This window comes from Panthera onca, chromosome X (genome assembly GCF_046562875.1).
Source record: "Panthera onca isolate mPanOnc1 chromosome X, mPanOnc1 haplotype 2, whole genome shotgun sequence".
Taxonomy (NCBI): Eukaryota; Metazoa; Chordata; class Mammalia; order Carnivora; family Felidae; genus Panthera; species Panthera onca.
Window position 1 is genome coordinate 30116932 of NC_138357.1, and position 288358 is coordinate 30405289.

General features: G+C 41.5%; 3 protein-coding genes and 1 long non-coding RNA gene across 14 annotated transcripts; 2 read left to right on the top strand and 2 right to left on the bottom strand.

Annotated features, from left to right (window-relative positions):
• Positions 1 to 91987: 91987 nt before the first annotated feature.
• On the bottom strand, positions 91988 to 124242 carry LOC145714496 (uncharacterized). Of its 2 annotated transcripts, XR_014136870.1 has the most exons (5): positions 123943 to 124242; positions 120266 to 120335; positions 104631 to 104754; positions 93628 to 93822; positions 91988 to 92223 (listed from the first exon to the last, which is right to left on the bottom strand). It is a non-coding gene; the product is annotated as an uncharacterized LOC145714496 (long non-coding RNA). The 2 variants fall into 2 exon arrangements; XR_014136869.1 differs by having other exon boundaries at positions 91988 to 93822.
• Positions 124243 to 124478: 236 nt separating this feature from the next.
• C1GALT1C1 (C1GALT1 specific chaperone 1) lies at positions 124479 to 129057 on the top strand. Of its 2 annotated transcripts, none has more exons than XM_081794019.1 (2): positions 124479 to 124626; positions 126718 to 129057. In XM_081794019.1, exon 2 carries the CDS (start codon positions 126723 to 126725, stop codon positions 127674 to 127676), a length of 954 nt encoding a protein of 317 aa, XP_081650145.1. In that variant the 5' UTR covers positions 124479 to 124626; positions 126718 to 126722; the 3' UTR covers positions 127677 to 129057. The 2 variants fall into 2 exon arrangements, with proteins under 2 accessions (XP_081650145.1, XP_081650146.1); XM_081794020.1 differs by lacking the exon at positions 124479 to 124626 and adding an exon at positions 124633 to 124836.
• Positions 129058 to 134426: 5369 nt separating this feature from the next.
• Positions 134427 to 152283, bottom strand: MCTS1 (MCTS1 re-initiation and release factor). Of its 3 annotated transcripts, XM_081793598.1 has the most exons (8): positions 151348 to 151903; positions 150627 to 150779; positions 149982 to 150079; positions 146142 to 146275; positions 143402 to 143469; positions 142127 to 142416; positions 140937 to 140998; positions 134427 to 138811 (listed from the first exon to the last, which is right to left on the bottom strand). In XM_081793598.1, exons 1-6 carry the CDS (start codon positions 151359 to 151361, stop codon positions 142335 to 142337), a joined length of 549 nt encoding a protein of 182 aa, XP_081649724.1. In that variant the 5' UTR covers positions 151362 to 151903; the 3' UTR covers positions 134427 to 138811; positions 140937 to 140998; positions 142127 to 142334. The 3 variants fall into 3 exon arrangements, with proteins under 3 accessions (XP_081649724.1, XP_081649725.1, XP_081649723.1); XM_081793599.1 differs by lacking the exon at positions 151348 to 151903 and adding an exon at positions 151967 to 152283 and having other exon boundaries at positions 134427 to 140998; XM_081793597.1 differs by having other exon boundaries at positions 134427 to 140998.
• Positions 152284 to 175942: 23659 nt separating this feature from the next.
• Positions 175943 to 231083, top strand: CUL4B (cullin 4B). Of its 7 annotated transcripts, none has more exons than XM_081792949.1 (21): positions 175943 to 176018; positions 195482 to 196021; positions 198353 to 198468; positions 209084 to 209187; positions 209615 to 209684; positions 210719 to 210792; positions 211558 to 211720; positions 211867 to 211956; positions 212248 to 212330; positions 213267 to 213334; positions 214739 to 214857; positions 215450 to 215642; positions 220441 to 220545; positions 220996 to 221106; positions 221551 to 221642; positions 222749 to 222856; positions 223731 to 223844; positions 224884 to 224989; positions 226083 to 226255; positions 227675 to 227827; positions 230529 to 231083. In XM_081792949.1, the coding sequence occupies exons 1-21, from the start codon at positions 175958 to 175960 to the stop codon at positions 230622 to 230624; spliced, it is 2739 nt and encodes a 912-aa protein (XP_081649075.1). In that variant the 5' UTR covers positions 175943 to 175957; the 3' UTR covers positions 230625 to 231083. The 7 variants fall into 7 exon arrangements, with proteins under 7 accessions (XP_081649075.1, XP_081649074.1, XP_081649076.1 ...); XM_081792948.1 differs by lacking the exon at positions 175943 to 176018 and adding an exon at positions 190155 to 190441; XM_081792950.1 differs by lacking the exon at positions 175943 to 176018 and adding an exon at positions 190156 to 190441 and having other exon boundaries at positions 221551 to 221636.
• Positions 231084 to 288358: the final 57275 nt, after the last annotated feature.

Here is a 288358-nt window from a genome sequence, read left to right on the forward strand (position 1 = left end):
ATAATGAGCTACTACTCCATACCCATTACAATGGCTACAATTAAGAAGATGGACAATACCAAACAAATGTTGGCAAATGAAACTCTCATATGTTGCTGGTGGGAATATAGAAAGATACAACCTCTTCGTAAAACTGGCAGTTTCTTACAAAGTTAAATACACAATTATCATGTGACCCCAGAATTCAATCCATAGGTACTGCATTAATTTTTCTACACTGCATAATAAATTACTACCAACATAGTAGCTTAAAACAACACAAACTTAGAATCTTATATTTCTCACGGTTCAGGAGTGTGGGTGTGGCTTAACTGGGTGCTCTATTCTGGATTTCACAAGGCTGCAATCAAGGTGTTGTCCACAGTTGCAATTACATCTGAGTTTGGGGTCTCTTCCAAGATTATGTGGTTGTCTACAGAATTCATATCTTTGCAGTTGCATAATTCATGGCAGTTTGCTTCTTGCAAGCCAAAAGATTGCCTCTCTATTAGACACTCTTTTAAGAGCGCTCACCTGATTAGGTCAGGCCCACCCAGAATAATCTCCATCTGATTAACTCAAAGTCAACCAACTAGGGACTTTAACTGCAAAATCCTTTCACCTTTGCCATATCATGTGACCTAATCATAGGCATGATCTCCCACCATATTTACAGGGCCCAACCACATTCAATAAAGGGAATTATATAGGATACATAGACCAGGGAGCAGGAATCTTGGGGGCCATATTAGAATTCTGTCTATCATAAGTACTTACTTAAGAGAAATGTTACACCCATTGATACTGTAACACATTTCTTAAATTTGCTATTTATTATTATTATTAATCATTACTTTTTTTCTCTTTGTATTTCAGTTTGGTAAGTTTCCTCTGCCCTATCTTTACGTTCACTGATTCTTTCCTCAGCTGTGTCAAGTTTGGCAATGAGCCTATCAGAAGCATTCTTCATTTATCTTTGGTGTTATTTCTTGTACTGTTATTTCCTTTTGATTCTCTTATAATCTTCATCTCTATGATTACACTACCCATCTGTTCCTGCATGTTGTCTACTTTTTCCATTAGTCCTTAACATATCATAGTTACTTTAAATTCTCACAGTTACTTCAAATTAAATATTTATTTATTTATTTATAAGCAGGCTCCACACTCTGCACAGAGCCCAACATGGGGCTCGAACTCATGATTGTGAGATCAAGACCTGAGCCAAGATCAAGAGTCGGACGTTTAACCGACTGAGCCACCCAGACGCCCCTAAATTAAATGCTTTAAACATTTTAAATCCTGTGTCATATATGAATTTGGTTTTGATGGTTACTTTTTCTCTTCAAATTACTTAATTGCCTTTTGGCATACCTTGTAATTTTGGGCTGAACACTAGCCATGTTACGTTAATAGGAAACAAAGCAAATAGATTTTTAGTGTATTTATGTTAATATGGTAGAAACTAGAGTGTGTTTAAGGTGTGTTATAACTATAGGTACTAAAGGCCTCAAATTCTTCTAGTGCCCTTATTTTTGTCTCTCCTTAACTTTGATCTTCCCCAAGTACTCCTTCTTAGAGAGCATCTGTGCCTCGCAGCTCTTTCAGCTGTAACCCCCTTTTAGTATACTGGAGGCTGGTTGATGTGGCAGGAGTTCGGTGTGGAGGGGGCCGTTCTACACTCTTCTGTTTAAGTCCCGGTCTTTTAGTGGTCCAGCATCTCTTGGATATGGCCTTCACAAACATTTCTGCCTCTCATCCAGGGGCGTAGCTTTTTTCCCCACCCTGTCCCCCGGTCCCTGCCCTAGCTGCACCATTCCCAACCTATTTCCTTGAAACCCTGTCCCCTCATGACTGTCTTAGTGTTTTTGTTTTTGTTTGTCTTAATTGTGATAGGAATTCTAGAGTCAGCTGGAATGGGGGTAGGGAGTAAGGCCCTTCTAGCAGGTGGGGTACAGTTTCAGTATCACCCAATGGTAAAAGTTTTTCCCTGGAAAGGAGGACTTTGTCATGGAGCAGGCTTCAGGTGTGTGTTGCAATGGCTCCTCTTCTTCCCCAGCCAGGGCTAGGAGGGCACCTTTCTCAGGTCCTCACTTTGAGAGCCTGGTGGAGTTCCTGGAGGGAAAACTCATGCAAGTGTGGGGGTCCACCTGTAACTGTGGCCCCCAGGAGTTTCTCACTCTCATGCCAGCCCACATACAGAGTCCAGTAATTTGTCAAAATTACTAGCCACGTAAGTGGTCCTACTATTTATGGAGTCCAGTGACTTCTGCTCCATGTAAGCAAATCTCAAATGCTGTTTTTCTCCCTATGGACCTGTCTCTCCAAATTTGGGGGTAGCAATTTGCCCTCTGACCTTAGTTCTCTGATGGGTCCAAATAAAGTCATTGATTTTCAGCTTTCCCACTTTTTCCTGTAAGGATGGGAGCAGGGACCTCCAATCTCTTTACACATATCAGAGCTGATACTGAAAGTCACTTCCCTAGAAAAACAAAAATATATGTCCACACAAAGACTTGTACACAAATATTCACAGAGTTTTATTCATGACAACCAAAAACCAAGGGAAAAATCTCCATCAACAAATGAATGAATAAAAACTGTGATATATCCCTACAATGAAATACTACTCAGCAATGAAAAGGAATGAACTGCTAATAGATGCAACAATACAGATGAATCTCAAAGTGCTCTGAGTGAAGGAAGATAGACCAAAAAATACTACATAATGTATATAAAATTCTAGGAAATGTATTCTAGTCTGGAGCACCAGCAACCAGATCAGTAGTTTCCTGAGGCTGAGCAGGGGCAGGGATGGACCACAAAATAGAAGGAGAAAGGTTTTAGAAGTGATATATATGTTTGATATTATGATCATGGTGGTGGTTTCACAAGTATATTCATATGTCAAAACTCATTAAATTGTGTACTTTCAATGGGTGCAGTTTATAATATGTAAATTATTACTCAATAAAGTTGATCTTTAAAGTTTCTACCTTTGGTGCGGTGCCCGGGTGGCTCAGTCAGGTAAGTGTCCCACCTCGGCTCAGGTCATGATATCATGGTTTGTGAGTATGAGCCCAGTATCAGGCTCTCTGATGTCGGCACAGAGCCCGCTTCGGATCCTCTGTCTCCCTCTCTCTTTCCCCTCCCCTGCTCTCAAGTACTCTCTCTCTCTTTCTCTCTCTTTTTTTCTCTCTCTCTCAAAAATAAGTATTTTTTTTAAAAAGTTTCTACCTCTAGTATTAGAGGTTTTACTCCTAACTCTGCTACTTACCAGCTGTGTGACCATGAGCTAGCCACCTGACCTCTCTGAATCTGTTTCCTCATATATAAAAGTCAGTTAATAATATTTTGTATGATTTTTGTGAATGTTAGATGTAATAATTCACATGAAGCATCTAGTGTAGTATCTGGCACACAGTGAGTTTGCAATAAATAAAAGTGGGTAGATAAGGAAAGCACTGATGCTAGACTTTATGAAACAGTTCTGCTTTGTGTAGTTCCTCTATCTTCTATTTTCTTCTCTTCTAGAACTTTGCAGACTGTATGGTAAGTATTAGTTTACTTTTCCAATAACTATCAGCATTTATATTCTTGTAATATACACTGCTTCCAAGATCACCTGGTTAAAATAGGTTGGTTTTCATCACCATTCAACCCCCTAGGTCCCTACTGTCCTCATGCTAGCCAGAGCCACCACTATACCTTACCTAGGCTGGCCTTCTCCAAGAAGCAAGCTTTGCTATAGCCCTTGTCTTACCTATTTAAATCTTGTCTGTCCTCTATCCCAGTCCTACAGGACCTGCTGAGTGACAGGACTGAATTCAGGAAACTAATGACTGGTAAGTATCTGCCTTCTCTTCCCCGGTAGCATATTTACGTTCTAAGAGGGACTGAAAGCCAACCAAGAGACTTCTGGTACAGATTTCAGGCTCAGGGCTGGGAAAAGAACTAATTTTCAGTGCCCCTGGGCTACCTCTAACTCTGACTAAAAGACAGGCTCAGGGGCGCCTGGGTGGCTCAGTTGGTTAAGTGTCCGATTTCGGCTCACGTCATGAACTCACGGTTCATGAGTTCAAGCCCTGCGTCAGGCTCTGCGCTGACAGCTTGGAGCCTGGGGCCTGCTTCAGATTCTGTGTCTCCATCTCTCTCTCCCCCTCTACCACTCACACACTCATATTCTCTCTCTCTCTCTCTCTCTCTCTCTCTCTCTCAAAAAGAAATAAACATTAAAATTTATTTAAAAAAAAAACAGGCTCAGAGCCGGCCGGCCATTCCCTCTGGCTACTCTCCACCATGCTCCATGCTCCACAGAGTTACACAACCACAACATTTAAGAAAGAGACAGTCTTGGTGATATCGTCTAGTCCAATTGTTCTCAAAGTGTGGTTCCCCAGAGCAACCATGTCGGCATCACCTGGGAATTTACAGAAGTGCAAATTCTCAGGCTCCACCTGAATCAGAAACTCTGAGTAATGGACCTAAAAAGCTGTGATATAACAAGCCCGCCAGGTGATTCCAACGCATGTGGAAGTTTGAGAATCACTTACACTATCCCAACATTCCCATTTCACAGATGAGAACACTGAGACCCAGGTGTCCAAGTTCACCAGGTTGATACCTGATAGAACTAGTGCTCTGCCCCCTCCATCCAGTCCTTTTTCCACTATAGCACATAGTTCCAGAAACGTGCTTGCTGACTACCAATGGAAAGGGGAGTAACCTCTTCCTTCTACTAGGAAAGAGCTTAAAATGTTATTAAGTGTTCCAATAAACTCAGGAAGGTTACCAAACATATGGAATGAATCAAGTACAGCCAAGTGCATTCCAAAGGCCAACAAGGGACTCCTCCTGCTTTTAGCATTAATTTTGCCTCCCTTGACATCAGAGATTCTGGGTAACAACCACCTTAGACAAATATCCGTGGCGTTTGGCTCTCTCCACCTCTGCAAGCAGCCAGAAGCAACACATAAAGCACAGAATACAGACATATCCAATCCTTTCAGAAATAGCAAGTAAGCGGCCACTGAAACCTGGCTCCCTGGGGTGCTACAAGAAGCAGCTAGCACATCTGGCAAGAGAGGCCAGCCACGCCTCACCACCCTGGAGAACAGCTAACTGAGTAGGCAAATCTTTTAAAAGGATCCTGATTAGTGGAGCAGGAGGGGATCCATATACACAGGCAGGGCCAGGCTGGCTGGGCAGACCACTTCCTTTGATCACGTTCAAATTGATTCGTGTATGTGAAAGGGTGAGGGTCCAGAAACCATTCACTTGGTGTCTTCAGCGCTCTAGTACCACCACCACCACATGATGCAGAAAAATCCTAGATACAGTACACGGGATGGTATCTGAGCAATAGCTTTTAGGACACTTAGAACTAGAATATGCAGTATGCCACCACTGAGGCACAAGAAGAAATCACTCAAGGTCGAATTAGAGCAGAATACATAAAACTGTTCTGCCCATAAACTATCCATAGAAAACAAGACTTTTTCAGACATCAGTAACAGGTTCAATGGTGGGAAGGTGAAGAAGGAAGGACGCTTTGCTCACTCCTTCTCTTGCCGTAAGGATCTTTCCTTTTCTCCAGTTTCCTGAATCTATGATTCTAAAACATATTTTTTACACACTGGTTTTTTTTCCCTTATTCCAGCTTTTTTTTTCTCCATGCCTCCCCTCTCTTGTACCTTGTTCCTTCTCTTAGACTCACCCTCCTCCAAATACAATTCTCATCCTGTCCTAGCCTGAAATTCGGGTGGGGTCTTCCAACGGCACCTGTCCCACAGCAGACCCGGGAGAAGCACCCACAGCTGCCAAGGTCCTGGGAACCACTCAGCTCAGCCAGTGCCAAACACAGCCTCTTTGTAGCCCTCTTCGGCTGGAAGGCCCCCTAAACAGCACAGATACCTGAGCCACCGGCCTCTCCATGCCTACCTAGGACTTGTGGGCAATGGCAGCTTCTGTCTCCCCTAAGCCCCACCCCATACGATGCTAATCATGGGGCTAGACTGGCCCCTTTCCGACCAAACTCCTAAGCAAACAGGTATAGAAATGGGCATTGTCACCATCTTGGCCTTGTACTCCCCGAAATGCACTCCTGTCATACTTCCCATAAGTACAGAGCCCCAGAGCCTCCACGAGAGTAAAACTGTCCCCTTCCCGTTGGGACGTGATATTTGCACTGTCAGCTTCCCCCACATCCCAAGAAGCCAGATTTTATACCATTTTCCCCTTCCTCCTAATCTAGGTTTCATTCCTCAGTTACCTAGAGTGTGCTCCCAGCATGCCCTGGAGGCTCTATCAATGCCCTGCTGGGGCTGAATTATAACCACCTTTTCCCCCACCTTTCATTTCTTTTGTCACCTCTTACTTTTTTCGCATCCGCTCTCTTTTACTTTCATCTCTGCTCCCAAAACTCTTCTCCCTCCCTCCCGTCCCTTCCTTTTCCTTTTCTGAATCCCTTCCCCCCACCATAATTATGGCACATTTAGTGTTCTGCATGGACAAGACAGAACAATCACTCTGTGAACAGGATCAGGGAGTGAAGTGTCTCCTTATGACCTTGACCATTTTACACAGCCAATTTTCAAGGAAGATGGATTAATCAAGGTTGATTTGAACCTGCTGCCCTCTGTCAGAGTCTCTGAAGCTGATCTTCCCAACGCAACAATTTTCCATTTTAACAGAGGCTGTCAGGGATGAGGATGTTAAGACAGTCGAGTGCTCTTTGCTTCCCTCCAGCCACCAAAAAGCAATTTTCGCTAATGCTAGTGAGGATTACATTAAAATTGTGTAAAAGAAAGACATGATCTCATTTTTTTTTTTTGTCAGCTGGTGCTCAGCAGGGCTGTGAAGGTGCTCTCTCCCACCAACTCTAGCTACCAAGGCTGACCTGAAATGTTAAAAAATTCAGGGGTTGAGTGGAAAGGAACAATTCACTTTGGATCACCATAATTTGTTACCACTGGTTGAGCCTAAAACCTCACTGACCCAACGTCTCCCACACCATTTTTCATGCTTCATGGAATTCAGGGTAACTTTCCATTTCAGATAGTGGGAAGGAAAGAGTCTGGTCCAAATTGATACAAAGTTTAAATTGGTGATTCCCAACTGATTCTGATCAATGTGGAGATAGGGAGGTATCTGTGAATTTGGGAAAGGCTCTCCAGATGCAATATCTGATATATCTAAAACATCCAGCCTTCCAGTACTGTAATTTGCCTTCTTAATTTATTTTTTTTTTTTTTTTTTTTTTTTTTTTTTTTTTTTTTTTTTTTTTTTTTATTTTTATTTTTATTTTTATTTTTTTTATTTTTTAATATATGAAATTTACTGTCAAATTGGTTTCCATACAACACCCAGTGCTCATCCCAAAAGGTGCCCTCCTCAATACCCATCACCCACCCTGCCCTCCCTCCCACCCCCCATCAACCCTCAGTTTGTTCTCAGTTTTTAACAGTCTCTTATGCTTTGGCTCTCTCCCACTCTAACCTCTTTTTTTTTTTTTTTTTTTCCTTCCCCTCCCCCATGGGTTTCTGTTACGTTTCTCAGGATCCACATAAGAGTGAAACCATATGGTATCTGTCTTTCTCTGTATGGCTTATTTCACTTAGCATCACACTCTCCAGTTCCATCCATGTTGCTACAAAAGGCCATATTTCATTTTTTCTCATTGCCACGTAGTATTCCATTGTGTATATAAACCACAATTTCTTTATCCATTCATCAGTTGATGGACATTTAGGCTCTTTCCATAATTTGGCTATTGTTGAGAGTGCCGCTATAAACATTGGGGTACAGGTGCCCCTATGCATCAGTACTCCTGTATCCCTTGGATAAATTCCTAGCAGTGCTATTGCTGGGTCATAGGGTAGGTCTATTTTTAATTTTCTGAGGAACCTCCACACTGCTTTCCAGAGCGGCTGCACCAATTTGCATTCCCACCAACAGTGCAGCCTTCTTAATTTATAGCACAGGGTGTGACTTTAAGTGTCCCTCTCCCCACCAATCATTGCCAAGGAGAAGTCCTCAAGAGACCTAAGAAGAAATGATAAAACAGAGATCCTCTAATCACATGCATACCCACTTTTTGTTTTAAAGTTTATTTATTTATTTTTGAGAGAAGGGGAGGAGACAGAGAAACATGGAGAGAGAGAATCCCAAGCAGGCTCCATGCTAACAGCATGGAGCTCGAACTCATGAACCATGAGATCATGACCTGAGCCAAAATCAAGAGTCATACCTGTAACCGACTGAGCCACCCAGGTGCCCCTCACATTTAAAACCCCAAAACATTTCACTTGCACATTACACCCTATTTTTTTACATTATACTCAAGTAAAGCCGCTGGCTGTGCCAGTACAAGTGTCAAAAGAACTATAAGGCACAAATCTGCAACTAGATCTTCCATGTGATCTTGTGTTTTTAGGCAAGAATGCCTGAAAATGATATGTCCCATGTCTCTAGTAAAAGAGACTATATGAGTACATTTTGTTTTCAGTAGGAAAAAACCTCCCTACTTTTTCAAATAGCTACTTATGCCCCAAGAAGACCTTCATCAAATCAGATCCCCATTTGCTCTTCTTCTCTATTTAAAACTAGCAGTGGCCAGAGGCACCTGGGTGTCTTGGTCAGTTAAGTGTACCTCTGCTGGCTTCGGCTCAGATCATAATCTTGCAGTTTCTGGGATTGATCCCTGCAAGCCCCGTGTCAGGCTCTGTGCTGACAGCATGGAGCCTGCTTGGGATTCTCCCCTTCTCTCTCTGCCCCTCCCCCCATCTCATGCTCTCTCAAACTAAATAAATAAACTTAAAAATAACTAGTAGTGGCCAAACTGACTGTGGGTTCTGGTCCTTGGCTCCAGCAGTCTAACTTGCCCAAAGGATTATGTGTAGTGCACAGCTGGGGCTTTCCTAGCCATGGAAGGCAAATTACCATTTATTCCCAAATATGGATCTTGATACCTGAGTTAGGATTCTCCCTAGGGTAGCCCCCTAACTTCTTTGTGTATTCAGTCATCATGCTCTTTTATCCTCCAGCATTCATTCATTCATTCAAATATTTATAGAATGCCTGCTATCTGCCAGTCTATTGGCGAGGGACTAATGAGAGAGGTAATCACATTGCAATGAACAAGGTAGTCCCAACGTCTTCCCTCGGTTTACAATCCAGTGTTCTCCTGGGTCATGCTGTCTGTTTGATTCTTGACCGAGATTCCTTTCCTAAGCCCCTTACTTACGCCAGATGTTTCTACTTTACTCCTTAGACCAGTTGCAGGCATTGAATCCAGTTGACAGGGCTCTCCTGCCTTAACTCCATGCCTGAGACACAAGCCTGGCTAGAAGGATCTTGATAGGAAAACAAAGAGGCCAGACTAGTCACCATTACCCTTTGCTCTGGTCCTATCTTTTTCCCAGTCACAATCTCTCTGTATCCAAATTCCTAAAACTCACGTCACAGAAATCCGATGGCCAATCACTACCCAATCACCGGACTTGTATGGAGTTTTGTACGTTCAAATTGGTAGTTGATTATATCACCCTGAAATCGGTTTCAGACCCATAGGTGAAATAAAGATATAGACATCATTCAAAACCTGCATGAGTCAGTGTCCCCTCAGGAATTAGATGGCATACTCAAGGAAAGTATTTTGGAAAGAGAGGGTTAGTAAATGGACTATTTATAAAGGTGCGGGTGCCCGGGGCTAGTGACAGGAGTTGGATATGCCATTATCATCCAGGCCCAACTAAAGAAGCAGAGGCCCTTGATGTCATCCCTACAGGACAGCCTCCAGAGGTCGAGTGCAGGGTGGAGAAGGATGGAGAGAAGAGCTGGAGGGGGAGAGGCAAGCTATTGAGCACAGAACTTCTCATTCAAATGTTGCAGTAATTGAGAGGAGCGGAGATCAAGGTATCATTCACTGGTCTGTGAAAACTGGCTTTGTGAACCAAATAAGGAGGATAAACTAAATGGCAAAAAGAGCTTTGAATCCTCTGGAAGAAAGTAAACATTTTCAGACATTTTTAAACTATGTAAGACTCCATCTTTGTAGGACAATGAATACAATTTTTCTTATCTGTTTATTAAAATAGGTCTCACTTTGACACTTTGTTAGCATTAGCTCATATCAGTAAATGTGACTGAAAGGAATGAAATGATATTTATTGAAAATAGCCTGGATTTTGTTTTGTTTGTTTGTTTTAAAGCTTATTTATTTTGAGAGAAACAGAGACAGCACAAGTAGGGAAGGGGCAGAGAGAGGGGGAGACAGAGAATCCCAAGCAGGCCCCACACTGTCAGTGGGGTGCCTGATGCGGGGCTCAAACTCACAAAACCATGAGATCATGACCTGAGCTAAAACCAGAGTCAGACCCTTAACTGACGGAGCCACTCATGCGCCCATGCAAATAGTCTGAATTTTGGATTTAAAGCTATTTCAGGTTGGTTTCCTTGCATCCCCCCCACCCCAAATAAAAACTAGGTAACTAAATTAAGGAGGTTTAATGCTTATAGTAACATAACACTGTTCTCGATGAACATTGCTTGTCTGCAGTCCACTCCAAGAGCATAACAATAAGAAAATGAGCTGATGCTGAGTCTCTTACTTTTTAAAAAATAATAAATGCACCTCATTCCCAAGGCTTCCATGGCACCTCCCAAGCTCCTGACTTCCCTCTCTGCCTGCATTGCTGCCCTGAGCCGTCTCCATAGACTACCCACATGGTAACACTCAGGCCCTGTCTAAAGCCCCCAAAACCAGTCACAATAGAATCTATGAAGGACAAACGCTGATTGCTGAGGCTGATCCTCAGCATCAGACAGATTGGCTTGGCCGTTTATGAGCTGGGACACTTTGGGCGAGTAATTTACTTTCTCCGAGCCTCAGCTTCTTCAACTTTCAAATGGGGAGAGCGATAAGTCTGCATCATCAGTGATTACAGGGATTACATAAGACAATGTCTATAAAACACCTAGCATAGTGCAGCCCTTTATAAGGGCCCAGTAAAAACCATTATTTTTATACTCAGACACAAGAGCTAATGTGAAGAAAAGTGGGGGAAAGCAGGGGTGAGGAATGGGTTACCTTTCAATTAACTAGAATGTCACACTGCCCAGACTCCCATTCCCCAAGGGGTGCCATTAAGTCCACATTTTGGTATTGATTTTTTCCAGGACAATGAACATTTTACACATTAAGCATCTCTACCTCCCGCCGCTGTTTCACAGGTGGCTGCTATAATAAGATCTCCACTCACATCAATGCAGAAGTCTTTATCTCTTTCTCTGTCAAATGCAGGAGGTAAAACAGGACAAAAGACCTAGGTCATACTGAGCTGGGGGAGGAGGGGGACATGCCTAAGAATCCTCAAGGAATAGATTGGGAGCATTTTCTGAGGTAGAATAAGGGACAAAAGAGGGAGAGATTCAAGTTGCCAGGGTGTGTTTGGCTCTTAGCCTACAGCAAACATATCTGCAAATGTTGGGCACACTTTCATATCTGATTTATTTCCCCCTTTACCCTTGTAGCACAAAGTCCAGGGTCACGAATCTCACCAGTCCCCCATCCCCACAAGGGGAGAGGATAAGAGCAGACAAGAACACCGGAGGCAAATCTGATTACTCCCCCAACCCCCAATGTAGCCTCCCTCCTTCCATCCTTGCCACCAGTGCATCCTCCACACACAGGCCACTGATCCACAGTCTCTTTCCCTGCAGCCCGTGATGCTGCTCATCCAATGTCTTTTCATCTCACTCACACTAAAAGTCCTGGTCCTGACCCAGGGCCTACAGGGCCCTAAGCAACTTGCCCACCCCCAACCGCTTTCCCCTTCACTTCCCTCCAGCTACAGGAGGCTCCTTGTTTTTCCTAGAACGGCAAGCGACCTCTGGACTTGAGCTCTCTGCATTGGCTATTCCCTCTGCCAAGAATACTCTTCCATATATCTGCATGGTTCACTCCAGCAACCTCTTTCAGGTCTTCATTAATTGTCCCTTTCTCTGTGAAGTTTTCCTTGACCACTGTTTTGAACTAAGTGTTTGTGTCCCCTGGCCAAAGTGTCTATGTTGAAATCCTAACTCCCAGTGCGATGGTATTAGGAGGCAGGGCCTTTGGAGGGTGACTGGATCATGAGTGTGGAGCCCTCATGAATGGGATTAGTGTCCTTATAAAGGAGACCCCAGAGAGTTTCCTCACCCCTTTTGCCACATGAGGACACAGCCAGATGACAGCTGTGAACCAAGAAGAGGATCCTCACCAGACACCAAATCTACCAGTGCCTCAATTTTGGACTTCCCAGACTCTAGAACGTTGAGAAATAAATGCTTGTTGTTTAAGCCACCGAGTCTGTGGTATTTTTTCTAATAGCAGCCTGAAGGGATGAAGACAACCACCCAATCCAAAATGCATAATGCAACACCCACCCCTGCCATCCCCTATCCCCCCCTTCCTTACTTTATTTTTCGTATTGTATTTATCATCATATGAAAATAACATATATTTGGGGCACCTAGGTGGCTCAGTCAGTTGAGCAACTGACTTCGGCTCAGGTCATGATCTCACAGCTCCTGAGTTCAAGCCCCGCGTCGGGCTCTGTGCTGACAGCTCAGAGCCTGGAGCCTGCTTTGGATTCTGTGTCTCCCTCTCTCTCTGCCCCTAACCCACTTGCATTCTGTCTCTGTCTCTCTCTCTCAAAAATAAATAAACATTAATAAATAAATAAATAAATAAACATCCCCCTGGTGTGGGAGCCAGGGAGAGGCAGAGAGAGAGGGGAACAGAGGATCCAATGCAGGTTCCACACTGACAGCAGACAGCCCAATGAGGGGCTCGAACTCACAAACCACGACGTCATGACCTGAGCTAAAGTAGGACACTGAACTGACTGAGCCACCCCGGTGCCCCTTTATGGTTTTTTTAAAATTCTTTTTTTTTTTTTTAAAGTAAACTCTACACCCAACGTGGGGTTCAAACTCATGACCTTGAGATCAAGAGTCACATGTTCCACTGAGTAAGCCAGCCAGGTGCCCCTCTGTTGTTTTTTTTAATTAATAGAGAGTGTTATATTAGTTTTATATTGTCTGTTGGTTATCTTCAAAGCTGTGTTCCCAGAGCCTATAACAGTGCCTGGCACATGATAAACACTCAAGATTTGTAGAATGAGCAAATTCACATAGTTTAAAGCAGTGGCTCCCAGCCCTCACTGTACATTTAGAACAACTTGAGTAGTGTGCTTTTAAAACCTACTGATATCAATTAAATTTGAATCTCAGGGAGTAGGTCCCAGGAATCTTTTTTTTTTTTTTAAGCGAACCAGGTGATCCTAATATGCATCCAGCATTAATTCCTGGTTCAAATAGTTCTTCATATCTTATGAATAACAGGGACAAGCCTTCTACAGTGGAAACCAACTGCACCCTTCTTAGCTCATTAAGTATTCATTAAATAAAGAATCTAGATGAGATCAGGTTCAAATGAACACCAAGGGGACAAAACTGAAGGGAGAAGTCAGTGAAGCATGCCGAAGTCAGAGTTGTGGGGCATTACTGAGTGTGCTATGGTTAAGAGGTAACACAGAGAGGCTATGCCTCTGTGTGCCCTATGCCTCCACAGGACCACCTAGGGTCCAGGAGCCAGCTTTCAGTGTTAGAGGTTAACAAACTATTTTGTCAGCCCATTCAGAGGGGATCTTCATGAGGATTAGCTCCCTTTCACCAAACTCATGAGAGACTGATAACACAGGCCACATTATTATGCAGCTACATGACTAATTCATGGTGCCATAGCCCTGACAGGAGAGCCATACAGAGAAGGAGTACTGGATGCAGAAGTTTTAATTTAGGGGGAAGGAAGGGGACAGAAGGCAATCTGAAAAGGGACAGTGCCCAGGTAGCCACTTCTCAGGGAGGTGTGTCGGATGGTAAAGCAACTGGAACCACTATATGGAGCCTCTGCTTTGCCCAGGCTTTAAATCCTGTTTTAAGCAAGTGCTCAGAGGTGCCAAATACCTGGTGGTGAGAGGAAAGGGGGATGCATCAAGTAGAGCAAAATAAGTTTGCGTTTCCCACTGAAAAGGGAAAGCAGAAAAAACACATGGGTGGGGGGACAAGACATTTAATAAGAACTACCATTTTTAATTAGGCACATATTATCTCATTTAATCCTCCCAATAGCACTGCGAGGACGGTACTATTATCTCCTTCTATAAGGAAGAGACTAAGGTTCCGAGAGGTTGAATTGCTTGCCCAGGATCACACAGTTGGTAAGTAGTAGAGGCAGGATTGGAACTCTCTAAAACCCATAGCTTAGCCCAGTTGTCTTCAGATGTTTTTGTACAAGAGAATCATCGGAGGGGCTTGTATGACATGCTAACTGCTGGGACCTGATCCCTGAGGTTCTGATTTGGAGGGTCTGAGGGGGGCCGAATAATCTTCAAGTTATTAGTCCCACCTCCCCTCCGCCTGGGTACTTATGGGGCAAGTGGTCCTTTGTGAGGACTCACAGCTCTTCTCTTTGTGTGAATGCCCTTGGGCAAGGAAGCTGCCTCCTCCCTCTGCACAGTACATCCAGACTAGAACTGAAAAGAAGCTTAAACCTTGATTCTCTTATGCTCTTTGATCCTCTTCCACTTCCTGGAGTTGCTTGAAGAGTTCAAAGGCCCTTCACAGCAAGCTCAGATCTGGGACAAAGTGCACACATGGCTTTTAGTGAAGCAGGCTCAGGTCCTAGGAGAAAGGGATGAGCTCTCCCCCAACATGAAGCCTCTAAATTAGAGGTGACAAGGGGCCCTGTTGCAGATCGAGTCACCCTGAACACCTTCAAGAAGAGAGCATCTGTTTGGCCTTGAGTTGGGTTATCTGCTCTGTACCCCTCCCTACACCTCTCTCTGCACAAATCCCCGGAGAAAGAGACGCATATATTGGATCCCTGAGAACTGGCTGCAAGGAGTGCAGAAGTCCTCCCAGCTGCTGGGATCCAGCCCCTGCTGGCCTCTGGTGGGCGGAGCTTCCATTCTCTGCCAGAAAGCTGTTATTTTTCCCTGGCCTCGGTGAAATCACCTGCATTTGGATTTCATTCTGCATTGGCCCTCCCCCAACACACTGTTCTCACCCTCAGCTCCCCAGAAAGCCTCTTCCTCTCAGCTTCTACCCCAAGCCAGGTTTCTGGGGCAGGTTGTAAGATCCGTGGTGGCTGAGGGTCAAAGCACTTCAGTGAAGAAATGGCCTAAGTGGGGAAGCTCACCATTCCACTCCTTCAGAAGAGATGAAACCATTCAATTCATGAAGCAGAAATACCACAGAGGACTCAAAACTCCATTCTGCTACTCTGTGTAAAAGTTACTTTCATCTACCTGAGCCTATTTCTTTATGTATAAAAAAGGGATAACAACTATTGTGCTTGAGTATATTTTTAAAAACCTGAATATTAAAGCACCTGGCACACAGAGGCTCAATAATAATAGCAATGATAAATAGCTAATACTCATTAAATATTTATTCCATGCCAGGCACTCTTCTATTCACCAAATTTGGATAAATTCATTTAAACTACAGGAACCCTCTAAAATAAGTACCTTGTATTGTAACCATTTTACAAATGAGAAAACAAGTTCAGAGTAGTAGAGCAAACTGCCCAAGGCCATAAAATGAGTTAGAATCAGAGTTGACATTCAAACCTAAGCCTGTGACTCCACAGGCTGCTGCTGTTATTGTCATGGTCTTTGATGTTTACTAAGGAGCTGCTGTATGCAAATCACTCAGTTATGAAGACTATAAAGAGTAATTACACAGGAGGATTGTCCTCAATAAGTTCATGGTCTAAACCAGATATAGAGACAAGGCCTATGCATTAGAGAGAGGCAGGGCAGTTCTGCCAAGTGCCTACACATTGTTCAGAAGTGCAAGGAGGGAGAGGATGCTGAGAGACACTCCGCCATGGGTCTGTTATGACCCTATATTTCTTGCTGGCTATGCCAAAAATGCAAGGCCATAACCACTCTTCATCTGGACATTTCCCAAGGTTATATTTGCAGCAAGCAATCTTGTGGAAGGAGTTAATGTCACCCTCTGGGACAAAGAGTAGGGAGGCTTACTGCTTGCTATAAAATTCTGGGTTCCCCAAGATCGGTGTCCCTCAGCTGTGATGTAAACCGACTATGTGTAAAGCGTGCATCTGGCATCTTCTGTGTTGCCCCTGTGGGATTTGGGGATAAGGGGAACTGACACAGACAGGCCAGTGCTCATGCTGCTTGCTGTGCTATGAGAAACACAGTCTGTTGTCTCTGATCCAGGAGTCTTCTGTTTTCTTCCAGCACCCATGAAACAGCAACAGGCTAAATTATAAGTCTGTAGGTAAGGTAAAATCAAACCCCAGACCTGACAGAAGATATAACCTATTGAGAAGCTGTGATGTGCCACATACACTTTTAGGCTTTTGGACATATCGCAGCAAACAAGAGACAAAAGTCCTCTCTCATACTGTATACACTCTACAGGAGTGGACAGACAAGGGTACAAACAAACAAGACGATTAAAGATTGTGATCAGTGTTGTAAAAAAAATAAGCAGGGGTAAATGATTCTCACTGTCCTCATCTGTAAAATAGGGCCACTATTAATACCTACGTATCAAGATCATTGTGAATGCCTGGCTCATGGAAAATTCACCAAATATAGATTTTCATGATTATTCCTTTCTTCTCCCAAGAAAATGAGGAAAGAGAGTAGCTTCTTGGCATGCTTTGCGAGAACTCTTTCCTCTCCCCACAGAGGCTGCCCAGGGCTGCATTATCCCACGCCCTCAGGGCACAGCTGGGCTGGTGAGTGCTGTCTGTGGAAGACACACAGAACCCAGCAAGCTTCTGCTCCTTCTCCTCCCACCTCTACCAGCCAAAAGTGGCTACTTCACCACCCCAGTGCTGATCCTGACAGCAGCGCTGCCAGCCTATTTCCTCCTTGTCTCCAGCCTCCCCTAGCACCTGTGTCAACATGCAACTTGCTGACAGACCCCACTCCAGTGGGGATGCGACAGACATTAGCAAATGGTAATTGCTGCCATGTAAAGGGCTGCAGTCTTAGTTTTCTTTCTGAGCCATCACACAAGAAACTATTTTGAGGACCCATTTTGTTCCATGAATGCATCCCTCCCCTTCAATAATTCACCCAGACATCACTCTAATAGCTCTGTCTCCCTAGCGAACAAATAGCTGGCCTCCAATTACTTGGGTCCATTTGCAGTACGCACTGTGTTCAAGTTATGGCTGGTGATCAAGTGGCTAATTCACAATAATGATGGGGCAGGACACCCCACGTCTTTGTTGCAGGCTTTGCTTCCATGTATTATATTTTAAAGGCCTTTCTGAGAACTTTGAAAGACACCTTCATTATAAGGGTATGGACCCCTTGTTCTGCGAGGTCTGGAACTGGCTTCGTCTGCCTTAGCACAAAGTTTTCCTCTGAACTGCATGGCACCTGAGCTTCCCTAGGTCTTGCCAGCCTGTGGGGGTATAAAGAGTCACACTACCCCTCCCAAATTTTATCAGCTCTGGCCTTGATCTCTCACGCAGAACTCAGCCTCTAACAAAAGACCCCTGAATATTATTAGAGCATAGGGGATATCTGCTCCCATCAGGGGCTGCTGCTGCTGCCCTCCTTAGTACCTGGATGTCTGCTGGGCACTACTATCTGCTGCTACAGCTGAGGCACTAGGGCCCTTGAAATGCCAAAGCTGCCACGCCACATATTCTTGTAGATGAAGGGGAGTGCCTCTTGCCCTTGTGATACCCTTTGTTAGAGAAAAGCAAGCAGGCTTGCTTGCTAATGTGCTGATGTCCTACGAAGGTTCTGTTGGGTCTTTCTTACAGACTCTCCCCTTCTCTTCCACTTCCTTTTTCTCAGAAGATTCAGAAATGATCTGAAAGGCAGCTGGACTAGAAGACATGCACATCTGCATACAGCATTTCCCCTTCTACTAGATTCAGCTCATTTGTACCTGGCTTTTCATTTGGAGTGAAGCACATAAATCAAACTTCCATCCTGTGCATACTCTTCAACATACCAGCATTACCCAGACACTCCTTTCTCCTTCTCTCTACAAGGGCTAAGTTAAAAGACAAGGGAGAAAGAAGGAAGTGCAAAGGTGGGGACACCCCCGTGGCCTAATGTCTGGTTTCCACTAGTAGTAAAAGTTCTTCAAAGGCTATATACTTATGTCAACATCAAAGGGCAAAGAAGAATGTGTGATGGCAGCTTCTGGTCAGAAGCAAAAGGTTTTCCATTTCCTCGTAAGAGAAGTTCAAGATGAGGCAGGAGAGTATCAGTCAAAACACTGTGTAGGCTATTTCAGGATTGCATAGGGGAGGGAGGTTCAGTAGATGACCTTTAAGGAGTGTTATAATCCTGAGGATGGAGAAATTACTTAGAACAATGTACTGTTGCCCAGAGTACGTTAGGCAGACCACCAGTGAGATGTGAGATGACTGTTAGTCATACCCAGATGAACCTTTATAATTAACAGTTATAGGTTTACTATTATAGTTTTATTTAGGACACTTGGTACTGGATTTCAATATATGATAACAATATTTCCTTTTAATGAAAATGTATTTAAATATTTAAAAAGCAGGTCAAAGGGCTCCTGGGTGGCTCCATCAGTAAAGCACATGAGTCTTGATCTCAGGGTTGTAAGTTTGAGCCCCACATTGGGTGTAGAGATTACTTTAAAAAAATAAAAAAATATTGGGGTGCATGGATGGCTCAGTCAGTAGAGCATGCCACTCTTGATCTCAGGGTCATGAGTTTGAGCCCCACGTTGGTTATAGAGCCTACTTAAAAATAATAAAATTTATTTTTAAAAAAGCAAGTCAGGGGCGCCTGGGTGGCTCAGCTGTTAAGCATCTGACTTCACCTCAGGTCATGATCTCACTGTCTGTGGGTTCAAGCCCCAAGTCAGGCTCTGTGCTGACAGCTCAGAGCCTGGAGCCTGCTTCAAATTCTATGTCTTCCCCTCTCTCTTCCCCTCCCCAACTCATGTTCTGTCTCTGTCTCTGTCTCTCTCTCTCTCAAAAATAAATAAACATTGAAAAATATTTTTTAAAGAGCAAGTCATTTCAAAACTATCAAGGAAATAATAGTATAGATAGTGCATGATATGGCAAAAGTCTTGAGACTAAAGGCTAAGAAATGATGGGCTCATGGTTTACAACTTGATCTATGAAGTCAGACAGAACTGAGTCCCATTTACCAGCTGGGTGATGGTGAACAGACACATATGTGTTTATTTAATATAGTGCTGGGCATATATTACTCATTTCTAATGTTCACTGAGTGCTTACCATCTGCAAGGCTCTAAGGTTTCTATACACAGTATCTCATTTAATCTTCCTAACATTTATGAGACAAGTACTGTCATCATCTCTTCTTACAGATGAAGAGATTATGGGTCACAAAGGCCAAGTAGCCTGCCTGTGACCATGCCACTGGGAGGTGGCAGTAAGACTTTGGCCCTGACCTGTTGGCCTCCGAATCCTGAATTTCTCCACCAGTGTGCTACGCTGCTGCAAGTGGTAGACTCAACTCTATCCATTGCCAAGTGAGGAGCTTCCATGAGACTCTTCTATCTCCAGGTATTGCCTCTGCTGACCTACGAGCATGAAATTCCTATGTTTGGGTGCTCCTTTGGTTTATGGTTAGTAATAAGGCTACATGGGATTTCCTTTTTTGGTTTTTTTTTTCTTGTGTTTGATAGACTTTTTTTTAAAGTAGTTTTGGGGGGCGCCGGGAAGCGTCCGACTTCGGCTCACGTCATGATCTCATGGTCCGTGGGTTCGAGCCCTGCGTCAGGCTCTGTGCTGACAGCTCAGAGCCTGGAACCTGTTTCGGATTCTGTGTCTCCCTGTCTCTCTGATCCTCCCCTGTTCATGCTCTGTCTCTCTCTGTCTCTAGAAAATGAATAAACGTTAAAAAAAATTTTAAAGTAGTTTTGGATTCAGAGCAATATTGAAGGGAAGATACAGAGGTTTTCCATATTCTCCCTGCCCCTACAATGCATAGCCTCCCCAGCTATCAACGTTCCCCACATGTGTACATTCTGTGGATTTGGATGAACATCTAAGACCATGTATTATATTGACATGGATGGCATACAGAGTGGTTTCATACCCTAAAACATACCATACAGAGTAGTTTCATGCCCTAAAAATCTTCTTTTTCTCCTCACTCTTCTTTCCTCCCCCAACTCATAATATTTGGTAAGGGTAAGCAGGTCTTTTGTAAGAAAGAGGAAGAAATAATAGCTCCATATATTGAACACTTAATTTTCTAAGTGCTGTATATGTATTATCTCATTTAAACCTAACAATAGCCCTATAAATACCATTTTACAAGTGAGGAAGCTAAGACTCAGAGATGTTAAGAATTAAGTGCTGAGTCACACCATGGCAGAGCCAGCACTCAAACCTGAGCAGTCTGATTTTAGAGCCTGCTGCCTTACCCACTATTGCTAAGGACAGTATAAAAGGAACAGAGGGAAAAAGAAGAGGGAGAGTTTGTCAAGGCTCAACACAAGCCCCTTCTCTGGCCTAGGACGTGTTGGGGGTCAGAGAAAGAGGAGCCAAATTCCTGGAGAACCAGCCTTCTCCCCCCAGCCTCCAAACTGCCCCAAGAAAGTAGCATTGCCTTCTGTGGGGATCAACACCTCCCTTCCAGGCTCCACTCTTTCTTTTAACTTTATTTTTTAAATTTTTTTCATGTTTATTAATTTTTGAGAGAGAAAGAGAGAGAGAGAGAGAGAGCGCAAGCAGTGGAGGGCCAGAGAGAGAGAGGGAGACACAGAATCCGAAGCAGGCTCCAGGCTCTGAGCTGTCAGCACAGAGCCCGACATGGGACTCGAACTCACGAACCATGAGATCATGATCTGAGCCGAAGTCGCTCTCTTAACTGACTGAGCTGCCCAGGCGCCCCACTTTTAACTTTTCATTTGGAAATAATTTCAAACTTACAGAAAAGTAGGAAGAAAAAAAAAAAAGAATAAAGAACACTCACATATCCGTTAGCCTTTACTCAGATTCACCTAATATTAATTAATCATTCTCCCTGGGGTGCCAGGGGGGCTCAGTCGGTTAAGCATCAGGCTCTTGACTTCAGCTCAGGTCAGGATCTCAATGGTTCGTGAGTTCGAGCTCCACGTCGGACTCTGCACTGACAGTGGGGAGCCTGCTCTCCCTCTCTCTCTGCCCCTCCCCCACTCACAAGTTCTGTCAAAATAAAAAAATAGACTTAAAAAAAAAGATAATCATTCTCCCTGTGTGTGTACACATGTGTATGTCTGTGTGTGTATGTATACACATACAAAAGTTTTTTTCTGAACTATTTGAAAGTAAGTTACATATGCCATACCCCTTTACCTCTAAATACTTCAGTGTGTATTCCCCAAAATAGGGATATTCTCTTATATAACTACAATAATCAACTTTGGTAAATTCAACATTGATACAATATTTTATGTAATTTACTCCCTGTATTCAAATTTGTTGGTTGACGCAGCCTTTCTTTGTCTTTTATGACACTGACATTTTTGAAAAATATAGTCTCTTTCCTTTAAAAAAAAAAATAGAACAGGGGCACCTGGGTGGCTCAGTTGGTTAAGGGTCAGACTCTTGATTTCAGTTCAGTTAATCATCTCACAGTTTGTGAGCTTGAGTCCCGCATCGGGCTCTGTGCTGACAGCTCAGAGCCCACTCCAGATCCTCTCCCTCCCTCTCCCTGCACCTCCCCTGCTCACGTGCTCACTCATTCTCTCTCTCTCTCCCAATCTCTCTCAAAAATAAACAAACAAACAAACAAACAAATACATTTTAAAAAATAGAACATTCCCCACTGGGGATTGGTCTGATGTTTCCTCATGATCAGATTCAGATTGTGCATTCCCAACTGGAACACTGCCTACATGATGTTGTATTCTCACAGCATCACACCTGGAGACACAGGATGTGCATCTGGCCTTCATTGGTAATGTTAATTCTGATTATCCAGTCAAGGTGGAGTCCAATTTCTCCACCTTGTGATTACTTAATTTTTCTCCCTTGTAAGTAATAAGCAATTCTATGGGGAGACACTTTAAGGACACGCAAATGTCCTGCTCCTCATAAAATATTTCCCCTAGATTTACCATCCATTGATAATTGTTACCTGATCCAATATTTACTATGATGGCTGCGAAATGATGATTTTCCAACTTGAGCACTCCTTCACATATCACTGGGTCCTCAGTATTCTGCTTACTCTTATAGCCAAGAGAGACCTCCCTTCCTCCTCGTTTATTCATCTATTTATTGTCAGTATGGACTCACGGATTCCAATTTTTCCCCAATGGTTTATAATTCATTAGTGTACTTAATTATGTTGGTCCTCAAATTATCCCAGGTTCGGTCAAAGCTTCACTCTTGAAAGCCTAGGGGGCCCACCTGAAGGGCCAGAGTGTCCTGGGTCTAACAATGCTGACAAATCTTTAACCCCAGTCTGGCTCAGTCCCACCAGGCCTTTCTTCTTAAGCCTTATACATACCATTCTTTGTCAACCCAGCCCTCATTATCTGAAATGAGAGGAAATTAAGAAGAGACCATTCATTTCTACCTAAGTAGCCTAACAGTGTCTCCAAATCAGGCTTCCCTGGGAACCAAACAGAAGGGCCAAAATTATCCCCACCCTACCCCACCCCATCTTCTTGCCAGCCCATAAAACCACCCAGTGTCTGTACCTTTCAAATAGCTCCCTGAGCTCTAGACCTTGGAAAGAATACTTCAGGGCTACAGAGGGCAGGTTGAGTTCCTCCCAGGGGCCTCAGTCTTAAGTGGGCCAAAGTGCCCTTCACTGCTGCAAACAGGCTAAGATAGGTCACTTAGCAAGAAACCCTTCCAGTCCAACTCCAAAGAACACAAAGGGAAAGTTCTTTCCTTAAAGGAGACTGCAAGACATCTGCAGGGAAACAAACAGCTCCTCCTTGCAACTCACTCGTCCAAAAACCACTTCTGCCAAACACCCATGCTGCTTCCAGTTCAATTTTTCTTTCACGTGCATCTGCATCACTTCTGTTACTTAATTGACCAAGGAGGCCCTGCTGGTCCCGTCAGATTCCCATATTTGGATCGTTTCCCTGTGAACAGACATGGGGACTCTAAGCAAGTGCCCTTCTTGTTCCTTCTTCCATTGACTACTCCACATGCAGTAGCTTCCTTGTGAATCCCACACTTTCTGTTTATCAGAATAAGTGGACTTCAGGCTGAAAGTTTCAAGAGCCTTGACTGATTTGGGTTGGCTGCTGAGAAAAGAGGTTTAGAGGAGAATGAACTAGTAGGGTTCTGGAGGCATACTGCAAGGAGAAAAAAGTGGGGGCCGGGGCAGTTGAAAGACCAGCTGTTACATCCAACCCCATCTTTATATACACCAGCAGCAGAAGCTTAATTAAGACAACACACACACACACACACACACACACACATGCACGCACAAACACACACAGAGTTAAGCTCATTAGGGGCTCTGCTAGCCTGTCAGAGTTTCCAGCAGTGCTGGGGGAGATGAACGGACTCTAGCTGCAAGGATGCCCCAGTAGTGGGAGGTTTCTCAGGCATTTTGCCTTATTAAGCAGACCAACAGCACGGTGCCCCAAGTCATAATGACCTGAGAATAGGGTTGCCAGATAAATTACGGGATGCAATATTTGGAATATACAAAGAGTTTTACCTGTTATTTTTCTAAAATTTAGATTCAACTGGGCATCCCTTATTTTTATTTGCTAAATCTGGCAAATTTGGAACATTTAGCAAACCCTACCCAGGCATCCTACAGCAACAATGTGACTCTAACTTGCCCTTTGAAAATGGGGTAAGAAATTGGGGTCTCCAAAGTTTATGAGTGCTTTTTTCCACACTGTCTAATGAGGGCCAGACTCCTGAGTCCTCACCCCAGTGCCCCAAACCTGCAGTAAGTACACATGGCTAGTTTTCTCAGGTTGAGAGCAACTGGCTACCTCCTGGCTCCAATTCTCACTTGCTCTGGGATACCTGTCCTCCTTTCGCTCACAGAATGAACTCTTCCCAGGTTCACCTTACCGCCTGCAAGAGGACTGCGTAGAATGTCTCTACAAGTGTCTAGGCAGGGGGCGATGGTCACCTAGAGGCCCTGAGAATGTTCTGTGATTGTTCCCCACAGAATCACCATAGTTTAGGAAGAGGAAGGAGGGGCCTATTGTCCAGCTTTGCTCTATGACTTCTTTTTTTTAAGTTTATGTATTTATTTTGAGGGGGGGGGGCGGGCAGAGAGAGAGAATCCCAAGCAGTCTCAGCACTGTCAGCACAGAGCTGGATACAGGGCTTGAACCCATGAAACAGCGAGATCATGACCTGAGCCAAAATCAAGAATTGGACTCTTAACTGGCTGAGCCACCCAGGTGCCCCATGCCCTATGACTTCTAAGCCCATCTCTTCAGGCCCCTGTAGCCTTCAAGCCCCCATCCTGGCTCCAGCAGCTCTGCTGATGGAAGCTATTGCCTTGCTCACAAAGACAGATTGACAGGTCTATTAAAATAAATTTAACACAAGAGTTTATGAATATTCAAAAAAGTAGATCTCAGATGAAGTAAGACATATTCACATGCCAGAAGCAGGAACATACATACTATACTTCCCAGAATGCTTTGAATGGTATTAAACTTTTTTTTTATTTTATTTTACAGAGACAGTGAGAGCGGGGTAGAGGGGCAGAAGGGGAGAGAGGGAGAGAGAGGCTGAGAATCAAGCAGGCTCCATGCTCAGCGTGGAGCCAGATGCAGGGCTCAATCCCATGACCCTGCGAATCTGGGAATCATGACCTGAGCCAAAATCAAGGGTCCAATGCTCAATCCATTGAGCCACCCAGGTGTTCCATGGACTATTCTTTCTTTACTAGCCTCCAGGCATCATTACACAAACTTGATTGGGAAAAATGGTGGCTGCCATAGTAGCTTAGAGGATGTGTGGGGCGCTCTCCAGTTGAAGGCTCTTCTGCCCAACATTACTGTGGTCCACACAGCACACAGGAAGCGGACAGGTAAGGCAGGAGCCAGGTGGGTTTCCCTGCCACCTCCTAAAAGGGACTTCATCTCAAAGGGACTTCAGGCCTTGGGGTTCTGGCTCTACAATTGTTAGCTGCCCTTAGACTAAGCTTTAACAGAGAAATCCTGCCTGATTATGGCTCCCCAAAGGATCTAAGCCTGGAGCCTCTCACCATTTTTTCATTTAATTGACAAACATTTAATGAATTTTTACTGTGTGTCAGCACTGCTGATACAGCAATGGAAAAAGTGATGTAATCCAAAAGCTCATGGAGCTGAGGGTCTCTCAGGAGATACAGACAAGGAAAAGAGCGATTACAATGCATGACGCGGAAGTACAAGTGCTGTCAGAGCATGAAGGAGCGCACCTCACCCATCGCAAGAGGGCCTGGGAAGGGACCCTCTGAGATAACAGAATGTATATATGTATGTCTCTGCTCCTGTTCGTGGCACAGAGCTCTTAAAACCCTTGTCATTTCCTAAGTGATAAGAGCACTAGGAACACCTTTTGTTCTAATATTGGCCTTTGACCCTGGTTCCTGACACAGAGCCCCTAAATCCCTTGGGGTTTCCTGGGTGATAGAAGTATCTTTTCTTCTAGCGAGGTTAGTCTTGTTGGACTCCTGGATAGCTTCCAGATGGGGGCTGGTCACCAGGAAGACCAAGTCATAATCAGAAGCTTGGAACTTTCAGCCCCACCCCATCCCCATCCTCTGGAGAGGGGAGAGGGGATGGAGACTGAAGTAATGACCAATCATGCGTACATGATGGAGCTTCCACAGAAGTCCCAAAAGTATGTGGTTGGGGGGGCTTCCAGGTTGGTGACCACATCTGCATGCTAGGAGGGTGGTATACCCCAGCTCCACAGGGACAGAAGCTCCTGTGCTCAGGACCCTCCCAGACCTCGCCCTATATATGTCTTCATCTGACTATTTATCTGTATCCTTTATCACATCCTTTATTATATAATAAACCAGTAAACATAAGTATTTCCCTGAGTTCTGTGAGCTATTTCAGCAAATGATAGAATCCTACGACAGGGTCATGGGAAACTCCCAATTTATAGCAAGTTGGTAAGAAGCACAGATGACAACCTGGACTCTAAAAATTTTTTTAATGTTTTATTTATTTTTGAGAGAAAGAGAGAGACAGAGTGTGAGCAGGGGAGGGGCAGAGAGAGAGTGAGACACAGAACCCAAAGCAGGCTCCAGGCTCTGAGCTGTCTGCACAGAGCCCAACGTGAGACCAGAACTCATGAGCCATGAGATCATGACCTGAGCCAACGTCGGACGCTTAACCAACTGAGCCACCTAGGCATCCCTTTTTAATATTTTTTAATGTTTATTTATTTTTGAGAGGGGGGAAGAGTGTGTGAGAGGGAGAGGGGCAGAGAGAGAGAGGGAGACACAGAACCCTAAGCAGGCTCCAGGCTCAGAGCTGTCAGCACAGAACCCGATGCGGGACTTGGGCCCACAAACCATGACATCATGACCTAAGCCAAAGTCAGACACTTAATTGACTGAGCCACCCAGGCTCCCCGACAACCTAGACTGTTGCCTGACAACTGACTAGTGCCTGAGGTGGGCAGATGTGGGTAGTCCTGTGGGACTGAGCCCTTAACCTGTGGGGCCCAGGATGACTCTGGTTAGTGTTAGAATTGAACTGAATTGTAGGACACCCAGCCTATGTCAGAGAATCGCTTGGTGTGGAAAGCCCACACATCTGATGTCTGAAGTTCTGTATGCATGAGAATAGAGGAAAATGCTGCATTTTTCCTACAGAGACCCCCACAGAAAACGATGCCTGAACTGAGGCCTGAAAGATGAAAAGGAATTGATAGAAAAGGGAATCCAAGCAGAGGGAATGTGTACCAATGACCACAGGTGAGTTTGAGGAGCAGCGGATGGAAGCATGAAGTTTGGGGGTTAATCATAATAATGCACATTTAACACCAACAATGAAGCAACACAGAAATCAAGGAAATCAAGGAATAGATCCCATTTACAATTGCACCAAAAACCATAAAATACCTAGGAATAAATCTAACCAAAGAGGTGAAAAATCTATACACTGAAAACTATAGAAAGCTTATGAAAGAAATTGAAGAAGACACCAAAAAATGGAAAAAGATTCCATGCTTCTGGATAGGAGGAACAAATATTGTTAAAATGTCAATACTACCCAAAGCAATCTACATATTCAATGCAATACTTATCAAAATAACACCAGCATTCTTCACAGAGCTAGAACAAACAATCCTAAAATTGGTATGGAACCAGAAAAGACCCCAAATAGCCAAAGCAATCTGGAAAAAGAAAACCAAAGTGGGAGGCAGAACAATTCTGGACTTGAAGTTGTATTACAAAGATGTAATCATCAAGACAGTATGGTACTGGCACAAAACAGACACTCAGATCAATGGAACAGAATAGAAAACCCAGAAATGGACCCACAAACATATGGCCAACTAATCTTTGACAAAGCAGGAAAGAATATCCAATGGAATAAAGACAGTCTCTTCAGCAAGTAGTGCTGGGAAAACTGGACAGCAACATGCAGAAAAATGAACCTAGACCACTCTCTTACACCATACACAAACATAAATTCAAAATGGATGAAAGACCTAAATGTAAGACAGGGAGCCATCAAAATCCTTGAGGAGAAAGCAGGCAAAAACCTCTTTGACCTTGGCCGCAGCAACTTCTTACTCAACACATCTCCAGAGGCAAGGGAAACAAAAGCAAAAAGGAACTATTGGGACCTCACCAAAATAAAAAGCTTCTGCACAGGGAAGGAAACAATCAGCAAAACTAAAAGGCAACCGACAGAACGGGAGAAGATATTTGCAAACGACATATCAGATAAAGGGTTGGTATCCAAAATCTATAAAGAACTTATCAAACTCGGGGCGCCTGGGTGGCTCAGTCGGTTAAGCATCCGACTTCAGCTCAAGTCATGATCTCGCATTTCATGAGTTCAAGCCCTGCACTGGGCTCTGTGCTGACAGCTCAGAGCCTGGAGCCTGCTTCAGATTCTGTGTCTCCCCCCTCTCTCTGCCCCTCCCCTGCTTGTGCTCTCCCTCTGTCTCTCAAAAAATGAATAAATGTAAAAAAAAAATTTTAAAAAGAACTTATCATACTCAACACCCAAAAAAACAATCCAGTGAAGAAATGGGCAAAAGACATGAATAGACACTTCTCCAAAGAAGACATCCAGATGGCCGACCGACACATGAAAAAGTGCTCCACGTCACTCATCATCAGGGAAATACAAATCAAAACCACAATAAGATACTACCTCACACCTGCCAGAATGGCTAACATTCACAACTCAGGCAACAACAGATGTTGGCAAGGATGCAGAGAAAGAGGATCCCTTTCGCACTGCTGGTGGGAATGCAAACTGGTGCAGCCACTCTGGAAAACAGTATGGAGGTTCCTCAAAAAATTAAAAATAGAACTACCCTACAACCCAGCAATTGCACTACTAGGTATTTATCCAAGGGATACAAGTGTGCTGTGTCGAAGGGGCACATGCACCCCAATGTTTATAGCAACACTATCAACAATAGCCAAAGTATAGAGAGGGCCCAAATGTCCATCGATGAATGGATGGATAAAGAAGATGTGGTGTGTGTGATATATATATATATATATATATATATATATATATATATATATAATGGAGTATTACTCAGCAATGAAAAAGAATGAAATCTTGCCACTTGCAACTACATGGATGGAACTAGAGGGTATTATGCTAAGTGAAATTAATCAGAGAAAGACAAATATCATATAACTTCACTCATATGAGGACTTTAAGATACAAAACAGATGAACATAAGGGAAGGGAAGCAAAAATATAAAAACAGGGAGGGGGACAAAACATAAGAGACTCTTAAATATGGAGAACAAACAGAGGGTTACTGGAGGGGGTGTGGGAGGGGGGATGGGCTAAATGGGTAAGGGGCACTAAGGAATCTACCCCTGAAATCATTGTTGTACTATATGATAACTAACTTGAATGTAAATTAAAACAAATAAATTTAAAAAAATAATGCACAACATTTATCCAGGAGGTACTGTGTGCCAGTACTGTGCCAGGTGTTTGCTATGTATTATCTTTCTTGATCCCCACAGCATCTGTCAGAGGATGGCAACTGAGGCACAGAGAGATTATTAAACTCCAGCCATCTGGCTCTAGAGCCCACATTCTTAACTCCCCTTGTAATGCCCAGGTCTATCACTCAAACAAATAAAGCTAATGGTGAGGCTTTGGCACAGGACTCAAGCCTTCACCCTTGAAGCCACCAACCCCACTTACAGGTCCAAATCCATCCCAGCTACTGGCCCTTCTGTGACCTCAGAACCTCTGTCCACTTCCTGGTTTCTTGCTAACCACTGGTGCCCAGTCATGACTCTTTTCTCTGGATCCCTGGTCAGTACATCAGGTTCCCTGATCTGAGGCCAACTCCCTAAATGTCCTGAAATCTGGAGCCCCTTTTCCCTCTGAATCCCAGTCCCCAGTTCCCTCTTATTAGATCCATGGGCACTACACTATGCCTACTTCACTGCACTTCTTCCTATTCTGGTTTCCTGGCATCCCCAAGTTGCTTAAGCGCCTCTGTGTCCCTGACTGGTCTCTGGGGCCTAAGCCATCTTCATTGTAGCCTCAACCATTGGCCGCCAAAGCCCAAACTGGGAGCGGGGCAGGAGGAGGGACACACTTGTGAAGGCAGGAGGGGCAACTGTGTGAGAGGCCAGTCAAGTGGAGAGATTTCAGAATATGGATGGCAGGGCTGGGGCTAGAGCCTAGAAGAAGAGGAGTGTATTGAAAGGGCGGGCCTCCGCAGGCCGACTCCATCTTGTTCTGTGTCCTTCACCTTGACCACACCTCCTCCCCTTGAGTAACCCCCCCACCCCTCACCTGCCTAACAGGACTCGGACCCTTCCCCAGCCAATCGGCTGAGGCCATAGCCATTACCTCACCAACTGCCCCTAGGCCCCAATAAAACCTTTGTCCTTTTGAAACTCGCTCTCTCTCCCCGGGATCTCACCACTGCGTCGGTGCAGGTAGGGGATTGAGCTCGAGCTAGCTCGAATAAAGGCTCTTTTGCTTTTACATCAAACTCGGCTCCCTGGCAGTATTTGGGGATCACGAATTCTGGGCATAACATGTATGACCCACCCCTCCCCAAATACTCCATTCCAATACTAGTTGAGGACTGAAATCCCTTTTAAAAGGGGTTTGCAAAGAAACCAACTGAGAATCTGGTGAGCCCGGGACGGAGAAACGTGTGCTTAATTTTACACTAAAGCACCTCCCTTCTCCAGTGTTCACTTTGGTTGGGGAGGAACCCAGCACCTGAAAGGAAAAGGGAGAGGGCCTTGTAGGTGACAAAATGGAGCCAAAAGGGGGAGCCCAAGAGTACTCACAGGCATAGATACAGCAGTTTGGGCACACACTAAAACTTGAGCCAGGTCCAGCCTTGCCTAGACACAGGGCTCTTATCACACCGTGGATGTGGTTTCTGGCTTCATTTTAGCACATGGCCCAGGCAGAAAACTCAACATTACCTGCTATTTATCAGGTACTGCCCTACAAAACCCCTGAATCTGTTACAGTCCCTGTGATGCAGAGGCCAAATGAAGAGTTCATATTTTAGGGCAACTCTTCTGCTCCCTTTTCCCTACTCCAGAGTTTAGGGACAGCTGTTGAGCAGATGGTGGAGGAGATTAGCAGCTAGCCCAGGGCTCCTCAAGCTAAATGTAATGTGCAATTTATCACCTAGGGGCCTTGTTAAAATGCAAATTCTGATTCAATAGGTTTGGGGTGGGGCCCAGAGCTGGCATTTCTAACAGGCTCCCAGGTAATCCTGAAGCTGACAGTTGGGGGGGGGGGGGACACACTCATTGTTTTTTAAATTTTTTTAAGTTTATTTATTTACTTACTTACTTATTTTGAGAGAGAGAGAGAGAGTGCAGGAGCAAGTGCATGAGTTAGGCAGAGAGAGATGGAAAGAGAATTCCAAGCAGGGTCCATGCTATCTGTGGGGCTGGAACTCACCTGAGCCCGAGATCACGAGTCAGAAGCTTAACCGACCAAGCCACCCAGGAGGCCAGTGTAGGGGTGGGGAGACACAATTTAGATAGCAAGGCTATTCCTGCCTTCCTGCATTCTATTCCACTGCTCTGCCTCTTCATAACCTGTGAAGTACTGAGCAAATATGAAAGAATCTTGTGTTTTTATTTGATAAATCTGTCAACCCTAAATAGAATGGATGAATGAACAAACAAACTTCTTGCAGGAGGAAGATGAGGTGGTGGCAACCCATTATAATAGCAACCAGTAAAATTACACAGGTCAGGAGGGAGAGTTATATTTTCCCCAAGTTTCCTACAGCTGTTTATTCATCATCAGACATACATAAATCTTGTGACCTTTTACCACCAAAGAAAAATTGCTTCAGGTTGAGCTAGAAGTTAGGTATTACTATAGACATTAATACATCTTCACAGCTCAGCTCAATTACCACATTGTTGAATGTGTTGCTTTACAGTATGGTAGACTAGTAAAGCTATTTCTTCTTTTTACAGGGTAGGGAGCTAAGGCTGGCCAGTGAGGTGATTTGACCTGCACAAAGGCATGTGGCTAGTTTACAGCAATACTGGACTAGAACCAGCAATGAGCCTAGTGTTCCTTGCACTATAAGAATTTGTTAATGGGGCTCCTGGGTGGCTCCATTCAGGTCATGATCTCGCGGTTCATGGGTTGGAGCCCTGTGTCAGGCTCTGTGCTTACATCTCAGAGCCTGCAACCTGCTTCGGAATCTGTGTCTCCCTCTCTCTCTGCCCCTCCCCCGCTTGTGCTTGCTCTTTCTCTCTCTCTCTCTCTCTCTCTCTCTCTCTCAAAAAATAAATATTAAAAAAATAGCGTCTGAACTGGGGAAAGATTTTAAGGGTCACAAGTAGTCCCCATTCCCTGCTGTGAGGAGCTTGTTGGGGGTTCCCTAAGTGGAAATTAAATATTGTTTGGAACTGGAGAAGAAATCTTCCAGGTTCGGTCACTCAAACAGACATCTTTTTGAACACAGATTACCCATTTGTTTATTCAACAAACATTTGTTATGCCCTGTACTATGTGGGGACAGAGATAATAAACCACAGTCCCTGTCCTTAGAGAGTTAAGATCTGGTAAGGAGAGATGGACATGTAAACAAATAAGTGTAATAAACTCCTGTAGGTACAGAGGAGGCACAAGAGAAAGGATGAAAAGCTTCAGACAGGAGATCATCAGCCAAAAAGGAAAGCAGGCCAGGCTAAGCACTAAATACAGGGCAGAAACAAGTGTAGTATGGTCAGGGTCTAGTGGAAAGAGGGAAGGAGGGATCTCTGTGGGCCACAGAGGTCATAGAAGACTTTTTGGAGAATTAAGTCTAGAGCTGAAGCCTTGAAGCACGAGTAAGGATTTTATAACCAGAGATGATGTTTCAGATGGAAAACAGCCTGAGCAAAGGTACATTCATAAAAGAAAATATGTTGTGTATTTGGGGATAGCCCTTTGCAAAGAAATTTTAAACTTTTAAAAAACACCCTTCACCTTTTTTCTCCAAAATAGTTTCCTGTTACCTTTCTTGGTCAGCAAGTCACACTTGGATTGGTCCTTTACTCTCCAAATTCACTCTTCAGTCTCACTGTACTTCTGGTAGCCTGCAAGGCCACCATGTACAGTTGTGCATGTTGTTTACTGCACAAAGATACCCAGTCATGAAGTCAAATACAAAATCCAAATGTGAAATCCAAAATGCATTGCACTCACCCAGCCACACTTTCTTTTTCTAGTTTAATATATTGTGTGTTGCCTCAGCCATGTGCCCAGAAAAAGGGGCACTTTTTCTAGTTTACTCAAAGGTGCCCTAGCAGTGGCTAAGGCACTGGATCAGCTGTAAATCAAACTGTAAAGTGAAGGGGATTTTGCTCTGATTTCTCCTAGCCCCAAATCTTTATAGCTGAAGCCACAACCTGCAGACCCAGCTCCACAGCAGTTCTTACGCCAATCATGACTGAAGTAAGGCAAGATTCCCAGTCACCCTCAGGGAGCTTGGAGCTGTCAGTCTCCTGGATCTAACAAGAGATGGCCCAGGGATGACCTGGCCTGATGTGGCCCCCTTGGTTTTATTTCCTTCTAATCTTAAACAGGGTGACTCTGAGTCACTAGTTCCCATAAGTCAGTCATTCTTTTCCCCGACATTTCTGCATGACTCACAACCCAGCTTATCCCTTGTTTCCTGTCTCCCCTACCTGGCAGCACTATCAGATTCAGCATTAAAAATCAGGTGTGCATTCACCTGCCATACTCACCTACCACAGTGGGTACTCTTGTGCCAAGTCCTGATTCCCTTTTCCCTCCCGCCTGCCCTGTGCCACTGAGAGCCACTCTTCCAACAACCTACCAACCAGAGCTTTCAGACCTCCAGGATTTCCCTTCATCAGAGTTAAAGGCCTGAGCTGCTAATATAAAGACCCAACAATACAGTGGGTCAAGAACAATTAAGTTTCTCTCCATGGGACAGTCCAGGGTGTAGAGGTGGGCTGTTTGGCTCCATTCAGTCATTAGTGGACTTGGTTCATTGCATCTCATCATGTCTCTCCACTCTCCTCTGGGGTGACAGTCTCATCTACCCAACTGAAACTGTGTTTCAGAAACATCCATATTTTCTCTTTTTTCCTTTTTTAAAGTTTATTTATTCATTTTGAGAGAGACAGAGTGCGAGCAGGGGAAGGAGCAGAGAGAGAGAGGGAAAGAGAGAGAGAATCCCAAGCAGGCTCCACAGGGTCAGCCCAGAGCCCAATGTGAGGCTTGAACTCAGGAACCATGAGATCATGACCTGAGCCGAAATCAAGAGTCGGATGCTTAACCAGCTGAGCCACCCAGGCACCCCATCTTTTTTTAGAGAGAGAGAGAGAGAGCACTGAGCAAGGGAGAGGGACAGAGGGAGAGAGAGACAGAGAGACAGCACCCCAAGGAAGCTCCACAGTCAGCACAGAGCCCGACATAAAGCTCCATCTCACAACCATGGGATCGTGACCTGAGCCGAAATCATGATTCAGGTGCTTAACCAACTGAGCCACCCAGGTGCCCCAGGAACATCCATATTCTTGCTCACAGAAAAAGGAAGAAAGCATAGAGGAGCGCATGTGCAAAGTTTAAAGGGCTGAGCATAGAATGAGCCCACATCACTTCTACTCACATACCATTGCTCACAAAGCCACACTTGACCACAAAGGAGGCTGGGAAATGTAGTTCCCAGCAGGACAGCCTTATCCCAGCTACAATTCTATTATTGTGGAAGATACCATACTTCTTTCCTATGAGGAAAAGGCATATGTTCCATCACAATTTCCTACCCAGAATGGACACCTGACCATCAAATACAATCAAGTTCAACAAACCTAAATAGAATCAAAACTTAAGGTATGAATAAATGTGTTCAATGTGTATCATATACCTTTCCTGTAGGCATTGTTTCTCAAAGTGTGATGCATGGCCTCTGGGTAGTCGAGGGCCACCGACTGTCCCCTAGAAACCTAGCAAGTGGCAGAGGAAAAAGCAATGAGATCATTTCTTCATATGCCTTCCACCTATTTTAAGTGGGCTAATTATTATTTTTCACAACAATCACATTACCTTCTTATCAACCCTCATGTTCTTAAAGGTTGGGAATGAACAAGAACTGTATTTGTCTCTGTCAGCACTCACTTATCAGGGTACAATTCATCTGTTAACATATATTTGTGCCTTTCGCATGTTATTACTTATGCTTGTTAAATTTGCATTTTGTGTTATGACTACTGTGTACCATTATACCCCCCAACCAAGTCAACCACTCAAAAATGGTTCACTGAATATTAAAGTAGTAATAAAAATAGCAAATGAAATGCTACAACTCAGTAAACACCATGAACATAAATAGCGAACAGGACTCCAGTATAAATACAAATGTGAATCTGTATGTGCTGGGACAAATAAATCTGTGCATGTGACAAGATCACACAAGCTAGCCAAAATTGCAAATATGAAGCAAGAAGATAAATATCTGAAAATCTGACTTTATTAGACCTGCCATCCATTTACCATGAGTCTCCAGCATGCTATCTGGAATAAAACATACTGAAAATTGTAGTATGAAGTCATCAAAGCTTTTACATAATCATTCAACAAAGTACAGTGAACCCTGTGGTGACCCAATTGAATTTGTCATGAGCAAGCATGAAGTAATTCTTTGCCATATGAAATTGATGAATATTGTGAGAAAATATACTAGAGCTATAGGGGTATCCTTCAAAGTTGTTAGACCTCTTGGCAAAATGAATACAAGTCACTTTATTGCCAAGAAGCTTGTAAAACCAGGAACAACAGTAATGACAAACGACCTAGAAAAAGCAGAATGAGCTATTGGCAGAATTCCTGTAACAAACAACATCATTGGTCATCTGTAATATCTACGGCACACCTTGTAGAAGGGCAATTACTAACACATGTGGAAACGAGTGGATATTTTACTTTAGAGTCAGACAAAACCACTGACACACAGAGTCTTGGCATAAGAGTGCTATATATATATATGAAATGTTCCATGACTTTTTTGAATTTGTGACCCTGAAGTCCCATGCCATAAGAGGAAAGAGGGTTTTTTTTTTATTTCTATTTTTTAAATTTTATTTATTTATTTTGAGAGAGACAGAGACAGCACAAGTGCAGGAGGGGCAGAGAGAAAGGGAGACAGAGAATCCCAAGCAGGCTCCATGCTGCCAGCACAGAGACGGCCATGAGGCTCGAACGCACGAGGCCATTAAATCATGACCTGAGCTGAAACCAAGTCAGACACTCAACCAACTGAACCACCCAAGCGCCCCCCGGAAAGGGTTTTTTTGATTGAACTTGTAATTTTGAGATAATTGTAGAGTTACATGTAGTTGTAAGAAATAATAAAGACAGAAACCATGTACCATTTGCCCACTTTCCCCCATTTTAGTATCTTGCAAAACTACAGCACAATTTCACAATCAGGATATCAACACTGATACAGTCAAGATGCAGAACATTCCCATCATCACAAGAAGCCCCCATGTTGTCCTTCTATAGCCACACCCACTACCCCATTTCCACCCCTTAATCCTGGCCCCCACTAATCTGTTCTCCATTTCCATAATTTTGTCATTTCCAGAATGCTATATGTTTGGAATGATACACTGGTTTTTTTTCACTCAGAGTAATTCTTTATAGATTTACCTAAGATGTTGTATCAATAATGCACCCCTTTATATTGCTGAGTAGTATTCCATGATATGTATGCACCACAATTTATTTAACCATTAACCTGATGAAGGACATTTGGGTTGTTATCAGCTTGAGGCTATCACGAATAAAACTTCTGGGAATACATGTGTAGAAGTTTTTGTGTAACCATAAGTTTTCATTTCTCTGGGAGAAATGCCCATGACTGCAGTTGCTGGGTTGTATAGTGGTTGTGTGTTTAGTTTCATAAGAAACTGCCCAACTCTGTGGAGGTTCCCCCAAAAATTAAAAATAGAACTGACGTACAATCCAGCAATTCCACTTCTGGGCACTTATCTGAAGAAAATTAAAACACTAATTTGAAAATAAAAACACTAATTCATGCACCCTTATGCTTATTGCAGCATTATTTACAATAGCCAAGATATGGAAGCAATCTAAGTGCCCATCAACAGATGAATGGATAAGTAAAATGCGGTGTACACACATGCATGCACACACACACACATACACACACACACACACACACACACACACGAATATTACATGGCCATAAAAAAGAATGAGATGTTTGCCACTTGCAACAACATAGATGGATGGACCTAGGGGGTATTATGCCAAGTGAAATAAGCCAGACAGAGAAAGACAAATACTGTATGATTTCACTTACATGTAGGATCTAAAAAAAAAAAACAAACAAATGTACAAACAGAAACAGACTGATAGAACAAACTGGTGGTTGTTCAGGGGGAGGGGGTGAGGGGATGGGCAAAACAGGTGAAGGGAACTAAGAGCTACAAACTTCCAGTCATAAAATAAGCAAGTCACAGGGATGTATAGTACAGCATAGGGAATATAGTCAGTAATATTGTAATAACCTCATATGGTGACAGAGAGTAACTACACTTACCGTGGTGAGCATTTCATGATGTCTGTAAATGTCAAATCATTATGTCCTACACCTGAAACCAATATAATACTGTAGGACAATTATATGTCAATTTTTAAAAAGTCCTATTATTTTCCAGAATGGCTGTACTATTCTATATTTTCACAGCAAGGTAAGAGTAATCCAGTTTCTCCCCATAAGAGAAAAGGTTTTTAATTTAGTTAACGTGTTTTTTGTGGGTATGTGAATCACGAAGTAGATTGGAAAGGGGGCACTGGGATCAATTCTGAGGAGAATTACTCATGAGCACAGGCCTGAAATATGTCATGATGCAAAAATAATAGAGGTTGCATCGAAATGCCAAGCCACTTGCTGCCTGAGTCACTGATAACAGGGGTCAGCAATGTCTGCTGACCGCAATTCAGAATTGAAGAGAACTAAAAATTGTAAATATAATCAAATTGGAGCCCCTAAAGTGTATGTCTTCACAGCATGCTGTACAAAGAAGCAAGGGGCAAATGCCAAACTCCACTTTTCTGCTCTAAGCACACCAGCTGTTGAGAGAAACTGCTTTCCCACAAGTTACTAAAAACAAGGGACAGAAAACAAAGACTTTACGACAATGATAATGACACTAAAGATCATTTCTCAGATTTTACATGCATTGCTCAAGAGGTGTGTCTTAGCCATATGTTCAGAATGGTGAAGAGGCTACAAGTAATTACTTTGGTGGGAAAATATCACTATATTTAATGTTAAAATAATCAGAGTTTCTTTAAAAAGACCAAACTCTGGTGCAGTTTTATCACTAAGAGTCTGATTCTTCCCCCAACACATGGAGATTTCTTCACTTCTCACAAAAAGAAATGGACTACGTATTATTGGCTATGTTTAAACACCACATCTAAGTCTCTCAGTAGCACATGCCCCCATGCTTTCTAGAACTGAATGCAATCAAAGAAGTGATTAGGAATCCACATGCATCTACTTCCTGAGTTGAACTACTCAACCTTCCAGCCTTTGTGATTTTCTCAAGGACTTTAGCATCTGATAGAATGCTTCAAAGAGTTATCAGGGAGCTGTCATTACAATTTGCTCCAAACACCCAAAATTATACAATAAAGCCACTAAATACTTGAGGCAGTTCCCAGTGGCCTATGATTCTGAGTTAGGACTTTCAACTTTTTGTTATGAAATTTTTCAAACATATACAAAAGTAGAGTGGACACCATAATGAACCCCCATGTACCCACTACACAGATTCAATGGTGTAACAAATGCCTGCCGCTCATGCCCTACATCACAGCCCATCAGTTTGCCTCCGATTTCAGCCAGAGCTGTAATGGACAGTTCTATGCAAGCTCAAACAACATCCTACCTTAAGATCAAGCTTCTCTCTCTCTGTTTCTACCTCAGGGCCTTCTCCAAAGGAAAGGAAAGCACAGGAAAACACAGCCTGGAAGTGTGGGAGTGTTAATACCTTTGGGGATAGCCTTCAACCAGTGGAAGAGAGGAACCAATGGATCAGAGACTCTCACCCATCACAGGAACAGTTCTGGGAGATGTTCTATATCCTTCTCGGGAAGTCTGATGAGAATCAAGCCCTTGTTGCCCAATGCAGCAACATCACACCGCACCGTTGCATTGACTTTTCCTCCTTTTCTACCACTCCTGCTTCCTGGGACAACACCCCAAACATATCTAACCCAAGTCCTTGCTTCAGAGGCTACTTGGGGGAGATCTAAGACAAATAGTTATCAAATACTGCCATTCTTTCTCAGCTATCCCAGATTATTTTATGCATGTATGTACGTATGTAAGTTCTATGCCCAATGTGGGGCTTGAACTCACAACCCTGAGATCAAGAGCCGCATGTCTACCAAATGAACCAGCCAGGCTCCCCTATCCCAGAGTATTTTAAAGTATTTTAAAGTTTGGATATTTTTTAAATTTTTTTTTTCAACGTTTTTTATTTATTTTTGGGACAGAGAGAGACAGAGCATGAACGGGGGAGGGGCAGAGAGAGAGGGAGACACAGAATCGGAAACAGGCTCCAGGCTCCGAGCCATCGGCCCAGAGCCTGACGCGGGGCTCGAACTCACGGACCGCGAGATCGTGACCTGGCTGAAGTCGGAGGCTTAACCGACTGCGCCACCCAGGCGCCCCAAAGTTTGGATATTTTTTAAAAGTTGCTAGAAATAGGAAGGAAAGAAGGCAACTCAAAATGGAAGTTGACCTGTGATTCAGCTGTGCATCACCAAGGTAGACTTATATATATTGGTGAAATATTGTCCCTAAATACCACCATCCTTCTCCCTGAAATGAAGATATTATTAAATAGATTATTTTAACTATTTTAATATAATGGTGATAAAAATGTGGTAGAGCTTCTTTTCAATTTACCTCAATGGGGGTCTATGTGTGGGCAAGGTGCCCATTATGTAGCTCTTAAAAATCAACTATGAAAAACACTGACCATCCAAAAACCCCTTCACAGGAGTCTGCAAACCCCATAAAAATGTGCAGTGGTGTGTGAATACACATGTGCATTTTTGGGAGGGAAAGGGCAGTAGCTTTCACCAGATTCTAAAGCAAGTCTTTAACCAAAAAAGGGTTAAGAATCACTGATGAAGAAATATCAGGCACGATGAACCTGAGTAGGGATGATTATATTGTGCAGCAGGAGCCCTTCTGGAACTCTTTAAATCATTCTACGTGGCTGATCATCATCTTCGCCAAATTGCACAGCTAACCTCATTATGTGAATCTAACTAGAATTGATATGATTATAATGAAAGGATTTTCCCTCCTCAAGGTCTAGTTTATAAAGAAGGGATTTTTTCCCCTCAAGGCCTCCTTTATAATAAAAAGGTTTTTTCCTCCTCAAGGCCTGGTTTTTGACATCTGGATTAGATTATCTGGTCCCAATTTTCTCCTCAAAGCTATCTCTTCTAGCCTCAAAGAACTTTTGGGATTTTGCCAATCAACAGGAAAAGGATTTAGATTACAGTATGTGCTCTTTCCAGACTAGCCCTAGTTCTCCCAGATAGCACTCTACCCATGAACTGGTACACTTCCAGGAATTTGAAAGATTTCAGGGCCAGCTGTCAAGGAAGCAATTCCTTCCACCTGCATCTTGTCCAGCCCCTAAATTACTAACTCAGAAAGGAAGTTGGAAAGTTAAAGAGGCACACTTTCTCTAAAGAGCCTTAATTAGGTTTGGCATTTAGGTTTGGGTTTTTTTTTTCTTTTCCTATTAACAAAGAACTATTTGTACCTCATAAACACAAGCAGAGGAAGAAAATTACATCTTAAAATCATTTCCACTTAAAAAAACCAAGACAAAAATGGTACAGGTGGCTTCTTAAAAGGAGGAGGGAAAAAACCCCTCCACATAAGCCCTTTTCTTGAATAGGCCTCTAACTAGCCCATGGTGCAGCTGCAGGGATGGATTTAATGTTCCTGTGATTTATTACTCTAAAGAGGATATTCTCAGCCATCATCTGCAGAAGAGGGCCTAGCAGGATGTAGAATAAGGAGACTAAGAACACATTGGAATGGCCTAAATTTTCCATGTGATTTCCATTTTCTTTCTGATTTTACTCGGAAAGTCTTTTTTTTTCCTCTCAGATTTTTAGCCAATATCACAAAAGCACCCTGCCCGCCCCTAGGGCAGCTTGCAACAGGCCTAAGCAAGGAAGAGACCATTAGAAAGGGGAGGAGCCCAAAACGTCCTCCATATTGAAAGGCGAAGCTTTCTAAAGCCACCTCTTGCCACAGAATGTCCTCCCAGACTTGAAGATTTATGACTGTTATGGTGTATCTCCCAACCTGTCCAACGCACCATTGTTAGGTAGTAAAGAGCAGCTAACACTGAGTGCCAACTATGCAACAGGGAATATTCTGGTCCGTTGACATGGGTTATTTCTTTTAATCCTCAATTTATCATCCCCATTTTACACATGAGGAAACTTCAGCTGACAGAAATCAAGCCATTTTACCTAAGGTCACAGGGCCTGTGAAAGGGATGTCAGGATTTGATCCCTGGTTTGTATGACTCCAATAGCTGTGCTCTTAACTATTACATAGTGTTCACCCCCTCCTTTCTTTCCAGGGTCCCCACCCTGACCACCCTGGCTACCCAGGAACTCCAGCTATAGTAGCCATCTGGCCTGCCCTCAGGAATAATGCCCCATGTGTGCAATTTCCCATTTTACCCAAACATATCTAATTCCAAGGAACTCTGGGTTTCCCATCAAATCTCCCTGAGAAATTATGGCACATTTTTATATCATGAAAATCACTTCAGATTCTCTTGATGCCATTTTTAAATTTTTTCTCGTGTATACCCATATATACACACATCCTTTTATGCCACTGGCTCACATATATTGAGCATTTACTATGTGCCAGACATCATGTTAATTACTTCACACCCATTTTCTCATTTGATTCTCCACAGTAACCTCATGCAGTAGCTACTATCATTATTCCTGTTTTACATATGAGAAAACTGAGGCTTAGAAAAGTCCCATCACTTATTCAAGCAATTGGAGGAGACAGAATTTGAATTCTATTGTGTTTGATTGAGAGCCCAAACCCCTAAACCACTACACTTTATTTATTTTTTTTTTTTTAATGTTTATTTATTTTTGAGACAGAGAGAGTCAGAGCATGAATGGGGGAGGGGCAGAGAGAGAGGGAGACACAGAATCGGAAGCAGGCTCCAGGCTCTGAGCCATCAGCCCAGAGCCTGACGCGGGGCTCGAACTCACGAACCGTGAGATCGTGACCTGAGCTGAAGTCGGACGCTCAACCGACCGAGCCACCCAGGCGCCCCCAAACCACTACACTTTAATTCTACACTTCTTAATGGTAACAAATCATGTTGAGAATATATATATATATATATATATATATATATATATATACACACACACATATACATATATATACATATATATATACATATACACATATACATATATATATGTATATATATATATATATATATATATATATACACACACACACACACACTGTGATATAATGTGGTGATAATGGTGCTTTATTTCTATGGTGTTAACGCCCATATATAACCCCAGTATAATCATGAGAAAAACAGCACACAGATATCTAGAGGAATTCTAGACAATACCTGACCCATGTTCCCCCAAATTGTCAAGGTCATCAACAACAAGGAAATAACACAGGTGACATCTGTGCAAATGGTAGAGTAGGGAACTCCAAAATCCCCTCTCTCCACAAAAGCAATGAATAAACTGACAAAAACCCTCAGAATTTTTCAGGGGGCACCTAGCTTGCTCAGTCAGTGGAGCATGCAATTCGTGATCTTGGGCTTATGGCATCAAGCCCCATGTTGGGTGTAGACATTACTTAAAAATAATTTTTTTTTAAAAATTCACTTCTCAGAACTCTGGATACTAATCAAAAGTTTGCAGAAACAGAGGTATGCTCAATAAAGAAAAAGCCATTGGATTGTGGTAAGAGGGCTCTGTGGCATTTTAACTTACTCTGGACCCAATCCCTGCTCCCAGCTCAGCAGCGACCTTGAAGGTAACAGCCCACACTCCTAGTACAAATAATCAATACCCAACACTAGGGAGAGCAGAACAGACCTATTCTCAAAGAATGGTGTCTATTTTGACTTGCCTGATGACCCCCTGTCCTGGAAAGCTTGCCTTTATTTAGCCTAACTCAAAACTCTCCAGGGGCTGAGACTGAGACTACCCAGGGGGTGATTCTCAAAAACATTTGAACAGGGGCATCAGGTGGCTCAGTCAGTTAAACTAAGCATCCAACTTTGGCTCAGGTCATGACCTTGTGCTCTGTGAGTTCGAGCCCCGAGTAGGGCTCTGTGCTGACAGCTCAGTGCCTAGAGCCTGCTTCGGATTCTGGTCTCCCTCTCTATCTGCCCCTCCCCTGCTTGTGCTCTCTTTCTCAAAAACAAATCAATATTTAAAAAAAAAAAACATTTGAACAATCAAATTAGTTGCTACCATCAAGAGATAACAGTTGGGGCCAACAATAGACTAACCAAAAATCTTGGGAGGAAAGGCTGGGCCATGAGATTCATTGAAGAGTAAGGGTTTTGAAAAGATTCCACACACTCCTGGGAATCTAGAAGGCCACACTCATGCTCAGAACAGGGTGCACGCTCAGAAAGATAGCTGAGAAGACCCTAAGCTCTATGTCTGGCTGACAATTTATACTTTTTCTTATACAATTTAAAGAAAATTAAATATGGGTTGTTTACAATGTAGAAAAATGTAGGAATGTATCTTTGTATAACATTCAGTACACATTTTGGCCACTTACATCCCCTATTCTCGGGATGGTACTCAGGTTCACAACTTTGCACTCTTAGCTTCCATCATGGTGTGTAGGACTAGAAGACAAAAAACAAAATTGTGTTCTAGAATGAGTTCTAGACTCACTTGTTCCTTTTATATAGCAATCTGTTCCAGCTTAGTGGATAGAATATCTTACCACTCTAAGAATGTTATGTTCTCTTTGAAGGTTTCTTTCTTTTTTTAATGTTTATTTATTTTTGAGAGAGAGAGAGAGAGAGAGAGAGAGAGAGAGAGAGAGAGCACGCACCTGCAAGCAGAGGAGGGGCAGAGAGGGAGGGAGAGAGAGAATCCCAAGCAGGGTCCATGCTGTCAGCACAGAGCCTGACGCAGGGCTCAAACTCATTGTGAGATCATGACCTGAGCTAAAATCAAGGTCCAGATGCTCAACAGACTGAGCCATCCAGGTGCCCCTTATTCTTTTTATTCGTTTCTCTTGTGCTCTTTTTGTCTCTTTCATTTTGTTTTTGTGTTTTTTTTAATGTTTGTTTATTTTTAGGAGAGAGAGAGTGTGAGCAGGGGAGGGGCAGAGAGAAGGGAGATACAGAATCTCAAGCAGGCCCCAGGCTCTGAGCTGTCAACACAGACTGAGCCACCCAGAAGGCCCTGTCTCTTTCATTTTGGATGCATTTTTCAAATGACTAGCCATCCTCGGTTGCTCACTTAAAGTGTTGAATCAATATATTCTACACCTGAAACTAATATTACACTGTATGTTAACTAACTGCAATTTAAATAAAAACTTAAAAAACGAAACTGAACTACTAAATGCTGAATGGAATCTCTGTGTGTGGGCAGAGTTTACCAAATAGTGGGCTGCATATTAGAACAAATATGTGGCCTTTTGGCATTTTTTGGTAGGTTCGCTTAAACGTTAACATCACTGAGCTGTTCAATTTCTCCAGAGAAAGTTTCTTTAATCAACTGCTTATGGGGGAACTGGGTAAGCCTCATTGCTTGCATTCTGGTGTTGGGAGGTGTTTTTATTTTATTTTTTTTTATAATTTTTTAACATGTATTTATTATTGAGAGACAGAGAGACACAGAGTGTGAGCAGGGGAGAGGGCAGAGAGAGAGGGGGAGACACAGAATCCGAAGCAGGCTCCAGGCTCTGAACTGTCAGCACAGAGCCCGACACGGGGCTCGAACCCACAAACTGCAAGATCATGACCTGAGCCGAAGTTGGTCGCCCAACCGAGCCACCCAGGCACCCCAGGAGGTGTTTTTAAAAGAACAGTTCTCTGCCACCAAGGGCATGGCCTCGCTACAGAACCTTCAAGAACTGCACTGTGACTTTCCTAAGTGTTTGCCAGAGACTTAATCTAGCATATCTGAGACATATCACAATCTGAGACATATCATCCAGGAGTTACATCAGCTCGTCATGTGGGCTAGACCTACCGCAGAGCCCTCTCTTGCCCTGGGCCTCACTTGAAACTGGCAGCTTCTAGGTTAGCCAATAAATGGATCAGAGCAGTGTTCCCATGTGTTGTATCCAAAATCCCACGAGATCCACCAGTGCTGTGCCGCTTTCTTAGTGGTAGGGAGTGCAAAGTAGTCTTTTGTCCTTTACCTTAGAGAGGATGTTCTGCCCCAGACCCTCAAATCTATAGAAATTCACGATGTAAATATATTCTTCAATAAAGTGGACTAGTGTGATATTCTGCAGAGTGTGAAGATGTTTAAGTTTCCTACATACATTATTATAGAAAGCATGAGAATTAAACTAGCCCCAAGTTAAGACAGTGAGCGTGTCCTTGCCATATAAGGGTAAACTGTTTAGTTTTTTATTAACATATAATTTACATACAAAAGATATAAAGACCTTAGTTTTGACAGTTGTACCTACCTATGTAACCACCACTTAAAACATTTCCATCACCCCAGAAGGTTCCCTCCTTTACTTTCCAGCTAATCCCCTGATGCCCAACCAGAGGCAACCACTTTCTGATTTCTTGCTCCACAGACTTGTATTGTATGTTCTAGAAAGTCATTTAAAGTTTATTTATTTACTTTGAGAGAAAGTACATACATGGGAGAGGGACAGAGAGAGAGGGAGAGAGAGAATCCCAAGAGGCTCCATCCACACTGTCAGGGCAGAGCCGGATGCTGGACTTGATCCCATGAACCACGAGATCGTGACCTGGGCCAAAATCAAGAGTTGGATGCTTAACCGACTGAGCCCCCCCGGCGCCCCTGGAAGTCATTTCAACGGAATCATGTGGTATGTATTTTTGTGTGTACCTGGCTTCTTGCATGCAAATAATGTTTCTGAGGTTGTAAACTGCTTTTGATTCTCTCTATTAATGAACATAAAAAGTTTCCAGGACAGGGTGTGTACTTCTCTATCCAAGCTGTGCTGAGACAGGATTCTGGTTAGTGACCTGGAGGGAATGAGGACGGTGGGGGTACATCTTGGAAAAAAAATGTCATCTCACAAGGCGACTGCTTCAGGTGAAATCATGACACGGTCTCCATGAAAAGGGAAGTTATTCTCCTCTGGCAAGGGGAAAAGGGACGCTTCTGCCACCAAGAGAAATCCAGGAGGAAACTGAAAGGCTCATAAAACTTGGATTCATCCACCTAAATAACCATCCCAGATCTCCACGTTCAAATCATTCCCTGCCTGATTTTTAAAAACCAGACCTTACAAGGTTATATATTTTGTCTTTTTTTTGCATCTCTGTCACCCTTATTATCAGATCCTGAGCCTGATTTTTAGCCCAGTCTGTCCTGCATCTGCAGGACATAAGAATCTCCATTAAGTTTGCCAGACAGGCAGAGCTTCTGCTGCAGTCAAAAGCAGTCATTGTACTCCAAGATCCTTATAAATAACATTGTTTGTGTATCGATTAAGTGCCAGAGCCACTTTACCTCCCATACCTTGCCCTGCACCTCCACACTGTACCAATAAAACACTACACACCACAGGTGAAAGCTCAAGTAATTGCAATGTCACTTCATGCCAGGGGTTATTTCCATACACTTAACACCATATACAGGGTCCCTATTGCTTTTAGATGGGTAAACAATCCAACTCCAAAACCCCATCCTGATAGTCTGTTTTCTGGAACCACTTCTAATACCAAATGTGTTAGCCAGGTTTTTCTAAAACTGAGCCGGAGTCAGGAATTCACGTACTAACCATTTGGGAGTCGTGCAAGCCTAAGGCAACAAGGAGGAAGGGAAAAGGTAAGTAATGCACAGAAAGATGTAAAACAGTGTGAGGGGCTGCATGACCACACTGGACACTGCTTCACAAAACTGCAGGTCACTTGCCAGGTACGTTTGCTGGCTGAACAAATGCCGAAATGGCTGAAAAGAAAATGTGCATGCACGTTTCAGTGTTGTACACGAAGGGAGAAAGTAGCACACGTTTAGCTGCTGGGATCCTTCATGCCTCCTCATTTCCACTAGTCAAGTTTCATCCGACAAGGTACTCACTCCCCTTCACTCCCAAGTTTCATCATTTGGTCCCGACCCCATACCCATGGTATGGCATTTTACCCAAGTGTGGGAGTGGAGTGAGAACTTGGCACCCATAAGCCCAGTGTTTAGGACATGAGAGTCATGTAAGAGCAGAACCTCGATTTAGACTACCATGTGGCTCATGGCAGCAGCACAATGTGGAAAGTGGGCAGAACTTTGGAAAAGAATCTGAGATTATATATACAATGGAATACTACTTGGCAATGAGAAAGAATGAAATATGGCCTTAGGTAGCAACGTGGATGGAAGTGGAGAGTGTTATGCTAAGTGAAATAAGTCATACAGAGAAAGACAGATACCATATGTTTTCACTCTTATGTGGATCCTAAGAAACTTAACAGAAAACCATGGGGGAGGGGAAGGAAAAAAAATTTAGAGAGGGAGGGAGCCAAACTATAAGAGACTCTTAAAAACTGAGAATAAACTGAGGGTTGATAGGGGGTGGGAGGGAGGGGAAAGTGGGTGCTGGGCATGGAGGAGGGTACCTGTTGGGATGAGTACTGCGTGTTGTATGGAAAACAAGTTGACAATAAATTTCATATTAAAAAAAATAAGAAGAATAAATAAATAAATAAATAGATAGATAGATAGATAAAAGTTGCCTACCAGAAAAAAAAAAGAAAAAGAAAAAGAATCTGAGAAGGCACACAAGTCTGTGTCCAATACAGGTTACTTGAAGTAAGACAAAAGGATAATTTGGCCTAGAGTAGTAACAGTGGGGATGGAGAAAAGTGAACAGATTTAGGATACATTCTGAAGATAGAACCAATAGAATTTTCTAATTAACTGGATGTGAGGGGTCAGGAAAAGGGAGGATTCAAGGATGACTCCTTGGTGTTTTACTTGAGTAACTGGATAGGACATGATACCATTTCTCAGATATAGGGTATGGGGGAGGAATATATTTGGCAGCGAGGAGATGAATATTTAGTGCCATAGTGTCCAACAATTTTGGTCAAAAACATTTTGTGTTTGTGGTCCATTTTTTAAGACTGAAGCATTAAACTTAATAACCACATCCCACAACAATTCCATTCCATAATTCAGCCAATGGCCAGTCCTACACCTGGAATAAACCAGTTACCACTTGCATGATGTGGTTCACGATATGTGGAACACCTGCCCCAAAAGATCTCCCCCACCTATTGGCCAGCTGCCCATAATCTGTGTTCTGATTATCTATTGCTATGTGACAAACCACCCCAAACTTAGTGGCTTAACACAACAACATTTATACTGGTCACAACAATGGACAAGGTTTGGCAAAGTGGGTTAATCTTTGCTTCATGTGGTGTCAGCTTGGGCAGCTCAATGGGGGGCTAGAGGATCTAGGTCCAGGATGGCTCACTCACACTGACTGGCAAACCGGTGCTGGCTGTCAACTGAGAGCTTAGCCAGAGCTGAGGGCCAGCAGCCTCAGTTCCTCTGCACAGCAGCCTCCCTATGGGCTGTTTGACCTTCCTCCCAGCATATGACTGGTTTCCAAGAGTAAACGCCCTAGAGACAGGAAGAGGAAGCTGTCAATTTCTTGAGCCATAGGCCCAGAAACTGGCACAGTGCCACTTCTGCCTTATTCTATTGACCAAGCATTCACAGAACCCAGATTCAAGGGGAGGGTACTAGACATCACCTCTCAATGGGAGAAGTGCCGAAAATTTGAGAACCATGTTTTAAAATGGCACAGTTTAGGACTCATAACCTGTGACAAACTGGTTAATGGTGCCTTTGGTTTCATGGTAGTGGAAGGAGGGCACACTTAAACCATTTAGTGTCAGCTTATATGATTTTGCCGGATGAACTCTTGACACCCCTCAGGTCACTGAGAGAATGGGAGCCAGGATGGAGAAAATAATACAGATAATAATATAGCTACCACTTTTTGAGCACTTACCATGTGCCAGACATTGTTCAGAGTGCTTTACACGCATCAGTTCATTGAATCCTCCCAACGATCCCATCAGGTAACTTAATATTATTTTACAGTGAGGAAATTGAGACATAGAAGAGTTAAATAATTTGTCCAAAGTAATGCAGCCAGGAAGTAGTTGAGCTGGGATTCCAGCCCGGATCTAACTCCAGAGCCCACACCTAAAACTGTTACACCATATTGCAAAAAGCAGAGATGGGCTTGTCAGAGACAGAGGGGCTTCCAGGCCACGGCCCTAAGTAGGGCCCGGGGGTTCATCAGGCATTCACTGGTAGCAGCCTTATCAGAAGAAATGTGTGTAAAATATCAGAGCAACTGGGATTTTCCCACTACCGTACACTCCTGATATAGGAAAGCATGAAAAGAAACAGATATTCATGGTGCGCCTGGGTGGCTCAGTCGGTTAAGCCTCAGACTTCAGCTCAGGTCATGATCTCTTGGTTCCTGAGTTGGAGCCCCTCATTGGGCTCCGTACTGATAGCTCAGAGCCTGGAGCCTGCTTTGGATTCCGTGTCTCCTTCTTTCTCTGCCCTCCCCGACTTGCACTCTGTCTCCCTCCTTCCCTCCCTCCCTCTCTCTCTCTCTCTCTCAAAACTAAATGAACATTAAAAAAAATTATTTTAAAGAAGTATTCATTGTTAAGTACTTTTTATTTATCAGGCAGTACATATCAGGCAGTACATATGTGCATTAATTTCATATAATTCTCTGAACGATCTAAGTATTATTATTGCTACCATTTTGCTGCTGAGGAAACAGAGAGATTATGTAACTTACTCAAGGTCACACAGGTAGTAAGTGGCCATGCTGGGATTCTAGCTCAGATATGACACCAAACCCATACTCTTAATCATTACATATGAAATCATGGGGTTCTGTCTATAGTGAGATAACCCCAGCGGTAGGACTCCTATTGTAGAGCCCAGAGGAAAAGACTGCTGAAAAAGTTCGGAGAAGATGCAGAATTCTCAGAGTCCATCTAGCCCATCATATCACTCTTAGGCAGGCATCACCTGTAGCTGGTTGCCTCCCTTTGCACCTACTCCCTTTTACCCAAGATCTCATTAATAGCCAAGAATACTGACTCTACAAGGCACAAGATAGTCTGAGCAAATCCATCTCCAATTATTCTCCTCTTTATTCCCACTTAATTAATAGCTAACTATTGAAGAGAGATTAAAATAAGTGACTTCCTGGGCACCTGGGTGGCTCAGTCAGTTAAGCGTCCGACTTTGGCTCAGGCCACAATCTCGCAGTTCGTGAATTTGAGCCCCGCATCAGGCTCTGTGCTGACAGCTTGGAGCGTGGGGCCTGCTTCAGATTCTGTGTCTCCCTCTCTCTCTGCCCCTCCCCAGCTTGTGCGCTCTCTCTCTCAAAAATAAATAAACATTAAAAAAATAAAAATAAGTGATTTTCTGACGATACTGAACAAGTTCTTAGCTCTCTTCATAATTCTACCTAATTGGATATTAATAGAGACAGATCCCGGGGCACCTGGCTGGCTCAGAGAAGTATGAGACTCTTGATCTTGGGGTCTTGAGTTCAAACCGCATGTTGGGCATAAAGATTACTAAAAAAAAAAAAAAAAAAAAAAAAAAAAAATAATAATAATAGAGATGGATCCTTCTCCATCTAATTTCCATTTTGCAACCAACTACCCCTTGTAGGCTTCTGACCCTCCTAAGATACTTTCCTGGAAGCAAGTTAAATCTCGGCTCAGTCAAGTAAATATTTCCAAGCAATTAACCAGTTATTAATTACAAAATAACTAGTTGTCCAGAAAAGGGAGGAGGGGTGGTAACAGAAGAGGGCCTAGATTTCAGGATGCCAGCTGGGCCATTTAAATGCTTCTTGGAAGAATGCCCAAAGTTAGGTTCAAGCCTACCTAGCTTCCTCCCCTGCAGATTTCTAAATCCTGGTCGCCTGGTCCCTCAGTTTTTAGCTCTAACTCCTCTCTAGTTTGGAGCAACACAAAGTCTCTAGTCTGGAGAGCTTACAGACCTAGAAGCCCATCACACTGAGGCCAGTAATGGAGTCCTAACTTTGGATCTCCACCTCACTAACACTTTGGGTATCACCCATCCAGCTTGACCTGGAGTTCAATATGCTTTTACTCACATGCTTCCCTCCAAAATGGCCCTCCTACCCAGCCTGCCCAGCTTTCACTGGCCAGACCCAGACATCATTCCATGAGCCACTTGTGCTAAAGGCAGCTCCTGGAGGAGTTCACATTAACTCTGTCATTCCCAACCCTAGTTATCACAAGAGCTCAGGTAGGAAGCTACCCTTTCTTCTTGATGGCATCAGCCTATTTATTAAGTGGTTGGCAAAGATTGACTCTGCAGACACAAAGCCCCACCCTTCCAGAAACAGCCCCAGAGACATTGTCAGCACACAGTACTTCGACAGGAGCATCTCATCACTGCCTGCAGGGACTCAGATGACCTAGATGTTGCCTTTGAACATCTAAGGTACCCAGGTAGGGAAACAGGCAGAACAGCTATTCTTTATTTCCTATGTTGGTACCTGATAAAGGTCTGGTTCTAGGTCCAGACCTGGAGCTCTGAAGAGTAGTAGGTTTGTGACATCTGTCCACAGAGCCTATGGCCTGTAGAAATAGCAGCAGTACAGCCCATCCTATCTGAACTCATGATGTTTGATATTTCCATGTCTTCTCTACTGGGCAAACTCTCAAGACCAGATGTTCTGCCATCATTTCTCAAGGAGCTATAATTGTACCATTGTGCTGGATCTCCTCAAAGCAAGTTACTCTCTCAGAGACAGAAAAAAATCACAGAAAATTCCAGTTTTGCCCCAGTTTTACTCCTGCTCAAAGTCTAAATAAGTGATGGTGAAGGGACAAGTATCCACATCCCTCATCTCGAGCCCTGCTGGGTGATCTTAAGGGATGGAGTATCTATTTAGAATGGAGAACTTTCAGTGGGTACGAGAATACCACAGCTTTGTCCATACATATACCAAAGGACAGCCTTTCAATACAACTCAGCCAGTTGTGAAGCTCTTTTATAAGTGATTTGGCAAGACTGGCTGCCTTATTGACCTTCTTCCTGTAAAAGAGAAGGTTCGCTCACACTAGAGTGTCGTAGAATGTCTAGTCCTTCAGGACTCTGAAGGTCCTCTGCAAAACCTAGAGGGTAGAAGGAAGGCAGTGGTCATTTGTCCTGGGCCCCAAGCAAAAGGGTCCTCCAAGATGGGCTACTGTACAGAGGTAAATATAAGTAAGGGAATTGGGTGAGGCCTCGTCACAGATTGACACTAATTAAAATCCTTCAAGCCTTGGTACTTCATTAAACCTGAGAACAAACAAAAGGGTAAAGGACCTCAAGATCTGAAAGTCCTGAGGCCTTAACTCAGTAACAACAACAACATGTGATTATTATTGAGTGCTTTCTGTGTGTAAGACATGTTACACGTATTATCTCACTTAGGCTTCACAGCTACTGTAGAGATGAGTAGTAGAGCTGGACTAAGAGTCGGGGACTCCAAGAGGAGAAGAAAAGAAGAGGAAGACCTGAGAGTAAAAGAAAGAAAGGGCTAGGTCCCTTAACCCCAGGCACACAAAGGTACAAGAGGCAGGTTCTGAGAGCATCTGGGAACTGTGCCCCCCTCCCCACTCTGGCTCAAAACCTGGAGACCAGTGGTAGAAATTCTGCCTGGGGCAGTATTCCCACTCCCCCCTCCCCCACTGGGCTCCACTGTCCTCTGATCTTAACTCTTATCCACATTCTTCCTGATTATTTGGCTGCTTCTATCAGAGGCTAATCCCTTCCAGACTCCATCTGTTCTTGCCTCTGTAGGGACTTGGGTCTTTCAGTTGTCTCCTCTGGGTAACATTTCATCCTCACGTTTGGTCTTTTAGGAATTTTCTTCATCTGATAGAAATTTTTAAAAATATTTATGGACAGAACTACAGAGGTAGTGAAAACATCAATGCTTACCATACCAGGATTTCAGGGAGCAGAGAGAAGGGATGAACAGGTGGAGCAGAGGGCATTTTTAGGGCAGTGAAAATGCTCTGTATGATACTATAATGGTGCACACATGAAATACTCGTTTTTCAAAATGCATAGAGCTATAAAACACAGAGTGAGACCTAATGTAAACTATGGATTTTAGTGAATAATATGTATCAATATTGGTTCATCAGTTGTAGCAAATGTACCCCACTAATGCAAGATGTTAATAGGGGAAACTGGAAAGGGGGGAGAAGAGATATATGGGAATTCTAAATACTTTTGGCTCAATTTTTCTGTAAACCACAAACTGCTCTAAAAAATAAAGTCTCCTTCGGGGCACCTAGATGACTCAGTTGGTTAAGAGTCTGACTTTGTGTCAGGTCATGATCTCATGGTTCATGAGTTCAAGCCCCACATCGGGCTTGCTGCTATCAATGCAGAGCCTGCTCCAGATCCTCTGCCCCCTCTCTCTCTGCCCCTTCCCCATTCATGCTCTCTCTCTCTTTCTCTCTCAAAAATAAATAAACATCCGAAAAATAAAATAATAAATAAATTCCATTTCAAAAACAAACAAAATTGCCTGTGCCCATTGCACTTCCCATTAAAAGGATCCATGGCTCCCTGGAGAAATGGCTGATTCCAGGTATGGAGTAGAGAATTTTCAAAATGAGCCTAGGGCATGTTGTCACACCAGAAAGCAAGGACACTATCAAAGACTACTGAGGATACACCAAAAGGACTGAGGAGCTAACTTAAAGGGGCTTCTCCTGGCCAAAGATGATCAAACTGAGCATTTAAAAAATGACTATAGCTGACTTAAATACGTCAAATATATAAAATTCTGTAAGTTCATTATGACACTCAAGAAAAAACTCATTGATCATCACTGGAAGTTTCTAGAGCAACAACTCATTACATTAAAAATTATTAAGTCTAAACCATTAAGCACTGATTCTTCATTTCCTGGTCAAACAGTACTTCAGGGTCCGTAAAAAGTTGATAAGAGAAGTTCTTCATTATGGAGAATTCCACTAATCATTGCAAAAGAAATGACAGGATTATAAAATCACCACTTTGCAACTCCTAAGGAAAAATGATTAAGGCAAAAATCATCAATAAATGCCAAACCTGTTAGCTGAAAGTTTAACAAGGAATAGGCCAACCACACCTCACCACGAAATAAATCTCTTCACCAAAAGTGAGACAGCTAGATATGATGTGCCTTCTGATTGATGCAATAGAATTCACACAGCACCATATAGAAACTATTTTGCCAAAAGCAGTGAACCTGAAACAAATCAATCTTCTCGTCTAGATCCAAGTCCCAGTATAGGAAATAAAAGAGATAGGGGCACAAGTTAAATGGTACTAGAAGGCAGTAATCAGCCAAATGCAGAAAAGTGGGGCACTTTGAGAAACAAATGGCCCAATTTCTCCAATAGTATGGTTTCTTAGTACAGGCTGCTCTAAAAGAATATAATAGAATGCAGGGCTTATAAATAACAGGAACTTCTTTCTCCCAGCTCAGGAGGCCAGAAATCTGAGATCAGGGTGTCAGTGTGCTTGGATTCCTGGTGAAGGCCTGCCCACTGGTTGTGGACCGCCATCTTCTTGCAGTGTCCTCACACAGAGGAAGGGGCAAGAAAGCTCTCTGAGGGCCCTTTTATAAGGGCACTAATCCCATTCAGGAGGGCTCCAACCTCATGATCTACTCACCTCCCAAAGGCCCCACCATCACACTGGGGGCTAGGACTTCAACATATGAATATTGTGGGGGGGGGGGGGGACACAAACATTCGGTCCGTTATACATGGGAAGAAAGGCAAGAGGGGAAATTGTTACAGAATAAAAAAGACCTAAGAAACATGGCTGTAAAATGAATTGTGTAGCTCTTGTTTGGATCTTGATTCAAAATAGACATTTTTTGAGAAAACGAGGGAAACTTGAATATGGACTGGGTATTAGACCACATTAATGCATTACTGTCAGTTTTGTTAGAAGTGATGATGTCATCATAGTTATGTTTTAAAAGTCCTTATTTGTTTCTAAAAAGTTATTTAGGGGCGCCTGGGTGGCTCAGTTGATTGAGCATCCGGCTCTTGGTTTCAGCTCAGGTAGTGATCTCACAAGTTCATGGGATCAAGCCCTATATTGGGCTCTGTGCTAACAGCGAGGAGCCTGCTTGGGATTCTCTCTCTCCATCTCTCTCTGCTCCTCCCCTCTCTCTCTCTCAAAAGGTAAATAAATAAAATTTTTAAAATATTGTTAAAAAGTTAAATTATTAACGTTAAATTATGTATCGTGTGTACCTATGCACACTATATGTGTGTGTGTATCCATATAAATACATACCAAACTTTTCTAAAAGACACTGATTCTAAGAGTGGAAAGGTTAGGTATTGGTTGAAGAGCAACTTTTTTTCTTAGCTTGGTTACTAGAGCATGGCAGAGACAGACACAGAAGCAACCCAAGACTTTGGTGCTGGGTCAAAGAAGATGGGTAACACAAAGCACTACACTCACAAATCCACTGGCTGGAAAACCCCCATGAAAACAGCTGGCCACTAAGGCTGCCAGAAACTTAAAAAGTCTTGTCTTACAGGCTGGAAATAGAGCTTCTAATCCAAAAGCTTTCTTTCCAGAAGTTGGTAAGGGACATTATCCAGGATTTGAAAATAGATTTGAGCTTCCTGAGTGCAGCCATGGTGTACTTCAGAAAGTCAGTGAAGCATACGTGGTGGTTTTATTTAAAGATTTTAACCTGTGAGTCATGTGTGATAAGAGGGTCTGTATCATGCCCTAAGATGTCCTATTAGCCTGCTCAATATAGTGAGAAAGAGCTTATTAGTTAAGGCAATTTTTATGGTGTTAAATAGTAAATTATACAAATATTTTGTTTTTAACTTGTACTTTTTTTGCAAGAAAATGTTTATATGTTGCATCTGAGCTTAAGTCATCCCATGATTCACTCAAGATGAATGAGAAGGGACTGAACAGATTCAGTGAAGTGAGCACTGTTGTTCAGGAGTTGCAAGTTGCTCTTCTACAAAATGGATGAGTGATAGTTCTTGCTCCTCATGATGCCTGTTTCTGTATATTTGTGAGTTGTTGGGTTGCAAGTACAATACTAGAACTGATTAAACACGTAGAGGGCCCTCTTGCAATAATATTGCTTCTGGCTTGATCCAAGTATTTAATAATTGTGGTTGCTAAAAAAAATGAACCTGAACCTGGGTAAGAATCTAGATCCAACTACTAATTTACAGGAAATACAGAAGACAGAGGAACATGTTAAACAATACCATAAGAAAGCTTTCAGCAAAATCCAGGCTGTGGAAAACTTTACTGGACAAAGAACCCAGTTTCTTCAACAAATACACTCTAAAGAATAAAAAGATATGAGAGGAACCTATAAATTAAAGGAAATACAAGAGGGGTGCCTGGGTGGCTCAGTCAGTTAAGCATCTGACTCTTGGCTTCAGCTCAGGTCATGATCTCATGGTTCATGTGTTCAAGTCTTGCATCAAGCTTGGGATTCTCTCTCTCCCTCTCTCTGCCCCTCCTCTTCTCATGCTGTCTCTGTGTCTCTCAAAATAAGTAAATAAACAAACAAACAAACTTTAAAAAAAATTTTAAAGAAGTACAAGAGACATCAAACAATTACAGCGTATGGGCCTTATTTGCACTCAAACAAGCAAACAGAAAAAAAATATGATATTTATGAGACAACCAGAAATTTATCCATGAACAAATATTTGATTATATTAAAGACATTAAGTTAGATGTACAGGTTTCCCTGCTATCTGAAAGTAGAGTGTTGAACAAAACCATAAACAATAAGAAAACAAACAATCCAATTTTTAAATGGCCAAAAGACATGAACAGACATTTTACCAAAGATTTTACCATATATACCAAATATACACAGATGGTATATTACTTTTCCAGAGCTGCCATAACAAAGCAACACAAACCTGGTGGCTTAAATAACAAAAATTTATTCTCTCATAGTTTTTGAGGATAGGGGTCCAAAAATCAAGGTATCTGCAGGTCTATGCTCTCTCTGCAGGCTCTAGGGAAGGATCCTTCCTTGCATCTCCCCAGCTCCTGGTGGTTGCCGGTGATCCTGGGCTTACCTTGGCTTGTGGCAGCGTAACTCCAACCTCTGCCTCCATCATTACATGACTGTCCTCCCTCCGTGTATGTAAGAACAGTCACCCCTTATCTGCAGTTTCGCTTTCCACAGTTTTCCCATGGTCAACCACAGTCCAGAAGCAGATGCTCCCCTATCTGACGTGGCGTCAGAAGGTCAGTAGTGGCCTAACACTACATCACAAGGCCTATGCCATTCTCCTCCCCTCATCTCGTCACATAGGCATTTTATCATCTCACATCATCACAAGAAGGGGGAGTGGAGCACAGTAAGATATTTTGAGAGGGAGAGAGAGAACATATTCACATAACTTTTATTACAGTATATTGTTATAAATGGTCATTTTATTATGGTTGTTAATCTCTTACTGTGTTTACTTTATAAATTAAACTTTATCACAGGTATTTATGTATAGGAAAAAATATACTATATATGAGGGTTTCGTTCTATCCATGGTGTCAGGCATCCCCGGGGGTCGTTCAACATATCTCCCACAGATAAGGGCAGACCACTGTAAGTGACCAAATTTTTCCCTCCTAATCTTTATAAGAAGGCATATCCTTGGGGCACCTGGGTGGCTTGGTCAGTTAAGCGTCCGACTTTGGCTCAGGTCATCATCTCGCGGTCCTTGAGTTCAAGCCCCGCGTCAGACTCTGTGCTGACAGCTCAGAGCCTGGAGCCTGCTTCAGATTCTGTGTCTCCCTCTCTCTCTGCCCCTCCCCACCTCGCACTCTTTCTCTGTCTCTCAAAAATGAATAAACGTTAAAAAAATTTAAAAAAAAAAGGCATATCCTTTTTTTTAATATGAAATTTATTGTCAAATTGGTTTCCATACAACACCCAGTGCTCATCCCAACAGAGGCCCTCCTCCATGCCCAGCACCCACTTTCCCCTCCCTCCCACCCCCCATCAACCCTCAGTTTATTCTCAGTTTATTCTCAGTCTCTTATGGTTTGGCTCCCAACATCTCTAACTTTTTTTTTCCTTCCCCTCCCCCATGGTCTTCTGTTAAGTTTCTCAGGATCCACATTAAGAGTGAAAACATATGGTATCTGTCTTTCTCTGTATGACTTATTTCACTTAGCATTAACACTCTCCAGTTCCATCCACATTGCTACAAAAGGCCGTATTTCATTCTTTCTCATTGCCACATAGTATTCCATTGTGTATATAAACCACAATTTCTTTATCCATTCATCAGTTGATGGACATTTAGGCTCTTTCCATAATTCGGCTATTGTTGAAAGTGCTGCTATGAACATTGGGGTACAAGTGCCCCTATGCATCAGCACTCCTGTATCCCTTGGGTAAATTCCTAGCAGTGCTATTCCTGGGTCATAGGGTAGATCTAGTTTTAATTTTTTGAGGAAACTCCACACTGTTTTCCAGAGTGGCCGCACCAGTTTGCATTCCCACCAACAGTGCAAGAGGGTTCCCGTTTCTCCACATCCTCTCCAGCATCTATAGTCTCCTGATTTGTTCATTTTGGCCACTCTCACTGGCGTGAGGTGATATCTCAGTGTGGTTTTGATTTGTATTTCCCTGATGAGGAGCGACGTTGAGCATCTTTTCATGTGCCTGTTGGCCATCCGGATGCCTTCTTTAGAGAAGTATCTATTCATGTCTTCTGCCCATTTCTTCACTGGATTATTTGTTTTTCGGGTGTGGAGTTTGGTGAGTTCTTTGTAGATTTTGGATACTAGCCCTTTGTCTGATATGTCATTTGCAAATATCTTTTCCTATTCCGTCGGTTGCCTTTTAGTTTTGTTGGTTGTTTCCTTTGCAGTGCAGAAGATTTTTTATCTTCATGAGGTCCCAATAGTTCATTTTTGCTTTCAATTCCCTTGCCTTTGGAGATGTGCCAAGTAAGAAATTGCTGCGGCTGAGGTCAGAGAGGTTTTTTCCTGCTTTCTCCTCTAGGGTTTTGATGGTTTCCTGTCTCACATTCAGGTCCTTTATCCATTTTGAGTTTATTTTTGTGAATGGTGTGAGAAAGTGGTCTAGTTTCATTCTTATGCATGTTGCTGTCCAGTTCTCCCAGCACCATTTGTTAAAAAGACTGTCTTTCTTCCATTGGATATTCTTTCCTGCTTTGTCAAACATTAGTTGGCCATACTTTTGTGGGTCCAATTCTGGAGTCTCTATTCTATTCCATTGGTCTATGTGTCTGTTTTTGTGCCAATACCATGCTGTCTTGATGATTACAGCTTTGTAGTAGAGGCTAAAGTCTGGGATTGTGATGCCTAAGGAGGCATATCCTGATATCCTGATATCCTTAACAGTCATTGGATTAGGGCTCACCCTAATCCAATATGACCTTATCCTAACTTGATTAACATCTGCAAAGACCCTATTTCCAAGTAAGGTCACACTCACAGGTTCCAGGTGAACATGACTTCAGAGGGGACACTGTTCAACCCACTACAGGTGGCAAATAAGCACATCAAAGATGCTCAACATAATTAGTTATTAAGGAAATACAACATAAAACCACATGCCTGTTAGAATGGCTACAATAAAAATAATAAACTCTAACAATATCAAGTACTTATAAAGACAATAGTTGCTTAATACAGTTAAATGCCTTCGATGTGACTCAGAACTCCCACATTTAGATTTTTTTTAAAGTAAGCTCTACACCCAGCGTGGGGTGTGAACTCATGACCCCAATATCAACTGAGCCAGCCAGGGCCCCCCCCCCCCCACCTCTTATAGATATTTACCCAAGAGAAATTAAAATTTATGTTCCCACAAAACCTGTACATAGATGTTCATATCAGCTTTATTCGTAATAGTCAAATTTTGTAACAACCCCAGAGTCCTTCAATGGATGAATGTACAAACTGTGGTACATCCTTACCATGTGATAGTACTTACTAAAAAGAGGCATAAGGGAATATTTTGGGGTGATGCAAATGTGCTATATCTGATCATAGTGATGGTTATACAACTGTATTAGTTTTTCAAAACTTATAGATGCTTACAGTAAAAGAAGGTAAATTATACCTCAATAACCTATTTTAAAAAGAATAGAACTGAATGAATATATATATATCTCCAAGTTGTCCCCCCAAAATGTGTTCCCCCCCAAAAAAATCATAGTTCATATCTTGAAACCTAATCACCGGTGTGATGGTATGTGGAGGTAGGGCCTTTGGGAGGTAATTAGGTCATGAGGCTGGAGCCCCCTCTTGTAAGAGAGACCACAGAGAGCTCCATCTCCCCTCTGTCATATGAGGCCACAGTGAGAAGACACTCATCTATGAACCAGGAGGTGGGCTCTCACCAGACACAGAATCTACCAGTGCCCTGATCTTGGACTTGTCCAGCCTCCATAATTGTAAAGAACAAATGTTTGTTGTTTAAGCCACCCAGTCTATTGTATTTTTGTTACAGCAGCCCAAACAGACTAAGACACAAGTACGTGGGGAGTAGTGGAGATACTGATATAACAAGATTGGCCATGGGTTAATAATTATTTAACAGGGTACCTGGGTGGCTCATGATCTTGCCATTTCTGAGTTTGAGTCCCACACTGGGTTCTGTGCTGACAGCTCAGAGCCTGGAGCCTGTTTCAGATTCTGGGTCTCCCTCTTTCTCTCTCTTCCCCTCCCCCACTCGTTTGTTTTCTCTCTCTCTCTCTCTCTCTCTCTCTCTCTCTCTCTCTCTCTCAAAAATAAATAAACATTTTTAAAACTTGTTTTAATTAATTATTTAAGCTGAGGGGTGCCTGGCTGGCTCAGTTGGTGGAGTGTGCAGCTCTTGATCTCAGGGTTGTGAGTTTGAACCCCATGATGGGTGAGAAGATTACTTAAAAATAAAATCTTTTAAAATTTAGTAGTAGTAGAGACGCCTGGGTGGCTCACTTGGTTGGGCGTCGGACTTCTACTCAGGTCATGATCTCACAGTCCGTGAGTTCGTGCCCTGCATCGGGCTCTGTGCTGACAGCTCAGAGCCTGGAGCCTGCTTCGGATTCTGTGTCTCCCTCTCTCTCTCTGCCCCTCCCCTGCTCATGCTCTGTCTCTGTCTCAAAAATAAATAAAAACGTTCAAAAAAAATTTTTTAAGTAGTAGTAGTAATTATTAAAGCTGTGTGATGGGAACACAGAGATTCTTTATACTGTTGTCTACTTTTGTATCATAATGAAAAATCTAAAATATCTCTACCAAAAAGAGAGGGGGGATATCCAAGGAATCTGGCCATACATGTTTGTGATGGAATACAGGCTTTTCTATAGGTGAAACTTACAGTTTCCTTAGATGATTAGATAACAGATACATAGATACATAGATAATAGATAAAATACTTTTAGGTAAAGGAAACTAGGTAGCTAGAGAATACACTATAAATGTTTATAAAAGCTATTTTTAATATATGTAGAGTAGCATTTTTAAGTTAAATGTTTTCCAGTTTATAAAATATAATTATGCTCAGACTATACCTCAGAACAATTAAATAAGAATCCCTGGGGTTTGAGGCCTGGACACAGGCATAATTTTAAAGCTTTTCAAGTGATTCTAATACATTGCCAGGGTTGACAACCATTGCTTTGGGAGAATAGTGATAAGAAATTCAAGCCTCGCACTTTACTGTGAGTACCACTCCAAGCACACTTGTATCACCACCCTAATCACTGCCTCAGCACAGCAACTTCATTTGTACCCTGTCCCTACACACACAGAAAACCCTCTCCTTAAAGTCTGATGGGGATCTGATTTATACACCACCTTGTTTTGTTTCATGTGTTTCCTTCTCTCCAGGATACTAAGTGGACATGGAGGTATGTAAGCAACTCTATGTGAGTGTGTGAGTGTGAATGTATATGTGTGTTTCACAGATCGAAAGGTCACAGAGTATGGATTCCCCTGGGACGTTCAAAAGTGTAACGGAGAACAGGTCAGTGAATCGGTTCTAGAAGGGGTAGCAGAGTAAATCAATAAGCAGAAATGAAGTACAATTTGGTTGATGCCATGCTGCTAGCTTTTGTAATTGGGGCTGCTTTGGAGACATAAAGGAGAAAACTATACCTAAGAGATTGGCCTGGTAGGACCTCTGTTTGGAAGGCACTCTTTCCCTGCCCCCCTCTCTCTCTTTCTCTCTCTCCCCTAAACATTAGATAAAAAGGATTTATTAAACTTAGGCCCATGGATTTCAGAGTCTTTAAAACCCCCCCAATTTGATGCAAAATTCTGTGTGTATGTACATTTTTCTGAAGAGAGGCCTCATAACTTCCATCAGATTCTCAAAGAATATCAACAACCACTGCCTTAAACAAAGGCACATGTACACACACACACACACACACACACACTTCATTTCTGATGTTACTGTTTCTGTACATGAGAAATAGTTGACCTGATCTCACCACTGCTTCTTTTCATTTTTTTGGCACTTATTTTGAAATCTTCCCTGTCCTGACGTTCATTTCTCTGCCTATCCGGCCTTGCCCTGCATGTTCATGATTCTATCTGAAATGAGAAGCCATTTTCAGCTATGGGTATTCCCACACCTACTCATCCTGGATTCTACTTCCATTTCATCTTACTTAGGCTGTCCCACTCCCAGCTTTCTGCTGCTGAGCCTTCCAAGTAGAACTTACTCACAAATGACTGCTGCTGAAAGCCTCACATCTCTGTCCCCAACCATTCTTGGCCTACCTCCTCATCTGGACCGTAATAGTGGATCAGCACAGAATGATGAGCAGAGCAGTCTAGTTGGGGGGAAAAGGGCCCAAGGAGGGAAGCAGTAGAAGATGAAATTGAGTTGAATTAAGTTAGGATCAGGTTGCAAAGGTCCTTGACATAAGGCTGACAAGGTAGATATCCCTCTCCCATGGGAAAACAAAGAAGCACTGGAGATTTTAAAATTGGGAAAATGGCATGATAAAATGATGTTTTAGGATGGCATTTCTGAAAAAGCGTTATATGTAATACTAATTGATGTTACATGAAAAAGAAGTTCTGTGGTCAATTGAGTTTAAAGGAAGTTAAAGATGTTTCTTTATTTCAGGACTTTTCAGATCCTTTAACATGCTAATAGGTACCCTGTGAATCTTCAAGGAGGGATTTGAATGTTGCCTGGTTTCTGAACTTGCATTAGCACAAAATCCTCTTTTTAACAGGGAGTATGTATCAGGGCTAATGGTCCCCAAAAGCACAATTTAGGATACATGACTTTAGGAAGATGAATGTGGCAATGGTGTACAAGGGAGGCTGAAATGAGATGGAAGTGGGCTGGGAGACAGGCGGCAGCAAAGCAGCTCTGGTGGCACAGCAGCCCACACTACCACCTTGGCAGTGAGAATGAAGTAGAACAGGCAATTGAGGCGATTTTGAGAGGAACAGAGAAGACTGAGGTTAAGCCTCTGGTGGAAGGCAGAGACTGTCTTATTCTTCTCTCATCTCCTAGACTGTAGCATTTCAGAGAGCTTTGCATATAAGAGAAATATACATACTTGCTGACTTACTACATTTCCAGCAGCAGAGATTTAATACAATTATTTTTTCTGTCCTACTTTAAAAATAGTTTACCTGGTGTTTCTTTTTTCAATATATAATTGGCACAACTTGCAAAACTAGCTTGCCGTTCACATTGCAACTGAAGAGGGAATTGGGGCTATCGAAACAGAGTTTCTATCCACTTGCAAGGCAGACTGTGTATTTTGGGGATAGCACTGGGATGAGGGCTTTTTTATGAAAGAAAAGAAGACAGAGAAAATAGAAAGAGGAAGATAGGGAATGTTCTATGTCAAGAATGTTTTGATTTGTTACTCAGTGCCCCCACGCCCCCCAAGAAAGCTTTCAAGGATACCATTTGGCCAATGGTTGCATAACATAACATACATAACACTCAACATTAACAGTTAACAAATTCACTAGACAGAGAAATCGGACAGGTAAAAAATTCCAAAGCACGATTAGGTGAAAACTTGCTTAGTTATTCAGTGTTTACAGAGTTAGTACCCATGACTTCAAAATCCTAATGTCCTAGATCTCTCAAATGAAGTTAAGTCAGTTATAACAAGTTGCTTTCCTAAGATTTGACATTAGCCTCACCTGTCTGATTACATTTTAAAATCAACCAACATGTTTCTAAGGCTTTTCATAGCCCCTTGAGCAAGAGACAGTTCCTAGTAAAGGCACAAGAAGCATGGTTTCCTAAGAGGGTTCAGAGAGCCCTCAGGACATCATCCATGCCAACACAATCAACATGGTAGCCAGACATTCTTAGGCAATAAGTATAACCTCAATCCAGGCAGAGCTCGACTGGACTGGCACCCCCTTGAGAGGAAAACGTCTATCTCCAAAGGTGCTGCTTTATTTATATAAACCCACAGATAGCAAAACCAGTCTATCCATCTGTGCCTCTGTTTCCTCATCTGTAAGATGGGGATGATAAAAGCACCCACTTCATATGATTGGAGCAAACACTTAATGAGTCCATACGTGTAGAATGCTAAATACAGTGCCTGACAAAAGTAAATACCCACTGTTAACTGTTTTTACCATTATTATTATTATTATTATTATTATTATTATTATTATTTATCAATACATTATCAAAGCCCAATAATCTAAGAACATACAACTATATACTGGTTGGCAGAGGGAAGATTTTCTTACAGGAGCATGCCCTGTTTCCCTCAGTCAAATCTATACCTTTCATACATGGATCCTCAGAGCTCACTTCCTCTATGGAAACCTAAGCATAAAATCCTGAGTCTCTGTGCCGTGTAGGCTCCTTCAATATCCCCAGAAGCCAATCTTGAGAAACTTAACAGAAGGCCATGGGGGAAGGGAAGGGGAAAAAATAGTTATAAACAGAGAAGGAGGGAGGTAAACCATAAGAGACTCCTAAATACAGAGAACAAACTGAGGGTAGATGGGGGATGGGGGACAGGGGAAAATGAGCGATGGGCATTGAGGAGGACACTGGGTGTTGTATGGAAGCGATGAACCATGGGAATCTACCCCAAAAACCACTGTATGTTAGCCAATCTGACAATAAATTATATTAAAAAATATAAATAAATACATATATACATACATACAAATATCCCCAGAAGCCAATGCAGACTGAGGCACTCACATTTCCATAAAGTAATAAATAGGCTAAGGCAGCAATGAAATAAGACTGTGTTGAAAATGCTCCCAAGAATAAGAACAAAGTCTTTTCCACCCTTCAATCACTCCCCAGTGTCTAGTGCAGGGCCTGGCCCAGAGTAGATTGCTCAGTGAAATTTCATTGAATTGCACAAGAAGGGAAGGAAGAAGGAAAAAGAGATTCTCAGCCTTCCTTAGCAGATACCACAACCTTAGGCAGTAAAGGAAGTGAGAGAGATGCTGTCATCTACAGTATCAGTTGGAACACAGCAAGCCTTTCATTCCAGAGTCACTTTCTGTCACCGATGCAAATGCATTACTCCTTCCAGATGGCCTCAGCCTTATGTGGCGCCACAGTCAAGAACCAGCAGCATGTTGTGGTGAACACCCAGCAGCACTGAAAGTGCCTCCTTCCTGTCCAAGGTAATTCCCCGCAGTGGCCTGTCATGTTGCCTTATCTTCTCTGTACAGTCCTCACTCTTTAAAGAGTTTGGACATTTTTCGAGGCACTGCGTGGCTCAGTCAGTTAAGCGTCCGACTTCAGCCCAGGTCATGATCTCACGGTTCATGAGTTCGAGCCCTGCGTCGGGCTCTGTGCTGACAGCTCGGAGCCTAGAGCCTGCTTCAGATTCTGTGTCTCCCTCTCTCTCTGCCCCTACCCTGCTTGTGCTCTGTTTCTGTCTCTCAAAAATGAATAAATGTTAAAAAAAAATTTTTAATATTTCTGTAAAAAAAAAAAAAGTTTGGATATTTTTCTACTCTCAAGGATTAACATGCAGCAGAGTTTGGGTCCCCTGACTAATGTGGAGAGAGCCAGATCTCAGCTCTTATAGCTCTTTTATGGATAATCTATGATTCTTCAACCCTTCTGAATTCTGTATTATAATATCCTTTTATACTGGATCCAATTAGGTGTGTGGTAGGCACATGTTTCTCCCCCATAATAATGTAAGAAGATATCCTTCTCTTAGAATCGGTGACCAATTGTCTGATACTCTACGTTTATGCCTGATACTCTTCCCTGACACACTGCTAGAGAGCACATCGGTCAAGTGACACTAACTCACGGTTGCAGAGACTTGACGGGTCCAAGGTCCTCACTGCATAGCCAACCCAAGGGTGCAGACTTAAGAAATAATAGTAAAAACAGTAGGAACAATGGTATGAAGCCAAATTTGGAGAAAGAGCTAGAAGTTATGAATCAAGACTGTCAAAAGCAGTAAACCTGAATTTATACCATGCACAAAAACTAACTCAAAATGGGTCAAAGACCTAAATTTAAGAGCTAAAAGTATACTGTTTTCCAGAGTGGCTGTATCAGTTTACATTCCCACCAGCAGTGCAAAAGGGTTCCCCTTTCTCCACATCCTCACCAACATCTATTGTTTCCTGAGTTGTTAATGTTAGCCATTCTGACAGGTGTGAGATGGTATCTCACTGAGGTTTTAATTTGTATTTCCCTGATGATGAGTGATGTTGAGCACTTTTTGATGTGTTTGTTAGACATTTGTAGGTCTTTGGAGAAATCTCTGTTCATGTCTTCTGCCCATTTCTTCACTTCTACTAAAATGGCTATAATATTTTAAAAATCAGAAAATAACAAGTGTTGGGGTTCCTGGGTACCTCAGTCAGTTGAGCTTCCAACTCTTGATTTCAGCTCAGGTCATGATCCCAGGGTCGTGGGATTGAGCTCCACGCTCAGCAGGGAACCTGCTTAAGATTCTCTCTCTCTTTCTTCTGCCCCCTCCCCCCACTCGTGCACTCCCTCTCTAAAAGAAAGAAAGAAAGAAACAAACAAACAAACAAACAAACAAACGTTGGTGGGGACTGTAGAAACTGGAACCCTCATGCATTGCTGATGGGGACATTAAAATGGTGCAGTCACTGTGAAAAACAGTTTGGCAGTTCCTCAAAAAGTTAAAAATGTAATTACGATATGATCCAGCATTCTACTTCTGAGTATATACCCAAAAGAATTGAAAGTCAGGACTCAAACAGGTATTTGTACACCAATATTTGTAACAACATTATTCACAATAGCCAAAAGGTGGAAACAACTCAAGTGTCCATCAACAGATGAATGGATTAAAAAAAATTGTGGTATATCCATATAACAGAATATTATTCTGCCTTAGAAAGGAATTAAATACTGATAGATGCTACAGCAGAATGAACCTTGAAAATACTATGCTGAGCAAAATAATGTTATATGATTCCACTTACATGAAATAGCCTGAATCGGCAAATTCATAGAGACAAAAAATAAATTAGAGGTTACCAGGGACTAGGGATGGGAGGGAGGGAAGGATGGGAAGTTATTGCTTAACAGGTACAGAGTTTCTGTTTGGGATGATGAAAATTTTAGAAATGGACAGGGGTGATGGCTGCACAACATTGGGAATGTAATTGATGCCAGTGGATCGTACACTTAAAATGGTTAAAATGGCCAAGTTTGTATCATATATATTTTACCGCAATACAAAAATGCAACTGCTTTATGTGCTAATGCTGGTATTTGAAGTGAGAAGCCGTAATAGAAGCAGAAGCAGCTCAAGGGCATCTTAACAGGAGGCCTGAGAGAACAGTGCCAGCAACTCCTATCTTGTTTCTGCACAAGGATAGAGGTAGGCCAATGTGCTGGTTCAACTTTTGCCTCATTCTCATCAGATACTGTTTTCCTGAGCTGGAAGGTGGGAAGCATGATCCAGGACTCTATATGAGAGATCTCTGGAGGCTGTGGAAAGTGAATGAGCTCAGCAGGAGGAGCCGATGTTCCAAGGACTGTGGGTGGAGCCGCTGTGTTTGTTGCCCAGGGTTACAAGGGATGGAGCCAAGGAGCAGATTCCAAACGCAGAGTCCTGAGGACGCCAAGATGAAAGTTGGTACAGAGCCCAAAACACAGATCCCCGAGTCTGGGGGGTTAGCAGAAATGAAGAACCATGAAGGGAACTGGGGTGGGCCTGAATTAATTGTCAGCTGTCTGCCTCAGATTTTTATAGGATTCTCCTGCCTGATTTTGCATTGAAAAATCTGAAAAGAACAGTAATTTTAAGATATTTTGACATTATAAACCACAATTATTAGATTCTTTTAAGAACATTCCCTTTTAAGGAGAAAAGTTACCTGGGAAACTGACAGGAGCTATTAGCAGAAGAAGGGAAGAATCAGGGCATGTCAATCTTTTCTCCTCTGCAAATGATTTATAGAAATAGCATCACTCAGACATAATAAAAGAACTTAGAGGACACTTTACTGTAGGCACAGGGACCAGTAATTATCTGTTACCTGACAAGTGAATAGTGGATATTAGAAACTGAATATTCCATGACACAGATGCTCCCAGGGTGTTAGTACCTGCTCTGGAAGACCCACCTCCAGAGTGACCAAGCCCATGTGGTAGCTGTCCAGGTCTGGTCACTGTCCTAAAGGCTAAGAGTGATAGCAATTAGAGAAAATGGGGACACCTGGGTGGGACAGCTGGGACAGTTGAGGCAGAGAATGAGACAAAGCCTCCATACAGAGAGGCTTGGATGGTCACCCTTTTCAACCTGAGCTGTGCTCCCACAGCTCATGTGCTCCCACAGCTCATGCCTATAATTTCAATGCAGGGGCCATGAGATTGTGAGGCCCACTAGATTGGCCTGATGCCCACCTAAGCAGAGATCTGGGCCCAAAAGAAATGAAACTGTCTTGGAGTATGAAGACGAAGGAGGCAAAGAAGGTGCAGAAAAGGTGGGGGGAGCATTGATAAAAGAAAGTGTGGAGGGGCATGGAACCCAGCCTGCTGCTTCTTTTATAATCCTAAGGGCTGGGGTGCTTGCCAAAACCATGGAAGAGTCAAGGATTAAATATTTACCCAACAGTCAGGGTCTAAAATAGATTATAGTGTGAAACCAGCTGAATTATGAGAATGACTTGAGCAGTAGAAAACTCAAATATATTAAAGTCATCCATCAGGCATCCATTTATTGCTAGTAAACGATAATTGGCAGAATCCATTTGCTGGGGTTGCCAGCCAAGGTTTCTCAGACTCTTCTTTTGGCAGAAAGTGAAAGGAGCAGGCCCCAGGCAATCAGTCCTGCAGGCAGGATTTGGAAGAGAGGTGCCTCCTTCCTGTGGACCAGGCAGAAAGCAAGCAATAAACACCATGGTAGGGAGGGGAGAGGGAATGAAGGGGGATGAAGGCAGCAAGTCAAAGTTAGAATAGGGAGTTGAAGTATGTTATCGAAGTGTCTAGACCTGAGGTTCCTAATCATCTTTGAGCCATAGACCCCTTTAACAGTTCGGTGAGACCTATGGATTTCTTTTCAGAATAATATTTCTAAATGTACAAAATAAGGCACAATGGATTAAAAAGGAAACCAACTATAAGGCTATACAATTATATGATATTTTATATGATATAGTAATACATGTGTTTCTTTATTAACACATTAAATAAGATCTAGTAGGGGATGTAATAACTACCATAATAATTTGAAAGCAGTGATGAGCACAAGAGGTATTTGGAAATCTCTACAACTTGTCACTTGATTAAAAAAAAAAAATTCTAGGGGCGCCTGGGTGGCTCAGTCGGTTAAGTGTCCGACTTCAGCTCAGGTCACGATCTCGCGGTCCGTGAGTTCGAGCCCCACGTCGGGCTCTGGGCTGATGGCTCAGAGCCTGGAGCCTGCTTCCAATTCTGTGTCTCCCTCTCTCTCTGCCCCTCCCCTGTTCATGCTCTGTCTCTGTCTCAAAAATAAATAAAACGTTAAAAAAATTAAAAAAAAAATTCTACTGGCTTCAAAGTTGCAGGTACTGTGAATACTACTGCGGCTCTTCGCTTATACTCACGATAGAAGAAAATGCTAAATTTCAGTTAGACGTTAGCAAAAACAGCTGTACTTTTCCCTGTACAAATTTGCTGACCCTTTGTTTTGGTTTTTTTTTTTAAGTTGAGATATAATGGATGGATTTATCCATGGACTCTGGGAATTTGTGTACCTGGATTTAAGAAACCCTGGTAGAAGTGAAAAACAGAAGCCAAAACAAGAAACCAGGAAAGTTAGGAACAAAGAATAATAAGATGAGCAAGTGGGAGGTCTAAATGAATTCAGATGAATAAGAACAGATAATAGTGTGCCTTTTTTTAATTTTTTACTTTCTTAATTTTTTAATTTTTTTTTATTTTGAGAGAGATGAAGCGTGAGTGAGTGGGAGAGGGGCAGATAGAAAGAGAGAGAGAGGGAGAGAGAGAAACTCAAGCAGGCTCCACACTGTCAGCACAGAGCCCAGTGCAGGGCTCAATCCCATGCACCATGAGATCATGACCAGAGCTGAGATCAAGAGCCGGACACTTCACCAACTGAGCCATCCAGGCGCCCCAATATGGTGGCTTTTTAAGTGTTCCCATCATGCACTTGCTTGTCTGAACTGCACTCATTTAAAGGGCCTGACAAAAGGTGAATGGGGTAAAAATGAAAAAACAGGCAGGTCAGTCACATCAACGCTTTAGAAACATGAGTTTTAAAGTTCATTATCAATCTCAAAAGAAAAAAATAGATGCGTTAACTTTGTAGAACAGAGTTTTTTTTTTAATTTTTTTTAATGTTTATTTATTTTTGAGACAGAGAGCATGAACAGGGGAGGGGCAGAGAGAGAGGGAGACACAGAATCCGAAACAGGCTCCAGGCTCTGAGCTATCAGCACAGAGCCCGACGTGGGGCTCAAACTCACGAACCGTGAGATCATGACCTGAGCCAAAGTCGGACGCTTAACCAACTGAGCCACCCAGGTGCCCCATTTTTTTTTTTTAATTTTTAGAACAGAGCTTTTAAAAAGAACACAGTATAGCTTGGAACTAATGCAAATCAAACGTCAGAGAGAAGAAATTAATCTCTGCTTATATTTCATTTCCTCTAACATTTGCCTAACTGAGAAAACAGCAACTGGTCTTTAATAACATTAGAGGGGTAAAAACTCCCAGGATATATAACCCTTTAAACAAATTTTCTTCCAAACCCCATTTCAATAATGGCTTGGTAATTATTGCGCTCACAGGAGAGCTCTAGCTGGCACCTTCCAACAGGGGGCTATAGGACCCTCCTGGCAGCCAGATGCCCACATTCTAACCACCTGACTCACTCAAGAAAAGACACAAAGCCCAGATGAGTTTCAGCAGGAAACCCTTTGGTAAGAAATTTCACAAGCAAGAATAATTCTGCTTCAATGAGTATTTCTCCGCCATGAGCACTAGTAGCTGTGCTTCCTGCAACACCTCTTATGGCTCTATCGACCAGGACACAGTGACTTGAACTGTGTCATCCAATTGACAACTACTGCAATTCCCTTCAGAGGCCCTGGTCACATCTGCCAAACATCCGAACTCTAGGTAGTCTAGTCTGTGTCCACAAAGACACACAGTTCGGAGGGGACAAGAATACATCTTATATCCACAGTCAGCAGCATGAAAAGTCATAGTTGTCAGTACCAGCATTCACATAGCTTCTTGATTTGCTTTTTGATTTGCTTTTTGATTTGCTTTTTTTTTATTTGCTTTTTGATTTGCAGTCAAAGTAGCCTAACTTATCCTGGTTTAGAACACAGGCTCTAGAGACCAACACGGGCTTTAATTTAAGTCACTTACTACCTATGTGACCTTACACAAGTTACTAAACTCCTGAGACTCCGTTTTATGAACCTCATATAAGGGATAACAATAGCTATCTATCTCACAGAGTTGTTGCAAGAATTAAATGAGAAATTCTGGCACAGCCCCTCCCCTGACACTCTATTCCTTCAGTAATCCACTCCACTAGCACCAGGCTCCTCCGGGGGTATGGGTCTGGGGAGACTCTGGGTATCCCCCAGCAAACCCTCAGTATGAGCATCCAGAGCTTAGGCACCCCAAGGAAATGTGAAAACTTACCCTACCCCACCACCAGGGACTAAGGACAAGAGAACGGCCACTTAAAAAGCAGTAAAGATTTAACATCCACAGGCAAAGAGGGGGGTCTCCTCACCCTGAATAGGATACATGAGGCACCCAGGCCACCAGCAGTGTCATTGAGCCAGCACCTTTAATTCTTGAGTCCAAGAAAGAGCCCACCAGAGAGACTCAGAAGAAGAAAGAGGAGAAAGAGGGGAAGGAGAAGGGACGAGAGGTGGGAATGGAGGGGGAGAAGAAGAGAAATAATTCCCCTTATAGGAGCCCTTCAAATAGAGGCTTTTCCTTCAAGAGAAACCAGAAAGGAGTTGATGTTGTGTCTCTAGCCTCACTCACCAAGGGGAAGAGGAGAATGAGAAGGTCGGGCTGGCAGTATCAAGCAGCCTACCAGGAAGGAAAGGCCCCCTGCTACGGCCTCCCAAGAGCCAGGAGTCCCAGGCAGAGGCTACCTCTGCCAGCAATGCCAGAGACACAAAAGAAGAGACAAGGCACCAGGCTGCGGAACTGTCCATCTCCTCAGGCCAGAGACTGGCACCCACACCGAGAGTCAGGGAGCAGAAAGAGGAGCGGGCGGAGGGTGATTTCTAAGTTGTTAGACACATACTGTCACTGTGGTGTCACTGGCCAGACCTGGTGCTCTTTCTCCCCATGCTGAAAAAGGAACTGGCTGCTGCCCCTTCCTAGCCATGTTTTCCCCCTTCTCCTTCCTGAGGAATTTCCCATTATCCCTCTGGCCTTCCTTCCACAGGGGTAGTTGAAAATGCTCCCCTGCAGCTTCCCAAGTGAGTTGAGTAATGTAAAATGCTCCTGTCCATGTCCTCACCTCTTTCCCTGGCTCTGCACCTGCTGAGGTCAATTTCTGATTCTCTTTCCTACTCCCATTCCACATAAGTTTTGCTGACCTTACCCACTAAGCCCCTGGGCCAGAAGTAGAGTGCTTGCACTCTCAGAGTCTGAGCATTTACCATGCCACCCCATGTTGAGTGTCAAGTCTCTCTTGTGCTATTCCAACGGTCTTTGAGTTGGAGCACTGGCCCTCCGTAAGGTTACCCTTCTGGTGTGGGAATCAACTGTGTGCCCTTTTTATTTTTTATTTTTTTATTTTAGAGAGAGAGGGGGAGAGCATGAGCAGGGCAGAGGGACAGAGGAAGAGAGAGAATCACAAGCAGGTGTGAGCTGAGTGTGGAGCATGAAGCAACGCAGGGCTCGATCCCACCACTCTGCTATCATGACCTGAGCTGAAACCAAGAGTCAGACGCTCAAACAACTGAGCCACCCAGGCGCTACTCGACTGTGTGCCCTTTTTAGACATGGTAGGCTTTTGGGAGGTAGGTAAAAAGAACATATCTAATGAAACACAACTTCTTGTTGCCTTTTCTCCCCCTTGTGGTAAATAACATATAAAGGTCAAACCCTGGATATGGAAATAGATGTTATAAAGACAGAGATGGAGACAGAGATGGAAAGATACATAGATACAGATGCAAATGTAGAGATGGAAATAAAGATATTCTATTTGCTAACACCATTCTATTCCACCTGGATTTATTATAACATTTGGAAAATGAATGTTGATCCCTCTGAAAAAAGAGAATATTAAATGAGAGTCTGTGTAGGGTCCCTAGCAAAATCCTGGCACAGAGTAAGTGTTCAATAAACCTTAGCTTCGTTATTATTCATTTTAAATATCTGAGTTTTTTGTATTCCTTTATTCATTACTCATTCCAAAGAGTATTGTTTGGGTGCTAACTTTACCATGAGCATAACAAAGCACTAGACACTGGGGGCAAGTGGATGGAGTACAAAGAAAGATAAGAACACCTCTAAGCAGTCTCTACTCTCCAGGAGTTTACAATACAATGGTGGCGATAAGATGTATGCAGGAATGATATTGTTAGGAACCCTGGCAAGGCACTAAGTGCCTAAATGAATGATACAGATTGAAAGAGTACACTTGGTGGAGCTGAGGCCAAAGATAGCTGAAGGCAACTTGTGTTGACCCTTGAAGGATGGCCAAGATTTGTAGTGGCAAGGGACACTGCAGGCAGCAGCAACAGCATGAACTTAAAATCCCAAAGGAGTACAACATATTCAAAAGTCAGTGAGAAGGGGCGCACTTGGGTGGCTCAGTGGGCTGAGCATCCAACTCCTGATTTCAGCTCAGGTCATGATCCCAGGGTCGTGGGATCTAGCCCCATGGAGCCTGCTTGGGATTTTCTCTCTCTCTCCCTCTGCCCTTCTCCCCAACTCGTGTTCTCTCTCTCTCTCTCTCTCTCTCTCTAATTAAAAACAAATTTAATTTTTTTTTAAAAAAGTCAGTGAGTAAACCAGCCTGTAGAGAGACCACAGCAGAGAGCAGTGGCAAGTACAGCTAGAGTTACATCAAGATTGATGCTTAATCAGAGTTGGGACACATAGCTCAGCTTCTGACATACTGGGGCCAGGAAGAAAATGGTGTCTATGGAGAAGAAGCACTGATGGTGAGGAAGAAAAGAAGAGGATAAGAAGCAACCATATGTAGAGATGACAAACTAGGTAATAAATATCAAGTATAGGAAAAACATGTACTACTGGGAAAGTTTGGAGCAATTCTTTTAGGCAATAGAATATTCTAGTAAGTTAAGTGTAAGTTAGTTAGTAGTAAGTAGTAAGTAGTTAGTAAGTAAGTTAGTAGTAAGTTAAGCAAAAGCCTTTTTGGATTACTCCCCACAACCACACAACACCCTCCCCACCCTTGGAAAGCCATTTTATAAAAGTTGAGCTCATCCTTTCTTTTTTTTTTAATTTTTTTTAATGTTTATTATTTATTTCTGAGAGAGAGAGACAGTGTGAGCAGGGGAGCGGCAGAGAGAGAGAGGGAGACACAGAATCCGAAGGAGTTCCAGGCTCCAAGCTGTCAGCAAAGAGCCCAACACAGGGCTCAAACTCACGAACTGCAAGATCATGACCTGAGCTGAAGTCGGACACTTAACCAACTGAGCCACCCAGGTGCCCCTGAGCTCATCCTTTCTTAGTGAGCATGCTCTAAGTGAGACAGTTTTCTACTGGCCAAGATCCTAAGGGTCATTACTATCAATTATGAAAAATTAGACATCTAGGGCATAGAGTTCTCAGATTCCCTGAGTGTGGACTGAACCTGGGACATGCTCTACAAATTGGTTTTTAATATAAATTCCTGAGGCGCCTGGGTGGCTTACTCGGTTAAGCATCTGACTTTGGATCTCACAGTTCATGAGTTCAAGTCCCACATTGGGCTCTCTGCTATCAGCACAGAGCCTGCTTTGGATTCTCTGTCTCCCTCTCTCTCTCTGCCCCTCACCTGCTCGCACTCCCTCTCTCTCTCTCTCTCTCTCTCTCTCTCAAAAATAAACACTTTTTCATCAAAAATAAATAAATAAATAAATTCCTGACACAACCGTGGTTTGCCACTTTCTCCCCAAAACTAAGCATAGCAAGATGAGAAAAACAAAGCTAAAATCTGAAAGCTAAAACTCAGTTAATTGAACTTCTGCTTCTAGCCAAGATGGAGTAACAGGGACTGGATTTATCCCTCCACCTTAAAAACTAAAAAGAGAGAATATTTTTCAGACATTGGGCAGGGAAGGCCTGTAACCTCAAGCATATGTAAACAAAGTGAGCCCTAAAATTATACCAGGTTACTACTGTGAGGCAGTCTCCAGGATGCAGCTCAAGGAGAAGGGACCCAAACAGAGCACTCATTGAGTTGAGGGGACAAAGGCCAAGGCACTTATGATTCATGGGGCAGACTACCAGACAGGGGGCCGCTGCACACAGAAGGAGTAGCAGAGATATGCAGAAGGGGCCTCTTAAGTCTTTAGCTAAGCATTGATATGCACAGACGAGAGAGAGAAAATACCCAGAGCCACGGAAAGAAACCACGCCCCATCCCCACCCCCCAAAAAAAAGAAAAAGAAAGAAACTAGAATATTTCTTGGAGTTCACATAAGGCTGGTAATACTTCATGTCCTCACCAGCCAGAGTAGAAAAAATCCTCATACACAGATCATCCAGTGGAATCCTCAGAAGATGTAGGGGAACAAAATTAACCCTAGACCAAAGGCTGCTTTGGACTTGCCCTGATCAAGTTTAAAAGCAAGTCTTGAAGGGATCAAACTAATTCTAAGGAATTTAACTGCATATCAGAAAAACAAATGCAACACTATTTAAAGGAATATAATAAAATCCAGCAATCAACAAAAATCGAACAATGTCTGACGTTCCATTTAAAGTTAGTAGGCATACAAAGAAGCAGGAAAACATGACTCTTAATCAGGAGAAAAGTCAATAAAAAGAGACCAAGATCTGACCAAAATGATGGAAATAGCAGACAAGGACATTTAAAAAAAAGGCTATTGTAAATATGCCTTATATATTCAAGAAGGCAGAAAAACATGGGCATGATGAGATGAGAAATGAGAGATATAAAAAAGACTCAAATGGAGCTTCCAGAAGTGAAAAATTACATTTGGAATGAAAAGTACACTTGATGGATTAAAAGCAAATAACAGGGGCACCTGGGTGGCTAAGTCAGTTAAGCATCCGACTTCGATTCAGGTCATGATCTCACAGTTTGTGGGTTCAAGACCCGCACTGAACTCTGTGCTGACAGCTCAGAGCCTGGAGCCTCTTTCAGATTCTGTGTCTCCCTCTCTCTCTGCCCCTCCCCTGCTCACGCTCTCTCTGTCCAAAAATAAACATTAAAAAAAAAGCAAATAACAAATTGCATAAGAAAAAAATGAGTATATTTGAAGAAATAGCAATAGATTTTATTTAAAATTATATACAGAGAAAAATGATGGAAAAAATTAATAAGGATTACTAGATAATAAAACTGCATGAAAATGAAAGTAAAAGCATCAAAATTGTGGGAAGCAGTGAAAACAAACCTTAGACTAGGGAATTTTATAGCATTTAATGCGTATATTAAGAGGGAAAGTTTCAAGTCAATAATCTAAGCTCCCACCTCAAGAAACTACAAAAAAAGAAAAAAAGAATGAAATAAACCCAAAGCAAGCAGAAGAAAGGAAATAATACAGAGGAAAAACTAGGGGTGCCTAGGTGGCTCAGTTGGTTAAGCATCTGACTCTTGATTTCAGCTCAGGTCATGATCTCACAGTTTGTGAGATTGAGCCCCGTGTCCGGCTCTGAGCTGACAGCACAGAGCCTGCCTGGGATTCTCTCTCCCTCTCTCCCTCTCTCCCTCCCCCTCCCCCACACTCTTTGTCTCTCTCTCAAAATAAATAAATAAATGTTTTTTTAAAGAGTAAAAACTAATAAAATTGAAATTAGGAAATGATAGAGAAGATAAATGAAAATAAAAGCAAATTATTTGAAAAAATCAATAAAATAAACATGACAAAGACTGATAAAGGAAGGTAAGACCTAAATTGCCAATACCAGAAATTAAAGAGAGACAGTAGAAATGTCTCAGACACTAAAAAGAATATAAGGGAATATTACAATAACTCTATTTGAAATTTGAAAACTTAGATGTAATGGACTAATTTCTTGAAAACCACAAACTATGGGGGCGCTTGGGTGGCTCAGTCGTTTGGGCGTCCAACTTCAACTCGGGTCATGATCTCGCAGTCCGTGAGTTCGAGCCCCACGCCGGGCTCTGTGCTGACAGCTCAGAGCCTGGAGCCTGCTTCGGATTCTGTCTCCCTCTCTCTCTGCCCCTCCCCCACTCATGCTCTGTCTGTCTCTCTCTCTCTCTCTCAAAAATAAATAAACATTAAAAAATTTAAAAAAAAAAGAAAACCACAAACTATGAAAACTCATCCAAGATGAAATAGATAACCTAAATATTCCTCTATTAAAGATACTGGAGTCATATTTTAAAAACCTTCCAAAAAAGAAATACATAAGCCCAGATTGCTTCAGCACGAAACATTTGAAGAAGAAATAACATCAATTCTACACAATGTCTATCAGAAAACAGAGAAGCAAACTTTTCCCAACACATTTCATGAGGCCAGCATTACTCTGATACCAAAAGCAGATGAAAACGGTATAAGAAAAGAAAAATTACAGACCAGTATTTTTCATGAACGTAGGGGCAAAATCCCCCTCATGGGAGAAAAATATGTACTTAGGGATATTCAGACCTGGATTAGAGTCCAGAGTCTGCCATTTATCAGCTACACCACCTTCACTAAGTAACATCTGTGATCCTGTTTCTCATCTATAACTATAACTAACTCCATGGCTTTGTTGTAAAGATTCAATGAGATAATATAAAATGTTTAACATAATTCCTGAAACATAGTAGCATTCAATATATGTTGGACAGAATTTCTATTACTATTACTATTATTATTGATATTCTTACATATGTAAAAAGTGAGGTCTATTTAAAGCAACTGAGAAGCGCCTGGGTGGCTCAGTTGGTTAAGCATCTTTGGCTCAGGTCATGATCTTTCAGCTCGGCTGGCGGGTTTGAGCCCCGCATCAGGCTCTGTGCTGACAGCTCAGAGCCTGGAGCCTGCTTCAGATTCTGTGTCTCCCTCTCTCTCTGCCCCTCTCCCACTCGTGCTTTGTCTGTCTCAAAAATAAATACACATTGGGGCGCCTGGGTGGCGCAGTCGGTTAAGCGTCCGACTTCGGCCAGGTCATGATCTCGCGGTCCGTGAGTTCGAGCCCCGCGTCAGGCTCTGGGCTGATGGCTCGGAGCCTGGAGCCTGTTTCTGATTCTGTGTCTCCCTCTCTCTCTGCCCCTCCCCCGTTCATGCTCTGTCTCTCTCTGTCCCAAAAATAAATAAAAAACGTTGAAGAAAAAAATTAAAAAAAAAAAAAATAAATACACATTAAAAAAAAAAAACCTCTTGGTGACTCTTGCCACTCTGAACAACCAACCTCATTCCCAGCCACTCTCCTCCCTGCTCTCTAACTGAAGCCACTTGACCCGTCAGGTCTTCAGTGGTGCCAAGTTCGTGCCTGCTTTGTGGTATTTGCACATGCTCTGCCCTAAGTCTGTAAAGCTCTACCCTGCCTCTTTGCCTAATTCTCATTTACTCCTCAGTCCCCAATTTAAGTGTCACTTCCCCAGGGAAGCCTGCCTTGATCCCCTACATTAGAAAACCATTTCTCCAGTATTTCTTTTAACATCCTCTTATTTTCCCGCATAGTATTTACTGATGTCTGGCTCCCCCACTCAAGTGTGAGCTCCATGAGACAGGGGTTTGTGTCCTTCGCTCACCTCCATTACCAGTGCCTGGCGTAGTGTAGTCCCTCAATGAAAATTTCAGTTGATGGCAGAAAAACAGTACAGTATGTTCTAGGAGTGAATTCCCCCCTGAGAAGCCTGGTAAGAGAAGTGACCGAGCTACTCCTCTACCTTCTCCCTCTGCCATCTCAGTGGTTTCGTCCAAATTCTCCATTCTTAGCCTAACATTGTCTTCACCCTACCTCCATCTTTAATTCTTAAATCACAAGTCTTCCCCCCCTCAGCTAGCTATTGGTTTCCCCATTTTTATATAAACTGGATATAGAAAAATGTTTCCCTCTCTCCTGAATGTCACTGTAAGAACAATGCCAGTTCCGTGAAAAACGGTAGCAGACTTGCAGATTCAATATCAACTTAATAACAAGAGTAGCCACTGCTCAGTTCCAGTTGTCATGAGGAAATTCTGTCGTGCCAGATTCTGTTTTTTCAGGTCAGGAATCCATATTTTTGTATGAACCCTCCTATTTTTGAAATACTGGCAACTATTTTTTTAATGTGGACATGTGTGAGCTTAATGAAGCATATGTATGTGCCAGAGGTGTCTCATAAGCTACCACTCTGTGATCTCAGAATAGTAAATAATTTAACTGTAATGCAAATCAGAATGAAAACAGTGGTAAAACGGGAGTAAAAACAGCATGCCATTGGAACACATGGAATGGAACAACCACAAAATGCACCTTGTCATATTAACGGATACATTTAACAAAAAACAAGCCAGGTGACCTATTTGTATAAGAGCATAGCCAAGGCAGGGTTCCCATGCCCCAACCTTTGTTTGGACTCTTGAGTCACACAGCTTATCCAGTTATAGTCCATGACATGTTCTCTTGCCTATCTTTGCCTCCTGGATCTTGGCAACGAAGACAGCAAGTGAGGGAGGAAAGATCAAAACAAAGAAAATAAGCTTAGAAAGGAGCATCGTGTTCCTTCAGAAAAGCACTACAGCAAATGAGTTCAAGAAAAATGATTCTTAGGCATTTGCATTCATTAGTAGTTCATTCCTAGGTACACCTGTCGAGGTGAGCCATTTTGACTATAATTTCCACTACTCTACTTTAAGATCCTCACGTTAGTCCCTTGCCTTATCTCGTCTCCTAATTAACCAGAACATTTGAACCTGTGTTTGCCACTTAATCCTACCTAATGTCAATATTCTAATTTTCCTCTAGTAAAAATACTCCTAAATGCTATTTTAACTGCTCCCTCAAAGCTTATTTGGACTATTATAACTGAATTTATTTTTCCAACCATTGTTCATCCTTTCCATTTCCCTAATTTGTGACCCTTTCACAAATACCTCTGTGTAGCTCCCTAATTCATGGACCCTTTTATTATTTACCTCAGGTAATCAGTTTCCCGGAATATAGCCACAGTCCACAAACCTAATATTCATAGCCCTCTTGGGACTACCTGGAATCTGATATGAGCATCTCTGCTGGCAAGTTATATAAAGAGGTTTGAGGACAGGGGTGCCTGGGTGGCTCAGTCAGTTAAACGTCTGACTCTTGGTTTCAGCTCAGGTCATGATCTCAGTTTCATGAGTTCTAGCCCTGTGCTGGCAGTGCGGAGCCTGATTAGGATTCTCTCTCCCCCTTGCTCTCTGCCCCTCCCCCACTCACACTGTCTCTTTCTCTCTCAAAATAAATTAAGCTGAAAAAAAAAACAGGTTTGAAGACACATGGGACATAAAGAGTCAGGTGCAAGGACGTTCACTGAAGCATTGTTTATAACAGGAAAAGACTAAATAAATTCCAGACAGTTAAATGTAGCAGGACACAACCATACTCTGCACTACTATGAATGTTTCATGTATGAATGGACAGTTTGTCTCAGGTTGCATTTGCCAGAATGGAGCCTGAGACAAGGATTCTTGTGCACATGATTTACTGGGGAGGTGCTCTCAGCAAAAGGGAGTTAAGTCCAGCAGGATGGGACCAGGGTGAAAAGCTAGGCAAGAATTTGGTCTAAGCTAGAGACTAGCCTCAGTCTGATCCCACGGAGATCCTCTGGAGTATAAACTGCTCCAGAGTATTTCCCCCCAAACCCCAACTTGAGGAAACCCTTTGTACCCCCTTGTCCATCGGTCAAACAGTTCTCAAAATGTTTGAGTTCCTTTCTCCAGTGCATAGTTCCCCAAGTGAATGGCCCTGAGTCCTCCTGGAAAAGGACTGGAGGAATCACTACTATACATACTTGAAGCACTACTGCACGTCCTTCCTCCTGGGGACTTGGACTCCATTCAATCCACGGGTTCCACATCTGCAAACTGACTTATGTCCAGCAACTCAGCAAGAGGTCATGACTTGGTATTGGAGCAACTATCTTCAGCCTCCGGACCAAACCTGGATTGCTTTTGATTTTGCAGATTGAGCAGTGTCCCTGTCATCTGCCCATCTGTTTTGCCCTTGGGGATGCTATATTAACCTCTATAACTCCCGCTAACTCAGGCCCCCTTGGCTGCCACTCGGACCTAGCTCCTTAGTATGACTCTCGCATCAACCTAGCTTCTGGCAGGGGAGCAGAGCCACCTGGCATCGGTTACTTCAGTCTCCCCATCATCCCCATTGCTAGTTCTGAGCTCAGCTCCGTGACTGCTTTTCCTACGGTCCACCCCGGCCACCATGCAGCCTGCAGACGAACTCCTCAGTCATGCTGGTGTCCTTCTGACCAGCACGTACCTCGTGGCCTTGGTGAACAGCGTGTTTCCCTGAGCCCTTCTGTGCAACACTATCCTCCAGGAGCTCTTCTGGCCTCACAAAACATCCACCCACCCAGCAGGCTCCACTCGGAGCCTTCTAATCCACTGTCTGTAATGACAATTCAGGTATTTCTACCCAACTCAGCCAACATGTCTTCCATGCTTCTGAGCTCCATCCTAGCAGCATGTCTGCACTGCCTTTCAGGGCCTTTGCCAGGGTGTGAGATCCTATATCCCAGGAGAGTACTCCTATATTTACAAAGATCTTCTATGCAAATTTGTGTTCTACCACTCCTGATTAAGCAAATTCCTTGCCCATATCTACCATCCCAGCTGCTGCTGTTACATTTTGACTCCATGCTGCAATTTTTACAGGGTATTGTTCGTGTCCTATCTTAGCAGGCACAGAACATCCCCAGCTGGGTGACACTGGGCTTTAACCCTAGTTATTGGCCTACCATCTGGGAGGAGTAGGACAGGGGACAGGCACATGCTGTCTTCCAAGGGAGAGGCCTCTGTACTGTGTTCAAACAAACAGGGTGTGCTAGCTCTTAACAGAGAGGAGTGGGCCACTTCTACAGGCCCAGAGGGTTCAGAGAAATATAGGAATTCAAGGTTTCCAAGCCCTAAAAGTTCCTCTCTCATATGTCAGAGACCCATTCTTTCTCAACCAGAGCCCTCACCTTGGCATAGTAGACCTGCCTTACGTGGGATTTTAACCACCCTTGGAGACGGACTACTCTTAGGATTAAAGTTCCGGGCCCAGTCATTCACTTTCTCTATCATCCTGCAGGAGGTGAGCCTCTGTGTATGCTGCCAGAGAGGTTCTGTGGCTTTCACACTTAACTTTAAATTGCCAGCTAATCACTTTCAGCTTTTTGTTATCTTTTGTCAGAGTGTCAATCAAACTTAGGAGCAGTCAACAAATCCCATTTTTTTAAAGATTACTATTCTCCCTGAGGTGCCTGGGTGGCTCAGTAGGTTGAGCATCCAACTTCGGCTCAGGTCGTGATCTCGCTTTTCCTGAGTTCAAGCCCTGCATTGGGTTCACTGCTGTCAGCCTGTCAGTGCAGAGCCCACTTCAGATCCTCTGTCTCCCTCTCTCTCTGCCCCTCCCCCACTTGCACTCTCTCTCTCTCTCTCTCTCTCTCTCTCAAAAAATAAATAAACAACAACAAAAGATTACTATTCTCCCCATATTTCTCAAATATCTGATATATCCCAATAGCTGATTTATTCCTTCCCACCAGTGAAAGTTTTAACTGCACTGCTACATTGTGTCTGGGACTATCCATGCTCCACGTACTACCAGTACAGGGTCCTCGATACCAGCCAGGTAGTGAGTGGGCCAGGCCCAAAATTCCATCAAATCACCCTCTTCCACAGACCACTCCTGACACCAACTGTCACAGGGTCTGGCTTCTCCAGGAAACAGACCTCGAGATGAAGACTAGTGCACAGGACGTTTACTAGGGAGTGCCTTCGGGATCATCACCTCTGGAAAAGAGGTGGCCAAAACAGCACTAGGCAGAGGGAGAAAAAAGTTAAGCTATGATATGGTTCCCATGAAGGCCCCTGCCAACCCCACGGTAGGCTCTATAACTAGAATGTCTGGTTGTCCCACACTGGGCTAAAAGGGCTGGGCATTTATACCCCTGAACTTATTAGTCATTGGATGTGGCCTTCCCTTAGAAGGAGGCACAATCTTAGACAAAGCAGTTTTCTTTAGCTGAGGCAATCCATAAAGAAGGTGGACTCCCAAGGGATGTCCAGATGCGCTCCCAGCAGTTGGAGGAATAAGGTCTTCATTGCTGAAAGGAGACCTGGGTGGCACATTACAACATTTGTCACATGCACTGATGGCCATACCATGTGAATATAAACTTTCTGATCTGTCTGCCTATGGGAATGGAAAATAACACCTTCACTAGATCGGTAGCCACAAACACATGGCTGTGTGAAGATATCACATCTGACAGAGCAGTAGGTACTACTTAGTAAAGTCTGTGGTACTTCATATTGTCACCTGCCATGATTCATCTGTGTTTTTTTTTTTTTCAGGGCCACAGTAGTGAATTTAACAGGTATCTGATGGGGGTATGCACTGTGTAAGTCTTTGAAAGCACTAAATTCTGCAATTCTTCCTGGGATGCAATATGGTTTTTAGCTTCTATTTACTTTACTTATTATCTTGGGAGGTGGGAGTGAGGAGTTTCTGGGGCTTCTATTTGGCCTTTTGTACTACAATAGCTCTTACCCTACTGGCCAAAAAACCAGTGTGAGGGTTCCGCCAACTGCTAAGTTTTTCCAATCAAATTATACAGCCTGGAACTTCTATCAAGCGGTCAGGCAGTCCCTGAACAGCAGTGCACTGGCAGCAGCTAGGCTGGCTTAAGACACTTCCATAGATTCGGCCAACAAGAAGACAATGAGTCCAAATGCATACAGTCAGTGTCTTCCTTATATAGGCCCCAAAACCAAGGTCATCATGGTGCCAGCGCTCCACATCCCAACTCCCACAGGATGACACTGAAATGGAGGGGCCAGATGACAGATGACGTGAATGGTGGGTCATTCTGTTGTGCAGGACCCACCTCAAAACTAACAGCTAGGCAGGTTATACTGCAGCTATCCTTAAGGGAACTGTGTATGTGAAAGAAAGCTCTATGCCTCACCAGAACCAGGGAGGCAGATGGGAGGCCAGCCACCATGTAGCAGCCTCCCAGAAGATAGGGAGGTAGATGATGGTCCTGTAACAGCTCCTCACAATTGCCTATCTTGCCGTGTTCCAGAGAGGATCACAGGGCATTCCTCTACGACGTGAGTCAGACTGTGGTTGAGCCTGGGCTATGTGGCCTATGTGGAGATGTTCAAGGTCACCAGAACACCAGGACAGAACCATTCCCTTACACCCACAACTAGAATGAAAGTTCCATGAGACCAAAGTCTGTACCTGGCTTGTTCACTGCTACATCTCCAGGACCTAGAATAGTGCCTGACACATAGTGGATGTTCAGTAAATACTTAATGAGTGAACAACTTATGAGTGAATGAATGAACAGGGGTTTATAAAGTCTGCTCTTCTGGAGAAGGAGGTGTCTGCCATCCTTCTTGCTGCTTCAAAGTGAGATCCATGTCCTTTTCTTTCCTGGTTCTTCTTTAATGATTTACCTCTGCCACTGCTATTCAATTTGCTTACACTACTAAAAGCAGACCCAACAAATTACATTTCTGAGCTGTTCCTTTACTCCTCTTCCCTCTTCCTCATTGAACAGTCTTGATGCCAGAACCAGTCTCTGAAAAAATTGGATTGACTCTGTTAGAATGACCTTTCTACTAGAGCACTGTGGTTCTCAACCATGGCTGCACCTCGGAAGTAGCTTTAAAAAAAAAATGCAAAAAAACTGTTTCCTGGGCTCCACCTCCAGAGAGAGACTGATTTAATTACTCTGTTCTAGGGCCAAGACATGAGTAACTTCTTTTAACTCCCTAAATGATGTGAAATGTACAACCAGGGCTAAGAACCACTGCCTTAAGTGGAGTGTAGGCTTGTAACCTACACCAAGTCTGCTCTTCAGACCTTAAATATGTTTAACAGTAACAAAAGATTTCATTCTATAAGAGAGAGAGAACAATTAAATGCAAATGGCCCCAGGAGAGGAATTCAACTGACCTAAAGATAGTGGCATTTGAGCACTGGCTTCTAAAATCAAATGACCTGGGTCAGATTACAACGCTACCACTTATCAGCCAGGTGATCCTGAACTAACTTCTCTAACATGCAAAAGTACTTATCAGTATGCTTGGCATGTAACAGGTCCTCAACGTATGTTTATTAACTCTGAAGATAAATCTCTGAGCTCCATCTGTAAATTGAGGGTAATATCTGCCTGCCTATCTCCTAGAGTTGCCATGAGACTGAAAATAGGTAATGGCCTTACAGGCACTTAAATATTTAGGTGCTGCACAAACAGAAAGTATAAACATTCTTCTTTTATGAAAATGTTAAACATACATCACTTTCTAAAAACTCTTCTAAGAATCTTCATGCCTGTGGTTTTGCAGAGTCTTAAAACAGCACTGAAAGTAAATTGGACAGTAAATTAACTGGTAAGAAAACTGAGACAAGAGGGGCATCCAGGTGGCTCAGTCGGTTAAGCATGTGACTCTTGATTTTGGCTCAGGTTGTGATCTCATGGTTTGTAAGATCAAGCTCTGTGTCAGGCTCTGCGCTGAGCAATGGTACCTGCTTGGGATTCTCTCTATCCCTCTCCCTCTGCCCCTCCCTCGTTTGTGCTTTCTGTCTCTCTCTTGAAAAATAAACATTTAAGAGAAGAAAAGATTCTCTCTCTCCCTCTCCCTTTGCCTCTCGTTCTTGCTCTCTCTCTCAAAAAAAAAGGGGGGGGGTTGAAAAAAGAAAAGAAAACTGAGACAAAGAGGTTGTGTGATCCACACAAGGCTGCTCAACAAAGGCTGGATCTTAAGCCCATTAACTCAAAGGCAGAGGTTCTTTTCCCCAGATGACTCTCACAAAAGGTCCATTAATAGATCCCCCGAAATGAGTAGCTTGGTCATCTGATCAGAGCTCTGTTGGGTGTGTTGTGACAATTTCTTTTACTTGTCCCTTTCAAAGAAGGAATTGTACCTGAGGAAATCCAATCAATATTCCCCAGTCCTTAGGTACATGGTTAGTTTGGTTTTTAGTTTCCCTCGATCTGTTTTCTCTTATAAAATATCAGCAACCATGCCGTTGGTACATTAATCAAAAGAAAAAGAAACCTCTCCCACTCACCACCATCTCGTTTGTTTATTACCATGTGCCACTTTTCTAATTTCAACATGAAAAACAGTGAAAATGGCAACACTAAAGACTGATAGCCACAAGATGGCAGAATTTACCATTTCATTTTTTCCTTGCTTACATCATTTATTCATTCATTCATTCAACAATTATTGAGTGTCTACCATGCGTATAGCACTATTCTAGGGATCAAAAGGATTATAAAAGAGGCAAACTATGTGATATGGTTCTTGATAAGCTTCATAAGCTTGATAAGCTTGGGGTGAGGGCAGTCTATAAAGAAGAAAAAACACACATAAGAACATTTATAAGAATGGGGCACCTGGGGGGTTCAGCTGTTTAAGCATCTGACTCTTGATTTTGGCTCAGATCATGATCTCACAGTTAATGGGTTTGAGCCCCGTGTTTGGCTCCACACTGAAAGCACGGAGCCTGCTTGGGATCCTCTCTCCCCACCTCTCTCTGCCCCTCCCCTGCTCACGAGCTCCGTCTCTCTGTGTCTCTCAAAATAAATAAGTTAACTTTTCTTAAAAAAAGAAAATACACATTAATTTGTGATTAAAGGTCAAATGAGTGATCTAGACTGCTGTATGACTTTACAGTGAGCCAGAAAGTCTGCATGGAGGGGATAAGAACTGAGCTGGGGCTTGAAGGATAGGTTGAAAAGAAAAAATAGATCCCAAGCAAAGGGACCATTGTGGATCATGCTACTAAGATAAAAATTAGCAAAACACGTGTCCAGGTCAGTGATGAGACTAACCTGGTTATAACAAACAGACATTGAGTAAACAAGATGGAAATAAATTAGATCTCCATTGATTTTGCTGGAATGATGCCCACCAGAAAAGATAAAGTTATCTATTGAGTCTGCCAATAACTGTAGCCTTTGGGCAGGCAATTTGGTCTAGCCTCAGTTTGATCGTTTGTAAAATGCACAGGTTGGACAAGATGACTTCTAATAGTCTTTCCAAATCTTATAAAAGAAAGAAAAAGACAGGGAGGCAGGCAGGGTTGTGAGAAGGGAGAGAGGAAGGAAAAGAAGAAAGAAGAATGGAGGAAATGGAGGAGGAAAAAGAAAGCTGATTCTAAGTTCTTTAGCAATTGCTGTATGGCTTTGAAGTATTTCAGTTGCAAACAAGAACAGTGCCAATATTACTGGTTAGGGCTTGGGCTCTCCTATTAGGTAGACTTGGTCCAAGTCTTAGATTAGTCACATACTGCTTAACAGTAGACATGTTAGCTTAGACTCTATAAGCTTCAGTCATTCATTCACCAAATATATATGTAACACCTTATGATATGTTAAGCCTTATGCTAGTTATTGGGAATGGGATGATAAACAAGACAGACAAGATCCCTTTTCCAGAGCTTACAGTTTTGTAGGTGAGACAGTCCAAAAATAAGCACACAAAAAACTAGATAGATGTGTAATTAATAACTGTAAAAGTACAGAGTGTTGTGAGAGGCAGATAGCCTCAAAGCCTAACCCAGTCGGATAGGTCAGGGGTTTCCCCAAGGAAAGATGAGCCAAGCAAAAAGGAAAAAAGCATTTCAGATCAAGTGAACAGCATATGAAAAGGCTTTAAGACTAGGAGGAACTTGGCATAGCAAATAACTAAAAGGCAACTGTAGCTAGAGCACAGAGAACTAGGTGGATGATGGCAGAGAGACCAGGATATGTAAGTCAACACACTCTAGCTTATATAATGTCCTGAGGGTCGTATGAAGCCTGTAGACTTTATGCTAAAGCCACGAGAAGTCTGTTTCCTTCTTTGTAAAAGAGGGGATAGTAACACATCCTTCATAGGGTAGTTGTGAAGATTAAAGGGCATCACTGTCCTCTGCCATCCAATACCTCCATTTTTCAAACATTTATTTATTTTAAGAGAGAGAGCACACACCCAAGGGAGGAACAGAGAGCGAGGGAGACAGGGAATCCCAAGCAGGCTCCACACTGTCGGCACAGAGCCTGACATGGGGCTCAATCCCACAAATTGTGAGATAATGACTTGAGCCAAAATCAAGAGTCATGATGCTTAACCAACTGAGCCACCCAGGTGCCCCTGGCATCTCCTTACTAAATCTATCACCAACTTCTATCAGCACCACCTCCAAGAAATTTGTCACCTCCAAAATATGTTTCCATCTCCACTGCCACCACCCTGGTCTAAGTCACCATCTCTAGCCTAGACTATGGCTAATTGGTCCCCTGACTTCCACTTTCGCTACCCTCCAATCCACTATCCCTGCAGCAACTCAGGTGATCTTACTAAAATGTAAATCTGATCATGGCACACCTTTGCTTAAAACCTTCCAGTGACTTCTCAGTGCTCTTAGCACTAAGACCAAATCCTTAAGACATGTGGTAATGCCGTTCCCTTCCCTGAGATGTGCATTTCAGCTGCAGACTCCCACTCCCTGTTCACCTACTTCATTCCAACTCATCCTTACTTCTCTTCTTCAGGGAAGCCTTCCCTAATCCCAACCCACCATCTATTTCAGGTTCTTTTGTTATTTGCCCCCTGAGAACCATGTTCTCTCCCTTCTGATCTCTTATCTCTGTAATTACATAGTCATCAGAGCGATCGTTTAATGCCTGTTTCTGCCACTAAATTATAAGCACAAGAAAGCAAAAAACATGTATTTTTTGCTTACTTCTGTATCCCCAGAACCTTGCCCAATCTTTGACATGTAGAAAGCACTCAATGAATATTTGCTACAAATAAAAACTAATACTAACAATAATTGTTATTTATTATTTGCTTATATTAGATAATATTATAAATGTGCTATTTCAGGGGCATCTGGGTGGCTTAGTCAGTTAAGCATCCAACTCTTATTTCAGCTCAGGTCATGATCTCACAGTTTGTGGGTTCGAGCCCCATGTAGGGCTCTATGCTGACATTGTGGAGCCTGCTTGGGATTCCCTCTCTCCCTCTCTCTCTGCCCAATCCCCACTCACACACTTGTGTGCACTTTCTCTCAAAAATAAACATAAAAAAATAAAAATAAATAAACGTGCTATTTCATCGATAGTTATCCCTACAGGAATCAGCAAGAGGGTAGCACAGACTACATTGTTAGTAAGTAAATACCCTACCACCTTTTTTCAGGGCCCCTATTTCTATATTTAAATCCATTATTACATTCTACCTCTAGCTACCACCAGGCATGGTTATGAGACTCTGAAGTCAGACTAGACCTAAATCCTCATTCTGCTACTATCTTTGTGACTTCAAACAAGTTGGCCTTTCTGGGATGGAGTTTGTTCTCAGATTCATGAGGCTTTAATGAGATCATGCACGTAAAGTGCTTAGTACAATGTCTGGAATATAACATGCACTCAATAATATACTGTTAATATCATACAGATTGTTTAAGCTGAACAAGTACCCATTAAAATGTACAGCAAAAGCAGACTATCAAAGGACCTATGATGGCATGCTATCTCAGCCTGCTAGGGGAAAAACTCCTTCGTGATACAGGTACATGACTGAATCTTCCTATAATCTCGAGAAATAAAGGGAACTTTGAAGAAAGCAAAAAAGGCTACAGATGGTTAAGTCAGAGGCCTCGAAGAATTAAAAGGTGTCATTTACCTTATGTGCTAGTAAGTGATCTCGAATGCAAAAACAGTAGAGCAGGCCCCAAAGAGTTGGCTTTATCAATGGTAGCAAATCTCTAAGAAGACCAATATAAAATGTATACTTGATCTTATCTATTCTTCTTTGGACCTTTGTGTTCCTGATTCGCCAAAACTGACTACCTTGAGGAAACAACTGTCCATGTCCTTTGAGGAACTTAGCTAACAACCCATTTTCCTCCACTCAAATGTTATCTAATGTGCTTAAGCCATTGCTGCTCCTATGGATAGATACCTTTAAAAAAGGGATCCTAGGGGCACCTGGGTGGCTCAGTCAGTTAAGTGTCCAACTTCAGCTCAGGTCATGATCTCACAGTTCATGAGTTCGAGCCCAGAGCCTAGAGCCTGCTTCAGATTCTGTGTCTTCCTCTTTCTCTCTGCCCCTCCCCTGCTCATGCTCTGTCTTTCTCTCTCTCAAAAATAAACGTTAAATAATAATAATAACAATAAAGGGATTCTGGGGTAGGAAAAGCCTTCATGATCCAAAGGATTGAATCTCAAATGGTGGAATCTAAGAAAATAAGACATGTGATGCAGGAAATAGATTCAGGAAGAGCACATTGCCCTGTGTGCTTCAAATCAGGCAGTGGTTAGGAGCAGCTGTCTGGAATCAGATGGATGAGATTTCAAATCCAATTTCAAATCCTAGATCTGCAACATACAAACTGGGTAACCCAGGTAAGTTAATTAAACCCATGTCCTCAACTGTAAAATGGGGATAATAAGGATCTATCTTACAGGTTGTTAGAAAGATTAAATGAGATGATATAAAGTCATCCAAGAAGAGTCTGGTATAATTTGAGTGCTCACATATTTTTATTATTTAATCCCATCTGGTAACTGAATAGAGCCAGCCATGGTATTCTTTTCTACAACCATGGTGGGCTCTTCCTAGAGAGCCCTGGGGCCTGTGTGGATTCCCACCCTACTTGTATTCCAGGCACAGGGTGGGCAGAGCACCAATGATGGGAAGCCCAGACCTCTGGCCACTGGTCCCACTTGACCAGTAATAATCACATGGAGGACACAAAGGGGGAAACTTAGAAAGTCAGATGAAACTTAGAAAGACAGATGAAACTCCTACCTCCCCCAATAAAAAATAAAAGCACAATTCAATATAACTATGCCCAGATTTCTGCTGGCAGAAGTTTGCACACTAATGTTTTACATAAAGGCCACCAGATCAATAACATCCTGAGTGCTTAAAGGAGTGGGGTAGTGGGAAGTAGGTAATGGGCAAGAGTTTCACTCTCTCCCAACCCCCACAGCAACTATGTGAATGCCCCAGACACCACCTCCCTTCTCAGCAAACCTCAGATTTTCAGACCCCTTTAGTCTGTTCCCAGAAACCACAGGTGGTTTCTGCTTCTGTTGACCTTAAAAAACAAAGGAGCCAGTTATTTTTACCAGCAAAATGAATTTATTAGGAATAGCAGAGGAATTGCAATTGAGGACAAGCAAACTATGGCAAACCATAGGCAAACCCAGAGAACAGAGGAGAGGGTTCTGCTTTTACAGGGGAAGAGAGGAAGCTGGGAGGGGCTGTTTCACTGAGTTCTCACTGGTTGGGCTGTTGTTGAGCAAGGAGAAATTCTTCCTTCCTCAGGCTGGGGTACATATAGTAAGCTGCTTCCTGCAGGGAAATGTGAGATAGGCTTCTTACAGCAAGTGGTAATGTGTGAGAGGTCTCGCTTCAGGGCTTCCTGACTCCATTTTAAATGAGGTTTCCTTTACAGTAAAACCTTGGACTGCAAGTAACAGAAAAGCAAACATTTCTAATAAATTTTAACTTGATAAACAAGTGATGTCTTGCAATATGAGTAGTACAAGACGCCGAATATCACATGATCACAACTGAGCCAATGGTTCTTCCTCTCTCTCTCTCTCTCTCTCTCGCTGCAGGATTGTGGGTGATCACCTCTCATGCTCGGATGCTTGGTCTCAAGCCACGGTGTTTGGCAGAAATCAGTGATTTTTCAGAACGCTGGAAGGTGCCGATAACTGGCACTAGTGTATTTTTTGTCACTTCAAAGCACCTCTGGACAGTCCTTTCCTTCTCCATACAAGAGGAAGCATAGGAATGCTTTGCTTCATTCTAGGTCAGGCTGCCGGCAGATATAGCCCTTTCCTCTGCTGCCTTATTGTCAGTTACATTAAATACAGTATATGGCAAGAGTTCATTAATACTGTACTGTAGTCAACATCCATGCGAGCATATACAATGGCCCCCATGCAGAAAAAGGTTGAAAAGAAAGGCAGTAAGAAGGAGATGATTACGGTGGAAGTTAAGAAGGAATCATTGAGGGGTGCCTGGGTGGTTCCATAGGTTAAGTGTCCAACTTCAGCTCAGGTCATGATCTCACAGTTTGGTTTGTGAATTCAAGCCCTGCGTCGGGCTCTGTGCTGACAGCTCGGAGCCTGGAGCCTCCCTCGGATTCTGTGTTGCCCTCTCTCTCTGCCCCTCCCCTACTTATGCACTGTCTCTCTCAAAAAATAAACATTAAAAATTTTTTTTAAAAAAAGGAGAAACAGGGCACCTGGGTGGCTCAGTTGTGCAAGCGTCCGACTTCAGCTCAGGTCATGATCTCGCGGTCCGTGGGTTCAAGCCCTATGGCGGGGTCTGTGTTGACAGCTCAGCCTGAAGCCTGTTTCGGATTCTGTGTCTCCCACTCTCTCTGACCCTCCCCCATTCATGCTCTGTCTCTCTCTGTCTCAAAAATAAATAAACGTTAAAAAAAAATTTTTAAATAAAAAAAAGAAGGAAATCACTGAGAAGTACAAACGAGGTATGCAAGTGGCCAAAATTGCAAGACTTCATAAGAAGTCTACGTTGACCATTTGCACAATATTAAAGAAGAAAGAAGAAACAATGGGACTGGATGCAGCAAAAGGAGTCACAAGAATATCAAAGCAATGGCACGTATTCTGGAAAATGTAGAAAAGTTGCTTCTGGTTTGGATAAATGAGAAGCAACTAGCAGGTGATACTGTGACCAAGAACTTTTATCTGCAAGAAGGCAAAGGCCTTGTACACCAACCTCATAAGTAAACTGCCAGGTACATCAGCAGAAAATTAAGAAGTCTTCAAGGCAAGCAGGGGATGGTTTGATAACTTTAAGAGGAGAGGTGGCATCCATAGCATTGTGAGGCACGGACAGGCTGTGAGTTCGGACGCTAAGGCAGCTGAGGCGTTTCCTACTGAGTTCCATAAGATCATGGTTTCCAAGTGTTACCTGCCGGAACAAGATTTTAACTGCAATGAGATAGGGCTTTTTTGGAAAGAGATGCCAAAGAGGACGACCTACATTAAAGAAGAAGAGAATACAATGCCTGGTCACAAGCCCACAAAAGACCATCTCACCATCTTGCTTTGTGCTAATGCAAGCGGAGATTTCAAAGTCAAGCCCTCGCTTGTGTATCATTCTAAGAATCCATGAGCCTTCAAGAAATGTAAGGTGCAGAAGAGCCAGTTAAATGTTATGTGGAGGTCCAACAACAAGGCTTGGGTCACCTGGATCTTGTTCATTGAGTGGATCAACAAGGTCTTCAGTCCTGCAGTGAAGAAATACCTTTTAGGAAAGAATCTGCCCCTCAAAGCCTTGCTGGTTATGGATAATGCTCTTGCTCATACTCCAGGCTTTGAGGATGACTTACTGGAGGAATCTTAGTTCATTAAGGTCAGGTTCCTTCCTCCCAACACCACTCCAGTCCTCCAATCCATGGATCAGCAGGTCATTTTGAATTTTAAAAAGCTTTACACCAAAGCACTATTTCAGCAATGCTTCAAGGTGACTGAAGGAACAAATCTTACCCTCCAAGAGTTTTGGAAAAATCATTTCCACATCGTGAACTTCCTCAAGATCATCGATAAAGCCTGGGATGGGATCACCAAGAGAACCCTCATCTGCTTAGAGAAAACTGAGGCCTGATTGTGTTCTCAGACATGACTTAGAGAGGCCTGCTCATGAACAGGAGCCGCCAGTTGTCGATGAAATCATAACCCTGGGGAAGATCATGGGACTAGAGGTGAAAGAGGGTAAGATTTAAGAGCTGGTGGAGGAACATGGCCCGGAGCTGACCACCATCAAACTGATGAATCTGCATTGTGAGCAACAGCAAGAGGTTATAGAGGAGATCTCATGTGCAGAGGAGGAGAAAAAGGTGGAGGAATCCCTCACTCCAAAGGAGATTAGGGAGATGTGTAAAATGTGGGAAACAGTGCAAAATTTTTATAGAAAAGCACCACCCAAATAAGGCTGTAGCAGTGCAAGCGATGAAATCTGTTTAACGACAATGCAATGTCACATTTCCACAAAATCCTCAAAAGGAGGCAAAAGCAAGTGTCATTGGATAGGTTCCTTGTTAAAGTTGCACAAAAAGAAAAAGATTCCATTGAGCCAATAGATAGCAGTGATTTCGTTAGTGATAGTGAAAGTCATCCTACACAATAATCCTCCTCTCCCGTCTCCCTCACACCAGCCACGAAAGTTCTCAAAGGTAAGTGCAGGTTATTTATCTTTCTTTATATTTTATGTTTTATTATTTTGAAGTGTATTACAGTATTGTAATCCTTTTTTATGAATATTTTTGGGTTGTGGGATGAATCATCTGAGTTTCCATTCTTTCTTATGGGGAAATTCGCTTTGATATAGAAGTGCTTTGGATTACAAGCATGTTTCCGAAATGGATTATGCTTGCAAACCAAGGTTTTACTGTATTTTCATATTTCCCCCTTTTGATCAAGGTCTTTCTTCAAATTTTTTTTTTTTTTACGTTTTTTTTATTTATTTTTGAGACAGAGAGAGACAGAGCATGAATGGGGGAGGGGCAGAGAGAGAGGGAGACACAGAATCGGAAGCAGGCTCCAGGCTCTGAGCCATCAGCCCAGAGCCCGATGCGGGGCTCGAACTCACGGACCGCGAGATCGTGACCTGAGCTGAAGTCGGACGCTCAACCGACTGAGCCACCCAGGCGCCCCTCAAGGTCTTTCTTCAAAAGCATTGCTGAACAGGAATCAGGGTTGTGATTTTTTGGTGTTTTTTTTTTTTTTTTTCACATTTAGTGGTTTCGTCCCCTTGGTGCCAGAAAGGACCTTCCTTGATGGTCACAACCCATTATCAAAGGGAAAGTGGATAGATTGGAAACCACTGATGTCACGTTTGAGTAACAGGGAAGGGTAGGAGGGAGAACTGTCAGACATTTCCCCTCTGAGGTAAACGCTGAAGATCATCTTGAAGCAGAGCTAGCATCACCCTATTAGGCATGTCATTTCTACAAAGGTTTGACAGGCAACATGTATAAAGTTTAAAAATTATTACATGGGGGAAAAAAATGATTACATGGGGTGCCTGAATGGCTCAGTCAGTTAAGCGTCTAACTTCGGCTCAGGTCATGGTCTCACGGTTCATGGTTTCAAGCCCCGTATTGGGCTCTGTGCTGACAGCCTAGAGCCTGGAGCCTGCTTCAGATTCTGTGTCTCCCTATCTCTGCCCCTCCCCCACTCACTCACACTCTCTCTCTCTCTCTCTCTCAAAAAATGAATATTTTTAAAATGTTTTAATAAAAATAAAAATGATTAAACAGAGTAAGATGAGGAGCAGACATTCTACATGGAACTGTCCCAGCTTAAAAGGGGTCTTTTGGTTTTTTTGGTTTGTTTTTTTTTCAAATTTTTATTTAAATTCTACTTAGTTAACACAGTGCAATATTGGTTTCAGGGATAGAATTCACTGATTCATCACTTACATACAACACCCAATGCTCATCACAACAACTGCCCTCCTTAATGCCCATCACCCATCTAGCCCATCCCCCATCCACCTCCCTCCATCAACCTTCAGTTCTCTATGTTAAGTCTCTTATCGTTTGTCTCTCTCTTTTTTATTTCCCTTCCCCTATGTTCATCTGTTTTGTTTCTTAAATTCTACATAGGAGTGAAATCATATGTTATTTGTCTTTCTCTGACTGACTTATTTCACTTAGCATAACATCCTCTAGCTCTATCCACATAGGAGCAAATGGCAAGATTTCATTCTTTCTGATAGCTGAGTAATATTCCATTGTGTGTGTGTATATATGTGTGTGTGTCCAGTGTGTGTGTCCAGTGTGAGTGTGTGTGTGTACACACAAACACATACATATATGTCATCTTCTTCATCCATTCATCAGTTGATGAACATTTGGACTCTCCATAATTTGGCTATTATTGATAATGCTGCTATATAAACATCAGAGTACATGACCCATTTGAATCAGTATTTTTATATCCTTTAGGTAAATACCTAGTAGTGCAATTGCTGGGTTGTAGGGCAGTTCTATTTTTAGCTTTTTGAGAACCCTCCATACTGTTTTCCAGAGTGAACGCACCAGTTTGCATTCCCACCAACAGTGCAAAAGGGTTCCCTTTTCTCTGCATCCTCACCAACACCTGTTGTTTCTTGTGTTGTTAAATTTTAGCCATTCTGACAGGTGTGAGGTAGTATCTCATTGTGGTTTTGATTTGTTATTTCCCTGATGGTGAGCGATCTTGAGCATTGTTTCATGTGTCTGTTAGTCATCTGGATGTCTTCTTTGGAAAAATGTCTATTCATGTCTTCTGCCCATTTCTTCACTGGGTTATTTGTTTTTTGGGTGTTGAGTTTGATTAAGTTCTTTGTAGATTTTGGATACCAGCCCTTTGTCTTCTATGTCATTTGCAAATATCCTCTCCCATTCCACAGGCTGCCTTTTAGTTTTGCTGATTGTTTCCTTCGGTGTTCAGAAGCTTTTTATCTTGATGAGGTCCCAATAGTTCATTTTTGCTTTTGTTTCCCTTGACTCCAGCAATGTATCTAGTAAGAAGTTGGTATGGCCAAGGTCAAAGAGGTTGCTGCCTGTGCTCTCCACTAGGATTTTGAAGGTTTCCTGCCTCACATTTAGGTCTTTCATCTATTTTGAATTTATTTTTGTGTATGGTGTAAGAAAATGGTGTGGTCCAGTTTCATTCTTATGCATGTTGCTGTCAAGTTTTCCCAATATCATTTGTTGAAAAGACCATCTTTCAACAAAGGATATTCTTTCCTGCTTTGTCAAAGATTAGTTGACCATATAGTTGTGGGTCCATTTCTGGGTTTTCTATTCTGTTCCACTGATATATGTGTTTGCTTTTGTGCCAGTACCATACTGTCTTGATGACTACAGCTTTATAATATAGCTTGAGGGGCACCTGGGTGGCTCAGTTGGTTAAGTGTCCAACTTCGGCTCAGGTCATAATCTCATGGCTTGTGAGTTCAAGCCCTGCATCAGGCTCTCTGCTGTCAGCACAGAGCCTGCTTCGAATCCTCTATCCCTCTCTCTCTCTGCCCCTCACCCACTGGCTTTCTCTCTCTCTCTCTCTCTCTCTCTCTCAAAATAAATAAACTTTAAAAAATAATAATAATATAGCTTGAAATCTAGAATCATGATGCCTCCAGTTTTGTTTTTCTTTTTCAGGATTACTTTGGCTCTTCGGGGTCTTTTGTAGTCCTATATAAATTTTAGAATTATTTGTTCTAACTCTGTGAAAAATGCTGGTGGTATTTTGATGGGGATCGCATTAAATGTGTAGATTGCTTTAGGTAGCATAGACATTTTAATAATGTTTGTTCTGGGGCACCTAGGTGGCTCCGCTGGTTAAGTGTCTGACTCTTGATCTCGGCTCATGTCCTGATCTCATGGTTTGTGAGACTGAGCCCCATGTCAGGCTCTGTGCTGACAGCCTGGAGCCTGCTTGGGATTCTCTCTCTCCCTCTCTCTTTGCCCTCCCCCTGCTTCTTGGGATTCTCTCTCCCTCTCTCTCTCTCTCTGCCCCTCCCCTGCTTGTGTGTGCATTCTCTCTCTCTCTCAAAATAAATAAACTTAAAAAAAAAACGTAAGTTCAAAAAAAAAAACTAAGAAAAAAATGTTTGTTCTTCCAATCCATGAGCATGGAATGCTCTTCCATTTCTTTGTGTCCTCTTCAATTTCTTTTACCAGTGTTCTATAATTTTCAGAGTACAGATCTTTTACCCTCTTTGGTTAGCTTTATTCCTAGGCATCTAACTGTTTTTGGTGCAATTGCAAACGGTATCAATTCCTTGATTTCTTTCTCTCCTGCTTCGTTATTGGTGTATAGAAATGCAACCGATTTCTGTACTTTGATTTTATATCCTATGACTTTGCTGAACTCATGTATTAGTTCTAGCAATTTTTTGGTGAAGTCTTTTGGGTTTTCTACATAGAGTATCATGTCATCTGTAAATAGTGAACGCCTCTCTTCTTCCTTGCCAATCTGGATGCCTTTTATTTCTTTTTGTTGTCAAATCACTGAGGCTGACTTCCAATACTATGTTAAATAGTAATGGTGAGAGTGGACATCCTTGTCTTATTCCTGTAAAGTGGTCTTTTCTAAAAGCCTTACAAAGAGAAGTTAGCTCATTTGTATTTTCCTTGGGTTCAGGGGAACAAAAAATATTTAAATAGCAAAGAATAGGGACGCCTGGGTGGCTCAGTCGGTTAAGAGTCCAGCTCTGAATTTTGGCTCAGGTCATGATCTCATGGTTCATGGGTTTGAGCACCACATCAGGCTCCACACAGAGCCTGCTTGTAATTCTTTCTCCCTCTCTCTCTGACCCTCCCTCCCCCTCTGCTTGCACACTCACCCTCTCTCTCAAAAATAAACTTTTAAAAAAATAAATAGGGAAGAACAGATCAAAGTTTCTGGTATGTCAGATCCAACAGTCAGAAAGGTTCCCTTTTTGCAACAGATTGGGCCATGAAAGAAAGGGAGAAAATAGGGTAAGAAGCAGCAGCAAGAAAAAGGTATACAGGTCTGGCCCAGTCATCTTGGGAAAGCTGTCTCCTTCAGCTGTCGTCTGCTTCAATTCCTGGAAATCTTTATTTCCAGGTCATCAGCTGACATGCAGATCTAGTCAGGGTTTGGTGCTTTCTCTGGATGTGACACATGGGGGGCGGTGCCTGGCTGGCTCAGTCGGAAAAGCATGCAACTCTTGATCTCGGGGTTGTGAGTTCAAGCCCCACACTGGGTGTAGAGATTACTTAAAAAATAAAATCTTTAAAAAAAAAAAAAAAGGTGTGACACATGGATCCAAGAGTCATTTCCTTAGAGTTTGGCAGCAGAAGGGTTGGTTAACAGCACCTGATAGGGGCCTTTCCAACAGGGTTGAAGAGAGTCTTTCTGGAAATGTATTTTCCAATAGGTGAAATCTCTAGGCTGCAAGGCATGATGCTTAAGGTCTTTGTCTCCCAGGAACACACTGTGGAAAGATTGTTCTACTAAAGCATGGTTATTCTCAACAGAAGCAATTAGGCCTTTTCAATACTGAAGTATATCCTCCTTTACCATTTGTGGATCAAAAGAAGCAGGAGCCAAGTACACTGGCCATCATGTGATTATTTCAAAGGGCGAGAGTTTATAAGTTCCAATAGAGATAGACCTGAGATTTAGAAAAACTAATGGCAGTGCTTTTGCCCAGTGTATTTGAAGGGTCTCTACATATTCTTCTTAAGGATGTCATTAGTGTGTTTGACTAGCCCTGATGATTAAGGATCGTAAGCACAGTGGAAGTGTTGTAACACTGGCCAAACAGCACAGACCTGTTGAAGCGTTCCCTGGTCACTATGAAGTTCAAGAGGGATCCCCCAGGTAGGGATGATCTTTTCTAGTAGGATTTTAGCCACAAAGTGGCAGTCCAGTGAGAAAACATACAAACCATTACCAAAACATAGTTATATGCATGAGATTGGAAGAAGCTGAATAAAACCCATCTGCCAAACTTTGAGTGGTCCATTGGGCAAATTAAAGTGTCGAGGAACAATGCAGACAGGTTTTCCTGAATCGTATTTCAGGCAGGTGGGGCAAGCAAAGTAGGCATTCTATGGCCTTGCTAATATTTACCCACTAGTATTGGCCCCAAAGGCCTCATAAATGTTTTCATTTTCATCAGAAGACCAATGACTGGATACATGTACAGTAGTCGTAATGGAAACTTTAGAGTCTCTGGCAACACTGGATTATTATTTGGCCCAACCCAGAGTTTTCTTTTCTTAATCGAACCAACAGTTATTAGGTTTCCAATATTGATTTTCCTTTCTGGGGCTGACTGTTGGGCATCTCTAGTCAATTTTTGAGATTATCATTTGTGCGGGGGATATCCCTTTGGATCATGACAGAAGTCTGGTTGTTAGTTCCTTTGAGAGCAGTGTTCTTTGTGGAAATATCAATAAGGTGGTTTCCTCTGGCCTGTAAGGAATCCAGTTTGGAATGTGCAGGGATCTTGATACTGGCCAAAGCATCTGGCAAGAGTATGGCACCTAATAATCCCTGAACATTAAGGCCATTTTTAATTTTGTCCCCACTGTACGTGAGGGAGCCTCACTATTTCTATAGCATCCCAAAGTCAGGAGCTACCCCAAAGGCCTACATACTGTTGGTATAGATATTTGCAGTTTTGCCCTTGGCTAAAATGCAGGTCCAAGCAAGAACATATCATTCAACCTGTCGGGCCAAGGTAGCTGAGGGCAAAGCTGCTGCCTTGAGGACTTCAAAAAAAATTGTAATAGCATACCCAACATAGTATTTGCCATTTTCACCTTTTAAATAAGAACTACTGGTAAACCACAAGAAGCTCACTTTATCCAAAGGAGTTTGCTATAAGCCAACACAGGGAGTCATGAGTATTGTCCACAGAGAAGGAAGAATGGTGGCAGGGTTAAGATCATTACCACAAGAGAGTTTGGAATCCAATTTGCACAGTGGTCAGCCAGCCTGAGAAAACCTTGTAATTGGCTTAGTTTGGAGAAGCTCAGGATGCCATGAAGTCTAACTGGATCTAAATGTAGTCTTTGTTCTGAACTCAGGTGCCTCAAATATCAAACCAGAGTCTGAGTAAACTGCAGTGTCTCCTGGGAAGCTTTGTGTCCCTTTAAGGCTAACAGCCTGAACTGGTAAAGGCTGTCTTCCTGCAAAGCCACCTGAGAAGGGGAGCAGAGAAGCAAGTCGCCTAAGTATTGTAATAAAGCAGAACTTCCAGGTAACTTGATATCAGCTAAATCCACTTTTAAGGTTTGGGAGAAGTAGGAAGGACTTTCAGTAAAACCCTGGGGCATTACTGTACAAATACACTGTTTTCCTTCCCCAAAAGGCAAAGAGATATTGACTGGCCTTATCCACAAAGAAATCAATCACAGTGAAAAATCTGATGGAGCAAATAAAAGATGTTGCAGGGTCATCTGATTCACCTAGTTGGCAATTTTAGTTGTTGCTATCAATTCTAGAATTACTTCCCCCTTTCAGGAGAAAAAAATTGCAATATGATATTTTTCTATGAAATCTCAGCCCAATAAATGAATAGGGCAGAGGAACTAAGAAGAAGGAGTATCTCTCAAAGGGTCTAAACAAGAAGGAATTGTTTTAAAGATAGAAACCTATTGGGACGCCTGGGTGGCTCAGTCGGTCGAGCATCTGACTTCGGCTCAGGTCATGATCTCATGGTTTGAGTTCAAGCCCTGCATCGGGCTCTGTGCTGACAGCTAAGAGCCTGGAGCCTGCTTCAGATTCTGTGTCTTCCCTCTCTTCTGCCTCTCCCCGGCTCACGCTCTGTCTCTCTCTCTCTCTCTCTCTCTCTCTCACTCAAAAATAAATAAACATTAAAAAAAATTTTTTTAAAAGACAGGAACCTGTTGAGGTTTATTAGAGACCCCCACTACTTGAAACATTTAAGTACTCTGAGCAGGGGCTGTTTAAACAGTGGGGTTGTGGGCTGCCTGGGTGGTTCATTCAGTTACGCGTCTGACTCTTGGTTTCACACTGGGCTCTATGCTGACAGCACAAAGCCTGCCTGAGATTCTCTCCCTCCCCCCCCCCACCTCCCTTCCTCCGCCCCTCCCCTGCTTGCTCTCTCTCTCTCTCTCAAAAATAAATAAACAAAAAAAATTTAAACAGTGGAGTTGAGCACTGAGAGTGTACATCTGGTGTCATAAGGACAGAGAGAGATCATCCCAAATCTGGAGAGTTTTTCCTCCAAGTTGGTGAAGAGGAAGGATTGAGAAAAGCCTCTGCAGTTCTTTTGAGTCCTGTAGTTGGGAGTTTGGAGGGCACTGAAAGGTCAGTTAGAGGGCTGAAGGCACCTGCAACGCTTATGTTTGGAACAATCTTCCTTCCAATGTCCTGTTTGTTTGCAATAATCGCAGAGACCAGGAGAGGGTTGGTTTTGTTTTATGGGCCTCCGTTTGTCGGGAGTTGAAAATTAAGGATTTTAGTGGTCTTCCTTGTAGTTGACTTCTCTAGGGTGTGGGTGGGCCAGTTTGCTAAATTGACTAAATCTGCGTGGACAGTGTCCCATTCCATCCTAGCCCTTTTAACTTACAAGAGGAAAATCCCAGTTCAGCGCTTTAATGAATACAGAGTTGAAGGGTACCTGAGTGGATTCAACATCCATAGGGAGACCAGAATATTCCTTAATAACAGTTTAGAGATGACAGTAATAGTCGTGCACAGGTTCATGGGTTTCTGGGAGCAAGTCTCAATCTTATTCCAATCAACAGTTTTGGGAAAGCCCTACGGAGCCAGGTAAAGTCATTTAGCAATTTCCCAGCCTGATCATATAAAAAGGCATGGGGTTGATCTCTCATTTAAAGTTCTAAAGATTTTTCAGGATCATCTCAATTAGCTGTTTTCATCCAGCGTTGGGCCTGGCCTTTACCAACAAGCATGTGAACTAGCTGGTACAAATCTGAGGAACCTGGTTGGTAGGTCTGGATGACTATATTAAATTCCTTGTCAAATCTAAAAGGATCGTCAGTAACTCCAGCAAAATCTTTCACTACGGCTCATAGTTCAGCCTTAGTCCAGGGGACATGGGAAAGAAATTAGGGGCTTAGCGTCAGGATTGTCCAAGAGTTTAATTTTAAAGGGGCAGGTTCTATTGGGTTCAGAGAAGGGAGAGGGAAGAGGTTCAGAGACAAAGGGGAAGTTCACTGAGAGAAATAGAATGAGGAAGCAGAGGATGTAAAGGAGGTGGGGACAGAGACAAAGAGGACAAAAGGGAAGAAAGAGCCCTCAAAAGGTTTTTTGCATTCTTTCTATTATTTGTTCACCTTGGTTAATTTTTTTAAATTTTTTTTTTTTCAACGTTTTTTATTTATTTTTGGGACAGAGAGAGACAGAGCATGAACGGGGGAGGGGCAGAGAGAGAGGGAGACACAGAATCGGAAGCAAGCTCCAGGCTCCGAGCCATCAGCCCAGAGCCTGACGCGGGGCTCGAACTCACGGACCGCGAGATCGTGACCTGGCTGAAGTCGGACGCTTAACCGACTGTGCCACCCAGGCGCCCCTCACCTTGGTTAATTTAAAATGGTTTTTGTAGAAACAAGATTTTAGAGTCTTGGATACTCTTGGAAGCGTCAAGATATTAATTGAAATAGGTGTCCCATTCAGTTTGTTTTATTTTAGAGCTTCGAATTTGGTTCTAAGAAAGTTTGGGAAGAGGTGTGCCTGGGTGGCTCAGTCGGCTAAGCGTCCAATTTTGACTCAGGTTCGTGAGTTGGAGCCCCATGTGGGGCTCTGTGCTTACAGTGATGAGCCTGCTCTGGATTCTCTCTGTCTGTCTGTCTCTCGCTCTCTTCTGTGGATTCTCTCTGTCTCTATCTCTCTCTCTCAAAAATAAATATTAAAAAAAAAGTTTGGGAAGATCAAAAGTTCCCCATAACAGCCACTGGAGTCCTAAGTTATTCTGTGTTAACCTGGCCCAATTAGTTAAAAATGCACATGAGGAAGTACCATAGTTTTTAAACATAAAAACTGGCTGGGGTCCCAAAAGGAGGACCCTCCTGAGAAAATTTAGCAGATTGAGATCCCATTACTCAAAAGAAGGTTCAGGAAACAGATTACTCACCAGGAAAGACAACACCTTCACACACACACACACACACACACACACACACACACACACAATTTTAACAGATCCAGAATAAAGTCGGAGAGCTCAACCGAAAGCAGGGAGCTCGGATCCGAGAAGAGACTTACCAAACTAAAAGGAAGCAGAGAGTACTAGGCACTCAAGTGGGTACTTCACATGGTTCTGAGGGTCATTAGTTCCTCAGGGGTTCATCTCTTTTGGGTCCCATCTGGGTCACCGTATAATGTTGACCTTAAAAAACAAAAGAGCCAGTTATTTTACCAGCAAAATGACTTTACTCAGATATAGCAGAGGAATTGCAATTCAGGGCAGGAAAACTATGGTTAACAGGCAGATCCGGAAAACAGCAGAGAGGGGCCAGCTTTTCCAGGGGAAAGGAGGAAGGTGGGAGGGGCTATTCCACTGCATTCTCACTGACCGGGTTGTTGCTAGACAAGGAGAAAATCTTCCTCCTGCTGGTGTAAGTAAGCTGCTCCCTCTTGGGGAGTGTGAGATAGGCTTCTTCCAGCAACTGGTAATGCATGAGAGCTGCCCCTTCAGGACTTCCTGACTCCATGATAATTTTTTTTTTCATGTCTATTATTTTGAGAGACAGAGGGCAAGCAGCAGAAGGGTCAGAGAGAAAGGGAGACACAGAATACGAAATAGGCTCCAGGCTCCGAGCTGTCAGCACAGAGGCCGACGCGGGGCTTAAACCCACGAACTGCGAGATGATGACCTAAGCTGAAGTCAGACACTTAACCAACTGAGCCACCCAGGTGCCCCCTGACTCCATTTTATTTTTTTTATTTTTTTATTTTTTTTTAAAATTTTTTTTTAACGTTTATTTATTTTTTTGAGACAGAGACAGAGCATGAATGGGGGAGGGTCAGAGAGAGAGGGAGACACAGAATCGGAAGCAGGCTCAAGGCTCTGAGCTGTCAGCACAGAGCCCGACGCGGGGCTTGAACTCACGGACCGTGAGATCATGACCTGAGCCGAAGTCGGACGCTTGAAGTCGGACGCTTAACCGACCAAGCCACCCAGGCGCCCCCCCCCCCCCCGACTCCATTTTAAATGAGGTTTCCTTTATTTCCACACTTCCCACTTTAAAGTCTCCAAACTTTTCCCAAGTCCTTCCTCCCAATCAAGATGTACCTGTTCATTCCCTCACAACTTCACAAGGTGTCAGTGCTGTAATTCAGGGCTAAGGCACACTAATATTTTGATGATTTTGTTTCCCATGTGCCCCACATAAGAGTTTCCAGGAATGTATTATAAAGGATATTAAGTCAGCAAATATTGTTTAGGGGCCTAGTGTGAACCTTGCATTGTGCTAGATCCTATAACACTGTACCAAGGACAGAAAATTTGCCACAGTCGGTCTATCCAGCCTACTACCCACTTGCTAACATTATCAACAAAAAAACTTTCTCTGGAAAATATTCCACAAAGAAGGAACATTCATACAACCTTTCTAGCAGGCAATTTAGCCAACCGTAAAAAAAAAAAACTTTAAAATTTTTACATAAGCTTTGACTCTGTAATTTTACAAAGAATTTATACTAAGGAAGTAATCAGAGATATACACAAAGGTGCAAGTGCAATGATGTGTATTGCGGTAGTATTTATAGTACTGAAAACAATCTAAATATCCAAAATAGAGGACTGGGTAAATAATTCATTCAGTGTCCACATGATAGAATATTGCATATACATTAAAGTACTATTAATACAAGACTCTTGAAAGACAAGAAAAATCTATTGCTGACTGTGAAATTTCTGCTTTAATTTTATGCACAGAAAAAAACTGAAAAGATATACCTTAAATGTTGAAAAAAATGGTTATCTCAAATTGATAGGATTATCAATGACCTTTTTTGAACTCCATGTTCTAAATTTTCCACAAGAAACAATCTTTTTTAGTTGGAAAAAATGAAAGTTACCTATTTTTTTAATGTTTAATGTTTATTTTTGAGAAAGAGAAAGAATGTGATCAGGGTGAGGGGCAGGGGGGAGGAGAGGATCCAAAGAGGGTCCTGTATGGACAGCAGAGAGCCTGATGTGGGACTCGAACTCAAGAACCACGAGATCATAACCTGAGCTGAAGTCAGATGCTTAAACCAACTGAGCCACCCAGGCACCCCTATTTTTTAAATTTGATACTCCTGGAGAAGGACTGTTTGTCTTCTTTATATAACATTAAGGAGTAACAATATTCCCAGCTTCTCCTGATATAGCCATTTATAGTTTTGCATTTATAAATGTGTCTAACGCTTTTAATCCTTTGACTTCTGGTTAGTAACTTCTTGTACTATTATTTTTTCAAAATAATTACATTCAAAGAAGATTGCAAGAAGTGTACAGGGAAGTCCCATGCACTGTTTCCTCAGTAGCCCCTAATGTTAGCATCTTATACAACTATAGTGAGCTCCTAATGCTAGCTTCTTACATAACTATAGTGCAGTATCAAAATCAAGAAATTGGGGCACCTGGGTGGCTCAGTTGGTTGAGTGTCCAACTCTTGATTTCAGCTCAGGTCATGATCTGAGGGTAGTGGGATCAAGCCCTGCATCAGGCTCCATGCTGAGCACTGAGCCTCTCTTTCTCTCCCTTTGCCCCTCTCCCCTGCTCACATGCTCTCTCTCTCTCTCTCTCCCTCTAAACTAAAAAAAAAAAAAAAAAAAAAAAAAAAAAACTTTTAATTAAAAAAAAAAAAAAACAAGAGAAGTGCTTGGGTAGGTTAAATGTCTGACTTCGGCTCAGGTTATGACCTTCTGGTTCATGAGTTCAAGCCCTGCATCCAGCTCTGTGCTGACAGCTCAGAGCCTGGAGCCTGCTTCAGATTCTGTGTCTCCCTCTCTCTATGCCCCTCCCCTGCTCACACACTCTCTCTCTCTCTCTCTCTCTCTCTCTCTCTGAAAAATAAACGTTTAAAAAAATTTTTAAATCTCCTAATGGCAAAAGCCGTAAATTTTTAAAAACAAACAAATAAATAAGAAATTGACATTGGTATAATCCTCCTTGCTTATTCAGATTTTACCAGTTATAAATGTACTCATTTATGTCTGAGAGTATGGGGCAGTGGGTGTTTAATGCTATATAATTCTATCATACATATAGCCTTGCATAACCACCACCACAATCAAGATAAAGAACATTTTCATCACAACAAGGATCCCTCGTGTTACCCTTTTATAGCCGCACTTACCTCCCTCCCTCTCCAATTCCCCAACCCTCAGCAACCACTAAATAGCCTTCCATCACTATAATTCTGTCACTTCAAGAATGTTATGCAAATAGAATCACACAAGTTATAACCTTTTCAAATTAGCCTTTTTCACTCAGAATAACTGTCTAGAGATTCACCCAGGTTGTCACAAGTGTCAATAGTTTGTTCCTTTTTCTTGTTAAGCAGTATTTCAAGGTATGGATATACTAGTTTGTGTGACCATTCATTCATGGAAGGGCATCTGGGCCGTGTTCCAGTTTTGAGCTATTACAAATAAAATTTCTATGGACATTCACATTTTACTATTTTTTTTTAATTTTTAATTTATGTCATCCAAAAACCCAAGAAAGCCTCCTCCTCCTATATACCAGGACTTGAATGAATCTATGTTTGCCTTACTAATACAGGCACAGTTTTGTGAGGAAAAAAAGCTAGATTAAGAAAAGACCAAGGAGGGGCACCAGGATGGCTCAGTCAGTTAAGTGTCTGAATTTGGCTCAGGTCATAATCTCCCAGTTTGTGAGTTCAAGCCCCACACTGGGCCCTGTGCTGACAGCACAGAGCCCGCTTAAGATCCTGTCTCCCTCTCTCTGTGTCCCTCCCCTGCCCACACTCTGGCTCTCTCAAAAATAAAAATAAACATTTAAAAAAGAAAGAAAGATGGGGCGCCTGGGTGGCTCAGTCGGTTAAGCGTTGGACTTCGGCTCAGGTCGTGTTCTCACAGTTCGTGGTTCAAGCCCCACACGGGGCTCTGTGCTGACAGCTCGGAGCCTGGAGCCTGCTTCAGATTCTGTGTCTCCCTCTCTCTCTGGCCCTCCCCCACTCACTCTGTCTCTCAAAAATAAACAAACATTAAAAAATTTTTTTAAAAGAAAGGAAAGAATATGGAGTTAGACCATATTTTCTCTGTGAATTATACATTTTAATGTATTTGTCTCTGCCCCTTGACTATGAACTACATGGAGGCAGGGATCATGACTAAATTGCCTCTCCTCCTAGCGCAGGGCATAGGACCTAGCATAGACTAGGTGTTTAGAAAGTGTTAGGATGTCTTGGGGAGGGTGAGACTCAAGGATAGATGTTTATAACAAACTCCACAGGGGTGCCTGGGTGGCTCAGTCGGTTGAGCGTCCGACTTCGGCTCAGGTCATGATCTCGCAGTCTGTGAGTTTGAGCCCCACGTCGGGCTCTGTGCTGACAGCTCAGAGCCTGGAGCCTGCTTCGGATTCTGTGTCTCCCTCTCTCTCTGCCCCTCCCCCGGTCGTGCTCTGTCTCTCTATCAAAAATAAATAAACATTAAAAAAAATTTATAACAAACTCCACAGATTATACTAGGTAGTCAGGATTAAGAACTACTATTTAGCTGAATAAACAAAAATGGAGAGGGGAAGAAGGAAAGCTCATGATAGAAGAGAGCAGACTCAGGCTGGCAAGGGGACTTAGGTGCAGGACAGTGGTACTGACCTTCCATTATCTTTCTCCACCTTACAGAAAGTTCTGTGTCCAGATTAACCTCTAGACTGCATGGTAGGGAATCAGTAATTTCCAGCACTATGTTTGAGAAGTGCTATTGCTGAATCCCTATGTCTGACTGGGCCAGAGAAGACAGCTTTCATCTGCTCTGTGAGGTTTTACCTATTTGAAAGGCTGCTCCACACATCTTTGGAGCCACAGACACCTTGAAGAGTTTGATGGAAAAAGCATTTGGTGATATGAATTACCTAGAGGTGCTTATATGTTTAGATGGCATAATTATGTTTGGCAGAGCTCTGGAGAACAATGGCTCCTTATATTACTGAATCACCTGGGAAACAGCCTAAAACTGTCCCTTCACAAATGCCAGGCCTGCCAGACCTCAATAAAATACAGTGGACATATAAAATCACAAGAAGGGATGGGCAGACTCTAGAAATATCACTGGTCAGGTCCCAACATTTTAAAACATTAAGGGGATTCAGCAGACACTACAGGAGCTGGCTGAAGGATTGTTCAAAGATTGCAAAACCCCTCAATGAGTTTGCTCAGGGTGATCAGGTCAGAACTGGAGCACACCTGAGTTGAAGAGGGAGAGGAAGGCAGGTCAAAATACCGGGGCCTGGCAGTCGGGAAGATCTGTGCTTGGGGCACAACTATGTTGCATATCAAAATAAAGCTGCCCTTGTAGGAGGTGGGAAACAACCCACCCCCCACCCCCACCAAAATAAACAAAGCAGTTTTCACCCAAACTGCTCTCATGAGCCCTTCCTCTTGAGCTTTTGGAGATCGGCAGGCTGCCTCACTCAGAGTTCTGTTTTAGCACATGTTGTCTTCCACCACCGAGACCTTTTACAAATTGATACCAGTTTTGAAGACTTCAGATCTGTGCTATGTCATAAAGACCCAGAGGTGAGGATAACCATCACATTTGCCAAGCAAGGTCTGACAGCTCATGAGACTTGGGATCCAATTTTGAAAATTGAGTTTGTAGCACAAAGTGAACAATTACAGACAACACCCTCGGGTACCTGATGTTCTGGAAGGCAGAGCTTTGGAGCTGAAGGCAGGCCTAGGCGAATTGTTTGAGGAAAGGGCATTTCCTTTATGGGAGAGAGTTGAACTAATAGCTAAGTGGGGAGAGTGGGGAGGAAGGAGTAAAGCAAGTACAGGCTCGGTCTCTGGGAGTGAGAGGACACCTGCAAAATGCTTTCCCTAAGCTGGCTTGAAGCCAAGTCAGCTCTAACTCAAGAAGGTGAGCCCTGCTTCACTTTTCTTCACAGGCCCTCAAAATGCTTATTTTGGCCTCCACCTGCCCTACTGAGGGCTGCAGTTTAAAATCTCATAGTGGAAGGGCACCTGGGTGGCTCAGTCAGTTAAGCATCCAACTTTGGCTCAGGTCATGATCTCACAGTTTCTGAGTTCAAGCCCCAGTCGGGCTTGCTGCTGTCAGCGCAGAGCCCACTGCAGATATCCTCTCCCACCCTCTTTCTCTGCCCACCCCTGACTCTCACTCTGTCTCTCAAAAATAAATAAACATAAAAAAACTCATACTGGAACATTGTAAGGGTATGACCCAGAGGTCCCTGTTCTCCTCCAAGCTGAGAACTGGCATGATCCCAGTGTATGCCCTGGGGTCTACCTTTCTTGAAGAAAAAGGGACCATGGCAGCCCAGGTGCTGACAACCACATTTTACATCAACAAAATAGCTGAAAACGATAGTAGTGTTGCCAAAAGCAGGACTGGTGAAAGCCAGAAAGAGCACAACTGATGTAGTATTAATGCAGTGGGCCCTCAGTGACAACTGTGAGTATGGCCCTGAAGAAGAGGCCAGTAGATTATCATTATTACTATAATTTGGGTTGATTACTGTACATTTTCATCCAAAAGAAGACAGTTTTGGGGGCACCTGGGTGGTTCAGTCGGTTAAGCATTCAACTCTTGGTTTTGGCTCAGGTCATGATCTCACGGTTCGTGAGTTCGAGCCCTGTCAGGCTCTGTGTTGGCGGCTTGGAGCCTGGAGCCTGCTTCAGATTCTGTGCCTCCCTTTCTCTCTGCCCCTCCCCTATGCACACTGTCTCTGTCTCTCTCAAAATAAATAAGCTTTTTTTTAAAAGACAGTTTTGGAAAGTGGGGGGAAAAAGCCCTGAAGCCTTACAGGCTCGGGGTTGGATCCTGGTTCTACGACTATCTATCGAGCTTGGGCAGGCCAGTGTCCTCTGTAACATGAAACACTCTAAATCACCATCAATAGTCACTGCACAGGCAATGGCAGATGCAGCCTTTGTGGGGCCTAAAGCTTATGCCGTTTCGTTTAAGTTTTTAAAAAGTGTAAAATGAGGTATAATCCTGAACATTTACTTAAAATGAAACATTAAATGACAAGAAATTACAAGTTTTAAAAACTGACAAAACCCACAAACATGACAAAATTTTTACAAACATTATATTTTTCATTGTATTAACTGGTACAACTCCTTGCTACCTTTTCTATATCCTTTCCCTGCATATCTTTTGATTACCTCTTTATCAGGTATCACTTTTGGACTATAATGTCTTATAGAAAGAAGAGGGAAACAATTTAGTTTTTCCTAAGACTTTAGAAAAGTTTCTTCCGGCTTCCCAACCCATCAATGATTAATGTCATGTAGATATTCTGGATTGTTGTCAAATTTGGGGAAACCTCTATCAAACCTCTATCATTTCTTTTATATGTAAACTGTGATTTTAGGCTATGTCAAGTTTTTTTACGTAATGACTAATCTTTTTAAATTTTTTTAATGTTTGAGAGAGAGAGATGTGTGAGTATGAGTATGGGGATAGGGGTAGGGGCAGAGAGAGAGAGAGAGAGAGAGAGAGAGAGAGAGAGAGGAGAGAGGAGAGAAAATCCCAAGCAGACTCTGAGGCTCTGCACTGTCAGCTCACAGCCCGATTGAGCCCTGAACTCAATCCCACAAACCGTGAGATCATGACCTGAGCCAAAACCACGGTAGACACTACCAACTGAGCCACCCAGGCACTCATGTAATGACTAATTTTAAATAAACTTTAGACTTACTGCTTTAAGAGTATTCCCATAAGTCATTTCTACACTGGTACAGCCACCAATAACTTAACTATATGCCGAAATGATAGCAAACCACATAAATATATCCTTCTAACCCCAAATAAATATATCTGAAATTCAATTTATCTTTGGTTGGATCCCCAAAAGAATAGCTCCAGTAAAGACAGAACTCTCCCTAGAAAGCAAATAAAGGCAGAAAATATAAAAAGAGCAAAAGTGTTTTCTGGGTTGGAAGAAGATAGACAATACTCATTTTTAATATATATATCTTGTGTCTTCACAAGTAGATTTAAAGTTAATAAAAGTATTCCCCTCCCATATACATTTTTTTAATGTTTATTTATTTTTGAGAGAGAGAGAGAGAGCATGAGCGGAGGAGGGGCAGAGAAAGAGGGAGACAGAGCATCCGAAGCAGATTCTGTGCTGACAGCAGAGAGCCCAAATCAGGGCTCAAACTCACCAACCACAAGATCATGACCTGAGCCCATGACCTGAACTGAAGTCAGATGCTTAACCAACTGAACCACCCAGGCACCAACCCCCATACACATTTAAAGTAGTCTAGTATTGTGAACTCCATTGATACAATTTGAAAAACCATGCCCAGGAAGAATGAAGCCTCAGAGGAAACCTGATGGAGTTAATATAAGGTGGGAAAGGCTTCACCACCACTGAATTCTAAGCCTGTTCTGTGGCAAAAGACTTTCTAAAGGAGGGCAGCAAAGACAGAAATCCTAAGGAAAAGATGGGACAGATTTCACCATATTAAACTGAAAAACATCTGTAAGGTTAAAGCAAACAAAATCAAGCATTAAAAAAAACTAGGAGGGGCGTCTGGGTGGCTTAGTTGGTTAAGCATCCAACTTCGGCTCAGGTCATGATCTCACAGTTCTTGAGTTCAAGCCCTGCATCCGGCTCTACGCGGACAGTTGGGAGCCTGGAGCCTGCTTCGGGTTCTGGGTCTCCCGCTCTCTCCATGCCCCTCCCCCACTCTTGCTTGCTCGCGCTCTCTCTCTCTCTTTCTCTCAAAAATAAAACATTTTTAAAAATTAAAAAAAACTAGAGAAAAAAGTACTTGTTATTCATATCACAAAGGATTGATAGCCCAATACAGAAATCAATTAAAAATTTTAAAGCAATGAGGAATCCAAGAAGAGAACCATCAAAGAACATGAAGGGGCCATTTACCAAGAAAGAAATACAAAAAGGCAAAAATTGAAACTGGCAAGGAGTTAGGGAAACCAAGCCATCTCACCCTGTGGTTGGGAATGTAAATTAGTTCATCTTTATATAGAGGGCTATTTGACAATATAAAAATAACATAAACATTTATAAGGAGCTTGCTCTTTGCTAAGTACTCTGTGAAGTGCTTTGCACTGATTAATTTATTCCATCCTCACTCAGCTTTACTGATATTCAGTGTGCATCATTTGTAATAATGAAGAACTCAACACTCCTCACACACCCAACAATAGGGTTTGGTTAAATGGAACCTCTATACAATAGGATTGAAATGAGCTACATGGAAAACTCTCTAAAATATGGTTAAGTGTTAAAAAAGGCTACAGGGGGGGCGCCTGGGTGGCTCAGTCGGTTAAGCGGCTGACTTCGGCTCAGGTCATGATCTCACGGTCCGTGAGTTTGAGCCCCGCGTCGGGCTCTGTGCTGACAGCTCAGAGCCCGGAGCCTGTTTCGGATTCTGTGTCTCCCTCTCTCTCTGACCCTCCCCCGTTCATGCTCTGTCTCTCTCTGTCTCCAAAATAAATAAACATTAAAAAAAAAAAAATTTAAAAAAAAGGCTACAGGGGCACGTGGGTGGCTCAGTTGGTTAAGCATCTGACTTCCACTCAGGTCATGATCTCGTGGTTTTTGGGTTCGAGCCTCACATCAGGCTCTGTGCTGACAGCTCAGAGCCTGCAGCCTGCTTCAGATTCTGGGTCTCCCTCTCTCTCTGCCCCTCCCCTGCTTGTGCTCTGTCTCTCTCTCAAAAATAAATAAACATTTAAAACAATTTTTTTAAAGGCTGCAGAAAAGAATGTATACCATTTCCATAGTATAAAAATCATATAAATACATGTCTATATATAGACACATAAATATTATATAGATATAGATATATAGAGATAGAGAAAAATCTCTGGGATATATATCAAAATGAAAACAACAGTTATTTCCAGGTGGTGGGATTTTAGATTATCTTGATTTTCTGCTTTATAGTTTTCCATTAATGCCTTCTGAATTTTTGCTATCACTGCTCCTGGGCAGCAGGAGTAAGGTCAGCTTAATGGGCATACAACCGATGCTGTCACACAGAGCCCCATGCTTACAAGAGCCCATGTTTAGTTTAATACTCTATTGTCACTATTTTGAAATTCTGAATAATTCATGAATAAGGGGTCCTACATTTTCATTTTGCGCTGGGTCCTGCAAATTATGTAGCTGATCCTGTCAGGAGCGTACCTTGCCTCTTCAGCTGTCACCCTGAAATGTGTTGTTCTGCGACCATCACCACCGTAAGAACTTGCTATTTTCATTTTCCTTCCTTCACGTAGAAAGGAAAACCTCTTGACAAGGAGTCATTTGACTCATTTTTTCACTGTCAGCAGGCTGATCAACCCTCTCCCTAGAAGAAGAAGGAAAGTCTCTGAGGACCAACTATTTTTCTTCCCTATTCGATGTTAGCTTTACACTCTCTCCCAGTGCCAGCCCCAACAGAATGGATTATGGGTGTCCCTTAGAGTCTCCGCCTATACCTTCCAAAATGCCAGTCCTAGCAGGGGGTAAGATTTGGTCTCCTGAGTAACACAATCAATCCCAGTAACTACTCTAGTGTCAAACACACGTGTACGTTACCTATAATAAAAGGTCTTTAGGTCATTCAGTAATGGGGCCATGGCTATGAGATTTCCTTATAGCTTATTCCCATCAGCTATGCTTTTTATTGTCAAGAACACTTTCATATAATCTTCCACTTGGAGATTTCACTGTGCATTCCTCCCTTTGGATCTTTTGTAAAGATTTGTTTTTTGAAAAACTAGCCACTCCCCATCCCTAAGAAATCATGCTTTTGAAATGTCAAAATAATATCCCTAACCACCTTTATCTCTACCTTTGTTTCCTATTTCTAAGGCAGTATCTACTCAGAGGAAAGAGGGTCACAATCCTATAGCAACTGAATTCCCTAAAAAACAGTGGTTGGGATATCTTACCAAAAGTTTCATGAGGTCAATTTATATTTTATCCACCTAATATTTTATCTGCATGCTATTTAATCCTTCAAATAAATGCAGTTCACTAGATAAGCATTATAGAAATCACATCTCCCCTAGGGAATTCTTTTGGTCCAAATATCTTCTACTAGCTTTTCTGACATGACAGTCAAAATTCCCAGTTCTTGAGTGACCTCTATTGTCCCACACTTGTCACAGAAACAAAAACCTTCTACTTTTGGGTATTTTTGAATATACACAAAAGGATAGAGAACAATGCAATTAAGTTGCAGGTATCTGTTACTCAGCTGCAGTGATTACATTCTGCCAATCTCAGTCATCACTCTTTAATTTTGTTTCTTGATTTAGAGGAGATTTTGAGCATTAGGTTCTCACTAGGAATACAGCCAAATTCATATTCTCACTTGAAATAAAGCTGTCACCTCAGCAGCAGTTGTCTAGTTAAGATCTAAAAGCATCCCCATTCCCAGATTCCTCATCTCTAACCAACCTGCTTCCCTGGCTACCCCCACCTCTGAGCTGCAACCAGCACCTCTCCCAGCTGACTGATCTAATCCTTTCCACAGGACAGGAGGACTCTGAGAACACGTTTGTTCAGCACACTACACGACAGGCAAAACTGCCTTCTGACCCATGTCCCAAGGCAATTCCATTTCACTCCTCTACCTTCTGGGGAGGTGAACAAATGACAGCATTCAAACAAAATTCTTTTTTTTTTTTATCTTTTATTCAAAGATCCATTTAAAAGCATGCCTGGGGTCTATGCACATGGAAGTGGGTATGAAGCAAAGAAGGCAAGAGCAAGGCTCAGAGGGAATAAGATGGAGAATGAAGTTATGGGTCACAGGAAAGGAAGTGGTAGTTCTAGGCTGCCTCTGGCACTTGATCTCCTTTCATCTTTCCAACAACCGCGGGTATGTGAATTCCCATTTTACATATGAGGACAGTGAGGGAACTCAAACCTCAGAAGTCCTGTGGCTCAAGGTACCCAGGCTGTGAATGTTGGAGGAAGAATTGAATCTTATCGGACTCCAAAGCTGTGCTCTATCTACCTAAGTGGTAGGGTTGGGAGCACTGGGCACGGGCACAGGACATTTGTTGAGGTCCCCAGGACAAACCCTTCTGAGGCCTTAGCCTGCAAACAAATGCCACTTTGTAATTAGACTTTCTCTCTTCCTCAGCAGATGGTCCCCTAAATTAGTTGAAGCCTGTGGGCCTTAAATATAAAATAAGCGGATGCATCTTGATTATAATATGGCACTTTGGTTTTAGTTGCAAGTGTTATGCTTAAAATGTAAGAATGTGATTGACTTATAGCATTTTCTTTTTAAAGGATAAAAGTTCTTTGTGCTTGATCAGCCCAGCCCTGGATGCCCGGCTGCTCTCCATTACAGACAGAATGACACCCAGCCAGGCTGCCAAAAACAAGAGTTCTGCAGCCATTTTCCTCGGTTGGGCCTGGGTTACGTGACCCTCACCCAATCCATACTGCTGAGGTGACACCTCTGAGACCCAGTGGAGGCAGTTCGTGCTCTTCCTCCCTTCGCCAGACTAGGCAAGATGTGTTTCCTCAAGAAGCCCCCCACTTGCTGGAATATTCTCCACCCAGCTCTTCTTTGCCGCCAGCATTTACTTGCCCCTGCCTGGCTCTAGAAGCTGATCTATCTAAACCAGACATTCTCCCTTTTCTTCCCCACTGAGCTGGTGGGGGGGAAAAGAGGCAGCTTTGAGACCTGCTTCTCTTTTACTCACACTTAGTATGCCTGTTTTGTCTGTATGTAAAGGCCCCCTCACCTACAGCTAGGAAAAATCCTGCTCTTATATCTAATTTTGGAAGTGAGAAATCAGTCTTTATGCAGAGACACACACTTCCTCCACAAAGCATGGCAGCTGGGGGTGGAGTGGAGGCAGCAGTGAGGTTGCAGGATCCAGGTGGGATAGGGAAGAAGGCAATGCTGAAAGAGAGAGAGGGACAGTCTTCTCAGGGAAGAGAGACGTCATCATAGGGTTAAGCAGGAGCAAGGAAGGTGAATTCACAAGTCAGGAAAAAGAGAGAAGGGACTAAGCACCAAGCACTATGCTAGATGCTTTACATATACCAAGTGAGGAGGGACTGGAAATGAGAAATGTATTAATGCTATGACACCAATTTAGTCAAGAAGTAATGAAGGACTTAGTAGAATAGTAGCAGTTGGAATGGAAAAGAAAGGATTGAAACAGGATTCACTGTGAAGGGAGTTTCAGCCTAACTTACCAGTTGGTTGGATGCAGAGGTCAGGGAGGAGGAAACCAAGAGAGCTTTAGGTTTTCATAATAAGTGACTGGGAAGATAGGTGACATTAATAGGAATATGACTGTCAGGAGATGGATATGTAGGCAAGGTTGATCAATTTGGTTTGGGACCTATTTAATCTTTCAAATGTTTTATAATTAAAATTTTCAAACATAGAGAAAAACTGAGAGAATAGGGTATTAAAGCCCTATACCCATTACCCAGCTCAACGATTATCAACTCACGGCCAATCTCGGTTCATCAAGAGCCTTACCTAGTCCTCCTTTCCCCTTTCCCCAACTGGATTATTTCAAAGTAAATCCCATAAATACGATACCATCCATAAACACTTCAGTATCTATTTCTAAAAGATACTCTTCACATAGCCACATACAATTATCTTAACTAAAATATTAACATTAAGCCTTTAATGCCATCAAATACTTAATGTCATCAGTAAGTATTCAAATTTCCTCATGTCCTCCTTGTTTATTTATAGTTGATTGGTTAAAAGCAGGACCAGATAAACAGATCAACTGAATGCAAGATTCTGTCTAAAACAGCCATATGGAGATATCAAGCAGGCAACCGAAATTTGGGGTCCAAAACTCAATGAAGAGGTAAAGGCCAGGAATACAGATTTAGAAATCATCTTCCCCGAGTGAATGATATTTGAATAAATGAAACTACTGAGTAGATATCATAAGGGGAGAATACAGCAATAAAAATGGCCCAAGGATAGAACCTTGACGAACAACTACATTCAGGAAGAAAAGAAAGAGACCCCTGGGATGGGGATGGGAGGGAGCAGTTTGAGAAACAGATGAAAAGTTGAAAAGGAAAACAAGATAGCAGATGTCACTGGAGCCAAAAAATGAAAACGCTGCACAGAGGGAGGACCACACAGTTTTACTCAATGTTTTCCATCAAAAGAGTCTTGGGCTAAGACTCGGTCCCTGCTCTATTGTATGACTTTCTAGCTGTGTTACACATTAAGCAAATCATATCCGTAAACCCAAAATTCTTCAGATGTAAAAAACGGATAACACCAGTCCTTCCAATTAAAAGGCTGCTATGAAGGGGCGCCTGGGTGGCTCAGTCAGTCGGTTAAGCATCTGACTTTGGCTCAGGTCATGATCTCATGGTCCATGGATTTAGGCCCTACATCGGGCTACGTGCTGACAGCTCTGAACCTGGAGCCTGTTTCAGATTCTGTGTCTCCCTCTCTCTCTGCCCCTCCCCCACTCACACTCTGTGTCTGTCTCTCTCTCAAAAATAAACATTTTAAAAAAAGTTTAAAAAATAAACAAGTAAAAGGCTGCTATGAGGATCAAATGAGAATGGATATATGTGAAGAAGGCCTTTGTTGACTGCAAAGCATTGGACAAATATGAGACACTATTCACTCAATAAATCTTTACTGTTTTTATTAATGTGAAAATAAGACCTAACTGTTGAATGGAGGATTTAAAGTTTCTAATATTAAAAAAATGCCGAATTTTAAAGTACATAACTCTTCAAGAGTCTCATAAGGGCTAGCTTTCATGAGCATCTACTTTGTGTGCTGGGCCCTGTTCTAAATCCTCCACATACCTTAACTCATTTGATCATCACAAACTCCTATGACATAGGTACTACAATGTGCCTTGGTTTACAGATGAGGAAGCTAAGGCTGAGAGGAGCAAACTAACTTGCCCTAGGTCACACAGCCAGAAAGCAGCTGACCCAAAGCTCAAGCCAAGTCTTTCTCCTATGCATGATTCAGGACTGACCTCTTAATCACCACACCAAAGTTCCTCTTAAAAATATGCCTTGAAGGGCACCTGCCTGGCTCAGTTGGTGGAACTTGCAACTCTTGATCTCCAGGTCGTGAGTTCAAGCCCCAAGTTGGGATTAGGAGCTTACTTTTAAAAAAAGCTAAAAAATAAAAATCAGTGGAAAAAATATGCCTTGGAAAATTAGAAGATCGCCATATTATGACCCTAATGAACTGCAGATCTAGGCATTGGGCATCAATGCAACTATCATCACAGAGAAAACCAGACATTACGTGGCTCCTGAAGTTAATTTTGTCCCCCACCCCACCCCAAACTGAACCTTAATCAAACAAAGCTTTTAGATTAGGGTTATGGTTGCCAGATAAAATTCAGGAAGCCCAGTTAAAATCACATTTTAGTTAAACGACAAATAATTTTCTTAGTGTAAGCATGTCCTATGCAATATTTGGTATGTCCCATGCATTGTATTTGGGATATACTTTTTCTAGAAAGTATTCATTATTCATCTGAAATTCACTCTTAACTGGGTGCCCTGTATTTTTATTTGCTAAATCTGACAATCCTACTTTAGATCTAACTACCCATTTATAAGAAGCACAAAGAACAGAGAAACATATTAATTTGAACACTAGATGTTTGATTATATTAAGGAATTAATTTTTCAGTTGTCTAGTTGTATTGTGGGGTTTTTTTTTTAAAGAAGCTCTTACCTCTTACAGATACACATTGAAATGTTTTTGGGTGAAATTATATGATGTCCTGAAGGTCCTTCATAACAATCTGGAAAGGAGAGAAATAGAAGGGGTATAGATTTAACAAGACTGGCTTTGAACTCATGACATTGAAGCTTCCTTAAAAAGTACATGTGATTTCAGGGGCACCTGGCAGGCTCAGTCGGTGGAGCACACTACTCTTGCTTCTGAGTTTGAGCCCCATGTTGGGCGTAGAGATTACTTAAAAACAAAATATTTTAAAAAAAACTACATGTGGTTTCATTACACTCTTCTATTTCTGAATGTGTTTGAAATTTCCCTTAATAAAAGTTTTTAAAAGAAACAATACTTAGCACAGTGACTGACATATTGTTAATACTTAATATGTATCTGTTGGCAGGTGAATCATTTGTGTTTTTTTTTTAAGAAAACTCTCAGATGGCCATCAAGTGGAAAAGCATTTTGGAAATGAAATTACAAGCATGAATATGCCTGAAAACACAAATTAGATTCGTTTAGGGACCAACTATACTCAAATGGAAACAATAATGAATTTGCCCAGACAAGGGAATTTGTTTACTGAGGACGAAGAGTTGTGAAACTCTGGGCAGAAGAGGTACATACATTACAGGTACTTAATTTTGGTAAACATAGAAACATTTTTAACCCTCCAAAAAGATGTTATGCAGAAACAATCTACCTTAGGTTTTCTTCAATATTTACTACTCCAGTGAACTGTTGTGGAAACCCAGATTAATTTCCTAAAGGCCTTTGGACAGATTTTGAATTTTTTATTTATTTACTTATTTATTTATTTATTTTTAAAGTTTTATTTATTTATTTTTGAGAGAGACCGAGTGAGCAGGGGAGGGACAGTGAAAGAGGGAGACAGAGAATCCCAAGTAGGCTCCGCACTGTCAGCGCAGAGCCTGATGCGGGGCATCGAACTCATGAACCGTGAGACCGTGACCTGAGATGAAAACAAGAGTCAGACACTTAACCAAATGAGCCACCCAGGCACCCCCAGATTTAGAAAATTTTAGTGCTCACATGCAAGTAAATCGCCAAATACTAGAAATTTATGACTTCTCATGCTGAATAATCCATGCACTTGACAGGAGGTCTTTATCAAAAATACAGTATTCGGGCACTTGGGTGGCTCAGTCAGTTGAGCATCCATCTGACTTGGGCTCAGGTCATGATCTCACAGTTTGTGGGTTTGAGCCCCGCATTAGGCTCTGTGCTGACCGCTTGCTCAGAGCCTGGAGCCTACTTCAGATTCTGTGTGTCCTTCTCTCTCTGCCCCACCCCCGCTCACACTTTGTCTCACTCTGTTTCTCAAAAATAAATAAATGTAAAAAAAAACTTTAAGAAAAAAATGCAGCATTATCAGCTTTAAATGCAATCTTGCCTTACATGCTGGGTACATGAGGGCAACCAAACTCAAAAGCAACCTGCATAAGGTTCAGGTTAATGTTTTTAGTGAAGTGCTTAATGTAGGTAAGTGAAATAAACTGTTTATCTTATGCTAAATATTCCACTGCATGGATGCCCTATAACTAATTCAACCATTCTCTTATTGATGGATGTTTCCCACTTTTGCTGTTATAAGACAACAATACATTTAGCCTTACATTCTGGGCCTTTAATTTCTGGGAGAGAGATTATAAGTGGGTTGGCTGAGCCAAGGGTATAAATATTCTTAATTTTAATAGATACTATTTGCATGTATTTTTAAATTAGGGCTACATTGTGGAACGGTGTTTTAAAAATGCAATCACCTAACTACAAGTCAATCACCTTACTAACTTCACTTCCAATGATTAAGTGTATTTCAGCTCTGCTTTAAGTAGAGAACTGGGTTCTTGGACAACCTCTCAATAACAGTGCCTTTGATGTTAAATATCCCATGGTTTATTCTCCTTCAGAGCATCCTGTTATCAGTAGTTCCAGTTTGGCATACCTTCCTGTACTAGAAAGAAGTGGCATTTTTTTAATGTTTATTTATTAATTTTGAGAGAGGGAGCAGAGACAGCGAGAGAGGATCCCAAGTAGGCTCCATACTGACAGCACAGGGCTCAATCCCATGATCCCTGGGATCATGACCTGAGCCGAAATGAGATGCTTCAGACTAAGCTACCCAGGCACCCCAGAAGTGGCATTTTAAACTGTCACTTTGGGGGCGCCTGGGTGGCGCAGTCGGTTAAGCGTCCGACTTCAGCCAGGTCATGATCTCGCGGTCCGTGAGTTCGAGCCCCGCGTCAGGCTCTGGGCTGATGGCTCGGAGCCTGGAGCCTGTTTCCGATTCTGTGTTTCCCTCTCTCTCTGCCCCTCCCCCGTTCATGCTCTGTCTCTCTCTGTCCCAAAAATAAATAAAAAACGTTGAAAAAAAAAATTTTTTTTTTAAAAAAAATTAAAAAAAAAAATAAACTGTCACTTTGTCAGTCTCTGAATTCTAAATGCCATGTCAATCTGTCCTTAAAACAGTACTTTTTTTGGTAACTTTTCCTTTTACTCTTTGTCCCTCTCATTTTGAAGATCCCTTTATTTGCTGTTCTTCAAATTCAAAAGTAACAAATGCTTATTATAACTAGTGAAACAATGCATTACAAGGATGTAGAAAGACAAAGCTAATCACCTCCACCTCAACCTCCTGATGTAATCTTATTAACAGCCTGCCCAGTCTTCCACAACTCTCCCTGCTCATACAGATCAAACATGCACACATATATAAAATTTTGTTTAGACCACAATATAATCATACTATACACATTATTCTGCAACTTGTTTCACTGAACTATGTATGTCCATATATACATACATATGTTTATATATATGTGACAATGACAATATATAGCATTTAACAAAACACAGTGGAGATACTCGTCTTAAGTTCCTTTCCAGTTCTAAAACTTGTTTTTGTATTCCTTCACAGAACATACCACCACTATAATTATTTGTAATGAATTGTTCAATGTCTTTCTTCCCTGCTAAACTAAGAGCTCCATGAAGGCAGGGGGCCAATTTTGTTCACCACTGTATCTCCAGAATTTAGGTTAGTGCTGCTAGGATAGTAGTTGCCTAATATCTAGTTGTTGTTTCGGTGCCTCAGGAAACCTTCAGTCTATTTAAACTGGGTCACTGTCAATACTCAAAACATTTATCTTTAGGAACTCAGACCCAAGACAGTCACCACTCAATGTTATCTGGATGGAACCTAGTCATTTTAAATATTTGGGGTAAATTGTGTTTTTTAGCAAAAACCCTCGCTACCACAAAAAAAAAAAAAAGAATTTTAAAAGATCATGTGTTTAACAGAGTTCTGCACTTGTAATTAGGACACCTGGATTCTAGTCTCACTTCCAACATTAATTACTGTGTGGCCTTTAGGAAGTTCCTTTCCTTTCTGGTCCTAGTCTCATTTGTAGTTCTAACATTCATTAATTCCACAAACATGTATTGTCTACTGTGCGCTGGCACTAAGCGAGGTGCCAGTGATACAGGGATGAATAATAGTAATAGCCAACATTTAATGAATGCTTATTCTGTGCTTGGTCTTTTGCTAACGGAGTCATATGCACTCATTTAATCTCCTAGCACTACTGTGATATTTTCTGTACTTTACAAAGGAGGGAACTGAGGCATAGCGAGGTGAAGTAACTTTCCCAGCATACCAAAGGACGCGGTGAAGACAGGATTGGATTCCAGTCAGTGGGGCTTCAGATGCCATTCCAATAACCACAGAAAATCCTTGCCCTCATAATTCGAGGAATATTTCAGTGGCTTGCACTTTGGTCCCAGCCCAGGAATACGGGCTGGCGCACCCTCTCGTCGATATGAAGGTGCAACGATGCAGGAGCACGTGAGAGAAACCACCGAGAAACCTGACACAAGCGCTGCCAGCAGCGATGCTCTACCTCACTCTCGCGGTTTCCACGCCAAGAAGGTGAAGAGGCGGGAGGTGTCAGCGGCTCTTACGCACGCACGCCTCCGGGCGTCCCATTGGATACAGGCAAGCGTGCGGGTCACGCCAGCTAGACGCGCTTCTGTGAACTCCGCGGGAGGCGGGGAATAAAGGAGCGCCGCGTGCGTGCCGGCCCTTCCGACGTCAGCCCGGGCCGGCCGCTCCGCCTGGCCGCGGGTTCCTTTGCCCCGCCCCGCCCCGCCCCGCCCCGCCCCGCTACCCGCGCCGTAGCGGCGTTCACTTCCTGGCCCTCCCCACCTTTAGCGAAACCAACGAGAGAACACCGCCTGCAGCTAGAGCAGCCCGACCAGGAGCGTAAGCGTGTGGCGCGCGAACGTGAGAGGAAAGCCGTGCGCGGCTGCGCTTTCCCGCCCCCGAGCCGTTGTAGACGCGGGTGAGTGCTGGGGCGTCGGCCCGCACCCTGCGCGGACCCCGGAGCGGATCGACCCCGCCCCTCTCCTGGGGGAAGGCCTGGGCCCTGGCCCACTCCCAGCATGCTCCACGCCGGATCCCCGGGCAGGTGTTGGGGGTGCAGTAGTTAGTCGGGGAGACCGAGAACTGCCTTCCTGGAGGTGCTGCCTTGGCCCCTCAGTGGGGTTTTGAGGTGACCACGTCCTCCCTCTCGTTTTTCTCTATTTCGTTCTTCTCCCTTTTCCATACTCCATCCAGCCACTTTCACCTTCTAAAAAGATGCCATCTCAGAAACCACTCTGGGAGTTTCTGCTTCATTTATGCCTGTGTGCAGTTTTAAGTTTCCCTCTCCTCTGCAACAAATATCCTATCATGTACATCTTCAGTGTTACATTTTTTTGCCTCCCCTGATGGAAAAAAAAAATCTCCTTAGAATAATTTATGCAAATGATCCATGAGTAGTATCCCCATCAGGAAGAATTCTGATCTAGATATGATATTATCAAACTAAGAGACACGTGTGGATTATCATATATTGGCTAGAAATAATGAAAATTGTATAATATGAAGTGTCAAAATCCTGTATAAATTACTTTTAGAGTGCATCTGAGAATTCTGATACTAAGCAGAGCTTATTTTCTGTCAGTTCTCTTTCTTCATAGAGCTGTGTATTGACCAAGTTCTGTGAGTGACATAGGAAAACCGTCCAGCCTCTTTGCTCACCCTTCCTCCCCCACTCACGAATTACATCTGTCAAACTATTCCACACCTTGTCCTAGTAGAAGTCAAAGTCCATTTCCTCTAGAAGAAAACCAAAGGGGTGGTTTCCTTCTAGCAGGATGTTGATCGTGGGTGCAAAATGTCAATTACGGTTAACAAATCCCATATTTTTTTCATTTGTAGGAAAACAAGGTTATCCAGTAACCCATCTATTAAATTTTCAACAGTATGAATAGAAGCACTGTTCAGATCACTATTCTGTAATAGAAAAAGCATTACACTGATCTCAGGAGATCTGATTGCTGGTTTAGTTCTACCACTGACTGTGTGACTTTGGGTCAGTTACTTAACCTCTGTAGACCCTCTCTTTCCCTATCTGTAAAGTGAGAGAAATGGTATTAGGTGGCTTCTAAGGCTTCTTTCAGCTTTAAGAGACAAAGAGAAAAATCTAAGTAGCTCAGTAGAACATTTCTTGTGAAGATAGAAGATTGGGAAATCTCAACAGTTGTATTTAATGTTGGCTTTTCTTTTAATTTCTGATTGAAATAAATGTGTAGACTTTTCTCTTTTTACTTCCAGAATAAGAAAATGCCTTTGGAGGCAATAAAGATGTTGGTTAATGGTTCTCCAGATATGCCTATATTGAGTCAGTTCTCATCTAAATAATTTAACTATTTTCATTATGGGCTTTTATTACATCAGTTAGTTGGGTTACTGTATCAGAAACCATTTAGTCTTAGGAGCAAAAGAGTAAATATTAACATGTATGGTTTCAATCTCAAGAAATTTGATTTAGATGTACTCAGAACACCTAAGGACAGCAGCCATCAGTTAAATAAAGCACTAGGTTAAGAACAGAAATGCTAGCACAGATGTCATTGGTGATTTGCTAATTATAGGTGGTTCTATCTGTTCAATTTAAGGTTTTGATATAAAGTCCATTCATATCTACAGAAATATTTAAATAATATAAGCAAGCTTGTGAAGTGAAATTCCTTTAAAGAGAATGACGGACTGACAACCTCTACAACATTGATTTTTAGAGTTAATGTTTTGATTTAGTACTTAGTTAATTAAATCCCCGTAGAAGAAGTGCAAAAATGGCCTCCCAGAAAATTCTAGTGCATAGAGGTGTTGTTGGAAAGTTCCAGTTTATACAGAACAGTAATCAGATACCATTGGAAGCTAAAGATTCTTAGACTTCTTGGTATTCTATGCAACTAACTTGATTTCAAACTTGGGAACTTTTTTTAATGTTAAGAGCAAAATGTAAGTCTATAAGGCATACCAAATCAAATCACTAGACTAATCCTTTTCTATTAAGTATCCTAAGGATCTTTTTTCTTCTTTATAGGAAAAATGCTTTCTGAAAGCAGTTCATTTTTGAAGGGTGTGATGCTCGGAAGCATTTTCTGTGCCTTGATCACTATGCTAGGACACATTAGGATTGGTCATGGAAACAGAATGCACCATGAGCATCATCACCTACAAGCTCCTAATAAAGAAGATATCTTGAAGATTTCAGAGGATGAACGCATGGAGCTCAGTAAGAGCTTTCGAGTATACTGTATCATTCTTGTAAAACCCAAAGATGTGAGTCTTTGGGCTGCAGTGAAGGAGACTTGGACCAAACACTGTGACAAAGCAGAATTCTTCAGTTCTGAAAATGTTAAAGTGTTTGAGTCAATTAACATGGAAACAAATGACATGTGGTTGATGATGAGAAAAGCTTACAAATATGCCTTTGATAAATACAGAGACCAATACAACTGGTTCTTCCTTGCACGCCCCTCTACATTTGCTATTATTGAAAACTTAAAGTATTTTTTGTTAAAAAAGGATCCATCACAACCTTTCTATCTAGGCCACACTATAAAATCTGGAGACCTTGAATACGTGAGTGTGGAAGGAGGCATTGTCTTAAGTATAGAATCCATGAAAAGGCTTAACAGCCTTCTCAGTATCCCTGAAAAGTGTCCTGAACAGGGAGGGATGATTTGGAAGATATCTGAAGATAAGCAGCTAGCAGTCTGCCTGAAATATGCTGGAGTGTTTGCAGAAAATGCAGAAGATTCTGAAGGAAAAGATGTATTTAATACCAAATCCATTGGGCTTTTTATTAAAGAGGCAATGACAAATCACCCCAACCTGGTGGTAGAAGGATGCTGTTCGGATATGGCTGTTACTTTTAATGGACTGACTCCTAATCAGATGCATGTGATGATGTATGGAGTATACCGTCTTAGGGCGTTTGGGCATATTTTCAATGATGCATTGGTCTTCTTACCTCCAAATGGTTCTGACAATGACTGAGAAGTGAAAGAAGAGCATGTGTACAATCACCATGTAGGACAGGTATTGTCACTATTTGCAGTAACAACTGCATGTCCAACACAGCAGTATGTTTCTTTTCCTTTTTTTACTTTGGTGGCACTGGTTTAATGGCACATTAAAGTTTAGTGGTACATTTTAAATAGGGTGGTTTTTTCCCCTTAATACACATGTGAAAACATCAAACATGTTGGAAAGAAATGTTTTAAGAATAATTTTGCAAATAAAAGATATTTATAAATATTATATTTATGTGATAAATTCTAAATTATGAATCTGTGGCACATATTTTTGCTGATCCGTTAAAAAATTTAACATGTCTTTTTAGCTTTCTAAGATACGTGAATGAAATCTCTAGTTGTGAATTTGTGATTAAAACTTTCAGCTATGTGTTTCCATTACTTGTAATGCTGATATATGTTCTGAACTTTTGCAAGGGCCCATGGATTGCTTTCTCAAAATACACAACCAAGCCACAAAGGAAATAAATGTTCCCAACTAATGTTACAGTGAAAGTGGAATTGCGTCCCTGGGAGAAAAAGTGAAAATGATCTATAAAGGTTAATAATTTCACCAGGAGCTAATTTAGTGGCACTCTTCAGCATACACAAGCTCAGTGTAACTCTCTTCTACTTCTCTGTGCAGATACTGAAATAGGAGTGGTCACTATGAAGAATCTAATTTCATTTAACATTTAACTGTGTTGTTTCCCACTTTATCAAGCTCTTGGCTGTGGTTTGGATAAAAATACTTGAGTGTTCTTTACTGCTGCTGGGCAGATGAGTTCTTTGGAAGTCTTTGAAGAACTTGTTTTGGTAATCTGGCAGTAGAGTCTGCCTTGGTTTTTCTTTACCTGTTAAAATTCTGAGATTTTTCCCATGTTCATAGTTGCATCCTATCCAATGGTTTTGGGTGTGGAGGCCTTAACCTCACCAGTCACCTTGGATTACCATACCATTTGCCTAATTTCAGTGGCTACACAGAAGCTTTATCCACTGGTGGATATAATAGTTCTTGTGCTTATAAATGTGTGAAGTACTTGGAACTAATTTGTCCTATAATCAGGCCTGCACATGCTATATTAAGTCAGATCCATAAGCCCCCGCCCCCCATAGGGTGTGAGACCATGACATTTTAGAGATCAATATTTGCCGTAACTGGCCTCATGATGTTAATGGTCTCCCACAGCTTTTGCAAACCAGAAAGAATTTCCTCGAGGGCCTCGGGCTTCAAATTATTATTGATCATCAGAATGGTGTGGAAAGCACTTTTTAAAAATTGATCTGATATTCCTTATTGGGGTTTTTGGTTAAAATGAAGAATTGTTAATTTTTAAAAATAATAAAAATCTCTTTATCAAGCACCCTAATATGTGGTCTCAGATGCAATTAATACAGATCAAGTCATGTTTGGTGTAAGTACAATGATAAACAGTATCACCCTGAGTGTGACACCCAGTTTAGAAGTGTCAACCATGGGGCGCCTGGGTGGCTCAGTCGGTTAAGCGGCCGACTTCGGCTCAGGTCATGATCTCGCAGTCCGTGAGTTCAAGCCCCGGGTCGGGCTCTGTGCTGACAGCTCAGAGCCTGGAGCCTGTTTCAGATTCTGTGTCTCCCTCTCGCTGACCCTCCCCTGTTCATGCTCTGTCTCTCTCTGTCTCAAAAATAAATAAAAACGTTAAAGAAAAAATTTAGAAGTGTCAACCGTGCCCCAGCAATATATTTTTTTAATTATGCATTTATCAGCTTCAATTATATTAGTATATTAAGGTGTAATTGTAATAAATATATCAAAGAATGCATCCCATTGTTTGATTTCCTAGTGGGTGCTAAGATAATAATTGCTTTTATTTTTTTTAATGTTTATTTTATTTTTGAGAGAGAGTGACAGTGTGAGCAGGGGAGGGAGAGGGAGACCTAGATTCTGAAGCAGACTCCAGGCTCTGAGCCGTCAGCACAGAGCCTTACACGGGGCTCAAACTGCAAGATCATGACCTGAACTGAAGTGAGACACTTAACCAACTGAGCCACCCAGGCGCCTCAGGTAACAATTGCTTTTTAAACCAAATGGATGCTCTTCAGGGGTGCCTGGCTTGCTCAGTTGGTACAGCATGCCAACTTGATCTTGGAATTGTGAGTTTGAGCCCCACATGGGGTGTTGAGATTACTTAAAAAATTTTTTAGGGGCACCTGGTTGGCTCAGTCGGTTAAGTATCTGACTTCGGTTCAGGTCATGATCTCGGTTCATGAGTTTGAACCCCACGTCGGGCTCTGTGCTGAGAGCTCAGAGCCTGGGGCCTACTTCGGATTCTCTGTCTCCCTGTCTCTCTGCCGTCCCCAGCTCGTGCTCTGTCTCTCTCTGTCTCTCTCAAAATTAAACATTAAAAAAACTTTAATAAAAAATTTTAAAAAATTTTGAAATAAACCAAATTGATGCTTTTGGTTGTATTTTTATACACAAGTATTCCTTTATAAAATATTATTTGTCTTAAATAATATGCTGCCTCAGGGCACCTGGGTGGCACAATTAAACGCATTTGGGCCTTCTTAAAACAGGGCACACCTGGGGCGCCTGGGTGGCTCAGTCGGCTAAGCATCCGACTTCAGCTCAGGTCACGATCTCACAGTTCGTGGGTTCGAGCCCCACGTCGGGCTCTGTGCTGACAGCTCAGAGCCTGGAGCCTGTTTCGGATTCTGTGTCTCCCTCTCTCTCTGACCCTCCCCCGTTCATGCTCTATCTCTTTCTGTCTCAAAAATAAATAAACGGTAAAAAAAAAAAATTAAAAAAACAGGGCACACCTGTATTAGGAAGGTTACCAAAATCACAGAGTCTAGTGATGAGGTACCACTAATTTCCCCTTAATTTTTTTTTTTTTAATTTTTTTTCTTTTAAGTTTTTTTTTTTATTTATTTTTTGGGACAGAGAGAGACAGAGCATGAACGGGGGAGGGGCAGAGAGAGAGGGAGACACAGAATCGGAAACAGGCTCCAGGCTCCGAGCCATCAGCCCAGAGCCTGACGCGGGGCTCGAACTCACGGACCGCGAGATCGTGACCTGGCTGAAGTCGGATGCTTAACCGACTGCGCCACCCAGGCGCCCCTCCCCTTAATTTTTTAAGAATATTGTGTTCCTGGGGCACCTGGGTGGCTCAGTCGGTTAAGCTTCTGACTTAGGCTCAGGTCATGATCTCACGGTTTGAGTTTGAGCCCCGCATCAGGCTGTGTCTGCGCTGTCAGCAAAGAGCCTGGAGCCTGCTTCACATTGTGTCTCCCTCTCTCTCTGGCCCTACCCCCCCCCAAATAAACATTAAAAAAAAAAGAATACTGTGTTCCTTTTAGTGCTGGCTGACTTGTATTGATGAATTCGATGCAGGATCTGAGTGGTGTCATGAAGAGCTTTATGTTTGTAAGTTTAGCTTTTTTTTTTTGGCATACAAAGAAATTCAGAAATGTTTGCCAACCTCTCCACAAAAGAGTCCCCCAAAGTTTAATTAAAAATCACTGAAGGGGATGGGGCGCCTGGGTAGCTCAGTCGGTTAAGCATCCAACTTTGGCTCAGGTCATGATCTCGCGGTCTGTGGGTTCAAGCCCCGCGTCGGGCTCTGTGCTGACAGCTCAGAGCCTGGAGCCTGCTTCAGATTCTGTGTCTCCCTCTCTCTCTCTGCCCCTCCCCTGCTCATGCTCTGTCTCTCTCTGTTTCTCAATAATAAATATTTAAAAAAATTTTTTTAAATCACTCAAGGGGCTCCTGGGTGATTCAACCGGTTAAGTGTCCAACTCTTGATTTCAGCTCAGGTGATGATCTCATGGTGGTGAGATTGAGCCCTACATTGGGCTCCATGCTGGGTTCTGCACTGGGCGTGGAGCCTTTTTTTTTTTTTTTAATTTACATTCAAGTTAGTTAGCATATAGTGCAACAATGATTTCAGGAGTGGATTCCTTAATGCCCCTTACCCATTTAGCCCATCCCCCCTCCCACACCCCCTCCAGTAACCCTCTGTTTGTTCTCCATATTTATGAGTCTCTTATGTTTTGTCTTCCTCCTTGTTTTTATATTATTTTTGCTTCCCTTCCCTTATGTTCCTCTGTTTTGTATCTTAAAGTCCTCATATGAGTGAAGTCATATGATACTTGTCTTTCTCTAATTTTACTCCAGTTCCATCCATGTAGTTGCAAATGGCAAACTTTCATTCTTTTTCATTGCCGAGTAATACTCCAGTGTGTGTGTGTGTGTGTGTGTGTGTGTGTGTGTGTGTGTGTGTATACACCACATCTTCTTTATCCATTCATCCATTGATGGAAATTTGGGCTCTTTCCATACTTTGGCTATTGTTGATAGTGTTGCTATAAACATTGGGGTACACGTGCCCCTTCAAAACAGCATACCTGTATCCCTTGGATAAATACCTAGTAGTGCAATTGCTGGGTTATAGGGTAGTTCTATGTTTAATTTTTTGAGGAACCTCCATACTGTTTTCCAGAGTGGCTGTACCAGTTTGCATTCCCGCCAACAATGCAAAAGAGATCTTCTTTCTCCGCATCCTTGCCAACATCTGTCGTTGCCTGAGTTGTTAATGTTAGCCATTGTGACAGGTGTGCAGTGGTATCTCATTGTGGTTTTGATTTGTATTTCCCTGATGATGAGTGATGTGGAGCATTTTTTCATGTGTCAGTTGGCCATCTGGATGTCTTCTTTGGAGAAGTGTCTATTCATGTCTTTTGCCCCTTTCTTCACTGGATTATTTGTTTTTTGGGTGTTGAGTTGGATAAGTTCTCTATTGATTTTGGATACTAACCCTTTATCTGATATGTCATTTGCAAATATCTTCTCCCATTCCATCGGTTGCCTTTTAGTTTTGCTGATTGTTTCCTTCCTGTGCAGAAGATTTTATTTTGATGAGGTCCCAGTAGTTCACTTTTGCTTTTGTTTCCCTTGCCTCTGGAAACTTGTTGAGTAAGAAGTTGCTGTGGCCAAGGTCAAAGAGGTTTTTGCTTGCTTTCTCCTGGAGGATTTTGATGGCTTCCTGTCTTACATTTAGGTCTTTCATCCATTTTGAAGTCTGGAGCCTGCTTTAGATTCTCTCTCTCCCTCTCCCTGTGCCCCTCCCCCCCCTCAAAAAATAAAAAATTATCACTCAATAATTCCAATATCATCAAGGATAAAATTAAGTATTTAAAGGATAATGGGGGAAATGACTTGTTTAGTAAGTACGAAATGATGGTATAAATCTGAAGTTTCTACCATAATTTTAATATTTAATGGGTTTTGAGAGACAGACTCAGGGGGAGGGGTAGAGAGAAAGGGGGACAGAAGATCCAAAGCGGACTCTGTCCTGATGGCAGAGAGCCTGAAGTGGGGCTCAAACTCACGAACCGCGAGATCATGACCTGAAGTTGATCGCTTAACCAACTGAGCCACCTAGACGCCCCTACTATAATTTTATTTTTTTGAGGGGGAAAGGGGTAAGAAAGAGGGAGAGAGAGAATCCCAAGCAGGCTCCAGGCTCCACATTATCAGGGTGGAGCCGACACGGGGCTCAAACCCATGAATGGTGAGATCATAACCTGAGCCTAAGTAGGAAGCTTACAGACTTTAAAATTACCATAATTTTTTTTTAAAAAAGATAAATCTACCTTTGGGGCGCCTGGCTGGCTCAGTCAGAGAAACGTGCGACTCTTGATTTTGGGGTCATGAGTTTGAGCCCCAGGTTGGGTGTGAAGGTTACTTAAATAAACTTTAAAAAAAGATAAATCCACCTTTATTAGTGAGACATCTGTACAACATAATGTTCCTTGCATAAACAGAGTGTCTATCACCTCATCACTAGGCCTGGTATTTTGTGGAAAGCAAAAGAGGCCCAAAGTCATATAATTCATACAAAGAGTCAATCACTTCATGTAAGCTCTGCATGAGCAATAAAACAAGCTATAGTTCATTATTAGAATATGGTGGTCCTTTTGCCATCAAAGTCCTCAATTTGATAAATACTCATAATTCTCATTTCTTTCATAGTTTTCACTAATTCCATGCAAGAATGGCCATATTTGATTATGCTGTTGCTTTGGCAATTTGGCAAAAGCTTTGACAGGAAGAACAGACCTAAAAAGAAGACTCAGATTTTCAACAGATGCATGGATGGATGGGAGTGATGGAGGAAGGATGCCCTTAATGGGATGGGCTTGCCTTTTTCTTTAAAAACAACATGAATGCTTTGATCTAGTGAGTGACTGATAAGAGACATCCAGGGGCGCCTGGATGGCTCAGTTAAGCATCTGACTTTGGCTCAGGTCATGATCTCACAGTTTGTGGGTTTGAGCCCTGTGTCAGTACTGTGCTGACAGCTCAGAGCCTGGAGCCTGCTTCGGATTCTATGTCTCCCTCTCTGCCCCTCCCCCACTCTCTCTCTCTCTCAAAAATAAAAATATATATTAAAAAAAGACATCCACATAGGTACTAAGTGTTGGATAAACGGGGATGTTCTAATAGTCAAAACAGAACCCCCATACCATCTGAGAGGAAAGGGGAAAAACTGGTCGTAGCTTGATGGAGGAGTGAATACTGGCACCGGGAATCTTCCTTTCTGTACTTACCACTCTAAGGCACTCGAATCTAGAGGGAACTTCCAGGGAATACTGCCTATTCTCCAGTCCAGTGCCATGCAATAGAAATATGTGAGCCATGTGAGTTGTTTTAAATTTTCTAGTAGCCACATTAAAAAAGTAAAGACATGGGTGAAATTACTTTTAGTATTTTATTTTACCCAGTGTATCCAAAATGTTGTCATTTCAACATGTAACCAGAAAATAAATTAATGTGCTAGTTTACATTTTTTATTAAGTCTGAAATCCAGTATGTATTTTATAGTTATAGCACATTTCTAACCAATTCCAGAAGTATAAGCCCCCCACCCCCCACCCCAAGGCTAGTACATGAATGGGAGAAAACTTGAAGGTTCTTCCCAAAGTCCTATTTGTTTCTCTGGTTGTCTTGAATGCTATGTCAATTGCAACCTGACTTTTAGCAGGCCCCAGGCCATTTCCTTGCATGGACCTTCCTTCTGAAAATTAAATCACTGGATCTAGAGCAATATATAGATTAGACCCCTCAGCTTTTTTTCCTTAGATTACAACTGAACCAAACTGCTCCTGTCATTAATTTTCATATTCACTAATCCTTTCCCCTATTTACCTTCTGAATATATGGATAGTCATAAAGCAGCTGCTAGCCCTGCCTTTGCACATTATAATCTCCCCCACGTGACTAACCCTCCCCATTATATCCTTTTCTAAAAAGATCCGCAAAGGCTCCTAAATGGCCTAACCTTTAAATGGTCACAAATCACATGGCTTGAAGGTGACTAATAGAAAAAGTTCAGTCCTCAGGACTGAGTCCACAATTTCAGAAGGTTCTCCCCCACATACCCCGCTGATGAGGGGGAAAGAGAAATTCCCTCAGAAGCACAGATAAGACACTGTGTAAGCAACCCATTCTTCTCACCTTCAAATCCTACCCATATTTTCCCCACTGTGGAACAGAGGCCAGGCCAATTTACACTCCTCTCCAATAACCCATAAACAAAGATCGGGATACGACTGTGGGCTGAGGTTAACATTTTATGAAACGTGAGAGGAGACTTTCTGCAAGACAGGGTTTGCAGTGAGGCAGTCGTAGGTTCAAATCCCAATTCTGTCATTTATTAGTTATGTATCTTCAGGTGCCTTAGTTTCCTCATTTGTAAAATGAGAATTCAAATCTACCTCACAGAATCATCATAAAGATTAAGCAAGATACTGCAAGTAGAGCTTGTGCATATAGTAGGCACCAGGGAATGTTATTTACCTTTCCCTCTTAGCCATTTGAACAAATTAACTAGCACTTCACACAGCTAAATATGGATCAATCCTTTTTATTAAATACCTAGATGGTAAAATATTAAAATGTTGATGTGAATAATAGCTGGTATTGAATATTCAAATTCTAAGGGAACTCCTTAATTAAGTTTTAAGATAACATCTGTACATATAATCTGTGCCATGCAATAAAACAGCTCTTCCTCAAACAGCTTTTTTTATAAAGTCAATATGTTTTCAGGAGAAATTCAGAAGTTGCTTTTAAGAACATTAACTGAGAGCGAGTTCCCCTTTCACAGCAAATTAGACATTAGAGCCAAAACTGCCCAAATCAGTATGGTTCCTATCTCTTCAGACTTTAATCAAGATGTTTCTCTTTATATTGGCAAAAACCACTGCTTAAGTGGGACTCCTGCATCCCCAGTAAATGTAACTGGGCATTTGGTAGTTGGGAGAAAATTGGGTTTGACAACACCCAGAAGCTCATGAGGCCACGTGCCTTCTTCTCTCAGACTTCCGCCTTTGGGGGCAAGAAAGGGGAGTTACTTTGTTGACTTCTTTCAAAACATTTTACAAAATATTAAATTTGTACCTTGTAAATCACAACATAAAATAAGTACAGGGCTAAGTATCCACATTTTACTAGATTTTAGACCTACTATTTTTAAAACAGAATAAAGCACTGCCATTGACAAATATTTTCTAATCCTGGGCTTTTTGAAAGCTATTTAGGAGAAATTAATTTGATGAGTTAGAGACAGCCATTATCCCACTAAATGAAACTGTTTCTACTCTATATTCACATACATTTCAGGCTGAACTTTCTGAAATCTAAAATGCTTACACAAGCAAACTTCAGAAAGATCTTAGTCATGCAAAAGCATACTTTTTCCTAATCCTAGATAAACCAACTCTCTAAGAAACCTTCCAGAGCCTACAGGGTAAAAAGGACTCTCCTCCCATCCTCCTCATCCTGTCCAACCTAGTCCAGATGTTTAAATGAACAGTGAAGTTTGGCTTTACAAAGTGAATTCTGAATGGGGCAGCTTTTGACCTGATGAAAACAGTACCCAGACCAAGAAGTGCATACAAAATCAGATCATGAGAAACTAAAAATTATTAAGACATCAGTGTGTAGAAACAGACATTTCAAGCCCTGATAGAAAGTGCACAGCTCCTTTTAAAAGTTGTCTCAAATTTAAGCTCAATCACAGGTAGTATCAATCCAACATGCAGTTTCATCACAAAATCATCTCACTGGTTTGCAAATTTCCAAGCCTGGGGGGGCTTTATCATGCATCAGCCTAGGACAACCCCAGCATTTGGCGACAAAGACAGAAAGTCTCCTTTTGAAATAGAAAAGTGGAAAGAATAAAAACAGATTGCCCGACCTCAAAAGTCTCCCCAGTATGGCTTTCCCTGAGGCAAAAAGGGAACTGAATTTGATTTGTTTTCAAGGAGTATGTTTGGAGAAATGGAACTTCCTCCAAGCAAGCGCTTACATGATTTATTGCTTAAAACGGTCTTTTGCTCATATGCTTGTGACAGTCAGAAGAAATTACTTATTTCATCATAGGAGATTAAATGAAAGTTCATAGTTATCACTCACAATCAAGTCCTGTGATAAAACATTAAAATTAGAAGGAAAGAAAATTAATCTTTGTAACTTTTCAATTTAGAGTTATTTCTTCCTATGACAGAGTTCTGGGAACACTTACAATGAACCTGAAGGGAGTGAATGATTATACCCCAAAAGTTCCCTCTATTACATATTGGCTGAAATTAAAGTACTTTAAAATTGAAGAATGGAACAAGAAGAGCAATAAAAAATATGATGTAGAAATCGTGATTTGTTTTACTTTTAAAATGAAATTTTAAAATGTACAGGATAACCCATTTAATTAGAGTGAGGCATGTCATTCTTTAACAACTGGGTTTGTTTGTTTGTTTGTTTTTACATTTATTTATTTTTGATAGAGACAGGACACAAGTCAGGGAGGGGCAGAGAGAATGAGACAGAATCTGAAGCAGGCTCCAGGCTCTGAGCTGTCAGCACAGCGCCTGATGTGGGGCTTGAACTCACAAACCATGAGATCATGACCTGAGCTGAAGTCAGACGCTTAACCGACTGAGCCACCCAGGCGCCCCAACAACTGGGGTTTTAATTAGAAAAAAAATTTTTTAATTTTAGAGAGTGCACACACGTGAGTGGGGAAGGGGAAGAGAGAGAGAGAGAGAGAGGGAGGCGGGGGGTGGAGGGGGAGAGAGAGAGACAAAAAATCTTAAGCAGGCTCCATGCTCAGCACAGAGCCCAACATAGGGCTCAATCACATGACCCTGGGACCATGACCTGAGCCAAAATCAAGAGTCAGACGCCCAACTGACTAAGCCACCCAGGCACCCCTTAATTAGAAATTATTTCACTAATTAATCTTTTATTTCTCAAAGTATTCAAGGATAAAATTTGGTGTCCTTTCATTTTTTACTCCAAGAGGCAAATATTAATAGTACTAATTAGTTTGGATGTTTTCATCTATTTTTCCTCCCCATGACCTGTTCTAATGAACATGATATTACCAGGAGAATTCCAGCAAATCATCTCCTGTATATTTATCCATACATAAATTATATTCTCCAAGAGGCCAACCTTTTAAACCAATCAACCAATCAACCCAACCAACCTACCTGTCTAATAGTGTCAATATAGATTTAAAAACTGGTTCTCAATCACAGTCATTCATTCCTGTTCTGATGGAGTTCCAGTCCTTTACAAGTACTTAATTAGTTTTAATATAATATGAAACAAAGTAGTGTTATAGTTCATTATAGGTAGTCATTCTTTTACCTGCTACAAAAAGCATAATAAAGTATACATACAAAAGTATAAAAACATAATGCAAAATATACATTTACACGCATCAGTCTCCATGTTGAAAGACAGGATTTCTTTAGGAACTGTTGCTGAGAGACTGAGATATTAAGAATACAATTATATTTAATCTAAATACAATTAACAACATACTAAACACAAGTGTTCTGAAGGGCTTTCCAAATATATTTCAGTGGCCTAATTCTTACAGGTTATAGCTTGAGTAAGCTTCTGATTGCTTGAGGCCTCAGAAGTGATGGTTATAGTGACACAGGATGCATGCATTTTCATTTTTTTCCTTTCATTATAAATCAGGTTTAGTGGATACTCCTTTAGAAATTGGAACATTTTGAGTCTCCTGAAGAGCCTTGAGAGACATATTCTCAAAATTAAGGAACCTAGATAAACAAAGTTAAAAATATTTACTATATTTTGTTTGGGTATACATTCATTTCATATTCCCATTAATATATAATTGCTACATGATTAATATTCTCACAACAAAAAAGTGAAATATTTTACTGTAATGAAACACATCTGCAAATTGAGTCATTTGCCATTCTTTTATCTTCTGAAGCACTATGCTTAGAAATACTGTATCCTCAGTAGCTGATTTGTATGCAGAGGAGGAACTTGGCTAGATATAATCATTATTTGACAAATGCCATATGACCTTCTGTTTGGGGACTATCAAATCTCAAATTGGAAATGTTCATGACTACCCCTGGGATAAATCCAGCTGCCTGTTTTGGGTCCAGAACATTCACACACAAAAAAAAAAAGAACAAGAAAAGGAAAAATCCAGCTGCCAACAAAACACCACCAAACAACTATAATAGTCTGCTAGAAGAGGGCTGAACAGGCCTTTATATTATTGCACAATGGGACAACCTTTGAGTTGGAATGCTCAATCCTTGCAACTCCAAGACATCTGGATTTTTTTAACCTTCTCACATTGGATACAATCTAAGCAATATTTTTATATTTAGCTCATGTGTAATTTGCAAATTTTAGTGACTGAAATTGGAAAAGTATTAGTAACTTCCCAGTGGCTTTATAAATTGGTATTGGGCTGTAACCATTACCCAGGTTTTCTTAAATGTCAATTTACCCACTAGACTGGAAGCTCCTTAAGGGCAAGGGCCACCTGTGTATTATTCATCTTTGTGTCACGTCACCTAGAAGCTAGCAAATATTCAATAAATGTCCATTGAGCTGAACTGACCTTGGCTGACTAAGGATGTCATATACACAGAAATGGCAAGATTGTAGGCTGGCTTGACACAAAATTAATTTGGAAACTAAAAATGAACCGAAGACACATTGCCTGAGAGAAAACAGGCTCTCCCTGTATTTGTAATCTCAGGAATGTGGGTAAACTAAGTTTCCTTTAAACGCAGCACAAAGAGGCTGATATGCTAGTTTAACCTCTTTGAATTAGCTTTCCTGCGCGACCTTATGCTTACAAACTGATCAGGCTCCCAGTGTAGAGTGACACCCCTGATTAACACCATGACCTGAGGCCTCAGACCCAGGGGAAGGAGAAAACATACATATTTAGTCCACATCACCAAGGCAACACAGTCACTGTACCTCAGCATAGTAGGAAAAACAAGCACAGATGATGATGTTAAATATTTTTAAAGTGTCCCGTACACCCACTGTTAACAGTGGTTAGAAACAAGGATAAATTATTTCAGAAACCAGGCAATTAAAGGTTTTAACTTCTCTAATATGCGAGTGCTTTGTTTTCATTGCCAACACTCCATAGGCAATCTTGGTCAATTAACACTAACTTAGTACCAACAATAAAGGTTCAAAGTTCGGTTTTGACATCAGTGACTCAGATATTTTCTTCTTAAGAACACCAGGTGCTACAGGCCTCAAATAGGGCGTCTCATCCCTCAAATGGAAAGACATCTGACTTTGAAACCAGTAAGTCAGCATAACATGAGACCTGCTGAAGAAACATACCCGGAAAGAGGATTTATAAATGGGCTACTGAGGAGACTATTTACACTTTTATACACCAGGAATAAATAGGAAAATATAACAATACGGAAACTTGTAGGATATAACTGTCATAACAAAAGCAAATATTCTACAAAGAACTTCAAAAGGCTATAGAAAGTAAAATATCAGGGCACCTCTATGGGCTAGGAAAGATTTTGGCAGACATAAGCATTGTAATTAATGATGAAGCAAGAAAAATTCTCTAAGCCTTACCCCAGCCCAGATGAAATACTCCCCCAAATTTTCAACCTTCCTTTACTCTTATCCAAGTTCATCAAGAAACTTCCAGTTTCCTAATTGTTTACCCTAAGCAGACTTAGCACTATAGATGAACACATTTACATTCTAATGTGGGAATCTCCAAGTCTTACAAGTTTCATTTAGTGGGAGATGGTTTCTCAGTCTGAGGGTCAGACCCTGGATCTACAACCTTCACCTATGTTGTATCTTGGGAGGCCCAGCTCCAACAGCCAGCCAAATGGTCTCCCTCTTTTTACTATCCACCCTCACCTTTCTCACCAACTTCTAACTGTAACACAGGTCACCACAATCTTGTAAATGTCTGTATCCATCTGAAAAATAAAACCACATGTCACATATTTGTAAACAACCAAATGAAAATGGCTGAGACACTAGAACAGCGAGGTTATTAGGAAGAAATGCCTATTGTCACTATGTAAATTCATAACTGCTCCTTTAACTCCCAAAAGAGCTTACTGTTCTTACTGAAATAAGTCCATGGCCTTCATATGCCACTTAGGATAGGACATACACGCTTTTTGGGGGAATACAGTAAGGACCCAAATCTGGAAGTTGTGGGCATCTGTGTAGTATGAGTTTACCCAGCTTCAGGCCAGGGCGCTAAATAAATTGAACCTGGATCTCTTCAAGCCTATCTGTGTACAGGTCATACAGGGGACATAAAAACAAGTTAAATTACCTTACAGCGATACAATCAACAAAATCCAGAATGTGGGAGAAAACTCTGTAAGACAAAACAACCAGATTCCTTCAATAGTTAATTTAAAGGGAAAATACAAAGGGAGACCTTCTAGATTAAGAGACTTAAATAAATAACAACTAAATGCAATATATGGACCTTGTCTGGTACCAATTTCAAGCAAACCAATGGTTAAAAAAATGAAAAAGAGAGGCAATCAAGTTCATTTGTCACATATTTAAACAAGATATTTGATCATATTAAGAAATAGTTCTTTTTTGGGGTGTGATAACGATATTTTAGGTGTAATGATGTTTTTAAAAAAATTTAGCTTTTAAAGATACATATTTAAGTTACTGTGGATAAAATGAGATATCTGGGATTTGCTTCAAAATAATCAGGGAGTGGGGTGGGGAAGGAGTAAATGAGATACAGATGAAGTAAGATTTGCCATGAATTGAAGCTGGGTGGTGGATACAGAAAAGGTCCCTTATACTACTATTCCCCACGTACTTTTATATATGCTTGGAATTTTCCATAATGAAAAGTTTAAAAATGACAACCAAACAAACAAAAAACACAAACAAAAGAGAAGAGGCATTTCTAGGGTAATAGGAGAAAATTCCCAGTCCAGCTTCCAGCCCCATTAAGTAGCCAGAGTCTCTGGGAGGTCGGCAAGTTCGTGTACCAAGTCCTGCCCTTCAATTTTACATTACTGGCATAAGAAAGGACATTAAGTTGTCTGAGTTTGATTACTTACCAGATACCTCTTAATGTCCAAGTTTGCTACCCAATTTTAACTGGACTTTAAGAAAAATTAAAATAATTTTTGAAGCTAACAGAATTTTAGCATCTGTTGAATTTATTCAGCATAACCACAGAGGTACTGTCTTCGTGCTGTCACACACAGACACAAACACAGATACAGCACAATATCCATATTTAGCCATGTGCATTCTTTCTGAGGCTCATTTATATGTCTTCATATGCCACAGCCCATCATTTAAATAATGGATATTTTCAATGCCAATTCCTTTGTTGACTTTCTCACTGTGGAAGGAGAAAAGCACATAAACATATTGTTATGAATTTTTATAGGCTTACTTATGGTAAATATAATTCTGAGTGCATTGCTATTTTGCAATTATTGAGCCCCATGCAGGGAATTTATTTATTACATTAACGTTATTGACTACATTAAATGACATTACTCTGCTGCAGTTCCTGTCTTAAAATGATTCTAGTGATCTAACTAGTGGGCCTTATAGAAACAAAGTAATTATGTCACCATACCAGGAGAACATCAGAGTGTTGTAATTGACTGTGCAACAAAATTAACAGGATTAATTTGGTCGTCAAATGAGTTCCAAGTTTTTCAATATATTGACTACGTTTTGGTAAATATCTTTAATACTTCCTTAATAATCTATACTACTAGGTCAAAATAGAAGATAAATACCATGTGGTGCTGAACTGTGTCACGGTTTTAAAAATTAGTAGCACAACATTCTTCCCCCCAATTAAAAATTTAAGTCATACTGAATAAAAAGTTCCTGGGGCACCTGCGGGGCTCACTCAGTTAAGCATCTGACTCTTGATTTCGACTCAGGTCATGACCTCATGGTGTGAGATGAGGCAGCATCAGGCTCTGCGCTGGGCATGGAGCCTGCTTGGGATTCTCTCTCTCCCTCTCCTTCTGTCCCTACTCCTGCATCCACACGCAAGCGCGTGCATGTATACCTTCTCTCGCAAACAAAAAAAAATTTTGTAAGTTCCTAAAATACCACACACATACATATAAAACAGCTGTGTTGGCACCCGGTTCTTTTCAGAGTGCTTAAGAAAGAATGCAATCCTGGAGACAAAATAGGTTTCGATGGCTTCCGAAGTGTCAGGGAAAATCAGAAACGAGGCTTCTGTGCTTAAGTATTTGTAAGATGTGAGATGAATGACAGCAAATTTCACCTGTAATTCTGATGCTTCCCGCATAGGTTACCCTTTCTCAAAAGCCAAGGGGGCCTAATGTGAGACTTACATATCTTCTGCAGACATCTTCATGACTCCAACACACAGAGCATGCTGTTTTCCTTCTGCCATGATTGCCTGAAAACACACAGCTAAGAAAACTATCAAAATGCCTTGGAGAGGGGGTATCAAACAATGATCACGTTACTAGTTAAGCCACTTTGAACCCATCTTGTATCCTCACCCAGACCATCAACTCAATTGAGGGCAGGGACCTAGCAGAGTCTGTGGGCACACTGTAAATATTCAATAAATGCTAAATGAATGAATCTAATAATCATTCTTGGTTTTTAAGTTAAATGTTAATACCATAACCCAATGCCAACAAAACCAAAATAAGACCTGCAAAAAAGATAAAATTTCTTTCATGTAAATATTAAAAACTGTGAAATAAATAAACACGGTTTGTTCTAATGTTGTAATCAATGAATGGCGGTTTTATGTAATGGACACATTTTTTTTTAATTTTTTTTTAATGTTTATTTATTTTTGAGACAGAGAGAGACAGAGCATGAATGGGGGAGGGGCACAGAGAGAGGGAGACACAGAATCGGAAGCAGGCTCCAGGCTCTGAGCAGTCAGCACAGAGCCCGACGCGGGGCTCGAACTCACGGACCGCGAGATTGTGACCTGAACTGAAGTCGGATGCTTAACCGACTGAGCCACCCAGGTGCCCCATGGACATCATTAAAATAATATTTATACCCCCAGTCTATCTGTAAGAACCCAGTGTATGTTTCAACCTTTCTAGAACAACCAAAATGTTCCTGGTTATCATTTGAAGCATTTAGAATGTTACACATTGCAGTACATATTTTACAAAGCAAAATTCCTAGGGTACACAGTATCTCCCTGCACTAGTTTTGCAACTGTCTAAAAGTCTGTAATTATTTCAAAATAAAAATTACTTTAAAAGCAAAGGTTAGGCACTTGAAAATTCTTCCATTTAAGAGAATCTCCAGAACTATAAACCTACAACACTTAGAAAAGTCAGAAACATTAAAAAGAAAACCTGTCCTCACAGAATACTTTTCTCCATCTCATTTTCAATTCATAGACTCAGCGTTCCAAAAATATTTGAGCACCTATTATGTGACCAGTATCTCTGTCGACACAAGCTGTTCCTAAGGTACCAACATACACCTTATACAATCTACTCCTTAAACATAACTGCCACAACAGAGGACACTGGGCAGTGTCAGGAGACTAGACAGTCTCCTTCAAGTACAGGACACACTCTTAAACCCACTCCAATGGCCTTCCCACTCTACAGTGATTTCCCTATAGCTACCAAGTATTTTCTCAACCTGAGGCAAATGGCCCCTTTATCTATGACAAAAGAGAAGATCTCCTCCTCTCCAGACTAGTTGACAAAAACCTATTTGATCTAGAATATAGCTAAACACCACTGTAGAAATGAAAATTATGCAAAATTACTCAGTTACATCATGAGTTTTAAGGACTATCTGAAACTTTAACATTTCTCTTTGAGAAAATATGTTCTGAGGCCCAAACATCCAACTTAAAAATGATCTGTAATATAAAAGTTGGGGATTGTCAGTATTTCCCACTACCCACTTCTAACACTCTACCTGGTGCCTAAGCTATTTTCCCTTTTGAGTGCTTTTACTCCAGTGTATATGGATAAGCCAACTATAAAAGTAGCAAGCTGATGGGGGCGCCTGGGTGGCTCAATCAGTTAAACATCCCACTTTGGCTCAGGTCATGATCTTGCGGTTTGTGAGTTTGAGCCCCACGTCAGACTCTGTGCTGACAGCTCAGAGCCCGGAGCCTGCTTCAGATTCTGTGTCTCCCTCTCTCCCTGCCCCTCCCCTGCTAACGCTCTGTCTCTCTCTCTCTCAAAAATAAATAAACATTTAAAAAAAAATTTTTTTTTTTAATAAAATTTTTTTTTTTTTTAACGTTTATTTATTTTTGAGACAGAGAGAGACAGAGCATGAATGGGGGAGGGTCAGAGAAAGGGAGACACAGAATCCGGAACAGGCTCCAGGCTCTGAGCTGTCAGCACAGAGCCCGACGTGGGGCTCGAACTCACAGACCGCGAGATCATGACCTGAGCTGAAGTCGGCTGCTTAACCAACTGAGCCACCCAGGCGCCCCAAAAAAATTTTTAAAGTAGCAAGCTGATGTCTAAAGAAGTGATCCAATCATATCATATATAGCCTCTCCATTAATAATCTAGAGTTTCAGGGGTGCCTGGTGGCTCAGTCAGTTAAGTGTCCAACCCTTGATTTCAGCTCAGGTCATGATCTCACAGTTCGTGGGTTTGAGCCCCGCATCGGGCTCTGTGCTAACAGCATGGGACCGGCTTGGAATTCTCTCTCTCCCTCTCTCCCTGCCCCTCCCCTACTTGTACACACACACACTCTCTCTCAAAACAAATAAATAAACATTTTAAAAAATAATCAAGTTTTATACTGTGTCCTGAGTCTGATAACATTGGGCAGTAACTGGGCCAGAATGCAGCTGGGACTTCTTATTACTTGTTCCCATTTAACTTCTAAGATGGGACATAGAAATGATGTTATTTCCCACACATTGAAACGCAACAAGAAAGGCTGAAATGATGTTTTTTCCCACATCTTGAAATGTAACAAGAAAGTCATGAGACAACAGTAGCGGTAACCTCCAGAAAAGTACACCTAATCTTCTCTTGGGTGATAGATCTTCCAGTAATGACAAAAATACTGTGAATACATTTTTCAGCAGTTATAGCCTGGGAAGGATACAACAACTGTATCTACTGCAGCAGGGTAAAGTTGAGCTCCAGGAGAAGTTAAGCCTGGACACATGATATTTGCTCCACTGAGAACAAATTTGATGGCTCCTTTATCAACCTGCTGGTGTGGCAGGATAAAGGGATCTAGAAGAAAAGAAATACATCACATAAATTAATGAGACTAATGACTCAACAGAAAAAGGCAAAGGACATGAGCAAATATTTCCCAAACTTACAGTATTCTGAAAAATGCAAAATAAAACTGAAACACCATCCTTCATTTATCAAGTTGATAAATATTTTTAACAAAAGTAATTCCCAGTGCTTGCAAGAGTTTAGGAAAACTGGCATTTTCATACACTGCTAGAAGGCTTATAATGGAGCACAACTTTTCTTTAGGACTACGTGGCAACATGTATCAACAGCCTTGAAAAGGTTCATACTCTTTGACTTGGTAATTCTCTTTCTAGGGCTTTATCCTAAGAAAACATTAGAGATATACAATATATTTAGGCAGAAATATAATCATTGCAGCACTATTATTTACAATAAAAATAAACTGGAATCAACCTCAATGTCCAACAATGAAGAGATAAATGACTTAAGGTATGTCTATAGTACGTATATAATAGAACAATACTTTTGGAAAATCTGTATTACTCTGGGAAATGTTCATAATATAATGTTAAGAGGAAAAAGTAAAATAAAAAAAATACCAAAGAGATCAGTGGTTGCTAGGGAGTGAGAGGAGAAAAAGCAGGAAGGGACAAATAAGTGGAGCAGAGGACTCTCAGGACAATAAATTATACTATGATACTATCATATGACAGTATCATAGTGATACCGTAACAATGGATACATAACATTATGCATTTGGTAAAACCCACCGGATGTACAATGCGAAGAATGAACCCTAATGTAAACTATGGACTTTGGTTAATAATAATGAATCGATATTGGTTCATCAGTCTTAACAAATGCATGACACCAAAGAATAATAAGGGAAGGGTGGTAGGAAGTATATGGGAACTCTTTTTTCTGCTCCATTTTACAACTGTCCTAAAAAATAAAGTCAATTAATTAAAAGCTATTTAACGGAGAGCCCAATTTAAAAGGAAAAAATATTTTTAAAAAAGGAAAAAATATATAAACACACATACACAATATAGGAAATAATTGGATGGAAGTACACCAACATACTAACCATGGTTATCTCTAGGTCATAGGAATACAGGTGATCTTATTTCTGCACTTTCCAATTCTCTAGAATGAACACAAATTCCTTTTATAATTCCAAAAAATTTATTTGTGTGTGTGTGTGTGTGTGTGTGTGTGTGTGTGTGTCATAATCTAAGGATTAAAGGATCCCTGAAAGACTCAAAACAATGGCTGGGCGGGGGCGGGGGGGGGGGGGGGCGGCGGGGATTTTTTAGACCTCTCAGGGCTTTCTAGGAATATTAATAATTGGTAAAATTTATTCACTTTAATGTCTTACCACTAGCCCTCCCACTATTCAGAGAATAAGTATTTTTTCTACCAAGACTACATATTAATTTAAACATCTTATTGAAAAAAAGAAACCTGAAACAAACATAATTTGTTTTCTAGTTCTCCATCCTCGTTAATACCTGCCTTTTAATAATAATGATGATGATGATGATCTTGAGCATGATGATGATAATATACAGTAGCAGTGGACAGTTACTTAACAATTACTACATCATTACAATGGCTATCATATATTGAGCCATTACTGTGTTCCAGGCATTGCATGCACGAATCTCATTTAATCCTCACAATCCTGGGAGATATGATATACAATGTATCCATTTTTTAAAAAGATGAGGAAATATAGCTTAAGGAGTGCCTGGCTGGCTCAGTGGGTAGACCATGCAATTCTTGAACTTGGGGTTGTGAGTTCAAGCCCTGTGTCGGGTGTAAAGATTACTTAAAAATAAAAAAAAAAAATCTTTAAAAAAAAAAAGAAAAGGAAATAAGGTTTAAACAAGTGATGACCTGTTTAAGTGGCCTGGCAAAAGTGACACACACTGGAAATTGAACCCAGGTCTGCCTAACTCCAAGTATGCTTTTAACCACCATATTATCCTGCTTCTTGCACATCAATAACTTTAGGATGTTCTAAAAGGTCGGTTCCCAGCAAAATATTATTAAATAGGAACACCTTTCTCTTCCAACTTATTATGCAAATGCTTAACATACAGAAAAACCATTAAGAATAGTTTGATGAAGGGGTGCCTGGGTGGCTCAGTCAGTTGAGCGTCCAATTTCAGCTCAGGTCATGATCTTGCCCTTCAGAGTTTCAGCCCTGCGTTGGGCTCTGTGCTGACAGCTCAGAGCCTGGAGCCTGTTTCAGATTCTGTGTCTCCCTCTCTCTCTCTCTCTCTGCCCCTCCCCTGCCTGTGGTGTATGTGTGTGTCTCTCTCTCTCAAAAATAAACAAACATCAAACAATGAAAAACAAAGAATAGTTCAATGAATACTTGGACGCCACCCACTGAGATTGAATAATTGTTCATTAACGCTTTGCTCTGTTTGCTTTATCTCTATTTATGCACACACATTTTGTCCTCTACCATTTGAAATTTCAAACATAATGCTTCACCATAAATAAGCACATATCACCTAAAACTAGTCATTCTCCTACATAACCACAATACTATTATCATACCTAAAACTGTAACAATAGTCCCACAATATTGTCTTATAGCCAAACCATATTCAGAGTTCCCCCCAAGAGCCCTAAGAAAGTGTTTTTTATCTTTTTTGTGGGGGAAGGGGGAGGGCTTGAATTTTGCTTTTCAAACCAGGATCTAATCTAGATTCATGCAATACATTTGAGTACTTTGTCTCTGTCCTCTTTTAGTTGAGTAGGAATTAACGTCACCAGAATATTTTCATTTTAAACTTTTTCCACTGCATCAGGACTCAGTTTCTCTCCAATGTACTTTTTTAACCTGATGAAATCAATACTTAGTCAAGTAATTGTAAATAATTCTTTATAAATACTAAAATGATTCACCTCTTTTAAGATTTGCCTCACTGCTCCAGACCTCTGCTCCACCATGTAATTCAAAATTTATCTCATCTTACCAAAAACCAAACTCATTAAGTTACCACTACCACCTACACAGCCTTCCAGTCACTCGCCTTCTTTCTGCCTCTTGGCTAGAATGCCAGAAAGACACTGGTTTGAAAAGCAGAAATTTTAACTTCACAGTTGAAAACCTCTTGTGCACCAGGATTTTATCTCCTTTGAATTTTCTTTTGTAATGTACTCAATCTAACAATGTGCAAATGTAGGTATGTAACAAACATTATTTTGTTTCACAACAGCTGAACTTGCCACCCAACTAACAATAACTGGGACTACCGCAATTAGCCAATGCTTTCCCTTAGATAGAGTTAATCTCTATGAGGCATATCTAGATACGAATTTAAAAAAGGGAAGTGCTCACAGCACTTATCACAGTCTGTGAATAAACATTCATGTAATGATCTAATTGTCTATTCTTCCAACTAGACTGTGAGCTTCATAAGGACGGCGACCATGTCTGCCTTTGCTTCCCATCATATTCTCAGTACCTAGCTCAGTACCTGACATGTAGAAGTTCAAAACATACTTGCTGAATGAATGAGTGAATGTTCTTTCTTGGCCTTTCTGGACCGCATAATGAGAGAATTTGCATTTTTCAGATTTACCACAAGACGGGGATTCATTTTAGTTTTATACCCCATATCACCTAGTATTAATAAATAAGTACCAGAAGTCACTTTCAACTCCCCTTATATCTTTCTATATCCCCAAATATGTATTTTCTAACAAGACTTACATTTGTGAAGTAACCTTAGGGTTGGATAAAAAGGCCCTTCTCTTTGTCTAAAAAACAGTAATTCTCCATTTACTGTAAGGATTTCTATATGTTCATGGCTGTAAGACAAATGTCACAAAGTACCAAGTTAGATATTTTCTTAGAAAAATGAATATACCAAACATCCTTTAAATAATAACAAATATGAAACATATATATACAAAGATACAGCAGCCTCTTTTTAATTTCATTAAATATCCAGGCAAAAAAAACCATTATTTAAATTGTTTCATCTACCATACCAGTCCAGTAGAAAAAAAAAATTGACCTACTGTAATTTTATTTCACATTTTATTATTTTAATTTCATCGTTAGATAATTCAATAAAACAAATATTTACAGTACAAACTGAAATAAATTAAATCCAAGTCTGAATAAAAACATTTAACTCTTTAATAAAACAAACAGTACACAAAGCCACATTTTTCACAAACATGAAGAAACACTTGACAATACGAATATTGTTTTAGAATTATTCTATTTATCTGCTCCTATAATTAATCTACCAATGGTTAATGTGACAATAATTCCATTTTTTATGAGTGCAATCTAATCATACAATATTAAGCTATTCTGAGCTGTGCATAGAGATAAAAAAAGACTTACCATCGAACCATTTTGACAGGATCTTTCTTAGGCATGATTTGATTAAGCCATGGTTCAATACCTGGAAATTGCTCTATCAATTGGTTCTTAATACCCTTTATAACTGAGGTTTTCAACTGGATGCAGTTAGACACGTTTTCTTTTTCATCAAATCTGTCAAATGATTTTTGCAAGGAAAAAAAAAAGGGATTTCTAAGCAAAAATATCAGAATAGCTAAAAATATTGTTTTAATTAGTCATCTATTCCCAAGTAAGTATTTAGATGTCTAAAATAATTATGAAATAAATTGTTTTAATATAATTTCCCTTTTATTCTGTCCAGCACAAAACCAGTGTCTTAATACAATATTAAACTGTCATGTATACACAATAAAGGGGAGGGGCAGGTGGGAGGATGTGAGGCATATTTCACACTATAATCTGTAATCAGCTACACAAATGCCCTTCCTGGAAAACCCTACTCAATTCTACCCAGGAAGAAAGTTTCCCACCTATAACAAAACCGGTGTACAAAAAAACAAAAACAAAAACAGAAACAAAAAAAAGTAAAATAAAACAAAAAACCCTCGAGCATTGAGATACAAAAGACCAACCCAAATAAAACCTAGGGAATTAGCCTCTGCTAGGCTATGTAATCTGCTGAGATTTTTTTTTTAAGTGATGACGATGACTTCTAAGATTTCTATTTATTTTTGCTCAAAATGTCATGCACAAAACCCACCTTCCTTTGCCCATGTTCCCCCTTTGCTTTTTGCGTCTACCAAATCTGGAAGGCAAACCCACTAAGTAGGTTCCCAAAGAATTTTTGTCTTCCTTATACTGAGTAGCCTATGGGGCAATCACGCTATTTTCAAGACAAGGTTAATCTGGCAGCTAGGCAATAGGCATGACAGGCCGCTTGCTTCCTGTCACCCAGACTCCTTCACTCCCATGACCCAGGAAGTCAAGCCTTCCCTTATTCAGTTCATAACTAATAAACATATGGCAGTGAGTGCAGGGCTCTCCTCTCAGCTAAAGAGGATATACCCTTAAATCACAGTACAAGGATGTGATTGGTAGAACCCTAGGGATGGCGATAGGACTGGGAGAGGAGGCAAAAGAAAAAGAGGAGTAAGGAAAAAGAAAACGAGGGTGGAAGGATCAAAACCCGACTGAAGATTAGGGATGGAAAGCTTAAATGTTGCAAGTTGCGAGTAAGAGCATAGTACTCTAGAAAACCTTAGTGAGTAAGGATGGCAGGGGCGGGGGAGAGAGAAAGAGGATCTTTGCTCTCGCCCTCTTCCCCACCCCCACCCCACCGACTTTGTGAGCAGCCAGTGGAGCCCACAGCATGTCCTTACTTCTTGAACATGATCCAAGGTGAAGGGGGCGACGATAGGGGAGGGCCCGGAATGGGGGAAAAATTGAATTAGCAAGGGTCCGGCAGGTCCCTTCACACGAGGAAGGCTGGCACTGGCAGTCAAGGGCTGTTGTCGTTATCCGGAAAGGGAGACAGACAGCCGCACTTTACGGTTCTCAGTGAAATGTGACTACTTCCGCTCCTCTGAACACGTCGGCATTTTTGCCGACCCTTTTGAGGCTACCGATTCCTCTCCAGAGAGGAGAGCTGGAAGGGCGGGACTAGAAAGGGAAGAAGAGATAGAGCAAACATTCTGGTTGCAGGAAGAGAAGAATGAAGGGGGCGGGGAAGTCAACCAAGGCAGCATTTATGGCAGTTGCGCCAGTTACGGGTTCCTCAAAGGGTCAAGAGTGTTCCGTGTTTGGTTGCTACCTGCTGTTAACCTAAGCAATTTCTTTAATGGGAACGATTTTTGTTCCCCGAAACAACCGAATGGACCGGTGCTTACGGACCACCGGGAACCCAGGCAAGCCTCACGGCATCTTGTTAATGTACTCATGGGCTTGCCAGGTTTAGCAAACAAAAATACAGGACATCCAATTTTTGAATTTCAGGTAAACAGTGAAATGGTTTTGGTTTTTGTTTTTGTTTTTTTTTTACTTTGCACCTCATGCGTTTTTGGGACATACTTATATTTTTAAAATTTCTTTGTTATCTGAATTTAATTGGACGTCCTGTATTTTAATCTGGCAGCCACGCTCACCAGCCATAGTGAGGTGACCACATAGAATTATTCATTCGGTTGTTGTCCCCTGCCTCATCCCCATACCTATAAATTGGGCTATAACTCAAGGGAGGTAATTTCCTTGTCGATAAAATGGTCTCTAGGCAAGTAATAAAAGATTAATTTTTTTAATGTTTATTTTGAAAGAGAAAGCACGCATGTGCACATGTGCACATGAGCAGGGGAGGGGCAGGGAGAGGGAAAGAGAGAATCCCAGGCAGATTCTGCGCTGTGGTTACAGAGCCCGCAGGGACGGGGCTGGGGGGAGTGATTCAGTTCCAGGAACTTTGAGATCCTGACCTCAGCCCAAATTAAGAGTGGGACGCTTGGGGCGCTTGGGTGGCTCAGTCGGTTGAGCGTCTGCCTTCCTCTCAGGTCATGATCTCACGGCTCCTGAGTTTGAGCCCCGCATCAGGCTCGGTGCTGACAGCTTGGATCCTGGAGCCTGCTTCAGATTCTGTGTCTCCCTCTCTCTCTCTCTCTGTCCCTCCCCCACTGATGCTTGCGCTCTCTCTCTCTCTCTCAACAAATAATAAAACATTAATTTTTTTTTTTTTTTAAAGAGTGGGAGACTTAACTATGCAACCCAGGCACCCTCAGACTAATCTGATTGAAGAGATAATAGTTAGGGCCACCTGGGTGGCTCAGTCAGTTGAGCGACAAACTCTTGATTTCGGCTCAGGTCTTGATCTCGATTGGTGAGATGAGCCTTGAGCCCTGAGTGGAGCTCTGTGCTGACAGCTCCGGGTCTGCTTGGGATTCTCTCCCTCTCTCTCTGCTCCTCCCCTGCTTTCCATCTGTCTCTCTCTCTCTCTCTCCAAATGAATAAATAAACTTTATTTAAAAAGAGAGAGAGGTAACAGTTAAACACGTTTTACTAGTGTAACTTCAAAAAAAAAAAGTGAATCAGGGGATGCCTGGGTGGGTCAGTCAATTAAGCAGAGGTTAAGCAGACTGACTGGAGATCTCAGCTCAGGTCTTGATCTCAGGGTTGTAAGTGCAAGCCCCGTGTTGAGCTCCACATTGGGCATAAAGCCTACTTTTAAAAAAATAGCCAAGAAACTATAGAAACATACAAAACCTAACTAAACAGACACCACCCAGGTGGTGGAGTGGATTTGCACTCACATGTAAAACAAACAAACCAGTCTCCACGGAGCAAATAGTATATATTGGGGAGATAGGCACTTAGAGCAATCACAACAAACGTATGTATTTGAATTGTACAACTAACTCACTTTTCCTGGATTCTATGGTAAGAACGATCTTCTAATTATAATTTAGCTTCTCATGAAGACCTGCCTGGCAAGAATTCGCTATTTTCAAATCCTCATGAACAATTGTTCATCTTTGTAAATTAATGAACTGTCATTTTGGTTTATACATCAGTCTCTTGTCAACTTCCTTAGCGTGACTCCACATTCTTGGCATCAATCAACTCTATGACATTTAGAATATTGAGTTTATGAACATGTAAAACTGAAGCCCAGACCCCAAGCTGTGGTTGGTGCTACACTGTCAGGCTTCTTGCCAAATAGCTTTCCTCTCCTGGCACATCACCCTGGGAGCCTGCCATGTAACAACAAATACATTATAACAGAAATAAACAGGTATTAAGTGGTTTGAGATGAGTGTAAAAAAGATCATACTGGGGGCTCCTGGCTGGCTCAGTCAGTAGAGCATGCAACTCTTGATTTCAGGGTTGTAGGTTCAAACCCCACGTTGGGTGTAGAGATTACTTAAAAATCTTTAAAAAAATACAGTTTATTTTCTTAGACAGGTGAAACATATTTCAAGATTTATTAGCTTTATGGCTTTGGGAAAGTTGCTTTATTTCTCTGAGAAATTGTCATAGGTCTTTAAAACGGGAATTGTGGGGGCGACTGGGTGGTTCAGTTGGTTAAGTGTCCAACTCTTGATCTCAGCGCAGGTCTTGATCTCAGGGTCATGAGTTCAAGCCCTGCATTGGGCTCTGTGCTGGCAAAAAAAAAAAAAACAAACAAACAAACAAAACAAAACAGTTAAATATTTGCAGTGCTAGGAATAATAGCTTTTAATTCTATAAAATTATTCATACTCAATCCAAATTATGACAAATATCATATCCATGGGAATAGATATATTCCCATGTACAATATGTACATATATATTTTAATCCACTTTCATATACTCTGATAATCACAGAAACTGAATCTGAATTATGACAAATGCTAAATTAGGTCACTAGCATTAATGAGATATTTAGTTCTGTATATGTGCATGAATACCTTCATTCATGACCCACCTACACAGATACATAAAGAGAACCCAATTTTCACTGTAATGTGTTTTTGGTTTTGTGTTGTAAGTGGTATCATCATAAAGTGGATTTTGTTTTTCCAAGGCTATATAATTGGGGGTTTGGTCCTGACAAAAGACTTATCTTCAAATAAATCATTGCTATAACAATACGTCACAAAAGAATACCTCATACTAAACCTCTTCAAAAATTAAAATAATGAACTTCATTTATTCATGCAATAAGTATTTATGAAGGACTTTCACGTTTTAGTCAAACATGCTCTCTGTGCTGTAATTTGTGCATGAATGTTGCACACAACTTACGAGGTGCTTCAACGTACATACGGCATAAGACACAGAAAACCCAAGTCTATCATATCACACGTTTCACTAAAACAAATGACCTAGCCATAATAAACATTAAATGCTTCGCAATGGTATTTGCCCCCTTAAATTTACGAAAGGATTTTACAGGGTCATCTTGACACAAAGCTCTAAAATGGTGCTAGGGGAAGTTTGCGGTAAGACCGCCTCGCATTCTTCATAAGCTTCCTTAAGCAATGAGTCTGGCACCAAAACCGTTCAGAGCAGCCGGTAAAGAGGGGGTTCTTTAGGAGCTAGGCCACAGTTTGGAACACTGGAGAAGTGGCTCTTACTGCAAGAAAGAATTGGGTCACTGCCAGACCCCTGCTGGGTCTCACATCTCTCAGAATCTACAATCTATGAGGGTCCCTGGGTGGCTTAATCGATTAAGCATCCAACTTCGGCTCAGGTCATGATCTCACCCCGTGTCGGGCTCTGTGCAGACAGCTCAGAAGCTGGAGCCTGCTTGGGATTCTGTGTCTCCCTCTCTCTCTCTGCCCCTCCCCCGCTTGCACTCTGTCTCTCAAAAATAAATAAAACATTAAAAAAAATCTACGGCCTGTGATGTCTTCCATTAAGGTCATTTTCCCCACAAACTGCCTCTCAGCCTTACACCTTAGAGCTCTCTGCAGCCTGGCTTTGATCCCCCACTAGGGTAGGGCACACCTAAGAGTCGCACCAATATGGCAGCTCCTGCCTCCAGGGCCAAATACAGGAAAATTGGAGAGAGCTGAGAGCCCCCTATTTATCAGAAGAGTGTTAGGACTAACGATCTTGCCAAACTTGTGATAAGTCAAACTCACCATGCCTCATTCACATCTTTGTTTTCCTCTGTCACTGTCATGTATGTAAGCACCCAGTTCAACTTATTTGCTTTGTGACCTTGGGCAAATGACTTGAACAGACTGTGTCTGTCTTCTCATCTATACAATAAAGGCTCTATTTGATGAGGTTGCTGTGAAGATAAAATGAGCTAATCCATGCAAAGCATTGTTAGTTATTATTGTCAATATTTTTTTAAAGTAAGCTCTACACCCAGCACATTCCTTGAACTCAAGAACCTGAGATCAAGGGGTACCTGGATGGCTCAGTGGGTTAAGCGTCTGACTTCCGTTCAGGTCATGATCTCGCTGTTTGTGAGTTTGAGCCCCGCATCAGACTCTCTGCTGTCAGCGTGGAGCCTGCTTCAGATCCTCAGTGTCCCTCTCTCTCTGCCCCTCCCCCACTTTCACTCTCACGCTCTCTCTCAAAAATGAACTTAAAAACAAAAAAGACCCTGAGATCAATAGTCCCATGCTCTACCAACTGAGGCAGCCAGGTGCCCCTATTATTATTATTAAATTACTATATCGGTGTTGTTTTCCCCATATTCCTCTGTGCTTTCTACCTGATCTCTCATTTCCACCTTAACTTCAGGTCCTTCTGCTGTGGCTCCTAGAACACCATTCCATGACTAACAAATTCTCCTACCATCCTCTCCAACTCATCCCTGAATATTCATGGCTTTCCCCTGAGGATGGAGCTTCCCTTACTGCCCTTTGAAGTGAAAACCATTTGTACCAACACATGTGTGTACCGCAGAGTCAGGAGCTGAGGTGGGCATCCTCCTCCAACCACATTACAACTTCCAGATAATTCCTCCTTCACCCTCAGGTGAAAAACCCTGATTCTTTCTCTAAGTTTCATACCATTTGGTTACACCTCAACACCTTTACTGATTCATTGAAGATCCTGGCATCTGGTCCACAGCCTTTCCCCTCCACCCTAGAGTTGTTAAACACTGCAAGAGAAAAAGCACATGGTTGAATAAATTGGTACTGCTCTGAATTTGTGGTTTCCAATCACAAATGGACCCTCAGCATTCCTGGGGAATCCTTTCCTGCTTTCAGCCCACTCTTATTGTCTCCGATGATTCTTTCAAAACTTCTGAATTCTCAGAACTCCCACTCCTCAGCAGCCCCTTCAGTCTTAGTAAATAACTCACCTCTTTTTTTTTAATTTTTTTTAATTTATTCATTTTTGAGAGACAGAGCATGAGCAGGGGAGGGGCAGACAATAATGACAATAATAATAGGCAACGCCTATTGAGTACTTACCCTGTACCTGGCACTGTTGCAAGTGCTTTCATATATTAACTCATTTAACTCTCAGAGTGACTTTATAAAATGAATACTATTATTATTTCCATTTTACAAATGAGGAAACTAAAGAAAAAGGAGGTTAAGTAACTCGCCCAAGATTATGAAGCTATGAAGTACCAGAATCTGGATTTGAACCCAAGTAGTGCTCTCTAAATCACAACAGTTCAAGTCCTCCCCCTTGCCCTGCCCTGCCCTGCCCCGCCCCACCCCACCCTCCTGGGCTCTTGCCTTCCTTCCCTTCCGTCCCCATAGGTAATAACTGGTGATGGTTTTGTGTGTATCATTCCAGAAATTTTTTGCTGTGTTTACATATATAGGTAAACATAGGTAGGATCATACTATGCATGCTATTTTGCTTTTGCTTTTTTTACTTTATAGGTGAAATATATCTTGGAGATTTTCCTATGTCAGATTATAGATGATAGGTACACAGTACTTCATTGCTTTTGATGGCTATAGAGCATTCCACAGTATGTATGTACCATAATTTATTTAACTAGTCTCTTCTGATAGTCATTTAGGCAGTGACAAGAGGATTGAAGGGTAGGACGGACCCATAGAACTCCAATGCTCTTCAGAACTTCTACTGGCCTCCCATTATGAGGGGTCAGGGCCCTGTGCTCTAACACTTATCTTAACCTCAAAAGTCCTCAACTGAGGAGCCCGGGTGGCTCTTACGATTAAACATCCGACTTTGACTCAGGTCATGATCTCCTGGTTCATGGGTTCAAGCAGTGCATTGGGCTCTCTGCTGCCAGCGCAGAGCCCGCTTCAGATCTCTCTTTCTGCCCCTCCCCTGCTGGTTCTCTCTCTCCAAAATAAATATATAAACTTTTTAAAAAAATCCTCAACTGCACACCAGGAGGTCACTGGGGACCCTATACACAGCCCTGCCCCTCACAGAAGTCAAGAATAAACTCATACACTGGGACTAAAACCACACTTCTTGGAGGTTTTCACCCACTGTCAACAGTACTCAAAAGGGGGCCCAGAGTGGGGCAAATTTCAAGCCTCCCCACACTTCCTCACCTCTATCAACAAGAGTCAGGTGGAAGCACAGATACCCAGTGCTCCCTACCACCTCACCATCACTATCTACCTTGAATCCACCAGGGACTGCTCTCATTACAACATCTATCTCCACTTACGTCAGTCCCGTAAGAAGACCCAGACTCCCAAGTCACCCCTCATCCCACCCACTCTGATCTTTGTGGCTCTGTACATTTCCCTTCCTGTCCCCATCTCCCAATCTGCAGTCTTCTCACCTCAGTAAATGGCAATTCCATCCACCTATTTTCTTGGGTCAAAAATCATCTAAGTCCTCCCTCTCACACCCTACATCTAGTCCATCAGCAAATACTATCACCTTTACTTTCAAAATATATCTAAAATCTGGGGAGACTGACTGGCTCAGTTGGCAGAGCATGCAACTCTTGATCTCAGGGTCGTGAGTTTAAGCCCCACATTGGACCTAGAGCTTACATTAAAAAACATATATAGGGGCGCCTGGGTGGCTCAGTCGGTTAGGTGTCTGACTTCGGCTCAGGTCACGATCTCATGGTTTGTGGGTTCGAGCCCTGCGTCAGACTCTGTGCTGACAGCTCGGAGCCTGAATCTCTCTCAGATTCTGTCTCCCTTTTTTTCTGCCTCTCCCCCTCTTGCATGCCTCTCTCTCTCTTTCTCTCAAAAATAAATAAACATTAAAAAATTTAAAAACAGGGGCGCCTGGGTGGCGCAGTCGGTTAAGCGTCCGACTTCAGCCAGGTCACGATCTCGCGGTCTGTGAGTTCGAGCCCCGCGTCAGGCTCTGGGCTGATGGCTCGGAGCCTGGAGCCTGTTTCCAATTCTGTGTCTCCCTCTCTCTCTGCCCCTCCCCCGTTCATGCTCTGTCTCTCTCTGTCCCAAAAATAAATAAAAAAAAAAAATTTAAAAACATATATACATATGTATATACAGTACATATATATCTTTATCCAAAATCATCACTTCTCACATACCTCTACCACTGCGACTTGGTCAAATCTGCTATCATCTCTCACCTTGACTACTAAACTAGCTTCTTAGTTTGCCTTCTTCCTTCCACTCTTGTGCCTGCCCCCACCTTACAGTCTACTTTTTACACAGCAGATAGGGTGAACCTTTTGAAACCTAATTCAGATGGGGCGCCTGGGTGGCTCAGTCAATTAAGCTTCTGACTTTGGCTCAGGTCATGATCTCACCTTTCATGAGTTGACACATGACACACATCCAGTTGTCTGCTGTCAGCCCGGATCCCACTTCGGATTCTCTGTCTCCCTCTCTCTGCCCCTCCCCCGCTCGTGTGTGCCCTGTCCGTCTCTCTCTCTCTCAAAAATAAGTAAGCATTAAAAAAAAATAAAACATAAAACATAAGTCAGATCATGTAACTCTCCTGCTTAAAACTCCAGGTGGCTTCCCATCTCAGTTATAATAATGTCCAAGGTCATCACCATGCCCTGAAGCCCCTATGCGATCTGGCCCTCAGTCATCCCTCCATGTCATCTAGTGCTACTCTCCCCTTCCTGCACTGTGCTCCAACCACAGTGGCCCTCCTGCTTTTCCACGAAAATGCCAAGCATGGTCCATACTGTTCTCAGAGCCTGTCATTTTTTCATTGGTCCTCAGATGAACAGGACTAAATTAATCATAACCCTTGATTAATGACACATTCTCCTTATTAATCCAAGTATAGCTCAATTTTAGTTAGTTATTTTTAATAACGTAGTAAGTATCCATGAACCCAATAACCAAATCTGACTCCATGGCCCCCAATCTCATTCCCCTGCCTCTACCCCACCCCCCCACCAAGGCGAAGAACCATCATCCTGAATCTGGTGTTCATCACTCTGTGGCACTCTAATACAATTCTTTTTTTTTTTAAGTTTATTTATTTTGAGAGAAAGACAGCACGAGTGGGGGAGGAGCAGAGAGAGAGGAGAGAGACAGAATCCCAAACAGGCTCTGAGCCGCCAGCACAGAGCTCAATTTGGGGCTTGATCAAACCCAGGAAGTCATGAGATCACAACCTGAGCCAAAACTAAGAGTCAGACGCCTAACCGACTGAGCCACCCAGATGCTCCTAATACAATTCTATTGTACTTATTTACATGTTTGCGAGTGTGTATGTGTGTGTACATACATACATGTATAGATATATCATTCTTAAAAATGTATTTTTATTATTTTTACTTTTTAATAAAAAGATTATTAGACTATATGTACTCTTTCAGAGCATAATTTTTCCCCTCAATATTTAATTTTCTAAGACACATCCACATATATTTGCACATTGCTGTGGTTCACTCATTTTGGTTGTTGTGTAATATTTCACTGTGTGTATAACACTTCGGGGTCTTTGCACTTTGCTCCCTCTAGAGTGTGCTTCTCTCAGATATCCATGTGACTCCCTCCCTCACTTTCTCCATGCCATTCCTCAAATATTACCTTATCCTAATACTATCTAAAATAGTGTTCCATTTTGGGGCTGCCTGGGTGGCTCAGTTGGTTAAGCATCTGACTTCAGCCCAGGTGATGCTCTCACAGTTTGTGAGTTCAAGCCCCACATCAGGCTCCATGCACTGACAGTGTGGCACTGCTTGGGATTCTCTCTCTCTCCCTCTCTCTCTGCTCGTGCACTCTCCCTCCCCAGCTTGTGCACTCTCTCTCTCTCTTTCTCTCTCTCAAAATAAACAAATATATAAAAATAAATAAATAAAATAGTGACCCATTTCACTTTCTATTTCTTTTCCCCTTCTTTTGCCCACAGCACTTGAATATTCTCGTGTTGCCTGTCCAGATCTGCTCTATCCCTTTCCACCCTGCTCTGAGCCCTGCAACAATAGGCTTTATGGTCTTCAACAACAGGCTTCCTGGCCTTCTGGCTTCCCCTTTGGGTTGTGCCTATGAAAGGCCCCCTGAAGAGACAGGAGGGTGGGAGAGACTGAAGTTGTGGTATTAATTCCCCATCTCCCTCCCTACCATGATTTTTTTCAGCAGCTGCCACATTCCTAGCCGGTGACTCTCTCCTAATGCTATATTTCTCTCCAAGTTCCAGTTAACTTCTTCCTCCCCTTGCTTCTTAATGACAAGCTATGGTAATGTCTTCTCACCCCTCTCCCATTCTGGGTGCTGAATCGTTCCTTGTTATTTCCCTTACCATTGTTCACCATTTTGTAAATATTCTTTCATTAAACTCATCAATTCTTGCATTAGAATGTACCATCTATTTTTTGCCAGTACTCCAACTGGCAGGACTGTCTTACATTCATCTTATTTATCCATTTTTTAGTGTTGATCATTTCTCCCACTAAATTGTAAGCTCCAAGAGGATAGGTACTTTGTCTAATTCCCTGCTCTATTCCCAAGGTCTAAAATAGTGATGAACCCATAATAAACATGCAAGAAGTATTTGTTGAATGAATTATTAATACATACAATAATGCATTTAAAATGCTTATACACAAAAAATGGCTTGCACATACCTCTTTTAAAACAGTGTTACTATTTCTTTACGCCAGATTCCTTTTTTTAAAGTATTTTTTTAAGTTTATTTATTTATTCTGAAAGAGAGAGAGTGCAAATGGGGGAAGGGCAGAGAGAGAGAGGGACGGAGAATCCCAAGCAGGCTCTGGGCTGTCAGCACAGAGCCCAACGTGGGGCTGGAACCCATGAACCGTGAGATGGTGACCTGAGCTGAAGTCAGACACTTAACCAACTGAGCCACCCAGGAGCCCCTCTTTAAGCTATATTCCTAATAGAATTGCAAGGTTGAAGGTTAAGTAGATTTTTACTTTAATAGATACTACCAAATTTCCTCCATTCTCCAATAGAAAAAACCTGGGCTCCATGGAGAAACGTTGGCTGTGGGAACCAGGCAGGGAAAAGATAAGACTGGGGTGTCAGAAAATTTTCAAATTATTAAAAACTGAACAGGGGCACCTGGGTGGCTCAGTCTGTGGAGCCTCCAACACCTGATTTCAGCTCAGGTAATGATCTCAGGGTCGTGCGATCAAGCCCTCATCAGGCTCCGTGCTGAGAGCGTGGAGCCTGCTTGGGATTCTCTCTCTCTCCCTCTCTCTGTCCCTACCCCACTCATGCTGTCTCCCCCCCCCCCGCCCCCATCTCAAAATAAATAAACTTGAAAAAAATAAAAAATAATTTCAAAAAAGGCAAATAATATCATGTGTTGGTGCGAATGAGGAGACACTGGAGAACTATTCGAGTCATCCGGCATGAGCTTCTTCTGATGTCCCCTGTCTGAACTCTTGACACAAATAACCACGGGATATAATAATAACTGGGGGCGCTGGGAGGGCTCAGTCAGTTGAGCGTCCGACTCTTGATTCAGCTCCGGTCATGATTTCATGGTTTGTGCGATTGAGCCCCGTTTTGGGCTCTGTGCTGATGGTGTGGAGCCTGCCTGGACTTCTCTCTACCAATCTCTCTCTCTGCCCCTCCCCTGCTCACACTCTCTCAAAATAAATAAATAAACATTTTAAAAACTTGTAAAAAAAATAATAACTAAGTTTTTGTTTTAAGCCACTAAATTTTGGGATTGTGGATTATGCAGAAATAAATAACTGGAGCAGTCAGAAATGACTTTCATCAAGGGGCGCCTGGGTGGCTCAGTCGGTTAAGCGTCCGACTTCAGCTCAGGTCACGATCTCACAGTCTGTGAGTTCGAGCCCCGTGTCAGGCTCTGTGCTGACAGCTCAGAGCCTAGAGCTTGCTTCGGATTCTGTGTCTCCCTCCCTCTCCTCCAGCTCACACTCTGTGTGTCTCTCTCTTTCTGTCAAAAATAAACATTTAAAAAAGTTAAAAAAAAAAAAAGAGATGACCTTCATGTTGCTATAAATGTAATAGACATGTTTTCATCCTCATTTATTTACTCTGTAGGCAGCTCTTGTCATAGGTCACCGTTCCCTCTTTTTTTTTTTAATTGAAGTATAATCAACACAGAATACCCTATTAGTTTCAGGCATACGTCATAGTGATTCTATATTTTTACACATTATGAAACAATCCCCACAATAAGTCTAGTTATTATCTGTCACACAATTACTTTAATATTATTGACTATATTCTCTATGCTGTACTTTACATCCTCATGATTTATTTATTTTATAACGGGAAGTATATACCTCTTTTTTTTTAAACAGTTGATTTATTTATTTTGAGAAAGAGAGAGAGAGAGAGGGAGGTGGGGAGAGAGCATGTGAGTAGGGGAGGGGCAGAGAGAGAGGAGAGAGAGAATCCCAGGTAGACTCTTCACTGTCAGCACAGAGCCCGAAACCAGGGCTCGATGCCCTGAACCGTGAGATCATGACCCGAGCTGAAATCAACGCATTCAACCAACTGAGCCACCCAGGCACCCCTGGAAATTTATGCCTCTCAATCCCCTTCCCCTATTTTGTCCATCCCCCTAGCCCTCCCCTCTCTGGTGACCAACAGTTCGTTTCCTGTATCTATGAGTCTGTTTCTGTTTGTTTTGTTTGTTTTGTTTTTTAGATTCCTCGTAGAAGTGAAATCATATGGCATTTGTCTTTCTCTGTCTGACTGATTTCACTTAATACCCTCTGGGGCCATCCATGCTATCACAAATGGCAGGATATCATTCTTTTATATGGCTGAGTATTATCCCAGTGTATATATATATATATATATATATCACATCTTCTTTATCCATTTATCTATCAGTGGACACTTAGGTCATTTCCATATCTTGGCTATTGTAAATAATGCATCACTGGGGGCACCTGGTTGGCTCAGTCTGTGGAGCATGTGACTCTTGATCTCAGGGTTGTGGGTTTGAGCCCCATGTTGAGTATAGAGATTACTTAGTAAAATCTTTAAACAAAATAATACTGCAATGAACGTGGAGGGCATATATCTCTTCAAATTGGTGTTTTTGTTTTCTTTCACCCAGAAGAGGAATTGCTGGATCATATAGTAGTTATATTTTTAATTTTGGGGGGAACCTCCACACAGCCTTCCCCTCTTTTCGAAATATTCCCTTTCCTTGGATTATCACTTGGATTATCACATCACTCTCCTGGCTTTTCTCATACCTCTTTGGTTCCTCCTTATCCTCCTTTGTTCAACCACTAAATGGTAACATTCAACCCAGTTATAGCCCATCTCCTCACTTTAAAATATCATCCTGGTGTGCCTGGATGGTTCAGTCGGTTAAGTGTCTGACTCTTGATTTTGGCTCGGGTCATGATCTCACGGTTCATTAGATCAAGCCCCATGCTGGACTCCCCTGCTTGTGCTTGCACTGTCTCTCTCAAAAGACATCAACATTTTAAAAAAATAAAATAAAATCTCATCCAAATCCGGGATTTCAATTACCACCTGTTCGTATATCTCACAAATTTGTATCTCCAGCTTTTCTCTGAGCTTCAAATATTTTTATCCCATGCTTACTATACATCTCCTCTTGGATGTCTCAAAAGCACTTCAAACACAACATATTCAAAACCAAACTCTTTCCTTCCTCTTCCCTCTAAAAATCAGAAACAATAATCCAGTCCTCTTGCAGTGTTCCTTATCTTGGTGAACGACACCATCATCCATCCATTTGCAAGACCTAGAAAACCAGGACAGGTCACCTTTGTCACGTCCCGGTTCTCCCGTTTTCATGCAACACCCATCCTGAAGCCTTATCAGTTTTGCTCACCAAGCACCTCTTAAAGCTCTCTTCTCTCTCAGTGTCTACCACTCTCACCACCACTAAGATATATTCTTTTCTCACTAGACAGGTAGTTGTAGTCTTCTAATTGACCTCCCTGTTTTGATGTTTGCCCCTCATCCAGTACCTTTTACAGATGGAGTTGTCTTTTTCACTTTTAATCCTTTCAATAATCCCTATTGTGCTTAGGATGACACAAATCACTAACATAGCCTCTGAGTCCCTGTACAATCTGGCCAACATCTGTCTCCTCAGCGTCATTTTATAAAATTCTCCACTTGCTGAATCACCTGGGTGGCTCGGTCGATTAGGTATCCAACTCTTGATTTCAGCTCAGGTCATGATCCCAGGGTTGTGGAATCAAGCCCTGCACTGGGCTCTGCGCTGTGCAGAGCCTGTGTGGGATTCTCTTTTCCTCTCTCTCTGCCCTCCCCCGCCCACTTTCAAAATAGATAAATATTTAAAATATAAATTTAATTAAAATTCTCCACTTGCTGACTGAGCCACAGCTGCACCAGCTCTCTTTTGTCCTTCATATGCAGTAGGCTTCCTCCTGCCACAGGGCCTTTGCACATGCCCTTCCCTCTTCTTGGAATATATTTTCTCCTTTCTCATTGAGTTAGTTCCCATGCACTTTTCAGATCTCTGGAGAGGTTTTGCTTGCTCAGGGAAGTTTCCCTGACCTCTCACACCTCTGTGTACCTCTCCTACAGAGCACTCATCACAGTTATAATTTTACATGTATTTGAATCAATATTTGAATAATGTTTGTCTCAGGGTGCCTGGATGGCTCAGTCAGTTAAGTGTCTGACTTTGGCTCAGGCCACTGACTCAAGGCTTGTGAGATTGAGCCCTGTGTCAGGCTCCATGCTGGCAGTGTGGAGCCTGCATGGGATTCTCTCTCTTCCATTCTCTCTGCCCCCTCCCCCGCTTGCACTTTCTCCCTCCCAAAACAAATAAGTAAACTTTTTAAAAAATGAATAACATTTGTCTCTCTGACTAGACTGTAAGCTCCACTGATTGGCACCAAGGTTGTTTTGCTTGCTATTGTGCTCACAGTACCTAACACAATACCTGACATGTATTAGCTGCTAAATATATATTTTTAGAGGAAAGTAGGGGAGAAGGTAGGAAAGGGATATGGACAGAAGGAGGGAGAGAGGAAAGGGGGAGCAAGAGAGGGGGAATCTCCTTCCTATGATTGGTTATTTGTAAATTTTTATTCTCCTTGTATTTCTAACAGTCTTGACTTTGTGTGTCTTTCATTCATTTGTTATATGCATTAACGTCCATGATTGTCACATGTTCTTTGTGGAATGTACCTCTTTGTTTAAGATTTTATTTTTTATTTATGTTTTTTAAAGTGTTATTTATTTATTTTGAGAGAGACAGAGAGACAGAGAGAGAGAGAGAGAGCACGAGCCGGGGAAGGGCAGAGAGAGAGAGAGAGAGAATCCCAAGCAGGCTTTGCACTGGCATCACAGAGTCTGACATGAGGCTCAAACCCACGAACCATGAGATCACGACCTGGGCTGAAACCAAGAGTTAGACCCTTAACTGAGCAACCCAGTCTCCCCAAGATTTTATTTATTTTATTGTTATTTTTTCCAAAATTTTGTTTTCAAGTAATCTCTACCCAACATGCCCCCTGAACTCACAACCCAGAGATCAAGAGTTGCGTGCTCCACTGACTGAGCCAGCCAGGCGCCCCAAGTGTAACTTTTATCAGGATTAAGTATCCTTTTGTCTCTTAATAGTTTAGCTCTGAATTATATTTTCTTTTGATTCAAAGATCTTTTTTTTGCATTTATTTATTTTTGAGGGAGAGAGAGAGAGAGAACAAGTAGAGGAGAGGCAGAGAGAGAGGGAGACCCAGAATCTGAAGCAGGCTCCAGGCTCTGAGCCGTCAACACAGAGCCCGATACGGGGCTCGAACCCACAAACCGTGAGATCATGACCTGTGCCGAAGTCGGCCACTTAACCAACTGAGGCACCCAGGTACCCCTGAAATGGTGCTCATTTTTTGCTAGCATTTGGAAAACTCGAAGTTTTATATTTCTTTGCTTACCACTATTTCTTACATTCTACAATGTTCCTGTTTTGAGGATTCATTTTTCATTTTGCTGTAATGCCTACCTGAGTCATTCATAGAGGTTCTGAATATGTCTACAATGTGTTCCGAATATGCCTAAAAATTAGAATCTGAAAATTGGAGTTTTGTTCTGTATATTATTTCATTCCCCACTCTCCTTCACCACTTAGGGTCAATTGTACTATTTATTCATTTTTGTTCTTCTCTTTTATGTTGTAGATTTTCTCCAAATATTTTCGGTAATTCTTTGTTGTCCATATATATTCATGAATAAGGGACAAATCATTAGCAAACATAGCTTGCCTGGGTTTCCTCTGCAGATTTGTGTTCCCCAACTGGCCTGTCTCCTGAGCAGGTAGGCTCTGTATAAGTGGGTTGCATGTGCTGTTTTTAAGTGGATGGGTATACTGCGGTGCCTGGGTGGCTCAGTCTGTTAAGCGTCCAACTTCAGCTCAGGTCATGATCTCATGGTTTGTGGGTTTAAGCCCCACATCGGTCTCTCTGCTGTCAGCACAGGGCCCACTTCAGATCCTGTCCCCCTCTCCGTCTGCCCTCCCCCCCCCAAAAAAAATAAATAAACGTTAAAAAAATAAAGTGGTGGGTAAAGAGGCTTCACTTTTAAGTGGGTGGGTTTAGGGGCACCTAGGTGGCTCAGTAGGTTAAGCGTCTGTCTTCGGCTCAGGTCATGATTTTGCAGTTTGTGAGTTCAAGCCCCACATCAGGCTCTGTGCTGACCGCTCAGAGCCTGGAGCCTGCTTGGGATTCTGTGTCTCCCTTTGCCACCCCTGCTCACACTCTGTCAATCTCTCTCTCAAAGATAAATAAACATCAAAAATAAATAAATAAATAAAGTGGGTGGGTTTGGAAGAGGTAGAAACGCTATTGCTCTAGCTCTCTGTAAATTGCCAAAACAATTTTAGTTTGGCAGAGGACTTGAGGGTATTCTCTCCTGGCCAGAGGTGCTTCTTTTTTTTTGATTTTCACATATTTTGTGGAAGTCTAGATCATACATACCAAGGTCCGCTCTGTTTTTTGCTAGAATCCTGTACTCACACAAGCCAATTTTGCAAAGCAAATCGCTCACTTAACTTTGGTGTGAAATTTTAGGTTTTAACTTTGGAGTGTGTTGAGGGATAAACAGGCAGGGCTAGTCACAGAGGAGCAGAATTGATCTTTGTTTTCTGAATGCAATTCTGTAATTGACTAGAGGACACGCCCCCCCCCCTTTTTGTATTTCTTCATTCTGAGATTTGATTTTCTCTGGATTTGCTCAAATAATTTTCTCCTGCATGTTTTAGACTGGGCTCCTTCTCCTCTCTTATCAATATGATTATATCTGATTTCTATCCTCAAGGGATTCTTTACAATTTCTGAACTGCTGATGGTACACTTGCCTTTAATTATCCCACTCTTGGTCCTTTTAAAGGATTTGGGGAGGAGACAATAGGGACAAAGTTACTAGTGCTTAGGCTGTCATCTTGATCTAATCTGACCAAAGTAATTTTCTTACGTCAATTTGCCTGAAGCAAAGAGAGTGGCTAGAACTCACTCCGAGAGAGGCGAGGGGAAAGGGCCTCTTACAGTGCTGGCTTCTGAATACTCAGGACTTCTAATCAACCCCCATTAGGATCTAGAAACCTAGTATCTGCATTTCAGTACTTCTGAGAGGGCCAAGCTGGCCACTAGCAGAACCCTCAGAGTAGAAAAATTGCCTAAAATAAAAGTGCCCCCTCAGGGTGAATTGATTAGAAAATGGCACCCCTTTGGATAGGCCAATTGTAAAACAAACTTCCTTTCTCTGCCGATAGTGGCATTCCTGCAGGAGGGCACAAGGCTAGAAGATTTTACTCCCCTCCCACATACACCTTCAAATGTGCATCCTTGTGCAGGACACATCCGGCAGAACCATATACAGCAAGTGGTAGCTTCAGCTAATGCTGATTACAATGCCCAGAGACAAAGCCTCCACCCTCTGGGGCTTCTCCCAATTTCACGCGCAGGGCTGAGAAGTCAGGTTCAAGCTCAGAGAGACTTTGCTCAAGTAGGCCTCCTATGACAGCAGCCTCTGCTCCCCACCACCCACTGCCCCAAGAGACAGGCCTCTGACCTCCCTGAGCCCTTGCAAAGCCAACATGGTAGAGTAGCCAGAGATGATGCCTCCAACAGTCGGGGACCTCTGGTTTTAAAGACTAGGCCCTCTTCACTGGAGATAGATCTGCCCTCAGCATCAAGAGCAGAGGTCTGTATTTTATTTTATTTATTTAAAGGGAGAGGTCTTTAAAAAAAATTTTTTTTATTACGTTTCTTTATTTTTAAGAGGCAAAGAGAGACAGACCACGTGTGGGGAAGGGGCAGAGAGAGGAAGACACAGAACCTGCAGCAGGCTCCAGGCTCTGAGCTGTCAGCACACAGCCCGATGTGGGTTCAAACCCATGAACCATGAGATCATGACCGGAACTGAAGTTGGACACTTAACCAACTGAGCTACTCAGGCACCCCACAAATGGCCCATCTTTTTATTTATTTATTTAAAAAAAAAATTTTTTTTTTTAATTTTTTTTTTTTTAACGTTTATTTTTGAGACAGAGAGAGACAGAGCATGAACGGGGGAGGGTCAGAGAGAGGGAGACACAGAATCTGAAACAGGCTTCAGGCTCTGAGCTGTCAGCACAGAGCCTGACGCGGGGCTCGAACTCACGGACTGCGAGATCATGACCTGAGCCGAAGTCGGCCGCCCAACCGACTAAGCCACCCAGGCGCCCCCCCATCTTTTTTTTAAATGTTTATTTATTTTTGAGAGAGAGAGAGAGACAGAGCGTGAGTGGGGGAGGGGCAGAGAGAGAGGGAGACACAGAATATGAAGCAGGTTCCAGACTCTGAGCTGTCAGCACAGACCCCGACATGGGGGCTTGAACCCATGAACTGCGAGATCATGACCTGAGCTGAAGTCAGATGCTTAACCAACTGAGCCACTCAGGCACCCCCATATTTCTAAACAAAAATAGGATTAGTCAATACACATTGGGCTATAACTGATTTTATATCCCACTTAATGCATCAAAAATACCTTTCAAATGGGTACATATAGTTCCAGCCCTTTCTTTTTTGTGGCTTCATAGTATTCCTTTGCATAGATATATCTTGATTTATTTAGTTTTCCCATACAAGTACTAAACAAGTTCAACCTTGCCTAGCTTCCAAGATCAGGTGAATTTGGGCATGTTCAGTGTGGTATGGCCATGGACTATTTAGCTCTCTTACCTTTCCACCTCTCCTCTCCTCCTCATCTTGGTAGAATTACAGCAATTTTGGGATCAACTATTTTGTTTATATCATTATGATTACATAAAAAGAATTCACTGATGAGCCAGTACTATATTATGGTTATATTTCCTTTCTTAAACAACTTTTTTCTTTTCCTGGATTTAATAATTGTTCCTCCTTTTCATTTGCTTTGTGTGTTTTGTACGGTGTTCCTTAGATTTGTACAGCACATGGCCAGTGCAGTTATGTAATGGCAGCCCTGTCTGTACCCATGGCTAAGTCCTTCCAAACCATCCAACAAACTTTCAGTGTAACTTTTTTAAGTTAAAAAAAATGTTTATTTATTTTTGAGGTGGGGGAGGAGCAGAGAGAGGGGCACGGAGGATCTGAATCAGGCTGTGCTGACAGCAGAGAGCACGATGCCGGGCTCAAACTCATGAACTGTGAGATCATGACCTAAGCCAAAGCCAGATGCTTAACTGACTGAGCCATGCAGGCACCCTCCATATAAATTTTAACACAGTTAAATTAACAGATAATCTATCAGTTCCTCCTTTTTTTTTAACTTGGAGCCCTCTGTCTTCCTACTCCAATCTTCTGTGTCGGATCCTCTGTTTCTTACATGCTGTGTCTTCTTCCATCTTGGTTTACTCTTTGGGGTTAGTGAAGCATGTCCTCCAGTTGCTTCTTGAGAAAACATGCACGGGAAGAAAAAGTTTTGGTAACTGCATGTCTGAAAATGTATTTATTCTACTCACTCAATTGATAGTTTGGCTGAATATAGAATTCTATCTTGGAAATTATATTCACTAAGAATACTGAACACATGACTCCATTGCCTTTCGGCTTTACCTATTTCTGTTGAGAAGCCCAGTGTTATTCTTCTTCCTAATCCTTTGTACGGGCCTTTTGTCCTGCTTCTGGAAGCTTTTAAGTTGTGCTCTTTAACTCTGGTATTCTGAAATTTCACGATGGTGTGCCTCTGTGTGGGCTTTTTGTTCCCCATTCCTGTTTCATGTTTTATGAATATAACATTGTCTCTTATTTCTCTGAAATACTAATTAGAGCAGAAGCCTAGTGGTTGTTTTTATGTTTTCATCTGCTCCCTACATTGTCCCCTTTATCCAAGTTCCTCTTTTTGTTTTTTGTTTTTGTTTTTGTTTTTTTGGAATGGCCTCTGGCTTTCATGTTGAAATTTCCTTGAACTGTCTGAAATCCTGGGTCATTTGTTCATATTTAATAGCAAGGCACTAAAAAGCCAATTGGAAGTTCTGTGTGCTTGGGTTGGGGGGGGTGTTTGTTGTATGTGATTGGACGAATGGCAGGATACTTTTTGGTTGGGCTATCAGTAGTCTTTTCTCTGGGGTGGTTTAGTTCTCCAGAGAAGGACTATTTGCTTGTTTGTTCATGTGCTCTCCATGCCCAATATGGGGCTCAGACTCATAACCCTGAGATCAAGAGTTGTATGCTCTAACAACTGAGCCAGCCAGGTGCCCCTGGAGAAGGATAGTTTAAATCTATCCTACCTGGGTTGTAAGCCTGGGTGCCTGTATTCTGGGCACTGGATGTGGAAACTAAAATCCTTGACTTTCCTCCATTGCCCCTATTTTTAGTCTAGCACACTCCACTACCATTGTCTTCAAGTCTATAACCTCTCAGGTTCATTTTCACTTCTTTGTTTTTCAGTCTACTTTAAAAACTTGTTACTGACAGATAACGTACAAAAATGCACAAATGGTAAGTGTATAGGTCAGTGAACGTTCACAAGCAGAAGGAACCGTATCATGAGCATTCAGATCTTTCTCTGGTTTGGTTTCTACAAATAAGAAACCTCTTTGCCCGGGTACCATACATGAAGCACTTAGAACAGTCTATAGTAGGGGTGCCTGGGTGGCTCAGTCAGTTAAGCATCTGGTTCTTGGTTTCAGCTAAGGTCATGATCTCATGGTTCATGATTTCGAGCCCCGCATTGGGCTCTGTGTTAGCAGTGCAGAGCCTTCTTGGGATTCTCTCCCTCTCTCTCTCTCTCTCTCTCTCTGCCCCTCCCCTGCTCTCTCTCTCTCAATATAAATAAATATACTTAAAAAAAGGAAAAAAAGAACAGTCTATAGTATACTGTGAGTGCTTCTTAATGCTAGCTATCATCATTCAGTTGCCTGTCAACCTGCTTTCTATTTTCACAACTTATGCTTTCATGTAACAGTTATCTCTTGGTTTCAGGGAAGGTGGAATCTACATTCCAGTTTTTTCTTTTCCTTATTGTTTCCAGGTGATTTATGTACTTCATTCCTTACAAAAATTGTTATTTTTTATGTCTGTCAATGGATGGACAAAAGGTACTGGATAAAAACCAGCAGCTATGCCTTATAAAAATTCTAAGTACAAAAGAATAGAAGAGAACTTTCTAAACATAGGAAAGAATATTAAAAAGCTATGTGCAAGCATCATGATCAAGTCATCTCCCGACAAATTCAGGAATAAGGTACGGATGTCCTCTATAATGTTTTGAAGGTTCTAAAATGTAATAAATGAAGAAAATGAAAAAGGCTGTATAAATCTAAAAGGAATACAGAGAAAAAAGAATAATTATTTACAGATGATATGATTATATGCATTGAGAATCCAATAAATGTAATTTAAAAAAACATGGAAGCTAAGAAGTCTATATAGTGGACATCTGCTGTTTCAGTTTGCCTGGCAGCATTCTTTCTTTCCTGCTTCTAGTAATAGCACTCTTCTTCCTTTGGAGAGCTGCTCCTCTTTCACTGTCCTTTCTCTGTTTTCAATATTTATTTTTGAGAGAGAGAGGGGGGGAGAGAGAGAGAGAGAGCATTCACGAGCAGGGGAGGAGCAAAGAGAGAGGGAGAGAATCCCAAGCAGGCTCCGTGCTGTCAGCACAGAGCCTGACATAGGGCTCAATCACACGAACCATGAAATCATGACCTGAGGTGAAATCAAGAGTCTGATGCTTAACCAACTGAGCAACCCAGACACCCCACTGTCCTTTCAGTATAGTCCTGGTAGGATAGGCAATGATAGTACCTTGTCCCATTCACCTTCCACACACATGGCTGTGCACCTAACCCAGGATGAGCTAATCATAATATATATCAAACTCTGGGGGCACCTGGGTGGCTCAGTCGGTTAAGTGTCCGACTTCAGCTTAGGTCATGATCTTGTGGGTTCACATCCTGTGTGGGGCTCTGTACTGACAGCTCAGATCCTGGAGCCGGCTTCGGATTCTCTGCCTCCCTGTCTGCCCCTCCCCCACTCACACTCCATCTCTCTCTGTCTCTCAAAAATAAATAAATGTTAAAAAAAATTTTAAAAAGAAAGAAAATAATATCAAACTCTGCTAGGCACAGTAGCAGCTGCAAGGGGTAGGCATGTGTCCTAGGCCAGATATATAAGACCTTTCTTGGAATAATCCAGATCAGAGGTAAAGAAATAGCTCTCTCTTTTCCTTGGATGTTAAACTGTAAGGCTGTGACCCCAAAGCAGTTGGTAGCCATGTCTCTATCATGTGGAAGAGTGTTAGAGAATGAGGCAATCCAGAGAAGAGAGAAGCAGAGAATGGAGATGAAGAGATGACTGAGAACCTAGTCATTTGAGTCTCTGGATCCTGGTGTGTCTGAGATCTGCTTTGTCTTTCCCAGTTATAGAAGCTAATAGACTCCATTTTCCTCAAGCTTATTCAACTTGGGTTTCTGTCACTTGCAAACCAGAGTTCTAACTAATACAAGCTGTATGTAAGATATAAACACTGAATCCCATAACTTTTTTGTTTTTTTCTTTCTTAAAGTATTATAAAGTAGCTCCCTCTTGTTTTATTTTCCAGCATGTATTATAAAAAATTTCAAATGTATAGAAAAGTTTAAAGAATTTTATAGTGAATGCACACCACCTAGATTTTACAATTACCATTGTATTATTATATTCCAACAGCTTTCTTTCAAACAATAACAGGAATAGAAACAGGAAACAAACTATCTCATTCACAAGAGTAGAAAAAGGTATGTGTGAAACACAAACTGGCACAGACAAATAAAGCTCCCACAAAATTCTTTTTCTTTTCTTCTTTTCTTCTTTAAATATTTTATTTTTCGGGGCACCTGGGTTGCTCATTCGGTTGAGCATCTGACTCTTGACATTGGTTAGGGTCCTGATCTCAGGTTCGTGGAATCCAGGCCCAAGTCGGCTCCGTGCTGAGCATGGAGCCGACTTGAGATTCATTCTCTCTCTCTCTCTCTCTCCCCCTCCCCCGCCGACCCCGTTCGGGCTCCCCCTTTCTCTTTAAAAAAAAAAAGGGGGGGGGGGTTGGGATCAAAATCAGATACATTTTGAGTTTTTGGTTTTTGCCTTGGCGCCAACCAGGCGTCTGTTAGGTGAGTGGGGTTTTCCCTGAAGCGATTGGTCAGATCCGCTGTCAATCAGCCATCCTTGACCTATTAGATACGCCGGAACTCCAGCTTCAGTGGGCAGGACCTAGCTTTAAGAACTCGCGTGTTGCTAGCGTGACTGACGGTCCTTCGTTGGCGGCCGTGGTTCGTGGTTCGTATTTCGACTCGTTGGTTTGGAGATCCGAATCGATAGCTAAAACGCTGGTAACCATAACAAATCCCGTTGGTCCTCTTGGGGCGGTGAGTTAAACAGCCCCTTAGAGACTGGGGAAAGCGGAGGGGGTATCTTTTAGGGGCTTACTAAGTTTGGACCTGACTTCGGGCAGAGAGACGATAAGCCAAGGCTCCGCTTCTGGCAATTTTAAGTTATTCTCTTTGTTGTATTTCTTTTCGTTATTCGCAAACATTTAAAAGGTATGTTAGAAGTTATAGCCTTTACTCACCTGCGATATGAATTTAGGGAAAATCATGTTAGAGCCATAGTTATCTGTGGAGAAAATCTTCTTAAAGGTGGTGACCACGTGGGAGGACCCCCAACAACCGCGGCTCTGTAGCCTGACGAAGAGGCCAAAATAGAAAATAATTAGAGACCTGGTTCAGATCGCAGTGAGGTCGTACTTTGAGACCCTCCGGAATAGCTGGAGGATGTCCGGAGTCTGTCTGTTGCCGGTCAAGCAACTGGGCGGGGGGCGAGTGGGGGGCACAAGCCTTCGTAATTTAAAAGGGCATGACAGATTAAGATGTTAGTCTGAACAATTGTGCTTTTTCTCCACAAAATAGCATTAAAGAGGGAAAATAAATATAAGAATAAAGACGTTAAAAAAAAAAAGAGCCGTAAAAATAGGATACACTTGGTTGAGAAGCCAGAGTCTGAGAATCCAGAACACTATACAGATATGGGAGAGGACTGCTGCAAACATGAATTCTCTGTTTTCTAATGCAGCTCTTCAAAGACAGAATATGTCACTGTTACCTGGATTAGTGAAAAGGAGGTATGGTGCCCTCAATTCAGAAGATAATGGTGAGTAAATGAAGTAGTAAAAGCTAAATTCAGAGTTAAATACAAATAATTGTTAAGAATATGTCTAGGAAATGGTGCCTGTCTGGTTCAAGTTGGTAGGGCATGGGACTTGGGGATCTTGGGGTGGTGAGGTTGAGCCCCACATTGGGCATAGAGCTTACTTAGTAAAAAAAAGCATGAAACTGTTCATATAAAAATTAATAGCAAGGTGCAAATAAATTTCTGGAGACAGGATGGTGGTAGAGGGCACTTATGCTTTGTTGTGGTTGTTTTACAGTGAGAATGAATTCATGTATATTTTGGCAAAAAAATTAAAGTTTGATAATTCTTAGTGTTGCTAATGGTGTGGGCAATCAGCAGTCATTCTGAAGGTGACTGTGTATGTACCACCTTTTTGAAGAGTAAGATGGCAATCTATCAACATTTTAAATATACTTTTTCCTTGATTCTGCTTCTTCAAATATATCCTCAGAACTACTTTTATGCCTGCATAAAGATTTACATCACAGGATGTTCATTGCTGCATATTTGTAGTAGAAAAAATTAGAAATAGCCAAATATCCAAAAATAAGGGAGTGGTTAAATAAAACAAGGGATAGCTGTACTATGAAATAGTATGCAGCCCCTAAAAAGAATGAAATCTTCTATGCACTGGCATGGAAAGCTGTCCGAAGTATATTGAGTTTAAAAAGCAAATTGTAGAGCCAAATTTACAGAAATGATACTATTAAAAAATACCAAAGCTGCCTATTTGTAGATATACAAATATATGTATATAAATACTAAGGAAGGCTATGCACCAAACCTACCAGTGAAGGGATTTTTTGTTTTATATTTTTCTATATGTTTTTCTACAAGAATGTGTGTGTCATTCGTGTAAGTTAACAAAACTAAAAGACAACCAGTAATAGAATTTAGTGTGTAGAACTTGCCAACCACTAATAGTTGAAAAAAAGGAAAAAGGGAAATTCAGTCAATTCAGTCAATCCAGTAAGGAGAGGGGAAAAACAAACAATAATGCAATAATTAGAATTTTTTAAAGTGAGAGGGGAATGTATATTCATATACGGTATGCTATGCTACCCTTAAAAGTGGTGGGGTAGATCTATGTATACTGACTAGGAAAGATGTCCGTGATATAATAGTAAGCAAAATAAACTCACAGAACAATTCGTGTATGATCTATTTTTTTTAAAAGCAACAACTGTATGTTGCTAAAGGTGTACAGAAAGATCGTTAATTAGTAAACTGTGAACTGAGGTTATGTTTAGGGAGTGGGTTTTGTTGGAGAGCAGAGAGTTAGGGGGAGGTGTCACCTTATTTTGTAGTTAAAAGTTGTTGAGACCTGGACATCTCTAAATGCACAGCTGATCAGATTATTCCCTTCCCTGCTTGAAGCCCTTCAGTGGTTACCCATGACCTGGGGAATCAAATCTAAACTCCATAGCATGGCACAGAATGTTATACATGATCTGAACCCTGCCTGCCTCTCTGTCTTCCTCTCCTACCATCCCCCTCTCAAGCCTACTGCACATTAGTCACACAGCATAATAATACTTGCATTTGCGTAAATGGGCCATCATTTTTCTCGTATTTCCACGTGTTTGTATACACTATTCCCTTTTTCAAGTAACCCCTAGGTTTCCAGATCTCACCATCCTGATACTACAAATTACATTCAGATTTGTATAATTAATACACAATTACAGCAACTCTTAAGTCCCCATCTTGTGGACCATGAAAAGTCTATTCTTCCATCAGCTTGAGGGTGATTCCCCCAGCCCCCAAGTAACTTGAAAGAATCCATGAGAAATGCCTAAATGTTCCAGAAATCAGTCCTAGTTGTCATTTACCATCTCTGCAAGCTATTCTTTCTCCAAACTGTTATGCACTAGTGTTCAACAAGGCACCACTTAGCCTTTATAATTTATTCATTAATATTTAAAAAGAAAAACTTTTTTTCCAGTTTTTTAAAAGAAATCTTTATGCCCAACGTGGGGCTTGAACTCACACCCTGAGATAAAGACTAACATGCTGTACTGACTGAGCCCCCAGGCACCCCAGTCTTTATACTTTAAAAAACTTTTTATTAGGGGCGCCTGGGTGGCTCAGTCGGTTGAGTGTCTGACTTCAGCTCGGGTCATGATCTCGCAGTCTGTGAGTTCAAGCCCTGCATTGGGCTCTGTGATAACAGCTCAGAGCCTGGAGCCTGCTTCAGATCCTATGTCTCCCTCTCTCTCTGCCCCTCCCCCCACTCATGGTCTGTTTCTCTCTCTCTGAAAAATTAAAAAAATAAACATTAAAAAAAATTGTTTTAAATCTTTTTATTATAGGGGTGCCTGGGTGGCTCAGTTGGTTGAGCGTCCGACTTCGGCTCGGGTCATGATCTCACAGTTTGTGAGTTCGAGCCCTGTGTTGGGCTCTGTGCTGACAGCTCAGAGCCTGGAGCCTGCTTCAGATTCTGTCTCCTTCTCTCTCTGCCCCTCCCCACTTGTGCTCTGTGTCTCTGTCTCTCAAAAATAAATAAATGTAAAAAATTAAAAAAAAAACCTTTTTATTATATAATTTTAATACATACAGAAAAATGTGTGGGACATGTAAATTATGGAGCATGCTAAGAAAACACACACCCATGAAACCATTTATCAATCTAAGAACTAGAACATTATCAATGCTTTTGAATCTACTTAAATTCTTCCCCGTTTCCCCCAGAGCAATCCCCTATCCTGGGTTTTGTGTTTATTTTTTCCCTTCTATCTTTTAATGATTTTTACCACATTTTCTGTCCATTGAGTCTTCCTTATTTTTGAGCTTTACAAAAAACTTATCAGTTGCGTGTGTTCTGTGATTTGCTTTTTCCATGTAACATTTTTTGTGATTTATGCACGTAAGCTGTAATTAATTTTTCAGTGTCATGTAGTATTTCATTATCTGAATATGCCACAGTTTATTTAGTCATTCTGTCAAAGAATATTCTCTTGCCATTTTTTTAAGGTTTATTTTTGAGAGAGAGACAGTGTGAGCAGGGGAGGGCAGAGAGAAAGGGAGACACAGAATCTGAAGCAGGCTCTAGGCTGTGAGCTGTTAGCACAGAGCCTGACACAGGGCTCAAACCTATGAACTGTGAGATCATGACCTGAGCCAAGGTCGGACGCTTAACTGAGTGAGCCCCCCAGGCACCCCTTTTTTGCCATTTTTTGAAGTCTGTATCAAAGGTTGATGCATACTAGGAACAGAAAATCCTTAGCATGTTCTTTCCTTTCTTTAGCATGTGTTAAATCACTTCCCTCTTGTGCCACCACTAGACAGTCTCCATATATCTATTTTTAGCACTTAGGGCAAAAGGTCAGCAATTTCTTTTTTCTGTAAAGGACTAGATAGGAAGTATTTTAGGCTCTTGCTGGCTCTATGATCTGTCCCAACTACTTAACTCTTGTTTTAGTACAAAAGCAACCACCAAAAATATGTAAATGAATGCATATGGCAGTATTCCAATAAAACTTTCTTTATAAAAATAGGCAGCTGGCTGGGTTCAGTCAACTGACTCTCCTTTCCCAAACTCTGCTCCAGTTCATCTGAATTCTTGTAGCATTGTCCAGTACTGTGGTTACATGTACATCTGTATTATCTCATCTCATTCTTATTACTTTATTTCCCTTGCTTATCTTTCCCTGCACTCCCCCAACTTTGCGATTACTGAACCAGTGTGGCTCAAAGCAAGAATTATTATCAGTATGGGGTGCCTGGGTGGCTCAGTCGATTAAGCATCAGACTTTGGCTCAGGTCATGATTGCAGTCCATGAGTTCCAGCCCCACATCGGGCTCTGTGCTGACAGCTCAGAGCCTGGAGCCTGCTTCAGATTCTCTCTCCCTCTCTCTCTCTCTCTCTCTCTCTCTCAAAAAAAATAAACATTAAAAAATTTTTTTAAATGAATTATTATCAGTAGCAATGAGAAGAAAAGCTAGTAAAAATGAGATAACAGGGACAGCCAGATGCCCGAGGCTGGATTCTCCCCTTGCATACTTTTGGCTTCTGTAATCTTGTTTGCCTCCTGTGTCCACCACCTGCCCAGTTAGCACCACTGTTAAGGGCCCTCTCCCCCTTTTCTTTTGTCTCTCAACACCCTACCATCCCAGCCATAAAAGGAGGCTGATGCCAAGGTTTGGGGCTCAGCCTTTGGAGGTGACTCCACTGGGCCAGCACCAGTGCTCAATAAACAATCTTTTCCTGATTCCCCAAGTGCGTGTAGTTTGTCTCTTCCTGGGCACCGAGTATTTGCTGTAACATTTGGTGCTTTGGCCGGGAAACTCGATAGCTGCCTTGGTCCCTTGAGCCACCATTGGTGGAGGCTAGTGGAGAGGCCACTCTTCAAGGGCTCTGCGACAGAAAGGAAGGTACAGCACCACTGATTTCACTGGATCCCAACCCTCACTGGGCCTGGCAATAGTTGGCCCCCGCTGTGCTCAGACAGACTCCAGTGGGAATCAGAAAATTCTGCCAGGATAGGACATCAGATCGGGTAAGTGTCCCTGGGGACCCAGAACCAAGTTCAGGCCTGCCCTAGAGGTGGAAGGGTAGTCTGATCACCTCCCAGGCGACACAGACACCACATAGGACAGGGAAGTCCTGGGTGGAAGTCTGTAGTCTGAATGTGTGTGTGAGTGCCCGTGCTCCACGGTCTTGGCTATGGAGCCTGAGTGGGTCCTACCCTGCAATTCCGTGACGACCTCATATGGCTCAAGGCAGAATCAGGTCCGCACAGGCCTGATCCGAGTTAGGGGTTTATACTGACCTGCCAATGCTAAGAGTTGTCTAAATCCCCGTGAGGGGAGCGGCCAGGTGGACAAAGTGGCCTCTTCCCTCGTGTTTGTTCTGCGACACCATACATTGGGAGGGATCTATCTAGGATACCAGGATGGGGAGAATTTCCTCAAAACCAACTGTTTTTGAATGTATGATTAAGAATTTTAAAAAGATGGGGCACCTGGGTGGCTCAGTCGGTTAAGCGTCCTACTTCGGCTCAGGTCATGATCTCGCGGTCTGTGAGTTCAAGCCCAGCATTGGGCTCTGTGCTGACAGCTCAGAGCCCGGAGCCTGTTTCGGATTCTGTGTCTCCCTCTCTCTCTGACCCTCCCCCATTCATGCTCTGTCTCTCTCTGTCTCAAAAATAAATAAATGTAAAAAAAAAAAGTTAAAAAAAAAAAAGAATAACAGAAATAATTAAAAAAAAAAAGAATTTTAAAAAGAGATTTTCAGGTGACTATGGGGTCAAATTGACCCCCCGGGAAGTTACACACCCTCTGTGAATTAGAATGGCCCATGTTTGGTATAGGCTGGCCCCCAGAGGGCACCCTAGATGTCCCCAAAGTCTGAGCTATTTATAAAGTAGTTAGTGGAGACCCTGGCCTCCCAGGTCAATTCCCATACGTTGATCAATGGCTGGAAATAGCCCAAGTCAAGTCTCCTTGGGTCCAGTTCTGCGTTAATAATAAGGGACAATGTAGGGTCTTAGTGGCACAGGCCAAGAAGACTTCACAGCAGAAAAAACTGTCCCCCGTTCTCCCAAGAAACTTCAGAAGTCCCTCCATTTCAGCCCCATATGCCCCAGCATCCCATCAATTGAGGGAGGGGAACCTCGCCTGCCTGATAGTCCACCTCCGTCGGTCACGCCTCTGCCAGCAGCCAGCCCGCCCCAACTTGGGACACCTGAACTGGTAGGGAGATGTCTTAGGTCTGTGGCTCAAGGTCCAAGGCCCACAACGGCAATGCAGATGCCATTGTGGGAGACTAGGGGTCCCCAGAGAATAGGCCCCGATGGGACCCGACAAGAGGGGGATTGGTTTTCTACTACCAACCATTCCCCACTACTGACCTCCTTAACTGGAAACACCACATGCCACCCTACTCTGAGAAGCCACAGGCAATGATAGATCTCCTAGAATCCATAATCCAGACTCACTGCCCTGCCTGGGTCGGCTGTAAGCAGCTTCTGCTTACCCTTTTCAACATGGAAGAGCACTGACGAATTGTCACTGAAGCCAGAAAATGGCTCCAGACTCAGGCACCAGATGGGAATCTAGAAGTTGAGGCTTGAGTATGGGAAGGTATGCCCGAAGAGGAGCCCTGCTGGGACCCTAACACAGAGGTGGGAAGGGCCAGATTAGGAAGATACTGACCTGCCTTCCTCCAGGGGTAGAAGCAGGGGCCAAAAAGCCCACCAAAATGGCAAAGGTATCTGAGGTCCTACAAAAGCCTTCAGAAGAGAGTCCAGCTGATTTCTATGAAAGATTATGTGAAGCCTTCAGAATTTACACTCCATTCGGCCTAGAAGCACCCCAAAATCAGCGCATGGTCAATGCTGCCTTTGTGGGACAGGCCCAAAGTGACATTAGACAAGCGCAAAAAAATTGGAAGGATTCCCTGGAAAAAATGCCACCGAATTATTGGAAATTGCCAACAAGATTTCTGTAAACTAGGATCAAGGTGCCAGAAAGGAGGCAGACTGAAGAATGAAACAAAAGGCAGCTCTTCTGGCTGTGGCCTTGAGGCAACCACCCCCTCCGGAAGGGCCCCCACAGAAACCATGAGGGATGCAAGAAGAAAAAAGCAGGGCCCCGTGGGGACCGGATCAAGGAATGTGGACAGTGGAAAAATGAATGCCCAACCACCAAAAAGGGAAACCAAAAACCTCTTCACCCAGATGCTACCAACCAGAACCACCTAAGGCAGACCTGATCGGACTGACAGGAGTGGACTCTTACTAGGAAAGACTGAACTCTAGCTAAGTAGGCCCCCATGAGCCCATGGTCAAAATGAAGGTGGGGGGCCAAATAATAGACTTCGTGGTCGACACTGGGGCTGAACACTCTGTGGTGGCACAAGGTGGCACCTCTGTCAGGTTGAGAAGTCACCATTGTAGGAGCCACAGATTTGCCAACAGGAAGTTAAATATTTGGGCTTCACAATTACCCAAGGCAAACGGATGTTGGGAGCCGAAAGGTAACAGGCAATCTGTGCCATTCTGGTTCCCGCTACCCGTTGGCAGATCCGAGAGTTCCTGGGAGCAGCAGGATTTTGTTGAATATGAATCCCAGGTTTCTCAGAGTTGGCCAGACCTCTATATGAGGCGCTAAAGAGGGAAGAGAGAGCACCCTTTTTCTGCGGCCCTAATAAGAAAAGGCTTTCATAAAGACCATAAAAACAAAACTCATGGAGGCACCAGCCTTGGGACTCCCAGATCACGAGATTTCAACCTGTTGGTACATGAGAATAATGGGGTGGCCCTGGAGGTTTTCACTGGGGAATTTGGACCTTGGCAAAGACCAGTGGCATACCTTTCAAAGCAGATTGACTCAGTTGCGGCAGGGTGGCCTCCCTGTCTGAGGGCCCTGGTAGCCACCACACTTTTAATCAAGGAAGCAGACAAACTCATGTTGGGGCAAACCTAAATGTTAAGGTTCCCCATTCTGTTATTACCTTGATGGATGCCAGAGGGCGACACTGGCTAATGCATGCTCAGATGACACAATATCAGGGACTGCTATGTGAGAACCCATGAATAAGATTGGGAGCCATAACATTTATCCAAGGGATATAGGTGTGCTGTTTCAAAGGGACACATGCACCCCCATGTTTATAGCAGCACTATCAACAATAGCCAAAGTATGGAAAGAGCCCAAATGTCCATCGATGGATGAATGGATAAAGAAGATGTGGTATATATATACAATGGAGTATTACTTGGCCATCAAAAAAGAATGAAATCTTGCCATTTGCAACTACGTGGATGGAACTGGAGGGTATAATGCTAAGTGAAATTAGAGAAAGACAAAAATCATATGACTTCACTCATATGAGGACTTTAAGAGACTAAACAGATGAATATAAGGGAAGGGAAACAAAAATAATATAAAAACAGGGAGGGGGACAAAACATAAGAGACTCAGAAATATGGAGAACAAAATGAGGGTTACTGGAGGGATTGAGGGAAGGGGATGGGCTAAATGGGTTAGGGGGCACTAAGGAATCTACTCCTGATATCATTGTTGCACTATATGCTAACTAATTTGGATGTAAATCTTGAAAAAAAAAAAAAAAAAAGATTGGGAGCCATAACAACTATAAACCGTGCCACTTCCTTGCTCGCAGCAGCAGGGACCCCAGAGCATGATCTTCTAGAGGTACTTGATGAAGTCTATTCTAGCTGACCCGACCTATTAGACAGGCTCTTACAAACCCTGACCTCATCCTGTACACCGACGGCAGCAGCTTCATGAATGAAGACAAAAGATATGCTGGTTATGCAGTAGTCTCTGATTTTGAGGTCATAGAAGCAAAGGCCCTTCCACAAGGATGGTCAGCCCGAAGAGCAGAACTGTAGGCCCTAATAAGAGCACTAGAACTCTGTAAAGACAAACAGGCCAACGTATACGCGGACTTGAGCTATGCCTTTGCCACTCTACATGTATGTGGGGCTCTATACAAGGAGAGAAGACTTTTGAGTGCAGGAGGAAGAGAAATAAAAAATCGGGAAGAAATCGTAAAACTATTAAGGGCAGTCTGGAAACCAAGTCATCCACTGCAAGGGACACCAAAGAGGAAAGGACTCAGTGTCGGAACGTAACAGACGAGCTGATGCTGCAGCTAACCAAGCAGCAGGAAAACAACACCCTCAAAAATCATGCTGGCCCCGGAACTGCCCGCTTCCCCAAGGCACACAATCCAAGAAACAAAATGGGCACAGCAGGAAAAAGGAGGCCAGACAAAAGAAGGGTGGTGGGTACTTCCAGACCAAAGAGTCTATATCACCAGAGCAGTGAGCCCACTAGGTGGTTCTCCAGCAGCCTGAGCTTGCCCACCTAGGAAAAACCGCCCTTGAAACCTTACTGAGCCGTTACTATGTAATTGCTCGACTCCCATCACTCTGTGCCTCAGTCTCTCAACACTGCCTCCTCTGTGCTCAGAATAATGCCAAACAAGGCCCCACTGGGCCCATGGGAATCCAACGCTGTGGTCAGGCACCCTTCGAAGATTTAGAGGTAGACTTTACCAAAATAAGACCCAGCGGATGATACGAATATCTTTTGGTATTTATCTGCACGTTTTCGGGCTGGGTTGAAGCCTATCCCACACACACCAGAAAGGCAAGAGAAGTAACCAAGGCCTTGCCAAGGGGTATCATTCTCAGTTAACCAGAGGCTCGGACAATGGCCCAGCTTTCATGGCTGAGGTGGCACAACAAATAGCCAAAACCCTAGGTATCCAATGGAACTTACAGCCTACCAGCCCCAGAGTTCAGGGAAAGTGGAACGTGTGAACCGGACCCTTAAATCAGCCATGGCAAAACTATGTCAGGAAACTAACTTGCCCTGGCCAGATACACTACCCCTAGCTCTTCTGTGAATACACTGCACACCCCGGGGAAAAAACAGGATTCTCCCCATTCGAGATCCTACGTGGAAGACCCCCTCCACTAGTCAAATTCAAGGGGGACCTGAAAGCTAGGGAATTGAGAAATACAAAAACGACTAAACGGACTAGGGAAAACTGTATTTGAGATACATAGATGGGTGACAGACAGGATGTCTATTTCCCTAGGAATAACTGTACACCCCCACAAACCTGGGGATCAGGTTTGGATAAAAGATTGGAAAAAGGAACTGCTTAAACCTACCTGGAAGGGACCTTCTTGTGCTAACCACACCCACAGCTCTCAAGGTGCAGGACTAACCTGGATCCACCATTCTGGAGTAAAGGCAGCCCACCTGTCACCTGACAACCACTTGGAATGAAAAGTAACTGCTAACAGAATGATCCTCTACAGACCACCCTTAAGGAGACAACAGACTATACGTGGCTGGCAGCCAACACCTGAGAACTCTCTGTAACCAGAAGCTTGAGGAAATCACCACGCAACTTAAGTGAACTATACCAAATCGTTCTCTCTCAGATTTCATTGTCATCCCCACCTATTTTTCTTTCCATACTTGTTGCTATACTCTTTGCTGTAGTGCTGGACCTGCTAACTGCCCAAGGGAGAGGACTGTGTCTCTTCCGAAATGAAGGTTTGTTGCTTCTGTGTCATCCAATCAGGGAAAGTCTGAGGTACAGTCCAGCAGTGAAAGGAGTGAATCAACAAAGGAAGACAGGAACTAGCAGATTCATGGAACTCTTGGAGCACCATATGGATGCTCCAGTTGGACTATTCTAGCTGTCGCTACTCTCCTTTGTATGATGAAGAACCCTAGCTGCCTCACCCCTTCCTTTGACGTCCCTGTCCAACAGGAGGAAGCCAGAATGGTCTTCGCCCCTCCTTTCATTCCTTGGGCCCCACAAACTGATTTTCTCTAAGTGCTACCGCAGCTGGAGAATCAAGAGGGGGGAATGAGAAGAAAAGCTTGCTAGTAAAAACAAGATAAAATGGTCCAGCCAGATGCCCGAGGCTGGATTCTCCCCTTGCATACTTTTGGCTTCTGTAATCTTGTTTGCCTCCTGTGTCCACCAACTGCCCAGTTAGCACCACTGATAAGGGCCCCTTCCCCTTTTTCTTTTGTCTCTCAACCCCCTACCATCCCAGCCATAAAGGAGGCTGATGCCAAGGTTTGGGGCTCAGGCTTTGGAGGTGACTCCACTGGGCCGGCACCGGTGCTCAGTAAACTGTCTTTTCTGATTCCCCGAGTGCCTGTGGCTTGTCTCTTCCTGGGCGCCAAGTATATGCTGTAACAGCCACAGCTCCAAGTAGGGGATACGAGTAAGGCCTGGTGCTAAGAAGCCTAGGAATTACTGTACCATAAATGAGACTGGGATGCTGCCTTAATTCCCCTCCATAGCACTCCAGGGGGATCAGTTAGGACAAACTAAACTATTCACTGACATCTAGTTTACTTGCTGATCCTGAATATGTCTTAGTCTTTCTCACCTTTAGGATTTAAACATGCACCCTAGTTTCCTTCTTTGTGCCCCTTGCCTCCTCCCATTCTCCTTGCCGGGTTAATTCCCACTTACCCTCATGGATTTAAATTGAATTATTTTCGGGGCACCTGGGTGGCTCAGTTGGTTGAGCTTCCGACTTTGGCTCAGGCCATGATCTTGGAATTCATGAGTTCCAGTTCTGCGTCAGGCTCTGTGCTGACAGTTCAGAGCCTGGAGCCTACTTCAGATTCTGTGTCTCTCTCTCTGCCCTTCCCCTGCTCATGGTCTCACTCAAAAAATGAAATAAAATGTTAAAAAATTTTAATTAAATTACTTTCTTTGGAAGCTATTTGTAACTCCCCACGCCCACCTTTTCTCTACCCCACCCCACCCCACCCCACCTTCCTAGGCTGTGCAGGTGTCTCTCTTCTGTGCTCCTAAAGCAGCTTTTATCACTCTGTTCTCTAATTGTCTGCCTCACCCACTAGGCCAATTGAGAACTGTTTGAGGGCAAGGGTTGTCTTTGTATACTCAGTGACAGGTCCTTAGGCAAGGCTTGTTCAGTGTTTGTCTAGATTTGGCTAGGAGAAGGAACTGGTTTCTACCTCTAGTGAAGATCAGCCATTGGGCTGAGGGTCCAGCCAAAGAATGGACTGATTCTCTAGAACCAAATTGCTACTGTCTTCTTAAATGTGCATTGCTTGCTGCTGGATCCTGCCTGAACTGAATCCAAGCTTGGTCTCCTATTGGGCTCTGTGATTTGGCTCATCTCAATAAAGGAGTGATTTTTTATTCCTCACTTTTTTTTCTTCTGGTGAGTGGGACCCTGAACGTCTTTTCCTAACTTGTCTATTACTTGAGACAATTTTTTTTTTAATTTTTTCAACTTTTTTTATTTATTTTTGGGACAGAGAGAGACAGAGCATGAACGGGGGAGGGGCAGAGAGAGAGGGAGACACAGAATCGGAAGCAGGCTCCAGGCTCTGAGCCATCGGCCCAGAGCTCGACGCGGGGCTCGAACTCACGGAGTGTGAGATCGTGACCTGAGCTGAAGTCGGACGCTTAACCGACTGAGCCACCCAGGCGCCCCTTGGCAAGTCATTTAAACCTCCTTCTCTGAGTCTGTTTCTCATCTGTAAAATGGGGATGGCACCTGACCTATCTCACAGTGTGGTTATGAGGATAAAATAAGATTGTGTGTGAAAGTGCTTTGAAAAACTGTAAAATCAACCACAAATGGAATTTCGTATTAGTTCTGTATTCCCTTATGACATCTAGCACCATGCCTTGCCCAGAGTAGTTGCTCAACACATTTTTGTTGAATGACCAAATGAATTGGCAAGAAAAATAATGCTATTGGTGGGAATAAAGGACATTTAATGGAATCAGGAAAAACAGATCACTTGGCAATAGAAACATCCATATGGTGAATAATTCAGAGTTGGGCATTTATAGATAGTCCCAAATCTACATTCTCAATGTCTGGTCTTTGTTTTGTTTATAAAAAATATTTAAATTTCTTTGAATAAGCTTTTGGCAGCTGAGATAAACTTGACTAGATCTTAAATATGCAGTCATCACAAAGCAGGATTGGCCCCAGGCAATACTGTGAGGTCAGCAAAATGTACTCTCAGAAATCTTTCCTCCCCTGCTGGTAACTTTACCCCCCCACCCCCCCACATCCCCCCTTGCAATGTCTCGTCCTTGTTCTGTTTACCTCCAGGCATTTAGGACTTTTGTATTATCCTTTGTTCCCCAGAACCATTCACCTTAAAGGGTCAGGAACTGAGTCTCCCTGGCTAATTTGCATTTGAAAAAAGGATTCTTAGAGAAGGAGACTATTTTTATCAAAAGGAATGAATAAATAATTGTGAAATTTCGGGCATTAAAGAGTACAAAGGCTTATCAGCTTCGTTCAAATCATGATGGTACTTAGTTCATCTACAGCTGTGGTCTCAATCTTGGAGGTATGTAGATTCACCCTGAGAACTTAGAAATAATGATCGTTGAGGCCCTGCTCACAGAGATTCTAATTCAGTTGGACTGGTTTCAAACCTGGGCAAAGGTGTGTTGTTTTTTTTTTTAAGTCCCCAGGCAATTCTGTTGTTTACTTGGAGTTGGGAACCACTGGTTTAAACCTAAATTGGCCTTGCTCTGGAGAAAAAGAAAAGCCAAATGCTATTGGAATATCAAACCTTGAAGCGGGACGGGAGGGGGGGGGGGGGGACTATGATAGTCATTGATAAAGTGAAGGGAAAGTTAAAAATAGGCCCAGCAACTCCACAATAAACAAGTGCATGGCAGCACCAAAGAAAAAAGTCATCTGTGGTTGATCCAGTCCCCTACCCCAAACCCACAGGGAAAATGGCCTGGCCCTAACTTTCAGTCCTGAAATCTGCTTTCCAGATGGTTCACGGTAGGACTATAGGTAAAATCTCTGTGCTAAGGGGCTAAGTCCTCAAATGTTTGATGTACCCAAGTCAGTAAGTCTTAAGTTGATGAGATAATTTTACGTAGAAGATAAATGATTTTGTTAAAAATATGAGATCTGTGTTATATTTATTTACATTGCACTGAGCACCACAGGTTTAGCATTTTTTATCAAGTTTCTTGCTTTATAAAGCAACTCTAGGAGGGGTGCCTGAGTGGCTCAGTCGATTAAGCATCTGACTTTATTTTTTAATTTTTTTTAACGTTTATTTATTTTTGAGAGAGAGACAGAGCATGAACGGGGGAGGGGCAGAGAGAGGGAGACACAGAATCTGAAACAGGCTCCAGGCTCTGAGCTGTCAGCACAGAGCCCGACGCGGGGCTGGAACTCACGGACCACGAGATCATGACCTGAGCCGAAGTTGGCCGCTTAACCGACTGAGCCACCCGGGCGTCCCAAGCGTCTGACTTTGGCTCAGGTCCTGATCCCATGGTTCGTGGGTTTGAGCCCCACGTCAGGCTCTGCTACCAGCTCAGAGCCTAGAGCCTGTTTCTGACTCTTTGTCTCCCTCTCTCTCTGCTCCTCCCCTGCTCACGCTCTCTCTCTCTCTCAAAAATAAACATTAAAAAAAAAAGCAACTCTAGGATGGGCAAAGGGTGTAGTTGGATCATCTTTGCTTAAGCTTTGACCTCCTCAGTCGTCTCCTAGCAGCCCCTTGCTGTTGAGAGCATCACAGAGCCCTTATTATGACATCATGTTGACTACCTCACCACTGCCTGGTTTAACTTTTCTGTACTTCCCTGCTTCAAAGATGGTCTTTCAGAAAGGCCGATAGGCAGCATGGACTACGTTTTACCCACCAGTTGTCTTTTCTAGACACATTCTTAAACAATGCTTGCTGCAGAAATATCTTTAGTATTCTCCTGAGCAATCACTATCTCCTATTTAAGGAAGATTCCACCTGTGGACAACAAGGCTTCCAGGGGTGTCTATCACTGACAAATCGCTGCTCTGAGATGTCTGGAGAAGACACAAAACAAAGTAACTTGGGGAATTCCCGTGATCAAAAAAGGGAATCAGGTTATACTCTTTTTTAAAGTTTTTTAGAATTTTAGTTATTTTGAGACACAGAGACAGCATGAGCAGGAGAGGGGCAGAGAGAGGGAGAGAGAGAGAAAGAATCCCAAGCAGACTCTGCACTATCATTGCAGAGCCTGGTGTGGGGCTAGAACTCACGAACTGTGAGATCATGACCAGAGCCGAAACCAAGAGTCGGACGATTAACTGATGACTGAGCCACCACAGCACCCTTCTCTTTTAGAGACATGCCTGCCAAAATAGGGGAATGGACATTAGAAAAACTTGTCCTCTGTTTTTGTATATCTTTCTTTATACATGTTTACCTTTATAAGAAGCTACAGGTTTATTTATTTGCTTGATTAAAAGAATACCAGTAGTAACTATACTTCATCTGGCAGCACTGTAAAGTTTAATTAATGTTTCTAAGGTATGAGTTGAACTCACAAGATGAAAGATTCTATATATGGAATATGTGTTAAGTGCCCAATCTGGTTTAGTCTGATAATGGCCATAATTGTATGGTGTTCTACATTGCAGTCTTGATTATTGTGGTTTCAGTGAGTTCAACCTTGAGAAATGTATTTTAATGTTGAGAATGTGTTTAACAACGGTTGGCAAATGTTTGGGTGTACTTGATTCTTGATGTAAAAGATGTTTTACAAAGAAATATGGAAGGTTTTTCTTTTTAAATTGGTTCAAGGGTCCAAGAAGACACAAAATTCTGGTCCTCACACATCATATAGTAATATCTAAGTTGGTTTGTGCCACAAAATCTAAATGCTAAATAAAAAAAAATCATTATTACAATTACATCTCCATATTAAGATATGCTAAATATGTGAGGATTGAGCTGGCACAAAATAAGGTTGTTAAGATATCAAAAGGAAGATTCGCATTAATCACCAAGATAAAAAAGAAAAATATTTTTCCACAAAACTCATTTAAGGATATTTCATGGAAAACTTAAATAGTAGGTAGGACTGCTGGGTCATTCAAAGTGAGCTAGTGCTCAAGAGCCAAGCATCTGTGCTTTTAGAGCTAACATGTAACTTGGAAAACCGAAGGGCTTAGATAATCTTGTCAGATTGGGAGCTATTATTACCAGAGTGTAGTTGAATATTAACAAGACTCAGCTATGCTTTATGTTAGTATAAAAGTTTATCTTTGTATGGCAAAAGCAGTTTTCTACCTTTATGTCCATTCCCTTTCTGTTGTACTAATATTTGTAATTTTAAAAATAGCCAGCACTTCCATATACCCTTTAAGAAATATAATTACATGAATTAAAACAAGGCCCATTTTTTTGGTCTTGAAAAGTACTTGGTTAAAATGCAAATCCTTCTAGGGGCACCTGGGTGGCTCAGTCGGTTAAGCATCCGGCTTCAGCTCAGGTCACCATCTCGCAGTCCGTGAGTTCGAGCCCCGCGTGGGGCTCTGGGCTGATGGCCCAGAGCCTGGACCCTGCTTCCGGGGTTCTGTGTCTCCCTCTCTCTCTGCCCCTCCCCCGTTCATGCTCTGTCTCTCTCTGTCTCAAAAATAAATAAACGTTAAAAAAAATTTTTTTTAATAAAAAAAATGCAAATCCTTCTAGAAAATGTATCAATTTGGGCCATTATCAGCTGGCCCATCCACACACCCTTCTAAGAAATTATAACTACACAAATTGGAACAACCTTGTTCATTAAATCCGGAAAATTAGCTAATCTTCCCTTGTAAAGATGTAAAGACACGGCATTATTTTCTCATTCAATGAAATTTTCAGTATTTACTTTGCATTTACAGTTGTTCAGCATCGTGTGAAATATGAGACACACTAAAGGAAGGTTTAGTGCTTTAGGATACCTTTCCTGGCTTTAAGAGTTGACAGTCATTTTAGGCAGCCAGAACAAAATGGTACATTCAAAACAGATAGGAATCCATTCCCCCTCTTTTTGGCCTCCATCTCTGTTCTCTATGGTCCTAGGGCCTAAGTTCCATTAGAGCCTTGCTCTCAGCCAATTGTCATCAAACAGCACAAAGCTGATAGTGGTTCCAGGTGGTACCTCTTTTAGGAGGATTTGCATTTTAACTACAGACTTATGAAGACCTAAATTTTTTAAATAAATAAATAAATAAATAAATAAATAAATAAATAAATAAATAAAGTGGGCTTGTATGACAGCTAGAAAATTGATTCATTCTTAGGGTTCTGATTTGTCTCTCTAAAACTATTCAATACAAACTGCTTTTACTCCACCCACAGTCCTGTTACTCCCCTGCTTTTAAAAGCCTAGCTTGCTCCCTCCTTTCCTTGCTGTCTAACCTAGCCCACAGAGTAGACCAGATTTTTGGCTTTGTGTGCCAGAGGAGGGAAGGAAACATTCTTCCTCTACCCTTCAAGGTCTTCCAGCTGGATTAAGAATTAAATTCACAGGAGACAGATTAATAGGAGGAAAAAAACCCCAAAGTTTTATTACGTGGGCACAGAGATCTCGAGAAATGACCAAGGCAGGCAGTTCTTAATACATTTTAGACAATGAGACAGTAAATTTGTGAGGAATTGAAGGGATAAAGAAAACAGGTGTTTGAGAGCTTTAATTAAATTACGGAATTCTAAGCGGAATTTAGGTTGAGGTAGATTAGAAAAACGTTGGTTTCTGCAGCTTTCTCAGCTTTACTGGTGATAAGGATGTCTTTTTTTTTCTTAGTACAGGGAGCATATTTGCCTTATGGGAGATTTGTTTCTTGCTTTCAGGGGGACAGAACAGGGTCTGCGTGTTCTTGTGCCAGTGGTTTCCCAAGTAGCTTCAATTCAAAATAATCAATATGCCATTGTGTTACATTTTGGGTGGCCTGCTCTTGGCCTCTACCCAGGCACTCTTGAGCCTCATTTTCCTTACTTCTAACTAGACATCTTAACTTGGTAGCTTCATTGCACTTTCCATATTTCCATAAACAGGCCAGGCCCTTTCACAACTCCCTGCTTTGCCCATTTGCACTGCCCAGAATGCCTTTGACCTTCCCCCTCACTCGTCTTTTTGGCAGTTCCCACTCTGACACCCAGCATAAACAATTCCTATGTGAAACCGATTATTCCAAAATTCTTCCGAATTTCTTGATTCACATGTTTCCGGAGCACTTTGTACATATGTTATACAACTGTTAGGGAAATTAGTTTTGAAACCCTCTTCCCCTACTGGCTTCTCAATGGTAGGGACCTGATATCATGTGTGGCATAAAGTCTTTCAGTTGGATGTTTCTGCAATTAGAATGATCAACAGGTTGGCAGATTTAGTTTTATTTGACATTGTGCCCCCCCCCATGCCCTCAGGTTAAACAAAAACTCCCAGCAGCAAATTTACAAGGTTAGTGCTGCTAATTTAACCACATTTAGAGGTTTGTTCTTAAGAGTAATCTATTTTGGAATTGGGGCTTGTGGAATATATTGGTAGAAAACATTGATTTTTGCCAATATCATTCTTCCAAAATGTGTTCTTTGAAACAGTTCTGAATTGAGATTTGGTAAAAGTCGCTTTGTTTGGTCCGTAAATTATTGGATTAATGACTGAGGAGGTCGTTGTGTATTGTGTGTGTGTGTGGGGGGGGTGTTAGTTACCTGCTTGTTTCTTGGACCTTAGAATGCACCCTAACTCTGGCCAGCCATCTTAGAAAATGCTCCTGGTAGGAAGGTAAAAAGATTTTACAGCTACATTACTGAAAAAGGTATCAAAACTCAGGCCCTATTCAGTGTTGGGTCAGCAGTGTCCTTGACATAAGAGAAACAATTTATAGCTCAATCGAAGCAAAAACTCATTTTCTTTGTATCTAACATCGTTTTCCTTTCCTATTTTAACGTCAGGACATTCCTTCTTAGCAGCAGGCATAATGCCATGATCATATTTTCCTTCATTTCGGGTTACTCCCCATGCCTTACAACCCCTCCTTATTCCTTTATCTCTTTCAAAGTTTCCATTCTCGGTTCCCTTACTTTTTACTCCCTCCCTTCCTGTCTTCCTCCTCCTCTTTTTTCCCAGCTAGCTCACCCCGCCCCTCACCGTCACCACCTTCCCTCCCCTTCAGGCTCCTTCCCGCTGCTTCTCCCGCCACCTTCCCCCTACCCCGCCCGCCTCGCGTTCACAAAGCTCCAATCAGGAGCTCGGGAGGTGTCTAGAAAGCCCGCCCCCTCCTCCCTTTCCACTTCTCTTACCCCCCTTTTCTCCCTCCCCCACCCCCCCCACTCAAGTCCTGCGGACCTGGGGGCTTCGGGATCTGGGCGCTATGAAAAGTGTCTGCCCAGTCACTTCCGGTAAGGGCGCTGCAGCGCGAAGCTTCCCGCGGGACCGTTAAGGAGGGGGTGGGAGTTACCGGCGGACCGGGGGAGGAGAGTGCTGCCAAGGAAGGGGAGCGGGAGAGGGAGGGGGAGGAACAGCGAGAGCTAGGGAAGGAGCACGAGCGTCTTGGGCGCCTTAGCTGCCGCTTTCCCGCCGCCTCCCCAGGAGCCAGCACCCCCGCCCCTCGGGCGCCTTGCAGTGCTTCTCTCCACCCCCCACTCCCGAGGACAGACGCCGCCCCTCCCTCGCCGCCGCGTGACCGGAAGTGGCGCCATCTTTAGCCTCTTGTGCTATTGACAATAACAAGCCTTGGTTCTCTCCCCTTCCCCCCCTCCCCCCAACCACGGCATCTCCCCTCCCAGAGAGAGGGAGAACAGGAGGAGGAGCTGCAGCCTCACAGACTCACTGAGTCGCTCCAGCAGAAAGGGGGGAGAGAGACCGAAAAGCAGGGGAGGGGGACGGCACCGCCGTTTACCTGTCTGCCTCCTCATTCGCTCTCCCCCCTCGTTCTGCTCACTCCTGGTGTCAGCCTATCCGCCTTCCCAAACCCTCCCATTCCCCCGGTGTAGCCCCCCCTTCACTTTCCTTCTCGTCCTCTGTGTTTCTCCTCTCTTTCTTCCCTTCCCCCTCTAGCATTGCCACCTTCTCTCCTACACGCACGCAGGCATATAAACGTAGGTTTTTGATGCTCCTCTGCCTGTTGACCCCGCTATTTTCATGTTTCCAACAGGTTTTTCTTCCCCCAATCCCTCAGCTGCTGCTGCTGCTCAGGAGGTCAGATCTGCCACTGATGGTAATACCAGCACCACTCCGCCCACCTCTGCCAAGAAGAGAAAGTTAAACAGCAGCAGCAGTAGCGGCAGTAATAGTAGTAACGAGAGAGAAGACTTTGATTCCACCTCTTCCTCTTCCACTCCTCCTTTACAACCCAGGGATTCGGCATCCCCTTCAACCTCGTCCTTCTGCCTGGGGGTTTCAGTGGCTACTTCCAGCCACGTACCGATACAGAAGAAGCTGCGTTTTGAAGACACCCTGGAGTTTGTAGGGTTTGATGCGAAGATGGCTGAGGAATCCTCCTCTTCTTCCTCCTCATCTTCACCAACTGCTGCAACATCTCAGCAGCAGCAACTTAAAAATAAGAGTATATTAATCTCTTCTGTGGCTTCGGTGCATCATGCAAACGGCCTAGCCAAATCTTCTACCACCACTTCTAGCTTTGCTAACAGCAAGCCTGGCTCTGCTAAGAAGTTAGTGATCAAGAACTTTAAAGGTAACCAAGGCCAAAATCCATAATCACCTACTAAGGATTTGACACTTGAGCGGTCACGTGCTCTGTTTATGTTAATATATTAAACAGTATAGAGGTGGCCTAATGTTTTATGCATAATCAATGAGGTGGAGGGAGGTCCTTTTTTGGGTGGAGGGTTCATTTTCCGGGGGTGGTTAGTATCCTTGTGCTGAAGCATACACCGAGTGTTTCTGGGCAGTATTTTGAGGTCTGGCTCAGCTTCTTCTATCTACTGTTACTCATTACAATACTGAGAATCGGTATGATTGATCCGGATTTTACAGGTGAGAAATTTGTATTCTAAAGAGGTTTATTTATTTCAGGTGCATAGTGAGCTTTCGTACTGGTGATTTTTATTTTTATGCTTCAGTAGGCCACATTTTCTAGTCCCTAGAAATGCAGGTAGCAATGGTGATCTTTTCATGCTCAGTGAAGATTTATAGTTAGATTTGTAATGTTGAACATTATATTCTTGAAACCCCTTGTGGAAGCAGTATTTGGAGAAAAATATTTATGATCTCTGCATTTCTTTCCAAAGGTAGGGTTTGGAAGTCAAAAATACTGTGTATACAGATAAGTAGTAACTCTGTACCACTAGTTTAAAGATGGGAACAATTACTACATCTTTTTTTTTTCACTAAAATGGGTTTTAAAGTACTGACCTGCAGTTCAAATTTAGGAAAATTTGTTCATTTTACATTTGAGATATGTGATTGAGAGTATTATGAATGCACTGATGTATATAAAATCAACAGATTTTGAGCTGAATTACTTTTTTCTGTTAACTGTGTTTCTAGTTTTCTGACTTAGTTTTTCAACACCCTTAACTGGCAGGTAATAGATGCTAAGAGGTTTATTAAACGGAGAAATAAATGAATGAACTTAAGTAATATTTACCAGATAAGTGCCTTGTGGGTAAATATTAGTATTCAGAAAATTAGCTTCTTGGTGCTTGTGTTTTCAACATTAGTGTGAAAATCAAGAATATGCTCTATTTTGTCTAAAGCAGAGGGTTATAGTGTTTATTTTTAACCTTCTCTTTTTTTTCTGTCATTCTTCTCCCATCCCCAGGTTCTCAAGAGTGTTGTAATCTTTCTGGTTTAATAGTATACTTTTCTGAAGTGAATGTGAATTGTAATTGACTAATGTGTTCACTGTTCCACTCCAAGTATATGGATGTAATAGCCAAGGATTTTTAAAGAGATGAGCTTTATCCCTAATTTCATTTGCATACTGGTTTCAGAGATTTTGTTTGGGTTTTTTTCTCTCCCTCTTAAACTAAAAACACATTAAGACATTTGAATGTTTTAATTTAAAAAATATTCTTTGTTGGTCAATGAAGTTTAAATTAAGGCCCGGGTTAAGATATTCCTTTCCACTCTGAAAATGCTACATAGGTTCTGGAGTCATTTGGATGTTTTAATTTTTAAAAATTTTACTCTGCTCATAGATGGAATTTAAATTAAAACCTGAGTTAAGATGTTTCTTTTCATTTGTAGATGCTGCATAAATTTATGTGAGAGTCAAACAGACTTGGATTAGAATTCCAGTTTTGCCATTGATTAGCTTTGATGACCTTGGGCAAGCCTTACTAAATCGAGTCTTCTGGCCTCAGTTTCCTCTGTTGCAAAATAGGGGTGATAATACCTTCCTTAGAGCGTTGTTAGGAAGATTAAGAGATTTATAAAGTACCTGTACATAGTAGACATTCAGTATTTCAAATCTCAGGTACAAAATGCATGTCAACTGACTTGCTAGGTTTTACATGTCCTCGAATAAGATCAGGATTGTTATTTTTTTATCTGTGATTCTTGAATTTTTATTTTTTGAAGCAATACAGTCAATAGAAAAAAAAACTTCACCTAAAGGTGAATTCTAATAGGTGAGTCAAAATGACGAACAATATTCTGGCATTTCAAATTTTATTCTTTATGCTAAGCTTAAATACAGTAGTTACTTTATTTTTTATTTTTTTATGTTTATTTATTTTTGAGAGACAGAGCGTGACTGGGGGAAGGGCAGAGAGAGAGGGAGACACAATCCGAAGCAGGATCCAGGCTCTGAGCTGTCAGCACAGAGCCCAACACGGGGCTCGAACTCATGAACTACAAGATATGACCTGAGCCGAAGTCGGATGTTTAACCTTCTGAGCCACCCAGGCGCCTCCAGTAGTTACTTTAATATTTAGATGTAATAATTATAAAAATCAAAATTTACTCTTAAAAAGCAGTAATACTATTATTGCACTTTTAATGGATCCTTTCGTTACCATATACTATATATTCTGACATCAACTTTCTACATATTATCTAGATAAGCCTAAATTACCGGAGAACTACACAGATGAAACATGGCAGAAACTGAAAGAAGCGGTGGAAGCTATCCAGAATAGTACTTCGATTAAGTACAATTTAGAAGAACTCTATCAGGTACGTGTTAATGTGGATAGCCAGATTTGGCTAGCATATATTGAGGTGGGATGTATATGGATTTTACTTTGAAATGAGTCCTTCTGTAGACTTTTGGTTCTCTTCTAATTACAATTTCTTGATTAACTTATGCATTCTTTTTTTTTTTTAATTTTTTTTTCAACGTTTATTTATTTTTGAGACAGAGAGAGAGAGCATGAACAGGGGAGGGGCAGAGACAGAGGGAGACACAGAATCTGAAACAGGCTGCAGGCTCTGAGCGGTCAGCACAGAGCCCGACGCGGGGCTCGAACTCACGGGCCAGCCCGACGCGGGGGTCGAATTCACGGGCCGTGAGATCATGACCTGAGCCGAAGTCCCAAAGTCGGACGCTTAACCGACCAAGCCACCCAGGCGCCCCACTTATGCATTCTTTTATAATCAAACCACATACTCTGACATTCTGACATAAACTATGAGTACAGTCATATTGGTATATTTCGGGTTTATTTTGGACCCTTCTGATTAGGATTTACAGTAAGGAGTACCTTGGTATAATCCAATTATATTCCTATAATGGAATCCTATAGCCTAGATCCCAAAGATGATATCTGGTAACATCATTCTGTTGTGGCACTTCTTGCTAAGTGGTGTTATTTGCCTATAGGAAGGGCCTCAAGAAATGCAGATACTCTGTATTTTATCCTTCTTCCTTTGTAGTAGTAGACTTTTGCCATTTCTTTTTCTTTTGAGAGAGAGAGAGACAGAATGCGAGAGGGGGAGGGCAGAGAGAGAGGGAGACACAGAATCAGAAGGGGGCTTCAGGCTCTGAGGTGTCAGCACAGAGCCTGATGTGGGGCTTGAACTCCAGAGCCTTGAGATCATGACCTGAGCCGAAGTCAGATGCTCAACTGACTGAGCCACCCAGGCGCCCCGCCATTTCTTTTTCTTGCTCTTTACATTTGTCTTATCTTCTGGACTGCAAGACCATCCTTAGCCAAAAAATTGAGCAGTCCGGTGACTTCCTCTGAGGTTCAGGTTTGTTTCTTTTGCTTAACAGATGGGTCTATATTTGAAGTGTTTGGTTTAAATATACTATTAAGGGCAATTACTGATTTAGACTTCTTACTACTAAGGTATTTTTCCCTACTGTATTTTTGACACAACCACTTCAAGAAGTTACTTTCCATTATAGCGTCAGCAGTTGCATATAAAAAAATATTTCAGAATCTAGTAGCTTGAATTGTTTTTTTTATTTTTAATTTTTTTAAGTTTATTTTGAGAGAGCGCACACACACAGGGATGTGGCGAGAGACAGGGAGAAAGAGAATCTCAAGCAGTTTCTCTGCTGTCAGCGTTTAGCCTAACTTGGGGCTCAGACTCACAAACCATGAGATCATGACCTGAGCTGAAACCAAGAGTCAGGAGCTTATCCAAATGAGCCACCCAAGCACTCTTAGAGTCTTTTATATTGATAAATACCTTGTAAGAAGTTAAGTTGGTTCAACTCATCAGAATTTGTAGTTTTCATCTATTGACTTTAGTTGCAGAATCTGTGTAGTAATGGACAAACACTGGGTTAGGAGTCAGGAGACAGATTTGGGATCTGGTTTTGGCTGCTATCACCTTTGTGATCTTGAGCAAGAAATTAGACCTCTCTCAACTTCAGTTTGCTTCTCTGTAAAATAAGGGAAAGAACTGTCCTATCTACCTCATGGAGCTACTTGTAAGAATCCAGTAAGATGTGAGAAACACCTCGAAGCACTATGATCTAGAAATACAAGATGATATCACTAGTACAGCTCTTTCATAAGTCACAGTGTGGCTTTTTCACTTGTAATAAGCCAATTAAGATCACCAGTTTCTGTTGCTTTGAAAATTGAATGAGTCAGTGCATGCAAAACACTCAGAACAACGTCCGAACCATAGTAATAATGTTATACAGTATTCTAATCCTTATAAAGCTATGGAAGTATCAGATAGTGGTGGTAGTAGTAGGAAGTTATTACTTAAGAATGAGCCCACCTTACTTGGCTTTGTTGGTATATTGCACATGTGGCTCCTGAGTTGTACAATACTAAAAGTAGAATTATGGAATTGGAGTTGGAAGGGCTTCAAGAGATAAGATCATGTAGTCCAATAGCTTTTTTCATATAGTGCAGGTGACAGTCTACAAAGCAGGTGCATCTTTTATTATTTCATTTAAGCATTGTAGAAGTAAACTTTTGTGAAGTGGATAAGGGAGTGCTTATTATTCCTCTGTTGATGAGGAAACTGAGTCTCAGGGAAGTTAAATAATGAGATGCCTAAGTTTCAAGTCCAGTGCATTTTTACTACTATGCTGCTTCACTAATACACCACAGCTCTTTGAATACCTCTGTAGTGCAGTGTTTGAGGCAAATAAATACTTCACTTTAGGGAAAAAACTTTGTCATCAAAGAAGGTAATTTTTTCATTCGTGTACATATATGGTGTTTATTTGGATATGCTGGTGTACAGCATCTTTAGTTTCAATAATGTTATTTTATATATTTTGTATTTATGGCAGATTGTGATTGCTAATGAAGCCTATTTACTTTACCTTGAATATTTTTCTAGAGCTTTGGGGTTCAAAAATATTTCTCCTGGGGCGTCTGGGTGGCTCAGTTAAGCGTCTGACTTTGGATCAGGTCGCGATCTCAAGGTTGGTGGGTTCGAGCTCTGTGTTGGGTTCTGCGCTGAGCCTGCTTTGGGTTCTGTCTCCCTCTCTCTCTCTGCCCCTCCCCCGCTAGCACAGGCGTGTTCTCTCTCTCTCTCTCTCTCTCTCTCTCTCTCTCTCAAAATTAAAGAAACATTAAAAAAATTTTTTCCTGATAAATTGATTCTGTTAAATGTCTTTGTTTCAGGAGCTCATAGCTTACATTTTTTCTGTTTTTCCTTTCCTGTATTTCAGAATTATTACATGCTATTATTCAGTTGCATTTCTTTAGCCTAAAATCAGTGATACAGCTTTTTAACTCTTTGCATTTTTCATAGTTCTTTACTATTTCTGCTTTAATAAATTCAAAAGCATTTGTTTATAACTGTTTTTGTTTTTGACTTTAATTTTATAAATGCTCGTTTGGATCATTCTCAGAAAGTTTATTTTGAGATGTTCAAGTTCACAAAAAGATAAAAAGATACAGGGAGTAAAGTTCATACCATCTGGATTTCAGGTGCTTGTTTAATTTTGACTGGTTGAAATGTAAATTAAAAGTACTCTCCTAAAAAAAAAAAAAAAAAAAAGTACTCTCCTAAAATTGAAACTGTAGAAGTATGTAGTATTACACCAAGCAAAAGTTCACCAAACCTCTCATTCCCCCATGCTATCCTTTGTATCCGAAGTAAACGCTTATTTGGCATATATCTATGCAGAACTTTTTTCTCTGCACGCAAACGGTTTTAAAGCTTAATCATAGAAGTCCCTAGTATGGATGGCATGTACTGCCTCCCTGAGTTTTTAGTTTCTAGAACAGAATATGTGGTTCTGAGTGCATTTGCAAGAAACAAATGTCTTTTAAGGGTGATTTTAAATGAGAATTGTACTTGAGTTTAAAAATATCTTTCCTCGACAACCTTGAAATCCTGGTAAGTGTGAGGCAGTGGTTGGTTAATGTTATTTTAGTTTGGGGGATTTTTTTTGTTTGCTTATTTTTGATTGACTACAGATAGGAGTATGGTTAAGTGCACTGACTTTTGAGTTGATCAGCCTGATTTAGATTAGAGATCTGCCACTCATGATAACTTTGGGCAAGTTACTCCTCTAAGCCTTGTTTTCCTCATTTGCAAAATGGAAGAGTAACATTATCTTTGTGTTAGGGTTGTTTAGTTGTAAACAAAATACTGCAGAAAAACTGCTTGTTACAATGTCTACTGTTTGTTGGTGTCATCATTGATAATGATGATAATAAATGAGTCTTTTAAAAAGATATCTTTATTTTTAGATTACCCTTTACTGTACAGCTCTAAAGCCACATGTTATAAAATTCTAAATCCACACTGAGTCAGAACAGCTGGCTGATAAATAGATTACATTCCAGATACGTGTCGGTAGACATCATTAGCCAAATTGAAAGAATAATAAAGAGAGGAACTCTCTAGGAACAAGGATCTTTTACTTCTCAAGAATATGTCTTGTTTTTTACATGTGATATCTTATAATAGTTGGAATTTTGGGTGTTTTAAATAATGGGATTATTTTTCTTATGTACTCAGCCTTGTATAAGTAGCTGTATAGTCTTTTAAAATCAGCTACCTTTTTTGGAGGTGGCTGGTAGTTTATATATGAAAATATAACATTTATTCTTAATATAAATGTTTATTTTATTCGAAGGCAAGTCTAGTCCATACTTCAATTCTGATGGAAATAATTTTATGTATTATTAATAATAGTTGGGGGGGGGACGCCTGGATAGCTCAGTTGGTTAAGCGTACCACTCTTGATTTTGGCTCAGGTCATGATCTCAAGGTTTGTGGATTCAAGCCCCATGTCTGGCTCGCTGCGGACAGTGAGGTGCCTGCTTCAGATTCACATCCTCTGTCTCCATCTCTCTGTGCCCCTCCCCTCCTCATGCTCTCTCTCAAAAATAAACAAACATTTTTTTTTTTAAAGTGCGACTACAAATTCTTAGTCCTTGATAATTTTAGTCTTATTTAAATCCTTTTTTACTAGCTGTAAAAAGAAAAATAATTTAGGTTTCATGTCTGGTTTCCTTTCTGTAAGTTCTTAGTTTTTGATATATTTTGAGTATCTTGTAGCCATTTTTCCTAAATGTAAAAAGATAAATTAGATTTTATTGCTGTATCGTTTGTTGAAAACTTGGTGGTGTGTTTTCCTTTCTTTAAATATATGGTTTGAAAAATAACACCCAACCCATTAGGCCAACGGCCAGAGTTCAGCACCCTGTGGGAATTTAATATCTTTCTTGGTGTCTATCGTTGTTAAATGAGAAAAATTTCTAGATTTCCTCCCTTACTGTGTATATTTTTGTAGTTTTTGTATTTTTTATTCTTATTTTAGTCCTTTTCATTTTTTTATTCTAGTGTTACTACTTACCCTCATTTCTGTTCCTTCTCTTGCCCCATGTGCAATCTTATGTGCCTTTGCTGTCTTAAATCCTGTATTCCCCAAAGCATCAAATTTCAGGAACTATAGTTTTACATTTTGTTTGCTACATGTTTACGTTTCTTTGGAGTGTGTGGTTTTGTTTGTTTCAGACAAACACTTTTTTTTCAGACAAACATGTTTTTGATGTGATATGTATGGATTTTGGAGGGGAGGGGCTGAGGTTTTGGGGAATAAAGGTTAGAAACTTGTTAGAATGTTCTATTTTATATCTGACTACATTGAAAAAGAATTTAAAAAAAAATTTTTTTTAACGTTTATTTATTTTTGAGACAGAGAGAGACAGAGCATGAACGGGGGAGGGTCAGAGAGAGAGGGAGACACAGAATCTGAAACAGGCTCCAGGCTCTGAGCTGTCAGCACAGAGCCCGACGCGGAGCTCGAACTCACGGACCGTGAGATCGTGACCTGAGCCGAAGTCGGACGCCCAACCGACTGAGCCACCCAGGCGCCCCTGAAAAAGAATTTTTAAGGCAGCATATTTACCAGTAATGATTAGGAGCTTAAGTAAAAAGATAATTTTATTTAAGAGACTTTTAAAATGATCTAGAATCTGCTTGATATAAATAGTTGCATGTGAAATGAGACATAAAACAATACTAAATACATTTCTAATAGTTCATTTCAAAGATCTGGAATAAAATAGAGCTTATCCCAAACTTTAAGTAGTTATTTAACATTTTCCTATTCATGTTTCTATCCCAGTACTTAATAGGGTACAGAGCACTTAGTTAAATAGTTCTTGTTGAATTAGTTACTGCTTACTGTGTGCAAAGCTGGACAGATGCCATGGACATAAAAAGATCACTTAGGCCTTTTTCCTAAGGTGCTTATATTTAAGTAGCTTCATGAAATGAGTAGTTTGTGACCAGCATTAAAAAAAATTTTTTTAATGTTTATTTTTAAGAGATAGATACAGCATGAGCGGGGAAGGGGCAGAGAGAGAGGGAGACACAGAATCTGAAACAGGTTCCAGGCACTGAGCTTGTCTACACATAGCCTGACACGGGGCTGGAACTCATGGACTGGATGGTGAGATCATGACCTGACCTGAAGTTGGATGCTTAACCGACTGAGCCATCCAGCACCACCCCCCCCCCCCCCCCCCGGCCATGACCAGCATTTTTTAAAAGACATGAAATAGAAAATAATCAAAGAACATCACACATAGTAACAATAAGTGTAGTTTCATGAAAATTTTGTTTAAGTTACATAAATTTATGTATAATGGATTGTGACATACAATGTGTTTCTTAACTGTGGCTTGTCAAAAATTTTTGGAAGTCCCTATTTTAGGCACACGTGATTGCTCCAAACAAACCTTGCTTTAAAAAGTAAGGAAAGCAGAGTGTTTAGATGATAGTATGTGTGGAAGATCATAAACAGACATGAGACTAAAATGGTAAAATTGAGCCTTGAATGCCATGCTGAAAAGTGGTGGTGGGGAAGATAGGGTTTATTGGGTAAGGCAAATATTTTAAATTTTTTGAGGACTTAATGTATTCATCTAGTTCAAAATCCAAAAAATAATACAGAACATATAGTGAAAAGTTTCACTTCCACCCTATCCTCTACCCACCCACCCCCCCCCCCCCCACAACTCAGTTCCTCTCTCCACAAACACTATTAGTTTGGGGAGTATCTTTCCAGCAGTGTCTCATGTATGTAAAAACAACTGTGTGTGTGTTTTATTTGTTTTGTCTTTTTTACGTAAATGGTAGACCATGAACCACATGGTTTAGTCCTTTGTATATTTTTTTAAAGATTAAAAAAATTTTTTTAGTTTAGAGAGAGAGCGTGCAAGGGGGGAGAGAGGCAGAGGGAGAGAGGGGGGAGAATCTTAAGCAGGCTTCATGCTTAGTGCAGAGTCCAACACAGAACTCTATCCCGTGACTCTGGGATCATGACCTGAGCTGAAATCAACCGACTGAGCCACCCCGGTGCCCCAAAGATAGATAGATTGTTTGTTTGTTTATTTATTAATTATTTTAATGTTTATTTATTTTGGAGAGAGAGAGCGCACGCGCGTGAGCGGGGGAGGGGCAGAGAGAGAGGGAGACACAGAATCTGAAGTAGCCTCCAGGCTCGAGTTGTCAGCACCGAGCCCGACACGGGGCTCGAATCCAAAGACTGTGAGATCTTGACCTGAACTAAGTCAGACGCTCAACCGACTGAGCCACCCAGGTGCCCTGCACCAAAGATTTTTTAAAGTAGGCTCCATGCCCAATGTGGGGCTTGAACTCATGACCCCGAGATCAAGAATCGCAGTCTTCTTCCAACTGAGCCAGCCAGGTGCCCCTAAAGTTTTTTTTTTTTTATTTAAGAATTTATTTTTAAGTAATCTCTGCACCCAACATGGGACTTGAACTCACAACCCTGAGATCAAGAGTCACATACTCCACTGACTGAACCAACCAAGCACCCCAGCCCTTTGTATTTTTTTATACCTATTATGGGATTTCTCCGGAACAGTACTAGAGCTTGATGAAAGGTTGTCAGGGAAGGGAAATGACTAGATCTGGTCTATATATGTTGAACAGTCAAAGTTAACTAAATTAGAGAAGCAGAGTGTTCTCTTCAATTTGACCTTCAGGACTCACCTTAGATCCTTAGATGCTCCCTTTCCTGCCTTTTTTTTTTTTTTTTTTTTTTTTTTTTTTTGCCTCTTAACATTTTAAGTCACTTTTCAACTAAACATGGGGGAGATGGTAAAGCCCAGCTAAATTCTCTATTTCTCACTATTCCCACTAGCTCTTCATTTTCTTTTGGTCTTTGGGATTCCACCTCTTTATCTCTTAGGAAGGCTTTTCTGACTTGCCCCTATCCTAAGGAGACTGGGTTAGGGCCTTGCCTCTGTGCTTATCCTTACCATAGCACCTAACAGTGTTTTGTAATTATATGTTTTCTGGTCAGTTTTCTCCTTATGCTAAGCCCCTTCTATGTGCAAGACACATTGCTAGTTGTAAGTATGTTGGTTTTTGAATATTTACTGTATTGCCTGGTTCAGAGCCCCCAAAACATTAATAGAATATGTGGATACATAAGCACATGATCTCTTTTTCTCATTAGGGAGAATTAGGGGATAGGATATACTTGAAAAGGTAAAGTATTGACTCAGTGACAGATCACTGTGTTATGATTGGTGACAGTGCCAGGTGAGGCAGTTAGGGAAAGCTTATTGGAAGAGGTGGGACCTAGTAAGTCATAAGGGAATATGATATCTTGTGTGAGAAATACAGCAGGAGGGAATGGGAGAAGGAGGAGTCGGAGAAGTACTGGAAATGGGAAATGTGCATAAGATGAAGTACAAAGAATCTAAGCAGGGAAATAAATGCTGACAAAATGAGTCATTCAAGAGGAATACCAGATACAATGAGATTACTAGAGGAAGGGGGAGAATCCATAGAGAACCAATGTGAACAGAAAGGCTCATGAAATAAGCATAAATACACCCTTTAGGTATTTGTGGCCTACCCCAAGGCCACTTGGAAAGTGGCCAGGGGAGACTGAGGCTTCTTATTCCGCGGTAGCTACTGGATCTAATTGGCCTGCTGTTTCCTGGTGGCGTGCAGTGACTTTCCTCCAGTGATATAAGTGGTTTTCTTTAAGGTTTCTTTTCATTTACTAATTTATTTACTGGACCTGCATGCTGGGAATGTGACTTAAAACTACGTATTTATAAAATTCCACTCCAACAGAACTTGGAGTCAATTTTAATGGATTTTCTGCCTTTTGTTGTGGTGAGGAAGGAATCTTGGTGTTATGTTTAAGTTATTACTAGTTGGAATTGTAGATTATATCAGAGTTCATCCTGAGAGTTTTTACCATGCCTGTTGTTTTAAATTTGAAAGCCTTTGATACACATAACAAGAAACTCATTGAAATCTGAAGTTTGTCCTTTTGGGATCTGAGTAAAAAAGGAAGACCAATTCAACTATTAGAACGAAGAAAAAATACAGTCATTTTGGTTATAATTAATGTTTATTCAGTTGTGCAAATTAAAAAAAATTCTGTATTTAATTCTGTATTTAAATATTCTTAGACTTAAATATTGGAGAAAAGTATTTACCTCATACTCTTATAATACTGCTAGCAGTAATGTTTCTATTGTTCTGCCTAGGATGACTTTCAAAGAAAGTACAATTAAGTTTTAATTCATTGGTGGTCAAAGTGCCCAACTCATCTGATAAATAACTGGTGAAATTGTTTTTAAAACTCAAAATGGAGGGCACCTTGGTGGCTCAGTCATTTAAGTGTCCAACTTCGGCTCAGGTCATGATCTCAAGGTTCGTGAGTTTGAGCCCTGCATCAGGCTCCGTGCTGACAGCTCAGAGCCTGGAGCCTGCTTCAGATTCTGTGTCTCCCTCTCTCTCTGTCCATCCGTCACTTGTACTCTGTCTCTCTCGCTCAAAAATAAATTAAAATTTTTTTAAAAATCTCAAAATGGAATTCTGCTTATGAAAACAATGAACATTTTAAACAAGAAAGCATTTATATATAGTAGTTGTTACAAATTGGATGTCTCCGTAGGGGGAGAACTTGACTTGATTCCCTGTGTCCTTAACCTGAACAGTATATAATATAATAAATATACTGGTGGGGATTTTTTTGGGGGGGGGAGGGTGGTACGTTGGTTATGAAAAAGTTCACTTGCATTCATATTTTATTTTACTTTATTTTTTTAATATTTATTTTTGAGAGAGAAGGAGAGACAGTGTAAGCGGGGGATGAACAGAGAGAGAGAGGGAGACACAGAATCCGAAGCAGCCACCGGGCTTTGAGCTGTCAGCATAGAGCCCAACATGGGGCTTGAACTCACGAACCCAACTCATGAACTGAGAGTTCATGACCTGAGCTGTAGTCAGACACTTAACCCACTGAGCCACCCAGGCCTCTTCCTTTGTGTTTTAAATGGATGAATATGGGGTGCCTGGGTAGCTCAGTCAGTTAAGCGTCTGACTTCAGCTCAGACTTCAGCTCAGGTCATGATTTCATGGTTCGTGGGCCCGAGCCCCGCTTTGGGCTCTGTGCTGACAGTGCAGAGCCTAGAGCCTGCTTCAGATTCTGTGTCTCCCTCTGTCTCTCCGCCCCTCCCCTGTTCATGCTCTGTTTATCTCTCTTTCTCAAAAAGTAAATAAACATTAATTTTTTTTAATGGATGAATAAACTTTTTTAAATAAATTGATGTAAAAATATTAAAATAGTAAGAATTTGAGGGTTGCCTGGGTGGCTCAATCAATTAACTGACTCTTGACTTCAGCTCAGGTCATGAATTCATGGTTCATGAGTTCAAGCCTCACATGGGGCTCGTGCTGGCTGTAGGAGCCTGCTTGGGATTCTCTCCCCTCCCACCCCTCACCCATTCACACATGCTCTTTTTCAAAATGAAAAAAAATTTAAAAAACTTTAAAAAAAGTTCAGAATTTGATGTGAGTAATCGAGAAATCCCTACCCCATTTTTCTCCTTAAACAAGTATGTGTTTAATCTTGCAGGCTGTGGAAAATCTCTGTTCCTACAAGATTTCTGCAAACTTGTACAAACAGCTGAGACAGATTTGTGAAGATCACATCAAAGCACAAATTCATCAGTTCAGAGAATATCCTTTTAAAAACCAAAAATACTGTTTTTTTACCTTTGACCTCTTTCCCTATCCCTCACTGTTTAACCCAACTTGAAGTGGAATGCCTGTGTTTTATAGATTTATTATTGTTGTTAATTTCATTTCTAGAGAAAGAAGAAACAAGTTTTTGACTTTTCAGCTTTAATTAGGTTCCAAATTTACATTGTAGTATAAGTTTACTCTTGTCCTAACAAATTTCCATTTTAAGAAAAAATTATCTGAGGGAAATCATAAACAACACAATGCTCACTTATATGTAAGACTTGTTCTAAAAGGTATTTTTTAGTGGGATCTAAAACTTTTTTACAGTTTAATAGCATTTTGTTCTATAATAAGACAAATGTGCTCTTCTATTGCTTATTACTTGTACTAAGCACTTAAAAATATCCTTGACATATTTCATGGATTCATTGGATAGTGTTCTTTTTCTAAAGAAGATTGATAGATGCTGGCAAAACCACTGCAGACAAATGGTAAGCTGGAAAAATATTGTAGTTAAATACATTTTTTCAAATACATGGATGTTTTAAAAGCTTTGCAATGTTTGGGGGATAGCCTCAGTATCTGCTCTTGTTCTGAATTGAAAACAGATTTTGTTTGAGTTTTCTACTTTAAAACTGCTAGTTAGGGGCGCCTGGGTGGCGCAGTCGGTTAAGCGTCCGACTTCAGCCAGGTCACGATCTCGCGGTCCGTGAGTTCGAGCCCCGCGTCAGGCTCTGGGCTGATGGCTCGGAGCCTGGAGCCTGTTTCCGATTCTGTGTCTCCCTCTCTCTCTGCCCCTCCCCCGTTCATGCTCTGTCTCTCTCTGTCCCAAAAAAAAAATAAATAAAAAACGTTGAAAAAAAAAATTTAAAAAAAAAAATAAATAAAAAATAAAACTGCTAGTTATAGGAAGACCACAAGTTTAGAATGATTTGCACCTTAGGATCATTTTTATTTTTGTCATGCATAAACTAAAAGTATTTATATGACTAAAAAAAAGTCACATTTTTGTCTGTTAGTCTTGATGGATATCTCACCCACCTACTTGATTACCTGTGAAGGTGCCTGATGCATTTTAGTTTATTCAGATCAGAACTTTTTCCTTTTCCCTAATCGTATTTATTTTATACCTTTTAATCACAAATTAAAAATCTTAAAATCCCCATACCCAAAACCCACACGTGCAATTTAAGGCAGTTTCACTCTGAATGGGCACTGTTACTGAAGAAGAATTGCATGTGTGTCTCCTTGATTCTGTTTTTATTTTTGGTTACTTCTCAAGTTGCAGAGAAGTCATAGGACCATTCTAAGTGTCCCTTTTCTAGAAATTACAACAAGGATTAAGACAATAGAATAGTTTAACAAAAATGGCATGGGCATATTCTCAGGTAGATTTCTTTATCTGTGTGTTTGATTCTAGTAGTTTATGTATAAAAGTGAACCCTGCAATTTTATTCTTATTTTATCAAGAGCAAATATTTCAGCTTAACAAAATATAAAAATTGGTTTTCTTTTTTATTGGCAGATCATGATTAGAAGCATTTTTTTGTTTCTGGATAGAACTTATGTTCTTCAGAATTCAATGCTACCCTCGATTTGGTAAGAATGCCAGAAAAAATTAAGAAAAGATTTGTTACAAATGATAGTTAAATCTTAATTACACTAATGGAAAGAGAGTAAGTGATTCTGTGAACATTCTCCTAAAAATTCACATTTGGCTTCTAGACTTGTATTTATAGCAGTTTTACCTTCTTAATTAGTTTTGCCTATGTTGGAGATAGCTCGCATTCCTTGAGCATATGATACTTTATAAACTTTTTTTGTTAGCCAAGGGGATTAAAGTTTGCTCTGGACTATCTTATGAGTGTGCATTATTTTGTTGCTTATCAAGAGTTTGCTCATTATCTTTTAACATTGTTATGGAAAATTCCATATATGAAAATAGAATAGTATAACGAGCTCTTTCCCCCACCATGTGCCTAGTATCTGCCTGCAGTAATTATCTGGAGAGTTTACTGATTTTTGAGTACTGAAGCCAGATTACAAATGACCAATTAGCCTTCATTACCAGTACAGTGAAAACCATTTTATATCTTTGAACTAATTTTGTCTCTTGATTTGACCAAGGAAGAAATCCACCAAAGGAAATAATACAACCAAACTTAGTTACGGAGGAAGACAGGAATTTAGCTTCAATTCTCATTAAAGGCAGTGATTTTCCTGTATACTTTAAATGTGTGGATTTTATCTTTTCACAATTGCTGCTTCAAATCTGGGACCCTCATTAACATGTGGTGAGAAGTTAAGCAGGTCTCTCTAGAAGTGGTATTGTTGTCAATTAATTATATATGTTTTTTATTTTAGGGACATGGGACTAGAGTTATTTAGGGCTCATATTATAAGTGATCAGAAAGTCCAGAATAAGACAATTGATGGCATTCTTCTCTTGATTGAGAGGGAAAGGAATGGTGAAGCAATTGATAGAAGTTTACTCCGAAGCCTTTTGAGCATGCTGTCTGACTTGCAAGTAAGTTAACTTACTTCACTTACAGAGCTGATTGCTATTCCTAGTTTGATGTTTGAAAACCAGATTCATGGTGCTATTCACATAGAGGACATTTAATAAGTATTGAATAAATGAACTCGTTTGTTTTGATTCCCCCCCACCCCCAGATTTATCAGGATTCTTTTGAACAACGGTTTTTGGAAGAAACTAACCGGCTCTATGCAGCTGAAGGCCAAAAATTAATGCAGGAAAGAGAGGTACTTAAAAATCATAATTAATAAATCCACTGTGTCTCATAATAGACCTTACTTTATAGAGCATAAGCTGCCTTTTGCATTTATCTTCTGAACATTGTGACGCTTTTCTCTCACTTAGGTTCTCCTTTCTTTTCTCTCTCCTTAAAGGCCAGAATTCTGGATCGTAAACTACCTATAATTTTACATGTTTCAGTCCTGTCATTCAGGGCTGTCCCCAGGGTATTTTGGATTTGACATTTTCTGAATGATTTATGGGGAGGAAAACAATAATATGAAAAACTGTCTTTGTAGGTTCCTGAATATCTTCATCATGTTAATAAACGTCTAGAAGAAGAAGCAGACAGACTTATTACTTACTTAGATCAGACCACCCAGTAAGTATTATATGCTCAGTCTAATACACTTTAACCAGTGTTGTTGAATCACTTAAGGCACTAAGCATCCCCAAACCTGTTAGTACCCATTTTCAGGTGTGATTTGAGATTTTTAACAATTGTTTTCTTAATGTAAACTTCAAGTTATTTTTCTCTAGTTAATTAGATTTAATCAAGGGTTGTCTGCATGTGTTAAGGATGTAATTTAAAAATAGTATTAGGTGCCTGGCTGGCTCAGTTGGTAGAGCATTCAACTCTTGATCTCAGGGTCATAAGTTTCAAGCCCCACATTGGACGTAGAACTTATTTTTTTTTTTTTAATGAAAAAAATACTAGGCTGATTAAAATTCAGTAGGTATGGGGCATATGGGTGGCTCCATTGGTTAAGCTTCCAACTTAAGCTCAGGTCATGATTTCATGGTTGGTGAATTCAAGCCCCGCGTCGGACTCTGCTGTCAGTGGGCTCTCTGCTGTCAGCGCAGAGCCCGCTTGGGATCCTCTGTCCCTACCCCTCTCTGCCGCTCATGTGCGCATGCTCTGTCTCGCTCTCTCTCTGTCAAACATAAACTTTAAAAAAAATCAGTAGGTGTTTGGAGGAGAAACTGTTTCTGTGCTTTCCTAAATATTAACCACCAAGGAGTTCCTGTAAACAGCATAGATAACTACCTTCCTAATAAAAGCAGAGAAACTTGGAAAAAGCCAGCCACGGCAAGACCATGGAAATACTTATTTAGTGATGTAAATCAAATTCTGAAATAATGCACTTTTTCTTCTTGCATAAGTAGAGTGCCTCTGAGCACCAATAAATTTAAATGTAGGATAGGAATATTAAAATTATCATAAAATAAGCTATATGTGATTTTTCCACCCAAAGAAAGGTTTTAAATTTTCAGGAAAGTCCATTGGCGGTAATTCTAAACTTTTTCTTTCTTGTAGGAAGTCATTAATTGCTACTGTAGAAAAACAACTTCTAGGTGAACACTTAACAGCAATTCTTCAGAAAGGTAATTGACAATTTATAAATAAAGAGATTACATTTTAAATGGTAGAAGCAGACAAGTAAAAAATTTTTAAGGATTACCCTTTTAAAAGCTTGATGCTGTGTGGCTGCTTTTCTGAGGATGGACAAAACTCCTTTTCCCTATTCATCATTGTAAACTTTCAGGAGGTGCTTCTTGCCTTAATTTAAAGATACAGGAACCGAGGAGGCGCCTGGGTAGCTTAGTCAGTTAAGCAGCTGACCTCGGCTCAGGTCATGATCTCACGACTCACAAGCTCATGGGTTCCAGCCCTGTGTTGGGCTCTGTGCTGACAGCTCAGGGCCTGGAGCCTGCTTTGGATTCTGTGCTCTCCACCACTCCCCAACTCACGCTTGCTCTCTCTGTCTCTCTCAAAAATAAATAAACATTAAAAAACGTTAAAAAAAGATACAGGAATTGAGAATGAGAGGGGTCCACTAACACCAGCAAAAAAAAAAAAAAAAAAAAAAAGCAGTGGGAATTCTTGACTTAATTTGTAAGACTATGGTAAGATTCCTTTTTACACTCAGGTGTTTTTATTCATAGCATATAAAACCAAGCACTTCTAATCCCAGGTGATCTTGAGGGTATACCCTGAATTTTATTTTGACAGTGCCAGAAATACACAAAAGTCTTACCTTTCTCTCCAACCACCTTTTGTATAAAATGGATATATTTTAGAACTTCAAAGCAGTTACATATTATTTCATTCTGAAAATCAAATACAGAACCTCATTTAAACTTGGCCTATTAGGGGCGCCTGGGTAGCTTAGTTGGTTAAGCATCCAACTTCAGCTCAGGTCAAGATACCATGGTCTGGGAGTTCGAGCCCCGTGTCGGGCTCTGTGCTGATAGCTTAGAGCCTGGAGCCGGCTTCAGATTCTGTGTCTCCCTTTCTCTCTCTGCCCTTCCCTGCTCGCATTCTCTCTCTCTCTCTTTCAAAAATAAACATTAAAAAAACACTTAAGCTTGGCCTATTAATGCATGGTTTTTAAAACACCACAGACTGTATCCAGTACTCTGAAAAATATGTATACTAATTAGTGCCAGATATAATATGGCTTCCGCACACATGTGCGAGTTATTTATAACGTATATTTAAGTAAATCACTTATTACAAATTGGTTTATACCTCTGATCTATGCTAAATGGAACAAACTGTTGCATAATTATTTTTGTTTTTATATATAGACTAAAGCTCCCTGTATTTAGTTTTCATTTGGAAAGGTGATTTATCTATTTGGATTGACTAGAAAACAAGTGTCCGTTAAAATTCATAGACTAGTAATAGTTTAGACCACTGTTACATTAATAATTTAACTTAATTTTCATTAAAATGTCTGACATTTTTGGTAACTATTTTTAATGCCAAAATATTTGAAATTCCAGGTTTAAATAACCTCCTTGATGAAAACCGAATTCAAGATTTATCTCTCCTGTATCAGCTCTTTAGTAGAGTTCGAGGTGGAGTTCAGGTTCTCTTGCAACAGTGGATTGAATACATTAAGGTATTAACAATTAACCTGTGTTTTTTTTCAGCTATTATAATCTATGCAGAATGCATATCAGCAAGTATTTCTTGTTAGATCCAATTTTTTTTAAGTAATGGGAATTTTGAAGGCGGTAAACCTGAGAATGATAGCTGTGTAACAGATCAGCAATAAAAGTTATCTTCCTGATGTCTGATATGATTTCTAGCTTCAGTACTTAGAATAGTGAATGTGGGGAGTGGGGGCAGGCAAGAGGATTTTTGTTTGGATCCAAAATTTCTTTCCTTTCTTCAATTTTACACTGAAGCTAGATTGCTGTTTTTTAAAAAAATTCAAACCTGACTTTAAAAGTAGGAACAAAAGCCCAGAGACTTACAATAATACTCCATTATGATACCATATACCCAGTAAGTCATTTCTTATTTTGTGACTGTAGATGAATTGTATCAGTCTGCATGTTTTATCACTTTAGTTTTTTCTTTTCCTGACCTCAAAAACAGCTTTACTTTAATATTTTGATATTTAAAAATGTGTGTACCTACTTAAAATATGATTTGTGGATTGTTTTCATCAGATAATTCTGCTAAAAAGTGGTCATTTTTATTTTTAGGCATTTGGCAGCACTATTGTAATTAATCCTGAAAAAGATAAAACCATGGTTCAAGAATTACTGGATTTTAAAGATAAGGTTGACCATATAATTGATATTTGTTTTCTGAAAAATGAAAAATTCATCAATGCCATGAAAGAAGCATTTGAGACATTCATTAACAAAAGACCAAACAAACCTGCTGAACTTATAGGTATTTTCCAGTATTTTTTTTCTGGCTGTTTAATGTTCTTTTATTCATAAAATTTCAATTAATTTGAAACTTTGACAAGGTTGTAGTTGATTCAACACCTCATTTATTTGGGGTTGATTAGGTGGCAGTTTCTAAGAACCTTATTCTAAGGAATAAGTCCTTCGAAGTAAAGAACATAAGTCACATGTCAAACATGATGTTCTGTCTTGGTAAGATCGTACATTGGACCCTATTTACTTTTATTTACACTAAGCTTGATATCTGTTTTTTAAGCCTGTAGCAATTTAGAGGTGGGACAGGGTGCTACTTCTAGAGGCCCACACTTAGGGCTACAATAAAGTCTAGCAAGAAATTATAGTTGCTAGTGAGAAAGGAAAATGTCCAGGACAGGGGCACCTGGGCGGCTCAGTTGGTTAACATCCAGCTCTTGATTTTGGTTCAGGTCATGATCTCATGCTTCCTGAAATTGAGCCCTGTGTCAGGATCTGTGCTGACAGTGTGGAGCTTGCTTGAGATGCTCTCTATCCCTCTCTCTCTGCCCCTACCCCATTCATGTGGGCACTCTCTCTCAAACTTAGAAAAAACGCCCAGGACAAAAATAATCTGGGTCATCTGGGTCCATTTAGTGTAAGGATAGGATATATGGCAGTGTTTCTCAGGTTTTCCTACCAAACTACCCTTTAGTGTCAGGAGAGGTACTCTCTGAAGGTTTAGGGTCCTCTGCCAAAGGGATGAAATTTCGTTGATCTACTACTTACCTTTAAATTTTTTGGCAGATTTTGCCTTTTACTCTGTGTCTGGTTTGTTTTCATAAGTAGCGTTTAAGATTGCTTGACATCAGTATAAAATGGACACTCAGAAGATGTGCCAGGTCTTTCAGTGGCTTTTTTTGGAGATGTAATTGCCATATGTTCCATTAGTTTCAGATGTACAGCATAGTGATTCAACATTTGTATGCATTGTGAAATGGTCACCACGATAAGCCTAGTTACCATCTGTCCCCTTATGAAGTCAATACAATATTTATGGACATTATTTATATTCCCATGACTTATTTTATAACCGAATTTGTGTTTCTTTATCCCCTTTACTCATTTTGACACCCCCAACCTCCCTTCCTCTGGCAACCACCAACCTGTTCTCGTATTTGAGTCTGAATTTTGTTTTGTTTTTTAGATTCCACATATAAGTGAAATCCCATGGTATGTGTCTTCTTTCTGTGTCTTAATTTCACTTAGTGTAAAACCCTCAAGATCTGTTATGCAAATGGCAAGAGTTCATTCATTTTTATGGCTGAATAGTATTCCATCTCATACACACACACACACACACACACACACACACACTCGCTCTCTCTCTCTCAACCTTCTGTATCCATTTATCCATTGATAGGATATTTAGATTGTTTCCCTATCTTGGCTGTTGTAAATATGCTGCAATGAACATAGGGGTACATGAATGTTTTTGAATTAGTGTGTTCATTTTCTTCATGGTGGAATTGCTGGATCATATGGTAGCTCTATTAATTTTTTGAGGAACCTCCATAATATTTTCCATGGTGGCTGCACCGGTTTACATTCCCACCAATAATGCCCGAGGGTTACCTTTTCTCCAAATCCTCACCAACACATTTTTTTGTCTTTTTGATACTAGCTATTCTGACAGATATAAGGTGATATCCCATTATGATTTTGATTTGCATTTCCCTGATGATTAGTGATATTGAGCATCTTTTCTTGTGCTTTTTGGCCATCTGTATGTCTTTGGAAAAATATCTAGGTCCTCTGCCAATTTTTTAATTGGATTTTTTTTTGTTAACTGGGTTGTAGGAGTTCTTTATCTATTTTGGATATTAACCCCTTGTTGGAAATTGGTTTTTCTGTATGGTGTAAGATCGTGGTCCAGTTTCATTCTTTTGCATGTGGCTGTCCAGTTTTCCTAATACCATTTATTAAAGAGACTGTCCTTTTTCCCCATTGTATGTCCTTGCCGCCTTCGGCATGGATTAATTGACCACATAAGCATGGGTTCATTTCTGGGCTATTTATTCTATCCCATTGATATGTGTGTTTGTTTTTATGTCCACATGATACTGTTTTGATTAGGGATTCTTTTGGTTTGTTTTTTAAATATGGAACGCTTCATGAATTTGCGTGCCATACTTGGGCATGCTGATCACTGTATCCTTCTGATTTTAGTATATGTGCTGCTGAAGTGAGCATTGATTACTGTAGTTTTTTTTAATGTTTATTTTTTAAAAGAGAGAATGCACGGGCATATGCGTGTGGTGGAGGGGCAGAGAGAGACCGAGAATCCAAAGCAGGTTGTGCACTGACAGCTGGATGTGGGGCTCAAACTCATGAGCCGTGAGATCATGACCTGAGCTGAAGTTGGTTGCTTAACTGAGCCACCCAGGTGCCCCTGATTAATGGTTTTGCAGTATAGTTTAAAATCAAGAAGCATGATACCCGTGGCTTTGTTGTTCTTTCTCTAGATTAGCTATTTGAGATCTTTAGTGGTTCCATACAAATTTTTAAATTATTTTAAAAATTATCTAGTTCTGTGAAAAATGCCATTGGAATTTTGGTAGGGATTACATTGAGTCTGTAGATTACTTTGGGTAGTATGGATGTTTTAACAATAGTAATTCTTCCAATCCATGAGCACAATATATTTTTCCATTTATTTGTATTGTCTTCAGTTTCTTTCATCAGTATCTTACAGTTTTCCACATACAGGTCTTTCACCTCTTTGGTTAAATTTATTTTTAGGTATTTTATTCTTTTTGTTACAGTTGTAAATGGGATTGTTTTCTTGTTCTGTTTCTTGTTTCTTGTTCTGATAGGTTAGTATTAGTGTATGGAAACACGAGACTTTTCTATATTTTGTGTCCTGCAACTTTACTGAATTCATTTGTTTTAATAGCTTTGTGGTGGAGTCTTCAGGGTTTTCTATATACAGTGTCATGTACAGACAGTGACCATTTTACTTCTTCCTTTCCACTTGTATGCCTTTTATTTATTTTCCTTGCCTAATTGCTGTGACCAGACTTCCAATATGATGTTGAATGAGACTGGGAATAGTGGGCATCTTTGTCTTGTTCCTGATCTCAGAGGAAAAGCTTTCAGCATTTCACTGTTGGGTATGATACTAGCTGTGGGTATGTCCTATATGGCCTTTATTTTGTTGAAGTACATCCCCCTACACCCATTTAGTTGAGAGTTTCTATTGTAAATGGCTATTGAATTTTGTCAAATGCTTTTTCTACATCTGATGATGATCATATTATTTCTCCTTTCATTTTGTTAATGTGGGTGTATCATGTTGATTGGTTTGTGGATGTTGAACCGTCCTTTCATCCCTGAAATAAATCCCACTTGATCACTGTGTATGATCCTTTCAGTGTATTGGGTTTTTTTTTTATTTTAACAGTTTTTATTTTTTTAATGTTTATTTTTTGAGAGAGCACAAGTGGGGGAGGGACGGAGAGAGAGAGAGACAGAATCTGAAGCGGGCTTCAGGCTTTGAGCTGTCAGCACAGAGCCCGACATGGGGCTCAAACTCACAAACCGTGAGATCATGACCTGAGCCGAAGTCGAGACTCTTAACTGACTGAGCCACCCAGGTACCCTTCAGTGTATTGTTGAATTCAGTTAACACATGCAAGCTCATCTACCTGTGCTAGTGAGCTATGTGGAAAGTACAGTGATGATTCTAGCACCTTGATCTTCAGGGAGTATATTACCTGTATCTCTTTGCCCCCAGATCAGCAAACATATCTTCCATGTGTAGTCTAGGTGCTTTTCAAAAGGCTGTTTTTTCATTGGGTTTTGAGGTGAGCCAGGCTACAAGGGAGCCCTCCAAGAGGGGAATCCCCACTTCCTAGAGTACTTTGGGATCCCTAGAAATCACGTCTGTTGGTTATTTATAATTTTTTAAAATGTTTATTTTTGAAAGAGAGACAGAGCACAAGCGGGGGAGGGGTAGAGGGAGAGAGAGACAGAATCTGAAGCAGGCTCTAGGCTCTGAGCCGTCAGCACAGATCCCGACGTGTGGCTCGAAGCCACAAACCGTGAGATCATGACCTGAGCCGAAGTCAGTCGCTTAACCCAACTGAGCCACCCAGGTGCCACAAAGTCTGTTGGTTTTTTAAGTCAGATGTTCCCGGGGCTCATCTCTCTGCTGCAAATCACTGAGGCCAGGGTGCCCAAAGTAAGGCACCAATCCCTTGTTCCTCCAAGAGAAGCACCTGACTGGTGAAATCTTTCCCTATTGTGTGTTACAATATCGTGTCTCTGCCTCTCCTACCCATCTTGCTATGATCCTTTTATCCTTTGTTGTAGAGAGCAGTTCATCCAGTTTTCAGATGTTTTTCAAAACAAAATGCTCCATAGAGCTATAGCTGGGGTCTGCTCATGGGAGGAAGTGAGTTTAGGCTGTTATGCTGCCATCTTGGACCCCCCCCCCCATCGTCAATGGTTTTGATGACTCCAGCATGGTACTGTATACACTACCTCCCCCAGGATACATATACCCCATTTTACTAACCATCAGGATAGTGGAAAGTACATGAGATATGGAGCCAGAAAACTTGGGTTTGAGTTCAGGCTCTGGTATTTATTAGCTCTGTGATGTTGAATAAGTCACCTGATGTCCCTGACTTTGGAGACTTTAGAAATGCATGTATATCTCTGAAGCATTGAAAAATTCAGTGTATCATACTCCTATTTGGGTGTATATAGTGCCTAGTATCTTAAGGATACTAATCATCACTAAACAAACTTTCCCCCCATTTTAGCTAAGTATGTAGATTCAAAGCTTCGCGCAGGCAACAAAGAAGCTACAGATGAAGAGCTTGAAAAAATGTTGGATAAAATTATGATCATATTTAGATTTATCTATGGTAAGTGTTTTTGCCTTAAAATTTATCTTTTAGAACAGAGCACTCAACCTGGAGGGAGTATTTATTTGGGAGTTAGATATTTAAATTTGTATTAGATTTGTTGCATTTAATTCATTGGGGTACTTGTGGAATATTACTTAATTGCCTTGTGCTTTGACTTTTCCACTTATTAAGAGCCTTGATTTTTGCTACTTTTTTTAATCTGTTAAGGCCAAAGCCACCAGTCGACTAAAACTTTTTTAAAGAAAAGGTAGTCTTCTTTACAGCAAAGAACATTTGAAATGTCCAGCATAAATATCTACCTCTAATGTCTGTTGCATTTAACGAACTTGGGTAAAATGTATAAATTTAAATAACTTGGAGTAATGGTATGATTTATTAAGCACTTGGGAGCAATTGTGTCAGAACTTTTTATTGGAAACTTAGCTGTATTTTATTTTTTTAACATAGGTAAGGATGTTTTTGAGGCCTTCTATAAGAAAGATTTAGCCAAGCGCCTGTTAGTTGGGAAAAGTGCATCTGTAGATGCTGAAAAATCAATGTTGTCCAAACTTAAACATGGTACGATTGTCATTCTTTCTATTCCTTTTCTTTGATTTCTGAGGGACAATGTTACCTTAATTTTTATTTAATTACTTGCCTCTTTCGTTAATCATTATTCAGATGATGAAAATGTAAATTAAGTTTATGAGGTTTCCATCCTATTGTACATATCCAAAGCGGTTGCAGTTTTTTAGAAAATAAAGCATTGTTCTTGTTTTTATTATTTGTATAAATATTTTCCATTTATCTTATGCCTAAATAGTAGATAAGGTTACTACAGGATTAAAGAGTTTGGCTCTGAATTAGTGGGGCATACACTTTGTGGTAAGGATTTTTTCATTCTTATGAACAGTTACAGATCATATTTCATGCTAAAATACATTTTACATTTCATGTTTTCAATTTTCAATTGTTTGTTTTCACCACTTTAAAATATTATAAATGTATAAACATCTTTAATAGAATGTGGAGCTGCTTTCACCAGCAAACTTGAAGGAATGTTTAAAGACATGGAACTTTCTAAAGACATCATGATTCAGTTCAAACAGGTAAAAGTGAGTTAAACTCTTACTTAATTTCTCAAACTTAAGTGTATTTAGTTATTTCCTTTCTGTGGTTTGCACTGAAGAGGATAAATAGGAACCTACATTTGTTGTAAATACATCATAGCAGCTGTTCACTGCTATGCTATCATCATCTGATGATGTTCACATTAGAGAAATCACCAATGGAATATATTTGACCTACTTCAGAATTTATTCCCAGTATACACCCAGGGTAACACAAAAGCGAATAAAATGCATCGAACTGAAGTTGGGACAAGGAAAACTGTAGCTAGATCTTGAGAATGGGGCTTTCTCTAACATCCAGTCACTGTTAGTGATTTATATGTTCAAAGCTCACAATGGGGAGAGAGGAGATTCGATAAAATGGTTGTAAAGGCCTTTGGAGCCATTGGGAATGAAAAGCTTAGATCCACGGTTTTGTAGATGTTGGTTAAGATGATTTTGAAACATTTAAGAGCATAGGTAATAGTGATAGCAAATTAAATTTTCCTCTCAGGGTTTTTGTAATGGCTTCTTTACCACTATATTGCTATGGTGGGAAATGATAGTGGACAACGCAAGAGAAAGAGCAGCAGGATCACGTTCCCATAGTAGTGGCAGAATACGGTTTATTTGCTTTGCTCTTTCCCCTTCTTCTTCCTTCACCACTTCAGGTCACACCCTGCAGGCAGGCAGTGGAGCACGTGAAAAACTGGATACTTGGGCTGGCTGGTGGGGCGAGGAACGGGGGTTGCTACAAGTTGTTCAGGTCACATTAGGCATCTCCAAAGGTGGGGACTGCAGGTGGTAGGGGGAAAAGAATGGACATGAGATTCTACCTATAACAGCCTAGCCATAAGTGAGAGATTATTGAAGTCGATAATGCCTCTAATGAGGTCACATGATCCTTGTGTGCCTTTGTAATAACATGTTAGCTAATGCATTTGATAGAGGCTTTGTTTATAGTCCTTTTATAACAGTTCCCTTTTATTTTAAAGATGGTCAGTGTTGGCATGTAATTTTATAATGGGGAACTTCTTGAATGGGCTATTATTATGACATGAAATGTATGCACTTTTTTAAAGACCTCATTGTGTGTGTTGATCTTATTGTAGTATATGCAAAACCAGAATGTACCTGGGAATATTGAATTAACTGTGAATATCCTGACAATGGGTTATTGGCCAACATATGTGCCTATGGAAGTCCACTTACCACCAGAGGTAAGAGTTGCTGTTCAGGACTTGTGTTATAAGCACAGAAATACATAACACTTCTATTTTGTTTGTCATTGAAAAATAGATACTTTTTAAAGGTTTGTGTCAGCATGCCAACACCAAATGCCAACTGTTTTAATATTTTGCTCTTCCTTTTATTATTCTTGTACTTACATCGTTAGAGCATAGTTAATGATGTCAAGTTTCTGGGTCCAGAGCCAATTTTCATGACTCTTTTTTCAGTTTTCCAGATTGCACCCATCTTTCTGCCCAGCTCTCAAAAATTCTTGCCCATATATCACCTGGGGGTTGGATTGCTGAGTCAATGGGCTTGAGTAAATCCATCCTAAATTCTGGGGAAATGTCTTAACTCAGGACTGGAGCTTAGAAGCAGGGTTAAGGCTAGAGATAGATATTGAGAATCCTTCATGGAGATGATCATGGAAGCCAAGGGGGTGGAGATCTCCCTCATTAAGAGGAAAAGAATGTAGAAATAGAAAAAAAATAGGGCTGAGACAGAACATTGGAAAAGGTTCGCATCTGGCAGGTGGTAGGAAGAGGAAGGAAACCAACAAAAAAGCAGTCATGAGGTAAAGGAAGCAGCATGATACGGAGGCACAAAGCCACTGGAGGGGAATGTTGCAAAAGAGGGGGTGTTTAAATGTTGCAGAGAGATCGAAGCGTATAAAGGCTGATGAATGCTATTAGATTTGGTAGTTGGCAGATCCCTACTTTACATCAGAGTGATCAGTGGACCTACCAGGTATAAAAACTGATACTAAAAGCTTCCAGAAATTATTATACATGAGGTGAATAGAAAGAATGGTGAAAGCGATACTGGATACAGAGCTTAAATAAAGCTGTATTTTATTTACTGTAGATGGTAAAACTTCAGGAGATTTTCAAGACATTTTACCTAGGCAAACATAGCGGCAGGAAACTTCAGTGGCAGTCAACCCTAGGACACTGTGTGCTAAAGGCAGAATTTAAAGAGGTAAGTAGATGTTCCCATAACTTAGTGTTCATCTTCTTTTTTTGTTGTTGAGGTCATCCTTTTTTCTCCTTTAAAGACTTTTTATTTGAGTATAGTTGACACACGATGTTACGTTAGTTTCAGGTGTACAACATAGTGATTTAACTTCTCTATACATTATACTATGCTCACCACAGAGGTCATTCCTTTTAACTTGACGATTTGTTTTACAAGTTTATCCTAAATATATAACAGTGACTGCTTTGTGTATATTAAGAATGTGGTCTTCATGGTTGAATTGGCTCTGCTGCAAAACCACAAACAGTAACCCTTTTGTTGCCATCCTTTCCCCACCTGTGGATACAGGATTCCCATTTCCACTTCTTGACAGGAACCTTCTTGTTGCTGGGAGCTAGGGAATAGAGTGGATGTAAAGGAGAATAGTTCCCGTATCTAATTTCAAAAAATTCCTGCAACTTTTCATGACTAATTTGAATCTAACAAGTTGAAAATGCATTTGAAATAGTGATTTCTTGCTGCTTGTGAAAAAATCTGTAGTGATGCAATAAGGCCAAGTTATTAATGTTTGTTTATTTTTGAGAGATAGGGACAGAGTGCGAGCAGGGGAAGAGGAGAGAGAGGGAGACACAGAATGTGAAACAGGCTTCAGGCTCTGAGCTGTCAGTACACAGCCTGACGTGGGGCTCAAACTCGGGAATGGTGAGACCGTGACCTAGACCGAAGGTGGATGCTTAACTGACTGAGCCACCCAGGCAATAAGGCCAAGTTATTAATTTTCATTACTTTGTTGTTCTGTTTTAATTACAAGACATTTTTAAAAAGACCCATAGTAAGGTCACCTAATCCTTCTTTTCTATTTCAGGTAGGATCACACCTAAACCCTACACTGAATGTACTGGCTTTTCTGTATAATGTTAATCCACGTTTCTAAATCCACTGAATGAAAAAATGCTTTTCCTGTTAAAGATTATTGATGATTTGATTAATTTTCATGTGTTTTTTAAAAAATGATGGCTAAACTCTGCTGTTTCTCCAACAGGGTAAAAAAGAACTCCAGGTCTCTCTCTTTCAAACCCTGGTGCTGCTAATGTTTAATGAGGGAGAGGAGTTCAGTTTAGAAGAGATCAAGCAGGCTACTGGAATAGGTTTGTGTTGAGTCAATCAATTAGCAAGCATTATTCAGTGTCTGCTGTGTGCATTCCACTAAGGTTAAGAGCTCTGGGGGGATACAAAGGAATAATCCCTCTTAGCACTCATAATCATGGGGAAAGGGAAAAATGACATTTGTAATAATTTCACAGCCAATAAGTATCAATCTGACTAGGACTGTGTTAAGAGTTTAGTGAAGCAAGAAACGTCTGTGGGCTGGCATAATTGGGAAATCCTTCATGAAGGAGGTGATATTTGAGGTGGCCTTCAAGTTTTAGTGTGATAGTGTGAGTTTTAGGAGATAGTGTGAGAAAAGTCTTGGTAAGAATGAGCACAGTGTGGGCAGGATTCACGAAGAATGTAACTGCAGCATCGAATAGTGAGATAACAAGGGTAGGTAAGATGAATAGAGCCTGATCGTGGAGAGCCTTGAAGATCTAGCAAATGAAACCTGCATTGTAGGGTCTCAAGTATGAGACATCATGAAAGTGGCTTATTTACACAACTTACCTGGAATCAATAGACAATAGGGCAGCTTGGAGGATGAAGAGATGCCAGTCCAGAAACCAGTCGGGGTAATTCAGGCTTAAACCGATAAGGGGCTTCGATTTGAATGAGGCCAACGAGAATGGATAAGAGGCATCAGTCTCTAAGGAAGCAGCTACTAGGTACATGAAGGAAAAAGGGGAAGGACAGTTAAAAGATGATGCCAGGGTTTCTCACCAGAGTGGATTGGTAGTTTCAGGACTAACAATTAGAAAGAATATACAGTTTTATGGGGAAAATTATGAATGAAATTTTAGACATATTGGAGTTGATAAACAGCCAAGTGGAGGTGTCTTTTGAATGTGGGACTAGAAGGAAGTGAGATGTCATTTCTGAAGATTTGGTAGTTATTCACGTGGAATAATTGGAGCCTTTAGAGAACCACAGGAAAAAGGCCATTGGATAGGGCAAAGAGGAAGACATTGACCTTGGGGAAAAAAGGAAACAGTTTTAATCGAGGGATGGGGTAGAAGCTAGATTGAGATGAACGTAGCTGTTTATGTTGATGAGCTAGTAACAAATAATCCACTATTTCTTCTTCAGAGGATGGAGAATTAAGGAGAACACTGCAGTCATTGGCCTGTGGCAAAGCTAGAGTTCTGGCAAAAAATCCAAAGGGCAAAGATATTGAAGATGGTGACAAGTTCATTTGTAATGATGATTTCAAACACAAACTTTTCAGGATAAAGATCAATCAAATCCAGATGAAAGAAACGGTATCTCTTTTGCATTCTCCTTGTCCTGATGCACTGGAATTACATGTATTCGTAATAAAAATGTATAAAGAAGGTTTCATACCTGTACTATTGGCACTAGCGTTTTCTGTGCTTATATTTAGCTCAGAATATTTCAGTACTTGATCTTGCAGTATTTTGGGGTGGGGGGGGAAGTACACACAACTGGGCCTGATACTCAAGATAGTTCTGTATTCTGCTTTTTTTGCTTAACATTAAATCTTTAGAATATTCTATGCCCTTAAATATCTTCATAAAATGTCAAGTGGCTACACAGTGTTCTTTTACATGGCCATTATAATTTATTCCACCAATGCCTGCTGGACGATTAAATTCTTAATTTCTTAGTGCTGTAAACAAAACTGCCAGAAATATCTTTGTGCTTTAATCTCTCTGAGACTTCCTTTATGATAAATTCATGGAGGTACGTATTTTTTGGGTTAAAGAGTATGAACAATTTAAGAATCTTAAAACTGATGTTGTATTGTGTTCTAGAAAGACTGGACTAATTTATACTCTGTCTAGCAACAAGAATGCCTGTCTTACTGGTGCCCTCACCAGCAGCACTAAAGATTGTTTTACTTTTTAAATCTGCACCAATTTGCTGGGTGAAAACTCTGGATGATTTAGTTAGTATTTCTTTGATTAACAGTGAAGTTTTTGTTTCTGCTATTTGAATTTGTAAGGGACTTGTATTGTGGAAACAAACAACTGCGGCATTTCCTGACATCATTTGGTTTCAGTTCCAAAGGTTTAATGCAGTACATGAGGAAAAATTTTAATGTGAGACAGAGGGCAGTATCTCAGACAAGTTCCTGTTTTATACACATTCACATCAAAGGTGTCATATTCCCTTAGAAGATTACTGTGTCCTTTTACAACATTTATGCTGTATCAGAAAGAAATGGGCTGCAAAAAGCCCAAACTCTTAGGTGCTAAAGATGAACATTTTTGCCTTAGCATTAAAATTGATAAACTGACTCATAAACAACCTAAATTTCTGGTGGTTTTGAACAACTATAATAACTTAACACTGCATTTCTGATTTATGTATTATAAAATAATTTTTAAAAAGTTTGACTCCAGTTAGTACCATACTTTAAGTCAGAGATCAGAGTCCATCACTTCTACGGAAAAGCTAATGTCATAAAGAAATCTGGTCAATAACCCCTTATGACACATTAACCAATATTGGCATTACTTCATTGGTACAGGACAATATAATTAGGACAGAAAGGTATTGTTTTTACTGTCATCGTCTGTATTTATAAGCATTCTGTAAATAATTCAATATATTTAAATCATTAATTAACAGTATGTCATGGCCCTAAAATTTTCAGTCTGTGTAAGCAAATTTCACTTAAGGTGCAGTTCCTAAGTTTGAAAAAATTTTGTTGTTAGGTTGAAGAACAAGCAAGCACTACAGAAAGAGTATTTCAGGACAGACAGTACCAAATTGATGCTGCAATTGTTCGAATCATGAAGATGAGAAAGACGCTTAGCCACAATCTTCTTGTTTCAGAAGTGTACAACCAGTTGAAATTTCCAGTAAAGGTAGGTACTTGTATATTTTTGTATTGAGCTTGTTACATAAAAAGAACATGTCAGATTTTCAGGCACGAATCTTTTCTTTTAAGTTTACTTATTTTGAGAGAGGGAGAGAGAATCCCAAGCAGACTCCACGCTGTCAGTGTGGAGCCCAGCGTGGGGCTCAAACTAACAGAGATCGTGACCTGAGCTGAAACCCAAGAGTTGGACACTTAATCAACTGAGCCACCTAGGCGTCCCCAGACATGAATCTTAAAAACATAGATTGATTTCTCCTGCTCATATATCTGTGATTCCCCCCCCACAAAAAAACCCTTTGTTATCATATGTGGATAGCTGTGACAACAGGGAAAACTATTTATAAGAGCTCTTCTTATACCTGAAAGTTTAGCTGCTAAATGCAAAATTTTCAGGTTCATTCATGTTATTTCTTTTGATCTTGTTTTATTTTTGTTTATATTTTCTTTTTGAACTACTTTGATATTTTGACAGATTTGGTTATTTTCAGTTATATCTTGTTTTGTTTTATTTAGCTTATGTAAGTGTCCATTAAAAACTATAGAGACAGGGGTTCCTGGGCGGCTCAGTTCAAGTCATGATCTCACTGTTCTTGAGTTCGAGCCTCGCATTGGGCTCTGTGCTAACAGTGGGGAGCATACTTGGGATTCTCTCTCCCTCTTGTCTGCCCCTTCCCGCCTCAAAATTAATAAACTTTAAAGAAAAAATTCTATACAGATAACTAGCCATCATTAGGCATCTTTTTGAGAAGTTTAGCAGTTCTGGCAACCTGAAATTGGTCATTAAATGGACATGTTCCAGTGTAGATGTTCAATATTAAAGTGGCTTAGACAATGTGGTGTTTTACTGGCCTATTTTTCAATTTTTTTTTTTTTTTGAGAAGATTTCCAAACCTTTGTTATGATAAAGACTTCATAGAGTTTGGATAAACTCTTGGCTCTTGAGGTTCTCATGAGCTTTAGGCTTAGGTAAATCACTTCGTCTTGTTTTGTAAAATGGAGATAATCTATTTAAATCGTAGGTTTAGGGGCGCCTGGGTGGCTCAGTCGGTTGGGCGCTCGCGGTCTGTGAGTTCGAGCCCCGCGTCAGGCTCTGTGCTGACCACTCAGAGCCTGGAGCCTGTTTCGGGTTCTGTGTCTCCCTCTCTCTCTGACCCTCCCCCATTCATGCTCTGTCTCTGTCTCAAAAATAAATAAATGTTAAAAAAAAAATTAAAAAAAAAATAAATAAATCGTAGGTTTATTGTGAGGCTTAAATGAGGTATGATATATGTACAAAACTTATTAGCTTTGGGCCTGGCATGTAGTAAGTGCTCATTAGCAATTAATGCTAATAAGACAGGCTTTCTCTCTTCTCCAAATCTAATACTGCCTTCTCATTACCATGCTCTTATCCATATGCTCTGCCTTACAACCATTTCACCTCCAGCCAAAGAGATCACTGGTGCTACGGCAATTAAAGGATTTCTGTAATACTGTTTTTTGGCTTCCCCATCAGACCACTTTCCTTCTTCAGCCTTCTCAAGTGGCCATTTTATGCAATCTGAAAAACTCTATTAGCAAGATTACATTTTTTTTAATAGGCTAGATACAAAAGACAATGAGATTTTGTCATCCAAGAGCTAAGAATGCAAACATGAGAACAAGTTATAAGCTTTCTTGATTTTTCAACCATAGGTAGAGTTCAGATATCCAAATTGTTTATAGTAGATAACAGGTAAATCTTAAACCTGAAATACAGAGACCTGAATAATGAAATGGTAATTCACTTATCAGACCATTTGTTGTAGTATTTTTGTAAATAGTGTTTTCTGCAGTACATTTTTTAAATCTTAATTTATAAAAATACAACCTGACTTTGAGAACTACCTTTTGCCCAAATTTAAGGTCTACTTAGTCTTTTCAGACTCTCTTAGCAAAACTAAATAGCATTCTGGTTCCTAAACTGTAATGTATTCCTCCTGTGAAGTTACGATAAGTTAGTCTTGTATTTGTGCAGAGAATAGCTGGTTCTTTTTTTTTTTTTTTTAAATGTTTTATTTATTTAGAGAGAATGCGAGCAGGGGAGGGGCAGAGAAGGGAGAGAGAATCCCAATCCCGTGCTGACAGTGCAGAGCCTGATGTAGGGCTTGAACTCATGAACCGTGAAATCATGACCTGAGCCAAAATCAAGAGTTGGACACTTAACCAACTGAGCCACCCAGGCTCCCTGAAAATAGCTGGTTCTTAAAAGACTTCCTTTGGGTTGCCTGGGTAGCTCAGTCTGACTCCAGCTCAGGTCATGATCTCATAGTTTTTGGGCCCCGTGTCAGGCTCTGTGCTAACAGTTCAGAGCCTGGATCCTGCTTCAGATTCTGTGTTTCCCTTTCTGTCTCTGCCCCTCCCCCACTCATGTTCTAGCTCTCTTTCTCAAAAAATAAAAAATAAACATTAAAAAAAATTTTAAAGCTATCTTTAAAATAGAAAAGTAACAGTATTGTGTAATGATATGACAAGACGTGACAGTATATGTATAGTATAAAAACATTTCTTAATCTGGTTTTATTTTCATTGTATTTTTTTCTTTAAAAAAGTAAGGAGATAAAATACATTAAATTAGTCAGCCAAAAAAATTTTTTAATGGGGTGTTGGTACATGGGCTTGAGCCAATGATGATGAGGTTTGCACTGAAAATTTGCCTTCTTTTACAGCCTGCTGATCTTAAGAAGAGAATAGAATCCTTAATTGATCGGGATTACATGGAAAGAGATAAAGAAAATCCAAACCAATACAATTATATTGCATAAACATTGGCCTCTGAGTATTTGGTATCATATACAGTAGCAGTGGATAAACTAACCTGTTGATCCTATATTATTTGACTTCTTTTATACTACCAATGACCAAATGAAGCAGTGTAATGGAAATAGTTGAGTCGACTTTTTCAGTGGTTAACATGCCCATTTAAAGAGTTAATACTTAACCTTTAAGAAGAATGTTGTTGAACTCTTTGCATGTTATTTAGTATGATGTGCAGAAAATTCTTAAGAAAGTACCTGGTCTTCATGATTCCTCTTTGGAACTGGGGAAGAGGTCCCTAAGGCTATTAAAAAAAAAAAAGAGGGGGGGGTTCTTATACACCATTAATTATGAAGCAAAAGGTTTATTTGCTTAAAATGTCATTTAAAGATACTTAAACTGCATGCAAACTTTATTTACTGTACAGAGTTCTGGATGTATTTATCAAATAGAAAAACCACCCTGGACTTGGTTGTTCACATGTTTTGTGATTTCCCTTGAAAAGAAAAATAAGTTGTCGTAGCTATTGATATTTTACTAAGTAATGTTCTGTTACACTGAAAGGGATGTTTAAAAAAACTTATTTGGAAACAAGTTTTCAAGTAGAGGGACAGTTGCTTATGTAATCTCTTGTATATACACATCCTAAGGTGTTCCATCTATGACTGTGGGATGTGTGTATATGGCTTAGCCCTGAGTTTACTGTTCTGATTAACAGGTACTTATAAAAATAGCTGAAATAGAAAATTGCTGATCAGCTGTACTGGAAGATATGGTAAGAGAGAAAAAAATCCAACTCTTCATATGAAAAGTGAATACGATATGAACATTGCAAAAGAGACCAAAACCCATGTGTTTTGTAAATTTTTACAGAAGCAAAAATCATCAACTAGTTTTCAACTTCCTTTAGACTTTAATGTTGTTTGGACAGTTTTATCTTTAACTTGGACCACTTGTTAGATTGTTACAGGCTTCCTAGGATTTAGCATTCCTATTTTCTCTACCAAAGTTTTTTTGGGAAGCACCCCAACTCCTTTATGTTGCTAAATAAACCTTTCATCCTTCTTCTGACTTCCTAAAGACCTAGATATAAAGGTCCTCTTCCTTTATTTTCCCTATATACCTCCTAGTCAGGAATTCCAAAATCTGTATTATGTTCATCTTACTCCTTTCAAAATTTCTTGAAGAGTTCTCATAGCCAGCCACTGGACATCTACTTTTCAGGGGAATGTCCTAGGATTGTTCATACATAGAAAATAGCAAAAGTATTGTTATTCAAATTGGTAATGTGAGTAAAAAGGCTTCTCTGTAGCATCAGTTGGGTTTTTTTGTTTTTGTGGGTTTTTTTTTTTTTTTCTTGTTGGTTTTTCCTTGAGAATTGATCTTGGAGGAGAAGCAGAAAATTTGTTTGGATTTTTAAAAATCAGAATTGCTTTGATGGTTTTGGCAACAGTAGATTTCCTTGACTATTTGGAGCCATTAGAAAAAATACCTAGATCCTAACCATCAACTGAGGAGACATTTGGCTCTTGTGTCTACTATTGATTGTTTTCTTGAGTTCTCAAGACCTGTGACCAGCTGTTATTAAAAAGTTGCCTGTTTCTCTGATTGCATCAACTTGCACACTGTTAACAATATGTGGTATTTAGAATGCCTTCCTGATTATTTTTGAGTGTGGCCATTGTCTGTATTTTCTCAGCTTCTCCCTGGTTTCCTTGCATGAGCTCATCTGACAAGGAAATGCAGTTATTTTGTTTGTCCTCTCTCCACACTGGACCATCTCTGTCAGTGTTCTAACTCATCCCAGGTGGTCTCTGAGATATACAGACTATCCCACAATACTCAATAGTTCCTTTTAGGGAATTTCTAGGTAGAATTGGTCCCTGTTAGGAGGAGACTCTTGGTGTCACTTTTGTTATCTTGAAAGCTGGTCCCTTCCCTGAGGCTCTTAATTTTTTGAAAACTTGATGCTGTTTCAACTGAAAAATTGGCAAGACTATTAAAAAAAAGTTGAAGGGAGCTGTTTAAGAAATTGACAAGTAATTGCAAAAAACATTGGGTAATTGTGACTTTCAGTTGTTCTGTATCAGTTAAATTTTTGTGCTCTTTTCCCTGTGTACGTGGTGGTTCTATTTTTCTCCAATAAAACTTTTATTTAAAAAAAGTTTCTGGAGAAGATCTTTAAAACTGAAGTATTGTAAGAAAGTTATGAAACCACAGAACTTTGCATCTTCCTAATGACTTCATGCATTCATATTTGTCAATTTTGTTATTTAAAATTTTCTCTTTTTTATGTTTGTGGTGGTTTGGTGATAATGCTATAGGAATGTGAAGGAGGGTGAGTCAAATTCTCAGGAATTCTCAAGGTGAGTATTTATTCTTTAGTGTCAATATTGTAGAAAAATCAAGTGCAAGTATAAACACGGTTTCATTCAAATTCTCAAAAGTTTAATAGTTTCATAAAGTCACCATGAAACTAGATTTACGTTGAGGGAAGAATAAAAGATAAAATACTTTCGTTTTTAGTAACGGCACTTGATCTTCCTTTTCTATTCATATGAATTCTAGGTCATACACTCTCACTGTTAAGATGCTCCTCAAGAACCTTACCAAGCCAGGAATCAGGAAGCTTTTTTTGATCCCAGTTTGTGAGTCTGCTGAACAGTCTTAACATTAGGTCTTGCCATACTCTTGAAAATTCTTCTCTTTGTACATGTGTGTACAGTTCAGGAAACTAGTTGATGCTGTTTAGGCAACTGTGTCTCAAGATTTTCAAAAGCTTGTTTTTTAATCTTCGTATCCATACATCTTTTTTTACATTAGCTGTTTTTTTTTTTTATTTTAATGACCATTCTGATTTATGCTGTGAATGGCAGGACGTGTTATAAATGTGTTCTGTTCCATCATCTACATAAAATTGCCAAAGTAAATTGTCCATTAAAAAGAAAAGAGCAGGGGTGCCTGGGTGGCTCATTTGGTTGTGTCTGACTCTTGATTTTGGCTCAGGTCATGATCTCACGGTTCGTGAGGTCAAACCCCTTATTGGCCTCTATGGTGGCAGCGTGAAACCTGCTTGGGATTCTCTCCCCCCACTTCTCTCTGCCCTTCCCTCACGCTTGCGCTAGCATGCTCTCTATCAGGATAAACGAACATTAAAACGTATTTCTATGTATTTTGTTTTGATGCTCTTGCAAATTGAATTGTTTTATTTTTCAGATTGTTCATTGCTAGCACATACAATTTTTTTTAATCTTATTTTTAAGTAATTTCTACATCCAACGTGGGACTCAAACTCACAACCCTGAGATCAAAAGTTGCATGCTCTACTGACTGAGCCAGCCAGGTGACCCATACACAATTTTTTTTGTGTGTTTATCTTAAACCCTATAACTTTGCTGAATTTGATTATTGGGTCTAATATATTTTTGTGGATTTTTAAGGATTTTCTATTGTCTGTGAATAGAGTTAAGTTTTTGCTTTTTCCTTTCCAATGTGGGTGTGTTTTATTTCTTTTACTTGCCTACCTACTATCTCTGTCTGGAGCTCCCAATATGATGTTGAATAGAAGTGGCTAAAGCAGGCATCCTTGTCTTGTTCATCATCTTAGGGGGAAAGCTTTCAGTCTTTTGCTGTTAAGTATGATGTTAGCTGTGGGTGCTCCACAAATGCTCTTTATCATCTTTTATTCTTAGGTTTCTGAGTTCCTGTCATTAAAGACTGTTGAGATTTGTCCAATGCTTTTTCTGCATCAATTCAGACAATTGTGACTTTTTTCCTTTGTTCTATTAAATTGGTGTATTACATCTATTGGTTTTCATATGTTGAACCACCTTTGCATGCCTGACATAAATCCCACTTCATCATGGTGTATAATCTTTTTAATATGTTGTCATTTTGGGTTGCTAGTATTTTGATGAGGATTTTTGCGTTATATATTCATAAGGGATATTGATTGGTCTGTAGTAATCTTGTGTCTTTGGCTTTGCTATCAGTTGAAATCGTTACACAGTGTTATTTCCTCCTCTGTTTTTTGACAACTTTGAGAAGGGTTGGTGTTAATTCTTTAAATATTTGCACCCATAGAGATATCTGGTTCTGGGCTTTTCTCTGTGGAGAAATTTTTAATTCATTCAGTCTCTTTGCTCATAGATCTGTTCAGGTTTTCTGTTTCTTCTTGAGTCAGATACAGTGTTTTGTCTCTAGGAGTTTGTTGATTTCATTTTGGTTATCCAATTTGTTGGTGTACAATTGTTCACAGTGGTTTTTAAAAACTTTTTTTAACATTCATTTATTTTTGAGAGGTAGAGTGTGAGCAGGGAAGGGGCAGAGAGAGAGGGAGATAAAGAATCTGAAGCAGCTTCCAGGCTCTGAGCTGTCAGCACAGAGCCCAGCACGGGGCTTGAACTCACATACTGTGAGATCGTGACCTGAGCCGAAGTTGGTGCTTAACCCACTGAGCCACCCAGGCACCCCTGATTGTTCTTTTTGATATATCGACCCTTAATATATATTATCGTTCCTTGTCTCTTGTACAGTTTTTTACTTAAGAGTTCATTTTGTCTGATAGTAATAGAGCCACTCTAGCTCTCTCTTGGTTACTGTTTGCATACAATATCTTTTTCCATTCTTTCTCACAACCTTTTTTGTGTTTGGGGTCTAAAGTGAGTCTCTTGTAGATAGCCTGTAGTTAATGTGTTTTTAATCCATTCTTCCAGTCTCTGCCTTTTTAAATTGGAGACTTTAAGCCATTTATACTTAAAATAATGACTGATAGGACACCTGGGTGGCTCAATCATTAAGCATCTGACTCAACTCAGGTCATGATCTCATGGTTCCTGAGTTTGAGCCCTGCACCAAGCTCTGCTGACAGCCTGGAGCCTGATTTGGATTATGTGTGTCTCTCTCTGCTACTCCCATGTTCACACTCTTGTCTGTTTCTTTCAAAAGTAAATAAAACATTAAAAAAAATTTTTTTTAGGGGTGCCTGGGTGGCTCAGTTAAGCTTCCAACTTCAGCTCAGGTCATAATCTCACAGTTTGTGAGTTCCAGCCCCCATAGGGGTCTCTGCTGTCAGCGCAGAGCCCGCTTTGGATTCTCTCTCTCTCTCTCTCTCTCTCTCTCTCTCTCTCTCCCTCTGCTCACTCACTCTTCTTCCTCTCTCCTGATCACGCTCTCCCTCTCTCTCAAAAATAAACATTAACAATTTTTTTTTAAATTTTTTTACATGACTGATAAAACTGCCATTTTGCTGTTTGCTGTATATCTTATACTTCTGTCAACACCTTTATTACTGTTTTTTGTGTTTGATTTTTTTTTTGTAGTATACTGGATGGATTCCCTTCTCATTCCTTCTCTCCGTCATTCTAGTTATTTTCTTGGTGGTTAGGGGTTTGCAATTGACATCTTAAATTTACGACAGTCTAGTGTGAATTAATACAAACTTAGCTGCAATAGTATACAAAAACTGTATACAACTCTGCCCTCCTCCTTTGTGTAGTTATTGTCACAAATTATATCTTTATACGTTGTATGTCCACTAACATAGAGGTAAAATCCTTTTCATGTTTCTTAAATCAGTCTTAAGTAGCCAGTTAGGCATGAAGTTGAAAATAATTATCAAGGAGTGAGTTGTTTCACGTATTTAAGTATTTTGTGATAATTAAAAGTCCCTGCTGTGCATAAAAGTATTTTCTTGCTGTTAATTACTGTGTATCAGGAGTTATTTTTTAAGACATTTTCCAGACAGTTTTTAATATTATGTATATCTATTTCATTGTTTATTTGTTATTTATTGTCAAGCTAGCTAATGAGTGTAGTCTTGGCTTCAGGAGTAGATTCCCATGATTCATCCCTTACATATGCTACCCAGTGCTCATCCCAACAAGTGTCCTCCTCGGTGCCCATCACCCATTTTCCCCATCCCCCCAACCCCCACTCCCATCAACCCTCAGTTCTCTGTATTTAAGAATCTATTATGGTTTGCCTCCCTCTTTGTATCTTATTTTTCCTTCGCTTCCCCTGTGGTCATCTGTTAAGTTTCTCAAATTCCACATTGAGTGAAATTATATGATACCTGTCTTTCTCCGCCTGACTTATTTCGCTTAGCATAATAACCCTCCAGTTCTATCCACATTGTTAGATAAAGATTTCATTCTTTATCGTCACTGAGTTTTCCATTGTGTATATGTAGCACATCTTTATCCATTCATCAGTTGATGGACATTTGGCCCCTTCCTAATTTGGCTGTTGTTGATAACACTGCTATAAACACTGGGGTGCACATGTCCCTTGGAATCAGCACTCCTGTTATGCTTTGGATAAATTCCTAGTAGTGCGATGGCTGGGTCATAGGGTTATTCTATTTTTAATTTTTTGAGGAACCTCCACACTGTTTTCCAGAATGACTGCACCAGTTTGCATTCCACCAACAGTACAAGAGGGTTCCCATTTCTCCACATCCACTCCAGCATCTGTTGTTTCCTGAGTTGTTAATTTTAGCTGCTCTGACTGGTGTGAGGTGGTATCTCCATGTGGTTTTGATTTGTATTTCCCTGATGATGAGCAATGTTGGGCATTTTTCCATGTGTCTGTTAGCCATCTGGATACCTTTTTTAGAAGAAGTTTAGTAAGTTCTTTATAGATTTTGGATACTAACCCTTTATCTGATATGTCATTTGCAAATATCTTCTCCCATTCCATTGATTGCCTTTTAATTTTGTTGACTGTTTCCTTCACTGTGCAGAAGCTTTTTATCTTGATGAGGTCCCAATAGTTCATTTTTGCTTTTATTTCCCTTGCCTTTGGTGACATGTCAAGTAAGAAGCTGCTGCAGCAAGGTTAAAGAGGTTGCTGCCTGTTTTCTCCTGTAGGATTTGATGGTTTCCTATCTCACATTGAGGTCTTTAATCCATTTTGGATTTATTTTTGTGTGGTGTAAGAAAGTGGTCCAGTTCATACTTCTGCATGTTGCTGTCCAGTTCTCCCAGCACCATTTGCTAGAGACTGTCTTTTTTCATTGGATACTCTTCCATGGTTTGTTGAAGATTAGTTGGCCATACATTTGTGAGTCCATTTCTGGAATCTCTATTCTATTCCATTGGTCTATGTGTCTGTTTTTGTGCCAATACCATACTGTCTTGACGATTACAGCTTCCTGGTAGAGGCTAAAGTCTGGGATTGTGATGACTCCCTCTTTGGGTTTCTTCAACGTTACTTCAGCTATTCACGGTCTTCTGTGGTTCCATACAAATTTTAGGATTGTTTGTTCTAGCTCTGTGAAGAATGCTGGTGTTATGTTGTTTGGGGTTGCACTGAATATGTAGATTGCTTTGTGTAGTATTGACATTTTAACAATATTTGTTCTTCCGATCCATGAGCATGGGATGTTTCTCCATTTCTTTGGGTTGTCTTCACGTTCTTAAACTTTCTATAGTTTTCAGCATACAGATGTTTTACCTCTTTGGTAAGGTATATTCTTAGGTATTTTATGGTTCTTGGGGAAATTGTAAATGGGATCAATTCCTTTCTATCTCTTTGTATTGCTTCATTATTGGTATATAGAAATGCAATCAATTTCTGTACTTTGATTTTATATCCTGCGACATAGCTGAATTCATGTATCAGCTCTGGCAGTTTTTTGGTGGAGTCTTTTGGGTTCTCCATGTAGAGTATCATGTCATCTGCGAAGAGTGAAAGTTTGACTACTTGTTTGCCAATTTTGATGCCTTAAAAGGCAATTTTGTTGTCTGATTGCTGATGCCAGGACTTCTAACACTATGTTAAACAACAGTGGTGAGAGCGGACATCCCTATCATGTTCCTGATCTCGGGAGAATGCTCCCAGTTTTTCCCCATTCAGGAGGATATTAGCCATAGGCCTTTCATATATGGCTTTTATGATGTTAAAGTATGTTCCTTCTATCCTGGCTTTCTTGAGGGTTTGTATTAAGAAAGGATGCTGTATTTTGTCAGATGCCTTTTCTGTATCTGTTGACAAGATCATATGATTCTTACCCTTTTTTTTTAATTAATGTGATGTATTACATTGATTTGAGAATATTGAACTAGCCCTGCAGCCCAGGAATGAATCCCACTTGAGCATAGTGAAAAATTCTTTTAATATACTGTTGAATTTGGTTTGCTAGTATCTTGTTGAGGATTTTTGCATCCATAATCATCAGGGATATTGGCCTGAATTCTCCTTTTAATGGGGTCTCTGTGTTGTTTGGGAATCAAGGTAATGCTGGCTTCACAGAATGAGTCTGGGAGCTTTCCTTCTGTTTTTAGGAACAGCTTCAGAGTAGGTATTAACTCTGCTTATATGATAGAATTCCCCTGGGAAGCCATCTGGCCCATGACTTTTACTTGTTGGGAGATTTTTGATAATGGATTCAATTTCTTCACTGTTTATGGGTCTGTCCAAATTTTCTGTTTCTTCCTGTTTGAGTTTTGGTAGTGTGTGTCCAGGAATTTGTCCATTTCTTCCAGATTGTCCAGTTTGTTGGCATATAATTTTTCATAGCATTCTCTAATTGTATTTCTGTGGTGTTGGTTGTGATCTCTCCTCTTTCATTCATGATCTTATCTTTTTGGGTCCTCTCTTTTCTTTTTGAGAAGTCTGGCTGGGAGTTGATCAATTTTGTTTATTCTTTCAAAAAATAGCTCTTAGACTCCTTGATCTGTTCCGGTTTTTTATTGTATATTGCTTATTTCTACTCTATTATTTCTTTTTCTGCTAGCTTTGGGCTTTCTTTGCTGTTGCCTTTTAGTTCCTTTAAGTGTGAGGTTAGGTTATGAATTTGGGACCTTTCTTGCTTCTTGAGATAGACCTGAATTGCAATGTATTTTCCTCTTGATACCACCATTGCTGCATCCCAGAGAGTTTGGATTGTTGTGTTTTCAGTTTCATTTGCTTCAATATATTTTTTAATAGCTTCTGTAATTTCCTGGTCAACCCATTCATTCTTTAGTAGGATGTTCTTTAACCTCCACCTATTTGGGGGCTTCCCATATTTTTTCCTGTGGTCGACTTCAAGTTTCATAGCATTGTGATATGAAAATGTGCATGGCATGATCTCAGTTCTTTCATATTTATTGAGGGCTGTTTTGTGACCCAGTATGTGATTTATCCTGGAGAATGTTCCATGTGAGCTCGAGAAGAATGTGTATTCTGCTTTGAAAAGTTCTGAATATATTTGGTAAGTCCATCTGGTCCAATGTGTCATTCAGAACCATTGTTTCCTTATTGGTTTTCTGCCTAGATGATCTGTCCATTGTTGTAAGTGGAGTGTTAAAGTACCTTACAATCACAGTATTATTATGTATACATTTAATTTATATTTGTGATTGATTTATATATTTGGGTGCTTGCACGTTGGGGGCATAAACATTTACAAGTGTTAGCTCTTCTTGATGAATAGACCCCTTCATTATGATACAGTGCCCTTCTTCATCTGTTGTTACAGTCTTTGTTTTAAAATCTACTTTGTCTGATATAAGAATGGCTACTCCAGCTTTCTGAGAAGTCCAATAGCATGATAGATGGTTCTCTAGCCTCTCACTTTCAATCTGCAGGTGTCCTCAGATCTAAAATGAATCCCTCCCTCATAAACAGCATCTAGATGGATCTTGTTTTTTTATGCATTCTGATACCCTGGGTCTTTTGATTGGGGCATATAGTCCATTTACATTCAGAGTGATTATTGAAAGATGGATCTAGAGGAGCACCTGGGTAGCTCAGTTGGTTAAGCATCTGACTTCAGCCCAGGTCATGATCTCACAGTTTTGTGGGTTTGAGACCCACGTCAGGCTCTGTGCTGAGCCTGGAGCTTGCTTTGGGTTCTGTCTCCCTCTCTTTCTGCCCCTCCCCTGCTCACGCTCTCTCAAAAATCAATAAACGTTAACAAAAAACTTTCAAAGAAAAAAGATGGATTTGTTATCTTTTGTGTTATCTGTAGGTTTCATGCTTATGGTGATGTCTGTGGTCCTCTGTGGTCTTTGCTGCTTTCCACTCACAGAGTCCCCCTTACAGTCTCCTGCAGGGCTGGTTTAGTGGTCATGAACTCCTTTAGTTTTTGTCTGGGAAAGCCTTTGTCTCTCCTTCTATTCTGAATGAGAGGCTTGCTGGATAAAGGATTCTTGGCTGCATATTTTTCCTATTCAGCACATTTAATATCTCCTGCCACTCCTGTAGCAAGATTCTTGAACAGAGTTTTGACACCAAGGCTTTTCTTTCCAGGAAGCAACTTTATTCATGCCGGCACTGCTCAGTTGGGTTCGTACCTGAAGAACTGAGCCCTGAACGCCAGCTGGCGTAGTTTTTAAATTTTTTTTTTTAACGTTTTATTTATTTTTGAGACAGAGACAGAGCATGAACGGGGGAGGGGCAGAGAGAGAGACAGAATCGGAAGCAGGCTCCAGGCTCTGAGCCATCAGGCCAGAGCCTGATGTGGGGCTCGAACTCACAGACCGTGAGATCGTGACCTGAGCTGAAGTCGGCCGCTTAACCGACTGAGCCACCCAGGCGCCCCCTGGCATAGTTTTTTATATATTTTTTACTTCTTTGTCTCCCATATATGGTAACATACAAACATGGTAGTCTGTTTAAGTGGTCTCATGTTACAGGGTTGTGAGGGATGTTGTCACACACGTATAGCCAGGTTGCCTTGAGGTTTTTTTTTTCTTTCTTTATAGGGAGGGGACCCTACTACACTCCCTTCTGGCCTGCCAAGTTTCAGTGCATAGGTCTGCTACTACCCTTAATGCGTCTACCCTTGTAGGTCAAGGCCCATTTGTCTCTAGCTGCTTTCATAATTATCTTTTTATTGCCAATTTAACTATGATGCCATGGTGTTGACTTGTTTTTGTTGATTTTGAAGGGAGTTCTCTGTGCCTCTTGGACTTGGATGCCTGTTTCCCTCTCCAGATTAGGGAAGTTCTCAGCTGTAATTTGTTCAGTAGACCTTCTGCCCCTTTTTCTTGCTCTTCTTCTGGAACTCCTATCATACGGATATTATTTTGAGTTCATTGAATCACTTAGGTTTCTAATTCTCCATTTGTGGTCTAGTAGTTTCATTTCCTTTCCCTCTTTTTTCCAACTTCGTCATTTTCCATAATTTTATCTTCTATTTCACCTATTCTCTCCTCTGTTTCTTCCATCCTGGCTGTCACTGTATCTGGTTTATTTTACATTTCATATATAGCATTTCTTAGTTCAATGTGACCATTTCTTAGGTCTGGTCTCTGCAGCAAAAGATTCTCTGTTTTCTATGCTTTTTTCAAGCCCAGCTATTAGTCTCATGACTGTTATTCTAAATTCTTCTTCAGATATATTGTTTTGTTCACATATATTGTTTATATCTATTTGAGCAATTATCTGGCTGTCATTTCTTCCTGGAATTTCTTTTGAGAATTCTTCTGTTTTGTCATTTTGGCTAGGTTTCTATGTTTTACATGTTTTAATAGCTTGTGATGTATACTACACCTGCGAGAACTACTATATTAAAAAGGAGTCATACTGGGGCACTGGGTAGCTGAGTCAGTTGAGCGTCCAACTTCGGCTCAGGTCATCATCTCGTGGTTGATAAGTTCGAGCCCTGCGTCAGGCTCTCTGCTGACAGCTCAGAGCCTGGAGCCTGCTTCGGATTCTGTGTCTCCCTCACTCTGTGCCCCTTCCCTGTACATGCTCTGTCTCTCTCTGTCTCAAAAATAAATAAACATTAAAAAAGGGGGGGGTGGTTCATACACTGTCCAGGGCCTGGCATTTCAGAAAGTGTGTTGTATGCACTCTGTTGTTGTGTATTTGGCTACTCTGTCCCACTGGTCAGTCCTCTGCAAAAATCCTCCTTGCTTGTAGTGGTGGAATGTTTGGACCTTTCACCAGGTGTGCTTTGATTTGTTTAAGTAACCCTGGAAAAAGGGATAGGGTAGGGAAGCTAATCCCATACAAAGAGAAAGTTGAAAGGGGGGAAAAAAAAAAAAGACCAAGCAGAGAATCAAAGAAACTATAAGGCTTACTCCAGAGAGAATGGAAATAAAGAAGGAGATACAGGAAAGGTGTAAAAAGAATAGAATAAAAATGGCTAACCAAACAAAACAAAAAAAAGGTGTGTGTATGTAATTTTTTTATATATAAAAACCAAATCAGAAATTATCCTGATTCTAAAAGGAAAAAAAGAAGAGGGTAGAAAGAAAAGAAAAAACATACTAACCTACAAAACCACAGGAGAGTTGTCTGTTGGTGCCTGGGACCAGTGGCTATGATGGCCTGGAAGAGAGGCCCTCTGGTTCACCCAGTGTCAGTGTTCCTCCAGTAGATAAGCAGTCACCAGACACAGAGGGGTGGGGTTTGGTGTAAGCGGGTCTCGCCTCCCCTGGGGGCCGTTGTGCTGCACCCTGAAGCCCCAGCGTGTTGGTGTTGGGGAGAAAAATGGTGACACCCCAGTCTCTCCTCCCCAGACCTGGTGTCTCGAACCATGCTGTTCAGGCAGCCCTCACAGAGCAGCGCGGGCGGTCAGCTTGTCCTGCTCCACAGTCAGTCTCCTGCTCCTCGGCTGGGATTCAAAACCTGACGTCTTAAGGATCCTGTCCGGCGCCCACCTGGTTCTGGGGTGGTGTCACTCTGCCCAGCGACAGAGGGCCTCTGGCTGGTGCCTGCAGGGTCTTTTTCCTTGGGTGGAGGGCGATAAGCGCTCTACCCTCTTCACACAGTACTCAAGAGCGGGGACTATTCTCTCTCAGTGCAGCCCTGAGATGCCTACAGTGCCTTGGGGCCAGCTTCCCTCCCCCGAGGCACATGCACACAGTGGCCGCTTCCATCAAGAGAAGTTGTACGCTTTTGAAAACCGATCTCCTAAGGCTGTTTACAAAGAAGAAATGAACAGTTCCTATTTCTCATTCCTGAGTCCGTGGTCCAGAGGAGTTTTTCTCTTAATGATGGGGTTCGTGAGCAAACAGTTAAGAAGGCATTCTTGAGACATCTTTGGTAGAAAATGATTTTATTAAAGCGCTGAGACAGGACCCATGGGCAAAAAGAGCTGCACTGGGGTTGTGAGGAGTAACTATATACTTTTAAGTTAGTGCAGGTTAGGGAGAGTGTAAGTCCAAGGAATTTGAAAGTAAGGTTTTCAGGACCTTGGGGCTAGCTAACACTAAGATAAGGTTACTTTTAGTCTTTAATAAAACAAAAACATTAAGGAAGTGAGGTAGCCATGAGTTCCTTGAGTAAGGTCACACTCTGTTTCAGGTGTCTATCATTGGGCTGCAAGCTATAAGGAGATTTAATTTAAGCTACATTTCTCTTGCCTTTGTTTCCCTCGTCATTAATACAGTTCTGCAGTCCACAGCCTCTCTTTCTTTCCCTTTTGTTTCTCCCCAGAAAGGGTTCCATCACCTCCATGGCCACACTGTTTTATGTCCCCCAATTCACACACATGCACCTCTGTCCCACCAAGCTGTCTCCCTCCACCTGTGGAGACTTTTCTGTCATCCTGCTGATTGATTTCCTGGGTATTCCAAGTGTTCTGGCCTCAATACAGCTGTGTTTGAGGGACAAGGGAAATCCTGGTCCCCCTACTTCTCTGCCATCTTAATTCCTCCTCATTGTTGATTTATTTAAATCACTGGTGTATTAACATCTTGTGAAAGGATTTTTATTTTTTATTTTTTTAATGTTTATTTTTTGAGAGAGAGCACGAGTGGGGAAGGAGCAGTGAGAGAGGGAGACACAGAATCCAAAGCAGGGTCCAGGCTCTGAGCTCAGAGTCCAATGTGGCAGTCAAACTCAGGCACAGTGAGATCATGATCTGAGCCAAAGTCAGACGCTTAACCAACTGAGCCACCCAGGTGCCCCAAAGATTTTTATTTTTTAACTAAAAGCATTTTTTAAATATTTAGATTTGAAAGAGAGAAAAATAGAGTGGGAGCCAGGGAGGGCAGAGAGAAAGAGGGAGACACAGAATCTGAAGCAGGCTCCAGGCTCTGAGCTGTCCACACAGAGCTGATGCTGGGCTCAAACTCTTGAACCATGAGATAATTATCTGAGCCAAAGTTGGATGTTTAACCAGCTGAGCCACCCAGGTGCCCCTTGTGAAAACATTTTTAAAAGATAATTGGAAATTCTTCATGGTGGTTAACATACCTAAAAGGGCAATATGGAATTTGCTAGATTTTAAAAAGATAACACACCAAAAAAGCAAAAGCAAATTTTCCTAGTATCAGATCTACATGATATTCTAAAGCACTAGTTGGAATTCAGTCCTGGAGTGGACATTTTTCAAAGATTTGGGTCTAATTACTCTTTGAGTTAAGGAGCTTTGATTATGACATAGATATTATACATTTTTCCCTTTTGTCTGACTTCCATAAACTTAAAATACTTTATATGTTTAGGAATATTAAGTATTGTGCTTAACATGTCTTGTATTTGATTAAAAGGAAATTAGATCTATATGGGCCAAATATTTTAACAAAAGACCAGAATAGCATGAAAGTTTCAAGTCTCTTGAAATGAGGCCCCCACGGGCCCCATGTTAGCCTTCTCACTCTACTCTTATGTAGGCAGTAATAAGTAGAGGGTCATTTCCTTATAATTAAAGTGAACTAGAAAAGTTGATAGTTCCGAACCAATGTGTAATATCCTACATAAAATAGATCGTCAGGTTCTATCATCCAAGAATATGTATTTTGGGTATATCAGGTTCTATTATCATACTAGAACATTCCGTTCACTTAGTTTCCAATTTATCATTCCAAAGCAGACCATTAAAATGTTCTTTTTAGAAGAAATGAGTGGGATGCAAGAAGGAATGGTGACCCAATTAATTGTTGAAATGTTCATATATTTAAGCATGGACTAAAAGTAAAAATAACTAATTTTGTTGGGTAAGGTAAAAATAAGATTGGCACTAAACTGCTAAACAAGCTAACATGGAAGATGGAAGGAGTTTGGAATATGTGTATTTGGGTCCCTGTTCAGAAGAAGGATAAAGATACTAACCTTGGACTCTTTAGTATGCTTAAAATTAAGAATACCTAGAAATCCCATTCCTAATCTACCCAAGATGAATGAAAACTTACATTCACACAAATGCCTGTAGGTAAATGCAGTAGTTTTATTTATAATTGCCAAAAACTTGAAACAACCACACTTCCCTTCAGCTGGTGAAAAAAACAATTATTTGGTACATACATGCGGTGGAATACTACAACTACTCAGCAATTTAAAGAATCAAACTATTGGGGTGCCTGGCTGTCTTAGTAGAGCATGCAATTCTTTTTCTTTCATTTTGTTGTTTTCTGGTGCAAAACCCCATGTGCAGGAAGAGCTGCACTGGATTTGTGAAGAGTGACTGGTTATATAGTATGTGGCTGGGGTAGGTAAAGTCAAAAGGGAAGTTTCCGAAGAGATTTTCATATGCTAAAGACTCCTAGATTACTGGAGGCCAGGGTATTGTCAAGCTAAGGTTTTTCCCTTTAGCGAAGCATTAACATTAATATAGTAGGGAGTTCCTGGACTTCAGGCTATTGATGGGATTTTCTTCTTCTTGTAAACTGGTAGAGACTCTTACCAGTTTAACCATTTGTTTTTTGTCCTTTTCCTGTTTTGAGGTAGCCCAGAGTGTCCAAGGAATATCACACATGTCCCACCTGGGGGGCGGGTGTGCTAACTTGTGCTTTGCCTTCACCCTGTCTTATGCTCCCTCATCATATCCCCCCTGAACAATTTTGACCCTTAAACCTTTAAGGTTGCTGAAGGTGGAAGGTCTCATATTCTGTAGCTTCTTTCTGCTGAGTAAGGGCGTAGAGATATCTCTACCTGTATGGGTCAATAGTGATCAGTCAGGGAACATACAGGGGAGTTAAGGTGGAGGCAGCAGAATCCAAGGCGGACAACGTGGATGAACCTTCTTGAGTAGAAAGGATCGTCTGTTGGCTTGAAGTTCCTGCAGTGATGGAGTCTTGGCACCAGGCAGAGAGACAGAGACATGGGAGAAAACAGCCAAAGATAATTAGAATAACTAGAAAGATTAGCCCAAATAAAAGTCCTTTGGTAGTTGACAAAAATCCTCTAGTCTAGGAGTTTAACCAATCACGAAAGGGAAGAGAGGGATTGTTTAAAAGCACCAATTTGAGTAAATGGCAGAAATCCAAAGATTTTTTTGTGGTAATGTGGAATGTATACACAGTATTTTGTTTTTATAAGAGCTCAAGTTCTACCTTGTACAGCAGCGAAAAATGCCATTCTATTTTATAGAACTGTTTTATGCATTTGAGTATTTAATAACATATTATTTCGAGAGTCATTTAAGGCCTTAACTGTTAGCAGGTGGTACTTAGCCATCATATAGACTGTTTTGCTTAGTAAGCAATCAGGTAATTACCGGGTACTTTTATACAAACAAGAAAAATATACGTTAATTGTTAAGAGCAAATTACAAACCCAGTGTCTACTAGTGATAATGATGAAATTTTGGGCTGATGGTGGGGTGGTCCGAAGCTGACGGCCAAGAAAGAATTCTTGAAGATGTCATTGGAAAAAGGTGATTTTATTAAAGCATGGGGATAGGACCCGTGGGCAGGAAGAGCTGCACTGGAGTCTTCACAGGTAACTGATTATATGCACTCAGGTTGGGAGGGGGTCAGGGAGAGAATAAGTCTCTAAGGTATTTTGGAAGCAAGGTTTCCAGGACCTTGAGTGGTTAGCTGTTGCTAGGGAAATGCCATTTATTACCGTATAGTAAAACCTCAGTCATGGGACCCTTCAGATGTATATCAGGGGCCATAAGCTTGGAGTATGATTGCCAGCATATATCTTGGGGGAGTTAACAGGAAGATAAAAGAAGTTTCCAAAGGAATTTTTATATGTTAAAGTAGATTTAAAGGATCCTTGAGGTTGGGATAATGTTAAGCTAAGATTCCCTTTTGCCCCTAGCAAAGTGTCCTCATGGAGGCTCCCTGAGGGAGTCACTGTACTGGTTTCAAGGACTTGTCAATGGGCTGCAGGCAGTAAGGGAATTTAATTTTTGACTTGCCTTAGTTCTCCACATTACCATGGCAAACACTTAAACCCCTTTCCTTGTTCTTAGGTAGCCAGGAGTGTCCAAGGAATATCATACATATTCCACTTTGGGGGGTGGGGGTGCTGTTAGCATGTATTTTGCCATCAGCTTGCCCTACACCACCTCAAGATTTTTAGATGTCAGGCCTGAAGCCTCAGATAGAATGGGAAAAGGCTGCATGAATCAGATGGTCTTTCTGGTTTGTAATTCAAATGTCTCTGGTGATTCTTTTGAATGGCCCATTGTAAAAAGAGTGGTCAGTATAGACTGGAGAAAGAATGAAAAAGCTACAACAATCATAAGAGAAGTTTGAGGTCTTTAACAGGTTTACAGGAATAAGAAGACACATTAGTTTGCTCCTTGATTTCCTATAAAGGGGGTACAGGTTTTATTCAGATACAGGAGCCCATGAAGACTGCTCCTCTAACTTGACTGCAGTGGGAGTACATAATATGACCCAGTTGGGGGCCCTCTTATTTTGGAGTTAAATCCCCTGGTGTATTAGACTTTCAGTCTTCTAAATAAAGCAGGTCTCCTGGGTTTATATGGGGTGGGTTTCTAGTAACTGCCACGTAAAATTTAGGGAGGATGTGGTTTGCATATTCACTTACAGATTTGTGAAGAAACCCAGCCTCAAGTGAATAGTTTAATAAAGCACTACAGTCTTTATCTGTTGACAGGTCTACAGTAAGAAAAGGCTTTATATACAATTATTGGGGGACTCCATCCCATTTTCTAGTTAAAATAAACATAATCCCCATGGGGTCCTGTTACTATCCCCATAGAATAATAAGCATGAAGGTTGTCCATAACTGTCCTCTTGTGACAATTTTTCTGAAGTTTACCTCAAGTTGTCTAGTTTAGGCAAACAACAGTTAAAGACAACAGAACTAGAACTTAACATCCATAAAGGTGCATTATTGAAACACAGTTTTTCTGTCTAAAAACCCTCATTTCCAGAGACAGCCAAATGAAGACTAATTCACTTGTAATACAAGTCCAGTTTTAACAAACTTAGCCTAATATTTACATAAGTTCAGCAAGAACAGTGATTTATAAGGAATCTCTAGATTGAACCTTTTAATAGCCTCTCCAGGCCAGAAGCCAAGCCAAGTACTTGCCATCAGACATGCCTGCAATACCTGTTTGGCTGAATTCCTCTTCACGAGGTCCCCAAAGTGTCCTTAGGTTCCTGCACCTGCCAGGAAGTGACATTCTTTACCTGGTAAGGCTGCTGGGAACGCTGTAAGCAAGGTATCAGGCCAACATGTCCAAGGGGCTTTATGGCTCCAGGTTTCATAAAGTCAACCTTAGTTCCTTAGAGCTGTGGGGTCATATCTGAGTCTATGCATGCCTCACAAATATGACATTCCAGTCAAAGCCTTGGGAAAGCAACCAGTATTTCCAGTGGTGTCCTGTTATAAGTAGACTCTTACTGAACTTAGGCAAATAAGTAGGATTTCTGGAAGAATACTTACTGAGACTGAACTTTAGAGGGTTCAGGTAGAAAAGTTAAATGCTTCAGTTTGTTTACAAATGAATACTTTATTACATTCTTAAGAGAATGTTTCCTTAATCTGGAAGAGGAAACATCAGAACTAGCAATACTTCAAGAGTCACAAAACTATAACCATCTTTTTCAGTTTATTTAGTCCCATGTTACTAATTTTTGTTCAGTTTGGATGCAGCTTTTTAGTTCTGGAAATTCCCCATTTTAGTATTAATCTTAAAGATGCCAAATACCTATTTGTCCTAAATGACCTTAGAAATCTCGTTGAAGATGAAACATGTTTTGTAAGAGGAAAAGTACAATAACTATAAATGACAAAAGACTCAAAAGTAGACATGGTTAATCTGATGAGAGTTCATTATGATGGAATTGACAGGGTAAACTAGTTATTTCTGTGACACATAACACTTCAGCAATCAGAATATCAAGTGATAACCTTATTACCAAAACATTAAAACTTTAGGAATTGCATGTATGCAATATATATATGTGCCACACACACACACACACTTGCTCAGTTACAGCATTTACCCAAGCAATACAACCTAAGATGTACCATTATTTGACAGTGTTTCCAGAGTACCTTAACATACCAAATAAAAAGGACTAATTGGTCAAAAAGACTTCATAGGGCTACAGATCATTACAAATCTTATTTATTTAACCAAGATGGCAATAAGAGATTCCAAAGGCAGATATGTAGGGTTATGTAGTTAAGCAAGACCTAGCTCCTTTAACATTGAGAAGTTTTAACTAAGTAATCGAAGACCTGATAAAGGCAAAAATAAGCTTTGATTTTCCCAGCAGAAAAGAGAAAAAAACCTTTGCATATTATTTTTTTAAATCAGGAGCAGAACAATCCAAGAAAACTTTGTCTTTTGAACAGAGAAAAGCAGAATTTTTACCTTATACTAGTGTACTTTTAAAATCCATTCATTGCAAATTTATTCCATCCTAACCACACATAACATTCCTTTGCAAAGATTTACCTTCATGAACCTTCTACAACTTTCCTTTGCCTTCAAATTTTGTCCCAAGCCATTTCTCTTCAAACAACCAATCTCATTTAAGACAAAATTACTTTCTTTTACCTTCAACAAAAAATGCATTTTCATTCCTTAGGTCTTTCTTACATATCTCCTACTTTTTTACATACAGAATTGTTTTTCTTTCCATTAGTCTTAATTACATTTAGCAGAATTTTAACTGTTAGGACTTAGTCTCCAGTGAAAGCTAAGTAGTTACCAATTGTGAACTGTTACACCAGAAGTTTTGGTGGCAAATTTATGAATATTAAGCACAAAGCATGTTTTCCACGAGACCCAAATATCCTTAGTTTTTCTGCAATAAATCAAAAGCACAAACCTACAGTTTGGAATCAGTGCTTTAGCATTTTATCTCATTAGATATCCAATGAATTCAATCCCATTTATCGTGCAAGCAAAACTTTTAAGTTTCAGGTTACCAAAGACTGAAAGCTATCTTAATTACCCATGAAAACTTTGAGATAGACAAAATTAACCATTATTTTAAATCATCTTTTTGCTAACAAATTGCAACAGAGATAATGAGCTTATTTAACCTTTAGCAAACCTAAATAGTAAAGTTTATTTAATACTGATAAACAGGTCTATCTCAAACCAACAAAAAAATTAGCTTAAACACCAAATGTGTTTCACCCGCACCCACTTAAAAGTCAATCAATTTTTCCCCATTGTCAGCTTTTACCTGGGACACCAGTGCGGGAACCTGAGGTGGGCGGTCCAAGTGGATGCTCTTCACTCCTTGACGTTGAGGGTGGGGGGAGGAGCCAGTGGTGCTGGCTGAAGATGGTATAGGAACCAGTAATGTAGGCCACGCCCAAGGTGGTGCAGAAACAGGAAGAGGGGGAGGGGAAGGCAGGAGAGATGAGATGCCCCCAGAAGGCAGACAGAATTCCCGGTTCTAAACCTTGTCCACTCGGACAGAGGAGCAGACGCCATGTTTTTTCCACCAACGTGGAAATACGGAGTCCACGTTAGGCCGGAGTAGACAGGGAATTTCCCGGAAACAAATGGAGTTTTGGCAGCTGCTTGGGAATAGTCCTTAAAGTCCCCGTCCTGAGGTAGACTAACCAGAGTTGGCTACAATTATCATAGGCATTAACCTGGGAAATGAATGAGGGAGAGGCCCCCACATCTATTAGAAGAAGGAATAGAGAAAGAGTCAGTGTTCCCTTTGTCAGGGATGGCCTGTGTTTCCTCCAGCGACTGAGTTTTATCAGGAGGAGGCCTATTAAAACATCCAGTATGTGAGGAGGGAGTTTACTAGCCAAACACCTTTGGGCAAACACATTCTGGAAGAGGCCTTTTGGTCCGGGTCCCAATTTAGAGCCATGAAGGCCTGGACCTAGGGTACCTCTGTCCATTTGCCCTGTTGAAGGCCGTGCAGTGTTACAGGAGAACAGACCTTTCCTAAATTTGCAATCCAAATTGTTTCGTGGGTTAACAAGGCATCCCAGGGGAGAGTCCTTGGGGACCAAAGAGAAGCTCCCATTCTCCGAGAGAGAGAGAGAGAGAGAGAGAGAGAGAGAGAGAGAAAAGTAGAGAAGGTCCATTACCACGAGAATCTCCCTGACTCCTGGGTGGTGTCCCACGTGCAGGATATGTCAGAGATTCCTGAGGTGTTAAAGCGACCCGAGGCATCCCTCAAACGAAGTCGCTATGATCACCAACCAGCCACTTAGGGCCTCTAAAGGAGGGATGCTAGCGTCGCACCCACCCCCCCACCCCGCTTCCCCTTTGCATTCTAGGCTACAAATCAGTGCTGAGTTTGCCTTACTAAGAAGGCTGAGAAGAAACTGCTGTGTGTGTTTTTTTTAATGTTTATTTTTGAGATACAGAGCATGAGCAGGGGAGGGGCAGAGAGAGAGGGAAACACAGAATCTGAAGCAGGCTCCAGGCTCTGAGCTGTCAGTACAGAGCCTAACATGGGGCTCGAACCCACGAACCTCAAGATCATGACCTGAGCCGAATTTGGACGCTTAACCGAGCCACCCAGGTGCCCCAGAGACCAATGTTTTTAACTCATGGAAAATACCGGAAAAGTTTTACAAGGGGGAATCACCCAATTTTGTAATTTAAGTAGTAGTTAGTAGAGGACATTGACCGAAAACAGTAAAGATAGAAATCCATCAAGACATTACAGCACATATAGTCTTTACAACCAACTTCCTAGGAAACAGTCCCCAGTTGGGTTTTAATTCAATCGGGTACTGGTTTCGGCCAGCTCCCAGTGGAGGTCCTGTGGCCAGAGCGGCTAGACCAGAAATGTGGAGGGAATCACGTTAGACCAATGAGGAGGAAACCTCACACAGGAGTCTTTAGATTGGCAGCCTTCCTAGTGACTTAGGTGGCTGTCCCATGCCCAAGACAGACAACTTTGTATAAGGACAGGAATAAAGAGAGGGCATCTAGTTTCTGGGTCTTATTACCATTCCTGGGAGGGTACTACCAGCCAAAAGGCAGGCTTTCTCCCTGTAGAGTAGCCACGGGCTAGAGGGTTGTGGCCTGAACAATTGACATGAAAGTGTTCCAACAAGACCATACTGCTCAAAAAGACCCTGAAATGAGAATAAAGGAAGAAAAGAGAAAGTAACCACCAGGTTTGCACCATAGCTCAGAGTCCAGATGAAAAGACTCATAACCCCACACATTGGGCACCAAATGATGTTTTGGGGTGATGGGTTTAGAGCTGACAGCCAAGAAAGAATTCTTGAAGACATCTCTGGTGTAAAAAGGTGATTTTATTAAAGCACGGGGACAGGACCTGTGGGTAGGAAGAGCTGCAAGCATGCAATTCTTTATCTCGGGGTCGTGAGTTCAAGACCCACGTTGGGTGTAGAGATACTTAGAAAAAAATAAAAGGAACAAACTATTGATACATTGAACAATGTGAATCTCCAATGAGTCATGTTTAAAATAGCCAGGGGGCGCCTGGGTGGCTCAGTCGGTTAAGCGTCCGACTTCGGCTCAGGTCACGATCTCGCGGTATGTGAGTTCGAGCCCCGCGTCAGGCTCTGTGCTGACTGCTCAGAGCCTGGAACCTGTTTCAGATTCTGTGTCTCCCTCTCTCTCTGACCCTCCCCTGTTCGTGCTCTGTCTCTCTCTGTCTCAAAAATAAATAAACGTTAAAAAATTAAAAAAAAAAAATAAAAATAAAATAAAATAAAATAAAATAAAATAGCCAGAATCGGGGCGCCTGGGTGGCTTGGTCGGTGGAGCGTCCGACTTCGGCTCAGGTCACGATCTCGCGGTCCGTGAGTTCAAGCCCCGCGTCCGGCTCTGTGCTGACAGCTCAGAGCCTGGAGCCTGTTTCAGATTCTGTGTCTCCCTCTCTCTCTGCCCCTCCCCTGTTCATGCTCTGTCTCTCTCTGTCTCAAAAATAAATAAACATTAAAAAAAATTTTTAAATAGCCAGAATCAAAAGGGTACATCTGGTATAATTCCCTTTACATTACATTGTGTAATAGGCAAAACTAGAAGTGGAAAACACATTAATGATAGCATGGGTTGGTGTGGGGAGAGGGGCTGATGACAAAGGGATAGTGAGAGAGAATCTCAGGAGGTAATGGAGCTATTCAGTATCTTAATTGTGGAGTTACACTTTGCATTTGTTAAAACTTGGAAGTGTACACCAGAATGAATTGTACTCTGTGTAAATAAGTTTTGTAAGTCAAGAAAAGCAAGCGACTCAAAAGTTAGCAAAGAATATGAATAGGCAATTCACAGAAGAGGAACCCCCAACGGCCAATGAATTTATAAGATCAATCTAATTGTGGAATGCACAATAAAACAGGTATAATTTCACATGCATCAGACCGGCAAAAATGGAAAAGTCTCACAGCACTAGATGACAGCAGTGATCAGCAGTGTAAACTCCCCAGTAGGAATATAAATTGGCACAACTTTGAAAAGCAATGTGGTGTTTTGTGAAGTCAAAGGTTCCCATGTCTTAGGACAGCAATTCTAAACTTATATATATATATCCTAGAGGAATTCTCACATCATGTACAAAGAAATACATAAGAACGTTTCTGTATCATCTGTAATTAGTAAAAATAATATTGGGACAGATTGTGTTCAACAACAGGGGATTAATTGTGGTATATTTTAAAGTATATAATGTTATATTTAAACTTCAAATTTATAAAATATATAAATCTGACATAAGAGTTGAATGAATTAGTATTCTATCACCAGATCAGTCTCTAAAACAATGGTGAAAAATGCAAGGTGCAGGGAGTACACATCCAGTGTGATACCATTTATATAAAGTAAAAAAAAAAATTAATGTTTGCTTATTTTTGAGAGAGAGTGAGTGCGAGCTGTGAAGGGGCAAGAGAGAGAGGGAAACACAGAATCTGAAGCAGGCTCCACACTTTCAGCCCAAAGCCTGACATGGGGCTTGAACCCATGAACCGTGAGATTATGACCTGAGCCGAAGTTGGACGCTCAAGCAACTGAGCCACCCAGGCGTCCCAATATAAAATTTAAAAGTTTTTTTTTTTTTTTTTTTAGTAATCTCTGCACCTAATGTCAAGCTTGGGCTCAAGCTCATGACCCCGAGATCAAGAGTCACATGTTCTTCTGACTGAACCAGCCAGGTGCCCACCCCCATTTATGTAAATTTTAAATTATTTATTAAAAGTAAATAAAATTCTTTCTTTAAAAGTATAAATATTATATTAAATTTATATTTAAAAGTATAAATAACATAATGTTTAAGGGCACATGCATACACAAACAGTTGAATTAGTAAAATTTTAAAATAGCTTTAGAATTAAAAACACCGCATCCAGGACAGTGGTAATCTCTTGGGGGAAGAGGAAGGTAAAGAGAGGGGTACATAGAACTTGAATTCTATCTGTAGTGTTTTATGAAAATGCACAAGCCCTGTGATCAAATGGTTCCACCCTCACATTGGAGAAACTTGCTCTGTGTGTACCAGAAGTCTTGTATGTGAATATTCATAGCAATCTCCAACCAAGTTTGTTGACTAGGTTCTTTGAATACTCTGTATTGTTATTAATTTTTTGCCTTTAGTTTTATTTTTTTTCACATTCTCAGTTACTTTTATTTTATTTTATTTTTCAATATATGAAGTTTATTGTCAAATTGGTTTCCATACAACACCCAGTGCTCATCCCAAAAGGTGCCCTCCTCCATACCCATCACCCACCCTGCCCTCCCTCCCACCCCCCATCAACCCTCAGTTTGTTCTCAGTTTTTAAGAGTCTCTTATGCTTTGGCTCTCTCCCACTCTAACCTTTGTTTTGTTTTGTTTTTCCTTCCCCTCCCCCACGGGTTTCTGTTAAGTTTCTCAGGATCCACATAAGAGTGAAACCATATGGTATCTTTCTCTGTATGGCTTATTTCACTTAGCATCACACTCTCCAGTTCCATCCACGTTGCTACAAAGGGCCATATTTCGTTCTTTCTCATTGCCACGTAGTATTCCATTGTGTATATAAACCACAATTTCTTTATCCATTCATCAGTTGATGGACATTTAGGCTCTTTCCATAAATTGGCTACTGTTGAGAGTGCTGCTATAAACATTGGGGTACAAGTGCCCCTATGCATCAGTACTCCTGTATCCCTTGGATAAATTCCTAGCAGTGCTATTGCTGGGTCATAGGGTAGGTCTATTTTTAATTTTCTGAGGAACCTCCACACTGCTTTCCAGAGCGGCTGCACCAATTTGCATTCCCACCAACAGTGCAAGAGTGTTCCCATTTCTCCACATCCTTTTGTCTTTAGTTTTAACCTACCAATAATTGAGAAAGGAGCGTTACAGTCTCCCCCCTTTTATTCTTATATAGTGACCATCTCAATCCCTAACAATGCATTTTATTTTATTATTTTTTTTAAAGTTTATTTATTTTGAAAGAGTGAGCAAGAGTGCACACACAGACACAGGAGGGGCAGAGAGAGAGCAAGTGGGAGAAAGAGAATCCCAAGCAGGCTCCACACTGTCAGCTTGGAGCCCAATGGGGGCTCAGACTCACGAACCATGAGATCACGACCTGAGCCAAAACCAAGAAACTGTCGGACGCTTAAAGGATTGAACCACCGAGGTGCCCCCCATAACAATGCATTTTGAGTTCCGCTTTGTCTTGTATTAATATAACTACTCTGGCTTTTGGCTATTATTTGGTATATTTTTTCATTGCTTAACGGTCAGCCTTTCTGTGTTCTCCTATTTTAGGATTGTCTTTCCATTTTAAGTGGATTTTCCTTTTCTGCCCCTTATTTGACCGTCTCTGTCTTTTAACTGGCAAATTACATCCATTTTCATCTCGTGGTCACATTTATTTGTTTCTTTAAAAAAATTTTTTTTAATGTTTATTTTTGAGAGACAGTGTGTGAGCGGGGGGAGGGGCAGAGAGAGAGAGGCAGACATAGAATCTGAAGCAGGCTCCAGGTTCCGAACTGTTAGCACAGAGCCAGACGCAGGGCTCAAACCCACTAACTGTGAGATCATAACTTGAGCCAAAGTCGCCTAACCGACTGAGCTACCCAGGTGCCCCTATTTGTATTTGTTTCTAACATCTTACTGGTTGCTCTCTATCTGTTCTATTTTCCTTTGCTTTTTCTCCTTTCTCATCTTTAAAAAAAATAGAATTTTATTTTCCTATTTCATTTTTCCCCACTACTTATTTGGAAATTAGATATCCTATTTCTGTTACTGATTACCCTTGATACGTTAGCTTGTATGCTTAAAGTCTAAAGTTAATATCTAAATTCTTCCAACTCGTATATGGATGTTAGAAAACTTGCTGTTGTTAGGACACTTTAGATACTGATATGGTATTGTCATACCCATCTAAATAAATTTAGCTGATACTTAAATAAGTATCTAAATAAGTATTTAGATACTTATATGGTATTGTCCAGTGTTTTAGTTGTGTCCTCTTTCTGAAAATAAACGCCACAAATTAAAACAGTCTGCTCAAACACCACTTTCTCAATGAGGCTTACTATAGCCGCTGTATTTAAAATATCAACTTGCTGGCACACCTGGGTGGCTCAGTCGGTTAGGCATCTGATCTTGGTTGCGGCTCAGGTCATGCTGACGGTTTGTGGGATAGAGCCCTATGACAGGCCCTGTGCTGACAGCACGTAGCCTGGTTGGGATTATTTCTCTCTCCCTCTCTCTCTGCCCCTCCCTCACTCGTGCTCAGGGGCTCTCTCTCTCAAAATAAGTAAATTTTAAAATAAAATATCAACTTCCCTCCCATCCCCACAACACACACATTCCTGATTCACTCACCCTGCTCTTTTTCCTTTCTCACATATTACTTGTTACCTTCTAGTACACTATGCAATTTACTTGTTTACTATGTTTATGGTCTGTTGTCTGTTTATTTCACTAGAGTATAGTTTAAGCTCCATTAGGGCAGAGACCTTTGTTTTGTTCCTTGATTATCTCTTACTCTTAGAGCAGCGTCTAGCCATAGTAGGTGCATTTGTGTCCTGTGACTGCTGTTAACGAATGAGCACAGACTCAGTGACTTAAATTCACAGAAATTAACTCTCTTACAGTTATAGAGACCAGAAGTTGGAAATCAGCTTCATTGGACTGAAGTCAAGGTATTGGCAAGGCCACCCCCCCCCAACCCCCCCCCCCCCCCCCCCCCCCCCCCCCCGCCCCCAGAAGCTGGAGGGGAAAATCAGTTACCTTGGCTTTTCGGTTGTCTCCAGCTGCATTCCTTGCATTCTTTGGCTTCTTGTCCCTTTCCTCCATCTTCTCTACTCTGCAATCTCCTTCTGCCTGTCTCCTACAGAGACACTTGTGATGGCATTTTGGGACCACTCAGGTTATCCAAAATCTTGTCTCAAAATCCTTAATCAGACATGCAAAACCCCTTTTTCCAAATAAGGTGAAATTTTACAGGGTCTAGGGATTAGGACCTGATATCTTGGGCGGTCATTATTCTGTCTACTAGAGTAGGTGATAAATAAATACACGCTGAATAAGTGCACGAATTATTTTATACAATGTATAATTTACATATTTTCTAATTTTTTCATCATCATTCCTTTTGGCATCTCAGAGCTGTTAATTTATTTCCTTCCAAAATGCATCTTTCACAAATTTAACTGACATAAGGTTATTGGGTGTATATTTGTTTTTCCTTTTTTTGAGGTGGGGGGAGAGCATGCGTGTGTATGAGCAGGGGAGGGGCAGACAGAGAATCTGAAGCAGGCTCCATGCTCAGCACGGAGCCTGATGGGGGGGCTCGATCTCAACGACCGTGGGATCATGACCTGAGCCAAAATCAAGAGCTGGATGCTTAACCAACTGAGTTGCCCAGGTGCCCCAAGTTTGTTTTTTCCTTAACTGAGAATGTTTTTGCCTTGAAATATTTTTCCAGCCACACAATTCTTGGTTGCCCGTTATTTTTTTTCCTCAGTTCTTGGAAGATGCTGCATTGTCTTCCAGCTTCCATTACCGCACTGAAGAATTTGCTGTTAGCCTCATTTTTATTCTTTCACAGATGATCTGGCTTACCACTCTGATTACATATAAGATTGCCTTTTTGTGGTAAGTGTTCTGTAGTTTCAGTATGTGTTTTTATCTTGCTTGGTATATAATATTGCTTTATTTGCGGATGGATTCGTGTCCCTTATTCTGGAAATTCCCAGACATTATTTTGTTTTTCAAATATTGCCTTTCCTTTCCTCTTTCTCTTTTCTCCCCCTGGAACTAAATCAGACACATTAGAGCTTCTCACTATATCTTCCATGTCTGTTGTCTCTCTTTCATGTTTTCTAAGGCTGCCTTTTAGATAATTTCTTTAGATGTGTCAGAAGGAAGATCATCTGTTTCCAGACCATGGTTGACCATGGGCAACTGAAACTGCCCAAAGTGAAACCCATGCATAAATGGATGAGGGGGGACTACTGTAGTTCGGTTTTTAAATTTTTGAGGAACTTCCATATTGTTTTCTATACCAGTTGCATAAACTTATATTCCCACCAACAATGGATGAGGGCTTCCTTTTGACCACATCCTAGCCAACACTTGTTATCACTTGTCTTTTTGACGACAGTCCTTCTGATAGGTATGTAGTGATATCTCATTGTGGTTTTGATTTGCCTTTCCCTGATGTTTCGTGATGTTGAGCACCTTTTCATGTGCCTATTGGTCACTTGTATGTCTTCTTTGGAAAAATATCTATTCAGTTCCTCTGCCCATTTTTAAATTTTTATTATTTATTTATTTTTTTGTTTTTTTAGAGAGAGCCTGAGCTGGGGAGGGGCAGAGGATCCGAAGTGAGCTCTGCGCTGACAGCAGTGAGCCCGATGTGGGGTTCACACTCATGAACTGCAAGATCATGACCTGAGCTGAAGTCACTCAACTGACTGAACCACCCAGGCACCCCTCTCTGCCCAATTTTTTTAAAGATTTTTTAAAGTTTGAGACAGAGAATGAATGGGAGAAGGGCAGAGAGAGGAGGAGAGACAGAATCCCAACCAGGCTCTGCACTGTCTGCACACAGCCTGAATCGGGGCTCACTCCCATGACCCTGAGATCATGACCTGAGCCAAAATCAAGGGTTGGATGCTCAACCAGCTGAACCACCACCCAGGTGCCCCAAGATTTTATTTTTAAGTAATCTCCTCACCCAGTGCAGGGCTCAAACCCACAACCTCAAGGTCAAGAGCTGCATTTTCCATCGACTGAGCCAGCCAGGCACCCCCTCTGCCCATTTTTTATTTGGATTGTTTAGTTTGGGTTTTTCCTTATTGAGTTGTATGAGTTTTTATATATTTTGGATATATATTTTGGAAGTTAATATCTTCTCTAATTCTAACATTTCTGCCTTGTTTTTCACAAATTGATTATTCTCATTATGGGTTGTAGCTCCTTGCCTCTTTTATGATTTTGAATGGATGCCAGGCACTGTCAATTTCATTATGTTGGGTCATGGATCTTTTGGTCTTTCTGCAAATCTTATTGAGCTCTCTAGTGTTCTGCACTACTCAGGCGAGACCTATCTGTACTTAATGCCCTGTAGGTCATGAGGTTTTGTGTTCTGACTGGTGGGATCAGGCACTATTTCTGGCCTTATGTATACACCAGGCATGGTATCCCCTAATTCTTTCAGATGACTCTTTCCCTGTCTCAGGGAGTTTTCTCACGTGAATGCACCGCTTAGTACTCTGCTGAATACTTGAGGGGCCCCATCTACAGGACTTTGGAGTTCTGTCTGTGCAGTTCTCTCCTCTCTGGTATTCTTTCTTATGTGCTCTAGCTGCCTTGGCATCTCCAGATGCTCGGCCATGTCTCCTTAATTCGGGAAGTCTGCCATTCTGTCTTGGTTCCCCCTCCCTAGTAAACAGGAACAGCTTCATGGACTAATACAAGTAGCACAGGGTCCCAAACTCAAGTGGGCCCATGTTTGGATTTAATGTTCTGTGGTCACCATCTTGAAACTCCTAATAATTTTATCTTTGGATTTGTGTTTTGTAAGTGAGGTCCTATGGGACAGCACTAAAGTCTTGGGACTTGGTTTCATGCATGCATGGCCCTTCTTCCCTCTGTCTCATTGCTTCTGTAGGGTAGGTTCTTGCTCACTGTTCCCCCAATTTCTGGTACCTTGGCCTCCCCCTCTCTTCCCCTGCCCAGCAACTAATGCTGTCTCCAGTGATTCCTCTGTCTCGGGGTGGGGAGGGAGCGGGGGGGGGGGGGGGGTCGGGGCTTGAGCATGGGCACAGGGAGAGTCAGAATCATGTCTGTCCCTGTGGCATATCAGGGCAGGGCATGGTGGTAACCATCCCCATCCCAGACTGGCAGCCTGCGGTACGGCCAGCAGAAGATTCAGCAGGGATGAACCTCTTGCCTAATCATCCTGGCCCTCAGGTTTCAGTACTCTTGGGGGCTGCTCATCTGCAGTGGTTTGGGGTGTCAGATTTATGGGAAGTGCACATTCTTCGCTCATCTTCCTAGGGGAATTGATACAGTAATTGGCATGAGGGACACACCAGCAGCTGGTGTACTGTAAGCATGCATATGCGTGCCTGAAGGAATGCAACATTAAATAGCACGTAAAAATCACCAAGACAGGTTGAGAGACTGGAAGAAAGTAAAACTTTGTTTTCCTGCCTTTTGAATAAGGGCCATTTTTCATTTTGTACTGAGCCCCACAACTTAAAAAAAAACAGTTTATTTATTTTAATTTTCTTATATTTATTTATTTTTGAGAGAAAGAGAAAGAGCAAACACAAGCAGGGAAGGGGCAGAGGGAGAGAGGGACAGAGGATCTGAAGTAGGTTCCATGCTGACAGCCGAGAGCCCAATGTGGGGCTCGAAGCCACGAACTATGAGATTGTGACCTGAGCCGAAGTTGGATGCTTAACCAACTGAGCCACCCAGGTTCCCCTATTTATTTATTTTGAGAGAAAGTGTGCAAGCAGGAGAGGGGCAGAGAGAGAGAATCCCAAGCAGGCTCCGCACCATCAGCACAGAGCCTGACGTGGGGCTTGAACTCACGAACTGTGAGATCGTGACCTGAGTGGAAATCAAGACCTGAATGCATAACCAACTGAGCTACCCAGGCCCCTTGAGCCCCACAACTTTTGTGTCCAGCCTAGGGTGGAAGACTAACCTTACTTTTTTTTTAATTAAAAAAATTTTTTTTTTTTTTTTATTTTAGAGAGAGAGAGAGCACAAGTTGGGAAGAGGGACAGAGGGAGAGAGAGAATCTTAAGTGGGTTCTACCTGGGGTTTGATCCCATGACCTTGGGATCATGACCTGAGCCAAAATCAAGAGTCAACTGACTGAGCCACCCAGATGCCCCAGGCTAATGTTACTTTGTAACCGTTTTTTCAGGGATTACTTATCCTTCATTGCCTGATGTGTCTTGAAAATCATTGTTTCATGAATTTTCTGTTTTTAAAATTTTTATTTTATTTTTTAAATTATTTATTTTTAAAAATTTATATCCAAGTTAGTTATCATATAGTGCAACAATGATTTCAGGAGTAGATTTCTTTTTTTTTTTTTTTTTTTTTTTTTTTTTTAATTTTTTTTAACGTTTATTTATTTTTGAGACAGAGAGAGACAGAGCATGAATGGGGGAGGGTCAGAGAGAGGGAGACACAGAATCTGAAACAGGCTCCGGGCTCTGAGCTGTCAGCACAGGGGCCCGATGCGGGGCTCGAACTCACGGACCGCGAGATCGTGACCTGAGCCGAAGTCGGCGCTCAACCGACTGAGCCACCCAGGCGCCCCCAGGAGTAGATTTCTTAATGCCCCTTACCCATTTAGCCCATCCCCCTTCCCACAACCCCTCCAGCAACCCTCTGTTTGTTCTCCATATTTAAGAGTCTCTTCTGTTTTGTCCCCCTCCCTCTTTTTATATTATTTTTGTTTCCCTTCCCTTATATTCATCTGTTTTGTCTCTTAAAGTCCTCATATGAGTGAAGTCATATTATTTTTGTCTTTCTCTGACTAATTTCGCTTAGCATAATACCCTCTAGTTCCATCCACGTAGTTGCAAATGGCAAGATTTCATTCTTTTTGATTGCTGAGATTTACTCCGTTGTATATAAATACCACATGTTCTTTATCCATTCATCTGTTGATGGACATTTGGGCTCTTTCCATACTTTGGCTATTGTTGATAGTGCTGCTATAAACATCGGGGTGCATGTGTCCCTTTGAAACAGCACACCTGTATCCTTTGGATAATATGGATTTTTAAAAATTTTTGGTTGTTTCAGGCAAAGGGTAAATCCAGTCGTGGTTACTCCATCTTGCCTGGACGCAGAAGTTGTCTACATTTTCATACATCTATCTTTGTGTACTAGGCATCTTAATGGCAAGCTAAACTCAATAGTAATATTTGGAATCCACAGCAATAGACACACGCACATCAGAAAGGGAGTCCAATCTTATTAAAATTTAAACCATATAACGCCCAGGGAAATCATTTTAGGAAATGTGACCAGAATCCATCCTCAGGTTTTAGTATCTGCCCCTAGCACCCTGGCCCTTCCCAGCCAGCCCTGGGTTCCAGAATAGCACATGAAGAGTTAATCTTCAAATAAGTCATTCTGTTCAACTTCCCTAAAGACTCCTGGGACAAGATGTAATTACTCATACAAGACCAACTTGTCACCAGACCAATTGCCCAAAGGCCTAATCCAGAACATAGTGTTTTGAAAGGATGCACAAAACCTACCATGCCCCACACAGTTTGGCCAGGATTGCATTTGAAGAGTACAGGTCAGCAATGTGCATTTTCCACTGAACAGATTAAGAATGTTGCCCAAAGGCCAGGGCAGTGGGCAGTACTAGTAGCCAGGGGACAAAACCCAAGGGCTAGGGCCGCTGCTGCTGCTTCCCTTCCTCACGCCACCAACAGAGCAAGCCTGCCCCTTTCTCACCTCTCCCCAGGGACACACTCCTTGACATTAACAAAGTCCAACCCTCGGGGGCGCCTGGCTGGCTCAGTCAGAGGGGCACGTGACTGATGATCCCAGGGTCATGAGTTCGAGCACCACATTGGATGTAGAGATTCCTAAAACAAACTTTATTTATTTTAAGTTTACTTATTTTGAGAGGAAGAGAGAGTGTGCGCCCACATGCACACAAGCGGGGGAGTGGCAGCGAGAGGGAGAGAGAGAATCTCAAGCAGGCTCCACGCTGTCAGCACAGAGCCCTGTGCAGGGCTCAAACTCACGAACGAGATCATGACCTGACCTGAAGTCAGATGCTCAACCGACTGAGCCACCCATTCACCCCAACATTAATTATATATACCAACACGGGGCTTGACTCCTGACCCTGAGATCAAGACCTGAGCTGAGATGAAGAGTCAGGTGCTTAACTGACTGGGCCACCCAGGCACCCCTTCACATTACATTTTTTAATCTTAACTTTGTTGGTTATGAAACAGAAGTTTTATACATTGATATGGTGCTTTTTGGATTTAATATCTTGGATTTAATATCTTAAACATTATCATGCCTCCACAATGATGCTTCTATGCCTTCTGGCTCCGATCTAAATTGATATCCTTAGGAAAGTGCACCCTCTGGCCTTCATCTTGCATCAGTTCAAGAGACAGTGTCCCATTAACTGTGGTCTAAGGTCCCTCAGTCTGAGGGAGCACAAACCCTCAGTCTCATGGAGGCTGTTCAAGCTGTAGATTTAATGACAGAAAACATTTGGCTATTATAGAAAGTTCTTGTCCTTGATCTTTCAAAGGTACCACACAGCTACTAAATATATAGCCCACGTTAATATATCCATGGCACAAAGATTATAACATACAAAATGACTTTCCTAGAAGAAAACACACAAGGATTCTGAGACCTAGGATCAAGGCCTATGAATCCACTATTACTATGTGGCCTTGGGAAAGTCCTTCCAATTGGGCTTTCCACTTTTATTTTTTTTAATTTTTAAATATTATATTTTAGAGAGAGAGTGAGAGCATGAGCAAGGCGCAGAAGGACAGAGACAGAGAGAGAGAGAGAGAGAGAGAATCTCAAGCAGGCTCCACACTCAGCATGGAACCCTATGTGGGGCTCAATCCCACCATCCTGGCTTCATGGCCCTCAACCAAATGAGCCACCCAGGTGCCCCTAGCCTTCCATATTTTAAATGAAAAAGACTAGATCTGTGTTTCGTGAAATATGCTTTGTAGAATACTCTTAATTTTGAGGCATCACATACAAACGAGAGAAGACAAGATGCTACAAATAAATTGGAGAAATGAGGGTTAAACAAAATGAAAGTGTTTCTTTCCTGCAGGACTTCTCAGAGATTTGACAGTGCTAATCCAGTATTCTGAATTTGCAAGAACGTGGCTGTAGCTTCCCAATGGTGGCCGACTGCCGACCTTCTGCTGGCAGAGCATCCCGCGGTGCCAATATTCTAATAAAAACATTCTTGAAAATGCTGGTCTATGCAGTGATTTAATTTGGTGCATCTTCCTGATCACTGGGTTCCTTTGCTGAATAAAGACAAGGTCAGGCAACCAATCTGCTAATGTTAGGACACCAAGTGAGTGATAAAGATCATTTGACAGCGGTCATGAACATAGGCTCTTAATAACAGTAACAAGAACAATGATAACAATAGTTCATGTTTGTCAAATGCTCTATATGCCAAGCACTGTGCTAAGTGCGTTACACGTGTTACCTCATTTCATCCTTACAATGACCCATTGAGAGCGTTTCTGTTATTATCATCCCCATTTTTAAAACTTTTTTTAAGGGGCACCTGGGTGGCTCAGTCGGTTAAGCATCTGACTTTGGTTCAGGTCATGATCTCGAAGTTCGTGGGTTTGAGCCCCACGTGGGGCTCTGTGCTGACAGCTCAAAGCCTGAAGCCCACTTCAGATTCTGTCTCTGTCTGTCTGCCCCTTCCCTGCTCTCTCTCTGTCTCTTTCTCTCTCAAATATAAGTAAACATAAAAAAGATTTTTTTAAGATTTTATTTTTAAGTAATCTCCCACCCAATGTAGGGCTTGAACTCACAACCCCAAGATTAAGAGTCGCATTCTCTACCACCTGAGCCAGCCAGGTGTCCCCACTACCATCCCCATTTTTTAAAAAGTTTATTTATTTATATTGAGATAGAGAGAACACTAGAGGGGAAGGGGCAGAGAGAGAGAGGGAGAGAGAGAATCCCAAGCAGACTCTGTGTTGCCAGCGTGGAGCCCAATTTGGGACTCCAACCCACGAACTGTAAGATTATGACCTGAGTTGAGCTAAGAGTCGAACTCTTAACCAACTGAGCCACCCAGGCGCCCTTTGTCCCCATTTTAAAGATGAAGATACTTGAGTTTGACAGAGACTAAGTAACTTAGTTCAGGTCACAAAGCTACTCAATTGCAAAGCTGGGATTGAAGCCTTGGCCGGCTGGTGCCATAGTTAGAGTGAATATAGCTGCTTATCCAAATGGAGGCACTTTTGAGAGTGAAGGGGGCTCTAAAAATAACTATATAATTTTTGAAATATTTATTTTTTCAACAAGACTTATTTCATTGGTGTGCAAAAACCAGTCAAAAGTAAACTCCTTTGTTAAAAAAAAATGAAAAAAAATCTGTGTATATCAAAGCAAGACATAAATGATTTATGTTGATTACCTGAAAAATTTTAATTTTATTTATTTATTTTGAGCCAGAGAGGGTGTAGTGGCGGAGGGGGAGAGAGAAGGGGATAGAGAGAGAGAATCCCAAGCAGGCCCCGACGCCGGGCTTGACCTCACAAACCATGAGATCAAGACCTGAGCCTGACCTGACCTGACCTGAAATCAACAGTCAGATGCTTAGTGGACTGAGCCACCCAGGCACCCCTGATTATCTGAATATTTTAAAACGGCATAAGTCGAGTAATTATTATTAGTGCATATTCTATGTGATCTGATCAACTTCTTAGTCCTGCCTTTTATAATGCATCACTGCTATTTTTGTGGAGAATGTATTTTTTTCAACATGGTTTTATTATTTAAAACTTTTAAAAATAAAATTGCGGTAATTTTCAAACTTGGATTTTACGGTTAGGAAGTTTGAAATTGTTCACACCCCAATGGCTCATATCTGTAAAGCATAATTATGTCTGCAAGGTAGTGAGGCGCCCTGCAACTCATCAAGTTCTCCTAAATAGAGATTATTCACAATTCCATTTTTTAAAATATTGAAATGTGTAAATGTTTAATCCCCAAATCTCACAGAAACTGCCTATTCAAAGTATCACTCTTCGACAAATGTTTTCGCAAAACAAAACTCATTGAAAAAGTTGTCTGTGTGTTTCTTTTGAAAGTTTCACCAAATTTGGATGCTGAAAATTATAGGCCTTTTCAATTTCGTTCTGTTCACATACAGAATATAAATGTAGCCAGTTAGGGACGTCTGGGTGGCTCAGTCAGTTAAGCATCCAACTCTTGACTTCGGCTCGGGTCGTGATCTCACGGTTGGTGAGTTGGAGTGTGGCATCGGGCTCTGTGCTGACAGTATGGAGTGTGCTTGAGATTCCGTTTCCCTCTCTCTGCCCCTCCCCTGCTCACGCATGGGTGCTCTCTCTCCGTCTCAAAATAGACTTTAAAAAATGTACCCAATTAAAATTTTATCCAACTAAAACATATCTTCTCACAAGTCAGGATATCCCAAAGCACCATCATAGAATTTCACAATTCAGTCCTGTTTGTTGCTCGCCATAATTTGTCCCAATCCTTTTTTAGGGAGCCATTTTTTTTAGTTTATTTATTTATTTTGAGAGAGAGAGAGACAGAGAGAGAGAGTGAGAATGGGAGAGGGACAGAGGGAGAGAGAGAATCCCAAGCAGGCTCTGCACAGACAGAGCCTGATGTGGGGCTTGAACTCACGAACCGGGAGATCCTGACCTGAGCCAAAATCAAGAGTCTCACACTTCACCAACTGAGCCACCCACGTGCCCCCAGGGAGACATTTTAATGCCTCCCTGTTTTCAATAACTGCAATTTGCTAAAAACTTCAAAATCCAAAGGGATTTTTTAGCATTCTATTTGTTGAATATTTTCATTAAATATTTCCAAGTGATCTTGAACAAAATAGCCTGAAATTTTGAGAACTCTTTTGAAAAAAAATTTTTTTTTTAATTTTTAAGTTTATTTATTTATGAGAGATACAGCATGAGGTGGGGGAGGGGCAGAGAGGAAGGGAGACACAGAATGGGAAGCAGGTTCCAGGCTCTGAGCTGTCAGCACAGAGCCCGACACGGGGCTCGAACCCACAAACCATGAGATCATGACCTGAGCTGAAGTTGGACGCTCAACCGACTGAGCCACCCAGGGGCCCCTAGAACTCTTTTTTTTTTCATCCAGTGCCATTTTAAGACACTTAGGTAGAGTAACAAAGCACTTCTTCAAGAGCCTGAGCGTTTCTGAAATCTGATGACAGGCAGCAAGGAGAGAAAGCAGTTGCTGCCACGCTAGGTTTTTCTTATTTTGGGGGGGATTCAACATGAACTTTGTCACCTAACAAAAACTGTTCAGACACTAATCGTACCTACAGACAAAGTATATGGGTAACTTTGACACTACAGCTTTGCCCATCTGTATAATACTGCAGCCTGTTTGGATGGAGTTATCAATTGTGTGTGCACTGTAACAAATCTCAAGGATGTTCCTGGGCTACGGATTTCTCAGTTGAGTAAAAATGTTCCTTTTACCACCTTGTCCTCTGCGCGACTTTGTGTCTATATTATCACTGAAAAAAACCCCAAATTTATCTTCAGTGTTAAACTTTGTGACTGAACTTACAATAGTCTTCACAATGCTGTCAAATGTTTCACTTTACCAGAATTAACGTCCAAAATTGTTATTTGATTCAACACGTTGGGTAAAAGAATTGAAGTCGTATTAATTTAACTTGTATTTGAAACACCCAAAGACACTGAGGTAAAGTTGGTGTCATGGAACCGTTCACCTGACCGATTCAGCCACCACTTTAAACAGCTACTGCTTCACTTTTCATATACGCATAAGGACATTTAGAACAAAATACAAAATAAGCAAAATGAATTTAGAAGAACAACCATTTGATCTACATGAAAAGTTCACAGCATTATATGTAAACCTTCTGTATCTGCAGTGGGATCTTTGAGTACATTATTACAGTAATGGCCAACTTCTTACAAAAATCTTTTTTTAATGTTTATTTTTGAGAGAGAGAGAGAGAGAGAGACAGAGCACGAGAGACAGAGAGGGAGGAGCAGAGAGAGAGAGGGAGACACAGAGTCTGAAGCAGGCTCCAGGCTCCGAGGTGTCAGCACAGAGCCTGACGTGGGGCTCGAACTCACCGACCGTGAGATCATGACCTGAGCCGGAGTTGGACGCTTAACTGGCTGAGCCCACCCAGGTGCCCCCAAGTTCTTTTTTTAGTTGTAAATTCCAGTACTGTTAACATACAGTGTTCTATTAATTTCAGGTGTTGAATTTAGTGATTCAACAGTTCCATACATCACGCAGTGCTCGTCACGACGGGTGCACTCCTTAATCCCCATCACCTATTTTATCCATCCCCCCACCTCCCCTCTGATAACCATCAATTTTTTCTCGATAGTTAAGAGTCCGCTTCATGTCTCTCTTTCTTTTATTTTTTCCTTTGCTTATTATTTTTTTAAAACATTTATTTTTGAGAGAGAGAGAGCGCAAGTGAGTGAGGGGCAGAGAGAAGGGGGGACAGAGGATCTGAAGTAGGCTCTGTGTACAGAACCCAATGCCTGGCTTGAAATCATGAATTGCAAGATCACGACCCGAGCCTAAGCTGGATGCTCAACTGACTGAGCCAATCAGGTGCCCCTGCTTATTTTATTTTTTGTTTGTTTCTTAAATTCCGCATACGAGTGAAATCATATGGTATTTATCTTTCACTGACTTTGCTTAGCATTATACTCTCTAGCTCCATCCATGTTGCAAATGGCAAGATTTCATTCTTTTTAATGGCTGAATAATAGTCCATTGTGAAACAACTACCAACTTCTGAGGTAGATGCTGGTGTTTTGTCAGAGGATAGGTGTCTTCTGGTTTTTGTGGCCAGTTGTATCACTGTTACCCCCGTGGGTGGTGGATGTCAATAGACATTTTGTGTGAGTTACATGTAAATCATTAAATGCAGTACCTAAATTTTCATAAACACATATGTTCATTTATTTCTGCTTATTACTACTAAGAGGGTTTATTGCAAAATAGAAAAGCATTATCATGGGAATGCAAAATGGTGTAGCCACTCTGGAAAACAGTACGGAGTTTCCTCAAAAAACTAAAAATAGAACTACCCTCCGACCCAGCAATTGCACCACTAGGCATTTATCCACAGGATACAGGTGTGCTGTTTCGAAGGGACACATGCACCCCCATGTTTATAGAAGCACTATCAACAATAGCCAAAGTACGGAAAGAGCCCAAATGTCCATCGATGGATGAACAGATAAAGAAGATGTGGTATATATATACAATGGGGTATTACTCGGCCATCAAATAGAATGATATCTTGCCATTTGCAACTACATGGATGGAACTGGAGGGTATTATGCTAAGCGAAATTAGTCAGAGAAAGAGAAATATCGTATGACTTCACTCATATGAGGACTTTAAGAGACAAGACAAATGAACATGAGGGAAGGGAAACAAAAATAATATAAAAACAGGGAGGGGGACAAAACAGAAGAGACTCTGAAATATAGAGAACAAACAGAGGGTTACTGGAGGGGGTGTGGGGGGGGATGGGCTAAATGGGTAAGGGGCATTAAGGAATCTGCTCCTGAATTCATTGTTGCACTACATGCTAACTAATTTGGACGTAAATTTTAAAAATTTAAAAATTAAATTAAAACATTTTTAATGTTTATTTATTTTGAGGGAGAGAGAGACAGAGTGTGAGCAGGGGAGGGGCAGAGAGAGAGGGAGACACAGAATCTGAAGAAGGCTCCAGGCTCCGACTGTCAGCACAGAGCCCGATGTGGTGCTCGAACTCGCCAGCCGCAAGATTGTGACCTGAGCCGAAGTCGGACACTTAACCGACTGAACCACCCAGACGCCCCTAAAAAATAAATTTAAAAAAAAAAAGAAAAGAAAAGCACTATCAGTCAGTAAAATAAATAGTTGTAGATTTATTTTTTTAAAAGTTTGTTTTTGAGAGAGTGTGCTTGCACGCACATGAACGAGGAAGGAGCAGAGAGAAATGATGGCAGAGAATCCCCCAAGCAGGCTCTGCACTATCAGCACGGAGCCCAGCACGGGGCTTGGACTCAAGAACCATGAAATCATGACCTGAGCCGAAATCAAGAGTCGGACGTTAAACCAACTGAGCCACCCAGATGGCCCGATAGTTGTAGATTTATACCATGCATAAATTACATAATCACTGTTGCAAGAATTTTCAGATTGCTCTCTCTACATGCTATATGGCAGAACTGCTTAGCCTCTATTCCCTACACATATTTCACGTACATCTAACCTGTAATTTCCCACATCTCCCATTGACCCTGCTAACTGGTGAGCCAATAGCTTCTGCAACTCACACCTGGAAGTCACAGGCCAAGGAACAACTGACTCAGGCGGTTTGACAGTGTCAAATATTTTCTCCACCACCACCTGAGACCTGAGGTTGTTAGGTGTCCTAACTGCTGTTATCTGGCCACATTTTCTTTCATCGGTGAGCTCCCTGCCTGCTTTCCTGGACCGGGAGGTTAAGATGGTTAGGAAAGAGATGGTTGTCAATCAGATTTAATCATGTGAGCACCAAAGTAAGAACTCTGTAGAAACTGGAAGTTCAAAGTGGAAATCTATTAAACTCAAACCAAATTATTTTAGCACAGCTCTTAATTATAATACCCATTTCAAAGATGAAAAATGTGAGACGGGGTGCCTGGGTGGCTCAGTCAGTTGAGCATCCAACTCTTGATTCTGGCTCGGGTCGTGATCCCAGGGTCGTGGGATCGATGGAGCCCCGCGTCAGGTTCCAAGCTGAGCATGGAGTCTGCTTAGGATTCTCTACTCTCTCCCTCTGACCCTCCCCCCCCCTCAAAAACTAAAGGTTAAAAAAAAATGTGAGACAAACCTCACAGCAGTCAGAATGGCTAGGATAAAAAAGACAAGAAATAGCAAGTGTTGGCGAGGATGTGGAGAAAAGGAAAACGTCGTGCACTGTTGGTGGGAATGTAAACTGATGCAGCCACCATGGAAGACAGTATGGAGGTTCTTTGGAAACTTAAAAATAGAAACGCCATCTGATCCAGTAACTCCACTTCTGGGTATTTACCTGGAGAAAATGAAAACACTAATTCAAAAAGATGTATGCACCCCCAAGATTTTGTTTCTGTTTTTTTAAGATTTTATTTTTAATTAATCTCTACACTCAACATGGGGCTCAAACCCACAGCCCCAAGATCAAAAGTCACATGCTCCACCAACTGAGCCAGCCAGGCGCCCCTACACCCCTATGTTTATTGCAGCGTTATTTACAATAGCCAAGATATGGAAGCAACCTAGGCGTCCATCAATAGATGCATGGATAAAGAAGATATAAGGTACACACACACACACACACACACACACACACACACACTGGACTATTAGCCATAAAAAGAACGAAATCTTGCTATTCTCGACAACATGGATGGACCTAGAGGGTATTATGCTAAGTGAAATAAATCAGACAAAGACCAATACCATATTATTTCTCTTATATGTGGAAACCGGCAAACAAAACAAATTAACAAACAAAAAACCAGAAACAGGCTCATATAACTAGAGAATAAACTGGAGGTTGCCAGAGGGGATGGGGGTAGGGGTGGATGAGAAAATAGGTAAGGGGGATTAAGAGGTACAAACGTCCAGTTATAAAACAAGTCACAAGGATGAAAAGTACAGCATAGGGAATATAATCAGTAATATTGTAGTAACTTTGTATGGTGACCAGGTAACTACATTTATCATGATGAGCATTTTGTAATGTATGAATTGTCAAATCACTATGCTGTATACCTGAAGCTAATATAATATTGTGTATCAACTATACTTCAATTTAAAATAAAAAATATTTAGGGGCACTTGGGTGACTCTGTCAGTTAAGCGTCTGACTCTTGATTTCAACTCAGGTGGTGATCTCATGGTTTGTGAGTTCAAGCCCCGCATCGGGTGGCATTGGGCTCTGCACTGACAGGGCAGAGCCTGCTTGGGATTCTCTCTTCCTCTCTCTGCCTCTCCCCCACTTGCTTGCACATACTCTCTCTCTCAAAATAAGTAAAAACTAAAAACAAATAATAATAAAAAATAAAATAAAATAATTTTAAAATGTTTATTTTTTTAGAGAGAAAGAGAGAGCACAGGCAGGGGAGGGGCAGAGAGAGAGGGACAAAGGATCCAAAGCGGGCTCTGCGCCGACAGCAGTGAGCCTGATGTGGGGCTCGAACTCACAAACCTTGATATCATGACCTGAGCTGAAGTCAGACGCTCAACCAACTGAGCCACCCAGGAGCCCCTTAAAATAAAAAAAAAAAAAAATTTAAAGTATAAGACAAATGCTAAATTGGATGAGAGGCAGGACAATGGGTATAAACTAAGACTGTCCCAGACAAACCAAGAATGCATGCTCATCCTGGGTACACGATTTTTCTCCAGATTATCATTTATTAAATTGGGTCCCCTTTAACAACTCCACATGGTCTTAATCAATGTCCTAGAGTAATAACATGATGATGACGATGATGATGTTGATGATGAGGAACTTTGATTCCATTGGAACTTTGATGACTCCATTGATTACACTATCCTTAAAATGTCCTTCTCTCCCATGGCTTCTGGGGAGTTTTATCTGAACTCTGATGTTCCTTTTCCTTTACCCAAGTTCTAAATGTTAAAGGGTGTTAGGGCTCAGTCGAGGGCTTGCCTCTCTTCCTAGGGGACCTTCATCTAGGTCCATGGCTTTAAAAACCAATTCTAGGGGCATCTGGGTGGCTCACCCGGTTAAGCATCTGACTTCGGCTCAGGTCATGATCTCACAGCTCGCGGGTTTGAGCCCCGCGTTGGGCTCTGTGCTGACAGCTCAGAGCCTGGACTCTGCTTCAAATTCTGTGTCTCCCTCTCTCTCTGCCCCTTCCCCACTCATGCTCTATCTCTCTCTCTTTCAAAAATAAATAAACATTTAAAAAATTGTTTTTAATTATAAAAAGTAAACAAACCAATTCTATGTTGATGGCTCCTGAATCTATATCTGCAGCTTGGGCTTTTCCTTTATACCCAGACTCATATCCCCGCTTTCCTATCCAACATATCTACCTGGTTGTTTTAGAGGAATTTCAAAATTAACATGTCTAAAAAAGGAACTGTTGCCTGGGTTTGAACCTTGGTTATGTAATATTGGCCCTTTTTATGTGCATTAATTTCCTTATCTCTAAAATGAGAATATTAAGCCTATGGGGACCTTGAGAGTTGTGTTAGTCAGTGTAAAGCTTAGAACAGTATTTGGCACATATTAAACATTCCACTCAATAACTGTTGGCTATTATTATCTCTATCCCCTGTTTTTTTTCATAAAGCAATAAAACTTGAAATTATTTTGTCTGTTTACTTGATTCTCACTTGTCTCCCCTACTAGAATGTAAACTTCTTGAGGAAAGAGACAATATTTATCTTATTCATCACTGTGTCCTCAGGACCCACCAGAGTTCCTGGCTCATAAGAGGTGTTCGATAAATATTTGTTGGAATGAATAAATGAACGAATGAATGAATGCAACAACGGCATTACCCAACGTCAAGGCCTTGAAGCAGAGTTCCCTGTCTCTCCTTTCTTTTTTTTTTTTAAAGTTTATTTATTTATTTTGAGAGAGACAGAGGGAGAGTGAGCAAGAACGTGAGCAGGGGAGTGGCAGAGAGAGAGGGAGAGAGAATCCCAAGCAGGCTGTCAGCGCAGAGCCCCACGTGGGGCTTGATCTTATGAACCATGCGGTCATGACCTAAGCCAAGATCAAGAGTCAGATGCTTAACTGACTGAGCCGCCCAGGTGCCCCTCTCCTTTCTAATGTGTCTTATTTGGCAAATAATGGGGGGAAATGTTGGGAGTAGTTGTGTTGTATGGGGTTGGCAGATGGTTTGTGTATAAATTACCTAATGTAAGTGACCACTAGCTACATAGACTTTTCTACTACCAGACTTCTTAACGTCTTTTGTGCCATGCACCTCTTTAAGAATTTGATGAAGCTTAGGGACCCTGACATAGAATAGTCATTTTCTGGGGTTTGTTTTCTGTTTTTTGTTCTTTGGGGGGTGGAGCAAAGGGAGAGAGAGAGAGAGAGAGAGAGAGAGAGAGAGAATCTGAAGCAGGCTCCATGCTCAGCACAGGGCCAGACATGGAGCTCGATCTTACAACCCTAGAATCATGATCTGAGCTGAAATCAAGAGTCAAACACTCAACCAACTGAGTCACCCAGGCACCCCTAGAATAGTGTTTTGGTTTTTTTTTTAAGTTTATTTATTGTTTTGAGAGAGAGAGCACGAGCACATGTGCGCAAACAGGGGAGGGGCAGAGAGAGAGGGAGAGAGAATCCTCACTCAGACTCCACACTCAGCATGGGGCCTGACTTGGGGATCAAACCCATGAACTGTGAGATCATGACCTGAGCTGAAGTCAAGAGTCAGACGCCCAAGTGACTGAGCCACCGAGGCACACCCCAGAATAGTCTCTTAAATACCAATTATACCATAATACAATTGTTGAAATATTTAACAAGAAATATGTGGTGTAATAATATATGCACCTCTCTATTAACACATTAAATATCAAGATCTAGAGATGTAAAAAGTAACAGTGTTGAAGTACTGATGAACATAAGCCACGTGTCAAGATACCTACAATAATAGTAATGTGATATAAAACATATCCATGGTTTCTATTGGTGACCAAATATAGGTATTGCTAATTCTACTGTGGGTTGTTGCCTATATCCATGATTTAAGGAAATCCTGAATTTCAGTAAATGGCTGGTTCCGATAAAGATGCTATGTTTTTTCCCATCCCAGTTCACGGGCCCCTCTGAACTCTATCTACAGACCCTAGGCTTAGAGTCAGGGAGTTCAGGACACTGACTAGGAGGGAAACCACACCGTTTATTTCCGTAACTTAGGAACCCATTCAGATTGCCCTTTCTCTTTTTATGTTTATTTATTTTTAAGAGAGGGAGAAAGAGACAGAGCATGAGCAGGGGAGGGACAGAGAGAGAGGGAGACACAGAATCCAAAGCAGGATCCAGGCTCTGAGCTGTCAGCACAGCACAGCCATGAGATCATGACCTGAGCCGAAGTCGGACACTTGACCAACTGAGTCACCCAGGCACCCCGTAGATTGCCCATTCTTTACACCTTGGTATGTGTTACAACATTGTTGGTTTACCCCCAGTTTGGTAGAGACAGACAACATGCCATCCTGATTGCCATTCGAGGAGGCACCTGCTGCCCAGCTGTGGAATGTATGCTCAGACACCAGCCTTCAGCCACTTCAGGGTCTGCCTCCACTTTGGGTCATGAGGTTGCGCTCTTTCTGGGGCACCCCACACCCCGTGATCGAAACAGAGGGAGGTATAAAGGCCCGGTCTTGTCGGCCTGTTGTGGGACACTCTGATGGGCAATACTTGTTCCAGACCTCCCTGTGAAGTTGACCAAGACTTCGTTAGGCTGGCATCCCTGTTCAGCTTTTCCCTCTGCCCAAAACTGCCTCCCACCCATTTCTTTCCCAGATATTGATCTCTAAACATCTTGCACCCAAAATTCCACCTCAGCATCTGCTTCTGGAAAACCCAATCTGTGATACCCCACTTCCTGCCCTTATAGCAACCACAACTAAAGTACACAAAGTCCAGGGCGACACTTCAGCGCAAACTGAAATGCTGGCAATGACCTCAGTGGCCAACCCGGGTTTCCCACACTAGGCGTCCCCAAGATGCAGTACTTTGGCATGCAGGTTATTCTGAGCTGAAAACAAGATGCAAAGACTCAAGAAGAAACTTTTTCTGGGGGGGGGGGGGGAGGGACAAACAGAGAGGGAGAGAAGGAATCCCAAGCAGGCTCTGCACAGAGCCTGATGCAGGGCTCGATTCCATGACTGTGAGGTCATGACCCCAGTTGAAATCAAGAGATGCTCAACCAAGAGTTGGACGCTCAACCAACTGAGCCACCCAGGGGCCCCTCAAGAAGAAACTTCGACCTCCTTCCCTAACTGCCAAAAAGAGTTTGGATAGAGGACCTGCTCCAGGAAGACAACGATCACCATAGACAACTACTTCATATGATATTAGGGATTAGGGTGACAGACAGAAAAGAATTTAGTCAAGTCTGTTTGTTAAGATTCCTCTCTGGGTCCCGTTGTTTCTAGATGACCCAGCGAACACTTGTTTACCAAACATTTACTTTTTCAGCTTCCTGTGAATTGTTCTCCTTCCCTCTGAGGTTCCAGAACCCTACCCCCTTCTCCTCAGTTGAGGATGACACACACCTCATTTTGCCTGTCTTTGGAATCTCACGTTTGTGTGGATTCCCCACACTTGCAAAAATCTTATTTTCTCCCGTTAATCTGTCTCATGTTGACTTAACTCTCAGACCAGCCAGAAGAGCTCTGAGGGGTAGAGGAAAATCCACCCCACGATGCCTATATCCTGCCCCAGGGCCACAGGAAGGGCCACAGGGGTTGAGCTGGGGGACATGAAGCAGGGAAAGCCTCAGAGAGTAGTCTGAATTTGAGGTGAACAGTTCAAAGGAGAGATGAGCAGGGAGAGAACTAATACCCACTAAGTTTACCTCTCGCGTCTCAGGCTATCTGCTAGGAACTTTACTTGTATATTATTCCGTTAATGCTCTGCTCACAATGATATTATGGGGTTAGCGGTTCCACCGCCAACAATAACAAAATAAAAATAAGTCCATCGATGGAGTACAGTACTCACTATCTATTGGGCACTGTTCTGAGCCTTCACATTCATTGTTATCTCACTTATGCCTCAGACATCCTCGAGGCCTGGGAAGCTTTCAGATTCTGGAGACATTCACCAACCTCTACCCTCTAGTTAGTACCAGGGTCCCATGGATTTCACCTAGGATTAACTTTTTTTAAAAGTTTATTTATTTATTTTAAGAGAGAAAGAGAGAGACAAAGAACATGAGTGGGGGAGGGGGTGAGAGAGAGAAAGAGAGAGGGAATCCCAAGCAGGATCCACACTCAGCTTGGAGCCCAACGCGGGGCTTGACCTCACGAACCAAGGGATCATGATCCGAGGTGAAATCAAGAGTCTGATGCTTCACTGACTGAGCCACCCGGGCGCCCCAGGATTAACTTTTGTGTTAACCATCCTACTAGCAATTCCACATAGTTTACTACCATGCAGCCCCCCAGATTTGAGGTCCCGCTAGAGCAGAGAGCCTGCAACCAAATGATCCCTCTAGAACGGCCCCTCCGCTGACCCTGATTCACTCAAGACTCTGTGAGGAAGCTGACGCTCGGAGACAATAGGGAGCTTCCTTCTGCTCCCACAGCTGGATGACAAGAGTTTCGGTTCAGACCTTGGCCAGCCTGACTCCTTAGCCTGGTTCCTGACTCTGGTGCTGTGTTACCCCTTACCGGGCAGTGATGTATCTTTTCTGTTTTGAGGCCTGATGATTTTGTGTCTTCTTAGGTGTCACAGCCGTAGTAAATAAAGTACTAATGAAGTGTCCTCATTTAGGAAAATCTTTGCATTTAAAACCATGTGTCTATATTCACAGAAATTTAAGGCTTTAAAATAAGTAACAGTTAACTCACCAAGAAAAGGCAGGAATGATTTTTTTTCACTACTCAGTGACATAGATAAAAGAAATATACTTTTGTATTTTATCAGTTCCTTAATTCTGATTACCATTTATTATTTAATTCTCTGAATTGTGCTCCTTTCTTAACATTTTAAAAATATTTACTTATTTTTGAGAGAGGGGGGCCGCAGGGGCAGGGAGAGAGGGGGGAAGAGGATCTGAAGCGGGCTCTGGGCTGACAGCAGAGAGCCCGATGGGGGGCTTGAATTCACAATCTGTGAGATCATGACTTGAGCCGAAGTTGGGAACCTAACGACTGACCCACACAGGTGCCCCTGAATGTGTTCTTTTTTAAAAGATTTGTTCAGGTATTATTGACATTCAATACACTATACATACTTCAAGTGTACAATGTGATGAGTTTTGCTATATGTATACGCATGACACGACTGGGGTGTCTCTTAGTTTGGAAGTTGACCATAGCCAACCCAGGAGAGCACTGGGCTTCGGTGCAGGTTCTTGCACTCACAAAGAATACTAGGTGAGTAATACACTGGGTAAAGACTTCAAAGCACCTACTGCCACTGAACTCAGAAGCACCAACTTTGGACATAAAGGAAGGCACTTTATTGTTCTTTCCACCAAGAGGCCATAATTAACTGGTAAGGACTGCATTCTACTCTTGGCGCCAAAGCCAAGAATAAAACAGCATCACGCGGCAAAAAACAAACTGCATTTAGAGGCTAGGCCTCCAGGGGGAGAAAGCTCCTGGAGAAATGCCTACAAAGCGGCAAAGCCTCCAGAGTCACTAGCTGAAAGTACAATAGTCGCTTTGCCGAGCAAGGTCTCCTTGACCGCTGGCAGCGAGCGCAGCCTCCCGCCGCTGCAGCCGGCCCTCCAAAGTTACCCAACGCAGGAGACACAAAAAGCCAATGTCTCGTCCAGATCGATGCGCTGCTGTAGCCGAAACGCTGACCCACAAGTGCAAGGGCGCGCCTGCCGGCCCAGATCCCCCTCCTTCCACCACCCGTCTCGCTCCGGCCGGCTCCCGGTGAGCCCAGTGGAGGAGCCTAAGGCTTGACTAAACCGACGCTCCCCGCGCCTGTAACAATACCAAGAGGGGGTGGGGAGGGGAGGGCTGGCTCACCACTACTGGTTAAGTTTCGTTTTTATTAAAAACTTCACGTGATTGCCCGACTCTTGACTCAGCGATTTCTCCAAACAGCCTTCTTTAATTTATTGGTTTGTCATCACCGCCTTCACCTTTTCTTTTACAGTCCTACCTACCGATTTTGAACATTGAAGCGGAATTCTTCCACTCGATACAAAGAGCGAATAAATTAGCTGTTAAATTCACTTAACCAATTCGTTTCGAGCCCGCAAAATGAGAAGATAGGGGTGGTGGATTAAATAATCACGTAAGTGATTCCTTCATTCCCCACGGAAGCCACTGCCACACGTTTCATTAAAAAAACCATCAGGGTCTTGTTTTTCACTCTTTTACCAGTTCTGGATTATTACAGATCCATTTTTAAGTAGATGGGAGAATTAGATAGACTTAACAAACAATTGTCCTGGGACTTTTTCTCCCTTCCCCATAGATACATACCAATAATGACAATTCTGAAAAATTTTGTGCAAATTAAATTTTTAGAATACAAACCCTGAATTTTGTTTTTAAAAGTCTATTTTAATCTTTATGACGAAAATAATTAGCACTCATTGTAGAAAATGTGGACAATCAGGCAATTCAAAAGACAAAAAGGATATTATTTACAATCTCAACACTTGGGAACAATTCCTGTTAATAATTTGGTGTCTTTCTATCCTCTTTATTATGGAATTTTGAAAACCATTTTAATTGTTGGAAAGAAAAATTTTTCTCGACCATTCAAAGATCTTTTTTTTGGTCTAAGAATTTTTTAAATTACAAAATTACAAAATTTAAATTGACAAAAGGCAGATTAACCCGAAAAAGTGAGACATCAGACAGATTAACGTGAGACAGGTTAACAGGGGGATCCATAAGAATACGAGACCCCTAGGCAGTTAGGCAATTGAGGTTCCTATGCCTTCTAGAGATAAGAAGAAGGGTTTAGGGTTCTTTGATCTTCAAAGGGAAGAAAGACAATTCATAGGAAGATGAAAAAGTGTAAATGTTTGGTAAACAAATGTTCGCTGGGTCATACAGAAACAATGGGACATAGAGAGGAATTTTGACAAACAGATTTTAACACCGCTACTTCTTATTATAATGTAGGTATCTAAGGTGACCTCTCCCTTCCTGGAGCAGGTCCCCTATCTAAATTCTTTTAGGCAGTGAGAGGGGAGGCAGAAAAGAAAAGCTTTGTGAGTCTTCTATTTCTTTTAAATGTTTATTTATTTTTGAGAGAGAGAGAGAGAGAGAGAGACAGAAAGAATGCAAGTTTGAGCTGGGGAGCGCAGAGAGAGACAGAGAGAGAGAGAGAGAAACAGAGAATCTGAAGCAGGCTCCTCGCTATCAGCACAGAGCCCGATGCAGGGCTCGAACTCACAAACCATGTGATCATGACCTGAGCCGAAGTCAGATGCTTCACTGAGTCACCCAGGTGCCCCTTGAGTCTTCCATTTCTTAAAAAGAATCAGCTTAAAATAATCCACATGCCAAAGAGACACATTTTGGGGTGGCAAATATTCCTCTCCTACATAATTATACATTTTCCATTCCAACTTCCCCCCCTCATTACAGTGTTAGCATCTTCCTATCATATTAAAAACATAACTTTTGGGGCGTCTCTGTGGCTCAGTCGGTTAAGCGTCTGACTTCAGCTCAGGTCATGATCTCAGGGTTCCTGAGTTTGAGCCCCGAGTCACGCTGTGTGGACAGCTTGGGGGCTGCTTCAGATTCTGTGTCTCCCTCTCTCTCTGCCCTCCCCCGCTTGTGCTCTGCCTCTCTCTCTCTCTCTCTCTCTCTCTCTCTCTCAAAAGTACATAAACATTAAAAGAAAGAACATAACTTTTCTGTTTTTAGCAGTCCACTGCATTAATGTAACATGCATCATCTAATCTTCCATTTGGGGACATTCAGGTTCAATATTTTCAGCTGAGCAAACTGTTTAAAATAACCTTTCTGTGGAGTGAAGCCTCTTTTGAAATGCAAATAGCCATTCTCAGACCCAATCTATTTTTAAACGTGTAGGAATGAAAAACTTTTCTCTTTTTTCCTTCTATGATCCTTAGGCCGGCCTAAGAATCACATTGACAGAAGACAGATTAACATTAACAGGAGAAAAACAAACAAAATTATGAGACTCCCAGGCAGTCAGGTACTAGAAGGTCTGTGTCAACCTTGGCCGCAGGGAAGGGGGTAGCTAGCGGTCTGGGGCTTCAAAGGAGAGGAAGACAATTCACATGGAGATGAGAAGAACAAATATTTGCCAGCCATGGAGAGAAATCTTTCTGATAGAAAATGTTATCTCTGGTAATAGTTCTCTTCCCAATGCAGGCATCTTATCTAAATTCTTTTTCTTGGGACGCCTGGGTGGCTTGGTCGGTTAAGCGTTGGACTTCGGCTCAGGTCATGATCTCACGGTCCGTAAGTTCAGGCCCCGTGTCGGGCTCTGTGCTGACAGCTCAGAGCCTGGAGCCTGTTTCAGATTCTGTGTCTCCCTCTCTCTCTGCCCCTCCCCTGTTCATGCTCTGTCTCTCTCTGTCTCAAAAATAAATAAACGTTAAAAAAAAATAAATTCTTTTTCTTTAAAAATTTTTGATGTTTATTTTTGAGGGGGGTGGGGAAGAATGAGCAGGAGAGGGGCAGAGAGGGAGGAAGACACAGAATCCGAAGCAGGCTCCAGGCTCTGTGCTGACAGTTCAGAGGCTGACAGCCTCTGATGCGGGGCTCGAACCCACGAACCACCGGATCATGACCTGAGCTGAAGTCAGATGCTTAACCAACCGACTGAGCCACCCAGGTGCCCCTATCCTATCTAAATTCTTTTAAGCAGTCGAGGGGGCAGAAAAGAGCTTTCCCTGAGTTTGCTGGGTTTTAATTGCCTTTCAGCTCCAAACATCCCACATGCCAAAATGACACAATTCTACCCCAAGTATTGTATTCTGCTGCCGGCCATAAGTTTCTTGAGTTCTCATTTATTGGGTTTACGTAAGGTAAAGCACACCTGGACTCTTTTTTTTTATTTGTTTATTTATTTTGAGAGAGACAGAGACAGTGTGTGTGGGGGAGGGGCAGAGAGAGAAGGAGAGAGAATCCCAAGCAGGCTCTGCACCGTCAGTTTAGAGCCTGATATGGGGCTGGAACTCATGAAAATGTGAGATCATGACCTGAGCCAAGATCAAGAGTGAGACACTTAACTGACTGAGCCACCCAGGTGCCCCTGGACTTTTTGTTTTTTTAAGTTTGGGAGTGGTTTGAGGTTTTCCTATAAATGTATGTTTGCCAGCCCCCCAAAACTCTTATTCTAAATACCTTTTGTGTTTTTCCCAATGTGTTTCAATACATCCATAAGCACCTCGACCAGTGGAAGGAGTGATTTAGCTCCCTTCCCACCCAGTCCTTTCCACTGAGAAGAGGAGAGAAATGTGGAGAGAATGGGCAACCCCGGAAGCACAATTAGCGTGGAGGAGGGGAGAAGGGCCGAGCGCCAGGGGACCAGCTGGAAGTGAGAGAGCAGCCGTGTCCCCAGCTGTTTACAGCCCAGCCAGTCAAAGGGAAATCAAACCACTCCAGGATCTAGCCTAGCACGAGGGGCAGAGAAGAGAATAAATTCATTCACTCAACAATAGTTAGAGTATCTACTGTGTACCAGGAGCTGTTCTTGGTGCTTAGGCTGTGTAAGGCAACATAAAAGACATAAAAGCATTTTAATGGGGGGAAGATGGACCCTAAACAATAAATATTATAATAAATAGATTATAGTTTATATTCGGAGGAGACAAGTGCTGTGAAAAAAAATGGGCAGGCAAAGGGAGTTTGAAAGTGTGTGTGTGTGTGTGTGTCTATTAACTAGGGTAGTCAGAATAGGCTTCATTAAGAAAGTGGCAGGAGGGGCACCTGGGTGGCTCAGTTGGTTAAGCGTCCAACTCTTGATGTCGGCTCAGGTCATGACCTCACAGTTCATGAGATTGAGCCCCCATGTTGGGCTCTGTGCTGACGGCGTAGAGCCTACTTGGAATTCTCTCTCTCTCTCTCTCTCTCTCTCTCTCTCTCTCTGCCCCCCCTCAAAATAAATAAACTAAAAAAAAGGGGGATGCCTAGGTGGCTCAGTCGGTTAAGTGTCCAACTTCAGCTTGGGTCATGATCTCGCGGTTCGTGAGTTTGAGTCCCACACCCGGCTCTGTGCTGACAGTGCAGAACCTGCTTCGGATCTTCTGACTCTCTGCCCCTGCCCTGCTCACTTTCTCTCTCTCAAAAACAAATAAATTAAAAAAAATTCTCTTTATTAAAAAAAAAAGAAAGTGGGAAGTAAGACTTGGAGGAAACGAGAGAGTTCATCATCTAGGTATCCGAAGAAAGAACATTCTGGAGAACATTCCAGAGAAAACAGCCAGCATAAAGCCCTGGAGTGAGACTGTACCTGAAGAATGGCAAGGCGGTTAACATGCACGGAAGGGAGCAAGTGAGTAAATGGCTAGATTACAAAGGAGGGTGTTAGCAGGTATGAAAACACCACCCACACTGCAGATGGAAGGTATGAGGGCCGGGGAAGCTGCTGAGTTGGAAAGAAGGGATCAGATGGAGGTTCTGGGCAGGCTTCCTTGAACTTGAGTGGTGGAAGGTGGGGGAGGGCGGCCAGGGTGGATAAAACGGAGCCACGGCCTCGAGCTGCCCTACAATCATTGTCAAGACTTTCAGGTTCTAGAGGGCTAGATGAGAGATCTGTCTCAAGCCCACCAAGAACTGGCCTGTGCTCTTATTCTGGGGCTTTTAAGCAGCAAAGGAAGCAAATAAACCACCGCAAACCCCAAAATAACAATTACATTTTCCGCCAGAATCTTATAAATGCCAACTTCAGGGGCAGAGTACTCAGGGACCCACCTCTCCTTCCCTAAAATCTGCTAGTCTTTCATACAAGGGTGGTTTTCTTAGTGTTCTATTGCTGCTTTGGCAGATCACCACAAACTTGGTGGCTTAAAATCGCAAATATTTATTATCTTATAGTTCCATAGGCCAGAAGTCCCCAAATCAAAGTGTCAGCAGGATTACGTTCGCTCTGGAGGCTCTAGGGGAGAATCTGTTTTCTTGCCTTTCCTACTTTGTATCGGCTGCCCACGTTCCTTATCTTGTAGTCCCTTTCCTTTTATGATGTCGTTGTGCTTTGTATTTTCGTTCATTGTAAATTCCCTCCTTGAACAACTACTGAGGCACAAGGAATTTCCAAAAGCTGTGGGATCCAAGTCGATAGAGCACTTAGAGGTCATCTTATCTCATTTTTCTTTCAGTTCTGAAACTCATTCTGCATTTTCTGGACAACTGCTCATTTAGCTTCTCTTTTAAACACTTGCAGTGACTCAAAACAAGTCATTATGAGTTAGTACTTATTAAGGTTGAAAAGTCTTCCTACTGAATCGAATCCTGGCTGGCTCCTTGTAACTTTAACTTTTTGTTTGTTTGTTTGTTTGTTTAGAAAGAGAGAGAGCATGCGAGGTGGGGGGGGGGCGGGGAAGAAGCGGGGCGGCGGCGGGGGGGGGAGAGAGAGAGAGAGAGAGAGAGAGAGAGAGAGAGAGAGAGAGATTCTCAAGCAGGCTCCATGCGCAGCATGGAGCTGGATGCAGGGCTTGAACTCACGAACTGTGAGATCGTGACCTGAGCCAAAATCAAGAATTGGACGCTTAAGCGACTGAGCCACCCAGGCGCCCCTGGCTATTTTCTAAAAATGCAGACCCCTGGGGTGCCTGGCTGGCTCATGTAGCATGCAAGTCTTGATCTCAAGTTTGTGAGCTCAGGTACCACGTTGGGTGTGGAGATTACTTAAAAAAAATTTTTTTAAATAAGATAAAAATAAAAGTGCAGACCCCTGGGCCCAAGTCAGACTCAGATTCTCCAGTAGTGAGGCTCAGAAATTATCATTTGACATTAAACCACAGGTTATTCTTATGGACACTGGAGTTTAAGAACCCTGCTTTAGGACTTCAACACAGTGATCTACAGCAGTGGGCCTTAACTTTTAAAACCTCTCATGTCAAGACCACACCTCCTATTAACTCAGAATTTCTGGGGGTGGGACCCTAGTATCTGTGTGCCGAAGAAAGTTCCCCAGAGGATTCTCATGTGTAGCCATTACTGAGAAACACTGATTTATATGTTCTACAGTATAGATCTGAGGGTCAAATAATCTTTAACAGCTTGTCAAATCTCAAGAAAAGCCTTTGAGCTCATAAAATGTCACCTGATTACTTTGGACTTTGAGTTAGTTGTCCTAGAGTAAAAACGAACTTATTGTGAGGAGAGACATGAGGTGCCTCTTATTCAGCACTAAAAATCCCAACAGTAATTGCCATTATTATTATTCAGATAGGAGGGGTTGATGACTACGGAATGTGCAGCGCGGGGTTCGGCACTGCTGGGAAGGCTGGGGATAAATAAGTTAGTAGAAGGCATGTTCGTCAAGGACCTTAGTCTAGTTGGACAGTCAAAGTGAACGTGGGGGAATCTAGAGTGAAAAGTTCTATAAAACCTCATCATACTGAAATATCGAATGATAGAGCACACAGTAAACACTGGTTCAGAACCTTAAGAGGGAAGGATGTTGGTAAAGTCTACAGGTAGCGTCTGAGCTGCGTCTTGAAAACATTTCAAGATTGGAATTGATGGTGAAACAGATGGACGGTTTCCCGGACGAAGGATATGACTTCAGGTGACTTCAAGTCAAGCAATAAAGTTCCCCAACTAACAATGACTTAAGTTTATTATTTATTTTATTTTTTTTTTTAGATTTCCTTTTTTTAATGTTTATTTTTAAGAGAGAGGGAGAGAGAGAAACAGAGTGTAAGTGGGAGAGGGGCAGAGAGAGAGAGGGAGACACAGAATCTGAAGCAGGATCCAGGCTCTAAGCTGTCAGCACAGAGCCTGACGCGGGGCTTGAACCCATGGACCACGAGATCATGACTTGAGCTGAAGTCAGATGCTTAATTGACTGAGCCACCCAGGTGCCCTGACTTAAGTTTACACGGACATTTGTTATCCCACTTAACAAGAAGTTGGGAGGTGGACAGTCCCAGAGAGGATTATGTAGCAACTCAACGATATTAAAAATATTTTTGTCAGGGTGGCTCAGTCGGTTACGCGTCTGACTTTAGCTCAGGTCATGATCTCATGGTTCATGAGTTCGAGCCCCATGTTGGGCTCTGTGCTGACAGCTCAGAGCCTGGAGCCTGCTTTTGAATTCTGTGTCTCCTTCTCTCTCTGCCCCTCCCCTGCTTGCGCTCTGTGTCTGTGTCTCAAAAAGTGAATAAGCATTTAAAAAATATATTTTTGGGGGCGCCTGGGTGGCGCAGTCGGTTAAGCGTCCGACTTCAGCCAGGTCACGATCTCGCGGTCCGTGAGTTCGAGCCCCGCGTCAGGCTCTGGGCTGATGGCTCGGAGCCTGGAGCCTGTTTCCGATTCTGTGTCTCCCTCTCTCTCTGCCCCTCCCCCGTTCATGCTCTGTCTCTCTCTGTCCCAAAAATAAATAAAATTTGTTAAAAAAAAAAAAAAAATATATATATATTTTTGCCTTTTCGCTCCGACATCCTCAGCACGATGAAGTCTTCCCTCATGGTTCCAATATGGCTGCCACAGCACCATACATTGCACCCTATCTCTCAAGCAATAGGTCGATGGAGGCCTTTCCCAAGTTCATCTCTTTTTCAGAGAAGAAAAATCTCTTTCAGCAGCTCCTTCAGGGTCCTCTTCATGTCTCATTAGCCAGAACTAAGTCACTTGGTCACCTTTATATCCGTTATTAGCACAGGCTTGCATGGCTGGCTTAAAGCAACTGTGATTCATCTCTTGGAGCTGAACACACTGTCACCTGTAACATAAGGTTCTGTCACTAAGGAAGTAGGAGGAATGACTCTTTGGTTAGGCAACAAGCTATGGCTGCTACAGATGTAATGAACATTTGCCATAAATGAATGAAAACTTATGATAACTCATTACAGCAATTCAAACTGACAGAGATGTGCAAGTCATTTCACCTTTCTGGGCTTCAGTTTCCTCCTGTGTAAAACAAAGGTAACAATGCCTGCTTTATACGGTTGTGAGAATTACATCAGATAGTGCATATGAAGGGCCTACCACAGACCCTGGCTTATAGGACATGCTTGCTGTTATTGCTTTTTGGGTGTCACCAGATTACAGATGATTCTAGAGGACTGCCACAGACATGCTCTTTGAGTGTTCTTGTTTGAACTTCTATTTTTAGAACAAAATCCACCAGAATCTTTCATCATCAGACAGGCCCATCTTGGAAACTCAGAAAGAACCTAGAATTTTAGACTATTACAGCTGAAAGTGAACATGGCGATTTCCTAGTCCAATGTTTCTGGTAATTTTTTTTAGCCACAGAGCCACAAAAACTCATGCTCTAAAACAAAGAAAACTGGAGCCATTCTCTTCCTTACTCGCTGTGAGATACCTCCCCTGAACCCGAGGACTCCATGGAACACACTTTGAGAAACACTGGTGTAGTTCAAACACTTAGACAGTATAGTGTGATTAAGTGGCCAACGATATTAAGTGGCCTGAATAAGCCACAGAGTGAGAAGTGGACAAACTGGGATCGGAAACCAGCTTTCCTAGCTTTATGCTGAGGAGGGTGAGCGAATGTTTGATGTGAGCGGGGGCTTGATGTGGTATTATGGTGGAACTTCAGTAGGGCCCTG

What these genes read in the sequence shown, in the direction of transcription:
- C1GALT1C1 (XM_081794019.1), top strand. Translation starts at nt 126,723, where the DNA reads ATGCTTTCTGAAAGCAGTTCATTTTTGAAGGGTGTGATGCTCGGAAGC.
- MCTS1 (XM_081793598.1), bottom strand. An exon ending in CCTGTCAAAATGGTTCGATG is followed by an intron (nt 150,080 to 150,626) that starts GTAAGTCTTTTT and finishes TTTGTCTTACAG; the next exon opens with CCATGAACATATAGAAATCC. An exon ending in AAGATGTCTGCAGAAGATAT is followed by an intron (nt 142,417 to 143,401) that starts GTAAGTCTCACA and finishes CTCCTTCCACAG; the next exon opens with TGAGAAAGTCAACAAAGGAA.
- CUL4B (XM_081792948.1), top strand. Translation starts at nt 190,378, where the DNA reads ATGTCTGGAGAAGACACAAAACAAAGTAACTTGGGGAATTCCCGTGAT. An exon ending in AATTAATGCAGGAAAGAGAG is followed by an intron (nt 211,957 to 212,247) that starts GTACTTAAAAAT and finishes CTGTCTTTGTAG; the next exon opens with GTTCCTGAATATCTTCATCA. An exon ending in AGTTGAAATTTCCAGTAAAG is followed by an intron (nt 227,828 to 230,528) that starts GTAGGTACTTGT and finishes CTTCTTTTACAG; the next exon opens with CCTGCTGATCTTAAGAAGAG.